At 46.6% G+C, this 286,359-nt stretch overlaps 9 protein-coding genes and 2 long non-coding RNA genes across 15 annotated transcripts; 5 read left to right on the top strand and 6 right to left on the bottom strand.

Annotated features, from left to right (window-relative positions):
• Positions 1–66,872: 66,872 nt before the first annotated feature.
• Positions 66,873–70,182, top strand: LOC309526129. Its single transcript, XR_014216683.1, has 2 exons — positions 66,873–68,523; positions 68,571–70,182. It is a non-coding gene; the product is annotated as an uncharacterized lncRNA (long non-coding RNA).
• Positions 69,921–74,232, bottom strand: ACTG1 (actin gamma 1). The gene is made up of 6 exons (XM_082212038.1): positions 74,077–74,232; positions 72,373–72,504; positions 72,040–72,279; positions 71,330–71,768; positions 71,023–71,204; positions 69,921–70,853 (listed from the first exon to the last, which is right to left on the bottom strand). The coding sequence occupies exons 2-6, from the start codon at positions 72,493–72,495 to the stop codon at positions 70,710–70,712; spliced, it is 1,128 nt and encodes a 375-aa protein (XP_082068164.1). The 5' UTR covers positions 72,496–72,504; positions 74,077–74,232; the 3' UTR covers positions 69,921–70,709.
• A 7,758-nt stretch (positions 74,233–81,990) lies between these two features.
• On the top strand, positions 81,991–86,711 carry LOC309526713. Its single transcript, XR_014216871.1, has 3 exons — positions 81,991–83,403; positions 83,434–84,471; positions 86,590–86,711. It is a non-coding gene; the product is annotated as an uncharacterized lncRNA (long non-coding RNA).
• A 21,207-nt stretch (positions 86,712–107,918) lies between these two features.
• FSCN2 (fascin actin-bundling protein 2, retinal) lies at positions 107,919–132,768 on the top strand. Its single transcript, XM_082212613.1, has 5 exons — positions 107,919–109,761; positions 123,596–123,752; positions 128,441–128,562; positions 130,076–130,243; positions 132,112–132,768. The coding sequence occupies exons 1-5, from the start codon at positions 108,942–108,944 to the stop codon at positions 132,315–132,317; spliced, it is 1,473 nt and encodes a 490-aa protein (XP_082068739.1). The 5' UTR covers positions 107,919–108,941; the 3' UTR covers positions 132,318–132,768.
• Positions 132,769–141,735: 8,967 nt separating this feature from the next.
• FAAP100 (FA core complex associated protein 100) lies at positions 141,736–163,802 on the bottom strand. The gene is made up of 9 exons (XM_082212431.1): positions 163,106–163,802; positions 159,637–159,755; positions 156,951–157,879; positions 152,282–152,435; positions 150,231–151,039; positions 147,465–147,601; positions 145,157–145,273; positions 143,781–143,867; positions 141,736–142,478 (listed from the first exon to the last, which is right to left on the bottom strand). Exons 1-9 carry the CDS (start codon positions 163,268–163,270, stop codon positions 142,353–142,355), a joined length of 2,643 nt encoding a protein of 880 aa, XP_082068557.1. The 5' UTR covers positions 163,271–163,802; the 3' UTR covers positions 141,736–142,352.
• A 2,650-nt stretch (positions 163,803–166,452) lies between these two features.
• LOC309526618 (uncharacterized protein) lies at positions 166,453–179,779 on the bottom strand. The gene is made up of 4 exons (XM_082212925.1): positions 179,584–179,779; positions 177,237–177,341; positions 175,938–176,067; positions 166,453–168,797 (listed from the first exon to the last, which is right to left on the bottom strand). The coding sequence occupies exons 2-4, from the start codon at positions 177,334–177,336 to the stop codon at positions 168,521–168,523; spliced, it is 507 nt and encodes a 168-aa protein (XP_082069051.1). The 5' UTR covers positions 177,337–177,341; positions 179,584–179,779; the 3' UTR covers positions 166,453–168,520.
• A 2,462-nt stretch (positions 179,780–182,241) lies between these two features.
• Positions 182,242–234,916, bottom strand: NPLOC4 (NPL4 homolog, ubiquitin recognition factor). The gene is made up of 17 exons (XM_082212534.1): positions 234,715–234,916; positions 228,407–228,487; positions 226,398–226,510; positions 221,345–221,527; positions 218,341–218,389; positions 217,458–217,552; positions 216,607–216,730; positions 215,172–215,351; positions 209,554–209,640; positions 208,169–208,240; positions 206,351–206,477; positions 204,330–204,490; positions 191,078–191,149; positions 189,425–189,520; positions 187,134–187,250; positions 185,092–185,194; positions 182,242–184,231 (listed from the first exon to the last, which is right to left on the bottom strand). Exons 1-17 carry the CDS (start codon positions 234,727–234,729, stop codon positions 184,074–184,076), a joined length of 1,833 nt encoding a protein of 610 aa, XP_082068660.1. The 5' UTR covers positions 234,730–234,916; the 3' UTR covers positions 182,242–184,073.
• A 1,753-nt stretch (positions 234,917–236,669) lies between these two features.
• On the top strand, positions 236,670–241,206 carry TSPAN10 (tetraspanin 10). The gene is made up of 3 exons (XM_082212756.1): positions 236,670–237,199; positions 238,081–238,682; positions 240,556–241,206. The coding sequence occupies exons 1-3, from the start codon at positions 237,098–237,100 to the stop codon at positions 240,923–240,925; spliced, it is 1,074 nt and encodes a 357-aa protein (XP_082068882.1). The 5' UTR covers positions 236,670–237,097; the 3' UTR covers positions 240,926–241,206.
• A 1,661-nt stretch (positions 241,207–242,867) lies between these two features.
• PDE6G (phosphodiesterase 6G) lies at positions 242,868–252,367 on the bottom strand. Of its 4 annotated transcripts, none has more exons than XM_082212941.1 (4): positions 250,718–252,367; positions 247,570–247,776; positions 243,942–243,982; positions 242,868–243,125 (listed from the first exon to the last, which is right to left on the bottom strand). In XM_082212941.1, exons 2-4 carry the CDS (start codon positions 247,713–247,715, stop codon positions 243,049–243,051), a joined length of 264 nt encoding a protein of 87 aa, XP_082069067.1. In that variant the 5' UTR covers positions 247,716–247,776; positions 250,718–252,367; the 3' UTR covers positions 242,868–243,048. The 4 variants fall into 4 exon arrangements, with proteins under 4 accessions (XP_082069067.1, XP_082069068.1, XP_082069065.1 ...); XM_082212942.1 differs by lacking the exon at positions 250,718–252,367 and adding an exon at positions 249,150–249,740; XM_082212939.1 differs by lacking the exon at positions 250,718–252,367 and adding an exon at positions 248,036–248,411.
• Positions 252,368–253,643: 1,276 nt separating this feature from the next.
• Positions 253,644–256,516, bottom strand: OXLD1 (oxidoreductase like domain containing 1). The gene is made up of 2 exons (XM_082213741.1): positions 256,371–256,516; positions 253,644–254,399 (listed from the first exon to the last, which is right to left on the bottom strand). The coding sequence occupies exons 1-2, from the start codon at positions 256,467–256,469 to the stop codon at positions 253,953–253,955; spliced, it is 546 nt and encodes a 181-aa protein (XP_082069867.1). The 5' UTR covers positions 256,470–256,516; the 3' UTR covers positions 253,644–253,952.
• Positions 256,517–256,645: 129 nt separating this feature from the next.
• On the top strand, positions 256,646–262,611 carry CCDC137 (coiled-coil domain containing 137). 2 transcript variants are annotated; one of them, XM_082212869.1, is made up of 6 exons: positions 256,646–256,774; positions 257,942–258,063; positions 258,999–259,194; positions 260,291–260,373; positions 261,670–261,749; positions 262,029–262,611. In XM_082212869.1, exons 1-6 carry the CDS (start codon positions 256,698–256,700, stop codon positions 262,239–262,241), a joined length of 771 nt encoding a protein of 256 aa, XP_082068995.1. In that variant the 5' UTR covers positions 256,646–256,697; the 3' UTR covers positions 262,242–262,611. The 2 variants fall into 2 exon arrangements, with proteins under 2 accessions (XP_082068995.1, XP_082068996.1); XM_082212870.1 differs by having other exon boundaries at positions 256,669–256,793; positions 257,958–258,063.
• The last annotated feature ends 23,748 nt before the right edge of the window (positions 262,612–286,359 follow it).

The following is a 286,359-nucleotide window of genomic DNA, read 5'->3' as shown; positions in this document are numbered from 1 at the left end:
GGGCTAGGGAGGAAACCCTACACAAATCCAGAATGGAGTCCCTAAGATGGCTGGAGTGGCTGGGGAAACCCAGCCAGATGGGCAAGGTATAAATAAATTATTATTATTATTATTATTATTATTATTATTATTATTATTATTATTATTAATTTACATCTCCTTCCTACAACTCCAGCAGCCATTCTGGTGCCAAACATTGGGCGTAGCCAGGATTTATGTTGGGGTGGGCAGGCTTCATGTTGGGCGGGGGGCAGAACCTCAGTTAGTTACCATAAGTATTTTTATTGATTTACTTGATTGGGGGGTGGGGCAGCTCCCCCCCCGTTACACCTATGTGCCAAACGTATTGCTCTGCTTTCCTTTGGACCGCATCAGTGAGGCCAAGAGGGGGGTCTTGCCATCTTCCAGGACATCTATACACACAACATAAAGAGTCTCCCACCAACAGAATCGTAAGAGGACCAGTGGAACTGCAGCAAAGTGTTGCAACGTGGGTTGGGGAGTGCTGCTGTTCAATAATCCAGCCAGTCATGCCCTCTTCCAGGATATTCCATTCCATTCCCTCCCCTCCTCATTTTTCAGGGTCCTCTCACACCAGACATTCAGTGTTTCACTGGGAATTCTCACTCCTCCTTGGTGATGACAACAACCCTTTCTCTTCCTCTTCTCCAGCTTACTTCTTCTTCTTGTTGTTGTTATTGCTGTTGTTGTTGTTTTGCACCAGTTTAGCAGCTGCAGCCTCTCCTCCTTGCTTACACCCCCCCTTTTGCTGCTGCTTTAGTGGTGCCAACACCCACATGGCCCTTCACTTCCTCATTCCCTGCCTTGCTCTAGCAAGGGAAGAGATGGAGATCTTCATCATGGCCACTGCAGCCAAGCACGCGGCCTGTGAAAATATGGGGTCCTGGATGGTGGCCCCTATTCTCTCTCTCTCTCTCTCTCTCTCTCTCTCTCTCTCTCTCTCACACACACACACACACACACACACACTCGAATGGCCTTGTGTGAGCCTTGGAAAATTATTGCTAGTCAGATGAGAAAATACTGTTCTAAGACAGACCAGCAGCTGAATAGTATAGCAGCTCCAAAATCTCACTGTTCCTGGCTGTGTATTGAACAGAGACTGGAGACAAGGGAAAGGTATAAACCCAGGCATCTGTCTCAGAGACACCAGTGTCTTTGGCTAGGGAGAGAGAGAGAGAGAGAGAGAGAGAGAGAGAGAGAGAGAGAGATGACTAAAAATCCTGATCATTGATTCCTTTAGCAAGGAGGCCCATTGACCCAACACAGTCCATGCTTTCCTCTCAACAAAGAGAGCTGTCCCTCTCATTGTCTCATTCTGAAGGGTTGTGGGTTTTTTTTAAAAAAAATTGAAAATAAATCCTTGATCCATTACTACAACAAGGAATCAGCCATTGTGAACAGCTTCCGGTGAAGTTTTTGCAGGATTGTTAAACAAATCAAGTGGTAGCTTCTAATTCCTTTGTTTTAATGAGAGAGGGAAATGGGGTTTTATTAATCATTTGGGGCTTTCAGAAATTGCCTTTAAGTGCCTCACTTTGTTAAGGGGGAAAAATCAATAAAGAAAAGAAAAGCGAAGTTTGTAAATGGACACAAGTGACAAAAACGACCAATTACGCCCCCACCCCCCCAAAAAAGAGGCACTTGCTGAGCTTCCATTAACTCAATTATAGTTTCAAAAGCCTCCCCAACCATCCACTCCCCTCCCCCAATTTGCATCATTTTTATATCTAACTCAAGAACCATTAACTTGCACAAAGTTATGTATTGGGCGGGGTGGGGGGTGCTAATGCTTCCTTTTGCATTCTGAATGGAATGGTGGACCGCTTATCCCTGGCTACTGTTCTGTCTTGGTTTGGAAAGGATGCTGACCATAATTAAAGCGACAGTGACCACTCTCACATAACCTGCATCTTGGCTTAGGGGAGCCTTTGCCAACCTGCCAGCCCCTGGATGTTCTGGACTACAACTCCCATCTGCCCCAACCAGCAGGTGCTGATGGGATTTGTAGTCCAAAACTTCCAGAGGCTGTCATGTTTAAGGCCACGCTCCCTGGAAGGAGGAGAGGCTGCTGGAAGTACTTTTGGGAAAGTATGCACCTGAATTTGGAAAGTGGGTATATTTCCTTATTGCACATCAGAGAGAATCATAGAATTGTTGAGCTGGAAGGGACCCAAGGGTCATCTAGACCAACCCCCCGCAATGTAGGAATTCTGCCCACAGCTATCCCTAGGTGGGCTCGAACCACCAACCTTCTGGTTAACAGCCAGACACACCGACCCATTGCACCACAAAGAGGGTGCATGGGGCTTTTGTGCTGCATCTGAACCCACGGAGAGAGAGATTTGGCTACCACAGTAGTCTCTTCATTCATCTGTTGACTATAGCTCCTTCCAGGAGAGTCACAGGGTGGAGCAGGCATGCCCAGTGCACACAAGGACACTTGAGACCTGGCCTGTCTGTTCCTCTCCCCGCCTCCCTAGTTTACATCCCTCACACTTTCTTTTGAATGCTTGAATACAGCTCAAGACTGCATACACCCTGTATGTTTAAAGCACACTTTGAATTCCCCCAAAGGATCCTGGGGACTATAGTTTACTCCTTTGGGATGTACAATTCTCAGCATCCTTAACAAACTACAGTTTCCAGATAGTCTGTCATCCAGACACTGCCCAGCATGGGTGGTGCTGTGGTCTAAACCACTGAGCCTCTTGGGATTGCCGATCAGAAGGTCGGCGGTTCGAATCCCCGTGATGGGGTGAGCTCCCATTGCTCTGTCCCAGCTCCTGCCAACCTAACAGTTCAAAAGCAAACCAGTGCAAGTAGATAAATAGGTACCACTGTGGCAGGTAGGTAAACGGCGTTTCCGTGTGCTCTGGTTTCCATCAGAAGTGGTTTAGTCACATTGGCCACATGACCTGGAAAGCCGGCTCCCTCAGCCTGAAGCAATAAGAGCGCCACAACCCCATAGTCACCCTTAACTGGACTTAACTGTCCAGGGGTCCTTCCTTTACCTTTTACCCAGGTCTAAAATCTACTAAGCATCAGCAATATTGCTACATCAGGTGCCTTCAGACCAGGAGTGTTATAAGGTGTGTGTGTGTGGGGGGGGGGGTTCCAGGAAATTCCAGACCCCCGTTCTTGTTCCATACCTCAGATCTCTTGCCCCCTTTTCCTACTTCTTTTAAGCAAACAAAAAATATTTGCTTTGTTTGCTGTGAGGTCCACAACCCTTTTGTCATAGATACCACAAAATACCCATTTCTCAGAAGAAAAATAGGTGGTGCAAAGGACCCCCCCTCCGCCCCCCCCAAAGAACCCCAGGTAAAAAAAAACTACACACATTCATGCAGAAAAAGCAGTTCACCCCCCCAAAAAAGCCATCCCAAACCAAATACAGTACCCCCCAATACTTTATTTGCTACCCTTAGCTATCCGCCATCTTGATTTGCCCAGAGGCATCAACACAAATCTGATACGTGCGCAATATATGTAGATTTGTGTTTATGGGGGTTTCTGTGCCCTGAGTCCATTAAGCACCACGCAGCACCCTTGCTTCAGACCCTAGAACCTGGGTGATTTTCTCCATCCAAAGAAGAAGGTTTGGGTGGCCTAGCCCTAGAGAGAAGTATTTCATTTTGCACAGAACTTGCATGGCATAATAAAACATGCAGAAACAGCTCCAAACTGGAGCAGTTATTCAAAACACCTTCAGCCTGGTGCTGCATGTACACGAGGACTTTGTAAGCGGAAGGCTTGTGGTCAACATTTCATTCTATCGGAGTCAGAAGCAGAATAATGGTCCTCTTTGCAGTCTGTTTCTTTACAGCACCTTCTATCCTCCGGGACTCAGTTCAGTTGGTTAGAAGGCAGGCTTCGGCAGAATCCACAATAAGGACTGTGGCTGTGTGACATGAAGGTACAAACAGAAGCAGGAGAAGATGGGCAGGGGAGCGAATCCTTGCCAGGCCACGACCCTGAATATCCAGGGCTCTAAATTATAGGTAGCATTGCTGCTTTATACTGAGCCAGGTAAAAGGTAAAGATAAAGGATCCCTGGACGGTTAAGTCCAGTCAAAGGTGACTATGGGGTTGTGGCGCTCAACTCATTTTTCAGGCCAAGGAAGCCGGCATTTGTCCACAGACAGCTTTCCAGGTCAGCGTGACTAAACCGCTTCTGGTGCAACGGAACACCGTGACGGAAACCAGAGCGCACGGATACGCTGTTTATCTTCCTGCCACAGTGGTACCTATTTATCTACTTGCATTGGCGTGCTTTCGAACTGCTAGGTTGGCAGAAGCTGAGTCAGAGCAACAGGAGCTCACTCCGCCGCAGGGATTCGAACCGCCGACCTTCTGATCGGCAAGCCCAAGAGGCTCGGTGGTTTAGACCACAGCGCCACCCGCGTCCCACTGAGACTCGTATTGTCTACACATAGGCAAACTCCGGCCCGCCAGATGTTTGGGACTACAATTACCATCATCCCTAGCTAACAGGACCAGTGGTCAAGGATGATGGGAATTGTAGTCCCAAACATCTGGAGGGCTAGAGTTTGCCTATGCCTGGTCTACACCGACTGGCCTGGGCTGACAGGCTACCTTCCCAGCCCTACCTGCCAGGGATTGAACCTGAGACCTTCTTGGCATTTAAAGCAGAGTTATGGACCAAGAGCTTTCCCCCTTCCAGTCCTTGGGTCTGCCTCAGGCTCCTTCCCTCCCCGGAGGTGAGAGACGCCACTTTGCCTCAGGTTTCCTACAGCATGGATGTTTTGTTTACGGTCCTTGTGAAGTGCTTAAAATTGTATGAAGTGCAGTGCAAGAAATAAAAACGAGGCAAGTGCCTGCCAGAAGAGCTTATGCAGTCTGGAAGAAATGGAAAAAATAATGGCAACTGACTGCTGTTCAGTATGTTTAGTGTACTTGCTTCCCCTGCCCTCAAAGGTGCATCCCTCATACACAGACACGCACAACATATGTCAGACAATAACAGAAATGCCTCACAAGCACACAGTACTAGCCTGCATCAGCGCTAATGGTGCCATAGGTAGTCTCCTTGTAATGGTTAACCTTTATCCGGTTTATCTTCTAGAAAAAGAGGTGGCAGAACTCACCACGAACGCCTCCCTTGTTCTCTTAGAATAGCAATGGCACCATGAGTTCCAGTAAATTCCAGCTGAAAAAATGCCCTGGATAAGCTTCTTTCGAGGGGTATCTGTGCTGGGGGAACTTCACCCACCCCTTCCCTTTTTAAAAAATTATTTATCATTTTCAATTTTACAAATCTGCACAAACCAAACAAAAACAAACCACACTTTAATCACTGACTTCCCTTCTCCTCCCCTTCCATGGTTCATTCCAATTTTCCTTTACTGCTGCCTATTCTGATTATTCCTTATTCTTGCTCTACCATTTTTTCCTCCATTCATTATTTTACTGCTAGATTTACTCTAATCCTACCATTGTTTGGAGTTGCTTACGACAATTTCCCACAAACTTTTTCCAGTCTTCCTTAACAACTCTTTCTCCCTGCTCTCTTATTCCTCCAGTTCAATTAACCATTTCTGCATCAATTCCACCTGCCATTTCTCCTTTGTTGGTACTGTGCCCTCCTTCCACTAATGAGCATATACCATTTGGGCTGCCGTTGTTGCGTAAATATTTTTCTGATCTCTTAAGTATATCTGATCCCCTTATTCCTAAAAGAAAGGTTTCTGGCCTTCTTTATAAAAGACATTTTCAACATTTTTATCATTTCATTATAAATCATCTCCCAGAAACCTTTTGACACCTTCACTCTTTTTTAATCAGCACTTTCCCTGTAAGAAGGACCCACCTCCACCATTATAGAATCATAGAATCATAGAGTTGGAATAGACCACAAGGGCCATCGAGTCCAATCCCCTGCCAAGCAGGAAACACCATCAGAGCACTCCTGACATATGGTTGTCAAGCCTCTGCTTAAAGACCTCCAAAGAAGGAGACTCCACCACACTCCTTGGCAGCAAATTCCACTGTCGAACAGCTCTTACTGTCAGGAAGTTCTCCCGAATGTTTAGGTGGAATCTTCTTTCTTGTAGTTTGAATCCATTGCTCCGTGTCCGCTTCTCTGGAGCAGCCGAAAACAACCTTTCTCCCTCCTCTATGTGACATCCTTTTATATATTTGAACATGGCTATCATATCACCCCTTAACCTCCTCTTCTCCAGGCTAAACATGCCCAGCTCCCTTAGCCGTTCCTCATAAGGCATCGTTTCCAGGCCTTTGACCATTTTGGTTGCCCTCCTCTGGACACGTTCCAGTTTGTCAGTGTCCTTCTTGAATTGTGGTGCCCAGAACTGGACACAGTACTCCAGGTGAGGTCTGACCAGAGCAGAATACAGTGGCACTATTACTTCCCTTGATCTAGATGCTATACTCCTATTGATGCAGCCCAGAATTGCATTGGCTTTTTTAGCTGCTGCGTCACACCTCTTTCCAGAAAGAGGGAAAGTCGCTCTGCTGGGGGAACTTACCCCTTCCTCCAGCTTTTTCTATCTGGAGCTCTCCTCAAGCCACAACTCTCACTGGCCTCTGTGAAACAATAGGTAAAGGGACCCCTGACCATTAGGTCCAGTCATTGTCGACTCTGGGGTTGCAGCGCTCATCTCGCTTTATTGGTCGAGGGAGCTGGTGTACAGCTTCCGGGTCATGTGGCCAGCATGACTAAGCCGCTTCTGGCGAACCAGAGCAGCGCACGGAAACGCTGTTTACCTTCCCGCCAGAGTGGTACCTATTTATCTACTTGCACTTTGATGTGCTTTTGAACTGCTAGGTTGGCAGGAGCAGGGACCGAGCAACGGGAGCTCACCCCGTCACAAGGATTCGAACCGCCGACCTTCTGTTCAGCAAGTCCTAGGCTCTGTGGTTTAACCCAATAGCTTAGCCTAAATGTGGCATCGAGCGATGTGGTCATGTGGCTGGCTCTGCAAACCCCCAAACAGAACTCCTGCTTGTCCGGCTCTTTCTCCCAAGCTGACAGGCACAGAGAGAACAAGCTCCTAGGGTGCGATTGGTATCTCAGGAGAAAGCCATCTGAGCCAGTCCCTCAAAATGCACCAAATTGGGCAGACTTGTGCATTACGTTAATGAAATTAGCACGACTTACCTACATTCCCCCCTCCACCGCTCAAATACTCGCAGCAGATGCCTCCCGCATACAGGACCACGAAGCATTCCCCATGGAGAGACCAGGTGCTTGCTGAAAAAGGCATTCCTCTGGGGATACCAAGTTGAGAGGTGGGGAAATGGAAACATTTTTGGGATGTGAGTTTGTGGCTGGAGGCGCCTAGCAGTATAGAGGACCACACACACACACACACGTGTGTGCGCGCACACCCACCCACCCCTTATTTCACAAGGAAGACAGCCAAGTTCAAGCTGCTGCTACTATTATTATTATATAAAGCCCTCAACATCTTGGGACCAGAGTAAGGTTACCAGACATCCCCGTTTCCTGGGGACAGTCCCCAGATTTACAAATCAGTCCCCATACAAAATCCATTGAAGTTGAGAAGTGTCCCTGGATTTATTGAAAAAAATCTGGTAACCTTAGACCAGAGCAGGCGCAGTTCACCCTTTTGTTGCACTGGGAAGAGGTCACAGAGCCCTTCTGCAACTATGACACAGGCAGAGTTTGAAAAAGCTGTAGAAGTCAAGGAGCTGAAGACCCAATCAACAGATCAAGAAATGCTGGGTGTCTATAGCCATTACAGTGGTACCTCAGGTTACAGACGCTTCAGGTTACGGACTCCGCTAACACAAAGTTTAAGAACTTTGCTTCAGTATAGGAACAGAAATTGCGCAGTAGCGGCTCGACAGCAGTGGGAGGCCCCATTAGCTAAAGTGGTACCTCAGGTTAAGAACAGTTTCAGGTTAAGAACGGACCTCCAGAATGAATTAAGTTCTTAACCCGAGGTCCCACTGTACAAGCAGGCCACAGTTAGAGATGTAAATACAGGCCATCGTGAGATGCTTGATTTCAAAGGCGGACGCCAAGTGGGACGTCTGGAATGCCTTGAAAGGAATGTCCAAAGAAGATACAGTGAAAGCATATATTAAAAAAGTGGAAGAGCTGAAGGAAAAATACGGAATGCAACAAACCCCTTCCTGCATGCCATTCAACGGATTCATGCCTTACTACTGTGTTACACAGTATGCAAGACTTGATGCCACTTCCTATGATTAATAGCTGTGTAAATTTACTTCTAATGGTATGTATAATAAACACACACACACACAGACACACACACACACACACACACACACATTGGGACCAGTTTAGCAGGATTGCTTGACCCATACAGTACATGCTCGCTTGACCATTTCTATCTGGGAGATGTGCATTTCTACAAGTGCCATACAATGTTATTTTCTGCCTCTGTGAGAAATCAGTCTTTCACTGTGACAGCTCTGAATCTCTGGAACTCCCAGACTGTTAAGATCAGGCAGGTGCCCTCGCTGCCCTGTTTTAGATACCTACTAAAAACTCGTTTCCATTTGGCAAGTCATTACCCAGACATGCAATTATTATGCATGCTTCTTTTTAAATTCTGTCGGTCTTATTTTTGATCATTCTATTATTGCGGCACTTGTTTTAAAATTTCATTTTGTGTGTGTGTGTGTGTGTGTGTCACACTACTTCATGTAACCTGCTTAAATATCTTTTTAAATATATATTAAGCGGTTTATAAATTTTGTCAGATAAATAAAAACAAACAAATCAATTAGGGATGAAGCAGATATTCAGAATGGGGAAAACGCACACTGGAATGACCACATCTGACTGGTTTTTTTTTGTTTAATTTGATATATGCTGCTTAATAATCAATAATTCTGTAATTTGAGATTGGTTAGTGGGTGTCACATGGCCCAGGGCATGTCACAATTTATCATTTATATAGCGCACTTAATGCACACCACGCTTTACCATATTTATCTCTTGCTCATCCTCACAACTCTTAGAGGCGGCAGGTCATTATCCTCCCCACTTTATAGATGGGAAATTGAGGCCGAGAGATAGTAAATTGCCCAAGGCCACCCACTGAGCTGCTGGCTGACCTGGGGATGTGAACCAAGGTCTGCCATTCTGTTTCCAGCACTCTGTCTGCTGAAGCACAGCTGGCTTTCTGATGTCATTGGTCTGGATGAATGAATTTTAGCACATCGTGTTGACAAATAAGCACTAAACTTCTCAGGCCAATCAATACTGAAGGCCAGGTAATCCTGTTAATGAGAATAAACCGTTCTGCAAATATTCATGTTTCACTCCACTTTTGCACTCCTACGCCCCAGTTGACTTAGGCCAGAGTTTTAGAAACTCATAAGGTATTTGTAGTTTTTGGCTGAACTCTTTAAAAATTGGACAGCTTCCTGCTAGTGGGACCAAAAGGTTTGTCTTCTATTCTGATTGCGTTTGCATGTCCCAGCTTCGCTCTGGTCTGAGCCAAAAGAATATATTCAGAGCATGATGGGACACAGAGCTTTCAAGAGATGTGGAATCGTGGGGGCAGTTGCAGCGATTCTACTTTGTCTCATGAATGCCCCCTTCTCTTGCTTTCTCAGGGACTCTTTCTGCAGTACTGGACAGGCTGTCAATCAACTAATTTACCTGGATAATAATAATAATAATAATAATAATAATAATAATAATAATAATGCAGTGAAATGACGATTTCCCTGCAATACAGCTATCCTCTCTTCCAGCAAGGTTACTCCCTCCCCTCCATTGCATGGCAAGAATTCTGTCACTACAAAAACCTTCACTACAGGAGCAAGAATCGAATCCGTCCTATACAGGACCTTAATATATTGTGACTGAAAGATGGAGAAGTGGGAAATATTAGTGGGAGGAGGGGGGATGCTTCCAACCCTGCCCTGAACTTTGGCGATCTCTCATGAGGTCAGATGATCAGAGCACATCACTCTGATTTTATCATCTGCATTTGTTACCTGCCTTTTTCTAGCCCAAATTTAAAGTGCTGGTGCCCAAATTTAAAGCCCTAAATGTTCAAACAGAATTAGCTCAAAAAGACTTCACCCCTCATGGATTTGCCTCCATTTTGAGAGGAATGTCAGAAGCTTTGTTTCCTGTCCCACTTTAGAACAGGCAAGCAGGGCCTTCCCAGTGGTGGCTCCAAAACTGTGCAATGCCCTTCTGAGGGAGAACTGCCAGTCACTCTCCTCTTTTGATTTTAGATGTCTATCAAGGACAATTTCCCCCAAAAAAGGTTTCTAATATTCAGTATTCTTTTAATTTATTTCTGACTGCTGCTTTTAAGTCATTTTATGGCTGCTATTATTGCTGCTTTTAAGTTTTACTGCTGATTTTTTAATGTACTGTTTAGTTTTTTTAAGTGTTTTGGTTATTTGTTTTTATTGTTTAATCTTCTGTAAGCCACTTTTGAGTGCTGTGCAGAACAGCAGGTTATAAACACACGGCAATATTAATGTATGTTTAGTTAAAAATAACTTCTGGGGAGTTCAAGGGGACTTACTCCCTAGTAAAAGCCTTTACATTTGCGTCCAGCCGGCATGACCCTACACCTATTTGTGCAGAAGCAAGTCTCTCTCAGCTCACTGGGGTTTATTACTCTCAAGTAAGTATGCAGGGTGCAATCCTATGTATGCCTATTTAAGGGTAAAATCCCGTTGTGCTCAGTATGGCTTACTCCTAGGTAAGTGTATGTAGGATTGTAGAACATTACCATGTCTACAAAGAAGGAAACTGCTGTTGAATTCAATAGGGCTTATTCTCAGGTAAGTGGGGTTCAGGTTGTAGCTTTAACAGGGGTGCCAACTTGAACAAAATATTGGGGCAGGTAAGCCATGCCCCACATAATCAATCACATGATGTGGTGCATGCACACCATTGAATGGCAATGTCCATCCACTTGGGGGGGCATCCCCCTCAAATATTTTATTGGGAGGAGGTGAAGGGACCTTGGCTCCTAGGAGTTACTCTCCTTCTGCGGATTGCAAACTTTGTTGTTGTTTAGTCATTTAGTCGTGTCCGACTCTTCGTGACCCCCTGGACCAGAGCACGCCAGGCACTCCTGTCTTCCACTGCCTCCCGCAGTTTGGTCAAACTCATGCTGGTAGCTTCGAGAACACTGCCCAGCCATCTCGTCCTCTGTCGTCCCCTTCTCCTTGTGCCCTCCATCTTTCCCAACATCAGGGTCTTTTCCAGGGAGTCCTCTCCAAAGTATTGGAGTCTCAGCTTCAGGATCTGTCCTTCCAGTGAGCACTCAGGGCTGATTTCCTTAAGAATGGATAGGTTTGATCTTCTTGCAGTCCATGGGACTCTCAAGAGTCTCCTCCAGCACCATAATTCAAAAGCATCAATTCTTTGGCGATCAGCCTTCTTTATGATCCAGCTCTCACTTCCATACATCACTACTGGAAAAACCATGGCTTTAACTATACGGACCTTTGTTGGCAAGGTGATGTCTCTGCTTTTTAAGATGCTGTCTAGGTTTGTCATTGCTTTTCTCCCAAGAAGCAGGCGTCTTTTAATTTTGTGACTGCTGTCACCATCTGCAGTGATCATGGAGCCCGAGAAAGTCAAATCTCTCACTGCCTCCATTTCTTCCCCTTCTATTTGCCAGGAGGGATATTCATTTAGGCTGCACACACACACACCCATTTAAAAGCACATTTAAAGCACATGACTCCCCCCTCCAAGAATCCTGGGAAATGTAGTCTAAGGGTGCTGGGAACTGTAGCTCTCTGGGAGGGGAGCTATTACACACTAAAAAAGGAGCCCTAACCGGTACCAGCCCGAAGGCAGGCTTCTCCCCTTCCTCCTCCTCAGCTCCCTTTCCGTCCTCCTCTTGCCTTCCTCTCCATCCCTCTCTCCTCCAATCCCTGCTTCTCTGTTCAAATGCAACCTCCACTGGCCAAGGTTAAGGAAGATGTCCCGGAGAGCCTCCACCTTCCCATCTCCGCGCCAGCCGGCAAACTTGTCCGCCGCGCTCCAAGGTCACCTGCGCTCTGCGCGTCCACCAATTGCACAGCAAAGAAGGATGAGGTTATGGAGAGGTTACCCTCCATGGTTCAAGGGGGCGGCGGCGGGAGATTAAATTAAAGAAAGGCCCTATAACTGTCTGCTGACAGGATCGCTGGTCTTCATCTGTTTTATTGTCTTATTTGCTGCTACAGCTGTGCCACGGCTGTGCGCAAAGAGGCCCGTCCGCCCCTTGGAAGGAGGCCTGTTAAATGCCTCGCCTCCCTCGGCGGTGCATTGTGGGGATGGGCGCACGACCCCCCGGCTCTGTCTCTCCCTCTGGCCAGGAGCGGGCATCGCCCCATGGATTTCCAGAGAGGGCGCGCGCGGATGTCTGGGGAAAGCAGGCGTGATCTCATTGTCCATCTATTCCCTTGACAGGTCAATTTTCTCTTGTGTTTTACAGGGGCTTTTGGGTGCACCGGAAATTTGATCTCCTCCTGACTGATTTATTCGCCTTACCTGCTCTTTGTTTAAAAGGGGCTTGCTTTGTTGCCACTTTGGCTGGGCACATCGAGAGAGGGGGGTCCCCTTTCAAGAGGCCTCCTGCTTTGGGCAGGTGGGGGGGGGCTAGATCTCTTTCAGAAAGGCCCCCAAGCCTGATCTCCAGTGCACATCTCTCTGCCATCTCCTGCTTTGTTTTATCAGCCCTGGGTGTATAGGCATAGCCGGGGTTGGAGTTGAGGGCAGCCGGCTCCTCCCCCCCCCACACCATCAAGTAAATAAATAAAAATACCTAACTAAAAGTAGAAATGGGCCATGCTTACTGAGTGTGAAGATATTGACAGATTTTTCCCCCCAGAGCACTTGGGGTCAAAAGAAAGTTATTTAAAACAACTGTTGTTGAAACATTTCATTCGGAATCTGCTAGACAGAGCCAGACGGAAGATGATGACAGGTGGGTGTCCTGCGCCCCCACCCCAATATAAATCCTGACTATGCCCATGCCAGGGTGGCTTTGGTGGAAAGGGGCACTTGGCTCTAGCAGTTGCTGAAAGAACACCATGTTGGCTGAGCACCCACGTTGCGCTAGCTAGGTGCTTAGATGGTGGACTGCTTCTGCGTGTACAGCTGCCAAGGCAAGGCTCAGTATCTGGCCCTCAAGATTCTTTGCAGCCACGCCCCCTCTTCACAGGCCACGCCCCTCCCTGGCGTGTTCCACTCTCTACTTGAATGTTTACGTCTGGCTGGAAAGAGCCTTGAACTCTGATTGTCCTCCGGTGGTTAAAATGGGGCTATCCCAGTATAAGTAATTAAATAGTCTGAGAGAGAGTGACTGGCAGATTTGAACTCAGATCTTCTTCCCAGAAGGGCATTTCCTGACAATCTGTTGATTGAGCATTCATCCTGATTTTTTATTTTTATTTTTACAGGGAGGTTGGATGATGTTGTGCCAAAGCAAGTGTTTTCCTGTGCATTTTCCTGTCACAAAAGTCTGGTTTTGGGGTGGGGAAGCAGGTTTCTCTGCATAAGATCTCCCAGTCAACTGTTACTGGGCAACCTGAATTTCTGGTGTGTGACTGAATCCCACTCGAAACCAGCAACAGTTTGGAAGCACCTTCAGTCATTGTAAACCAGCCTTCCGCAATCTAGCACCCTCCAGATGTTTTGGACTAAAACTCCCAGTCATAGCTGTCAACGTTCAGATTTGAAAATAAGGGATCAGCAGCCTCGAAAATAAGGGATCAGCAGCCTCACCTGTCCCGGGGACAGTCTACGGGATATCTAACAATCCGGGATAGCAGCGGAAAGCAGCGGGAAACAGCGCTGGAATAAGGGAATTTCCTGCAAAAAAAGGGAAGGTTGACAGCTACACTCCCATTCGCCTCAGCCGGCATGGCCAGTGCTCAGGAATGGCAGACATTGTAGTCCAGGGGTCTGCAACCCGTGGCTCCGGAGCCGCATGTGGCTCTTTTACATCTTTGCTGCGGCTCCGGGGCGGATACTAGCGAGGGGAGGAGGCGCATTGTGCACCCCGACACTCCTCACTGTGGCGGGCGCTGTACTGGCTGTGACGTCGCATGGGGGCGGTGCGTGCATTAGTCACGCACCATCCCGACGTCACCTTCCCGCCCGCTGTCAGATCGTGGCTCCGGAGATATATTTGTTTTAAATGTTGCAATGGTTTTGCGGCTCCCAGTTGTTTTTTCTTCGGAAACGGGTCCAAGTGGCTCTTTTTGTCTTAAAGGTTGCAGACCCCTGTTGTAGTCCAAAATACCTGGAAGGCATTGGGTTGAGAAGACTGTCCTGTACTACACTAATGCTGTGATTTAGGGATGGGGATCCCATAGCCCTCCATATCTTGTACTACATCAGCCCCAGTTAGCAGGGCTCATGGTCAGGGATGATGGAACAAACGGAGAGCCACAGATCCCCTATGTCTGTTCTGATGGTATGGGCACTATCTCTGGGTGAAGACCTGGCACCCTTTGCTACAAAACGTTCCATATGGAGCCCTACCATCCAAAAGAGATCTTTAAAATGCACTTGATAAGTGTGCGTGTTCAGCTTGCATGCAGAGCAGGGTATTTCTTCCGTGATCCCCCAAAGTGTGGAACAGTTTGTCCAGGGTGACATTGCAGACTGTTTATTTTTAGTCAGGCACTTCAGAAGTGAAAAAATGATGACCTTTTTTGTGATGTGTTCTGCAGCACTTATATCAATTAGCTGGCTTGCTTATGCTGGATTTTAAAGTATTGCAAAGGCAAGAGGGACCTGCAACAAAATAATGCATTGTTGTGGAGTACAGTCATTCAGGGTTCTAGCCTGCCAGCCGTGCCCTTTTCCAGAAGACTCCATTGTATTAGTCCCCCACCTGGTTTTCACCACACCCACCCACCCACCGACAGCCAGTCAGCATTCAATAGCCACTGAACATTATCAGTGTGCATTTAATTGTAGCTGTTATTGCGTTAGTTTTCCTGGTTGTAATGCTAGCACTTCTGTCTCTATTTCTTACATTCTGTTCACACTGCAGGGCACAGCGTATTAACAGAATTAAGTGACGCCCTGTCATTCATTCATGATCAGGTGCTGGGAACCTCCATTTTAAGGACTCCTTTGGAGTAACTGACCTTTGTCAACCTTTTGGTACTTTTGATATTTCAATCGTCCACAGAAAAGAGTTTTGGCTTTTTGTTGTGTTTTCAATCAAGTTTTCTCAGCGATGGTTATCAACACATCCTATGGCCCTACTAACAATCCAATCCAGCAGTCAGTCTTTATTTACAGATTTTATTTATTTGCAATGGATATACACTCGCCCAAGTAACAAAAGGTCACCGGGGCCATTTACAGCAAAAGTTAAAATCGCACAAATAAAACGTAAACACCAAATCTGAAACAGAATAAGCAGCGGCGGAATGAAACAAAAGTAAAGCCAGCAACAGGGAATATCAGTAGTGGAAAACAAAATCATCTAAAAAAAAATAAATACTCAGCTTTTTTAAAGACTGAAAGACCTGGGGAAATTAAAAAGTTCTCCACTTGGTGCCAAAGAGATACAATGCAGGGGCCAAGCTGCCCTCTCTGAGGAGAGCATTCCAAGAGTGAGTTACTACAGCAAAGGAGTCCCTTCTGCTAGCAGCCAAACCTCATTCCTCAGGAAGATGCAGAAAAATTGCTCCTGGCTCCCAGCCTCCTGTTTCTAGTGAATCTCACTCTTTACACCACCCTTTTGCACTCACAGCCAGAGTGATTACAGACTGCAGGGGAGAGGGGAAGTGGCGTTTTTCCCCACACACCACACCATCTTTTTTGGGGGTGGGGGTCAAATCTGTGCTAGGCTATGTACAGAGCATCATTTCCAGAAGCTTGAGGGTGGGGTAAGGAAGCTGTAGTTGCCTGCAATTTAAAAACGGAACGGAACCCGGATCATTTGCCCATTTGAGTAAAGAGACAATAGTTCCCGCAGATGGATTAACACAAAGAACCATGGCATTATATGGCGTTCAGGTTCTTCCGCCGCATGCGTTATTGAGGGCAAGAATTCAGAAACAGGATTCAGGATCCTGTTACTGTTCTCCATTTTGGCCTAAATAATTCTCACTTACCATCTGTCTCTTATTTACCGGGGACAGTCCCTATTTTATGGCATCCATCCTTGACAAAACAGGCTCCCTGTTTGCCTTATGGAGAGAGACTGAGGTGTCTTTTTAAAGCATGGGTAGGCGAACTAAGGCCCAGGGGCCGGATCCGGTCCAATCGCCTTCTAAATCCAGCCCGCGGGAACCAGCGTGTTTTTACATGAGTAGAATGTGTCCTTTTATTTAAAATGCATCTCTGAGTTACTTGTGGGGCATAGGAATTCGTTCATTTATTTTTTTCCAAAATATAGTCTGGCCCACCACAAGGTCTGAGGGACAGTGGACCGGCCCACAGCTGAAAAAGTTTGCTGACCCCTGTATAAAGCATTTATGGTCTACCAGAGCACAGAAGCAACTCATTGGGTAGGGTGGAACTGCTACGCAAGCTTCTCAGGAGGTGGGATACTGTCGCTTATTGAGGGTGGAGGAGTTGAGGTGTTGGGAAGGCTGAGGTGAGACAGTTCTCCTTAAAACAAGGGGCATGTGGAGAGAGGCAGTAGGCAAAAACATTCCTCTTTATACCCAGGCCTTTGGCCATCAGATAATCTATGGCCTGTTAAAGCTTGGGGGAGGGAGCTGTTGTTATTAGGATGATTTTATTATCATGCTGTCTGTTATTATGCTTTTTATTACATTTTTATTATTTGTGCTCTGTAATGTGTTTTTAATGTTGTACGCTACCCTGAGAACTTTTGATAAAGGGTGGTATATCAATTGAAAGGGTAGTATATAAATTGAGCCTCCTGAAGCTGAGGCTCCAATACTTTGGCCACCTCATGAGAAGAGAAGACTCCCTGGAAAAGACCCTGAGGTTGGGAAAGATGGAGGGCACAAGGAGAAGGGGACGACAGAGGACGAGATGGCTGGACAGTGTTCTCGAAGCTACCAGCATGAGTTTGACCAAACTGCGGGAAGCAGTGGAAGACAGGAGTGCCTGGCGTGCTCTGGTCCACGGGGTCACAAAGAGTCGGACACGACTAAACAACTAAACAACAACATAAATTGAATTAATAATAATAAAGTGCGTAAGTTAAGCAAATGCTTGCACAGGTACCCACGATGGACCTCAGGTTTTATGGGACTTTCATTGGGCAGGGAAGTCATAATGGGGGGGGGGGGAGAGAACAGCAGCACCACAGTGTGGACGGGAAACATTGAGATAAGTTCCTTACCAGCCCTGCAGGCAGCTGCGGTGTGTTGTAAAACTGAGCAGCTCCCCTGTCTTCTATGTCCTTTTCATCCTTTGCCCTCCCCTGGCTGAGCAGGAACGATGGAAACCATTTGCAGTGACCAGAGAGCACTGTTGGGAGTAGGGTAACAACTCAAGCAGGCCTCTGTTGCAACCCTGCCTGTCATGTAAGGACTGCTTTGAGACTACCCAAGTTCACTGTAGCCAGTCCAGGTACCTGTTTCATGAAGCCACAGAAGGAAGGAGGCGCATGTCTTCTCAGTGGTACCAAATCCTTCTAAAACTGGGTGCTTCCCGTCTCCTAAGCTGGAACATCCAGGAGGCAGCCTCTCTTCTGAAATAAATTCATACCACCCCCACTGATCATGACCTCTCTTTCCCTGCCATAACCTTCCCTTAGAGCTCCTGCTCACAAGCCATCCCTCTTTGCTGCACAGGTTGGACACTTCTTGTGCATTATCAGAAAACACACCGAGGAAACGGCGTTCACTGTGCTACTGGGTGGAGCTTGTTGGGGTGAAATGCTGATTTTTTCCATGTAACTGGGAGACTTGCCTTTTATATTCCTTATTAAAGATAATATTTAATAAAAAATATAAACAGAAAGCGCTGAAGTGTGGACAAAAGCGCACATGGAAAAAATCAGATCTCTGCAACCCGTGTGCATCTTCTAATGTGTGGCCTTCTCTCCTTTGACTGGGTTCCTTCTTCATGCTGCTGGCAATTCAAACGGCAACATCTCTGTGCAACATCGCTTGCATTTCTAACAGAACGCGAAAGCGTGCAACTCAGCTGGCTGAAGATCTTATATTAAAATCAAATGTGTTTTTCAGGTTGAACCTATGCAGTCACTAGTTCAGTGGAGCTTCCCCCCTTGGGTTAACTATGCATAGGTTTGCAGTCATGCCACGTAACGGATCGGGTCTCTTCACTCAAGCTCCATTACCCTAACTAACCATTGCACCACATTTACCGGCACACTATTCAATGATTGTCTGCAGATCCTTAAAAAAAAGTGTATTCTGCTATGTATAGCAGCTCTTTGGGGGGGGTATATCTGTCTATCTATCATCTATATCTATCTATCTATCTATCTATCATCTATCTATCTATCTATCATCTATCTAGCTATCATCTATCTATCTATCATCTATCTATCTATCATCTATCTATCTATCATCTATCTATCTATCTATCTATCTATCTATCTATCATCTATCTATCTATCTATCATCTATATCTATCTATCTATCTATCTATCTATCTATCTATCTATCTATCATCTATCTATCATCTATCTATCATGAATCAACACAGCAGCCTGCCTTTTTGGACACTTTCTGCGGGTGCAGATATGGAGTCTCCCTGGGAGTGTAGCCTGCTCTTCAGAATTTACCTGTGCTGTGCACTAGAGTTCTTCAGGTATCAGCCTTTCGCTTAGGTCTCTAGACCATGGGTCGGCAAACTAAGGTCCGCGGGCCAGATCAGGCCCAATTGCCTTCTGGATCTGGCCCACAGACGGTCTAGGAATCGCCAGCGCGTGTGTTCTTTCCCTCTCCCTCAAACGGCGGCGCCGGCACCTCCTCCCTCCCTCCTCCTGGCTTCTCCCAGCCCTGCCTAGAGGAGGAAGGGGGCAGGGCTTTGTTGGTGCCAGCAGCAGCAGCGCTCAAGCGGCCGCCATTTTAAGCTGCCCCTCTCTGGAGCCCTTTCATGCGCCGCTCATGGTCCCTCCGCTGCCAGCCCCTGCCACTTGCAAGATTCAGGTAAGCAGCCACTGGGGCTCATAGTGCTCTTGCATCATTTTTTTCTTCAAAATATAGTCCGGCCCCTCACAAGGTCTACAGTGGACCGGCCCCCTACTGAAAAAATCTGCTGACCCCTTCTCTAGACCTTAAATATATTAGCAAGGGGCAGATGTATCTTGACCCTTGTAACCAGGCATGTAAAAATGCAAATACACACACTCACCAAATGCTGGCATGCTGCTTCCCTTCTCTTCTTCCCTGTAAACACCTGTCCAAATAATAAATGTTGCTAAACACGTTTGATTTACTGCAGTTTTATAAGTACAGTCAGATCCTTTGTGAGATTAGATGTTTTAATAAACATTGTTAAGTTGCACTGTTGATTTAAAGGAAATTTTATAGTCAGCTTACAGTACACCTTACTTCAGATATTGCTCGGGCCGGGCCAAAGGATCTACACTGGCTCCCAGTATGTTTCCGAGCACAATTCAAAGTGTTGGTGCTGACCTTTAAAGCCCTGAAGGAGCGTATCCACCTCCGTTGTTCAGCCCGGACACTGAGATCCAGCTCTGAGGGCCTTCTGGCGGTTCCCTCACTGCGAGAAGTGAAACTACAGGGAACCAGGCAGAGGGCCTTCTCAGCAGTGGCACCCTCCCTATAAAGCACCCTCCAGTCAAGGAAATAAAGAAATACACAACTTTTAGAAGACATCTGAAGGCAGCCCTATGTTTTTATATGTGTTGGAAGCCGCCCAGAGTGGCTGGGGCAACCCGGCCAGATTGAGGGTGGGGTAATAAATAATAAGTTCACTGGAAGGACAGATTGTGAAGCTGAGGCTCCAATACTTTGGCCACCTCATGAGAAGAGAAGACTCCCTGGAAAAGACCCTGATGTTGGGAAAGATGGAGGGCACAAGGAGAAGGGGACGACAGAGGACCAGATGGTTGGATAGTGTTCTCGAAGCTACCAGCATGAGTTTGACTAAACTGCGGGAGACAGTGGAAGACAGGAGTGCTTGGCGTGCTCTGGTCCATGGGGTCACGAAGAGTCGGACATGACTAAACAACTAAACAACAACAATAAACAATAAAATTGTTGTTGTTGTTAACACAGAGTAAATGAACAGGACGTATGCTGGCAGAGAGGAGCAGCATTACAGATACTTGGTGTGAGAATAGTATTATAGATACATTTTGAACTCATTCTCAGTATACATTGTGTAGCTGAAACAGCACCATCCACAACACAAGAGAGGGCTGTTGGTTGTCTTGGGGAAACCCTACAACAGGCACCCCCAAACTTGGTCCTCCAGATGTTTTGGGACTACAACTCCCATCATCCCTAGCTAACAGGACCAGTGGTCAGGGATAGTGGGAATTGTAGTCCCAAAACATCTGGAGGGCTGAGTTTGGAGGTGCCTGCCCTACAGTTTGCAGAACAACATCGTTTTAGTGGGAAGAATCTTAAGAGGCAATCATTCCCCCGTCCTTTTAAAAACAAGGGCTGGTGATACATAGTGGCCGTGGGAAAGAGGACCATGGCTGACCATTGGGATAGAGTAGTGGAAAACCAGGGGGAAGAGGGAATGAAATATCATGGGAGACATACGGTAGCTGTTTGGAACTCCATGCTGCAAAATTTTGGTGCCGGTTTCACTTGTGCACACCCCTGCTTTCATTCACAAACAACTGAAGGATATGTCTTTGGCATCACCAGCAAAGTTGCACATGTGAAAGGCCCAACACCAGTCATTGGTATGTGTGCGTGTGTGCACACATTACAAAAGCGAATGCACCCACACCCCCCGGCTGCGCACCTTGGCTGGCAGATATTTCAAGCAACGGAACAGATGAAATCTCTTACGGAGCACAGATGTCGTTTTCTGGCACGGCGTCTTTCAGTGGTAAAACAGCTTAGGAAAGCACCGCATGCATTTGAAGAAATTCAGGATTGTGAAGTGGGAGGTAATCAGCAAGGTGCCCCAAGGATTTTCACCGGGGAGTGGATTATTTGTGAGCATTTTGTTTACTAATATAAAAAGGGTGGGGGGAGGCGGGAGATGAAATTTCGTGAAAAGGAGAGGGCTGTCCAGGTCAGATTGCAAAGAGTGCCAGCAGGTCTGTGGAAAAACAAAAGTGGGTAACCCAGTGGCAAATGGGACTTGGTGTTTTTGTGCATAGTAAGGTGAGATGGGATGCAGGTGGCTCTGTGGTCTAAACCACAGAGCCTAGGGCTTGCCAATCAGAAGGTCGGCGGTTCGAATCCCCACAATGGGGTGAGCTCCCGTTGCTCGGTCCCTGCTCCTGCCAACCTAGCAGTTCGAAAGCACGTCAAAGTGCAAGTAGATAAATAGGTACCGCTCCAGCGGGAAGGTAAACGGCATTTCTGTGCGCTGCTCTGGTTTGCCAGAAGTGGCTTAGTCATGCTGGCCACATGACCCAGAAGCTGTACGCCGGCTCCCTTGGCCAATAAAGCGAGATGAGCGCCCGCAACCCCAGTCGGCCACGACTGGACCTAATGGTCAGGGGTCTCTTTACCTTTACCTTTAAGGTGAGGTGGAGGTATAAACCTTTTTTAAAATCCATAGCGGCCAGTTCATGAAACAGAGATTTCGAAAATGTTTATAGATCATTCTCTTAACAGTGCAATCCTATCCATGTCTATTGAGAAGTCCCATTGTGTTTCATGACTTTCAGAGAAATGTGCGGAAGATTGCGGCCTCAAACCACCAAGCGACCACCACCACACTGGAACAACCAGCTATGTTTTGGGTTTGGCAGGAAGAGAGAGGCTTGGCTTCTTTCATTTCTTTCCAGGGAACAGATGGGACTGAATAGGAAGCAAAACTCCCTCTAGAGTAAGACAAAAAAAGAAAGGAAAGACTCTCCAGAGATCCGAAGGAATGAAACGCCAAAGAATGACAGAATAAAAGAAAGAACGGGCCTGGCATAAATTTATCCACACCTTGAATGCATTACGGCAGTCCTGATTGCCCCGTTTCCAATACAATACCAAAAAGGGAATACAGTGGTACCTCGGGTTACAGACGCTTCAGGTTACAGACTCCACTAACCCAGAAATAGTACCTCGGGTTAAGAACTTTGCTTCAGGATGAGAACAGAAATTGTGCTACGGTGGCGCGGCAGCAGCAGGAGGCCCCATTAGCTAAAGTGGTGCTTCAAGTTAAGAACAGTTTCAGTTCTTAACTGAAGGGAGTAGGTCAAGGTTTTGAAAATGGTATAGGTGCAATTTATTCTGAACAAAAGGCAAAATTAATTGTGAACAATGTAGTGACAGAAAAGTTTATGATTGAGAAAGGGACACGACAAGGTTGCCCAATTTCTCCATTGCTTTTTATATCGGTCCTCGAGGTTTTGTTAAATATGATTCGAAAGGACCAAGAAGTTAAAGGTATACAAGTGGGAGCTAAACAGTACAAACTGAAAGCATTTGCTGATGACTTAGTATTGACTCTACAGGAGCCAGAATCTAGTACTAAAAGGGTATTGGAACCGATTCAAGAATTCGGACAGGTAGCAGGTTTTAAGTTGAACAAGATGAAAACTAAGGTTTTAGAGAAAAACTTAACTGTTAATGAGAGAGAGAAATTTCAGGAGGAGACAGGACTAACATTGGTTTAGAAAGTAAAATACTTAGGGGTTAACATGACTGCCAAAAATGTGAATTTATTTAAGGATAATTATGAAAAATGTTGGACTGAAATAAAAAAGGACTTAGAAATATGGACAAATTTGAAGTTATCATTGTTAGGCCGAATAGCTGTGATAAAAATGAATGTGTTGCCAAGGATGTTGTTTTTGTTTCAAACATTGCAAATTTTGGATAAGATGGATTATTTCAAGAAGTGGCAGAAAGATATTTCTAGATTTGTTTGGCAGGGCAAGAAGCCTCGAATAAAATTTAAGATATTAACTGATGCTAAAGAAAGAGGTGGATTTGCCCTGCCAGACCTTAAACTTTATTATGAATCAGCTGCTTTTTGCTGGCTGAGAGAATGGCTGCTTCTTGAAAACACTGATGTGTTGGATTTAGAAGGTTTCAACAATGCATTTGGCTGGCATGCATATTTGTGGTATGATAAGGTAAAAGCACATAAAGCATTTAAAAACCATATTGTTAGAAAAGCATTTTTTAATGTTTGGATAAGATATAAGGATTTGTTAGAAAATAGAACTCCAAGATGGTTGTCACCAATGGAAGCGAAGGCACAGAGAAAACTCAATATGGAGGCCAAATGGCTGAAATATTGGGAAATTTTGGAACAAGATGGAAACAGAATAAAATTGCAGAGCTTTGAAAAATTGAAAAACAAAGTGTGAGATTGGCTCCATTATTACCAAATAATGGAGGCATACAATTTGGACAAAAAAGTTGGTTTCCAGGTGGAAAAATCAAAATTGGAAACAGAATTGTTGGATCCAAAAATTAAGAATTTGTCAAGAATGTATAACTTGCTGTTGAAATGGAACACTCAGGATGAAATGGTGAAATCAGCTATGATTAAATGGGTACAAGATGTTGGACATAACATAATGATGGCTGACTGGGAACAGTTATGGACCACAGGTATGAAATTCACGGCATATAATGCCCTAAGAGAAAATTTAATGAAAATGATTTATAGGTGGTACATGACACCAGTCAAGCTTGCAAAAATTTACCATTTGCCCGACAATAAATGTTGGAAATGTAATGAGACTGAAGGTACATTCTTTCACCTTTGGTGGACATGCCCAAGGATTAAGACATTCTGGGAGATGATTTATAACGAAATGAAAAAGATATTTAAATATACTTTTCTGAAGAAACCAGCGACCTTTCTCCTGGGCATGGTCGGCCAAATGGTGCCAAAAAAGGATAGAACTTTTTTTATGTATGCAACAACAGCAGCAAGAATACTCATGGCGAAGTACTGGAAGACACAAGATTTACCCACCCGGGAAGAATGGCAGATGAAGTTGATGGACTATATGGAAATGGCAGAAATGACTGGCAGAATCCGAGACCAGGGAGAAGAATCGGTGGAAGGAGACTGGAAAAAGTTTAAAGACTATTTACAGAAATACTGTAAAATTAATGAATGTTAGAAAAATATTGGAATGAAGTTATATGGCTTTAGTAGAAATGTTATAAGGAATTAAGTATAAATAGATTAATAGAGTATTAAAGGGAAAAATAAGGTTAGAATGTGTTAAGATAATTATAGGACAGAAAGCAGAGGAAGATGGAAAGGAATTGCTGAAATAATTAATAGAAGTGGAATACAAAAAGGGAGGTATGAGAAGGTCATGGAAATAAGTGAATGAAAGATAAGATATTGAAATTGTTTTGTGTTTTAAATGGTTTTTGTTTTGTTTTGTTAGTCTTAGGTGTTAGTGTTTTGTAGTGTTTTTGTATTGTATTGTATTGTTGTATTGTTTCTTTTGTTTTTATGTAGTGTTGTAGTTAAACTGTTGGAAAATTAATAAATATTATAAAAAAAGAACAGTTTCAGGTTAAGAACGGACCTCCGGAACGAATTAAGTTCTTAATTAAGGTACCATTGTACATGTGATAAAAGTAATGAAACAGGCCATCACCTCCAGAGCATCACCTATTATTCTGGGAGAGGCCCCATCCCAACCCCAGTTGGGCCTGCATACTCACTACACCCTTAAAGCACAGTCAAAACATATTCCCCACACCCTCAAAAAGTTCTGGATGCTCTAGTTTGTCATGGATTTCTTGGAATTGTAACTATTTGAAGGGTGAACCACCCCATCAAGGTGGTTACAAGTGATGCAGAAGCAAAGGAGAGACTGCTGCATGTTGCTTTCATCACAGGTAAAGGTAAAGGGACCCCTGACCATTAGGTCAAGTCGTGGACGACTCTGGGGTTGCGGTGCTCAACTCACTTTATTGGCCGAGGGAGCCGGCGTACAGCTTCTGGGTCATGTGGCCAGCACGGAAACGCCGTTTACCTATCCCGCCAGAGTGGTATCTATTTATCTACTTGCACTTTGACGTGCTTTCGAACTGCTAGGTTGGCAGGAGCAGGGACCGAGCAACGGGAGCTCACCCCGTCGCGGGGATTCGAACCGCCTCCTTCAGATTGGCAAGCCCTAGGCTCAGTGGTTTAGACCACAGCGCCACCCACGTCCCAGCTCTCATCATACGGTTCATATAAATTAATTTCACATCGGCATCTCTTCTTATTTAGCTTTCAGGTGTCTGAACCTTTGACGGTGTTTCGCTTCCAAGTTTTCCACGCTCCCAGGATTTGTCAGCAAGTTTCTTTTCTTAAAAAAAATAAAAAATAGAAGGAGGAAGAAAAAGCAGATGGAGGAGAAACAAACAAGAAATAACATTTTATATTTTATTGCTGATCTCCTTCATTGATTGCATCCTTGAGTAATATTTGGGGAAATGACCCAAAATCTGAAACCCCTCCTTCAGGATGATGTTCAGTCCCATGCATGTTTTACTCAGAAGTAAGCTGTGTTCAGCAGGGCTCACTCTCACAGCAAGGTAGTGTACATGACCGCAGCTTTATTCACCTGAGATATTGTAGCCTTGCCTTGCAAGAGGAATAAGCATGTTGGCTGCAGACATTGGAACAGTTAGGTAATTTTAGACTCTGGATTTACTGGTCTTGCAGAGGGGACTTTGTTAGATGGTACTGTCTACTGCTTCACTTACTTGAAAATGTGGTCAGCCACCCATCTATGTTCTGGGGTGCTCCTGCTCATTCTGCTGAGTGGGGAGCCAAGACCTCTGTCCCAAACAACTGCCCAAATACCGTTGGTTGCAGGAGGATTCGCTGCGTTCAGGTAAATTTACTTAGTTAACAAAATGAATATGATTGTAACAAGACCTCTCAGTGGTTTACAATTTTTTAAAATTATCAATGCGGCCTCATAAGCCTCTGCACTCCTTCACAGACCCTCCAAATGTCCCCATTTTCCAGGGACAGTCCCAGATTTACAGAAGCCATCCCAGTTTCTGATATGATCCCTGAATGTCCTGCTTTTCCTTAAGATGTCCCTATTTTGACCGGATAAATGTTGGCGGGAATGGAGTTATGTGACCTACAAGCCAAGCAGATAAGTAACTATACAACCTTTAGGAGACATCAGAAGGCAGCCCTGTCTAGAGAAGTTTTTAAAAAACGTTTAAAATGTTTCATGCAGAGCTTTCCAAACTGTGTGTCACGACACATTAGCGGGTTGGCTGTAGTGTGTAGGTGTGTCACGCAATGCTCCCCACACCCCTCCCACGGCTGGAAAGGGGTTAGTATAACCTCCGGTTTGCTAGTAAAACTGAATTACCGTGTCGTAAAATGATCCATGTCTAAAAAGTGTGTCACCATCCTTAAAAGTTTGGAAAGCTCTGGTTTAATGTTTTATTATGTACAGTGGAACCTCGGGTTAAGAACTTAATTCGTTCTGGAGGTCCATTCTTAACCTAAAACTGTTTTTAACCTGAAGCACCACTTTAGCTAATGGGGCCTCCTGCTGCCGCCGGAGCACGATTTCTGTTCTCATCCTGAAGCAAAGTTCTTAACCCGAGGTACTATTTCTGGGTTAGCGGAGTCTGTAACCTGAAGTGTCTGTAACCTGAAGCATCTGTAACCCGAGGTACCACTGTTGGAAGTTGCCCAGAGTGGCTGGGGCAACCCAGTCAGACGGGCAGGGTATAAATAATAAAATTATTCTTCTTATTATTATTATGGAATAGGACATCCCTATTTTCACCAGAGAAATGTTGCGAGGGTATGGCTTCATTCTCTCTTTAGCATGCCTGTCTCTTTTTAGTGTGCATAATGATGTTCATGGCAAGAGACAAGTCCCAATTTACGAATGCAGCACCCACTGCTACTTTAAGCATCATGACAATGATATTTGGGGCAATTCTGTCACCTCTGCCAAAAGTGGCATCATTGAAAGATGTTCAGAATGCCAAATCTGCCTCACTTAAAGGAACAGGCCGCTCCCCGGCGCTCCCTGTTGTATGGGATACGCCCCGCCCCTGCTTCTATCACCCAGCTGTTTTTATCAGCTTTATTATGTGGCTCTGACTGCATCTGTCTGACCTGCAGCTGGAGAGCTACAAAAGGACTTTGTCAGTTTCTTTCAAACACATTGCATAGGCATGTCCCTGTAGGCTTCGGGAGCCAGCTATTGTTCCAAAGGAGGCAGGGAGAGGCTGGTGCGGCCAGTTTTATATGATCGGTTCCAGGCGGAGCATTCTGCACTTACCGTGGGGAATGGAGGTGGGGGGGGGCGAGTGGGAAGAGAACATAATAAAGCAGTGAGGTCAAGGCGAATACTTGCTGAACGTCCAAGGTTTCTTAAGATCAGAGAGTGCTTACCGAGACGAGGAGGCTCGCTTGGTTTCGGAGAGGCGGCTGTTATCCTTCTCTAAGAAACAGCTGGTCCCACCATCTGCAAGATGCACACAGCGGCCAGGCATACAAAACGGTGCGCTCACTGCGTGCAACCAAACGCACCACATACGGGGCAAATGTATAAAAGAGTGCGCAGCACAGACATTTGTGAGCGGGCACCACCCCTATTTATTAGCACCAAGATTCCAGCCGTTGTGATCGGCTGGAGTGTTATGTTGAGAAAGGGCCTGTATATTGCAGGGACCCCACAGCCATTAATGAAGTTCCTCTTTGCAAAGTCTTTGGCATAATCGCTCAGTCCCATTCTGCATTATAACAATGTCTAGCTACGTGCAATTGAAATAAAATGCAGATTCTGTTTAGCTCTGCCTCCGTCTCCCTACTGGTCGAGCTTCAAGCAGCAGAAACATTAGGAAAGGGAGGGAAATAATAATAATAATTTATACCCCGCCCATCTGGCTGAGTTTCCCCAGACACTCTGAATTTTGAAGCCATATTGAATTTGGTTTGCGGAGTTCAGCTCTTGCTAAGGCAGAACCCTGATCTTCTCAAAATATACTTCAGAGTAAGGCCGGGGTGTGGGGGGGGCAAGAGAGGGTGGTTTCATGCAAGCAGGTTTATTTATTTATTTCTATTTATTACATTTCTATATCCCACCTAACATCTCACAATAATTCCCAGGAAGTATCCGCCCCTAAATAACTAGGTAAGGATCTTGGCACACAGAGCTGATTAACCATGGGATTGGCAGCCTGTCTCTCAGTGCATTGTTCCAGGAAGTTATAGCACTTAAAATAAAAATAAATAAATCCCAGATGCCACTCAAGTTAGTATACAACCAAATACCTTTAATTTAACTACTGTCTTCAAGATCAAACTAGAATAACACAGAATTTGGCCCATCTTGTCCAATCCTGATTTCTTTGCCTCTCAGCTAACCATCAGTGTGGGCTTGACAGACATTCGCTAACTCCCCAATACCCCACCAACCTTCCTGGATCCCCCCTCCACACAAATTATTTCTACTGTCTCTGGCTGACCCCCCTCATGGATGCTTCCTGCTAGGAAGGTTTTGCAGTGTGCACTAAGTCCCCCCCCCCCCCATTTGAATAAGTGTTGCATCCCAAACCATCCCTCTTGGTACCTGAACTCCATTTGTGGTCACGCTATTCAGATTTCAGATCTGGAAGCTAAATAGTGCTTTTATGGCTCTGCCTGGCACTTCTCCAAAGCTGAATGTAGAGACCTAGTATTTACGCCATTCATGGCAGAGGAAATATGACAGTTTGAGGAGAGGGGCTTAGGAGGCAGCTCACAAAACTGTCTTTAATAAACTTGGGCTTAATGCCATTATCCCCGGAGGGTCCAAAAATCACAGGGTTGGTTTAACAATCGCAAGAGTTCAAGCATACCTTGGGTTCTGTGTCTGCGCTCTCTGGTTTCCCAGTTCTTGAGGTCATGTTGCAATTATCCCAAAATGGACTGTGAAGTCAGGAGGGTTGGAAACTTCCTTTTTTTAAAAAAAACAAACTACCTTTATCCGGCTTTTCCTTCCCAAGCTTGCAAAGAAGTGGCAGGCTTGGGAGCAATTGCTCGTTGTCTTTCCATATTTCCAGCACATACAAAGCAAACTAGAATGAGAGCGAACCATGGGCTAACTTTAAGCAGTCAGGGTTACCAACAGCCTCCGTCCTCCATGCAGACCTCTGATCAGTTCACCTCTTTCCTGACAATGAGGGTGGCTGCAAAATAGGGGAGGCTGCAGCTGTGGTGGCCCAACAAAACACAACAGCTTGCCTGTTGAGTACAGATGCTGGAAGCAAAGAGTCAGTTCAAAACCTGGGCAGTTGTGACAAATCCCAAAGCGGTGACTTTGGCCAAGCGATTCTTCAGTTGCCTGCAGACTGTCACTGTTCAGCAAGAGGGATCGGAATGCTTACCAGACATTTCAGTCTGCACAGTCAAATTGGGCATACACACCCTCCACCGCCCTGAGATAACATCTAATCCCGATTTTATTGTATTCTTTGGGGCTGCAAAGATGCTGGCATTGGGGAAATGGCTCTGTGGTTCTGCCCCACCACACTGGCCACTGTGAGACTTTCTCCAAAAGGACTCACAAAAGGCCAATGCATATTACCAGAGATACTAAACTGATCCTTCACAGACGGCATCTGCACTGTTATACCTCTTTGACACTCATCATGGCTTCTCCCAGAGAACCCTGGGAAGTGTAGTCTGTTAAGGATGCTAAGAGTAGTGAAGAGACACCCTGTTTCCCCTCACAGACCTAGTCTTCCTGGGGAACTCTGTAAAGTAAAGGTAAAGGGACCCCTGACCATTAGGTCCAGTCGTGGCCGACTCTGGGGTTGCGGTGCTCATCTCGCTTTATTGGCCGAGGGAGCCGGCGTACAGCTTCCGGGTCATGTGGCCAGCATGACTATGCTGCTTCTGGTAAACCAGAGCAGCACACGGAAACGCCGTTTACCTTCCCGCCGGAGTGGTACCTATTTATCTACTTGCACTTTGAAGTGGTTTCGAACTGCTAGGTTGGCAGGAGCAGGGACCGAGCAACGGGAGCTCACCCTGTCATGGGGATTTGAACCACCGACCTTCTGACTCTCAGCAGCCATAGCAAACTGCAATTCACAGGACGCTGCTGCTAATGTGGTGCTAACAGCGCTTTAAATGTGAGGTGTGACTATAGAGTCTACAGTGAGGCAGGGATAGCTCTACCATTAGGTGAGTGAGACAGCATTCTGAGGTACGAAAGGACAGCAAATTGGTATTTAACTTTGTTATTATTCTTTTTTTTAAAAAAATGACAGGAAGTAGGAGAGTTCTGCCTCAGGTGCCAGTTTAATTTGACTGCCCTTGGGGACTCTGAACCTCGACTTGAGAAGCAGGAACGGGGCATTTGCCACCCCGCCTCAAGCAGCATCAATATGGTACCCAGGCTTGTTTTGATTATAGCAGGTGCTGGGAACGGATGGCTCTCCAGAATTCTGGGAACTGTAGTTTACCACTCACAGAGCTATCATTTCCTCAACAGTTCCCAAAACCCCCCTTTTTTTTTAAAGAGGGTGAGTCATGTGCTCTAAATATATGATATTGATGTGACCAGAAAAAAACAAACAGGCCTCTCCTTCTCCTTCTTCCAGCCATGGATATTTAAGCATCCCTTGCTGCACACTGATATAGATGGAAACTTTGATTCAGCTTGGCACATGTCTAGGCAATCCCCGTTCAAGACCATTGTCTGCAAGTCTGCTTGAGTTGGATTGCTTGCCAGCGGCCAGTTCCTCTCTCCTTGTCTTTCTTGCCACTGCCCCAACCAATGGGTATGGGAAGGATCTGGGAGGAAGGGGGAAGCAAGAGGTTGCCCAACTTGTGTCTCATTCCTTCCATTAGGTTGTGTGTGTGTGTGTGTGTGTTTGCCAAAGTGATAGAGGAGTAGGCAAAGCGACTTGTACCCCTTTGTCCTATCTGCTCCATTCATTCCTTCAAATTATTATTTTTATTTTATCACATCCTTCCTCCAAAGAGCTCAAGGCAACAGACACACTTCTCTTCCACCAACCTCTCCCCGCAGGCCCCGGCGATTTTACCTTCACACAGCATAACAAACTGTGTGAACAAGCCAACACAGCATAACACAGCATAACAAACTGTGTTGGCTGCGTTGAAAGGCACCATTTGGCCCAAGGCCATCCAGATTCAATCCATGCTGGTTGGACATCCATAGTTCAAAGTGGGTGGGGGAAGTGGGTCCTGGCCAATTGCTCAGGCCCCTTCCCGTTACCATCTTATAAAATCCCCACTTATAAAATCTCATTCTGGGAGCTAACCCAGGTTAGCCTCAAATTCAGTGTGCGCTCACGGTGAGCTCCAAAGGCAGAGGTTGATGGAAAGAAGACAGACAGATCCAGTGCAGTTAGGAGAGTTCAGATTGGGCATCTTGGAGGTTTGGCGCACTGGTTCAGGACCGCACAGCCCAGGCTATACTGATAAACAGGAGAGGAGTGCATTATTAATCACGATCATCATTATTTTCCAACCTCTAAGTGCAGAGATTCTCACTTTAGCTCGCAATACCAGATGCAAATACCACAGGTCTCCACAGGGAGCTTCTGTGTGTTTTTTCCTCCATCATTAACATTCAGACTTAAATCATCTCAAATAAACTGACACACACTAAGTGGTATTACTGTAGTGCTAAAATGAGCAAATCAGTTGACTTTGTGGATATCTGCTGACAAAATATGTTAAATTTTACTTTCATCACAAGAATAATCAATTTTTAATTTGTTTAAAATCACATTCGTGGGCCTACACTACAGGCAGCTGCAGAGTTCTCGATTTCTGCCTTTCACTCTGCAGAAACACATCCTAATCTGGCCACCTGGTAGAAGCATTGCCAGAAAGGAGGTTTCCTTGGTGTGAACAGTGCAAGGCCTGGTCACCTCAAAGTACACTGCAGCCCTGCAATAACATGAATAAATCAAGGGACGTAAGCACGGAGGGCACCAGGAATTCCGCTTAAGATGTTCAGGAAGCAACATCATCACCTCTGCCTTTGTAGCATCACCGAGCGTCCAGAATAAGAGCCCAAATCAGAACAGCAGGTGAGAACAAGGGTGAACAAGAGGCATAGATAAAGAGAACTTGCCCTCTGCACATTAAAGGACCATTTAAATGAAAGGTGGAGATTGTGAAGAAAAACCATTTAGCCATGCAGATTTCCACATGACCCACTTTCCCTGTGTTTGCCAGAATCACATGCCAGTAATTTTCAACCTGGGTAGAAGCTGCATTGATGTGTGACACCCACAAAAGTTAAGGTCAGGCGTAGGTCTTCAGGCTGCTTCCTACTCAGTCATTATATACCCTGACATAGCTCAGTTGGTAGAGCATAAGACTCTTAATCTCAGGGTTGTGGGTTCAAGCCCCAAATTGGGTGAGAGATTCCTCCATTGCTGGGGGTTGGAATAGATGATCCTTGTGGTCCCTTCCAACTCTATGATTGTTCCATCCAGAGCAGGGCACAGAATAATATTTAGCATGGATGGGGCCATTTAGAGCTCAGCACAAATCCACTTGTGGTAGGCCCTGTTTTATAGTCCCCACCTACTTTTGGGATGAAGAAAAAAGATGTTTGACTTAGGGTTAAAAGGTTTAGCAATGTAATGCTATAATGTTATTGTTAAAAAATAAATTAAAAAGAAGAAGATTTGGAACAAATATCTGCAAATATTCCAGGGTCACAACCTTACCTTTCCAAGGGAGATATTTCAAAGCCAAATTCACATACACGTTTTTAAAATGTGAAATTTTAACCTCAGCGTTTGACATTTAAGTGTTTGGGATGTCTTGCTATAGGCTTGATTGTTTTGATGTCAACAGGTTTCAGATACAAATTTTCACAAGCTGCATGCTATAATTGCCATTGCCAAAGGCTATAAGTTTAAAAGGCTGTAAGGTTTAAAAAAGCAAGCAAACAACCAACTCATTACATGTCTACTATCAAATATAACTGTGCATTAAATATTGCTGGCAACCATCACATATGGAACGCCCTTTTCACTCTTATCTTCTGGGGAACGCTGAGTCCTGGGGAAGCTCCCCAGCAATCCTAGGCCCCCTTGTGCCCTAGGCATTGTTGCCTCTGAAGCCAAGAGAGACCATGGACCAGAAACTCTAATAGCTTGCTTTTCATCACCTTCCACGCTCTGCCAGTGACTTCCTCCATGGCCACTGGGATGGGGTCTGCTGTGTTTCTCCTCCTCCTCCTCCATTGTCTTCCTCCTTCCCTCCTTCCTTCTACTCATTGCAGGAGAAGAGTTTGACCAACACCGCTGATCTTCTACCACACGCACCAAACATGTTAGAGTCTAGGCAGTGCTTTCCTTCTAGGGGGGAAAAGAGGTGCCTGTACTCAACCTGAAGTTGTAACAGAAAGTGCCACACTTTGAATTGGTGGTTTTCTTCTGGGTGGGGGGGGGGAAAGGTGCTGTACCCCCAGAAAAAAAGCACTGCTTCTATCGCATGCCCTCAGTTCTTAGCAAGGGGGAAACTCTGTCCCATGTGAAATGTGTCCTAGAGCACACCATAGGAACTTCTGCAAAATAGAGAGAGCAGTTGTTGCACCTGCACCTCCATCACTCACACTGTCTAGGGTGGAAGGCTGAGGTTGGTGGGCAGCAAATCACTGCACAAAGCTGGAGCTGGAGCAGATGGCTATAGGGCTGGCTTGATCCTCCCTGCCCCTCCCTGCCCCCAGAGCTCCATGTTTGGGGGCTTTCTGCAGGCAACTGCCAAGCAGCTAGTGGGCTCCTTGCTTGGAGGAGTGACTCAGGCATCAATCCACAGGTGGAGAACAGTTTGCAGGGTAGGACAGAGTGCCCCCCAGCTAAGCCCAGAACAAAGTGGGTTTGGCCTGCAGCCTTGGAATAATAATAATAATAATAATAATAATAATAATAATAATAATAATAATTTTGTATACTGCCCATATGACTGGGTTGCTCCAGCCACTCTGGGCGTAATAAAGCATTAAATCTTAAAAAGCTTCCCTATACAGTGGTACATCGGGTTACAGACACTTCAGGTTACAGATGCTTCATGTTACAGACTCCACTAACCCAGAAATGGGACGCGGGTGGCGATGTGGTCTAAACCACTGAGCCTCTTGGGCTTGCCGATCAGAAGGTCGGCGGTTCGAATCCCCGCGACGGGGTGAACTCCCATTGTTCGGTCCCAGCTCCTGCCAACCGAGCAGTTCGAAAGCATGTCAAAGTCTCATAAAATCATAGAGTTGGAAGGGAACCTAAGGATCATAGAATCATAGAATCATAGAGTTGGAAGAGACCACAAGGGCCATCGAGTCCAACCCCCTGCCAAGCAGGAAACACCATCAGAGCACTCCTGACATATGGTTGTCAAGCCTCTGCTTAAAGACCTCCAAAGTAGGAGACTCCACCACACTCCTTGGCAGCAAATTCCACTGTCGAACAGCTCTTACTGTCAGGAAGTTCTTCCTAATGTTTAGGTGGAATCTTCTTTCTTGTAGTTTGGATCCATTGCTCCGTGTCCGCTTCTCTGGAGCAGCAGAAAACAACCTTTCTCCCTCCTCTATGTGACATCCTTTTATATATTTGAACATGGCTATCATATCACCCCTTAACCTCCTCTTCTCCAGGCTAAACATGCCCAGCTCCCTTAGCCGTTCCTCATAAGGCATTGTTTCCAGGCCTTTGACCATTTTGGTTGCCCTCCTCTGCACACGTTCCAGTTTGTCAGTGTCCTTCTTGAATTGTGGTGCCCAGAACTGGACACAGTACTCCAGGTGTGGTCTGACCAGAGCAGAATACAGTGGCACTATTACCTCCCTTGATCTAGATGCTATACTCCTATTGATGCAGCCCAGAATTGCATTGGCTTTTTTAGCTGCCGCGTCACACTGTTGGCTCATGTCAAGTTTGTGGTCAACCAAGACTCCTAGATCCTTTTCACATGTACTGCTCTCAAGCCAGGTGTCACCCATCTTGTATTTGTGCCTCTCATTTTTTTTGCCCAAGTGCAATACTTTACATTTCTCCCTGTTAAAATTCATCTTGTTTCTTTTTGCCCAGTTCTCTAATCTGTCAAGGTCGTTTTGAAGTGTGATCCTGTCCTCTGGGGTGTTAGCCACCCCTCCCAGTTTGGTGTCATCTGCAAATTTGATCAGGATGCCCTTGAGTCCATCATCCAAGTCGTTGATAAAGATGTTGAATAAGACCGGGCCCAAGACAGAACCCTGTGGCACCCCACTAGTCACTCTTCTCCAGGATGAAGAGGAACCATTGATGAGCACCCTTTGGGTTCGGTCAGTCAGCCAGTTACAAATCCACTGAGTGGTAGCATAGTCAAGACCACATTTTACCAGCTTCTTTACAAGAATATCATGAGGCACCTTGTCAAATGCCTTGCTGAAATCAAGGTAGGCTACATCCACTGCGTTCCCTTCATCTACCAGGCTTGTAATTCTGTCAAAAAACGAGATCAGGTTAGTCTGACATGACTTATTTTTCAGAAATCCATGCTGACTATTGGTGATCACAGCATTCCTTTCTAGGTGCTCACAGACTGTTTGCTTAATGATCTGCTCCAGAATCTTCCCTGCTATTGATGTCAGACTGACTGGGCGGTAATTATTTGGGTCCTCTCTTTTCCCCTTTTTGAAAATAGGGACAACATTTGCCCTCCTCCAGTCTGCCGGGACTTCGCCTGTTCTCCAGGAATTCTCAAAGATGACTGCCAGTGGTTCTGAGATCACATCTGCCAGTTCTTTTAATACTCTTGGATGCAGTTCATCTGGCCCTGGAGACTTGAATACATCTAAACTAGCCAAATATTCTTGTACTATCTCCTTAGTTATTCTGGGCTGTGTTTCCTTTGCTGAAACATTTGCTCCAAATTCTTCAGGTCGGGCATTGTTTTCTTTATTGGAGAAGACTGAGGCAAAGAAGGCATTGAGGAGTTCAGCCCTTTCTGTGTCCCCTGTTTGCATTTCACCATCTTCTCCTCTGAGTGACCCCACTGTTTCTTTGTTCTTCCTTTTGCTACAAACATACCCATAAAAGCCTTTTTTGTTGCTTTTAACCTCTCTAGCAAGCCTGAGTTCATTCTGTGCTTTAGCTTTTCTGACTTTGTGTCTACACGTGCTGGCTATTTGTTTGAATTCCTCTTTGGTGGTTTCCCCCCTTTTCCATTTTTTGTACACATCCTATTTTAATCTTAATTCAGTTAAAAGTTCTTTAGATAGCCACCCTGGCTTCTTTAGGCACCTTCCATGTTTCCGTCTCATTGGTATTGCCTGACGTTGTGCTTTTAGTATCTCCCTCTTAACAAACTCCCAGCCATCATGAACTCCCTTTCCTTTTAGTATTGCTGTCCATGGGATCTCACCCAGAACTTCCCTAAGTTTTATGAAGTCGGCTTTCTTAAAGTCAAGAAATTGAGCCCTAGTATGCTTGGCTGCTTCTTTCCGCTGTATAGTAAACTTCAGAAGAGCATGATCACTCGCGCCTAATGATCCTTCCACATCTACCCCACTAACCAGGTCATCAACATTGGTTAGGACCAGATCTAAAATGGCTGTTCCTCTTGTTGCTTCTCCCACTTTCTGGACAATGAAGTTGTCTGCAAGGCCAGTGAGGAATCTGTTTGACCTTATGCTCTTGGCTGAGTTTGACGTCCAACAAATATCCGGGTAATTGAAGTCCCCCATTACTACTATCTCCCTTCCTTTTGCATGCTTGGCCATCTGTTCCAGGAAGGCATCATCTATGTCCTCCGTTTGGCTTGGGGATCTATAGTAAACTCCCACAATGAGGTCTCTGTTATTCTTCTCTCCCTTAATTTTGACCCAAATGCTCTCACTTTGGCTTCGAGGTTCTAAATCTTGGATCTCTTCACAGGTATACACATCCCTGACATATAACGCCACTCCTCCTCCTTTTTTGTCTGGTCTGTTTCTCTGAAATAGATTGTATCCCCCCATTATTACATTCCAATCGTGGGACTTATCCCACCAGGTTTCAGTGATGCCTATTATGTCATATTTAGTTTGCTGTACCAAGAGCTCAAGCTCATCTTGTTTATTTCCCATGCTTTGCGCATTAGTGTACAGACATTGAAGTCCATTAATCATTCCCCCGTGTCTCTTATTTAAGGATTTTTTCCTCCCACCACTAGGTCCGCGTGCTGTTTGCTCCATTTGGTCTATGACATTTGGATGATCATCTTCATTAATTGATAGACTCCTACCTTCAGGAGCACTGTCTCCCTCCCCCACATTAGTCAGTTTAAAGCCCTCCTGATGAGGTTTCTGAGATTTTTGGCAAAAACATTTCTCCCAACCGTTGTGAGGTGCAGCCCATCACTTGCCAGAAGTCCATCTTCAAGAAACTGCAGTCCGTGATCTAAGAATCCAAACCGTTCCTGTTTACACCATTTGCGAAGCCAGCTGTTCACTTCCACTATTTTCCCCTCTCTCCCTGGGCCACGTCGTTCAACTGGGAGGACAGACGAGATGACAATTTGTGCATTTAGTTGCTTCAATTTCCTGCCGAGAGCCTCATAGTCTCTTTTGATCTTCTGGAGGCTATTGCTTGCAGTGTCATTGGTTCCCACATGAACCAAGAGGAAGGGGTATTCGTCAGTGGGTTTTATGATTCCTTGCAGTCGTTCAGTTACATCTTGGATCTTAGCCCCAGGGAGACAGCACACTTCCCGAGACATCTTGTCAGGCCCACAGATCACTGCTTCTGTTCCCCTCAGTAGGGAATCCCCTATCACCACTACACGCCTCCTCTTGGGTTTGGTCGGGGTTCTTCCGTGAGCTGTCCGTTCCAAGGTCGCCTGCACATTCCCTGAGGACTGACTTTGCTGCTCGTCTTCATATACCTGATCGACTGTAATGAGGGAGAGATCCTCAAATGGAGTCTGCTCTTCGTCTTCCATGCTAGGGGAAAGGACCTCAAAGCGATTGTGTATTTCTAAACAATCAGAGTGAACCCTGGGCCTCCTACTTCTTTGAGTCACGTTTCTCCATATATCTGGCTCCTGAGTTGGTGAATTAGCCTCCTTCTCAGGGGAGTCCCCTGTCTCCTCCTTGGTGGGGATGGTGTGCTCTGTTGCTTCCAAGAAGAGCTCCAGCTCTCTAATTCTTTGGAGCGTAGCTACACGTTCCTCCAGTTGCTGGACTTTGTCTTTTAAAAGGGCAATCAACATGCAATTGCTGCAGGTAAAGCTGCCTGCAACCTTTGGCAAGATGGCAAACATTGCGCAGGAATCACAGGCGACTGCAGCTGTTCCCTCCCCTTCCATCTTGAGATTGTGTCGTTGGGGGTGGCTACAGAGGTCCTCCATCATAAAAAGCTTGAAGACAGGACAAATAACTTCCCCCACAAAAAAACCTAGGTCTCCCCCAACAAACGTTTGAGACTAGCTCCCCTAAATCTAAAAGATGGGTATAACTGCGCGCGCCGCTAGGCGCGCGCCGCTGCCCTACAAACTCTGATAAGCTCCTCCCACAGCTAATCCCCTGCCTCAACAGAAACCCTGCCCCCTCTGACCTTTACACAGGGAAAACAGCTAATCAGCCACAAGGAAACACACACACACAAGAAAACCCTTTTTGCTCCTTCTTCAACTGCTGCCCTACAAACTCTGATAAGCTCCTCCCACAGCTAATCCCCTGCCTCAACAGAAACCCTGCCCCCTCTGACCTTTACACAGGGAAAACAGCTAATCAGCCACAAGGAAACACACACACACAAGAAAACCCTTTTTGCTCCTTCTTCAACTGCTGCCCTACAAACTCTGATAAGCTCCTCCCACAGCTAATCCCCTGCCTCAACAGAAACCCTGCCCCCTCTGACCTTTACACAGGGAAAACAGCTAATCAGCCACAAGGAAACACACACACACAAGAAAACCCTTTTTGCTCCTTCTTCAACTGCTGCCCTACAAACTCTGATAAGCTCCTCCCACAGCTAATCCCCTGCCTCAACAGAAACCCTGCCCCCTCTGACCTTTACACAGGGAAAACAGCTAATCAGCCACAAGGAAACACACACACACAAGAAAACCCTTTTTGCTCCTTCTTCAACTGCTGCCCTACAAACTCTGATAAGCTCCTCCCACAGCTAATCCCCTGCCTCAACAGAAACCCTGCCCCCTCTGACCTTTACACAGGGAAAACAGCTAATCATCTAGTCCAACCCCCTGCAATGCAGCCATCCCTTATGGGGATCGAACCTGCGACCTTGGCATTATCAGCACCGCACTCCAACCAACTGAGCTATCCAGCCCTGCCAGTGTGGGAAACAGGACACTGGAGTAGGTAGGCCATTGGTCTGATGCAGCACAGCTCTCTTCCTGTTTGCTGTGATACAGCAGTAGGCAACAGCTATCAATATTGCTGCAGGCTAAATACTTTTCCTTGTCAGCTATCGAATATTGCATTGTCAAATATGGAAGTCAAATATCATTTGACGCCCAATATCAGATATTGTGAGAAAGTTGGAGCGCTCAGAAAATACCTAGAGAATATTCTTGTGTAACATGCAGTACAGAAATTGTTCCCAAAGCTGCCTCCAATATAAAAAATGTTACATTGGACTTGTGCCTCAAGGTGAACAATTCTGTCTTCCTCTCTGAACTGCCAGAGATACGCAATACATTCACACATGCCTGTGTGGTGTAGGGCTCAGAGTGCTGGTCTAGAACCTGGGAGACTAAGGACGGACCTCCAGAACGAATTAAGTTCTTAACCTGAGGTACCACTGTATGATTCAAATGTTTTGGGAACCCCAAGGGAGGCATGTTTTTTGTGATTTCATCATTCCTTGACTGTGGGCAATTCCTTTAATTGTTACATAACCTTTGTAGGCTGAACCGCCCTGGGAAAGCAGTTCCCATTTTTAAGTGGCACAGTTCTCTTAGCAAACTTTGTTTGTCCCACAGCACAGGAAATACAGACCCGACATAAGAGCATCCTTATTATTCCCTTGGACCAACACATGAGAGAAATTAGTTCCTGGATTCTTCTCCATAATGGAACCCACAGATTTAGGCTAGCCTTGAAAGCCAGTCCAAATCCTCCTTCTCCTCAAACAGGCCAGGGCTGAGGTCATGCTGAGTTTGTAGTTCAAATCCAGCATGCAGGCAGTTGCGGTACCTCCAACGCACGGCACCAGGCGAGCTATGATCTCCCCAGTGTCATCCCTAGCTCCAGGCGGAGGAAGGAGGCTGGAGCTCATCACGAATTCCGGACAACGGCGAGCAAATCTGCTGACCCCCATTTTCAGTCAGTGTTCGAAAACAAAGCAGAAAATATGGAACATGATGCTACATGTAGAACCAGCTGTTAGTTTGGCAAACTTTAAAACGAAAGAGTGGGAGACAAGGGCTGAGGCGAAGTGGGGGGGGAGCCATCTTGAAACGCATACGCTCCCACTTTGGGGTGGGGGTGCGCTACAAAAACATTCACTCATTCGGACTGCGGGAAACTCTTTTATTTGCTCCTGTGATGCCATTGTTAGGGTTGCCATACTTCAAGAAGTAAAACTCCTGACACCTGCAAAGTTGTCAAGCTTTTCTTCAGAAGACCCCAAAATCACTGAGCTTTATTTTTAGGAAACCACCAAAATTGAGCTTTTTTTAGTGGAGGGAACCTTCCCCCCAAATAGTTGCCATACATCCGGGTTTTCCCTGACATTAGGCGAAATCCCCCCGACACCATTTTTATCCCCAAAAACCAGGACGTCTCAGGAATTCTCCTGACGTATGATGTACACGTAAGACAAACTTGGTTTGTATGTGGAGCAGGAAGCTATTTTTTATCAATTCCTCCTTCCCTAGTAGCCTTCCTATGTCCCCCTGTATCTGCTCTGGAGGGTCCCCTATAAATTTAATAAATAAAATAAAATACAGGTGCCAGGCGAAAACGTTCCCCTTTGATCAGGTTTTTGGCTGATTATTAACCAACAGCCCTTTAAATGTGGCTGTTGGATGGGGAGGGATTTTTATGTTTTGGTTTAATTATTTGTTTGTCTTTTATCTTGTATTTTATTCAGTGAGCCGCCTTGAGATCTTTTGATGAAAGACGGTATATTAATTAATTAAATAAACAAGCTAATTTAGCGGGGATGGGGAGGCTGCAGAGGGGAGGAGGAAAGATGGCCAAATATAGCATCCCCCCCTTGCCTTGCCCCATGCTGTTGACAGAAGTCTTACACCAGCTGAGCAAAATCACTGGCTACAACCCATAGCCCTGACTGGCTCCAAAGGAGGATGGACGTCTTCCTGCTCTTCATGTGATTCCTGATTTGCTGAGATTGTATCAGGAAAAGCCTACTTAAAAACAAAAACAAAAAAACAGTGCCATAGTAGCAGCTGCATCCCTGAAAGAGCATCTCCACCTCCATCATTCAGCCCAGACACTGAGATCCAACTCTGACAGTTCCCTCACTGTGAGAAGTCAAGTTACAGGGAACCAGGCCCAGGGCCTTCTCGGTAGTGGCTCCCACCTCGTGGAACACCTTCCCATCAGATGTCAAAGAGATAAACAATCATACAGCGTTCTGTAGACATCTGAAGGCAGCCCTGTATCAGGAAGTTTTTAATATCTGATGTGTCATGTGTTTTCCCCCCCTGTTCTGTTGGAAGCCTCCCAGAGTGGCTGAGGCAACTCAGTCAGACAGGCGGGGTGCAAGTAATAAATCACTGTTATTAAATTATTATTGGGGAAAGAAATTACTGAGAAAGGGGGTTAGCAGTACAGTGGTACTCAAGAGCAAACCCGCCCCACTTTAAAAGTAAAAATCTAAGGGTATACCTGGCCCACTAAGCCCTTAAGAGAAAATACAGTGGTACCTCGGGTTAAGTACTTAATTCGTTCCGGAGGTCCATTCTTAACCTGAAACTGTTCTTAACCTGAAGCACCACTTTAGCTAATGGGGCCTCCTGCTGCTGCTGCGCTGCCGGAGCACGATTTCTGTTCTCATCCTGAAGCAAAGTTCTTAACCTGAGGTACTATTTCTGGGTTAGTGGAGTCTGTAACCTGAAGCAGATGTAACCCGGGGTACCACTGTACACGTAAAAGGTAAGGTTCACACACACACACATAGACACAACTCCCTTTTGCCCTGATTATTTTCATGGATGAAAATTCAGCATAGGCTTAGGTTTAAAAGCAAGACTTTGTTCAGTTGATTCCACGCTGTCTGGCCTTGGTGGGAAGATCAGATTACTCAAGGCCCCAGAAATAACTGGAGTAGGGAGAGAGATAATCAAGAAGCATAAGAGATTCCAAGAAAACTCACCCTCACTATCTGTTGCTTACTAGAGGTCAGGGTTAAGGTGACCTGAACAGAATATCATTTTATATATTCTTGTACGCATACCACCACCATCAAATCTGGAAACCAAACCCTTCTTTCGGAAGCAGATGGAAGATTTCAAGTATTTAGCGACTTCCTGGCTTGTGTGCTGAAGAAAACCATGGACAGCATCCTATTAAGGACCCAGAACTACAAAACCAGCTGCTTTGGACTTCCTATGTAATGATATGTCTTGAAAGAAGCTCCACAGCCTCATTGCGGGGCTTGTGTTTGTAGGGCTGTGCTTCGTGTGTGTGTGTGTGCAGGACACCACCTGTACTGCACCCCAGACAGAAATCCAACAGGTGTAGGTTTTCCTGGCAGGGAAGCGCAGCAACGGGCGAAGCTTTTTTTGCACCATGCATTTTTTTTGCCTGCCATGCAGCTGTTTTCAGGTTCAGAGCCCCCGCCAAGAAAGGTGGCCGTGGCTCCTTGCTCGATTTAAACCCACTCGCCAGTTAATTCGATAAAGGGCGCTCGGCGGATGGCGAGGGAGAACGACATCTGCAAATTATATTCGCAAGACAGTATAGGCTGGGCTGCTGCTGCCGCTGCGTCTGAGAGACCCAGAGAGCTGCCTCCCTTTTCTCCGCTCTGCTACAACTTGCTTACACATCGCGCGTATCCATGCGGGCAAATCGCCTACACCGCATCGCGCGCGCGGGGGGGGGGGGGAGGGGAGACTCTGCCCGCTCCCGCACCGCGGACCGTGCGCACGACGCTTGCTAATGGGGGATCTAATGCTTAGGCTGGTTATCTGCGCCTGGACAAGCCCTCCCGCCTCTGAGCAAGGCAGCCCCCGGGCAGCGGGCACGTTCTCACGAGAGCTCTCGGTGGAGCGGAGAGACGTGTCCGCTTCCCCCTCCCTCGCTGCCCGACCCGTCCAAGCAGGCAAGGGAGGAGCCCGCCCGCCCGCCTCCCCCGCGCCCGGGTCTGGCCGCCCCCTCGGGGGGGGGCATCCCGCGCTGCAAGGTCTCTGCGCCTTTAAATATCCCCAGCCACGGCTAAGCAGGCACCTTCTCCAAACATTTAGGCCCATTAACATTGTTAAGCAGTGAGTTAGGGAGTGTCAGAAATGTGCTATTTTCACACGCAGGCTGATTGATGAAGGGCGACGCGCGCAGGGCCCCGGGTTGGCAGCGAGACAGGCTTGAACAATGAGGGGGCCCCCAGCCAGCCAATAAATACCAGCCTCTAATCTCATTCCCCCCACGTGGGGACGGACAGGCAGCCCGGCCGACGCAGCCATTGGGCGGCTGGCAGCCAACCAGAGGGTGCCAAAAAGAAGTTTCGCGCTCCCGTTGGTTAGCCGAGTCCCCTTTTGTTCTCGCCACCTCGGCGGGGGTTTAACCCTTCCTTCTCCCTTCCTTCCCCCCACTCCCCTTGCCGAAAAGGGGGCCGGAAAGCTGAAGAGGCGGAGGAGGCGCCAGCTTGCATCGCAGCGCGGGAGAGGCTGCAAGGAGACGGGCAGGGAGAGGGGTGGCTCGCTTCCGTGGGGCGGTACGAGCCTCAGGATAAGGATCGTGGCGGGCATCGCGTTTCACTATCCACCCACCCCGCTCCCCACGCGCGTTTCCACCAGCGCTGTGCAGGGTGGCTCCAGTGTGGCTCCCAGCGCTCTGTGGCGCAAGCAAATCGGTTTTGCATGCAAAAGGTCCCGGGTAACCAGATTCGATCCCCCAACGTTTGCAGCCAGGGTTGGGCAAGCCCCGTTTTCTGAAACCTTGAAGAGTCGCTGCGGTTCAAGGTAGACTGTACTGAGCTAGAGGGGATCTACAGTATGATTGGGTATAAGGCAGCTTCCTAGGGTCCGGGTGCCCTTTTGGAAGTCTCTCCACACATGCACCCCGCCCCGATCTTCCTCTTCTGCTGCAAAGGGACGAGTTTCGTGGCACTACGAAACGGAAGGGAGCGTTAGCCAAGTAGGAACCCCACCCCAAGGCAAAAAGCAGAAGTAGGGCCACGTCCCGCGGCCCTCAATCAAGCCCTGGAGGTGAACAAGGAGCAGGAGGTCTGGGTGGTCGGAACAAGCCCTTGTAGGTCTGCAAGTGGAAACCGTCGAACCAGGCCGGACCACAGCTCAATATATATAACTCCCCGCGGCACAAAATCGTCTTACCCGGACTCGTGATGCTTCCACGCACGAGGCGACCAAAGAGCACATGCGCCAAGCTCGTTACCCACCCAATTCGCTAACACGCCGAAGCTTATTGCACGGTTATTCCGGAGTAAATCACCTCGATGACAGCAGGATCATTTGTGGATGCACCCGAAGATGCTAATGCTGTTCAAATTGCTGGGGCCCATGATTTGTGTGTGAGTGAAAGAGATTCTATCGCTGCAGCCAGATTTGGAAAATAGAAACTACCCCCCTCCCCCCCCCCAAAAAAAAATAAAACCCGAAGTGACGGAGGGGACAAAGTGCGGTTGTGCAATGCAACAACCCCGGAGTACCGTCCCCCAAGCCTTTTTAACAGGCCGGTTTCACTTATGCTTCCCGCCACTGGGTGGCAGTACACCTAGACGGCCATGCTCCTGCTAGTAGAAAGGTGGTCCGGGCAGGAGGGCTAACCCATTTGGGAGGTGAATGTATGACCCACTTCCTGGAGGAAGAAGGTGCAAGCGTGCATTGGATCCACGTGGGCCAGGTGAGCTGGTAGAGTACCAGATGGCTCAGTCCAGTGGACCAGGCGCTGAAGGAGGATGTTCCGCTTTCAGCACATCCATGCCACCCTCTCCAGGTGTCCGTCGTCTCAAACCACATAATTTCTTCTGTTGAGGCTCTTCATTCCCTCCTCCCCCGTCCTTTTCTCAGCATTTCTCCCATAGATAAAGTTGCTGTTTCCCTTGAACCTCCAAAATTTATCCAGTAGACTCTCTGTGATGAAGCTGGCACATAATTTATGGGGAATCAGGCGGGGGCTGGACAGGCCAAGGAAATGCCTTCAGACCCCCCAGCTTCCATAAGCCACACAAAGTCTTCCCTCCACCTCATGGGGGGAAAGCAACACAGTTATTCCCCCGCCCTACCCAATACACACCAGCACCTCGGACGTCAAGCAGACCATATACCATGCTTGTGGAATCTGGTTTGTGTGGTATTGTTTGCTAGGTCCCTGAGATCCACCAACTAGAAACAAGTACAGTGGTACCTCAGGTTACAGACGCTTGAGGTTACAGACTCCGCTAACCCAGAAATAGTACCCCAGGTTAAGAACTTTGCTTCAGGATAAGAACAGAAATCATGCTCCGGCGGCAGCGGGAGGCCCCATTAGCTAAAGTGGTGCTTCAGGTTAAGAACAGTTTCAGGTTAAGAACGGACCTCCGGAACGAATTAAGTACATAACCAGAGGTACCACTGTATTTTCTCTTAAGGGCTTAGTGGGCCAGGTATACCCTTAGATTTTTACTTTTAAAGTGGGGCGGGTTTGCTCTTGAGTACAAGATCAGCCCAGGATTTTGTTTCCATTACCAGAGCTGAGATCCGAGCCCTTTCACACAGCCCCACCCCTACCCTTGAGTTGTCTTCGTTTCAGGAGAGGTGTTTATTTGTTGACACTGCTGAGCAGCTGGAAGCCAGCAACCCTTTACTGATCTTCCACAAGTCACCCAGAGCTGTACCCCCTATCTACCTTTTGTCCATCCCTGGTTTAGAGAGACAGCGGCAGCCCTCCCATTCTCAAATTCGCACTAGCTGTTGAATAGTTAAGCCTTGCCTCCTATGTATCCCGTGATCATCGCTCCCCCCCCCCCCACAATATGCAGTATAGCAGGCTGGCAGGGATTCCTTCCAACGCCACGATCTAAGAAGCCACCGACTAAGCAAGTGAACAGTCAAATGCAGCCAATTTGGCTAGAGCTGTGCTGTGAGAGATGCCAATAGAGAAGGAGGGAAAGAAAAGAAAAGCTGGCACTGGCAGCTTTTGCTACCACCTGCGTAAGGACCGGACACCCGTTGGCAAATGTCCACTAGCGCTCCACCACAGACCACCCCCGCCTCTCTTCCTCCCCTTGATCTCCAGTTTTATATTCCACGAAGCCCATTGCAACTTACTGGTCTGATGACCTGTTCAGTCCAGTGAGTGACTGAAAGGGATGAGAAGGTTGCATAGAGCTGCTCTCTTTACTTTTGCTGGGCTGCAGCATTTGAACCCAGGATCTCTTCCACTCCCCCTCAGTCAACGCACTGTGCAATATTTACCACGGCCGCCTGTGCATGGGAGTACAGGTGCATCCTGCCCTGGGGATATTAGCCGGGCTGCTGAAGCCCAAACACTCAACCACATAAGAGAGGGGAACCTTCTGCAGCACTGTGTTGTGTGTTTTCACAGGTCGGTTGCCGCATCTTTATAAAGTAGACTGTTGCCTAGGAAAGATCATGGTACCATCATGTTGCAGCCCGGTACTAAGCATATTTGCACAGATGTTTTCCCCACCCCACCATTCAGCGGGGTTTGCTTTCTAGTAAGTGAGATTGCAGCTTGAGAGTCTCAGACATCGCAGCAGTCCTTGCCTTCTTGCAGTTACCAGGCAAACAAGGCTCTTCTGGAATCAGCTGTTCAAGGACACCTGAGAGAGAGAGAGAACCAATTGTTTCTGCTGGCTTGGGAACATTATGTGTGGCAGTTATTGAGACATTGCGTCAGAGAGCTACTTGGATGTATATACCAGATCACAACCTCTCATTCCTGATTAATGAATCAAATGCATCTACCGTCCTCCAGTTTCCATATCCATACTTAACCCGTTGGATTTAATGGGGTTTACTTCTGAGTAGAAGACATAGAGGATTGCCATTGTACGGTAACTGTTTCAAATCCCATTGCACCCATAAGCATGCACGGAGAGACTCTGTGCATGTGTGCACAATATACCTAGTCAGATTTGGTTTGGGTTTTTTTGAGGTGATGAAAATATTATACAGTAAGGGATCTTGAATTCTTTAACACTTGTACATCAAACAGATACCAATCTGGACCTGGCTTTTGGTAAAGGGTCCCAAAGGCTTTGCAACCAAATTATGCCCTGATATTCTTATGAAGGAACGCGGGTGGCGCTGTGGTCTAAACCACAGAGCCTAGGGCTTGCCGATCAAGGAGGTCGGTGGTTCGAAATCCCCGCGACGGGGTGAGCTCCCATTGCTCGGTCCCTGTTCCTGCCCACCTAGCAGTTCGAAAGCACGTCAAAGTGCAAGTAGATAAAGAGGGAAGCTAAACGGCGTTTCCGTGCGCTGCTCTGGTTCGCCAGAGGCGGCTTCGTCATGCTGGCCACATGACCCGGAAGCTGTACGCCGGCTCCCTCTTCCAATAAAGCGAGATGAGCACCGCAACCCCAGAGTCGGTCACGACTGGACCTAATGGTCAGGGGTCCCTTTACCTTTATTCTTATGAAGAATTGGGTATGTGAAAATGCAGGAGGTGAAAAATGAATGCCACTAGTCCTCATGGTTGCAGGCATGAACATTTCTGCTCAGAAATACAGGCTTCTGTAATTGTAGTTAATGAAGTAACACTTCCAAGACTTTCCCCTCCATTTCAAACAAATTGGTTATGGCTTCCTGCTGACCTTTTGCCACCACTGCCTCCTGGTGCCCATCCCTTTTTCCTAGTCTCACCCCGGGCCTTTTATGAAATCAGAGCAAACTCCCCAAATTTATAATCCAAAGCAAGAATATTTGCAATGTTCACCTCCTAAATCCAATCAAAATAATTGGGCTTTCTAGCCATTTTTTAAAGCAAAGACCCCTCTGGCTTTGAGCTCCTTAGAGCACAATTTGCCAGCCAGATCTCCATGGCAGCCAACTGCTAATTTATTACATCTATGTATATTGTGGTTGCCACCTCTTCAAGAGAAAAGGGAGAAAGACCAGTACTCATTTGTTAATCCAGTTAGTTTTTTAAAAAATGTATGCAAACTTATTGTCTAACGCTGGGGCCAAGCTTTTTGAAAAAACGGGGGTGGAAATGAGAATAAAAGAATAGTCAACACAAGCCAGAATAAGACTAGTCATGTGGCAGCCCCAATGTACATTTTAAACAGAGCATTACAGTAAGGTGGTGGCCTTAATAACAGAGCCTATAGAAAATATTGTGAAGCCACATCTCAATCTTCCATCCAGTGACAGCAAAAGTGAAGGCTCTGGGCTGTTCCCCGCTATATAGGGCTCAGAGCAAGCTGGAGCGCACAGCTTTCGGAAGACTCAAATCCAAAAGCCCATTTGCCCTCTGTTCCTCCTGTGGCAGACAGAGCACATGTCAGAATTTGTCTGGGAAAGGAGGCAACGGGACTGATGAATTCCCCTGCCAATTCATTCATGCAGGCTGGACACGCCGGTTTTGGCAGTTTTCAGCGCATTTCAAAACGGCGCATACAGAAAGGGGGGAAATTGACAAAGTTCTTTAACCTCTCTCCCCAACACACACACCATGCCTTGCACCTTTGCAGAAGGCCTCTGTTGGCTGCAAGGGCAGCGCAAAACATTTTGCTGTGTGAGCCTAAGGAAAAGAAAGCGCACACACACACATGTCATTTCCACATACAGAAGCCAGCTGGACTGACGGCTGAATTTTACTTCAGCACTGCTAACAGGATGGAGCACCTGGGGGCAGCAGACTCAGATATGGGATGCAGGGTTTGCCCGCATGGCCCACACAGCTCTGCCCTCCCAGCAGCTTGCTGCCACTCCACCGAATCTGCCGCCTGAAGCAGCTGCCTCACTCTGTCTAATGGTACGGCCGGCCCTGATCAGCTGCTTACTTTCTGAGCCTCCAGATCCACGGCAGGCTGCTGCCTGACCAGACTTCCCTTTCTTGGGTGCGCAGGAGAATAATGCTTCTATCTGCCCAGTCAGGGGACTCCCTCCTGAAGCTTACTATCAGTGCAAGGCTGCAGAAAGCAAGGAAACTTGGTCTCTGTTCAGCTCACGGTATGGCTGCTGTCATGAGCAGACACGAAACCTAATCTGGGTGTGGCACATGTGGTTCATTGCAACCGCAGCCCAGCTTGTACATGAATCGGAGGCTAATCTGAAGACAAAGAAATGTAGGGTTTCCACACATTTGGAATTTCCCGGACATAGCCGGAATACTGCAGCTGCAAGCGGAAATCAGCGAAATGCCCCCCAAAATCCAGATGTTGGCAGTGTCTTTTATGCCACTCAAAAATGTCCAGTTTCGACTTTTCTGTCTGGATCTTCACTTTTTGAAATACGGCAACCCTAGAAAAGTCCGAAAGGGAAAGGTGTGTTTATAGTCAGCCCAACCCTAGGCAGCTTTCCACTCCCAAGCATTAACTGCCAATCACTGGCCTGATTCTCCTTATAGGTAAAAGGTGAAAGGTAAAGCACCCCTGGACGTTAAGTCCAGTCAAAGGCAACTATGGGGTGTGGCACTCATCTTGCTTCAGGCCTTGGGAGCCCAAGTTTATCCACAGACAACTTTCTGGTCATGTGGCCAGCATGACTAAACCGCTTCTGGCGCAACGAGACGCTGTGATGGAAGCCAGAGCACACGGAAATGCCGTTTACCTTCCCGCCAGAGTGGTACCTATTTACCTACTTGCACTGGCGTGCTTTCAGACTGCTAGGTTGGCAGCAGCTGGGACAGAGCAACGGGAGCTCACCACCAACGAGTGGATTCGAACCGACAACCACGCTGTAGTTCCACAAGGCGTCCCTCCCGATTCTCCTCTTCAGGTTAGGTGAGAGCCTGTCTCAGCTGTGCACATCTCACTACTGCTGCGCACTCTTGCCCAGCGCAACTTGGAGAGGGGAGGGTCTCAGGAGGAGTGACCCAGATCGGTGACTTTGAGGCCCCTTTTGGGAATTCTTGCTTCCTCCCTCAGCGCAGTCGCCGCCTCAGCCCAGTCAGTAGCAGCTGCTGCCCCTCTTTCTGCTCCAGCTTTGTGCGTTAATCACTTCACTCCACAGCCAGTGTATGTTTACCCATTATTAATAAGGCCTGTCATCTCGCTTCTTTCACCCAGGCCACCTCTGTGCCAAGGAGATCTTGGACTTGGGCGTTTTGTTTTCTTCCGTTCTTTAAAGAGACAGCGGCTTCATCTGGCTCTTTCGCGGCATTTGCCCGTACATCTATGAAAATCTTGGCGTTTCTTGAGTTTGGAAGTTGGGGGTTTAGCTGTGGAAGCCATTTCCCTGCCTATGAAAATATGCTCTTCAGGCCTGAGCCACTCTCCTCTCCTCCTAAACGGCAGCTCTCCTCCTGTCCAACTTCTGGCCGCTTCCTTTCTCCAACTTCATGACTCTCACATCTTAGTGGTCCAGTTAGTCCAGTGGTTAGTTAACAGAAATAGACGTTGATAAGAATAAGAATAAGAACCTGCCTATCTGGCTGGGTTTCCCCAGCACACTCTGTTCCACTACTGCAGACTGGAATCCTCCATCCGCTTAGAGGCATTCCTCAAAAGTGTGAGAAAATACAAGGCTGGAAATCCCACAATCTGCCTCTGCCCCTCCCTGGCAGTAAAAATGCAAATATCATTTATTAAATCGCTAACTGCTTGCCGCCTTTTCATGACACCTAAAACCAGCTGCCTGAGGCAGTCTCCTCACTCTGCTTAGTGGTAGGACAGACTTTGAGGAAAGAAACACAACAAAACCCCTTCTTTTTACCTTCCATATTCTGGACCTGGGATAGCTCAGTCGGTAGAGCATGAGAAGACTCTGAAACTCCTCTGAAACCCCTCAGGGTTGTGGGTTCAAGTTCCACGTTGGGCAAAAGATTCCTGCCTTGCAGGGGGTTGGGCTATAGATGACCCTCCTGGTCCGCCTTACAACACTACAATTCCGTGATTGTGTGGCTGAAAAATGATGGCTGGAGCAGACCAGGGCGTCACTAAGCAGTATAAAAGCGATCTTTGTTGTGTACCCTGGAAGCAGCCGGCTGCATAGTGCTGGCCTGAGAAGTTCTGAGCCCTCCTCAATTCCATATTCAGAAGCTTACCAGACTGGCAGCTGAAACTGCCTTCAGCAATGGCAACAGGACAGCGTCCTTGTGGGAATTCCCTTCCACGAGAGCTAGCGGTGGCCAGAAATATTAGACAAATCCGAGGAAGAGAAGACTATCAATGGTTGCTAGCCATGAATGCAAGTTGCCAGGAATCGCAAGTGCGGAGGGTGTTGTCCTGCCCGGGTTGTGAGCTTCCCATGGGCGGCTGGGTGGCAACTTTAAGAACAGGTCATTGGGCAAGATGGGGCTTTGGTCTGACCCAGCTGGACTCTTCTTTATGTCATTATCCTTCATGGCACCTGAGGCCAGCTGGCCAGCTGAGGTGGGACAAGGGCAGGCCACCTGGCACACATGGCTCTGTCCTCCAGCTCATCGCCTCTGCTCCACGTCCCTTAGAATCTGTCACCTGAGGCAGCTGCCTTACTCTGCCTGATGGTAGAGCCGGCCTGTAGCTGTAGATCCTTCAGAGCAAGAAGGGAAACACATACCCTCGAACATTTCTCTGATGAAAATAGACATCTTATTCAGTAATAATTATTATAATATTTATACCCTGTCTATTTGACTGGGTTGCACCAGACACTCTGGGCAGCTTCCAACATTTATAAAAACATAATAAAACATTAAAAGGTTGTATAGTGACTTATCTCCTTGGCTCAGGGGTCGCGTAATTCCATACCCTCCAACATTTCTCCTGTGAAAATAGGGAGGTCCGAAGGAAAAGCGGGACATTCTGGGATCAACTCAGAAACTGGGACAACTTCTGGAAATCTGGGACTGTCCCTGGAAAATAGGGACACTTGGAGGGTCTGGAATCACCCCCCCCCCCACTCTGCCATTCCTCCAGCCCTACTCACATTGTACCAGTTGTACAGTTTTAAGCTATTGCTTCAACTTCACCTTCTGTAAGCCAGGTCCCCTAGTCCATAGATTCATGCTGGTCTATTGCGCTTGGAGTTCTGAACTTGGTCACAGGGGACCTTTGCTTTGATGCTGGTTCAACCACGGTCTCCCTGTGTGGCCTTCGTTGAGTTGGAATATCCCCCAGTCTCAGAGAATACCTACATTACATCACACCTCTTGGAGTTGTAGGCAGGGTGGGGAATAAGGTCCTTTTGCATGACAAGACAGTTCCACAGTTTATATTCACAATCCTATGGGTGGAGGTGAGGGGGACGCTTCACTGAATGCAGAAGATGCCCTTGGGAATGTGCAGCACATGTGACACTCCCAAAAGTCATTTGAAATGGTCTACACTGGCTCGGGGAGTCAAGGTCTTGCAGGAAGAGATAGCCACACATTGCTTGTTTTAAAAATGGGGCTGCAATGTTCATTTCTCAATAAAATCAGGCGTCGTCCTTGAGATGAGAGGCAGCGTGTCGGGGTGGTGGCACCTCTGAACTTACCTTTTTTTAAAAAGCTAGCACTTGCTGCAGTTGTCAGGACTAGTTGGTGGAGTGGTTAAGAGCGGTGGACTCGTAATCTGATGAACTAGGTTCGATTCTCCGCTCCTCCACATGCAGCTGCTGGGTGACCTTGGGCTAGTCACACTTCTCTGAAGTCTCTCAGCCTCACTCACCTCACAGAGTGTTTGTTGTGGGGGAGGAAGGAAAAGGAGAATGTTAGCCGCTTTGAGACTCCTTAGGGTAGTGATAAAGCGGGATATCAAATCCAAACTCTTCTCTTCTTCTAGGGGATAACACAGGTGTCTTCTTCCACAACCAAGTGGCACATTTAAAAATGGTTACAAAACAGCACATGCATTTGGGAGGGGGAGTTGCGCTGTCGCTCATCCCATCTCCCTGGAAAGCCCCTGATACTTGCCCAACTGCGTTCCATGGGGCAATCAAAACAGCAACAATGTGCTCCCTGTATCAGCGATGGGGGAGCACAGGCCCAAGGTTCCCTGGTGACCTTGCAGGACTCTATCAATCCCTCAGACCTCTCCTGAGGCCCCACTGCAAAGCCCTGACACTAGTCTTGGTCAGAGTTTTCCTTGACTGCTTTTACTTGGCCGGACTGTGTCCCTGAATTATGATAATACCTCTCGCTTGCCTGGATAGAGGACAGAGAAGGATATGTACACATGTAGAAAGCTGTCACATTTGCATGGCTGGAGCTGGGCATTAACAAATATATCATCCATTCTGGAAAGACCTTAAGAACGGCAAAGCACTTTGCACGAGAAGAAGTGATTGGCGGTCAAGGAAAGCCTGCGCAAGATTTTGCACACACACACACACACCTACGCTGTCTAATGCCTAGCGGATGCATCTGTCCTCAAGAAGTTTGTCTGTTCCTTTATCAAAACAAAGCAAAACAACTCAGCTACGTTCTGTGACATTGCAAAGAGGCATTTAGTGTGAACTTGTTGCTTTCGATTTTTTTGAAGATCCCTTCAGCCAGGGTCTCTGCTGGAATGATGCGCAAAGGCTGCCCAGTAGCACCTACAGAGTGTGGATATGGTCCAGAGGTCAGAAGAGGTTTCAGATGAGACTCACCCTTTGTGTGGGTTTGCTGCCCCTCGTCCCTGGATGAGTTAAAACCAGTAACAGAACCCAGGGATCAATGGCTAGCATGCAAAAAGCACACATGTCTCCCAAGGCTACTTCAGCAGTGCCATACTGCCCCCTCGTGCCCATCTTTAATATGACAATATTTAATATGTTTTGGATCAGAGCTGGATGCCACCAGTTGAATATAACCTGAGCTGCTTGGAAGTTTGTATCTTTTTGAAGCAGGAGTGGTGAAGTCACTAGGTAATCTCCTATGTGTGCCGTAGTCAGAGTAGAAGTAGAAGAAACACTGACATTAATTGTTTGAGGCTACTCAAGTAAATTTATTCCAGCGGGTCTACTCTGAGTACAACTAACACAGGAAAATCAATCACTCACTGCCCACAACTGGCAACAAACCAAAGGATCAGATGGATATTTTCCATCCTTTGAGAACTGCGGAGGAGAAAGATACAACGCAAATTCAGATTTTTGTTTCCAACAATAACAAATCCCTGTGCAATCACTGTTCAATGGGATTTGACCTAAATTTGCCCACTAAAACTCATCACCATGACTGTATTTCAACTCAAATATGGTCAGTGCTTTTGGGGGGGCAGGGGTACGCATATTCCTCAACATTTTGTGAATCTAATGGGAGAAGAAACTTAAAATTTTAAAGTTTTTAGTTTCTTCTCTAGCACGGCGAATCGTCAGTTCCGTTGCTACCCCCAATGGCGGCCTCATTTCCTGTCACAGTGTTTCCTGAATCTCAGACGGAATGAGAGAACCCCAAAACATTTTTTTAAGGGGGGGGGGGACACTGAATATGGTTATGAGAAGATTTCAGCTGATCCAAGCCAGTTGAATTAGGCTGGATCTTGCATTTGTGACAAACTGTGTTCAATATTTCATAGAACCCTTCCGTGATCTGTTTGGGAGTGGGTGGCAAGCGACACAAAGAATGAGCCAGAAAGATGCTCATTTTTCATCCCAGACCAACAGTTACCATAGATTTTAGATTTTCTTGAAGAACTGCTCCCTTGCACAGCCACCTCAGCACAGTGCAGTACTAAAATAGACTCTCCCAAAGTGGTCAGCAAGCCAAATTAAGGAGTTTGGGGCTATGATCTGGTGAAATTTGTTTAGCCCTCTCTCTGTCCCACCACGCCACAAATTGCTTTGGAAAGTGCTCTTAGTTTCAAAAGGTATTTGCCAGGTGGAATGGGGAGCCAGTGGCTGCCCATGAAGAAAGCCCTAAAATCCCCTTAGGTGTGCAGGGCAAGTTTTTTGTTTTAGTTTTTATTAAAGGTTTTATTGTGTAGCAAACAAGCAAGTAAACAAAGAAAAGTACATATATAGTCTCCACTTTTAATTCATGGAGTTTTTTGCACAGTTCATTTATATTTGGTATGAGACTGTTGTCATATGCATTATGTGGTTGGGGGGAAATGGGGAGGAGAGAGATTGGTGGAAGACATGGGTGTGTGCAGGGCAAATTGCCTGATAGTGAGTTGTATATAAAGGTCAGGAATCAAACTACCGTAAGTTGAACGTATTGTCTTAATTCTTCCTTTTCCTTCCTTCCTTCCTTCCTTCCTTCCTTCCTTCCTTCCTTCCTTCCTTCCTTCCTTCCTTCCTTCCTCTCTCTTTGTAGTACCGTGGTACCTCTGGTTATGAACTTAATTCATTCTAGACGTCCGTTCTTAACCTGAAACCGTTCTTAACCTGAGGTACCACTTTAGCTAATGGGGCCTCATGCTGCTGCTGCGCGATTTCTGTTCTCATCCTGAGGTAAAGTTCTTAACCCGAGGTACTACTTCCAGGTTAACAGAGTATGTAACCCAAAGTGTTTGTAATCCAAGGTACCACTGTATTTTCTTTATTATTTTATATTAGATTCATTTCATTTTTATTGCATTATACAGTAAGTTGCAAAGTTTGAATAAGATTTTTTTAATATAAAAAGAGGGGGGGAGAGAAAGTGTTGCTTTAATAGCCCCTTCTCCTTCCCCCTACTTTTGCACAGTTGTTCACATAAAAGAGATACCAACAGATATCATTTAAATGAATACACTTGGACGGCATACACAGCATAAATTTAAAGTAACCCCCTCCACAAAGAATAATGGGAAATGTAGCTCTAGGAGGGATAAACTACAGCTGCCAGGAGTCTGGAGGGGGGGAGCAATGTACGTTAAATGTATGCTGTGTACGCCCCCTCTGCTCCAGTTGAATAATCGTAGAATTGTAGAGTTGGAAAGGACCATGAGAGTCATCTCAACATGGAGCTCCAACCCGTGACTCAGAGATTATGATAGGGTTGCCATATTTCAAAAAGTAAAAACCCAGGACACCCCGAAAGTTGTGAGGTGTTTTTATATAAAGGGAAAACCCCAAGCTTACAAAAACACATTTTTTGTGTTTTACAAAAGCGCCGCCTTTCGGAAATCCACACACACACCCCGCCGCAAACGTCAGTTCCTCCTTTGAAATCCCGGACGTATGGCAGCTCTAGATTATGAGGACTCAGCTACATTAGTCAATAAATGTAGTTTTGTATGTGTTATAAAAGTGCAACACCAGATGGCGCCAGAGAGCAAAAGAAAAACTGATTTGATTTTTACATAATGGTGTTTTTTTCCTTCTGTTATAACAATTTAATTTCTGACTTATTTGTAGCGCTTTTTTCCTGTGTGTAGATTCATCCTGAGTCTCATGCTCTATCAACTGAACTATCAAAGCTGTGCTGTGCTGCGCTGTGCTGTGCAGGTCTCCAGCCTGGCTGGAACAGGAACTTCTGCACACAGTTATGGGCTCACCAAGCAGGGAAGGGAGGGAAAAGGACATAGTTCAAGGAGGGTACTAGCGTTAATTGAAAGGATTTCCAAAAGACCATAATAGGTCTAGGAGGCCTTGGTGGCTCCAAAAAACCAATCCTGATTCTCCTCTCCCCATGAAGTATATACCCCGCATCAGCTCACATTTACTGTATTAGTTCGTACCCCAACATTGACTACTGTGGCAATGTTCACCCCAACCTTTTAATGAATGTGCTTAGGAGCGGAGCAGCGATTCTAATACTGCAATGTTAAAGTGATCAATGAATTCTTGAGGGAGAGAGTGCAGAGAGCCTAGGGAGCTGACTTATAATGTACTGCTTTTATTTATTTATTTTCAAAAATGTTCTTGTACAGCACCCTGATGTTTTGTGAGAGGGCAATATATAAATGCATTTATAAATAAACAAATGAAAACATATTGAGTCAGACCATTGGTCCATCTACCTCAGTACAGTGGTACCTCGGGTCAAGTACTTAATTCGTTCTGGAGGTCCGTTCTTAACCTGAAACTGTTCTTAACCTGAAGCACCACTTTAGCTAATGGGGCCTCCTGCTGCCACTGTACCACCGGAGCACGATTTCTGTTCTCATCCTGAAGCAAAGTTCTTAACCCGAGGTACTATTTCTGGGTTAGCGGAGTCTGTAACCTGAAGCGTATGTAACCTGAAGCGTATATGTACCACTGTATATTTTTGTAATATATTTTTATTTTCAAAGCTTGCAATTATTCCATAAACAAAAATTAAAAAATATATAAATCTGAATAATAACTTACAATAAACCTAATATTGTCTGTATTGGCTACACTGACTGACAGTGGCTCTCTGAGATTTCAGATCAAGGCCTCTGACGACGCGATTCTCTGATAGCTCTGATAGCTCAGTCAGTTAGAGCATGAGGCTCTTAATCTCAGGGTGGTGGGTTTGAGCCCCATGTTTGAGCAAAAAGATTCCTGCATTGCAGGGGGTTGGACTAGATGACCCCCGTGGTTCCTCCCAACTCTACAATTCTATGATTCCAGGTCTGAGTGAGCGAAGTGCCAAGCTAGACATTGTTCTCATCCTTACGGTTCTCATCCAGCCTCTGCCAGCCAGAGAAGTTATTTATTGCTCTGCTATTTGCATTATAAAACATAATAAAAATAAAAATAAAAAATAGCCATATTACACTAGTAGGATTGCAATACATTGTTTAGGGAAGCTTTAAATGTTTGATGTATTACTGTATTTTAATATTTGGTTGGAAGCCACCCAGAGTGGCTGGGGAAGCCCAGCCAGATGGGCGGGGTATATATTATTATTATTATTATTATTATTATTATTATTATTATTATTATTATTATTATTATTATTTGTAAGGAGCACTATGTGAAATATTGCAAAGGAAAGTATGAAAAGAATTATTAGTGATTAAAAGTAATAGTGAAATTAATGAAATGCAGATTAAGTGATAAAGACTGAAAATTCTTCAGATGTGGTTGGTGGAAGTCCAAAACATTGTAAAAGATAAGTCATATGATTTGTGGAAATTGTGTGTGTGTGTGTGTGTGTGTGTGTGTGTGTGTGTGTAATGGCAGGCAAGTCTGGTAGCTTTTCCAGCTTCTCCTGGATTCTGCAGCTGCCAGGCAGATGTTTCTGCCCAGAAGTGGTTGAGTCTAAGGATGCACCATGCAACTTATCAATCATGCTTTGCTTGGAATGAACTGGCACCTGCCCCTCCCAGACTAGCCACCTCTCTCTCTCTCTCTCTCTCTCTCTCTCTCTCTCTCTCTCTCTGCCCCCACAACGCAATGCATCATACATCCATGACCAACTTGCCGTCCATTCCTCTGTTTCAATCCATCATTCATTCGTCTCTCTAGATTGCGGGCTTGAAAAGTTATATCTCAGCAAGCAACCTTAGGCAATGCGAGGAAGGAGTCTCGTTCTGGACCATCGGTTAAAGCTAAGACAAAAAGATGCTTTTGCTCTGCTGCTGCCAGGGAACAGGCAGGTGAAAGGAAGGGAGCAATGTTGCGCCATCTCATGTCCTCCCTTACGGCAGGGATGGGAAAGAGGTGGCCCTCCAGTTGTTGCTGCTGGACTACAACTCCCATAATCCCTCACCAGCTGAGCGGAGCTAACGGGAACAACATCTTGAGGGCACCAGGTTCCCCACCCCTGTCTTATGGAATGTGATGGCCCATTTTTAAATTCATTTTTCATTTTTTTAGACGTCTCACCTGCCCTTCATGATCACAAGGCTTCCCAAGGAAGGTGACAATAAAATACACCATTATAACATGACTAAAATATATAATAATCTGTGAGTGACATACACGTGGCTGCAGGCAGAGTTTGGCAAAACGAGGTTTGGATGACATCTTAACTGACCCCTCCGATCCTGTGACAATATGATATATTGAGGGGAAGGGACAGAAACCTAGAATATCGAAGCCCCTATGAGTAGCAGCTGATACAGCAATGTAAAATCCCAGACCCCCAAGGTTTGCCGTATTATATATTTTTTTAAAGTACTGAAAACCTTTCCCCGTGATTGCAACAGAGATGGCCTTCCCAGATTTTCTGGTGAGAGAGTTCCACAGCATAGTGCCACCACTGAGAAGGCCCTGCTCCTTTGCCTCTTTTGTTAAAACTTCTGTTAAAGCTGCTTTGAGATAAATTGGGATCTAAATATAATATTGGGTTGTTGTTGTTTTTTTAAACCATTTTTATTAGCTCTCCAAAAATATCCATCATATATGATTTTTCCCCAACTTAAATTTCTTCTTGACATCCCACCCCTCCTTTCCTGGTTTCTTTTCTTTTCTTTTTATTAGCTGTTTTACAATACATGTGTTTTTGTTTTCTAAACTTCACTATCGTTAGTTCCTTCAGCAATCCATACAAGAAGTTGCGGGCAGAAATCCTGCTCGCAACTTCATGTATGGATGATACTTTCATAGATAACCCATCAATGGTCATAAATGTAAACACGATGATCAAGATGGAGGAGGAGGAGGAGATTCCGTGCCCTTAGCGTGTGTGGAGTTTCATATATGGGATGATGTTCCTTGCTGTAAACCCTGGGCCCAGGTTGCTCAGGGTTTTAAAAGCCCAAAACAAGACTGGGCACCTTTTTAGCGTTGCGGCACGTCGTTTGACAAAGTCTGCGGTCAGCACAGCACCTTCTGTTCTGCGGCAGCTGTGGCAGTGTAAGAAAAGAAGATTTTTCAGGGGCGATCTCCCATTGGGTGGGTGCTCCCCTAAATAAAAAGGTCAACAGCCTTCAAATGCAGCCCCACAGAGAAGCCTTCCAGTAGTTACAAGTATGTACAACAAAAGAGGCTTGTGGAGTCCAATGCACACTGAAGAATGATAAAACTCACATCTAATAAACACTAATGAGGAGAGGCTTTGCTCAGCACCGTTAACGTTGATTAATTTTTAAAAATGCCTCTGTTACTTGCATCTTTGTTTGTTCCTGCCACATGTGGCAAAATCCTCTCTCCTGCACAAACTGTTAAAGCCCGCCCGTCCTCTGCATCTGTCACCTATTTGGGTGTTGTTGTTTTGAGCAAATATTTTCACTTCTGGGGGAAAGGCAGGCTGTGATCATGGTTACCAGCCTCTGCGGTGTCCTTCTGAAACAATGAAGCTCTCAAGGTCTTTTCGTTCTTCAGATGTTTTGCTCCTCTGGTTGCTGAGAGAACTTGGGAACTCAGGTTGCAAATCAGTGTTTCAAACAGAAGGAGCGACTCTGCAGACTCTGTAACCAAATGGGCCCACTGCAGAGTCTGATTCAGCGGCTGGGAGGATGTTGCAGGTGGGCCTTCTGAAAAGTCCACTCCTTTTAATATATGGTGCCCTCTGGAAGTTATTCGGCTCCAAATCCCATCACCTCCAGCATGGCCAACGGGCAAGGAAGGTGGGAGCTGGGGTCCAAGGTATGGAAGGCACCATTTTGGCTGCTGTTAAAGGGGTGGCATCGGAGAAGGTGATGTCTGACTCTTTAAAATGTTTGGATTTGTCAGGCCTTAGAAATCTGGGCACATGTTTTGAATAAGCATTCCCAAACTCTTTATTGTAATATATAGAAAGATAATTTGAGGATCTTTACAATTTTATAACATGCAGATAGAAAGAGGTGTTGAGAAACCAGAGAAAGGAGCTGAGGGAAGTCCGGGGGTGGGGTGGGGGGTTGGGTTTTTTGTTTAGGGGGGAGGAGGGAAGGGAAAAAACAATGTGGATGATGTATTTTTGTTAAAACGATTGTGTTGAAAGGGACGCGGGTGGCGCTGTGGGTTAAACCTCAGAGACTAGGACTTGCCGATCAGAAGGTTGGCGGTTCGAATCCCTGCAATGAGGTGAGCTCCCATTGCTCGGTCCCTGCTCCTGCCAACCTAGCAGTTCGAAAGCACGTCAAAGTGCAAGTAGATAAATAGGTACCGCTCCAGCGGGAAGGTAAACGGTGTTTCCATGCGCTGCTCTGGTTTGCCAGAAGCGGCTTAGGCATGCTGGCCACATGACCCGGAAGCTGTACGCCGGCTCCCTCAGCCAATAAAGCGAGATGAGCGCCACAACCCCAGAGTCATCCGCGACTGGACCTAATGGTCAGGGGTCCCTTTACCTTTATCTATTGTGTTAAAATTTCTAATATTTTTAAAAAAAATAAAATAAAAGAAATCTAGGCACATGCAATCAAATGTGCCATGTTCCTCTTAGAAGCCCAGGTTAATATAATGGAATTTTCCCAGAGCTGACTGTGCAAAGGATTGCAGTATTGAAGGCAGAAACAGAAGAAGAGATGTGGACCTCCAGCGAATACCCCTCCCCAAAGTATGATCTTCCACCCACCTTGGCAAACCAATCTGCTTTGAGGGAAGAGTTCTGCCTTGGAGGCAAACATTCACAAGAAAAAAACAGGCAAACAGCAATTCACAAGGCTTTAGTCACAGTCACACAACCACTCAATACATTTACAGCAGTGCCTTGAGGAGAGGAGAGCAGAGAGGGCACTTTTGGGTCGGAATTGGCTTCTACCAAGAAATGCGAGCCTCAAGCCAGATGAGGAACCAGCATTATTTCTGAGCAGAAAGACCTATGACCTCCTTCCAGATGTGCGTGTGTGTTAACTGCTTACTGAGGATAAAGGAGCCCTCTTTATTAGGATGCTGCACATTCTATGGCGGCGTGGCTAACCTGCGGCCCCTCCAGATGTTGTTTGACTCTAGCCCCCACACCAGCCCCAGTCAGCATAGCCAAGGACTAAGGATGAAGGGAGTAGCAGTTCTAGCAACAACTATAGGTGCACAGGTTAGCAAACCCCTGACCTATGGAGCAAAAACAAGCTCCAGGCTCCAGCCGGAGCTAAAAATTAAGGTTTGTTTCTGAAACTGGGCTGTGCTCTGGACCCCCCCCCCCAACATGGTTCTCATCAGAGCTCGCAATGGGCCTCCTTTGTTGCAACTGCACAAACACAAATGTGTGGCAGTCACCTTTGTGCGTTATAGCAGGGATGTCCAACCGGTCGACTTTGATCGATCTCTGGGAGGTTTTGGTCGATCGTAGTCAACAGCTTTGACTTTCCTCCCTAAAAAAACAACCTTTAACCTGAAACCCCACCCCGCAAAAGAGGTAGATCACTGCCAGTCTATTATTCTGTGAGTAGATCGCAGTCTCTTGGGAGTTGGATGTCCCTGCGCTATAGAAACCCCCCAAATGAATGTGTTTTCTCACGGGGAGAGTGATCCAGAGGACCACATGAGGTCACTGTTTCCAAGTGCTCACTTGTTCGGGATAATATTCTAGACTCCAGTAGCTGGTCCATTGGTTGGGGGGGGATGTGGGGGGAGAACAAGGGAGGTGTTCATGATGAGTTCCTGTACCTCTTTTTTTTTAAAAAATAGCACTGATTAGAATTAACCCATTTGGCACATGGAGGGTGCAAAGGATGGATAAGGCAATAAAAGCAGAAGGTTCTTTGAAGGCCCCAAAGCAATTTGGCATGCTAATCTTCTCCCATATGCACCTGTGAGTTTGTTGAGATCAGCATCTCAGGCCCTGCCTTGGGAGACAGCACCTGAGGTTAAGGACAGGGTCTTTTACGTGGAGGAGCCTCAGTTACAGAACACGCTTGCTTGGTGCCCACTCTCTCACCTTTAAGGAACCAAGTTAAGAACCGCTTTCCCCCCCTAGGCAATGCAGTGATTTCTGACAGGAAGGTGCCATGTCAGATCATAAGTATCTAGCTTAGTACTGTGTACACTAGCAGTGCAAAACCTGTGGCCCTCCAGATGTTTGTGGCCTGACTCAGTATAAGATAGCTTGCTTACGTTCCGTCTTTGGTGGAAAGTGGTAAAATAGAGAAGCATTGGAATGGACCAGTAGGAAAATCACAGATTATAGTTCAGGGTGGAGATACTGCCACAGTATATAAGATGGAGTGATTTTAAGAGGGCAGCAGGTATCTCTCCATACCCTTCAACATTTCTCCAATGAAAATAGGGACATCCTATTCAACAACAATTTTAATATTTATACCCCACTCATCTGACTGGGTTGCCCCAACCACTCTAGGCGGCTTCCAACATATATAAAAACATCATAAAACATTTTAAAGCTTCCCTATACAGGCCTGACTTCAGATGTCTTCTAACATCAGATATCTATAATTATTTATCTCCTTGACTCGGGGGTCGCATAACTCCATATTTTCCAATATTTCTCTGGTGAAAATAGGGGTGTCCTAAGGAAAAGCAGGACATTCCGGGATCAAATCAGAAACCGGGACAGCTTCTATAAATCTGGGACCGTCCTTGGAAAATAAGGACATTTGGAGGGTCAGTCTCTTCATATCTGAGGGCCTTAAGTCTTTATGGTTTCTGTGTGGTAGATTGCATGTATAACACTGTGTGCCAGCTGTCTTCGAAATGAGGCAGATTATACACATCACTAATGAGAAATTTATAGGCTAGCCAATGACCAGGACATAGAGGCCCTTAGGTCAAATCCAGTTCCCTATGGGGTATCAGTTTCACTGCAGAGGGGAGAAGTTCTAACAACAGGATTTGCACGTGGGTGGAAAAGCAGCCTTGGCTCGCCATCCCATGTCCCTTTCTCAAAGCAGCCCTCTAGCAAAACTAGTTGCTTACTAGGGCAACAGGCCAATTCACATATGCAAGTACATGACTTGCTTTCCGGATACTTGATTACTCAGCACTTGGTGACTCAAGTGTTGAAAATCAGGAACTAATTCCTTTGGAAAGCTTTGTTCTTGAGGTGCAGTGAGTTGTCAGGACATTTCTGTCTGTGGGGTTCGAGCAGCGATGATTCAAGTTCATACGTAGGCGTAATTTATAGTTTTGATGAAGAAATGCTCGTTATATCGTGCAAAAAATCGCTGCTAGTCCGGCTATGGAAGAGTAGAATGGGTCGGCACTCCCCCCCCCCCCCGCTCTGACAGACAGCAACAGAGCACAACTACAGGTTTCAGGAAGGTAGTTGTGGGTCGGTCGGTGGGTTAGGAAGAATGCAAGGCCTCGCCTGCAGCCACGGCTTCAAGCAGCATAGATGCAACATGAAGAAATCTGCAGTATCACCATAGCACAGCAATGCTGCATGAAAGACCAGGCTGAAAGATAATTGTGCCTGACTGCAGGAGTGCTGGAATTGGGGACAACTCCAACACTGCATTTCAATGGCCACGGGGAGAGTGGAATTTATTAGCTGGGCCGCTCTGATGCTTGCTACGTGACATCTGGCTGCCAAATCCCCTAGGATGAGGGTCTCTTTATCCCCAGACAAAGGAGTCCAAGGGTGTGGAATGCAGGGAGAGGGTGGAGAAACAGCCTTGAATCAAGAGAATAGCGGGAGGCCCAGTCCACAGTGTTGGCAGCACTGCTCTCTCTGTTAATCACATTACTCAGCAGCTTATGCACACAGTTTAGCATATTGGCTTCCCCCATCCTGACCTCTGTTCCCAACCCCTGCTGCTATGCCCTCCCCCCCCTCATTTGCACTGGCTAATCAGGTGCAAGGGATAGACAGGAACATGCCAAGAGGGTGATTTCAAGAGGCAGACTATCCATTCTGGAGTGTGAACTGGGATGGGATTCAAATGACAGGACTTCTGCTGCCAATTACAGCATGTTGCAATGGTTGACTTTTCACTGGGCCTTTCCCCCCTCTCTGAATAAAGATCAGTGTTGGTTGCACAAGCCCTCTGGGTGGGGCCGGTTCATTTTATGTTATCCGTATGAGCAAACGGTGACTAAATACAAATGTTGAATTTGGCAGCGCTAGCAGGTCATCGTTTCCTTTCCATTTCCCTATTGAAAGGGGCCCTGGGGCCTATGGTTTCAGCCTGACATGCAAAGCAAGACCAAGTTCATCACATAATACTGACTCTGTGCAATTGCCACAAACAATTTCAGCGGAGGAGCAGCAAAACATCTGGAAACAACATCTCATCTTGGTCCCAGTAGTTCTTCTGGAATATTCTCGTGAATAACTGGAGGGAGTCGGTTGCCAAAAGAAATAAGCACGGAATATGGATTTCTATAAAGGTTTTTTTTTAGTAAAGAAGCCTGTATTTACACTTTTCAACCAGAAGGGTAAACGGAGAGAAAACAGTGGAGCCTAATTGTGATGTGCAAACACATAAGGCGGGCAGAGGGCAACAAAAACAATTAAGAACCCAGAATTGGTTCTGAAAGTGGGAGAGCGCCTTCTTGGTACATTAGTCACAAGCAGTTTAAAAGTAATACAATTAAAATGAATTAAAAGGCATAGGGAAAAAGACAGTTGCCTGACTCTGATCAGTGTGAATGTCAGGTGAACTTCTCTAGGGAGTGCATTCTGGAAGCCAAACTCCAGCAGTGAGGCACACCACAAGGAGAGTCACAGACAGGTTGATCAGGTACCATTTTCAGATGGAAGTAGAATTCAGTAGTCAAAACCACCACCCACCAAACCAGAAGAATTGAAATTCAGAGGGTGAGTGCCTAATGACTGGACAGACTGATTCAAGTAAGGGACAATTAACTCATTGTAGACGAGACAGAATTTGCTTGATCTTCCCTGGCACATTCTCTTGTGTCGCCCTCACCCCACCCCAGTGCAATAAAATACATCACAAGGAAACAATGCATGGACGAGATTTGCATAAACATGCTTTGCACAGTCATGATTGCAACGTATTGGCCTTTGGGCAAACATCGAAATATGGATCCTGAAAATAAAAGCTTTTGTGGTGAAAAACAAATGTCTAATCCTCATAATTGGGGAGAAAAGCCTGGAAAGGATAGGCAGAGTTTACTGCCAGTTCAAAGACTCCAGTCCCTCTCAAGGAAAAAGCCTTTGTAATCTGCAACCTCTGTTACCCCTTTTATTCCTCTCTAGGACTCCTCTTTCTGCATCCTGCCTTTCTTGACCATCCTACTGATTGCACTTTGACCTTTACCAAACCATTCCAAACTATTCTACATCTGATTGTGTGCTCACACGGAACACTCGCGACCTTGTGAGTTACTCTGCCATACTTTTGGGGTAGGTTTTACTCTTAGGAAGCTGAATTCTCTACTGAATTTGTGTGTTACAGGGGCTAAACAGTGTGGTCTCACAATCTCCAGTCCTCAGAAAGAAGATTTCAATGAAGACTATGCCCAGATAAATTTGCAAAGGATTGTGTCCTAAATATTTGGAAGGACTGTTTACCTGGTTGCAAATCTCATTGTGTTCAGTAGAGCCTACTCTTACTAATGTGCTTTAGAACATGAATGAAAACAGCCCAAAGGCAAATGACACTGCAGCTGCAAAATTGGTATGTGGATTTTAGGACTTTCAGCTTCAGTCCTCATATGCAGTAAGCCGTACATTAATACTGACCTAGTTTGCAAGGATGTTGTAAGGATAATTGCAACAATGCAAAGAAAAAAAGGAAAGGCTGTAGCTGAGTGGCAAAGTGTTTACTCTGTGCAGAGGGCACATGTTCAACCCTGGCATTTCCAGTTACAGATAGGTAGCCGTGTTGGTCTGCCATAATCAAAATAAGATAATTCCTTCCAGTAGCACCTTAAAGACCAACTAAGTTAGTTCTTGGTATGAGCTTTCGTGTGCATGCACACGTCTTCAGATACACTGAAACAAGAGTACACTATTTCAGTGTACCTGGCATTTCCAGTTAGGGGTTGCAAAAGACCCATATGAAAACATGGAGAGCTACTGCTAGCTTGTGCAAATAATGCTGTTTTTGATGGACCAATGGCATCACATATTCCTAAAATTAATACAGAGATAAGGAGTGTTATTATATCAAGGGTGGGCAGAGGTCAGCTTGCAGAATTTACTTTGATTTTTACTAGGCTTGTGAACTAGTGTTTTCCATATTGCCTTAGTGAAGCAGGTGTACCTGGAAATAAAAGAGTGAAGGGTACCTCTGAGCTCTTAGTTTCATTACCAGCTCAAAGCCTTCTCTCACAAAGAAATGCTTCTGGGTCGCAAATCCTCTTTGTTTCATGGCAGGGACTCCCTGCCCCCCCCCCCCCCCGCGCATCAGTTGCTAGGAATCACAGGTGTACCATTTCATTCAGGTCCTGCTTGCAGGCTTCCCATCTGGTTGGCTGTGAGAACAATATACTGGAACTAGCTGGGCCTTTGGCCAGATCCATCAGATCACTGCCTGTTTGTCCCACAGGAATAGGCTTCACACTCAGCCCTGCCTTCATTTCCCCCATTCCATTGCTCGTGAAATGGAAACCTACAGAGAACTAGCAAAGTGCTCTGCATTGTGCAATTTCATCCATTGGCTAGAATGTGCCAGGTTGCTCAGTCGTTTTAAAAAAATGTATTTCTAACCATTTTAGTGAGGGTCAGGATTGGAAATTTTGTGGTAGAAATTCAGAAACTGGAGGGGCTTGAACAGTGCTTACACAATTGTATACATGGGCTAGTATTTCTGAACTTTTAAGTATTTACTGGCTCCCAAATCCTCTTCCACTCCATACTGGATCCTTAATACGATTTGTACCGAAGGGGCCTTGCTCCTCCAGCTTCTCCATTCCTACTCCTTTAGACCTTGCTGCCTGCAGGTACCTCATGCCTCCCTTTTGTTCCTTGCAGTCTATCCTTTAGCTTGAACTAAAACATTGCCAAGGGTACTGAACAAAAGGCCAGCGGTGGAAATGTCCTTAAAATAACACAAATATGTGCAAATAAGCAAGCAGAGAGCTTCCCCTAGGAGAAGGTTGGCATCTTACATATCCTGCTTCTTGTAACAAAGATGACTTCAAATGTACATGCAACCTTTCTGAAAAGGATTCTTGTGCACCTCCCTCATTTTCATTTCCTATCATGCTTTGCCAAAGACATAGCTATTTTTAGCACACTGGAGGCTGAAACTCCACTCCCACCAGGCAACCCCACAGTACACCCTTTCTTCCAAAGGCAAGGTATCTTAACTTGTATATAACAAACATTTATGCATAATGCTACATTCCCTTGTGAAGTCTCTTTTCTATTGCAGATTAACAGGAGAAAATATTCCATAGACTACCAGGAATTTGTCAATTCCTGCAATATACTAGCTCTTGAATATGAATTTAGCACTAAGAGCTCTGGATAGTCACACAAGCAGGCAGCTGTCAACTTTATTGAACCCATGTACAGTGTCTTGCTTATAGACATGTGGTAGGGATCCCAAAACTAGTTTTCCTGCTATATGGGAATAAACATCCCTTCTTGACAGGAGACATGTCAGTGCAATTTAGAGTCAAAATGAGCAACTCTTCCCTGCTAAACAGCAACCCCACCCAACAAACCAGGAACAGTGCAGATTGAATGTTACTCTTGATAAACTGTCCTAACACAAACCAGTGGGGCATCCCCAAGTTAAGCATTCTGTCCAAGAACAAAGCTTTCAAGTTTAAATCCCAGGGATCCTGCCTAGGCAAATCACATATTGGGAGCAGCAGTGGGTGAGATTGCCAGTCTCTTTTCCTGGATGCCCATCCCTTTCAAATTTTATTTTCAATTGCAAAACAAGTAAATCTGAATGTACACAAGTTTAATGCACACCAGTTGCAAGCTTACGTTTGCTCCCAGATCTCTGATTTAGTAATACAAATTCTTAGTATTTAAAGTCTTGCAGTATTATGAAGACTGCAACACATTGTATCAAGTTTTTCCCTTCCTACAATAATTTAACCTGAAACACAAATTTAGTGTGACCAACAAAATATAGTGGGTCACATTTTATGGTGTTGTGCAGATTCATCTGCAATTCAAAACATACCCCCCTGGGTAATTTCATAGCTGCCCCCTCAATTACGAATGCTCTCTTAGTGTATCTAGTGATTGCCTTATGTACCACCCAAATACGCATGTATAGATATATTTGTTCTTATGACTATTTTGTAAAAAGGACAGATTCCTAGTGAAATCTTTATAAGACACAAAGATAACACAAAATAAAATGGGACACTTCATTTGCCTCCCCTTGGTGGAAAATGTGATTGATGGTAGCGAGGGAAGATTTATTAAGTCATCATTGTGGTTATTTCACATAGCCTTTGGCAAAGCTGAAATTATGCTTTGAAAACCTTTAATGCTACCAACAGTATCCTACTCCAACAGGTTATCCTAGACGTCCCAGTCCTACTCAAAACACTTCTGAAGTGCTGCATAAACATCTTTTAACTGTCAGTTTAAATTAGAAAAATGTAAACCAAACTAACCCATAGCTACAAAACGAGATGAAGTGCATTCTTCAATAACCCCAAAAATGTAACTTTGATGTAATTTTTTCATTGCTTCCAAGTGATTCGACCTTGTAATCCTGTCCTAATATGACTATCTTTTGCACACTTAGGCAAGCTATCACAAAAGCATATTGTGGTCTGCCCAATTAAACCATTTCAGTAATACTGAATTAAGACAACTCTGAAAGATTTAAAATAATGCAATTTGTTTAGCATTTGCTACAGTGCATACATTTGTATTAATATCCCACATAGCTAAGGTCTGGTCATGTTTGCTAAAGCAATGTTTGGAAGCTATTTGGCAGAATATTAAGTTTAGCACTTATCACAGAGCTTGTGGTCAACCTGATCAGACTGAACAGAAACTACATTAAGCCAGAGCTAGGTCATAATTTTCACTGTCCTGTCCAGAAAGGCTTCCAAAAGCAAATGTGTGTTAAATAACTTTCCATTAGTCAACATTAAGCCCATTTCATTTACTGCAGCGCTTTATTTTCCTTTCACAATGATGTGTTGGGCATTACAATTCTCAACTTCAGGATGACTTACAAATTTTGGTTTTCTACTGTCAGATGACAACATTAAGGCAACGTACAAAAATCTTACATAAATTAAACCTGATGATTAAATTTACAGGTGTCAATGCAAACATTGGAGCAACTGAAGTTGAGCAACTTTGCCCTGGGTTGTCTTGTTGGGATACAGGTGGGCAAGGAAAAAAACAGGTTCATAAGGCTTGGATGCGATATGTTTCCAACCCCGCTAGTAACAGTGGCAAGACAAAAATGGCCATCCTTTTCACAAACTCTTGCCAGCCTCAACAATAGTGACCTGGAATTCTTAGCGCTTTGTGTAGTGGAAGTCTGATCTTTTGCTACCCTGTACAGATCTAGCCTCAAAACTCCATTTGTAACATTGCTGGTTACACTGAGACCACTGTCCCAGGTAGTTACAGACACAAGTTAAACCTTTGTATTGTTTGAATGCCTCCTGTACTAGGTCCTGGGCCAGATGTGTATAGGGTAGTTATACTGCTATGTACAAAGGGAACAGTTAACTTGAGTACAGGGTCATATCAGCAACAGGTAGACATCCTCACAGGATTATTGGAGACAGGCTTCCCAATGACAATGTTGTGAAGAGAAGGCTTATTCCAGTTTCATGAGGCTAGCATGAGGTGTATATATTTGCTCAGGCAAATTTATACTGGTGAAAAACTCATGCAGCAAATGCTGCGCATCTGTCAATAGTCCATTTAGAAGCATTTACGATGGACAATGGATGGGCCAGACTCGTCATACTCCTGCTTGCTGATCCACATCTGCTGGAAAGTAGACAGGGATGCAAGGATGGATCCACCAATCCAGACAGAGTATTTGCGCTCAGGGGGAGCAATGATCTGGAAGAAAACATGTTAAAGTTAGAAAAGATCTGACTATACATGCATTTAACTTTTTACTTTCTTGTTATCAGCCCTGTTTTAAAAAGAAAAGATTTATGGATCAGCTATCTTCCTAAGAGTCAACTGCTTTATTACACTACTAAGTTGTGATGCAAGCCACCCTTACCTTGATCTTCATTGTGCTGGGCGCCAATGCTGTGATCTCCTTCTGCATTCTGTCTGCAATTCCAGGATACATTGTGGTACCACCAGACAATACTGTGTTGGCGTACAGGTCCTTTCGGATATCAACATCACACTTCATGATAGAGTTGAAAGTGGTCTCATGAATGCCACATGACTCCATACCTTAAAAGAAAAGAAAAGAAATCCTTAAGTATGCTGAACATCCAACTAATACACAGACTTGCTTCCTAGGATTTAGAGCATGGTACATGTAATTTGACTTGTTACCAGTGCCACTAAATGCTTACCAAGGAAAGATGGTTGGAAGAGGGCCTCTGGACACCTGAACCTCTCATTTCCAATGGTGATCACTTGACCATCAGGCAATTCATAGCTCTTCTCCAGAGAGGAAGAGGAAGCAGCTGTGGCCATCTCCTGCTCGAAGTCCAAGGCAACATAGCATAACTTCTCCTTTATGTCACGCACAATTTCCCTTTCAGCTGTGGTGGTGAAGCTGTAGCCTCTCTCTGTCAGAATCTTCATGAGGTAGTCTGTGAGGTCACGACCAGCCAAATCAAGTCGCAGGATGGCATGAGGAAGGGCATAGCCCTCATAGATGGGCACAGTGTGTGTGACACCATCTCCAGAGTCCATTACAATACCAGTGGTACGACCAGAGGCATACAGGGACAGCACAGCCTGGATAGCCACATACATGGCAGGAGTGTTGAAGGTCTCAAACATGATCTAAATTAAGAGAAAAGAACATTGTCTTAATAAGGGACCACTTTCATAGTGACACACACACATGCTGACATGCAAGGTATTGGATGTAGGGGAGAAAACCAAAAGAAAGTCAGGTAGAAATACAACAGAAACCTGAGAGACTTCAAGGAAGGAAATGCCAGGAGAGTACAGAACCCTGAAAATAATGAGAGAAGAGAAATTGTAACTTAAAGAAAAGTGGTGGTGAAATGGGAAAAAGTGGCAAGGTGTAAAAGCTGCACCAATGCTGTACCTGTGTCATCTTCTCTCTGTTGGCCTTGGGATTCAAAGGAGCTTCTGTAAGCAAAACAGGGTGTTCCTCTGGGGCAACACGAAGCTCATTGTAGAAAGTGTGATGCCATATTTTCTCCATATCATCCCAGTTGGTAACAATGCCATGTTCAATAGGGTACTTCAGAGTCAAGATACCTCTCTTGCTTTGAGCCTCATCACCTACATAGCTATCTTTCTGGCCCATACCAACCATGACACCCTATTAAGAAAAATAAACAATCATCAGCAAATACAAAAATAAACCATCTCATGTTAAACACAAAACAAATAGATTTCCTGCTTTGATGTTTACCTGGTGGCGTGGGCGCCCAACAATTGAGGGGAACACAGCACGAGGAGCATCATCTCCAGCAAAGCCTGCTTTGCACATACCGGAACCATTGTCAATGACAAGCGCTGCAATTTCTTCTTCCATTTTGGAGATCTGCTTTTCACAAAAAGAAAGCATTTATTAAGCAACATTGAAAAATGCAGTGCTGCATTTTGGCATCATCAATGGACGCCCTTCAAACACTACAGATTTTGGCCACTAGAGGCTGCTCTGCCAACCTATCATCCAGACTAGAAACCCCACCCTCGTCTATATTTTAACCATGGTCCAGAGCTTTTTACTTCATTTTCCTTACTCTGTAGACCAGCATATATACATACATATACATATATATATACACATATAGATATACACACCCACACCCATAACAACCTAACATTAACATCACCATCTTACACATTTCTACTCAAAAGTAAAGCTTAAGGAGTTGCAACAGGACATATTCGCTAGTTAACTACATATATGTACAATGCCCTAGAATTCTTCCTCTCATGCCCCCCCCCAGACCTATGCTCACTTTCTGAATGCAGCACTACTATGGATAGTCTTCCCTGAAACCACTGCAAAGTTTGGCTTTAGCTCATTTCAAAACGAAATATACCAAGCCAGAAACAGAAGAAAAGGCGTTTGAGCAGGGTGCATGCACATTAACCCCATCACCTTCAGGGATGCACCACTGGCATCGGCCCATATTCTATAAAGAATAACTCATCTTAGTCAACTACACTACTCCCATGAAGACTCCGTTGAACATTTAACGGGAGCCGAGTCAAACCAGGCCACAAAATTCCTCATGCACTCAAGTTCCCTGCGCATCTACTCAGAAGCCAATTCCAGTGTTGCAGTCACGGGCAGGAAGCCATATCCCCGCAGCCCCCTCTTTATTCCGAGGCAAACCGAGCCACCCCAAAGACACGACGCACCGGGCTCCACCCTTCACGACGTCCTGCGCAGCCCTAACCCCGCCCTCTTCGAGAACCCACCCTCCTTTCACAGCCGGAGTGAGGGTGCCTTGTGCAGGAACCAGCCCCCACCCCAACCAACGCCCCACCCCCACCCCGCCATCAACCGCGGCGAAGTTAAAAAAAAAGGTCCCTTTTCAGACGCTCCCATCTTTCCCCTTTCAGCTTCAACCACCTTCCCCCACCTCCCCACGCCCAGAGTAAATTTTCTATGCGGAAAATGTGGGGGGGGGAGGGGGCACCGCGCGCAGCAAGAAACGAAGGTTCTCGTTTCCCGCTCCATTACGTCAAAGTTTCAGGCCGACCAATCACGCCCTCGGTGCCCTTCCCGAGCCAACAGCCCCTCCTCCCCCTTTCAAAAAGCCGTTACGGGCACGAGAAGGTCGCGCGCGCCAACCAAGACCGTTGCAAAGGAACCGACGCATGATAAACGGGGGGGGGGGGCGGGAGTTGGTCGAGCCTTAACGCACGACCGGACTAAAGAGGGATTGAAGGGGGGGGAAGGAACCGAGAGAAGCCCTTAACCGCCACCAATTCAAGGAATTCTAAGGCGCTTTTTACTCCTAAGGGAAATTAAATATAGGAACCTCTACACTTTGCTCTCACCTAAGCGCGAAGAGAGAATATAAAAGGAAAGTTTAGGGTGGGGGGTGGTTGGAAGAGAACCACCCCTCCGTCAGAATAAACGGCTGCTGAAACCTACCTGAAAGGAGGCGGGAGCTTTCAAGAGAACGGGAAGAAAAGAGCTGCTACTGCCAGATCCGCTGCCGCCGGCTGAGTGAGACCGTCCCAACGCCAGCCCCGCCCCTTTTATACCCAGGGGGTGCCGGCCCCCGCCTCGCCGGCCGAGAACATCGCCATATATGGAGATCTTTCAGAAACACGCGCTGCCATTGGCTGGCGCGGGCCGGGCCACGTGGGGCGGACGAGAGCAGCCTGGCGCCGCCTCCTCCTCCTCGCTCAACCCCGGAATCAGCATGAGCAACGAGGCCGGGGGCTGGTGGCGGAGGGGGGGGGAAGGGTCCGCAGCTTTTGCACCGGGGCCTCTCTCGTCCCGGTCCCATGTTATGTTCACCCCCCCCCCCCAGGACTAAGGAGAAGGCACCGCCGTGGGATGCTCCCGCCAGCCAAAGCACACATCCTAGCCAGATTGCAGTTGATGGACAGCAAGGGGAATCGAGGGTTGCCACCATTGTCACAAGTCGTGCAATGGGTGGGCCATGCGGGCGTCGAGGTCTGTTGCCCTACCTGCCCCATGGGCACTGGACTGCAGTCGAGGCCCTCAATCCATCTCGAGGCCTAGACTCTCGGGCTTCTGACTTGGCCACATAAGCCATGGTAGTATTGCAGTGGCAGCAGTCCCAGGGATTGGCACCCACGCTAGGGTTGTAATTCCTAGTCCAGGATGGCCGCAAGGTTACCTGAGCTGCGACTGCAGTGCCTTGGAACAAAGCGTGATAACTGTTCTGCTTCCATGGGGCCATTTACTCGGTGCATTGGCAAGGTGTTTGGCCACAGAGATGCACCGGTGTCTGTGCAACGCCGTGTTTCTCTATGGCTTTTGTTCAGCTGATGCCGTAAGCCCTGCCATGCTGCTGCCTCTGCCCGGAAGCGGCCACTGACGAGGCATCAATGGAAGCATCAACGGAATGACGGTGCATTGCAAGGGTATCCCCAGGGATTACCAGGTGCAAAAGATGCCCACTTCCATTCCACTGACAACAGGCCCGGGGCCGTTGCCCCATTCCAGACATGATGTCACCTCGTCCTGGGAGCATCCTGTCCTAGTTTCCACATTAAAACAGCTACTATTTATTCAAGGCTCCCTTTGGGGGCAACATCAACACATTATAACTACACCATATCTGTGCCACTACATCCACAGTAATGAGTGCCACACCTTAAGTAGCTGACCTGTTTATGTGAAGGCATTGGGATTATTATGTTGCTATAGTCACTAGTGCTTTCAATGCTGAATGACACGAACTTGGCACACTTGTGTACAGGAAACTAGCTGGAAAGCCTCACAAAATATTGTGACATTGTTTTCCAGAAGCAAGCAAATTCCAAAGAACTGCTTGTCAAAAGCAAGAAATGTTGGGAAAGGGGAAAAAGTGAAGTAGCGATTTTTGTGGGAAGTACAATTCTCAAACCATGTTTTGTGGAGCAGGTGGAATTAAGGAGAGTAGACTTTTTGTGTAGGTTAGAGGGAATGCTTTTGCCCGAAGACATTAAGGGCACAACGCTTTTTAGACTATATGCAAAGCAAGGGGGCCAATGTCATAGTAAATGTTGAGACACAGTAAATGTTGAGACACAACACATGTTCATCACTCAAACCTGAAGGATTTACATCCTCTAGGACCAGGCATGGCCAAACTTGGCCCTCCAGATGTTTTGGGACTACAACTCCCATCATCCCTAGCTAACAGGACCAGTGGTCAGGGATGATGGGAATTATAGTCCCGAAACATCTGGAGGGCCAAGTTTGGCCATGCTTGTTCTAGGACTGAATCTGCATCTCTTGAGTCCAGGGAATTGAAATAGTCCAGACTGTAGAGGTGATCACTAAGTCTGCAATCCTAACCATAGCTCAGACAGCAGCTCAGGGAAGGGCAATTGCACAGCTGTAGAACATCTGCTTCACACACAGGAGGTCCCAGGGTTGACAATATTGAGCTAGATGGACCAATGATCTGACTTGGGAGAGCATCCCACACTCTCGCTCACCTGGGGAGGAAACGCCACTGAATTCAATGGCGCTTACTTCAGCAAACTTTGGAAGTGTAATTTAACTATTGCAATATGGACTCTAAAACACCCCATACCTTTTCACCTTTTTTTGCGTCTGAACAGAAGTTGAGTCTAATGAATGGTGGCAGAACAGATCCAGGGTGAGCCCAGAAGACACAACAACAACAACAGTATTACAGTGGTACCTCTGGTTACGTACTTAATTTGTTCTGGAGGTCTGTTCTTAACCTGAAACTGTTCTTAACCTGAAGCACCACTAATGGGGCCTCCTGCTGCCGTTGCACGATTTCTGTTCTCAACCTGAAGCAAAGTTCTTAACCCGAGGCATTATGTAACCCGAGGTACCACTGTATTTGTACCACGCACATCTGACTGGGTTGCTCCAGCTACTCTGGGTGGCTTCCACCAGAATATAACAGAACACACAATACATTGGACATTAAAAGCTCCTTCTGAAACAAAAGAGAGGCTGTTGTGGTCCATAAGGCCCCAGTGCAGAAGCCTAGCTGATAATCTCCCAAATTTATGAAAAGTCTAGCTGTGCCCTTCCCTGTAAAGTCCCTTTTAAGTTCTACAGGCTATCAGCAAACCTCACTGTATATGAATGGCTTCCTTGCTGAGTTCCATCTAACAACAGAATCATAGACCCCAACGGTCATCTAGTCCAAGCCCCTGCAATGCAGGAATCTTTTTGCCCAATGTGGGGCTTGAACCCACAACCCTGGGATCAATAGTCTCATGCTCTACTGACTGAGTTATCCCAGTGCATTAGCACGGAAGCATACTCTGCCACCATGACTTCTGGCCTGTGCTGTTGGGGGTGGGCTCATCCTGTAGTTAAGAGAAAACATCACCATTATTCATTTTTCTACCCAGAGGGTTTGGTCACTGATTCAAATCAGCTGAAAGAGGCTTGTCGAGAAAAGTGAAACTGTTCTTACAAATCCAAGCCCGCACAGAACTGTAAATGTTGCTTGGAAAAGTAACTTAACACTCTGCTACTAAACACAGGTGAAACAGCTGGTCTCTGCCCAACCCTGTTCCTTGCACACACCTAGAAAAATAACCAGACCTCGCCTATAAGCAGGTGACTAAGCTCTTCCTTTCCCACAGAAGCATAACCTACTTTGTCTTCCTAAACTGGAAAGCTTTGTCTGCCAACTCAACTGACAGCTAAGCTACCAATAGCAGAAGGCTTATGATATGAGTAACAGGCACTGAATCAATGGAAATCAAACACCTCATCAAATCGTAAGAAAGGGTAAGAAATTGTTTGAACTCCATCGCTCCATCAGATTGCACAATTTTTATTCTATATTATTTATTGTTGGAAAATTATCACTTCCTGTTTTGCATTTGCAGTAATGGATGCTGATTAAATTAGAATCTCAGTTCCATACATTAGGACTCACTGAAAAAGTGTGTGCATTGGTTCCAAAGGATGCTTGCTTCCAAAGACATTGATATTTTCCAGTCTGATCATCTTATATTAAGTCTTCCACCAATACAGGAAGTTCCAATAGCCATATGAGTAACTCCTTCAACAGTCCCAGAGAAGGCAGAATAGTAGAAGCAGAGGCCTTCACACGCTGATTTATTTAAGCATCCCTATCCACTGCTTTTTGCTGACTTACTAATGCTTGAGTATATTTAAGCCTGGGGGATTCCCCTCTGAAACATTTGGAGAAGGGAAACATTTAGAGCCTTTAAAGGAAATTTTAAACATGTTTTTTAAACATGGCTGATCCAATCCCCACCATCCCTTTTAACTGGAGTTCCCTACATTTTTTTGCTGTAAATTTCCCATCCAAGTTACTTGCCAATAGGAAAATGTGTTCAGTGGTAAGGAATTTAGCAATACTCCAGATTTTAAAAGGAGGAACTCAGAAGATGCAACATGCTGGACATCATAGAAAACGGAGTGGCAAACTCAGTTACCATGTGGGTGCATTTATTGCTTTCTAACATATACCCCTGTTACTGGCTCATAAAGTGAAGCAACTATTGCAGGAATGCGGAAGCCTACAATCTTCCAGAGATTGCTGGCAATAAAGACATTCTGAAGTAAAATGGGTTCCAGTTCCCAGCTGGGTTCGAGACACCGCTGCTTTACCAAAGCTCTCATCATCCCCCAAAATCCACTTTCAAAGTCCCTTGCTTGTTTTCACTCTGGTCCATTTGCAACAGCTGATGCCACAGCTAGTGGTGACTTGAGGGACAAGTATATTAAGGCCAAGAGGCCTGCAATACGAGTACACATGACGACTGCTTCGTATGACACTTTTTAATTGTTTCTGACATTTGTCCTGGGCAGGGGAGGAGGGGAAAGAGTCCCCCAAAGTCAGGACCTCTGTCCTCCAAGCTCTTTCAGTTAGTCAGCAAGGCACCAGTAAGGGGACGAGAGAGGAACCAGGAGGCAGGAGCTGGGAAGGCTCGCTCGCTTCCTGCTGCAGGCCTGACTGAGGACAGCGCGGGGCTCTGTCTCCTTCCAGGCATTTGCATGCCTTTCAGATTCTTTTGTGCTGAAGGGGAGGGCGTGTTCCCTTCGGCGGAGCCAAGGCTGCGCACAAGAGGCAGCCTTCTGCCGCTGCAGAGCCTCCCGAAAGGAGCAAACGAGAGCAGCTGCATGCGTGCAAACAGCGACAGTCCTGAGCGCCTGTTCTCGTTCAACGCGGGCCTGGTGCAGAGATGCCCCACCCAAGGCAGACGGGGCGGGCATCGCTGATCGCCTGCGCAGCCCAATCCACCGCAGGCATCGCCCTCCAGGCTCGCTCCTTCCCAGCCCCCTTTGGAGAAGGCGGCGGCGGCGGCGGCAAGCGTGCAGCACCACCAGGGTCTGCAGACAATGGCTTTGCAAGCTCGGAAGCGTGGAGGGCCGCAACCCGGAACTGTATGCAACATAACCTCCGGCAGCAGCAGCAGCAGTTACCTGCAAGTGACTTGCCCGCCTGCTTCTCGCCGAGGCAACGCTGATGCTGCAGCCGGGCTGACACTTACCGGCGCGCGGAAGCCGCCAGGCCTTGCAAGGGCTGCAGGCACGCGGCGGGGGAGGGGGGGGCTAAAGGGAGCGGCGCGAGGCCAAGTCTGAGCGCGGAAAGCAGCGAAGGCTGGAAGCTCCGTCTGCCCATTGTCAGCACGCTCAAAAATTGGCATGTGCACCTGGGTCACGTCATTAAATGGCTGCAACAGCAGCAGGAAGAGGGCTGGTGTTCAGTGCATTTGAAGGCAAAACGGAGCAAGGCAACACCGCCTCCCAAAGGGCGACCATCAGGCACCCTGGCTGATGATCCGGGTTTGGCGCAGGATGCCTGGAGAGAGAGCGAGCTTGCAGGCAGGCGTGCACGGGAGAGGCGCCTTTCTTTCAAGGAAGTTGCCTGTAACAGGCCGTCCCTTCGCTACAAAACGCGCCATCGAAACTTGCCGGGTTCCCCTTTATTTCGAAACCTCTGACGTATGTTCTCCAGTGGTGTTTCCCCCCCGCCCCGCCCCCTTCTTTTCGGTTTGGACATTTTGCTCTTAGCATCTCCAGGAAACGTGGGGCGTAAAGAGCCGAATTCTTAAGCCATCCCTGAAAACACACACACACACACCGATCTGTGTTAAGAGCGGAAAGCCCTCTGCACATGCCCACGAGCACTCTTCTTTCTTTATTGCATATGAGTCGCCTAGCACCGAGCTCCGGAAGCAAGTTCCGGCTGAAAAAATCAAGCCACGCCGGGCACAGATCTCCCTTCAATTCAATGAATGAAATCCCAACCCGACCCTCTCCTCCCCCCTCGACGCACATCCGCCCCAGCCCCGCCCCCGTTGCACAAGGGGGGCACACAGAAGCAAGTCATCACCCTCTCCCTGCTGGTGAATTTCCTTCTCGGCAACAGCGCCTTGCCCCTCCTCCCGCGTGTCATTCGTTACAGACGCAGCGTGACGGGGAGGGAGCGGCGAACCGAAACCTCGTGGGTGTCTGCCGGAGCAAGGTGGTGCTGCTCGGTAGCCCAGGTGACACGGCCGACGGGGAGGGGAAAACAAAAGGCCTTTCTCCGCATGCCTATATTTGGAGATTTCTGGCCAGTGGCTCGAAGATCCGCCCTGGCCCGGCATGCTCGATAAGGCTCGCGCACCTAGGACCTTTTTTAGCAAGCGGGAGGGGTGATATCGTTCTTGCCGGTGGACTTTGAAGTCGCAGATCAGCGAGAGAGAATGCAGGGATGCCAATTTGAATTAAATATTGTGGGGGGGGGGGTAAGGTAAACCCAGCCCCGCACAATTGATCATAAGACACAGTGCGTGCACACTATTTGAATGGCAATGCCCATCAATATTTGGGGAGGGGGGGGCTGGGACCTCGGCCGCTAGAAGTTGGCTCCTATAGTCGGCTCAATATTTTCACCCTCTAGGCATTATTCACAATATGTACTATTGCAGTGGTCTAAACCACTGAGCCTCTTGGGCTTGCCGATCAGAAGGTTGGTGGTTCGAATCCCCGTGACGGAGTGAGCTCCCGTTGCTCGGTCCCTGCTCCTGCCAACCTAGCAGTTCAAAAGCACATCAAAGTGCAAGTAGATAAATAGGTACCGCTCTGGCGATAAGGTAAACGGCGTTTCCGTGCACTGCTCTGGTTCGCCAGAAGCGGCTTAGTCATGCTGGCCACATGACCCGGAAGCTGTACGCCGGCTCCCTCGGCCAATAAAGCGAGATGAGCCCCGCAACCTCAGAGTCCGCGAGTGGACCGTAACGGTCAGGGGTCCCTTTACCTTTACTATTGCAGAATCAGGTTCCAATCCTAGGAACCTGCATTGTATTGGGCAGCTTTCATAATATTCAGAGGGTCTTTCCAAATGTTCCTATTTATGGGAAGGAATTAGCAGGCAATCTGCGTGTAGGCCACATCTGTGTGTTCATTTGTGGAGTATGCACTTAACTTGAAAGTTCTTTGTAAAGTCAGAAGGAACCTTCAACCATCAGTGATTTGCCCCGCTCTTTCGGATTAGGCCAGAAACTGCATAGCCTAGGATTCTAAATCGGAATCATGCACACTTTACTTGGACCCTGAACTCACACCAAACTCACCAGGGCTTAGTTTAGAGTGGCTTGCACTGTGAAATGAAATAATAATTTTCGATGGGCAGGAGCACTAGCCAGGTATAGGAACCAGGTATATAGCACTGGCATGTTCTCCACCCCAGTTTACAAGGTCATGTGGCCCTTTCTGCTGTCCTTTCCTTAGATTGCATCTCCATGGGCTATGATACTCCAAACACACCTGTTTACTTTAACCCAGCCTGCTGAAACCAAGCAGAAGGAAGATAAGGCAGCGACGATTTTAAGCACATCAGATTTTTGGGAAATGGACCTCGAATTTCCAGACGTATGGCAACCCTACCCAGAAGTGAAAAACATCCCACAAAGCAACTGGGCAGGGCCGAAAAGGGTGTTTGCAAGCTTTTTCAAGGGGTGTTCCAATAATACGCAATTTCACACAAGCACACAATGACCTGGAAAATGACACACACACCCTCACCCCATGCAAACAGGGAGCTGCTTGTACATGGAGTAATATTTTGGGACTTTGCAGAATCAAATATATGATTAACAGATAGAAAGATCCCAGTTACAGATAGGTAGCCGTGTTGGTCTGCCATAGTCAAAATAAAAAAATTCCTTCCAGTAGCACCTTAAAGACCAACAAAGTTAGTTCTTGGTATGAGCTTTCGTGTGCATGCACACTTCTTTGGGGACCTTCGTGTGCATGCACACTGGTGTATCTGAAGAAGTGTGCATGCACACGAAAGCTCATACCAAGAACTAACTTAGTTGGTCTTTAAGGTGCTACTGGAAGGAATTTTTTTAGATAGAAAGATGTTGAGTCTACGTAGAAATGATGTGAGGACTTGGATGGCCCCATGAATTGGGTATCCTGGCCCTTCCATGCAGCAATGCACATACATGTGCGCGCACACATCCTTAGTGCAAAAATAACATTTGTGGTGCCAGATCATGGCCCCTTGACAATAGACAAGTGTCTTGCTGTGTGTTAGTACATAAACCTGATGCACACACTGTGTGGTCTCCCAATTTTAATCAGTGTCCTGAGATCCTCAGTACTGAACTGGAGAGAATGAGTCTACAGCCCACATTAAAATGAAAGAAAACAATGGGAAGAGCCTGTTGAATGCTTGGGTTAAGTCATGATCTTCCTGATACTCATCAATGTGCTTTAAATTTTAAAAGGGCTGCATAATCAGTCTGCCAACCAAGGGTTACAGCAGAGGAGCACACAACTCCTAATAAAAATAATTAAAATGGTAATGCAGAGAGAATGAGCTGGGATGTTCTCACAATCTAAATAACAGGCCCAAGTATAATAGATTGCAATGCGGAGGCAGGGAATGAATCAGGTATCACCAGAAGCTCAATATTGTGGCGTGATGGATGGTAATGTAGAGTTTCTGCACATGCACTATATACGGAGATGTCACCTGGACCCTGTGCATTATTTAGCAAACATAGTTCCTGTGCATTTTTTAAAAATTGTAAGGTTTTTGAACCATAGAGGTTATGGTAATATGAAGATCTGTGGGATTACATGCTCTGAAGGAGCTGGTGAAATACAACATTTGGACTGGTGCTGCACCTTTAACAGAGATTTGCTGCTTCCAGTGGGCTTAGGTCCTGCAATAAGCAAACAAAAGTTTGTCTGAAAGGAAGGACAGATTAAACAAACACTGTTGTGTGCCTGCCTGTGGTGCAGCCAGTGAACAACACAGTGTGATTAAATCCTGAGCAAACTCAGTCTCACACCCTCGGTCACCCAGTCAGCATCTTATCTTGCCAGTTTGCTGATTCTGCACTTCAGATCATCCCTTCAATACCTCCATATAGGGTCAATTTGGGACTGGTTTTTATGCCTCAGGGTAAAGATTGTTTGTGCTTGGCTCCTCCTGTCTTTCCAGGGTTAAGCATGGTATTGTTTAACATTCTATATGCTAAAGGAGGCAGGAAGAGGAGGCAGATGGAAGGATTTCCTTGGGTGTACCGTACTTCTCATAGGCTTATGTAGGATTCCACAATCAGCTTCCTGACAGATTCAGGCCAATTTCTTTCCTTTCCAAGCCAGCTCCACTGCAGGGCATGCTATTGCATGACCCCTAAAGTGTTTCCGTAGCTGGAATTTCTTGCATGCTACATGCAGTTCAGTTTGAATCATTTTCTCAGAAATAAGTCTCACTGAGTTCAGTGTAACTTGTTACCTGGTAAGTTTAAGTGTGTGTGTGTGTGTGTGTGTGTGTGTGTGTGTGTGTGTGTTTAGAACTGTGGCCTTAAATTGATCCAGATAAACCAGATTCCTGCTGCTTCTCTGCACAGAACAGTTAGCTAAGACTGCAGTCCTAACCAGGTCTACTTAGAAGTTAAGCCCTGTAGACTTTAATGAGGATTACTTCCAGTGGGTTAGGATTGGAGATGAGTGAATTGTCACAATTAATGGTTTAGGGTTAGGTAATTATCGTAACTAGAGCAGTGAACAGATAAATAATTTTTAATTGCTCATGAATAAGCCTTTAAATAGACTCATTAATAAATTGGCAGTTTCCCCCAAAAGTCCACACAGGAGCTTTTTTGAAGGAAGTGCAAGCTAACTTATAATGGAACAAACAAAACTATTCAACATTTAGATTTTGTTTTATTATATTGGTGTATTTCAGCATGTCTTTGTCATGGCCTTAGGCTACTACAAAAAAGCTGATGCAATAGGCAAAAGCTGCAACTCAATGTTATAAGAAAATGCAATTTAATTCCCACCCTCATAGCCCACTACAGTAGCATGCCTGAACCAAGATGGTCTCAAAAATTAATATGCCTTTAATTCTCAGTGCCACTGATTAAAATTTATCTGCACCAATAGTGCCTGACCCCTTCCAATTAATCAAAGAAAGCTTTGGCTGATCAGTTACGTGATTAAACTGATTTACAGCAAGCAGCCCTAATCCTAACACTTCCCATGTTCTTTTGGGGCCTTTCCCATTGGTATAAAGGTGATTCCCAATTGTAAAATCCCCCTTTTCGAGGCTGTAGAACGCCACAAGCAGGAGCAGGAAACTGAATTATAAATCAAGCACCAAGATGCAGAGATCTATTTCTTTCTCCATAATGCTTCATGACAGCTTGCCTGGGCAGACGCTTAGCCACTGTTCTTCTTTTAATTGCAGAGAAAGAGGCTGAAATTTAGGAATAACATGGACTCTCAACACCAGCCCCTGAATTGTGGTTCTCTATCCTGTATCTTGATGCTGCTGATAACTTGCATCCTAGCCTGGCTGCAGGAAACCCTCCCATTAGCCAAGCAGAGGTCAGTTGGTTGCATAACTATTCTTGCCCTTGCATATAAAATGCAGATATGCGTGCTTTAGCGCTTGCTCTGCCAGCTGTGCCAGTTCTCCTGAGGACACAGCAATTCTTCCCAACAATTCTTTCTGTGGTTATCTCCCAACACCCACTCCCTTTGGGCGCATGCTCCAGCTAACTAACAAACACATAACTGCCTCTGTGCTTCGTAGCACAAACTAGGAAGTCAGGAAGAGATGAACGGGAGAAGCCCCGTCGAGATGAAATCGGCCGACCTACGGAAGAAATAAGCCAGTTTGGGTCTGCGGGTGGGTGGGAGTATATTTGAATGCAGTCAAAGTGAATACAGCAAGCTTCCATGCATTCAAAAGTTTCTAAGGACCGAGAGCAAGAAGAATAAAACCTTCAACTAGTAATAATCAAGGAAGCAATCCGGAGACTGTGCTTCCTAATATGTCTTCCTGCCCCAATTAGATGCAGATGGTTTTGTGGGACATTGTCATCATATATATTACAGACTCAGGTGGGTGGGTGGGTGGGTATGGAACTTATTTTGCAAGCCTGGGCAGGACCTAGGCTTGAAAACAATATTTTAAGAGATTTGTCAATGTCTGCATGGAAGTAGACAATCTTGAGCCCCAGCTTCATTTCTGTGCTTTTTTGTTTTGTTTTTACATCCTGATCCATTGGGCTATAATTATTAGTTGACACTGAAGACATTAGTCAACGTATATTTATAGTTGAACATGCACAGATTCCAAGTGAACAGGATGCTTTGCAGAACAGGTTAGCCTCAGAAGCCTGGACAGACAGTCCTGACGTGGCCTGGCTATGCTATTTGCAGTTAACCAAAACAAGTGAGTTAAGGGGCAGGGCACTAACCTTCTGCAGATAGGAGTATTTCCATTTTAGGCAGTAGCGTTCAGTTGTAAGCATTGTGCTTGTGAGCAAAGGTTGCAAAATAGTTGCTCCTCTGCAAAATGGGCAAGGTAAATGCACCCTGATTAAAAAACTATTACAGACAGTGTTGTCAAATTGTGTGTGTGCATTTAGGGACTCCACTATCATAAACCTAGAAAATTTACTTTCATAATGATGTACAGGCATGATGGCAGAGATCATCTTCAGAGGCATGTTTAGGTCATACCCTTACATGCTCTGCAAGGGCAGCACCTGATTCTTCTCCATCGCTAGAATCACGTCTCCCCTCCGATTCGTGCGTTTCATGTGCATGGTTTAAAAGCACCAGAAAATGACTTCTCTCAGAAAGGAGCAGCTTGAACCATGGGGGATGGGAGAACGGATGATTGAGGATGAATATCTCCAGCTGTAAGAAAATCGAACACCTACCAATCCCCTGTTGCAAGCAGAGTCCCTCGGGTAGGACTAGAAGCAGTACTCTTCCTGCATTTTACTTCAGCAATCATCTCCCTGGACAGATTGCATTTCTCCTCCTAAAAGGAGGAAGCTTGCTGTCTGAAGGTCTTTTTTTTTGCCCTCTTTAGTTTCACCCCCCCATCTGTTTCCTGTGGCTTCTTGCTGCAAATACAGATCTTCCTTTTTTATTCTGTTTCCCCATTTGATTCATCTGAAAATGGGAGGGTTCTCTGAAATCCAGTTCTCTGGAATATATGAGTTAGTGAATGATGACAGTGGCTGACCTGTAAACATTTGGGGAGTGGGGTTGTGTGTGGTTCACCAGAAAGATAGCAAATTGTCATAAATATGGGGGGCTGCTTTATTTATCCATGTGTACTCTGATAGGTCGTGCCTCTCTCCAGCTTCTCAGGCAGAGAGGAACAGTGGTACCTTGGGTTACATACGCTTCAGGTTACAGACTCTGCTAACCCAGAAATATTACCTCGGGTTAAGAACTTTGCTTCAGGATGAGAACAGAAATCGGGCTCTGGCGGCGCGGCAGCAGCAGGAGGCCCCATTAGCTAAAGTGGTGCTTCAGGTTAAGAACAGTTTCAGGTTAAGAACAGACCTCCAGAACAAATTAAGTACTTAACCCAAGGTACCACTGTATTTCCACTTAACGTCTGTCACAGGGATGTCCAACTTTTTGAGCTTTTTGGGGGGAGTCAGAACTAAAGTAGTTGAGCTTTTTTGTGTTTTTCAGCAATCGAACATGCTTTCAGCCAGGATCGCTCCAGAACGCATCAAGATCAACCGGTTGAACCTCTATCAGGTCCTTTTAGCTCAAACATGGGGAAAACCTGTGGCCTTCCAGATGTTCTTAGACTTCAAAGGAAGGATGGGGGTTATAGTCCAACAACCTCTGGATGGCCACAAGCTCCTCATCCCTGTTTTAGCTAGAGAGGCCAATGATTAAACCTAAACCATGCAAAGCATGTGTTAAGAGCCCTACCCTGAGGCATGAATAATATCCGTGGAGCAAGAATGGTAGGTATACCTCTCTGCTCCCCCCCTGGCAATGGGAAACTCCTTTCTCTTAGGCAGCCATGCTTACCATTTCTTACTTATCCATCACGATGAGGCAAAGGCTCCTACCTAGACTGTACAGTTCCTTGCCTTTGGGCAAGGCAGGTGCAAGGAATCATCTGGCAAGAAATCAAAGTGGCAGCTTCAATTTTCTTTTCCCTGGTGAGGCAAACAGTAGGCTAAAAGAAGGACCGTGGGGATTTCTGCATGTCCCTCTCTGTCAACACAGAGCAATTTACCCGCGTTCATCATCATAAACACTTGCTGTAAATTGTTCAGCCGGAACTGTGATGCAGCAAAAAGGTGACTTGGCACAGTACCAAGAACGTGCAGTTATTTTGCTTCAGAGTAGTTCTGCTGAACTGGTCTGCAAAACTGTTTCAGAGTAATTCTGGTAGTCACATCTGTAAGCAGTGGAGGACTCGTGCGTTTTAAAGGGTGCAGGAGCTCATCCTGTCCCTCCCAGCTCCCAGAGAGAACCCAGTGCATTGCCTCTAAGGGAGAGTCCAAAAATACAAGTAGTGCATTGATCACCCCTCTCTCTTTCTCTCGCTCTCATTATATTTATTTTAAAACATTTTATTTTATTTTTAAAAAATTAATATTTATTAAAAAATCATTTATTAAAAACCATTATGGTTACCCCCACATTTTTCTCCCCCCAAAATGCCCCAGGCAGCAAACAACAAGGGATAAAACAAAAAAATCAATGACAATGGAGATGCAGACTGGGAAATATCTCAGCTTAAAAGGTTTGTTGCAAGAGGAAGGTCTGAGATGGAATGTTTTGTTTGCAATCTTGCAGACAAGTGTTGCCATTGAAACTGTTGGCATGAAGCAGGAACTCCATGGAAGTGGAGTCATCTACTGTTTTTACACCTAGTGCACCACCCAAAGTTAAGCTGTAGTTTTGCCCTTTTTAAGTGCTACCATATTTTGTGCCTTTCACCTCCCAAGAGGCTTATAGGTGGAACTCAATGACTGCTGGTTTTTTACAGCTTCAAAATGAGAGCAAACGTGGGGCTATGTGGGGCTACCTTTGAAGGTGACCCAGAAACTACAACTAACCCAGAATGCGGCAGCTAGACTGGTGACTGGGAGCAGCCATTGAGACCACAACACCAGTCTTGAAAGACCTACACTGGCTCCCAGTACGTTTCCGAGCACAATTCAAAGTGTTGGTGCTGACCTTTAAAGCCCTAAACGGCCTCGGTCCAGTATACCTGAAGGAGCATCTCCACCCCCATTGTTCTACCTGGACGCTGAGGTCCAGCACCGAGGGCCTTCTGGCGGTTCCCTCACTGCGAGAAGCCAAGTTACAGGGAACCAGGCAGAGGGCCTTCTCGGTAGTGGCACCCGCCCTGTGGAATGCCCTCCCACCAGATGTCAAAGAGAACAACAACTACCAGACTTTTAGAAGACAACTGAAGGCAGCCCTGTTTAGGGAAGCTTTTAATGTTCGATGCATTACTGTATTTTAATATTTTGTTGGAAGCGACCTAGAGTGGCTGGGGAAGCCCAGCCAGATGGGTGGGGTATAAATATTAAATTATTATTATTATTATTATTATTATTATTATTACTACTACTACTACTACTTCTACTACTCTGTCCTGGCAGCGTTTGGTGCAACTGGAGATCTTTTTGCACCAAGCACTGCCTAATTTCATTCTTTGGTACACCTCTTTCCTTCCATTTGAAGACTCTCAATCTGCAGACATGGGTTTGTATTTGCTTTTTAAACATCTTGTTCAGTGTCTATAACATTCCCTCCCACCTTCTCTTCTGTTTTTGGGTTTTCTTTATGTTTGACCTCCAACCAGGTAAAGAGTCTTGATGGACTCACAAGATTGCTTACTTCTTTAGGACCTTTGAAGAATTAGCAGAGGTATCAGCCTATTATTACTTTTTCATTTTTTCCCCTAATGGGAAACCAGGATTGTTACCTGCAGTCCCCACCTGCCTGGTCTTTGGCAACCTATTCCCAATTCAGTTAGGTGCAAGATGCAAACGAGCAGGGCTGGATTTAGGTGTGATGAGGCCCTAAGCTACTGAAGGGTACTAAAGGGTAATAGGGCCCTTTATATGTCCAGCTGTCCTTTGTCAACAACAAATTGTCACTGCTTTTTGTGTTGAATATACAGTGGCACCTCGGGTTAAGTACTTAATTCGTTCCGGATGTCCGTTCTTAACCTGAAACTGTTCTTAACCTGAGGTACCACTTTAGCTAATGGGGCCGCCCACTGCTGCCGCCGCGCGATTTCTGTTCTCATCCTGAAGCAAAGTTCTTAACCTGAAGCACTATTTCTGGGTTAGCAGAGTCTGTAACCTGAAGCGTATGTAACCTGAAGCGTATGTAACCTGAGGTACCACTGTATTGTAATTTATGGCCCTAACAGGTATCTAAAGTCATTTGCACATGTTGCCATGCAACCAGTCCATGCAGAATGTAGGCACCCTAAATATATAGAAATGAGCAAACCAGTGATATTTTAGGGAGCAGGCAAGCAGGGGGGGGCATTAATTACATCATAGGAGCTACACCATGGGTAGTCAAACTAAGGCCCAGGGGCTGGATCCGGCCCAATCGCATTCTAAATCCAGCCCGCGGATGGTCCGGGAATCAGCATGTTTTTACATGAGTAGAATGTGTCCTTTTATTTAAAATAAAAGGCAGAGGGCCTTTTCGGTGGTGGCGCCCGCCCTGTGGAATGCCCTCCCATCGGATGTCAAGGTGATGGACAACTACCTGACATTCAGAAGACATCTTAAGGCGGCCCTATTCAGGGAAGCTTTTAATGTATGATATTTTAGTGTTTTTTGGTTTCTGTGGAAGCCGCCCAGAGTGGCTGGGGAAACCCAGCCAGATGGGCGGGGTACAAATAAATTATTATTATTATTATTATTATTATTATTATTATTAAAATACACCTCTGGGTTATTTGTGGGGCATAGGAATTCATTCTCCCCTCCCCCCAAAAAAATATAGTCTGGCCCCCACAAGGTCTGAGGCACAACTGCTGAAAAAGTTTGCTGACCCCTGGCCTACACAACACAAAACACTGTTGCTGTATGTAGGTGTTATTTTATTTGTTTTTTATCTTATATTTTGGAAATGTACAGACAGGGTTTCCCCCCCTTTAAATTCTTTGGGGGGCCCCAAGAGAGTGGGGCCCTAAGCTATAGCTTGTTTAGCTTATACGTAAATCCGGCACTGCAAACGAGTTCAGGGCTTTCTCACCTTGAGAAGTTCTGTAGAAGAGGGAATTTCAGCTTACAAAGAGCTTTGCTGGACTGAACCAAAGGTCCATTTACTTCAGCATCCTGTTCTTACAGGGCCCAAGAAAGATGCTGCTGGGAAACCTGGAAACAGGAGCTGAGAGCAACAGCTCTGTGTCCGCTTGTGGGTCTTAGTCAGTGGTATACAGAGCCATTAAGGTTCTGTGAATTTGTCTTATCCTCTTTTAAAACCATCCAACTTGTCGGAGCAAGTTCCATAGTTTCAGTGTGTCACTTGCCAATCAGAAGGTTGGCGGTTCAAATCCGTGCGATGTGGTGAGCTCCCGTTGCTCGGTCCCTGCTCCTGCCAACCTAGCAGTTCAAAAGCACGTCAAAGTGCAAGTAGATAAATAGGTAGCACTCCGGCAGGAAGGTAAACGGCATTTCTGTGTGCTGCTCTGGTTCGCCAGAAGCAGCTTAGTCATGCTGGCCACATGACCCGGAAGCTGGACGCCGGCTCCCGGCCAGTAAAGTGAGATGAGCGCCGCAACCCCAGAGTCGGCCACGACTGGACCTAATGGTCAGGGGTCCCTTTTCCTTTACCTTTACACCACTGTTAGAAGAGCAGTAGCTGTGTCCTCCTGCTTCTGACCTCCACCCAAAGTCGGTGCCCTTCCTATCTTTTGGACTACAGCTCTTCCTCAGCCGCTGCCAACGTAGCTATGACTGGGGAAGGCTGGCGACTCTAAATGGGGAGCAAAGTTATTTTTATTTATTGCAATTCAAGCCCAACCTTCATCAAATTAATAATCCTGGGGCGAGTTCACAATAAAAACACAGCCAACAATAAAACCATGCAGCACATTAAATAAACATTTTAAAACCATAATGAAAACAACACAAACTTAATAGCAGAGCAGGTAAAAGATCGATTAGTTTGTAGCCGGCCTCGTAGGCCAAGATGAGGCCCAGAGACCTTTTGCAGAAAATCCAGAATCAAGACAGTTTGGGGTAGAGCAGGATGGGGAGCCAGCATTTTTCTTGCAACATGTGGGCAAGATGGTTATTGCTCTGGAAATAAAGACAGGGCAGTTGCACATTAGCTAACAGCAGACAGTGGAGAACTGCTAGATTTACCTTTCTGGAAGGTGCCTGCCATGTTGCTTTCATAGGCATACCTATGAATTTTCTGGTTGGTGACTCTGAGAATAAGATGCTGGACTTGACGGGCCATTGGCCTGATCCGGCAAGCTCTTTTTACATTTGTGTAGGGCAGTTTGAAAGCACGTCAAAGTGCAAGTAGATAAATAGGTACTGCTCTGGCGGGAAGGCAAATGGTGTTTCCGTGCGCTGCTCTGGTTCGCCAGAAGCGGCTTAGTCATGCTGGCCACATGACCTGGAAGCTGTACGCCAGCTCCCTCGGCCAATAAAGCGAGATGAGCGTCGCAGCCCCAGAGTCGGTCACGACTGGACCTAACGGTCAGGGGTCCCTTTACCTTTAGGGCAGTTGTACATCAAGGCTTGAATTGAAATTTGCCAAGTTCTGCAGAGGCAGGGGCTATGATTTCAGGTGCAATCACAGCTATGTTCTCCAAGAGCAGTAAATTGCTTCACTTTTGTGCTGTCTGCACTGTGAACTCAGGAGAGGGTACTGCTGTTTTAAGAGCACAGGTGCAAAAAAGCAAGCCCTAAAAAGTGTGTGTTTCCCCGGGGGCGGGGGGGGAGCGAGGAAATGACACCGCGAGCCTTGCAGTGACCGATAGTGTCCATACAGAAATGCATCATCTGAGTGGCAAGCTTACTGTGAAATTGCACTCGCCTTGCTTTACTCAAGTGTTTTCTCCGCTCCCAGATGGAATTCAGGAGGAACGGGTTCTGCGTGCTTGCAGCAGAAACCAGGTGTTCACACAACTCCGATTAGCTGGAAACAGTGACGTCACAAAAGCACCCACTCCTTCCGGGAGCACTTTCCCAACTATTTAAAAATGTAACATACTTTTTAAAAGAAAAGTTTTAACAAATATAATATAAATAATAAATAATGATAATAATAAAAATAGCAGCAGTGGCAAAAGACAGCCTGCCTGGAGCACGGGGAGAGGGGCAAGACAATTGATTCAGTGCTCAGTGTGCAGATTAACAATCTGCGCTTTTCATTCCAAGCATGGCAGCAAGCTGTCATTGGCCTTAGGGGAGGGAAATGTGCTGCAAGTCTTGGGTTATATCTCTATGCGCCCTTATATAGAGTCACATGGTTCTGAAAGAAGGGGTATCGATTATGCTCTACGAAATATTGTGAATGGATGCTTCAATAGTGTCTGGCAGCTTTACTGAGTATTCTAACCATTGCACGCTCTCTCTCCCCACCCCCACCCCTCACCAGATCTGTTTTTGGCTGCCATCATAAGAACAGTATGCTCAGGTCTACATCACCCCTGACAAATCCACCCAGCTTTCTGTGGACATTCCTTGGTGCAGATGGACATGAATATTGTATTAGCAGCCTTCATTCTGTACCTATTTAAAGATAAGAAAATGTCCTCGCTGCGACGCATTGTGCTACAAGGAAGTTCTGGGATGGAACACTTTCATGTCACAAATCATGGCTGTGTCCTGTGGGTGGTGATGACTGTGTCCTTGTTCTCTTCCTGGAGTCTAATTGTCCTTGTTGGTGTGTGTGTGTGTTTGTGTGCTTTAAATGCTTGTCCTTTGCACAGTTGCATTGTTCTGATACGACATCATTTTGCAAAGATTTTAAAAATGAAGCAAATTTAGGAGGGTGGCAGGCAAGCAAGACCTTCCCAGTCCTCCCGAGGGAGAGGCACTTTGAGGAATGTCAAATGTGACACGCACGCCAACGCTTGTGTTTTCAATGACACACAGAGGCCTGGCTTAGAGGCAGAAAAGTGACATTGCACATCACTTCATGGTAGGGCCAGCCACAACAGGGCCAGTTCGAGGTCACTGAAGTCAGGCTTGCCTTTTGACTCAAATTTTGCCTGAATCTCAACTCCCTTGCTCTTGATCCCATCAGACCCTCCACCAGAAGCTCCATGGGCAGCGAGACCATCACCACCTACCTCCCCTAACAAATAGCTACCCCTCTCCCCTCCTGGGTTTCTTTGATGCTTGGTTGCCATATATCAAGAAGCAAAAATCTGGACACAAAAGTTGTTGGGGCAAAATTGCCCAAATAATCTCAAAGTTGTTGAGCTTTCTTGGGAATTTGCCCCCAAAAGACAAAGGATGGTACTCAAACACACACTTCCTGGTTCTGTTGGCAAAAACCAAGAGATATTTTTGATTTTCCATAATTCCCCCGGACGCTAATTTTGCCGGTTGAATTGGGAAATTCTGGACATATGGTAACCTTACAATGTGCTTCTTCCATTGAGTAGATAGAGAAGAGAATGAGGTTTCGTTTCTCATGATCAGGTGCTATTAAGTTTGGGCCTCCCAAGGTCTCCTAGTCAAGGACCTACAATTGCTTTAATCCAGGCCTGCATGTAGGACATGTGGGAACATTCCTTCCTGTTTGGTGGCACCTTTCCCCCTTTCCTTTTTCAACTGAGGAGTTTTAATAGGCAAGCAGAGGCTTTCCCCATGATCTACTGTACACTAGGGATGCAGAGTCTGTAGCCCTCTAGATGTTATTGGACTAGAACACCCATTGTTATGTACTGAGTTGAACAGGATCCAAAAGGCAGCAGTCTGATTGGTCCTAGAACAATAGGATTCAGAATGCAGCAGTCTGATTGGTTCACAGGAGCCAGCCAATCCAGCTCCAGGTGGAAGTGAATCCCCAACCTGATTGGCCTACAGGTGAATCCTGGAATTAGCCAATCACGTGGGGCCCATTGTGTAAATAATGTATATAAAGCAGACATCCTGGGGGAACTTCCATTCCTCCTCGCCACTATGAGCTGAATAAAGAGCATGAAATCCACTCCTGACTCCGAGTATATTTCACCCATCATTCCTGACCATTGACCATGCTGGCAGGGGCTGATGGGAGTTGGACTCCAATATCTTTGATGCTATATTTCCACCACCCCTGGTCTATATTGTACACCTCTTTTGCAACAAATGTGTAGGTCAAAGGTTTACAATTGTTTTGAGTCCACGGCTCTCTTGACCAACTACATTCTTTCTGCGGCACCCCTGTGGGACTCAGGAGCCCAGTTGTGTCACCCCTTGCCTGCAGAGCTGGCAGTCTCTCACCCTTTTTCGAACACCCTCCCTTCTGGAGTGTTCCCTCAGCCTCCTCTCTTCTCCCCTCTCCTTGGGAGTCCTCTGGGCAGCTGCTGCTCCTGGTCTCTGAGCTGCCCCAAAGAGAGGTGCCTCCTCACACTGCCCCACAGGGGCCTGGGAAGCACCCCCTGGCCAGCCCCAGAGGCACCATTCACCTGGGGGGAGCTGGTAGCCAGTGTGGCTGCAACAACAGCTGTGCAAGCCTTTGGGAAGCAGAGACGCAAGAGGAGGGAGGGAAGGAAAGAGGGCAGAGGGCAGTGTTGCCCACGACACCCCTGGCCATCATTCAAGGCACCCCAGGGTGCCGCCACAAACTGGTTGAAAACCACTGGTGTAGGTGATGGAGGAATTCAAGTTGAAGATTGCATGGTGGAGGCATCAAAGGGAAATTGGTGGACGAATGTTTTATAGATTTATTTTATTTAGACTTGCCTGGAGTCTTGATGGGTGGGGCAAAGCTTCCCCACCACGACCGATAGACTTGGCTCCCACTGTCTCTCTTCCTGCTTCACCATATATATTTTTCTGGTGCCACCACCAAGTTGACCCAAACTCGAGTGGTGTTTGCAGTGTCGAGGGCTGCAATAGCTATTAGTGCAAGCCATTCAGGATTAAGGGGAAAGTACTTTGCACACACAGCCAAACAGTACTGGTGTTATCTCATCTCTCCTATTAATTACTCTAAAAGGAGAGTGGCCATAATAATCTGTGTCTGTGATTACCAGTAGTGATAAACTTACTTCATTGAGGCAGGTGGAGTTAACCCTTTCTGCATTCACTTCTTTAGGAGTTTTTACACTGCCACTGCCGCATGGCAGCTTTGGTTATCTAACAAGGCTCTGATTTATGGTTTGTTTTGTTTTTCTGTTAGAGCCAGAAGCAGAGCATCTACATCAGCTTCCACCAACCTGGTTGCCCTCCAACTGTTGTGGACCACAGCTCCCATTAGGTGGCTGGCTGGGGTTGATGGGAATTGTAGTCCGCAACAGCTGGATGGCATCTGGTTGGTGCAAGCTTGTTTGCATAGATGGCCCCCCAGGACCATAGAATGATCTCCTCCTAAACGTGTATAGTAGCTTATCCTCCTTGCTGACCCTTTGAAACATAACCAAGGCACAACCTTTTCACAGGAGAGCCAGTGTGGTGTAGTGGTTAGGAGCAGTAGACTCGTAATCTGGTGAACCGGGTTCGCTTCCCTGCTCCTCCACATGCAGTTACTGGGTGACCTTGGGCTAGTCACACTTCTCTCAAGTCTCTCAGCCCCACTCACCTCACAGAGTGTTTGTTGTGGGGGAGGAAGGGAAAGGAGAATGTTAGCTGCTTTGAGACTCCTTTGGGTAGTGATAAAGTGGGATATCAAATCCAAACTCTTCTTCTTCTTCTTCTTCTTCTTCTTCTTCTTCTTCTTCTTCTTCTTGGCCTTGGTTTGGTCAGCTAGTTTGGAACTAGCTGTAGAAAGGCAGCTGCAAAATGCTTCAAAATAAATAACAAAACTTGGTGATGCATGTGTTGCCTGCGTCCTCAGATTCCAACACGAGAACTAGTAAAATATATTTTTAAAAGGACAGCACTCTCTGTTAAGGTTGCAAACTGTTCAGCCCTAGACTGGAGCTGTGCCTTTTAGAACAGCTTGATCTGTAGGCGTTGGCGTCTTACAATTTTGTCTCCATGCTGCGAAAGTCTTCAGTTGCAAATGTTCTGCAGATCAAGACACTCCTCAGTGAACGAGAGTTCCCACACCCCCTCCGCTGTATCCTGGTCGATTTTCAAGTCTGCTCTTTGTATTCCAGGGATATTTTTTAAAAATAAAAACCAGTTCTTTGAAAAAGAAAATCATTTGTTCTGGAACTGATTTGTTCTGGGAGAAGTGAGAACAAAGTTATAAAAATAAATAATATGTTTAACACCCACATACCCCAAGGAAAATTATTTTTAAAAAACCACATACCCATGTCATAATAATAATAATAATAATAATAATAATAATAATAATAATAATTTTTATTTATACCCTGCCCTCCCCAGCCAAGACCGGGCTCAGGGCAGTTAACACCAGATATAAAACGATTAAAATACAACATTAAAATGCAGCCTCATTTCAGCAGAAACTCAAAAACTTTTGTGGGGATGAAAGCATCAAGTCTCCGCCAAGGCTAACTATCCAGACTGGTCCTACGTGGGCCAGAAAAAAACCAGGGAAGTCCCCAAGTCAGGAGGGAACTTCCACTCTATGCACAGATGCACATTAGAACAATGGACCCTGTTTTTGAAAGTTGGCTCTCTTGTGACTGGGGAAGCTAATGAGAGAAGATGGGGAGAAAGGGGGCATTTATTAACCCCCTGTTTGCTATTTCCCTACGTCAAATCAAACCTCCTTAAGCAGCCCACTCCCCCACAGCATTCCAAACATGTTCTCATAGCTGCAAGGGGTTTTTCCTTTTCTTTTTTAGACTTGTGGTACCTTGAGTTTAAACTAATTTTCTCTGGCAACCTCTGTCCCGGATAACAGAGTGGAAGGACTCACACGCTGATTTCACACCCACTGTTGGCCAGATTCCCTCCAGGCTTGCTGTCAGGCTGCTTCCTTCTGATGGTCTCTGTCCCTTTCCTGGAAGATGGAACACATTTTAACAGCGTGTTTTGTCCTCTCAAGCTATTAGCCACACACACACTCTGAGCTGTACATCTGCAAGTCCTAGGGGTCAACGCTGATTCTCTCCTTGTGAGCAAAGCTTCCAGGAACACTGTAAACAAGGCTGCTTCTGAGAATATTGATGCAGTTCCTCGGATGGTAAATCCCCTTCTTTATTATGTGAATTTCTGTTAAATTAATAGCCATGGCTGGAGTGAAGCAGCAGCATGGATTGCTCCTATCGCCAGCACAGTGCTGGCAGTACATTTGAATCCTGTTCTCCGCTCCTGCACCTCCAGAAATATCCAAACCCTGGTCAGATCTGACAGTGCCTCTCAATCCTAGCCCGTGTACAGTGGTACCGCAGGTTACATACGCTTCAGGTTACATACGCTCCAGGGTACAGACTCTGCTAACCCAGAAATAGTACCTCGGGTTAAGAACTTTGCTTCAGGATGAGAACAGAAATCGTGTTCCAGCTGCGCAGCGGCAGCGGGTGGCCCCATTAGCTAAAGTGGTGCTTCAGATTAAGAACAGTTTCAGGTTAAGAACGGACCTCTGGAACGAATTAAGTACTTAACCCGAGGTACCACTGTATTTGCAAAATGTCAGAACAACCCCCCGCCCCGCCCCATGCCTAGATGCTATGCCCTTCTTCCTGCAGACAACTGAAACAGCCCTTCGCAGTACAGTGGTATCTCGGGTTAAGTACTTAATTCATTCCGGAGGTCCGTTCTTAACCTGAAACTGTTCTTAACCTGAAGCACCACTTTAGCTAATGGGGCCTCCTGCTGCTGCTGCGCTGCCAGAGCACGATTTCTGTTCTCATCCCAAAGCAAAGTTCTTAACCCGAGGTACTATTTCTGGGTTAGCGGAGTCTGTAACCTGAAGTGCATGTAACCTGAAGCGTCTGCAACCTGAGGTACCACTGTACTACTATGGAGTGATTCAGAAGAAGCACAGAAAAAGATTGGGCTGCACATCAAACCTGGCTGTACTCTGCAGCATTCTTCCTGCACGTTTTTATTCAATCCTAAATAGCCAAGTCCCTTTGAAATCACTGGGGTATACTGTCAAATATGACCCCGCCAAAAAACAACACCACCACTCTCTGAGGGTATCCTTTCAGAAAGCAAAAACACGTTTCAGTTACATTGCATGACACAATATAATCATTTTCTGCATTATACGAAGGCTGTGATTATTCTGGCCTGCCCGGTGTATTTTTATTGAAGCTCTGTAGGGAAGTAGGTGTGGAAAAAGAGCTTCATGGGGGATCCTTGTCTTACAGCCTAGCAACACATTTCATCTTCAGCAACGAGCTTTGCCTCCCTGTACTAGCATAAAGGGAATTCTAAGTGGCAGGATCAGACAAATACTTTGTGTCTGGAATCCCCGGATTCATAGCCCTCCTTCGCACTGGATGGCAAGGGGCAAAGCACACATCTTCAGCCTCATCTGTATTATGGGAATAAATACCTACGTCGCAGAGTTATTGTGAAATGAAACAAGGGCACAGAACCCTTTGCACGTGAAAGTTGCAATGTACGTGATTAGATAAGGGTTGCCATGTTTCCTCTTTTTCCAGGACACGCCCCTCTTTTTCGGGGGTAAAATTTCTTTTTTAATTTGCCTAATGTCTTTCTGGATGAGACATAGACATAACTGGTGGTTGACCAGAACTTCCTTTCCTCTTCTCTTCCCCTGCCCCACCTCAGCAATATACAGTCATACCTTGGGTTACAGACGCTTCAGGTTGCGTTTTTCGGGTTACGGATGCACCGAAACCTGGAAGTACCAGAATCGCAACCCGTGCATGCGCAGACACGGCGCTGCGGGTAGCGAACACTGCGGGTTGCAAACGTGCCTCCCGCACGGATCACGTTCACAACCCAAGCATCCACTGTAATCACAGCTTCTATAGCCTACATATAGTAAGGTAAAGGTAAAGGGACCCCTGACCATTAGGTCCAGTCGTGGCCGACTCGGGGGTTGCGGCGCTCATCTCGCTTTATTGGCCGAGGGAGCCAGCGTACAGTTTCCGGGTGATGTGGCCAGCATGACTAAGCTGCTTCTGGCGAACCAGAGCAGCACACGGAAACGCCGTTTACCTTCCGCTGGAGCGGTATCTATTTATCTACTTGCACTTTGACGTGCTTTTGAACTGCTAGGTTGGCAGGAGCAGGGACCGAGCAATGGGAGCTCACCCCGTCGCAGGGATTCGAACCGCCGACCTTCTGATCAGCAAGTCCTAGGCTCTGTGGTTTAACCCACAGCGCCACCCACGTCCCTAGTAGGAGTATATAAAATGAGAGTTGCCATAGTGTCCTCCTTTTTGCTCTTCAAAATATGGCAACAATAATGATAATGATGATGATGATGATGATGATAATAATAATAATAATAATAATAATAATAATAATAATAATAATAATATCTACTGCTGTTCTTTGTCTCAGCTTGGGAATCCCTATGCAGATTTGACAGCAACCTCCTGCTTGCTTGGCGATCAGGTGGTGCAATTTCTTATCCAATCCACCAGGTGGGTCCATGGGCTGACACAGCTCAGAATCTGCCCCCACGGCAGGGTGGCAGCCTGACATGACCTTCTTACCACAAGGCTAAGAGGGGAGAAGAAATGCAGGTTTGCTTTCCGCCTCTGCAAAGGAAACTTCTATGACCCTGGACCGGAAGGGAGAAGGGGAAGAAAACGGGGGGAAAGGCAAAGACGTGTGGAGCAGAGCGGAAAAAAAGACAGTGCTGTGCAACCACTTTTTTGTTGTTGTTGCAAAGAGCGTTCTTGAGCTTTGCTGTGAACAAGCTGGGCAAGGAACAATGGATTTTCAGCTCAGTCCTGCACATGTTGACTGAGAAGTAAGCCCCATGGAAGTCAGTGGGACTTATTCCTGAATAGGCATGTGTAAGATTGCACTGTAAATGTATGGAGAAGCTAAACTGACATCTGAGCCCTCTCGTTCTCTCTCTCTCTCTCTGAAACTGCTCCATATGCTCCAGAAACAGGGTGAGAACCCACCAGCCTGCCAGTAACATCGCGAAGGACCGATATCTTTGCTGCAGCATAGGGAGCTGGCAAAAGATGTGAGGCCCTAACCTCACCCCTGCCAGAAACTCATTAGGCAAGCTATTGTTTTCTCCAGGCTCCCCATCAGCAACATGGGCAGGTCAGTCAAGAAAAGGCAAGGTATAAACCAGAGAGACAGAGATGGAAGTGTAGGATAGTAATCGGAGGCAGTAATGCTTCTGCATGCCAGTTACTGGAAACCGCAAGAGAGGAGATTGCTCTTGGGTTCAGAACCTGTGTGAGGGTTTCCCATTGGGGCATCTGGTTGGCCTCTGTGAGAACAGGGTTGGGCCACTGGTCTGAACCAGCAGGCTCCTCTTAGTGTTTACAGGATAGTACCAGCCTGCCTTGCAGTGCTATCGTAGATATAGAATCATAGATTTGTAGAGTTGGAAGAGACCCTAAGGACCATCTAGTCCAGGGGTCAGCAACCTTTTTCAGCCGTGGGCCGGTCCACCGTCCCTCAGACTTTGTGGGGGGCCGGACTATACAGACATACCTCATGTTACGGACACTTCAGGTTATGTGTTTTCAGGTTGTGGACCGCGGGAAACCCAGAAGTACTGGAACGGGTTACTTCCGGGTTTCGCTGCTCGCGCATGCGCAGAAGTGCCAAATTGTGCTTTGCGAATGCGCAGAAGCGCCAAATCGCACTGGCACCTGCGCAGACGTTGCGCTTCAGGATGCGAACGCTGCAGGTTGCGGACGTGCCTCCGTCACGGATTATGTCCGCACCCCGAGGTTCCACTGTATTTTGAAAAAAAATAATAAACGAATTCCTATGCCCCACAAATAATCCAGAGGTGCATTTTAAATAAAAGGACACATTCTACTCATGTAAAAACACGCTGATTCCTGGACCGTCCGCAGGCTGGATTGAGAAGGCGATTGGGCCGCATCCAGCCCCCGGGCCTTAGGTTGCCTACCCCTGATCTAGTCTAACCGCCTGCAAAGTGGGAATGAAAATGCAGCTGTCTCATATGGGGATTGAACCTGCAATCTTGGCGTTATCAGCACCATGCTCTAACCAGATCTGTTGGGCTACTAACAGATCATATATATATATATATATGTATAGGCAGCTCTTTGAACATTTTAAATATGTTATAGAAGTGCTAAGCATTCATATTATTTTAAAAGTTTTTTTTAAAAAGAATATCCCTGTCCATTAATGGATTTGCATGCAAGAATGTACTGTCATATTTTCTTCCAATGATACATACATGCAGAGGTATTTTAATTCAACCATGGACCTAGGGGATAGCAAAAGAAAAGAAAAGAAAAGAAAAGAAAAGAAAAGAAAAGAGCCAATTGAAATATTTCTCCTAATGCCCAGGGCGAATCTCATGCGTGCGTGCGTATGTGTGTATGTCTCAGAGCTGAACTGCCTCCATGTACCCATTACTAAATGAACAGGGCCTTTTATGGTGGGTTGTGCTGTGAAGTTACACATTTTAAAATTAAATGGGGGCTTTGAGGAGAAAGGAAAGAGATAGGTGACTGTGTTCTGGACCTTTCTTCTTCCGCTTTTATTCATTCTCGTGACTTGCGAACGCTTTAACATGCTGCAGTTTGGAGGGAGAGAGAGAGAGAGAGAGAGAGAGAGAGAGAGAGAGAGTGTCATGCCCAAGGGTAAAGCAACGGTTCAGTGGCACACAGACACAGGAGCTCAGTTCCTTTATTTCCCCAGCTCTTTAATCTCCAGGACCACACGGCCGCTGCAAAATGGGGATTCAAAAGTGACACCAAACCCAGTCCTTCCTTTCTGCGTCCCTGGAAAAACAATCCTCCAGCTGTGTATCTGTTACAGTGCTCACTTAGCTGCATTAAGTGTTACAAGAGGCTGTTACACAAAACCATCGCTGTGGTGCCCAGGTAACCTACACCTGCCTAGAGGGAGGAGATCAGCCAGTCTCAGGCGACTGTAAGTGGAGCCTGTGGAGAAAGAGAACGCTCTCAAGCATGAAAAAATTATTAGGCAACCAATCCTCTGGCCCTATTTTCAGCAACAATGCCTGCCACTTGGTGCCAATGAAACCTGAGCCACCCCATCAGGGAGAAATCAGAGCCTCGGCCTCTCCAAATGCCCACCTCAGGAGACGGGCCTCCACAGGAAGCAGCGGGCCGTAAGCCCCACCATGTCATCGTTTATTAGACTCTGGGGAGTGAAAAGCTTCACATTCAGGGCCTGCTCTTTGTTTTTTTTGGCATAGGCAAAATTGGCTCACAAATTGGTGCAAAACCAAAAGTACGCGCAAGCTCCATCACCAGGAGCAGCCTCAATGTCTTGGCTGCGTTTTCCACAGGACACAAACAAACAGAACACATTTTGCTAGTTTAGCATGTTGTAGGGGGACATCGCATGGCTCTTATTTGAAAACCTCCCATAGAAATAGAACTGCAGAAAATCAGAACACACCACACTCGATTTCCCCACTTTCTCTCACAGGAAGCTGCTTTGTATACCAGATCAGACCATTTGCCCATTTGGCACAATATTGTCGGCACTGACCGGCAACAGCTATCTAGGGTTTTAGACAGGAGTTTTCTGCAGCCCTGCCTGGAAATGCTGCAGTATGAATCTGGGAACTTTTGGGTTGTTGTTTTTAAAAAAATGATTATTTGATACTTATTCAAAGATGCACAAAAATACATACACATTACAAAGTACCTTTTTATAATATACTAAGATAAAACAGCTACAGTGGAACCTCGGTTTTTGAGCGTCTGGGAAGCTGAACATTTCGGTTTTCAAATGCCGAAAACCTGGAAGAAATTGTTTGTTTTTGAACGCGCCTCGGAAGTTTAACGAGGAGCATTTCTACGTTTTCTGGAATTTGCCAGCTGTCCATTGAGCCTTGGTTGTCAAACGTTTCAGAAGTCGAACAGTCTTCTGGAATGGATTGTGATTGACAACCAAGGTTCCACTGTAAAAAAGGTAAAGGGACCCCTGACCATTAGGTCCAGTTGTGACTGACTCTGGGGTTGCGGCACTCATCTTGCTTTATTGGCCGAGGGAGCCAGCGTACAGCTTCCGGGTCATGTGGCCAGCATGGCTAAGCCACTTCTGGTGAACCAGAGCAGCGCACGGAAACGCCATTTGCCTTCCCGCCAGAGCGGTACCTATTTATCTACTTGCACTTTGACGTGCTTTCAAACTGCTAGGTTGGTACTTAAGTCTAAAAGAAAACAAAGTAAGAACATGGGAACTTTTGCATGTGCTCTACCCCTGCGTTACAGTCCCTTACGTATTGCGTTTACATATACAATACAACTTTAAATTTACAATAAGAACTGAACTGAAATCACCCTTCATCTCCAGGTACGGTCAGGAACTGAATGGATGAAGAGGAGTGGTTGGAGATACCAGCCAGGGAACCCCCAAGGCAGTGCCGTAGCTACAGGGGGAGCGCTAGGCGGTTTTTTAAATACCCCAGATGAAGCCTCCAGAGGGGCGTCATTGAGGCTCCCAGCCTATTTGTTTGTGTATGCAAATGTGCATGGGGGTGTCTTTGACCCAGGTGAAACAAAGGCTAGTTTTGCCCCAGCCCAAGGGTAACCCCAGAGGAGGAAGGCTCAAAGCCAGGGGATTGGTGGTGGAGCACTAAGGAGAGGTCAGAGGGAGAAGAGTGGGGGGGAGGAGGTGCTGGATGCTGGAGGGGCAGCAGGGTTTAGTGAGCAGGAAGAGCATGTGACAGGGAGCAGTTCAGACTCCGAGGCTGAAGCAGAGGAGGGGTTCAAGGGACTGCTGTCTCCCTCTCCTGCTGTGACAAGCTCCACAGCCCCGTCTCCAGGAACAGAATAACGAGGAGAGTAGAACAGAGGCTAGAGGTGTGCAGACATTGTTTTAAACTGCTTGGGAAACATCCGGGAAAAGAGGAGCCTTAGAGAGGGCAGAAGGGAGGGACCTTCAGTTCCGGCAACTGCTCCATAGGGGCAAGACCTACTGGGAAGTGTTGCTGAGACCACTAAGCCGAGCTGTTTGTTTGTTTCCTTAAATGAACTCTAGTGAAGAGTTAACTTCACTAACTACTGAGATCTGCTTCCTTTATTGCTGACCTGCGTCTGACTCCAGCCCCGACAAATGCCAGGAATAAAAAGTATGATATAAACTAACCATGCGCCCAAATACAATAAAACAATATCATCCTAAACAAACAAATGGAGGAAATGAAAACAACCAGAGCAGAATACACAATAAAGGCATGTGCACACTGCATGATACATACCCTTCAAGTGCCCCTATTTTCCAGGGACAGTCCCAGAATTACAGAAGCTGTCTCGGTTTCTGATTTGATCCCAGAATGTCTCGGTTTTCCTTCTTCCTCCCTTTCACATCTTGGAGAACAATTTAAAGTGGTGTGTGTGTGCGTGTGCGCGTGTGTGTGTGTCTAGGTACTGGTGCAAAAATGGAGTCCTATTTATCCTGAAAATGCTTGCACCAAATGAAGGAAATTGTGAAGCTGGCATACAAAGCCCTTATAATTTTGAAGGTGCGCCTCCTTTGGGAAAGTGTTCCACAAATGTTGAGTCCCCACAGAAAAGATCTGTTCTCATGTGTCCCCCCCCCCCTCCACACCTCCCTCAGAGGTAGAAGGGTCGGAGGTGACTAATGCAGGGTCTGGGTTGGTTCACATGGAGAGAATTTTTGTGTTTGTGGGAGGGGGTTTATTGGCTTGTTTCTGTTGTGCGTTTTGTGTTCTAATTTTGTATTTTCTATGTTGCAAACTGCCCTTCAATCTTTGGATGCAGGGCAGTATGCAAATTTAATAAATAATAAAGAGAGGCAGTTGTCAATCTGGCCTGAAGCAGAGGGAAGTTCTAGGCTCAGAATGCCTTACTAAGTATGAAACTTTATAAATACAACAGTTCAGAGGAGGAAAGATGCTCTTTCTTGAATCAAAGGCTGTTCAGATTCCCTTGACCTTGTTGTACTCATTAGCTTAAAGGAAAGGGCTGTTATCACATAGGCTTGGGGTGTGTGTGTTGAAATCCTTCTCATTTTTCATTGTTTTTTTTGACCCACTATTAAAACAAAACAAAACAAAACAGAGAGACATAACAGAACATGTGGCAGCTTTTTACATATTTTGACTTCGCTGGATGGGAGAGAAAGATATCCTATTAAGAGACGGAAACAGGCTGTGCTAGCGGAAATATCTGTGGTTTCCTTCAAGCAGAAGTGAAGGAACTCTCCACTCATCGAAAACAAAGGGCTTCCCAGCTACAGCTGGGAGGTTGATTCTGTGGACACCAGGTTCACACGTGCAGGGCAAGCTTCCTGTTTGTTCCAGCACAAAAGGGAGAAATCAATACCCTCGCAGGCTACTGAAGACAATAACTGACTTCCTCTATCCAGCAGCCAGGAGGTGGAATGAAGACTCGGATTGTAAGACACTTCTAAGCTAGGATGGGTAGAGAGGAATAAGGCAAACTTGATGGAGGAGATGAGCAAATTAACAGGAAGGTACTGGGCCTTATGGGAATGAAGAAGGTCTCTCCACGCCATCTCTAGCACTGATGTGTCAGGTAGGGTTGAGACAAAATTTGGAGTCCCCTTTTAACAAATGTTTGACCAGTTTCCCATTCTGGTGAATTTTGGGGGGCAATTGACCAATGACAAAAATGTTTACCTCATGAGTTGCATTATATCTGCAGTCCCCAATAGTATGGTGAGTGCAGTCTGTTCTCCTAGGTTTCATGTGGGCAGGGCCGTCTTACCCATAGGGGCTAGGGGTGCGGGGCACCCAGGCCCTGGGCTCTCAGGGGCGCCGGGCTGAGTCCGGGGCCCGAGAGATGAGTCTGGGGAAGAGCCTGCCCATTGGTTGGAGCAGCATAGTGGGCTCTTCTGCTCTGCACCATGACTTTGGGAGCGACCGAGCCAGTGAGACACTGAGGCGGCTGGCCGGTTACACCCTCCTGCGTGCCTGGGACTGGGCAACTGGGAGGGGGGGCACCGGGCAGATCTTTGCCCCCTGGTGCCACATATGCTTAAGACAGCCCAGCATGTGGGTGTGTTTTTTTCTGACCTGCTTCCTCCCCCCTTCACAAAGCCTCTGTAGCGAATTTCCACCTTTCACCTTCTCTCTTCCCCGTGACTAAGGAAAGTTGTCTTGGGTTGTTGTGACATGGGGTTTGTGATTTCAGCTCTCTTGACATAATATGCTGGAGACAGTTCTCTAGTAACACTTCTTTATTAAAGCAAACAAGACTGAAGACTGAGGAGGGGAAAGCTATATTTATAGGGACAGGGGACTAGCTAGAAAGGATACATTTTGGAGGGAACAATATCAGGCAATCACAGTCCTGCCTTTTGGAGGAAACCAATAAGACAGAGGATCCAAATACAGCAGCTTAAATGAACCAATAGTAGCTGTACCCTTTGAAACCAAAAGGCAGTTACTTTACCCTAATGCAAGTACAGACAATAATAATACAGATATAAAATCCTTTGACTCAATACACAACAGTCTTGGGCCTTACCCTATGTCACATGTGTACCTGATCAAACATTTCTCCAGCACATAATTTTTAACTAGGGATAGGGAACCTGTATTGGACGTTAACCACTGACTATGCTGGCTGGTGCTGATGGCAGCTAGAAAAGCCCCCAGGATGCAGTTCTTAGACTTCTCATTCAAACAAGGAACCTGTTACAGAAGATAGGTAGCCGTGTTGGTCTGCCATAGTCAAAATAAAAAAAATCCTTCCAGTAGCACCTTAAAGACCAACTAAGTTAGTTCTTGGTATGAGCTTTCGTGTGCATGCACACTTCTTCAGATACACAGATACACCGTGTATCTGAAGAAGTGTGCATGCACACGAAAGCTCATACCAAGAACTAACTTAGTTGGTCTTTAAGGTGCTACTGGAAGGAATTTTTTTATTTAAACAAGGAACCTGTTAGGCTTCCCTTGGGCAAATCTCTCCTGCCTCCATGCAATGATGGAGGTGATGTCTGCAGCCTCCTTCATCTGCAGCGCCCCCGCACCATATCCACAACATTCTCAAGAAGGGTAGCCAAATGCAAAAGCAGGCAGGACTTCTGCACCTTTAATAGCTATGTAATGCAATCTGCCCCTGCTAAAATCCCCTCTTCTACACAACTATTAAAGTTGCAGGTGCCCTGGCCACTTTTGCATCCAGACACCATGCCCCTCAATGTCACTTACAAGTCCCAGAGGCAGATTTTCAAGAGACTGCAGAGCGACGATGGAGTCGGGAAAGCCATCAACAGAAGGAAAGTCAGCGGATCCAAACAAGTTGTTCCCTTGCACAGCGTGACTTGCATGTTTACTCAGACATATGTCCCACTGTGTTAAATGGGGCTCAGTGAACATAGGACAGCAGCCTTAGTTGGGGACACAGAGAGCAGTGGTGCATTTTGTGGGTCAGATTTATTCTGATCATTTGGGATCTCGCTGCTGCCTGTTTCATAAGAACCACTGGGCCTTCGCCATCTGCCGGCATGTTTTCCCCAACCCTATTTTTGCTAACTGTCAACTGTGGTATTGTCAACCCAACCCTCCCATATGTTAGCAACTTTCTCTCTGGCTAAATGGAAGGATCTTAAAAAGTATCTGTTCTGAAGTCATGGCAGCGGCGGGTGGTGGAGGAGAGCAGAGCAGGCCTTGCTGTTGTCTACAGAGGCAGCTAGGACAGCCAAGCTATTCTGGGTGGCTTTCACCTCTGTCATTCAACAACTTCTGCTTCAGCAGATTCCAACTTGCTGGGTCTAAATCCATCCCCATTCTTTCAAGTTGCATTTATCTGAGCAGCAGTGCAGCCCCGGAAGGCCCAGCCTCCCTTCTTCCCACCCTGGTTCGATTCTGAGCTAGGCCTCTCAGCTAGGCCGCCCCATCGGTTTCCTAGGGGGGCCAGGCCACTATTATCCTTTTGACAGAGCTGTGGATTTGGGGTTACGGAACAGATGGAGGCAAAGGGGCCAAAGGAGGATGAAAGGTTTACACTAATAGAAATGCCCAGCTAATTGTTAAGGAGATTAGAGGCTGGGCCAGGCAGGCACTCTCGGCTTGGAGGTGACCTGCCGCATGGAATCAGAGAGCCCACGGTAACGTTAACCAAAGCGGCGCTAAGAAAAATAAATCCTCCACCAGGGAGAGGCGGCAGATTGAGTTGCCGCTTGAGCGTTTTGGCCTTAGCGGTGGGATAGAAAGGCGTTTGGGGTGGATCAAGCCTTAGAAGAAGGGAGACAACGCAAACGAGAGACACAGATACAGTGCAGAGCACTACAAGCGCAGAGAGCAGGCCGGAGCGGAAGAATAGGTCTCATCAAAAGGCCATTGTGTAGCCTGTCAAAGCCTCCCTCCCTTCTTTGTGGCTTCTGTAGAAGCCCCACTATTGGTTACAGGAGGCCGGCAGCTCATTGAAATCGTTGTAATCCTAGCTGCGCTAATTAAGCAAGGCTGCGGGTGCTTAAGCATGTACATTTTTTCCTGAGCATTCTCTCCTCTCCATCCTCACCCCACCCCCTCTCCACGCTGGAGAAGATGAGGAGGAGGAAGAGGTCAGTGTGAGCCACGCAGGAGGCAGCAGCGCTGCCAGCAGGGGGGACGAGGCAGACAAACGAGATTGGCTTTACGGGCAGAAGATTAAATGTAGGAAGAGCTGGTGCACACACACACACACACAGAAAGAGACTGGGAACTGGGGCAGGTGCACGTCATTGGGTCTTTGACTGAGGTGTAAGGTTCGTTTGCACTAATCCAGATCGCTCGGCTGTGCCTATGTGAGCGTGCACGTTTCCGTACCCCCAACGAAGGACTGGGAAGACCTTAGGCGCCCACCCCAGTCCTTGGGACTATATCCGCTGTCCGGACAGAAGATGCCAACGAATGGGATCCACCAGCTTCTGAAGATCCAGTTTGGCTTGATTAACTCTGACAACAGGTACCTGACGGCAGAGAGCTTTGGCTACAAGGTCAACGCCTCAGCGCCCAGCCTGAAAAGGAAGCAGATATGGACCCTGGAGCAGGACGGAGACAGCTCCGTGGTCTTCCTGAAGAGCCACCTAGGTAGGTACTTATCTGCCGACAAGGACGGCAAGGTCTCATGTGAAGCCGAGAAGCCGGGAGGTGATGGGCGCTTTGTCATTGTCACCCAGTCGGACGGGCGCTGGGCGCTCCAGTCAGAACCCTACAAGCGTTTCTTTGGCGGTTCCGAAGACAGGTTGTCCTGCTTTGCCCAGACCATCACAGAGACGGAGCTCTGGGCTGTGCACTTGGCTATCCACCCCCAGGCGAACCTCTTGAGCGTGAGCAGGAGAAGGTATGCGCACCTCAGCGCTCAGGAGGACGAGATCTCCACCGACAGCAACATCCCTTGGGGTGTGGACTCGCTCATCACCCTCACCTTCCAGAACAAGAAGTACTGCCTGAGAACCTGCGACAACCGCTACCTGCGCAACGATGGCACTCTGGTCAAGGAGCCTGACCCCCGCGCAGGCTACACCCTGGAATTCAAGGCGGGCAAGCTGGCCTTCAAGGATTGCGATGGGAAATACCTGGCGCCCATGGGACCTACCGGCACTCTAAAATCTGGCAGGAGCTCCAAGCCGGGCAAAGATGAACTCTTTGATCTGGAAGAGAGCCACCCGCAAGTAGTTTTCGTGGCCTCCAATGGCAGATATGTCTCCATCCGGCAAGGTAAACCTTTCTGCTCTGTGGGGCTACGCATAGCCAGGGAATAGGTGGAGTCTCCTACTTTGGAGGTCTTTAAGCAGAGGCTTGACAACCATATGTCAGGAGTGCTCTGATGGTGTTTCCTGCTTGGCAGGGGGTTGGACTCGATGGCCCTTGTGGTCTCTTCCAACTCTATGATTCTATGATTCTATGAATATTCCTCTCCCCTTCTAGTTCCATAGCCATAATATGGGTCTTGTTTGTTCATCCGCTTTGTACAATGGTAATACGCTTGTTCTTAGCCACAGGTGACTCACTGAATGCATATGGTGGGGGGTGTTGATGATGGTAGTTGCCACCATCAGTTTCCTGATGCTTCTTTGCTTCAGGAGCTGCCTCCCTAATCCTCATGCTTGGATAGGGAAGGAAAGATGTGTCTCATGGCGTCTATTATGGTTCCTTGCTGGTCTCCATCAAGTCGATTACCTGTTTCTAGTACAGGGCAGGTGTGTTGTGCTCATTTGCACAAATAAGGATCTAGGAAGATGTTGTGGGGAAGAGATGAGTGCAGGGTCTGAAAGCCAAGGACAAGTGCAGTGGCACCGGTGGAGAAGAGGAAAGTCTGCTTTGCTCTCTATGTTTTGCTACAGCTTCTATGGCAGCGTGTCAGATTGGAAGTGCTTCTCGTCCACATGATAATCAGTATGTCAGCAGGCATCCCTTCTGCTTAAGAAACAAGAACAGTTGCAGGCTCTGTCTTATATTCAAAGGATGGGGCGCAGGGACAGATGCAGAACCCACTCTCCTGTGATTTTGCTAATACTGGCATGGTGGCTCCATAGATAAGTCAGTGGGTCTGGCGGCTGTTTAGCAAGAATGACACTCATGTGAATTTACAGGCTTCTGATTCTGCGCATGCACACCAGAGAGTGGCCCTGCTGGAATGGACTGAGATTTTTACAAGCTCTCTCCAGCAACAACTATTAATCTGAGTGGCGTCAGGACAGATGATGTGCTCGTTACATTTAACTTCCTTCAACACAATTAGGCAATGGCACTTGGATTCCATCATCTACTGCCGTCCTTGGTATTAAAAAATTATAATCAATTTTATAACCTTCTTCCTATCAGTCGGTGCAGCCAGCTCTTTCATTCTTCCTAGGTTGCTTTTAGTGCCGCCAACAGTGTCCATCAAACATCTGCCCAGTGTCCCTGAAGGGGCTGTTCATATTCACAGCTGTAGTTGCCCATTCCTACGATTCCCATGTCCTACCCCAACATTTCTAGGAAATGCTCTTCAGTGAACCATTCTAGGCGACCTCCCCCTGCCCAGAGATCAATGGCGCTCCGAAAGGCCTTATGGGTAAAGAATGAAAGGCAACTCCAACCTTACATCTTTCCCATATGGCTCCAGTACTGGCCCTTAAGACCCACATTTCAATCAGCCCCCAAACAAAAGAGCAGCAGCAATCCCCAGCAAAGCTATGTCCCAAATGTCTGAAGGTGCTACAGAGTGATGGTTTCACGTTGAGAAAATATTCTTTCCCCAAGGTTTGTTTGTCCCCCCCTGTTCTGAAATTCTTTCCAGAGGGAGAAGGCTATTCCCCCATAACTACTTTTTCCCATGCACCTAAGAGAAAACTAACTGTAGTCTCCTGTTTATTTTCATTTATTTATTGCATTTATATACCACCTTCATCTTCCAAGGATCTTGAGGTCCTTCCTCATTTCATCCTATGTGAGGTAGTTTAGGTTAAGAGATGGCGGCTGGCCCAAGGTGACCCTATGAGCTTCATGGCTGAGTGGGGATTTCAACCCTAGTCTTCCAGGTCCCAGTCCAACATTCTAACCATTACACATGCTGTTTTTCTGACCTGTGGCATCTTTGGGTGATTATAGTGGCCACGGACTATAGCTTTTAACACAGAGGGGCAACCTTTCCGGGGTGGAGGGCCTTGTTCAGTTGGGGCTGGAGGATGCCTATTGCAGGTGGCAGGTGAGGCCAATTCAAAAATTGGGTGAGACAGCCCTTCTCTCTCTCTCTCTCTCTCTCTCTCTCCCCTCTCCCTCTCTATTCATCCACCAACCTTTCATTTTCTCTCTTCCCCCTCTACCAGAGGTGTACACAAGTCTCTTCCCTTTATCCATCCATTCTCCATTCATTCTCTTCCTTCATTTTCTCTCTCCCTCTTCAAGTGCCACCACAGGATTTGGAAGGCCTCGTGCAAGCCTTGACACTACACCTAACGATAACCAAAGAATCGCCCTCCCAACCCATTTGCCTAACTGCAACACCAACAGTCTGTTGAAAAGAGAAAAGGCTCTGCCCTGTTTCTGCTATGGTTGCCGCATTTTATGCTAACCCAGCTCCCGTGCCTCAAACAGGGTTCTCACACAAACTTAAGCAAGTCAAGCTTTCCTCATCACTATCTTCACGACAGGGAAAGCTTCACTGTCTTCATGAGCCAGTAAGAAGAGGGATAAAAAGCTGGTGGACAAATGAATCAGGTGAAGCAAATCGATCTGGAGTAATCACACTCTGCTTCTGTACTCTGAAACTAGGGTTGTGTTCTTTTGAAGAAAAGCTGGCCTGATCCTGTGCCTTCAAAGCAGCCTGGCAGGAAGAAATTAAATAGCTGAAACTTTTTTGTGACATGAAGACAAACTGATGGGCAAGTCTCCATCGGCTTCATTTCCGAAGCGCCAATGTTGTTTAGAATTCCCAGCCCACATGTTCATTTATTTCTATTATAAATTTATTTTTATTTAAAGGGTTTTAGGCTGCCTTGCAGGGCAATGTCCTCTCCAGGTGGCATGCAAATATATACCAGATAAAAAGGCAATTCCAATAAAATAATGTACATAACAAAATTTTGACCAGCACAATAGCAAACAACTAGCATTCAGTTACTATAAATTAATTAATCTTTAAAACAATACATGGCCCAACATAGAAAGAGTTAAAACAACAATCTCCAATAACTAGCAGCCTAAAACCAACACTCTGAGAAAGCAGCTACCTTAATAAAATCTTAATTAAAAGCCAATCAGAACAGATGGTTCTTCAAAGGCTTTTTCAAGGTTGGCCCTGACAGGGCCAGTTACAAATCCCTTGGAAGCCACCACTGAAAAGGCCCTATATCTGGTGCACACCTGCTTATATACCATTCATTTAAAGCACACACCCCCAAGTATCCTGGGAACTGTAGTTTGTTAAGGGTGCTGGGAATTGTAGCTCAGCATAGAGTAAACTGTATTTCCCATTATTCTTTTTGTGTGTGCGCGTATTCTTTAAATGTATGGTGTGTACACAACCTAACTGATCTTTATTTGTGTTAAATATTTATATACTGCCTTATGGGGCTATCTCCAGGCAGTGTTGGCGGTCTGATCTTAAGGCCCAGACTGTTACATGGTCCTTCACATAACTGGGTCCTGGGCTATTTAAGACATAGGTCGCCAGCCTTTGGGGGCCCTATGGGCACATACATAGGCAAACGAGAGAAACTTGTTGTGGGCCTCACATACACACTGCAACTAAGCACACATTGCAGCCTAACCTATGGGCTACAATATATACTGCTTCTTTCAAGTCTAATTTCAGCAGAGAGAGGGGAAACACCATGGCAGGTGTTCGTGAATTCCATGTTCGCTTGTGGTCACCACGTTAGTGACCCCACCTGGTTTACGGCTCTAGAACTCGAAGCTAACATTTTGAATCTGGCCTGGAAATGCTCCAGCAAGCTGACACAGTATTGGTATATAATATGGTCTAAATGTCTACCCTCAAAAGACACCCTGAATACCAGCAGAGGTTTCTGGGTTGTCTTCCAGGGCAGCACCCCATAGAACACACTGCAGTAGTCTAGTCTGGATGTAACTAGTGCAGGTTTGATGGAGGCAAGGTCTGCTTTCTCTAAATAAGAGTGCAGTAGGTAAAAAGCAACCACAGTCATTTGTGCTTCCATAGACAGCACCAAGCCCAGGCTTTACACTTGGTCTTTACAGGGGACTGCACAACACCCACCCCATCCCAACCACTTGTATCCCCATGTCCGGATTGGCTTTCCTATCTACACAACAGTTTGTCTGGATTAACTATGCATTAAAAGAGTGGGGGAATTGCACCTTTGGCCATTGTTTAATATACCCCTTTTGTCCTGTTTTACAAAAGTGTGTCTAAACTGTATTAGGTGGGCAGCTAATCCACTGTATTCCTGCCCTTAGTTGCTTATCTGGCCTTCATTACTGTAATGCAGTATGGGCCTCTTCTCTCACAGTGATTAGCGTAATTATTTTCTTAGCTTCCCTGCGGAGTTACCAGATGTTTGCATGTTAATTCATTTAAATAAATGCAAATTTAAAATTCACATTGCCTGGCATTGATAATTAGCCTTTTTAAAAATAATAATAATAATCAAAAAAGACTGATTTAAGCATACTCATCCAGAAGCCACTCCTCTTGCCCCAGAGAAAAGTGATCGGATAGGGACCCTTCTTCTTTTCAATGCTGTTTTTAAGAGTCCAAGCTCTGGGAGACAATTCTAGCCCATCACTCTTCTGATGTTCTGGTGGCTATTAAATGCCCCAATTCAGAAGCAGGTTAAGGCTGTCAGCTTTTGAATTGGCTCCTGTAGGGCCCCCTTTAACAACAGTGATTGTCAGCTGTGACAATGGAGTGCAGTTTGATTTTATATCTATATAAAGTACCTTTGCATTTTCTTCCGGTTACCTTTTTTGAATTTGGAATGTGAGTGGGAAAATGTGGAGGGGATTAAGCACAGTGTAAATTTATTCATATCCACTCAGAGATATGCATTCTGTGGGACTTACTCACATGTAAGTGCTTATGGGATTTCAAATATTGACCTAAATATGGAAAAACAAGGAATAGGGTGTCCAGATGCAAAAGAGAACAGTGCTTCTGTACTCTTTATTAACAGCTTGCTAGAAGAAGGAATTTTGCCTGGTCATCCTAGGGCCATGAAACGTATGTCCTGAATTTTTTTTATTTTCACTCTGTCCTGATATGATCTCCAAAACTATGACAAATACCATCCTCATTTTAGATTTTTCTCTGTGTGGAATCATGAGGGTCATGAGGACAGGAACTTTAATTTAAAATCAAATAGAAACCCATATTCTGAAAAGGGAACTATACTAGAAATTTAAATCTTGCATTGTGTGGTAAGACTCTAGATGCCTTGTTCAAGGGTAGCTGTTTCTGGAAAAACAACATGTTGATCTCTCCCTTTTCTTTCTTTGGGCATTGTGGAGGCAAATATGCAGGAGGTTGCTTTGTTTCTGAGGTGAAGGAGGGGATTTGGTGTGTATTGCATGTTTTCCCTCAACTTTAAAATTCAGGTAAATACGTTTTGCCAGCAGAAAGGTTGCAATCGTGTGTGTTTAATGAATTAATGAATTAAATGATCCGAAGAAGACACCAGCGGTCATCAACTGTAGAAAAATTGCTTTATTTAAAGCTTAAGAAGGAAGATCTTCAGCTTCTACAGCAGCCAACGAGCGCTTTTGAAATGAACTGTACATGTATTTGCATGTTGTATGAAAATCAGATGATGCAGTCTGATTTCCTCAAGATGACCCACTTCATTGTATTCTTCCTCAGCTAGCTTAGGAATCGTGCGATGGGCAAACAAACCCAAGCGGTACATAAACCAACCAGATGGGAGCTGAGTGAGTAACAGGTGGCAACAGGAAATGCCACACTGCCAAAGGGCTTGTGTCCGTTACTATAGCAACCTGGCCTATGCCAATTTCTGGGGGAAAGAGGAGCTACCCAGTCTCCCATGAACAAAAATACATAACGTGATCTTCCGGTGAAGCTTGAAAGGCCATTCCGTCCGCAACCCAACGAAAGAAGTGGGAAGGGGGAAATCCAAGTCTTGTGAGGGAAGGGAACTTTTTTTACTTTGTGGCCCAAAGTGTCATACATCAAACTGCAAAAATAGGGGTTATCGCTCCGCAGAAATTAATAAGGTTCTTTCCCACCTGTTATCTTGAGGGAGGGGGAAATTTCACTGTAAGCTGTTAGTCAGGAAGTTGTCGTTTCCAACCTCTCCTCAGCCACGAATTTACCACTAGGCTCTTAGGCAAGCCCCTCTTTCTAAGCCTCAGCTACTCATCTGCAATATGGACATAACACCCCTGCGGACACGCCTCAGCTTTGAAGGGTGGTTGCGAAGTGTTGAGAAGGATCTGAGATAACGTGTGTGGAGAAGCTGAAACAAGTGAATGCCCCCGCCCCCAATCAATCAATCAATCCCACCATGATCATCAAAAGAAACTTTATTATTTCCCCTCCTCCCTAGGTCATTTAATAGGCTGTTTACAGTACAGTATAGCCATGCTTTCTTGAACCAATCGTCCTTTCCATTTTAGCCTAAAAATGTAGTTCATGGGTATGTGTGAAGACAGATGTAGCTGACCCTACATAGAAGTTGCTGTGGTGTGTATTCCTCTTAAAACTGAATGTGCACACACTTGTATACTTATAAAGCAATGGGCCTCACCAGACCATCTGCTTATGGCGAAACAAAAATAGAGCATACCTGTTATTCATTCATAGCATGGAACCCAGGTGGCTTTTGCTTTTCTTCAGCCCTAAAATGCAGCCTTTTGTCTCTGGGAAAGCAGTCGTCTTCCTATGGCCAACGTGCCCACTTCTAATCTTGCATGTTCTCTGCGGTGTGTCTTCATGCGTGTCCTAGGCCACATTCGCTGCCACACTATGTGTCAACGAGCCCTAGTTTAGACAGCTTTACAAAGAGGATTAGGCAAATGCATGGAAGGCAGTTCTAAAAATAGCAGAGAGTATTGTGGCACCTTAAAAAAACAAACGCATTTACTGTGGCATAAGCTTTCAGGAGCCACAGACCATTTCATCAGATGCATGAAGTATCACCCCCTGCATTGGTAAACATGGTGGAGGTGTTGGGGAATGTAGAGTTGTGAGGTCAGAGGGAGATGAGAGACAAAAGGAACAGAAAGTGACCTGAAAGCAAAATTGATATAGTAAGCTGCAGCAGTGTCTGTGTCGGTTCTGCCCCACCAAAGTGGCTGCCACTGATACTAGTTGCTGTGGACTGTCTGGGGAGTGAGAAACAAGCGGCAGAAGTTGTTTTCTTCATAGTCTACTTGCAGGCTTCCTAGAAGCATCTGACTGGCCACTGTGGGTAACGAAAGGTCGGACCAGGTAGTCTCTTGCATTGATCAAGCAGGTATCCTCTTGCAGATACCTTCTGAATAGGGACCGTGACGGTGCTGGTGATGAGTGAGGCCAATTCTTCTCTGCTGTTTTGTGACTTTTTTTTAATTCATTGGCAACTCCCCTAGTAGGCTGCTGCAGCATTCAACTCTTCTTCAGCATATTGGTGTTTCGTTTTTAGTCCATTGTCACCGTCAGTGACCTCTTATTTCAGAAACTCTAATATGTTCAATTAAAAACAAAACAAAACTCCTATACTTGCAAAACCAACATATGGGTCCTTGTCGTAGTGGCTAACCTCCATAGATTATATGGAGGGGGCTGGGTTTATTGTTGTGTTGTGTCCCCATTTCAGAAGCTTTGCCGCTCATATGAGTAGGCCAATTACAAGAGCAGCTACTTACGGGGATTAATCAACTGCACTTTGGTCTGCACGGGCTCTTCAACTTGATTGATTTGAAGCTACCCACAGGATGTGCTTGCGAATTCCTAAATGGTTCCCTCTGTATCTCCTTAATCCCAGCCTCCGACCCCCTTTGCCCCAGTCTCCCCCCGCCAGCTGTTCCAACCAGCCACTTCATCTCTTTGAATAGGATTATCCCACATTTAAGTTCAGTCATAACCTGTCTTATGCTGATGAAACCCAGCAATGTTTATCACTGCCCTCCGGAGGGAAGAGCTTGGATGTGGCTGACAGGCCCAGAAGCTAGTCTCTTCTGCTAGGGTTAATATTATATTGTCAAACTATTACAATCTCATCCCGCTTGGCCCTATAATACTAGCCACAGCCTTCCCTCTGCATTTTTGCCAGGTCTGGCCATACCCATTGGGATGGTGGGATGCCAGAGATATCAGTATGTTGGCAAGAGACTTGCTTTGTTGGCAATGAGCAACAGCCAACACAGAGGCTCACAGACCTCCTTTGCCTGTTCCAAGCCACTTAGGAGCTGGTGACATTGGCTGGCAAGTTATTAATAGGGGGCTTGTGTGTCAGCCAGATGGAAACAACAGCAATCAGATTAATGAGGATAATTAAAGTGATTGTTGGAGGATTTGCTAGCAACGCAGGAGTGTGAGAAGGGGGTGCCTATGGCTCAGTGAGGTGGGCATAATTTTAGCAGGGATCGTTAAAGGCAGCCCTGTTCAGGGAAGTTTTTAATATGTAACGCTGTACTGTTTTTAACACTGATTGGGAGCCGCCCAGAGTGGCTGGGGAAACTCAGCCAGATGGGCGGGGTATAAATAATAAATTATTATTATTATTATTATTATTATTATTATTATTATTATTGTTGTTGTTGTTATTATTATTATGTTAATGCCCCTTCAGCTTGGAGGGTTAGCCAACTTCCTTGTCAATTGTAACCTGTTTGACAAGAGTTTGTGTGGCGATTCTGATGAATACCTTCCCTCCATATGGTATATGGTTCCTTGCACTGAGGAATCTAATCAAAAGTAGTTTGCCTGGAGGGGTCCACCACACCAGCCTCCCCCAATCCGGAACCCTCCCAGATGTTGTTGGACTACAACTCCCATCATCCCTGACCATTGGCCGCGCTGGCTGGTGATTATGGAAGATGTACTCCCAAGCATTTGGAGAGCATCAGGAGGGAGAAGGCTATACAGTGGACTTGACCATGGCTGGTGCTTATGGGATGCGTCGAGAAAATGTAGCTTGCCCACTAAGGTTGGCTGCGGAGTCTGTTGGTAAATGAAACCCTGCAGCCGAGGGCAGCAGCAATGCGAAGCAGCAAAACTGACTCAGGCAGAGGATTCCAAGGAAGATGTTATGGCCAGCCCAATATGTTTTTCTGCCTGTGGCGAAGGATGAGACAGTGCTACCCCCTTCTGTGTACGAAAGCTGATTGTGTGTCAAAGCTGAATAGACGGGCATTTGAATCCTGCTTCAACTCTGACGCAGAGGCCTCTGCTGCACTTGAAAGCAGCAAGCCAGGCTAGGGGATACTCACTAGGGGATACTCACATGGCACACAGTTTTGCTCCCTCGGCATTTGACGTCTGAGGCGGCCACCTCAGAGTGCCTTATGGTGAGGCTGGCCCTGGGAAGTCCCATCTTCCTGTCTCTATGTGAGTGGCAGTCGTTTTAAAAAGTGATAAGATTGTGGATCCCACATTCACCACATGTGTACAAGTTACCCTTGACTCTCTGTGTGTCATATCGGTAGACACACACACACACACACACACACACACACACACACACACAATGAGTAATCATGACTTTTCCCTTCCTCAAGGCAACACTCCCAAGACAATCAGAAGAAAGTATAATTGTCAAACTGCAAGGTTTTCAAACTGTGATCCATGGACCACTGGTGGTCTGCGAGCTCCATTTAGGTGGTCCACAGAAAAGGGTTAGCAGACTCCCCAAGTGTCCTTATTTTCCAAGGACATCCCCTATTTAGAAAAGCCGTCCCAGTTTCTGATTTGATCCCCGAATGTCCCACTTTCCCTTAGGATGTCCCTATTTTCATTGGAGAAATGTTGGAGAGCGTGGAGTTATCCAACCCTCATGGCATCTGAAGGCAATCCTGTATAGGGAAGTTTTTTATGTTTAATGTTTTATTATGTTTTTATATATGTTGGTAGCTGCCCAGAGTGGCTGGGGCAACCCAGTCGGATGTGTGGCGTATAAATAGTAAAATTATCATTATGGAATGAGACACCCCTATTTTCATTGGAGAAATGTGGGAGGGTATGGGTTTATACATGGTCCTGCACATGATTTAGTTATTTTTACTAATGACAGAGTTTTTTCACCAGGGTCAGATTGTCAAGCAGATAAACAAGGCTTTTGCTGAGGGCCCATGATTTTCATAATAGGGACTAACACAGTCTATTTCTTTTTTTCTAAAAATGAACAAATTAAAAGAGTTATTCCTCAGTGGCCTAACTTGCAGCCTGATATTTTCATAATAAGGTGCTGGTTTTGATTATGATACTGGTGCTGAATGAAAACACGCTATTAAAATACGAGTTATGTGCTTTGATCTGTAGGGGGGGGGAAATATTTAGTAGCCCACCAAAATTCCTAGGAATTTTGAAGGAGAGAGAGAGGAGAGTGAACCACTGGCCAGGCGTGTGTTCTGCTGAGGAGCCGGTTATGGTGGATCATACAATCCACTTGAAAAGAGCTGTGTTGCAGAGGTAAGAGCTGATTAAATGCCAGGCAATGGAGTAGACTTACCCATGTGGATTCTCATTTAAACCAGGTTGGCCTTACCTGTATTGTATACTTTTACCATGCCAGGAGGATCCCTAACCCTGGTGAGTGCTATGGAAGCGCCATGCTAACATTGCAAGTGTGGTGGCTGAAGGGGCTGGTGGAAAGAAAACCAGGGTTGGAGGAACCATTAGGTTCATAACACTTTTGGCCCTCATATATTTATTTTTTTTAGGCTGCTATTTCCCCAGCTCTGCATGGAACTCACTGGGTGACCTTGGACCAGTATCTGTATCTTAGAGGCATAGTGTCTGGTGGGGTGAAGCCACGACAATAACTAGCCAGCAGTAGCGTCAGCTCTGCATACTGAGAAGGTGAGGTCAGGAACCAGGCAAGGCTTGGACTGTGTGGTTGCATCGGCAGACCCAATCCAGCACTGTCGCTGGTGCATATGCATAGCCCTGGCCTTAGTTCTCCCGCTGTTAACATTATCTTCCTTACAGTGTCATTGTTGTGAGGAAATCCATGTACGGTATGTATGCCATCTTTGGAGGAATGACATCATCTATCCTTTTGCTACAGACAAAGCCAGGGTGTGTGGAAATGTTTGCTTTATCGTTGAAGATTCCCCCACCCCTTTGATTTGAATAAATTCGTTAATGTTAGCTCATTGGTTTGTTAGCTTTATGGCAATTTATTTACTTCGGAGATTGTGGTATGTGCTACTTAGTTCTTTCCCTCTGATTTCCTTAGGCTCCTCATATGTTTAAAACAATAGGCACATGGGATACTAAAGAGATAAGTTCCTCTAACTTGCTTCTTGTTGGAATCATAAATTACGTCACAAATCTGGTAGGAGGACAAAACCAGCCCTGGGTGAATCAGCTGACAGCAAAGCATAGCACTCGCATTAGGCCATTTATTTTTTTGACAAAGATCACAGATCTGCTAAATCTCTGGTCCCAGGCTGAAATTGCCTCTTGGAAATAATCAGGGCAGGTTGAGGAATGGCATTAACACCTCAGCCAGCCTGACTGTGGCACTATAGCCAGATGAACAAGGACTTTTAAAAAAAGAAAGAACGAACAGGTCAAGAATAGGTTTGCAGAGTATGTGAATGTACATTGCGTGCATAGGAAAGCTGAAACTGATTCAGGAGTCTCTTGATGTTTCAGCTTTTACTTTGAAGCAGCTATGGAAGCTATGGTTTTGATCAGAGCTTTGGGGAATTTTCCCACTACAATACTGCTGTTCTGGGGGGAAAAATATAATTGGAGCTTCCCAACTGGAGCTTTAAAACAATTGCAGATCACATTTAAAATAAAAAAAATTCCTTCCAGTAGCACCTTAAAGACCAACTAAGTTAGTTCTTGGTATGAGCTTTCGTGTGCATGCACACTTCTTCAGATACACATGCATGCACACGAAAGCTCATACCAAGAACTAACTTAGTTGGTCTTTAAGGTGCTACTGGAAGGAATTTTTTTTATTTTGACTATGACAGACCAACACGGCTACCTATCTACTACCAGATCACATTTAGTTTCAGAGAGGGGGAGGGGGAAGAGTAATCCATGAGGTCGGGGTGGGGAGGGAGGTTGCAAGAGAGAGATTGAGAGATCTTAATCAATCGCCTGCAGTCACTCTTTGGTGATCTGACTGCCAGCAGTGAGCTTCATGGGGAATTGACTAAGCAAGTTCTGTGAATCACACACCTATGGTTAATAAATAAATAAAAATTAGGCAGTTCGTAGGAAGGCTGCATTTGAGGTGGTGTAGACAGGGTTCAGGCCCGAGCTGGCTAGAGCTGACCAGAGAATAGTGGAGTGTTTTCTTGGGTGGTTTCCTGCCCATGCTTGCCAACAGAATGTTAAGAACTAGATAATGACATGTCCAATTGGTTTCTAGCCAATCAGGAAACAAATCCAAGTGCCAACTATGACAATCAAACCAGTGAGAGGCACTTGAAAACTACACACCTGTCTTCTATTTGGCGTTGTCCAGTAGACAGAACCAGGGACCTGCAACAAAGTACGGCGGCATGGAGTGCTCCTGTTCAGTGTTCCAGCCAGCCATACCCTTTTCCAGGATATTCCGTTCCATCCTCTCCTAGTTTTCAGTTTCCCCACCCCTAAACAAATACCTGATTAGATTGTTTGAGGTTCTTTCCCTCCCCTCCTTAATTTGTATTTCTGCAAACTTCGGGATTCCTCAAGCCTATTACCGATTCCTTCCTCTTACGAATTTTGGCTGCATAAGCACCGTCACTTGGAGAATGAATTTTCTATTAGCATATAGGATGTTGGACCTGGATTAAAGTTTAGCTTTTGTCGTGGACTTAACCGGGTGGCTTAGAGAAAATAATTATATCTCTACTGCAGATCCCCATCACAATGGAATGAAAGTGAGTCACACACATCTCAGGGCTTTTGTGAGGGTGAATGAGATAAAGCCCTGCTATCTGTGTAGTGCCCTAAGCCTTATGGAATGCTAGCAAGGATGTGATGACCAAGAGCAGCCCCCCAAGGCACAGAGGATGGAGAGGCAGAGGCAAGTTAGTGGGGGCCACAAACTAAACATTCAAGCAGCAATTGTGTGAACTTCTCCCCCCACCTCTGCATAAGTAGTAGGTATAGGGGCAGGGGTCCCAACTTGAATAAAATATTGGGAGGTGGGCCAAGGTAAGTCCTGCCCCGCATAATCAATCACACACACCATTTGAATGGCAATGCCCATCAACTTTTTTGGGGGGGCTGGCTGGCCTCAAGTATTTTATTGGGGGGCAGCAGCAAAGCCTCCTCGGCCCCTAGGAGTCGGCTCCCATGTATAAGGCCCTCAATCTCAAATGTGACTCTGGTGGGAGGGATAGGGATTTAACCTATTGCCCATTACTGTGGTCTTGATCTGGATCAACCACCCACATCTATTTACGTGGGTTTTTGTTTTTAATTCATGTAATTGCTATTTTTGTGAACAGAGTCACATTTAGCGTGACCCTTAAGGCAAAAATAAAGGAAGAGTGTTGTTGTTTTTCTGTTGTTCATATTCTCAGAATTTACTGTTGGTTGTTACTCACATTTTATGGGGCTGTCCGTAATTAATGAACCATATATTTACTTTTTATTTCCCCCCCCCCCGATAATTAGTTACACCTTCTCCATCTCTCTTTTGTGCGGCTGAAGGAACGCCTTCAACTAGATAGTTCAGTTTGGTTAGAGTGTGGTGTTGATAACACCAAGATTGCAGGTTCGATCCCCACATGGGACAGCTGCATGTTGCAGGGGGTTGGACTGTATGATCCTCAGGGTCCCTTCCAACTTTACAATTCTATGATTCTAAGATGGACCTCTGCTTGACCCTTCTCACAGGTTTTCTTATCTGGTTTCATGCCTGACAGTGGAGCACGATGGATCTAAACAATATGAAAACATGTCCTTTCTTCCTGCTAGGTGTCAACGTCTCAGCCAATCAGGATGAAGAGACACACCACGAAACCTTCCAGATACAGATTGATAAAGAAACCAAGAAGTGCATCTTCCATTCCAACACGGGCAACTACTGGACCTTGGTGTCGCATGGGGGAATTCAGGCCACAGCCACAGAAGTGTGAGTTAGGTTATGTCCTCGTGTCACTAATGGGGTCCTAGAGCATTTGGGGCCTTGGAAGTCTGATGGCAGTTTTGGCTAGGCATAACAGAAGGAGAGCCAGGGCATGGAGAGAATGGATGCAAGACTTGGAACAGGGCTTCTGGGAAGGAGTGATGGGTGCATAAGCACATAGAAGACCTCTACCGAGTCAGATCAGTGGGCTATCTGTTCCTGCAGCCCATTTTTCACAGCAGCAAGCCAGTGACTCTGGTTTGCCCCCAAGCAGGACTTGAGGCAAATACAGTTGCCTAAACTAATGTCCATCAATGCTTCCTTTTGTGTGTCTGGAAAGGAAAAGCATGGTTTGGGCACAGCATTGCAGACATACAAGAATTTGCACATATGTTTGAGAATCAGGGACCTGGAAGTGAACAGCATAGCCATTCAGAGAAGGCAGGATAATTCAGGATAATGTTCAGTACGGCATCAACATTGTTACCAACTGGGAAGGCAGCAGAGCAGCATCTCCCAAGGGAAGCTAGCGAGTCTCAGGCAAAAGTGTGCATACATAACCGGGCTAAATTAGGATGTTTGCAAGCTTTTTCCAGACCTGGGACCCACTGTCAGCTCGAACACGGAGTTTGGGATTCACTGCTGAATTTTTTGAAACACACTTATAAGAAACAAATAATACTGCAAAACAGGACATATAGCTCACTACTGAATTTTTGATAGTGCATCTGTACAGCGGTTGTGACCCATCTTAGGTTGGCTGCGCAAGCCATTAGTCAGTGGGACCCAACTCACCAGTTGAAGAACTAGATGGTCACAGACAAGGCAGGCATCCTCAGCCCTGGTGCACTTGCCCAGGGTAATTTGCTGTGTGTCCTCTATTCCTATAGCAGCACCTTTAGCGACAGAAGTGGAATGTAAGAGAGAGAGGGAGAGAGGACTGCCATTGTCAGCAACTTCAAGCAATTAGGGGAACCTAGGAAGCTGCTTTGCACTGAGCTAGACTATTGGTCCATCTAGCTCAGAATTCTCCTTCATGGATCGCTGCCTTGCCATGGCGAAGAGGCTTGAAGAACTCAGAGAACCTATGAGCTATGCCGTGCAGGGCCACCCAAGATGGACAGGTCATAGTGGAGAGTTTTGACCAAACGTGATCCACCTGGAGCAGGAACCGGCAAGCCACTCCAGTATCCCTGCCAAGAAAACTCCGTGGACAAAGACAACAGGCATATAAAAGTTATGACGCTGGAAGATGAGCCCCTCAGGTCGGAAGGTGTCCAACATGCTACTGAGGAAGAGCGGAGGACAAGTACAAGTAGATTCAGAGCTGATGAAGCGACTGGGCCAAAGCCGAAAGGACGCTCAGTTGCGGATATGCCTGGAAGTGAAAGGAAAGTCCAATGCTGTAAAGAAAAATATTGCATAGGAACCTGGAATGTAAGAACCATGAACCTGGGTAAGTTGGATGTGGTCAAAAATGAGATGGCAAGAATAAATATTGACATCCTGGGCATCAGTGAACTAAAATGGACGGGAATGGGCGAATTCAGTTCGGATGACCATCATATCTATTACTGTGGGCAAGAATCCCGTAAAAGAAATGGAGTGGCTCTCATAGTCAACAAAAGAGTGGGAAAAGCTGTACTGGGATGCAATCTCAAAAATGATAGAATGATCTCGATACGAATCCAAGGCAGACCTTTTAACATCACAGTAATACAAGTTTATGCACCAACCACTGGTGCTGAAGAAACTGAAATTGACCAATTCTATGAAGACTTACAAGACCTTATAGAAATGACACCAAAGAGTGATGTTCTTCTCATTAGAGGGGATTGGAATGCTAAAGTAGGGAGTCAAGAGATAAAAGGAACAACTGGCAAGTTTGGCCTTGGAGTTCAAAACGAAGCAGGGCAAAGGCTAATAGAGTTCTGCCAAGAGAACAAGCTGGTCATCACAAACACTCTTTTCCAACAACACAAGAGACGACTCTACACATGGACATCACCAGATGGGCAGCATCGAAATCAGATTGATTATATTCTCTGCAGCCAAAGATGGGGAAGCTCTATACAGTCGGCAAAAACAAGACCTGGAGCTGACTGTGGCTCAGATCATCAGCTTCTTATAGCAAATTCAAGCTTAAACTGAAGAAAGTAGGAAAAACCACTGGGCCGGTAAGATACAATCTAAGTCAAATCCCTTATGAATACACAGGGGAAGTGAGGAACAGGTTTAAGGATTTAGATTTGGTGGACAGAGTGCCTGAAGAACTATGGATGGAGGCTCGTACCATTATACAGGAGGCAGCAACTAAAACCATCCCAATGAAAAGGAAATGCAAGAAAGCAAAGTGGCTGTCCAACGAGGCCTTACAAATAGCGGGGGAGAGAAGGCAAGCAAAATGCAAGGGAGATAGTGAAAGATACAGGAAATTGAATGCAGATTTCCAAAAAATAGCAAGGAGAGACAAGAAGGCCTTCTTAAACGAGCAATGCAAAGAAATAGAGGAAAACAATAGAATGGGGAAAAACAGAGATCTGTTCAAGAAAATTGGAGATATGAAAGGAATCTTCATACAAAGATTACCATAATAAAAGACAAAAGTGGAAAGGACCTAACAGAAGCAGAAGACATCAAGAAGAGGTGGCAAGAATACACAGAGGAACTATACCAGAAAGAAATGGATGTCTCGTATACCCCAGGTAGTGTGGTTTCTGACCTTGAGCCAGACATCCTGCAGAGTGAAGTCAAATGGGCCTTAGAAAGCACTGCTAATAACAAGGCTAGTGGAAGTGATGATATTCCAGCTGAACTATTTAAAATTTTAAACAATGATGCTGTTAAGGTGCTACACTCAATATGCCAGTAAATTTGGAAAACTCAGCAGTGGCCAGAGGATTGGAGAAGATCAGTCTACATCCCAATCCCAAAGAAGGGCAGTGTCAAAGAATGCTTCAACTACCGCACAATTGCACTCATTTCACACGCTAGCAAGGTTATGCTTAAAATTCTACAAGGCAGGCTTAAGCAGCATGTGGACCGAGAACTCCCAGAAGTGCAAGCTGGATTTCGAAGGGGCAGAGGAACCAGGGACCAAATTGCAAACATGCGCTGGATTATGGAGAAAGCTAGAGAGTTCCAGAAAAACATCTACTTATGCTTCATTGACTATGCAAAAGCCTTTGACTGTGTCGACCACAGCAAACTATGGCAAGTTCTTAAAGAAATGGGAGTGCCTGATCACCTCATCTGTCCCCTGAGAAATCTCTATGTGGGACAAGAAGCTACAGTTAGAACTGGATATGGAACAACTGATTGGTTCAAAATTGGGAAAGGAGTACGGCAAGGCTGTATATTGTCTCCCTGCTTATTTAACTTATATGCAGAATTCATCATGCAAAAGGCTGGGCTGGATGAATCCCAGGCCAGAATTAAGATCGCCGGAAGAAATATCAACAGCCTCAGATATGCAGATGACACAACCTTGATGGCAGAAAGTGAAGAGGAATTAAAGTACCTTTTAATGAGGGTGAAAGAGGAGAGCACAAAATATGGTCTGAAGCTCAACATCAAAAAAACGAAGATCATGGCCACTGGGCCCATCACCTCTTGGCAAATAGAAGGGGAAGAAATGGAGGCAGTGAGAGATTTTACTTTCTTGGGCTCCATGATCAGTGCAGATGGTGACAGCAGTCACGAAATTAAAAGACGCCTGCTCCTTGGGAGAAAGGTGATGGCAAACCTAGACAACATATTAAAAAGCAGAGACATCACCTTGCCAACAAAGGTCCGTATAGTTAAAGCCATGGTTTTCCCAGTAGTGATGTATGGAAGTGAGAGCAGGACCATAAAGAAGGCTGATCGCTGAAGAATTGATGCTTTTGAATTATGGTGCTGGAGGAGACTCTTGAGAGTCCCATGGACTGCAAGAAGATCAAACACATCCATTCTTAAGGAAATCAGCCCTGAGTGCTCACTGGAAGGACAGATCATGAAGCAGAGGCTCCAATACTTTGGCCACCTCATGAGAAGAGAAGACTCTCTGGAAAAGACCCTGATGTTGGGAAAGATTGAGGGCACAAGGAGAAGGGGACGACAGAGGACAAGATGGTTGGACGGTGTTCTCGAAGCCACAAACATGAGTCTGACCAAACTGCGGGAGGCAGTGGAAGACAGGAGTGCCTGGCATGCTCTGGTCCATGGGGTCACGAAGACTAAACGACTAAACAACAACAACAAAGCTCAGAATTATCTGCAGAGTCTAAACTTCGGGTGGGCAGACTTGTGGGATCTGTTTTGGTCTTTATTAGAACCCTGAGATTCACCAGGCAGTCACACACTGCGAATGATGGAGCAGGGTGCCTCTCAGCGTGTTCTTAGCTTAGGAATTACCAGAACCAGGCTTACAAGTTCTTCCAGTCAAGGAACCACTCCCCATTTCCCCCCAGGTATTCCTTCCCGCCCCCCCGCCCCCGCCAGCAACCTAATGGGGGAGAGTGGCAATTTGTTGCACCTGCTACACAATGTGGTGTCCTGTGCACAAAACCCTGTTGATTTCAGCAAGACCTACGCCCATGCAAGTGTGTGTAGGGCTGCACTCTCTGAATGTTAAATACACAATAGGGAAGAAAGAGCAAAATGATCATTCATTATCTGACCAGTGCTCCCCCCCCCTTGCTTTGTTCCCGCAGATCTGCTAGCACCATGTTTGATATGGAGTGGCGTGGACGCCGGGTAGCCCTCAAAGCTCGCAATGGCAAATATATCTGCACCAAGAAGAATGGACAACTGGCAGCTGTCAGTGATGCAGTGGGTGAGTCTTACAATGGGATGCCATTGCCGCAATTACGGGGGCCTAAACCTGATAAAGGGACGCGGGTGGCGCTGTGGTGTAAACCACTGAAACTTGGGCTTGCCGATTAGAAGGTTGGCTTTTCGAATCCCCACAACAGGGTGAGCTCCCGTTGTTCGGTCCCTGCTCCTGCCAACCTAGCAGTTCGAAAGCACCTCAAAGTGCAAGTAGATAAATAGGTACCACTCCGGCAGGAAGGTAAACGGCGTTTCCGTGCACTGCTCTGGTTCGCCCCATGACCCAGGGCTGGCCCCATGACCCGGAAAAACTGTCTGCAGACAAACATCAGCTCCCTCAGCCAGTAAAGCGAGATGAGCGCTGCAACCTCAGAGTCGTTTGCAACTGGACTTAACTGTCAGGGGTCCTTTACCTTTACCTTTAAACCTGATAAACCCAGGACCACAGTCTGTGTGTTGTCAATAAAGCTGCTCGTCTTCCGCTATTTGCTGCAGCTTCCTTATTGAGAATGGTGGCTGGAAGAGGTAGGCGAGCCAAAACCATGCCCGATGGGCATCAGGAGAGTACCTAAATCTGTGTTATATGGAAACTGGAACGTTGTGTGGCAAGATCACAACGAATGAGCCAACGGAATACATTACAAGTATAGCTGAGGCTTTGTTGCTGGGACAGTCAGAAGCTGAGAGCGGAGAAAAGGCTGCGTAGATATTGAGCAGTTCCAGAGGAGGCTATATTGAGAACAAATGAAACGAAGAGTTTGCAGGGCAGTTGGGAGGAAGTCACTTTTGCTAGAGCACAGGCCAACCAAGATTGAAACTGGAAGTTACTTGACTGGAAGTGGGGAGGGAGCAGCAGTAGGCCAACAAAGTATGGTCTTATCCTAAGGAGCTGTAAGGTCCTCAGACACACCTTGCAAGTCAGGAGAGCAGGTGGCTATAGCCAGGTGTCAGAAAAGACCACCTACTGAAGTCCTACTGAAAGTGACACAGCTGTTCAGTGCAGCTTAAAGCTGGATGGCTTCCAGGTGCATCTGAGATGAGCCCAATAGCAGGAAGGCCACTCCGGTCGGACTCTGGCTTTAGCTGCAGATGCCAATTCAGTATGCCAAAGCAGGAGGAGAGCACTAAAGTGATGCCAGAGCAGTTTCAAAATAACGAATAATCAATGACATAGTTTGTCCAGGATTCTTCCGCATTTGCAACTCTTAGGATCAATAATGGCAAGGAGCTCGCAGAAGTAGGATGAAGCCCAGTTGTAACCTCAGAAACTTAACTGGAAGGGGGAATTGAAAGCGGACTGATCCTGCTTACAGAACTCTTACTGAAAAGCAAAAACGTTAGCTAGAGATCTGCAAATTCAGGCTACTGAAAGCACGTATGTGGCTGGGAGAGCAATCCTGGACTCACTCGGGCTGAAGTCTGATGCAAATGTATTCACAAATGCACGTTTTGGATCCCTAGCTCATCACAGTCACATTAGCTTCCGAACTCACTGACCTACAGTTATCTGACTACAGGGGAGGATGAGGAATTTGTTCTCAAGCTGATCAACCGGCCCATCCTGGTCCTTCGCGGGGCTCATGGCTTCGTGTGCTACCACCGCAACTCCAACTTGCTAGACGCCAACCGTTCCGTCTATGATGTCTTCCAGATCATCTTCAACGACGGCGCTTACCAGATCAAAGGTAACTCACTAACTGGCTGCAAACTGGGAGCTGGGGAGGGAGCTCATCACATAGAGAAATAATTTTGGACCATATGTCGGAGGGATGCTATGAGAACATTTGTTTCCCAGCTGTGAACGCAGCCCCTCCAACTTCCACCTAAAATCCTGGAGAGCCTCTGCTAGCCAGTGTAGACAATAATGAGGTAGGTGGACCCAACAGCCTATCTCTGTATAAGGCAAGTTCCTATGTTCCAACTGACTGCAAAGTCAGATCCCCCCATGCGCTACCACAGTAAGCTATTTGTGCAAAGCAGTTCCTATCATTTGGAGAACTTTAACCTCACCATTAGAACCCATTGCCATCCTATAACAAATCCTGGGTGTAAGGCCAAAAAAGTATCATCAGGTGTGGGGGGGAACCCCAAGGTTTGCAGGAGTACCCAAATAAATATATATTTATGTGGGTGCAGGGGGTGAAAAACAGCCCAGTGAGGATTGGGCAGTGGCACTGTTTAAGCAATAGACTGCTAGGCAAAAGTCTGGGGATTTTGCAGCCCTCTCATCCCTCAGTGGTAGCTGGTCATTGATGACAAGCAGCCACACTCTAGAAAGTGTTATGGCTAGTATCTGAAGCTGCAGCTGTGGTGTTTCCTTAACAGTAAAATTCCCCTGAGTGCAAGAAGAGTGGCAGCAAGCCCAGCCACTCAGATGCCATCACTGGGGAGGGCACCAGAACAGCAAATGGGTGGGCCCTCAGAATTTACGTTTTTCCCTAAAGTGCCTAGAACAGTCTCAAAATTAATAAAAGCACTTATGGCCTTTTATCATGCTGTGATTCGGGATTGTAGACACATGGGGAGCCTCACAAGTAGTTGGCAATGTGGGACTGCCTCCATGTGGACCTGGGGGGTGGCCACGTTTGCAACTGGAAGAGCCCCACTGTTACAGATCCAAGGGCCAATGACCCTGCTTTTTCACTGTATTTGCTTGGACTTCCCCTGTAACCCAGCTTGGCTTGCTTTGCTCTGCACCAGGTAGCATGATATGGTTCTGCCAGTTCTTTGCTGTGGTCTCAGTCGTGTGTGTGTGTGTGTGTGTGTGTGTTTGTGTGGATGACTGGACCAGTTATGGCTCAGCAGCTCTTTTAAGGAACCTGTGGCCAAGGGATGATGGGCATTGGGAGCCCAGATACATCAGCAAGGCCACATGTTCCACATCCCTGTTCTATCCTTCCTTTCCTAGAACTTCAGATTTGTCCCCCAAACGGAGCACTACCTGCCACAAACGTCAATCCCATGCACCTTTAAGAGAGGGAGGGAGGTGGTGGTGCCTCTATGTGCTCAATTACATGCAAGCTTTTAACCTTTAAAGCCCTATACGGCCTAGGACCCTCATACCTACAAGACCACCTCTCCTGGTATGTCCCACGGAGGACCTTATGGTCTTCAAACAAAAACATCTTGGAGGTCCTGGGCCACAGAGAGGTTAGGCTGGCCTCAACCAGAGCCAGGGCTTTTTCGGCTGTGGCCCCGATCTGGTGGAACGCTCTGTCACAAGAGACTAGGGCCCTGCGGGACTTGACATCTTTCTGCAGGGACCTCAAGACAGAGCTGTTCCGCCTGGCCTTTGGCCAGGGCACAGCCTGACCCCCTCCTTTGGCAATCTTCACAGAACTCTAGCTCAATGGTTGCCATTAATCTGATTTGAACTGATTTTATAATGAAATGATTTTAGAATGTTGTATCATTTTACTGTTGTTAGCTGCTCTGAGCCCGGCTTCGGCTGGGAAGGGCGGGATATAAATAAATTATTATTATTATTATTATTATTATTATTATTATTATTATTATTATCTCCCACTGACACCTGCTCCTTCGATGCTCCTAGGCCTCGGTGGCAAGTTCTGGTATGTGGCCACCAACGGCACCGTCTGCAGCGACGGCGAGATGTCGGAGGATTTCTACTTTGAGTTCCGCGAGTGCAGCCGGGTGGCCATCAAAGGGAAGAACGGCAAATACCTCCGCGGCGACCAAGCCGGGACCCTGCGCGCCGATGCCGACACCCTGCACCGGGCCACCCTCTGGGAGTACTGACGCCGTGCCACTTGCTGAGTAGCACCGTAGATGCTCTAGCTTCCGCCACGGTAGCCGAGCCAGCTCAGAGTGGACACAGAGGTGGGGTATTTGGCGGGGAGGGGAAAGTTGAGTGTTCTCACCTGGACTCCAGAGGCACGGTAATATACCCCCATCTTCCTCCGTGGAAAAGGACCTTGCTGGGAAGGAGGGGGGGGGGACCTCTTGCCCTATTTCCCATAGTCTTAATCTGTCTAACCTTAGAAGCAGCACCCTAATGCACAGCTCCCGGGAGGGTGCGACACTGATGTACCCAGGATTAAAGCGATAGAGGCTCCGTTTCAGAACCAGCGCAACATTGCCTGTGGCTGTCTTCCCTTTCCCCTGCTCCACACCTGAAACAGAAGACGACAAGTTGCAGGTTTCAGGGGGCCTTGTGAAACGTGGGAAGCTCCAACTTTGCTTGCTCTGCTCGCTGTAGCTTAGCGTGAAGGATTCACTGCAAAAGGGGCAAAAGGAAAGGGTTAGTTGGAGATGCTCACAGGGCACAATCCCCACCTTTGCTGAAGTAATGGAAGTTGGAAGCCCTTTTCTCCCCACTCCCTCTAAATTAGGAGAGCAGTAGAAGATAGAAAGCTGCCTTCGTACTCAGCCAGAATCATTGGTACATCTAGTTCAATGCTGTCCACGCTGACTGGTAGAATGCTGCAGGGTTTCCGGCAGTGGAAACTCCCAGCGTTACATGCAGACGCCGAGGACTGAACCTGGGCCCTTCTACATCCCAAGCAGCTGTCCTCCAAGAAGCAGGAAACCTTCTCCCCTAATCCTTTCTCTGCTCTGTCCAATGGATGACCTGCAACTCCTCAGATCCCCCTCTCCCCAATTTTCTCTTCCCTTCTTAGCAAGAGCTCTAGTTCTAATACTCGCTTCACCTACAACTCTGGAACAAAAACAGTATCTTGAGGGGGGTTTTTTGAGGGGGGGGGAGCAGTGGCTGTGGGCCCCAGCAGCTGCATGCGCAGAGATGGAAGCTGAGTGCCGTTTAGAAGTCAAGGCAGTCGGGAGGGTCTTGGCAGGGCTGGAACATCTTCCATGGGGTGGTCTAGCCACAGACAATGGGCCGTTTTGGGTAACATTCCAAGAGGAGGGGGAAGACAGAGCTGGTCTCCAAAGGATGCAACGATCTAGAGGAAGAGGAACCGTAGTTAGACTAGCAGAGGTCTTCATATGACAGCTGAGAATCCCAGGCCCCGGAACACGAGACCCTTAATCTCAAGGTTGTGGGTTCAAACCCCACGTTGGGCAAAAGATTCCCGAATCACATTGTGTTGAACTAGATGACAATTGTGGTCCCTTCCAATTCTGTGATATGATAAAGTCTACGGTATGACCACCCCTCTAAGTCATTTGCGCAAGTCCTAAGCTACGCGTGGTCTCCAAAAACGCCTCCGTTGTCCTGCTGCTCTGTTCAAGGGACTCCCCCTCTTGCACATGCTGCACATCTTCCACAAATAACCTAAAGGGGAAGGAAGCTGCCTCTATATAGAGCTTCCTGTTCCGACAGCTGCATATGGCGGCTGGCTAGGAGCTCCTTTCCACAGACACAACTTCCCTCGTCACCACCTGATGCACAGCGAAATGTCAGGAAAGGAGGCCCTGCTTGAGGAGGACAATGGGGTCGAACAAGTAAAGGCCTGTGAAAATCTTGCTGGAAAGGGTTTTGTTAAAAAGTTTCACTCAAACCCCCCCACACACACTTCAGCCCATTTTCAAAATCTATATCCCTTGTGGATTTCCCTCCTCTTAGTATTAAGATGGTGCTAGCCCTGACCTGGGCATGGCCAGGATTTATTTTAGGGGGGCAGGCTTTATGTGTGTAGGGGACAGGACCGAGTTATGTGTGACACAATTGGTCAGTTAGTTTTATTTATTTATTTACTTGATTTGGGGGGCAGCTGGCCCCCCCGGCTACACCCATGGGGGGCAGGAAGTTTTCTTAGGAGGGATGGCATCCCCACCATACTATATTTAAAAATAAAATTCAGAGAGATATATAGACGTTTCCATGCTGGAGGAAGAGTAGAAGCCATAGCTTCCCAAGCCACAGGTGATTTACCAGGGGTGCCAACTTAAAATATTGAGGGGTAAGCCCAGGTAAGCCCCGCCCCACATAATCAATCACATGACACAGTGCACAAACACTATTTGAATGGGAATGCCCATCAACTTTGTGGGGGCCCAGCCCCCTCAAATATTTTATTGGGACCCTAAGAGTTGGCTCCTGTGTGACTTATGGACAGTCGTACCTTGGATCCCGAACGCCCTGGAACTCAGACGTTTTGGCTCCTAAGCACCGCAAAGCCAGAAGTGATTGTTCTGGTTTGCGAAGGTTCTTTTGGAATCCGAATGTCTGATGGGGCTTCCACGGCTTCTGATTGGCTGCAGGAGCTTCCTGCAGCCAATCAGAAGCTGCGATTTGGTTTTCGAACATCTTGGAACTCGAATGGACTTTCAGAACGGTTTCCGTTTGACTTCCAAGGTACGACTGTATTTGGCATCCTGCTCTAACCCTGCTCTCTTCAGAAGCATTGCTGCGTCTAGGTGGTGCCGGAGTGGTATTAGCTTTGTTGACCCATACAGATTTTTCCTTTTGTGTGTGTGCAAAAGCAAATGGCAGTATCCTGCGGAAAGGCCCTCACACCTGGTTCACAGCTGCACCGGTCACCCAAGTACGGCAGCTGAATGTCTAAAAGGCATAGCAGCATCTATTCCTAGCAGCAGCAGCAGCTAGTGAGCACCGTAGGCAGAGGGGTGGCTTTGCTGCTTTGTTTTCTAGCATCCATCCATGATGGGATGAGGAACCACAGGTACTTAACCTTTCGCCAATTAGAAGAAACAGCCCGTGCAGCCTGAATCTACCCCTCAGGAACGAAAAGCCTCAGGGAGCCAGGGGACTTCTGGCTCCCTCCCTGCTCCCAAACACTAAATCATGGGTAGGCAAACTAAGGCCCGTGGGCTGGATCAGGCCCAATTGCCTTCTGGATCCGGCCCATGGACTGTCCGGGAATTGCTGTGTGGATCGCCAGCAAGTGTGTTCTTTCCCTCTCCCTCCCACAGCACCACCGTCTCCTCCCTCCCTCCTCCTGGCTTCTCCCTGCCCTGCCTAGGGGAGGAAGGAGGTGGGCTTTGTTGGTGCCAGCAGCAGCAGCGCCGAGTGGCCACCATTTAAAGCAGCCCCTTTCTGGAGTCCTTTTGCTCGCCACTCATCGTCCCACCGCCACTGCCAGCCCTGGCCTCTCACAAGACACAGGTAAGCAGCCACTGGGGCTCGTGGGGCTCTTGCATCATTCCACCTCCCCAGATATAGTCTGGCCCCCCCACAAGGTCTGAGGGACAGTGGACCGGCCCCCTGCTGAAAATGTTTGCTGACCCCTGCACTAAATGATGGGGCCTGTCACTCCACAGCCATTCCATGTGACTCCCACTGCTGCCACTTCTTTCCCAGGTGTCCCCCCCACACGTTTGCAGGCCTTTGGGGGTGAGGAAAGGGCCACGCTCAGAAGCCTGATAAGCTAACTGAGGCATGCATCAACATTACAGAGTAATATGACTGGGCAGTCAGAATAAAATGCAGATAACCCGTGCCTCACTAAATGCACTGTTTTCACACAGTTGGGGGAGTGGGACTCTGCTACTGCTCTTCCCTGTTGTGTATTAGTGAACCTCCCCAGGAGGTGATTTCATCTAAACAGGGAAAAGGGCATTCTGTGGCCCTCCAGATGTGGCCACTGGCTAGGGCAGGCACCCCCAAACTCGGCCGTCCAGCTGTCTTGGGACTACAACTCCCATCATCCCTGACCACTGCTCTTGTTAGCTAGGGATGATGGGAGTTTTAGTCCCCAAACAGCTGGAGGGCCGAATTTGGGGATGCCTGGGCTAGGGCATGGGCGTAGCCAGGATTTATGTTGGGGGGGGGCAGGACACCCACCTGTCATCATCTTCTGTCTGGCTCTGCTTATGGCTCAGTTGGGTTGCCAGTTGTGTCGCTAGAACGCACATTTGACCTCCATTTCAAATATTCTGAATATTTCTGCTTTTAGTTAAGTATTTTTATTTATTTACTTGATTGGGAGGGGCAGCTGCCCCCCTGGCTATGCCCATGGGCTAGGACTCCCAACTGTCTTCAACCAGACAGTATGATAAATGGTTAGAGACAAGGAGAGTTGCAATATATGGAGCCCCCGCGGCCCCCACCGCCACCCCCCACCCCCCGATTTCCAGGATCCTACACAATACTCAGAAGGGGAAATCCTTGCACAGCAGACAGAAGGGCTCTCCTCATTGGCCCAGCTGGCCACAGCCCATATAAAGGCAACTCCGGGGCGATCTCTGTAGGAAAGGGAAATGGAACCAGCTCGGACAGCGCCATATAAGGAGAAAATAGTGACAATACCAACGAGGGCGTTTAGTCACCGTGAGCGGCGAATCAAACCACCCCTTGCGCTTCCTGTTCAGAAAAATCATAGCATGTGCAAATCTGAAACAGACCCGGCGAAGCCTGACGAGGCACAAGGCCTGTACTTATATGGAAGTGAATCCCCGTTGCACTCAGCGGCAATTACTGCCGACGCATGGGGAGGATCGGGCTGCACGCTTTAAAAAACGAACAATAATAATAATAATTGTATTTTATTAATTGGGTTGTCCCCGTCTCTTTTAAACGCACTTGCAGGCGCTGCTACTGCTGGATTTCGTGGCGGCATGAAACCAGAAAGTGGGGCGCAGCTGGTACAACGTGTAGGAGGGGGGCGCAGGGTGGAGGATCGCGGGCAAACTTGCAGCTGCGTCCACTGCCGGCTTCAGGTCTCTCTTTAGCACTGCCTGGGTGCGCGGCGCGTGGAAGGAGGAGCGACTTGGCTCCAGGTCCGCGGAGAGAGGATCGCCGGCACATTGCCCCCCCCCCCCCCCGCGTCTGCTAAAATGTTGAATGTGGATCCCGGAAGCAAACTGGAGTTACGGCAATTGACGGGTTAACTGGTTCAGCTTCAGCGGAGCTGCAAAAAGAAGCGGCGACTCCCCCTAGGGGCAGCTGGTGCGCGTTGCAGGCCACTCGGAAAAGCCTGTCGCTCAGCCGGTGAGGTCGAAAAGCCGCCCCCGCCCCCACCCCACCGCCAGCAATGCCCTTTATCCACAATGGCAGTTTCCACCGTGGCTGTTGCATCTCCAGTAATCCGGAGAGGGTCTCCGTGCCCTTTTCACTTGATGGCATTTCCATGAGTTGAAAGATGAGTTTTACTCCTTGGTCTCCTGCTGGGCAAGATACCAAGGGAGTCTAACATAAGTACTGTACTCCGATTTTTAAATTTTGTTGCGAGGGAGACATCAGATCCGGCTCGTAGAAGTCCTAAAGTGTGTGTGTGTGTGTGTGCACATATATATATATATATATATATATAATGTTGACAGAAAAAAATGGGCACCCCGGACACAATGCAGGTTTTGCAACCACAGTCATTTTAAGGCTCGCATGGAGCTAAGCTGGACCATGGCTCGCGTATTGTTACGCACCCCGTTCTCCCCTTTCACATGTTTTGAAAACCCAAACATATAATTTAATGCGGTGGCTGCGTGGACACCTTAGGCTTAGAAGCGGATGACTTCCTGCATAAGAATCGTGGGAACTGTAGTTTGTCCAGGGTGCTGGGAACCGCAGCTCTGTTTGGGGGAAACTATAGTTCCCAGGATCTTGCGCATAGAAGTATGCTGGGATAACTCAGTCGGTAGAGCACGGTCGTGGGTTTGAGCCCCATGTCGGGCAAAAAAATGGTTCCTGCACTGCAGAGGGTTGGACTAGACTGGGGTCTACAATTCTGTGATTCTATGCCTAAAACCCTCCAACTACGTTGGCAAACGGCAAGGAAGCATTATCCCATTCAGTAGTGACCCCAAAACGGGCACGCGGGTAGCCGCTTGCTTCGGTTCACCTAAGGGACAATCGGAAGAGCTATACAGACAAGTGAGCGAGAGATCCAATGCGTGACGCAGGATTGTGACGGCTTTCTGCAAAGTATGGCTGCCATCCTAAGCACTACAACTCTCATAAGTGAGAGCAAGCGCGGTTAGCATTCTGCTGTGAAGACTGGGAGAAGGAAGCTGTGTGCAGATAATAGCGCCCCCCGCTGCCCAAATGCAGTATGATAAAGCCATCCTTGCTCACTGTGGCCTTTGCCCATATATTTTTCCGAAGTGCCACAGCAATAAGTAACCCCAGCTTGTTGGAGACCATGGCAGGCCAGGGATGTCAAGAGGAGCGTTTGCACTGTGGGTAGCAACAGCTCTGCCATGCCGCAGGTTCCCCATACCTGTCCTGGGACTTGGAAAGGAGGCCTGTTAAAAAATAGCTGCAGGAGCTGTGGGAGGGGAGGAGCAATTCAACTTCTGACGCTCAACAGGTTCCTTCCAGCATTTTTTTTGCTGCTCGCTTTCGTGGTGCTGATGCGAGCGGAGCGCCTCTCCCGATACGGTAGCAAGGAAGAGAGAGCCGTGCGCAATGAACGTGCTGCCACCTGCAGCATGCGGCGGAGCACTGGAGCCGGGAACGGCTCGGCGTCAGTGGCTTCAGCTGGAAGCCCCACCGATCACCTTCCAGGTTATCAGATCCAGGGACGGCGAACATGAGACGTGCGGCATGTACGCTAGAATATATGATGGGCTGTGCTACGACTTCCCGTGCTCAGCTAAGCAGCCGAGAGCCTCCCTCCCGGTTCCAACTGGGTTCTTTATTTTGCAGGCTCAGCACCGGCGCTGCCTGCAGGGAAACCGCTCCGCCTGCGGGAGAAGAAGGGCAGCATCGCGGTGGCATGATTAACCCTGCCCTGCTGCAAGCACCCATGCAGGGCACCCAAACCGGCTGCACCCAGTGCCGCTGTTGGCACACAGCTCCCAGTGCAGCACTTTGAACCAGAAAGTTGGAAGGGACCCCGAGGATCACCTAGTCCTGGCCCAACCCTCTGCAATGCAGGGATATGCAGCCGTCCCTTACAATGGATCGAACCTGCAACCTTGGCGTCTTCAACGGAGCTGCTATCCAGCCTTTGCGCGCGGCTCTTGGGAAATCCGAGAGGCAGGCGAGGCAGAGGCACACGCGCTCCCGGAAGCCCCTCGGCTGTGTTTTGCCACGGGGCGGTGAAGCAGCAGCCGGGCAGGAATCGGTGGGGCAGCAGCAGAGCTGAAAGCAGACGAGAGCTTCCAAAGTCAATTAGTTTACAGGGAGAAATGCCATGGAAGCAGAGACCCAGGGTTTTCTCTGGGATGCTGGGGAGCCTCTTCACAGGGCAGAGGTTTGGGTACACAGAATAGCAGGTTCTTCTGGCTCCCGGGTTCTTTTGCTAGTATTAACCCAGCTAGTGCTGCGTCTGAACGCCCCAGTTAGCAACTCTTTCCAGTTTGGACACAGGCTGGCAGCGAACAGGACTCACAGGCTTATGGTCAGACGGCCGCCTGCTTCATTGAAGCTCCTGCTCTGCTTGCCTCCTTTGCAACTGGAGTGCGGGGAGACAGGACTTCTCCGCAGGACCACAGCCATAACCCCCCCCCCTCCTGCTTCCCCGAGCTGCGAGCACCTCTGCAAAAGGGCTCCTTGGCTGCGAGCCGGGCTCCCTCCTCCAATCGCAGGAGCAAGCGGGGCTGGGCGGCTTTGGCTGCAATCCAATTAGGTTAGCCCTGCAGGGCGACGGAGGAGACCCAAAGACCCAGATCTGTCAGTTCCTCCCTTCAAGACTCGCTGAGCAGGAGCGGGAGGCAGGCGGCAGGCGCGCTCGAGTGCGTAATCGCAACCGACACAGGCACCAGCCGCCGCCTGAGACTTAACCTTTCCAGAGGCGCGCGGGAGGAGGGATGCCGCGCGGCCCCCTCCCCGCAAAACGTGGGGCACGCAGGGGCCCCTCCCCACTTGACCTAGGCCGCCACACTGCAAACCCCTGGCCTGGCTGCATTGCTTCCCAAAAGGAAGGGATGGCTCTGTGTGACCCTTTCAACAGGCACCCTTGACCCCTGCGCTCCCTAGTCATTGTGGAAAGGGGATGCGGAGGCAGGAGCGCCCCTAGCTCGGCTCAGCTTTCAGAAGCAGGGAATAGCACAGAGAGAGGCTCGCTTTCGAAGGCCCGGTTTTGCCCGACGTGGGGCAGCATGGTGTAGCGGTTAGAGTGCCGGAGGAGCACTTGAGAGACCAGGGTTCAAATCCTCCACTCAAGCTTCCCAAGTTGCCTTGGGGCTGTCTGCTGCTTGGCCTACATCACAGGCTTATTGTGAGGACAGAATGGGGAGGGGAGAACCATGCACTCCACCCTTGAGGTCCATGGAGGAATGGTGGGATTAATAATAATAATAATAATAATAATAATAGCAGTGTAATAGGAGAGAGAGATGTAGCAGAGCTCTGCATAAAGAAAACAGCTTCGGCCACCTCTGGGATTCAAAATGCAGGCCTGGGCAAGGAAAAAGAAAACCCAGCGATCTTTTATTTTTGTGACAACAGCCCCCCCATCCGTTTTCAGGCTGCACCAGTAGCTTCAGAGGAGAGGGGGGGGGAGAGGAAGCAGCCCCATCTGCCTGAAGTGAAGCTCTCAGAGGCTCAAGGTGAAGAGACTCTACTGGGAGGTCAGAGGGTAGGCATGACATCAATTATTCCCGATCAGGCAATGGGAGAGTGCTCGCATCTTTCACCCCCAAGTGTTGGAGCATTTCCTAATGGCCTTTAGTGCCGGCCAGCGAGCGCGCCGAATGGCTTCTCAATTATTCATCGGGAAAAGAGGCAGCTTTTAAAGCGGAAGCTGCATTAGCTCCACGGGGGGCGAAAGTGGGTGGGTGGGGGGCCCCCAAGCTGCCAGCAGAGCAGGAGAAAGGAAGAGGGAGACGCGGACAGGCTGCACAGCAAAGGGAGGCTGTCGTGCAGCTTTGTGTTTTTTCTCTCGGACACATGGCTTTTTGCAAAGGAAGGCTTAAACACACGTGCACAACCCCCTCCCCCCCAAAAGACCCCCCAGAAAACCGCCCACGCACCCCACATACCCCACAAACAACCCTGCACGAGTCTCCACCATGGAAATAAGACAAGCAAGTTGTTTATATAGAAAGGACAAATACTGGAAAAAGGAGCAAAGCGCTCCATTAGAAAAAGGGGCACCATCCGAACAGCACCCCTGAGTTACTTATGCATGTGGCATCCTGTTTTTTTGAGTCTTGTTTTTCCACAGTGTTTCCGAAATACACAACACAGCTAGAGGCATAGCCCTTTTCCCCCACTGTCGGCTTGTTCGTTTTGCTTGGAAGGGAACAAAAACTCGGTTAAAATCTGCCCCCTTCCCCTCCCCCCACAACTCAACAGGCCTCCCCCTCCTACTTCACCCCCCAAACCCACCTCCCTCCCTCCCTCCCCGCCCCCCCCAAGGCCTGGCACAGCAAAGCCACTTGTCACCGAAAGCGAAAGAAGCTAAACTAGCAACGGTCCAGTGTGATTCCACAACACGGCACCCACACCCACCAACGGCACCTTGTCGGCCATCCAAGTTACACACACGCACGTACACACACGCGTGACACACACACACACCACAGACACGCATCCACAGAGGCCGTCTGCTTGGACGGCTCTGCCTGCGTGCGAGGCTGCCAAGACAAACCAATCAGATCTGCCAGGAATGGGCAGGGATTCAGAACCCGGGGGGGGGGGTGGCGGTGGTGGTGGGAAAAATCACATTGAAATGGGGCGGGTGAGTGGAGAAAGGGACAGGGGAAAAGGAGAATAAATGTAAAAAGGCCGGGTCTCCACAGAGCAGACCCAGCCAGACACCCCCTCTCCCCAGGGCATGTCCAGCTGGAATCCCCTTCCTCCTCCTCCTCCTCCTCCTCCTCCCTGCCATGCCTCTGTTCCAGCCCTCAGTCCGCCTGCAAGGTGTACAGCCAGCTGCTCCCTTCATTCCACCGGCACAGGGCAAAGAGAGTGTGCGCAGCCGTCCGAGGTGCACTAAAGACAGAGAGCCACGGCGCACGCCCCGCTCACAGAACCACCAGGCTGGGGTTGCGCAGCTGCTGGTAGATGTGCAAGAGCTTCTCCACCGTCGCCTCCGGATCATTCCCCAGGCACAAGCGGTCACGCAGGGACTGTGCCTCTTTTAGCAGCACCTTTCAAAAGAAAGAAAGAGAGAGGCGAGGAGTGCAGTTGCTGTGAGAGGCAGCAGCAAAGGAGTACAGTGGTACCTCGGGTTAAGTACTTAATTCGTTCCGGAGGTCCATTCTTAACCTGAAACTGTTCTTAACCTGAAGTACCACTTTAGCTAATGGGGCCTGCCACCGGCGCCCCACGATTTCTGTTCTCATCCTGAAGCAAAGTTCTTAACCTGAGGTACTATTTCTGGGTTAGTGGAGTCTGTAACCTGAAGTGTCTGTAACCCGAGGTACCACAGTAATAGAATCATAGAGTGGGAAGGATCATCAACTCAGGAAATTGCAGTTGTCCCATATGGGGCTCAAACCTGCAATCTGCAACCTTGGCATTCTTTCCCTAACCAACTGATTTGGAAGGCTGGCTTAAACAGGCGGGCTGATGTCCAACCGGTCTACCACATCCCGTGGCATGCTCCCTCATTCCTCTCCTAGAAGTAACAGTCCTCCGCTCTCCACGACTCCCCGTTTAGCCCACTATGAACCAGATGCCTCCCCAACTCCCACCCCCCGGTTATCCCCTTTTTTGCCACCACCCCAAATTACGCAAGCACGGAAGTCTTTGTGTAAAACTCATTCGGATTGTAGAATCTAATTTTCTTTGCTGCTGAATTTGGGTGTGTGTGAGCGAGAGAGAGACGAGAGAGGAGACAAGCCCTGAGTGAAAACCTTAGTGCCAAAGAGATTTAACATTTCCAGTTCCTGAAATCATATGGAATGCATTATAAATGTCTGCCTGAAGCCCTGGGATGAGGGGAGGGTTGAGGGACAGGGAGGGAGGGAGGGAGGAAGAGAGAAAGAAAGAGGGGGGGGGGGTTGCTAATCAAGTCAGGGAAAGCGTAAATAGAACGGAACGCAGTCACTGCCAGATTGGGTCAGCCCAACTGCCTGTCTCAGCCCAGCAATTACAGAACAAGCCATAAATCCATTTGCTGTCATTTAGTCTGTCAACCCGGATTCCTCCGTTTAGGTGTCTCTGTGTGGCCTGATGCGGGCGAGAGTCGAGAGAGAAGCCCTGGTTAACTGCTCTGGGCAGAGGCAATTCCAGAGCTCAACCCAAGCAGCAAAAGGCCTGGGATTGCATGTGATTCGGCTCAACCACCCACCTCCCTTGCCGTCGCCACCACCACTCTGCTCTCCAGCCTTCCTGCAACAATCCAGGCAGAACTATGTGGCGCAAGATCTGCTTCTGTGGCCCCTGGAACCTAAGGACACCTGGGAGGGTGGTGGTGGTGGTGGTTCAGGGAGAGAAATGCCTCTTACCTCGTGGTTGGCTTGGATCTGGTGGAGGTATTGCACACGGATATCTGGGGGAGAAGAGTCCTCGGCTGCTTGCTCCAGAATCAGAGTCTGCATTTTTTTTAAAAAAGGTGGGGGGCTCATTAAAGCAAGATTAACCAATGGAGAAATCCAGGCTCCTTGCCTTCGAATAAGAGAATCAGAGGACCCACACTTTTCAAAGATGACTGGAATGAGGCAGAACAGGGTTCCTGTTTCTTAAACCCTTTAGAGTGGGGAATAACAATAATAATATTATTTATATGTTACCCATCTGACAGTGTAGCCCCATCCACTCTGGGTGGCTCCCAACAGAATATTAAAAACACTGTCAAACAGCAAACACAAAAAAACTTCCCTACATAGGCCCGCCTTCAGATGTTTTCTAGAAGTCAGATACTTCTGCATTTTCTTCACATCTGACAGGAGGGCATGCCACAGGGTGGGCACCACCACCGAGAAGGCCCTCTGCCTGGTTCCCTGCAACCTCACTTCTCGCAGTGAGGGAGCCAACAGAAGACTCTTGGAGCTGGACCTCAGTATCTGGGCTGAACGATGGGGATGGAGACGCTCCTTCGGGTATACTGGGCTGAGGCTGTTAAGGGCTTTAAAGGTCAGCACCAACACTTTGAATTGTGCTCGGAAACGTACTAGGAGCCAATGAGGAGCCTATAAGATCAGTGTTATATAGTTCCAGCAGCTGCTCCCGGTCACCAGTTTAGCTGCTGCATTCTGGATTAGTTGTAGTTTCTGAGTCACCTTCAAAGATAGCCCCACAAAGAGTGCCTTGCAGTAGTCCAAGCAGGAGATAACCAGAGCATGTTATCAAGATGTAATTAAAAACATCAAACATTAATAAAGGTAAAGGTAAAGGTACCCCTGCCCGAATGGGCCAGTCTTGACAGACTCTGGGGTTTGTGCGCCCATCTCACATCTATTGGCCGGGGGCCAGCGCTGTCCGCAGACACTTCCGGGTCACGTGGCCAGCGTGACAACGCTGCTCTGGCGAGCCAGAGCCGCACACGGAGCGCCGTTTACCTTCCCGCTGGTAAGCGGTACCTATTTATCTACTTGCCCCCGGGGGTGCTTTCGAACTGCTAGGTGGGCAGGCGCTGGGACCGAGCAGCGGGAGCGCACCCCGCCGCGGGGATTCGAACCGCCGACCTTTCGATCGGCAAGCCCTAGGCGCTGAGGCTTTAGCCCACAGCGCCACCCGCGTCCCCCTCAAACATTAATAGTAAACATGTAATCTGTGGCCCTCCATCCCTGACCATTCTTAGCCCATGCTGGCCGAAGCCGATGGAGGCCAGAACCCCAAAACAGCATCTCTCTCCCTCCCACTTATCTGAAATCTCAGGTACCTGAATGCGCCTGACCACAGCATGGTGCAGCTGGGACATGTTTTCCATCGGTGAGCTCTGGATTATGATCTCCACGGCTTGGATGGGGCCTGCTGGGTTCAGGTCACTGACAGCCACCTGGAGGATAAAGAGGACACACCATTGCCGCAAATTCATCCAAACAGTGCAAATTAAAAAGCCCAGCGGCAAAGCGCCTCACTGGTCTGTTTTCAGAAAAAGCCCACCATCCATTTCCATTTTACAGGGGATGTAAGCAGGTGGCTGGCACAGCTTGCCATATTGGTGGCGAAGGCGGCATTTGGTCCCCTTGGGTCTAATATTTTGTTGCACGCTTCTGCAGATTCTGGGGGAAATTAATCATTTCCCGTCCTACCCTCTTCCACTATTATCTCTCCTCCAACCGTGGCAAGACAGTGCCCAGTAACTTCCCAGACTCCAAGGAGATGCCAGGGGAGGAGCTTTAATTAACAGATCCACAGATCGCCCACTTCTCCCCTCTCCTGAATTTACCCAGATGATGCTGAGACCCACCAAACATGGGCATGAATTGGCACCCCGGCAGTGGCCAGCTGAAACGCTGGGCCAGAAGCCCCTGCGCCCTGCCGAAATGAGAGGGCTTCTTGTCCGTGCCCCACTGAAATGCACCCCGATGAGCTTAATCCGCAAGGGCCAGCCAGAGCAGAATTAGCACGGCCACTAAGCACTGCTGGCGTTATTAATGCTCCCTTGCGCAAAGCCAGAGGGGCCGGGTGGTTGCCAGCGCTCCGCCACCCCCTTGGGGGGTTTACTGGCCACGGTGGCAGAGCCAGCTAGCAATTAACATCGGCAAGAGGATTAAAAGGGGGGGCAGCCAAAGCTCCTCTCTGATCACCCTCCCCCTTGAAATGCGACAGAGCTGATGAGCAAGAGAAACCCGTTTATTTAGTGCCCTGGACCAGGCTCCTGCAGTCAAGCGGTAGCAATGTTCATATCTCAGTAACCGAGGGCAAAGGAGACCAAACGCAGCTGAGCCCTTGGGTTGTGGAAACTCAGGCCTTTTCCATCTGGCCCCCCGGGACTCTGTCCAAACTGGCCCACCCCCTTTCAGACTACCCCTCCCTGGCCCCATTTCCATGCCCTTATTAACAAGCACTCCTGCCTGGTTAGAATGAGTCCTTGAACTATGATGTGTCTTGCCAGCCTGAATGGAAAAGAGAAAGGGAGAGAGAGTGTGTAATGTAGGGACTCACATTTTCTGCCCTGTCCATCTTTGCCTCTAGCCCCTGGCATGCAGGCCCTGGAAGGTCTGCCCAAAAGGGCTGCAAAAGGTACCCCATCCCTGGACTAGATAGAAGGCTGTTGCACACAGCATGGCTTTGTAGAATCTGCCTTTGGGTAAGCTAGGGGAGAGGTGGGGAGTCTGTGGCCTTCCACGTGGTGTTGAGCTGCAACTCCTATCATCTCTGACTGTGGGATATGGGGGCTGGCCCTGGTGGGACTTGGGACTTCAGCGACATTTGGAGAGCCACCGATTCTCGTATGCCAGAAACCCACCCGTCTTTCCAAGGTGAAACTTGCAAGACTTTACTTTGTGAGTGAAGCAACTGAGAAAAAAATGACAGGGGTCAGAAACCAGGGCATTTGCCCCAGCAGTTTCCACTGCTCTTGTTTAATAGGCTGCCTGCCTGCCTGCCTGCCTGACACATACAGACACAACTTGCTATAGGGAATTCTCCCTTACACCTAGTGCTATAGTACTCAGAAAAGGATGCTTTCAGCCCAACCTAGCCACTGTGATTCAGTTACTGCAGTGAGCATGCAGAAATCCCAGCCATGTGCTAGGCTGCTCCATTTATCTTCTGCATATACAGCAGCAATTTCTCAACTTGGAGACGAGAGAGGGAGGGGTGGGGTGGGCAGGACGTGCAGAGGTCTACAGATGTACCGAGGCCTGTGCAGAGCTATGGGTCTCCTCACCCCACAGGTCACGCAAGGCGTGCAGAAAAGCCTGGCAAAAAGCTGTAATTCAATTGCTTCAAGTTTCCTATCCAGGTATTCCCAAGGTCTCTTTTCCCTCTGCCATATTCAGGCTTCTTATAATCTAAGGTCAGGCTCCGGAATCTTATGAGGCCAGTAGAGACACTACTCCAGGTACCTGAAAGGGGGAATGCAAGGTGAGAGCTTTGACCCAAGGGCAGAGGCTGCTGCTGTACGGAACTTTTCAACATTCTAACCCAAACCACGCCAGGTTCTGGCTTGGCCAAGGTGCCCGCAGGAGGATAACCCTACGCCCGTCTCCCTTAGGCCCAGCCCACGACTCATGCCTTGCCTCTCGGATGTTCAACTGCACTTCGCCTCCATCTGGGGCCAGCCCCCGCACGGCTGCTGCATCCTGGCTCTGCAGGGCGTCCGCCTCGGCGTTCTCCGCCAGCAGCCATCGTAGCACAGCGCAGCAGAGCGAGACATCTGAGCAGCGACAACAGAGAAGAAGAGCAGACACCATCATTAAGCACGTGTGAATTGTGGGCGGCTCGCAGGCGCCATTGACTGCCCCTCTCCCCGATTTCCACCCTGCACCAACCACCTGAAGCGCCTGGGAAGCTGCTGGCCGGGATTATTTGCCGCAGCGGCACAAGGCGGGGCTCTTCCCGATGCAAGTTAACAGGGAGCGCGAAAGACCCTATAGCCCCACCGGTTCTTCTGATTGTCCCGCAGTGCAATATGGCAGGGGGCAGAATATTTGCAAGCCAAGCAAAGGGGTGATTTGATACTGGTTGCCAACTTGGTGGGGTGAAAGGAGCGGCCAGTTGCAGCAGACGGTCCAAGGCTAGGGCACACACCTGGTTTGTAGGCAAAAGACCCAATCCCAAATTTAATGCTTCGCAAAAGCACATGTGCCTGTCCCAGGCTGCTCTCCTGGCTGCAGGTGCAGCAGCTCAAAAGGCACTCCACCTTAGCTGGCGGGAGCTGGATCCACAGTTCCAGCAGATGGATCAAGGGAACCCCCAGATCCTAATCTCGCCACCACGGCCATCATTCTTGGCAAAGGCATTCGAATCTTACTATGACAACAACCCAACCCAATGAGGACAATTATGCAAATTTATACAAAGCGTAATTAACTGTAAATACAGGATTTGATGCTCCTTGGGGGAAATATTTTTGCTTGTTTTGGCAAACCTTGCACGCCAGCCTTGGCTGGAAGTAGGATCTGCAGACTGGGAAGTACAGATGAGGAGGGCCAACCTGGTTTTTTTTTGCTAGCATGTGCCAATGGCATTATCATTTCTTTACTTCACAGCCCCCTTTTCTTTCAAATGGGGAGTTGGGTCCAGGTGCAACTCCTCGCTTGGCAGCAGAGTTTTCCCCACCCTGCTGAAGAATTTGGGAATCATTTTCAAACTTTAAGGTGCTAGTATGGAGCACTATATCAGGGAAGAGAGGAAGACCCAAGTTTGCCTCTCTGGTTCGATGTAACTATGGTTCCATAAAGGATTCTGCAGGGATCATCCGCCAACAATTGAAAATCTTCACTGCAGAGTTGCCTGGCCTTGAAATTAGCTGCCTTCATACTTAATAATAATAATAATAATAATAAATAATTTTGTTATTTATACCCCACCCTCCCTGGTTCAGAAAACCGGGCTCAGGGCAACTAACAACAAATTTAAAACACTTAATTGCAATACAACAAAAAAAACAGCATAAAATACAGTATAAAAACGTGAATAACAATAAATTCAAAGTTCAAAAATCAATTTGGGGAAAAATCCATCCAATAAACATTAGATGGACACCAGGTCTAGCTGGCAAAATTAGTCCTATTTGGGCCAGCGAGGAGGCCAGGGGAGAATTAGCTGTGGGGTCCCAGAGTGGGTAATCTTCATAAAAAGGGGAGGGGGAGGGAAGAGACGGGAATAAAATTCAAACTGAAAGCCAGGCGGAATAGCTCTGTCTTACAAGCCCTGCGGAAGGAGGTTAAATCCTGCAGAGCCCTAGTCTCAGGGGACAGAGCATTCCACCAGGTTGGAGCCATCACTGAGAAGGCCCTGGCCCTGGTGGAGGATGGTGACTTCCTTAGGGCCTGGGACCTCTAAACTATGGTTATTCATTGACCTTAAGGTCCTCTGCGGGGCATACTTAGGTGGGAAAAGGTGCTTAGAAAAGTTGTTTGGGGTCCTGCAAGGCCAACAGCTCACAAACAAAATAATAATCTTTTTCCAGTATCAGCCCTAGGCTTAGCACAGAATACTCAACCTAGAAAAGTCTTTCTCAAGGGACATATGCCTCCGGGGATACCTTTGCAAGAACATCACCGCTGTGGCACTGATTTCTCTGGAATTCAAAGTAACGAAAAACATCCAAACTAAGGAATAAACATGGCTACATGCTACTCATTAACAGCCAGAGGATGGGTGTTTTCTGAGGTTGTTTTTAACCAGCCAGGGTCAAGCCGGCTCCTGCAACAACATCCTTGGAAACGAAGGTATGAGCACAAACCCAGCATTTTCTCTACAAGGTTTGTTGGGGATAGACGGCCACTGTGAATTTTAAGTAAAACTGTTTCTACACAGCTTGCCTTTGGCCTGGAGACAGAGCCGGAGCCGGAGCCCAAGTCGGGCAGCTTGCATTATTCTCCTCTGCGCCAGGAGGGGTGAGTTGGCAAACAGAACAGCCCAAAGGCAGATATAAATGCCTTTTCCAAAAGAGAGGCTAAAGCAGGGGCTGGCCAAGTGAGCTGCCAGGTCTGGGTGAGGACACCCTGAGGAAGCATATGGGAGTTGCTCTGAACTCTTTTTGGAGGACGAGAGGGGCTGTAAACGGGATGCGACGAAATAAAACGACAGCTGGCCGCACGTTGCTGCCCAGGGATGGGATAAAACCAGCCCATTGACAAGGAAGCTCCCCATCATGCAAACAGCCTCCTTTGCACACAAAACAAGCCACCTCTTCCAGCACGTGTGTGTGTGTGGGGGGGGGAATAAGCATTTAAGAACCGCCAACGCAGGTGGGCTCAGCAGGCACTAAAAACCCTCACCAGGGAGAGGCAGAGAGAAAGGAAAGAGGTCACCAGTAACCCCCAAGCATCACACACCTGCACAGAAGTCCTTCAGGGTGGTTCTCAGCAGCTCAGAGGACACCTTGATCGAGGCCACGGAGGGAGCCAAGTACGCCTCTCCCAGAGGGCCGAGAACTCTTGGGACCAGCTCTCCGCCACCCTCGACGCTCTCGAGTTCAGACTGCATCTGGGACAGCTTCAGGAAGGTGTCGAGGGGGTCCGCAGGGAGGGGGAGGGCAGCTGCAGGAGGGGAGGCTTCAGCGATGCTGCCGTTGGTGGCGCCCAAGCGGAGGCACTGCAGGAGGTCAATGGTGACTTCCTTCAGGGGCAGGCAGATGCCCTCTCTGTCCGGGGAGAGGCCTGTGGAGTCGTCGGAGAGCAGGTCGTCCAGCAGGTCGGTGGACTCCGAGACGGTGCCCAGGATCTCCCGCAGGCTGTAGTAGAGGGAGCAGGAGACCATGAAGGGCAGCTCCAGCTTGGAGCCCTCGGCGGGGCCCAGCGGGAGAGTCACCTCCGTCTTGTTCCCGGGGAGGAGCTGGTCTATGGGGAAGGTGTAGGTGGTGGCGGAATCGGACGAGTCCTCTTCGAAGTCGCAGGAGCTGGCGAAGAGCTGGACGCAGAAGGTCCAGCCGCGCTCCAGGGTGCACTCGCTGGCGTTCTCCAAAACGCAGGAGACCGCCAAGCTGTCCTGGACCAGGATGTGGCTCCAGTGGGTGGTGATGGTGCAAGTGATGGGCTTCTGGTTGCTCTGGCCAGACAGCAAAGCCGCGCTCACGTTCATCACCTGGTTCAGACACGTCAGAGCACGGTTCTTCTGGTCCACAACCTTCTTCAGCGATGACACTCTGCAGAGACCGGGGGGGGGGGGGAGAAACACAGTCATGCCGGCGCTGCTACTGGAGCCTGAAGGTCCTAAGGGATTACAGGGAAGGCCAAGAGCTGGTGTGGATAGACACACAAAAGGAAAGAGGAATTAATAGAGAGCCAAAGGCACTCGCCTGCCAGAAATGAACATGCACGGGAAATCCTGTGCAAGAACACAGGAGAAGACAAGAACTGCCACTCTCCTTTTGCCCAAATCTGCTGCTTGCCATGCCTTTTCTTCGGGTGGGGAGGGGAATGGGTGCGGTCCGAAAAAGGCTACCTGCTGTACAAGCACACCCAGGGTTCAAAATCATGCAGGCAGCCTGCAAACTCTCTGTTTTAGTCCCCAGTTGCAGACAATGGTGGAGCCCAGCCAAGAGAATTAAATGATGGGCTGCATGCCCAAACAGAGCTATAATTGCCAACCTGTTTGCAAGGCACCTATGGCCAGCTTTTGATCCTTGGATGTTGCCATCAGATTGCCAAAGCTGACCTCCCCATACCAATTTCTGAGGAAGGACAATCCCGTTGGCACTGCAAGATATTCATATGAAAACACCGAGTGTGTTGCGGCTCCGAGACTTTTACATGCACAAAGATGGAAGGATTCATTATTTCCAGCAATGGAAGAACGGCTGCTAAAACTAACGGACTTAGCTGAGATGGCGAAATTGACATGGTTGATCGGAAAAAAAGTCATTGTTAGCATCTGTTAAAGGTTGGAATCCTCTCATAAACTTTTTGCATGAAAAAGAAAATGAAATAACGGTGTTAGGATTTGAGGGTTGAAGAGAACGTTTGTTTGTAGAAAATGACTTCATTCGGTGTTATGTTGGGGTGGATGAAGTGAATATTGTTTATATATAGTGGACAGACGAAGAATCAGAAGTCCCTTACCTTCTGAAGTTTATTTCTCTCTCTCTCTTAACCTCTTTTCTAGTTCCTTTTCTTTATTTCTCTCCCTCTCTTTCTTTATTCCTTTCTCCCTTCCGCCCCCAAACTCCGCCTCTCTATGTTTTTATTGTATTTAGATCAAAGTCTTCGCTTGGACCAAAAAAAAGAAAAAAGATTATTTGATACTAAGTTTTGAATTTTTCTCTATATGCACTAAGAAAAAGGAAAGAAAAAAATGCACAAAACATCCGGTGTGTGCAATATGTTGTGTGCATGAGAGACAGAGAAGGGAGGGAGGCAGAGGGATGCAAATACCAGACAGCTCCTACCTTTCAGAGACATGGCCTATCCCAGACAGCAGCTCCTTGATCCTCTGCCCAGCTTTGTCAGGGTTCATCTTGAAAGGCTGCGTATCATCCGGGCTGCACAAGCCGCAGGTCATGAGGCGGCCTTTGGCAGATAACGCCAGAAGCTCGGACTCACCTGAGGAAAGAAAGGCACACAAGAGATGGAGACTGGGGCGGAGGGTGGGGTGCTAGAAAACGGCTTCAGGAGGATGTGGGCCTGACCTCAACCCCTCTTAAGGTTTTCAGCTGAACCTTGAGACCTACCAATCAGAGAGCCAGGTGCAAAAGTCATGCACTTCAGATCAAAGCAGGGATGTTGTCAAACTCCCAGCTCCCATCAGCCCCAGCCAGAATGGCCATTGGCAGGTCAGGTCCTAGCCGACCTAACCGGAAGGAGGAGGAGGAGTATCAGGAAGAATGGACAAAATTTAATGATTATTTAGTTAAATATGTCAAGTTAAATTAATTGGAAATAGCTTGCAGGTACTCGATTGGCTTGAGAGCCAGTGTGGTGTAGTGGTTAAGAGCAGTAGACTTGTAATCTGGGGAACCGGGTTCGCGTCTCCGCCCCTCCACATGCAGCTGCTGGGTGACCTTGGGCTAGTCACACTTCTTTGAAGTCTCTCAGCCCCACTCACCTCACAGAGTGTTTGTTGTGGGGGAGGAAGGGAAAGGAGAATGTTAGCCGCTTTGAGACTCCTTAAAGGGAGTGAAAGGCGGGATATCAAATCCAAACACCTCTTCTTCTTCTTCTGAGTTTATATAAGTGATGAATTATTATGTTTAATTTCAAATTGAAAAGATATAAGGATGTTAAATGATTAAGTTAAGTTTATAAGAATTATGATTTGGAAAACCGTTAAAAGGATATGCATCGAAATTCAACCAAGGGGAAGCGAGGAAGTCACTTAATAATGCTAATAAGTGTAATTTTAATAAGATTAAGATTTTTGTTTGTTTGTTTGTTTGTTTATAATTTTGTGAAAACCAATATTTTTTTTTTTGAAAAAAACAACAAAACAGAATGGCCATTGGCAAGGGATTATGGGAGCTGCAGTGCAAGGGCAACACCCACACAGAGGCGGAACTAGCTGTTCTGGAACCCGGAACATGCTGTGCACCCGTGGGTGGGGCCATGGGGCAGGGCGGGTGTCCCAGGAGGCTGCTTCCTGGGCAGAGGCAGGGGCGAGCCGCTCCACTTTGCCAGTAGCCTTCCTCTCTTCCCTCTTCCTTTTGCTAGCTCGGGGGAGGCTCCCCCCCCCCCCCCGAGGAAGCAGCCTGGGAGCGGGGGGCAATGGCACACCACCCACCTGTGATTCCCAAGCCTCCCCTGAGCTGTCAAAATGAAAGGAGGAATGCCACCGGCAAAGCAGCGCAGCTCCGCCCCTTCCCCCAACGGCTCGGGGTAGGCTTGGGAGTCGTGGGTGGGCGGCGTGCCAAATGTCACCCCCCTCAGTGATGACACCCGAGGCGGACCACCCCCACCGCCCCCCCTTTCCTCCGCCCCTGCACCCACAGGCTCTCCACCTCTGCAGTGAGAAATCCTGAGTCCACCATTTTGTTTTGAGCGTCAGAGATAAACTGAGGTCGCAATTCTTCCAGACAATCACCTACGCCCAGCTTTGCCTACTGATTTCTTTATTTCAGCAGTATATCTCTGGGGTGTGTGTTTCATTTTTGTTGTAACCGTTGGGACTCATGAATCCTTGCCAACCTGAGAACCAGCAATAATCCCCCATCGTCTTTCTTGCCCATGCTTGGTCTAGAATTCCAGTACAGTGGTACCTCAGGTTACAGACGCTTCAGGTTACAGACTCCGCTAGCCCAGAAATAGTATCTCAGGTTAAGAACTTTGCTTCAGGATGAGAACAGAAATTGCGTGGTGGCGGTGTGGCGGCAGCGGGAGGCCCCATTAGCTAAAGTGGTACCTCAGGTTAAGAACAGTTTCAGGTTAAGAACAGACCCCCGGAACGAATTAAGTTAACCGGAGGTACCACTGTACTGGCGCTTCAGGGGAAGAAAAGTAAGTCAGACAAGAATCCTTTCCGAAACCATATTAAAAAAAAAAAAAAGGGAGGAGGAGAGGTCTGAAAAACACTGGAGTGCTAATCATGAGGCTGCAATTTCCTATCTGCACACAGGAGCAGCTGCAAGGTGTGGTGAGGAAGACCATGAACCTTATGAGACTGTGCTGAATGTTCGGGAGCCGCCACGGCTGCATCAGTGGGAACAAAGCAAATTCGGAAGTTGCCACGCCCCTCACTAGGAAACCGATCACATGGGGGGTGGGGTGGTGGAAAGCGATGGCACCAGGGGGAGTGAGAAAGATGCAGAGCCGCCCTGGCGACAGAGCAGGAAAGGGAGCCAAAGGAAGGGGGAAAGGATCCTTGCTGCTGATGCATCAGCCACCTTGCTACAAAGGAAGCGCACATCTCCTTGCTGCCAGGCAAACTGTGCAGGCACAAGCGGCTTCCCGCTGCTTGGTCCCCACAGAGGATCGCTGTCATGAGTGATGCTGAAGCGAAGTGACAGGCAGCCGAAGGGGGGTGGGCTGTGAGGGCACGGAGAATCTGCTTCCGAGAAGAGTTCGGCAGCACTCGGGAGAAAACGTGCAAACTCACACATACATGCTCCCTGCAGAATCCTGTCTCAGCTGCGCACAGGGGCCAGCCGGCCTCTTTTCACTTGGTTCTGTGTGGCCGCGTTGTTCCTCAGTTTTGTTTCCATCTCCCGATTTGCAAGCTCTTGAGATGAGAGAACTGGCCTGCGGGCAGGGTGGTGTCCAGACAGGACATGGGACAAGGCAACAGGCAAAATCTGCCTCCCTGAGATCTTCAGGATTCAATTAAGAAACCAACAAACCTAAGGTCCTAGTTCTCATGAGCGCACGTGCCCTGTGTCAATGCTATTTTGTCTGCCCTCTCAGCCAACGCGATCTTCCTTTCCTGCTCAGTTCAGCAGCCCAGTACATGAAAGACATTTCCTGCGTTGTAGAAACCCAAATATTCACAATGAAGTAAACGCTGTAATTCTGAGTCTGGGCAACATCCCTGATGCTGCCCGTGATGGGAAGAGTGGGTGCAAAGAGCCCCACGCTTCTTAATCCCATCCTGGCAGGCTAAGCGGCTCCACTCCTGATCTGCTCTGAAGGCAGGAGACAAATGGCAGCCGCTGAGCCTTTATTGATCCTCGTCGAGGGCGAGAGGAAGGCTGCTTCCTGCACACTGGATATTAATGCCTCTTGCATGGTGAGCAAGCACAATGCAGCTGTTCCACACAAGAAAAAGGGGGGGAAAACAAGACTCTGAATGGCTACAGCGTTACAGAGCCATTTTGCCAGAGGAGGCAGAGCTCCTGAACTGCCATTCAATTCCTTCTGCTTCTCTTAGCGCCTGGGGTTGCTCTGTGCCGGACCTAAGCTCCCCTCTGTGCAGGATGCTGAAGAAAGAGAGAACCGTGACACCCTGGAGCCAGCGCAGGATAGGCACAGCTTCTGCCGGAGGCCTTCGTCTCTCTCTCTCTCTCTCTGTAGAGAAGAAAGCAGGCCTTGGGATGAGGCTGGAGACATGCAGGCAGGCAGGCAAACGTTTCCATTTTCTCCTCAGAACAAGGGAACTCCCCACTCCTTGACTGGCTAGGCCCAACTTGGGGGGCTTGGCATGAATGGCTCACAGGGAAATGGGGGCCTTAAGGAGGGATGGTAGCAAGGGAGAACTTTGGGGCAGACCCTGAAGATACGGCCCCACACTAGCTCTCAGGGGGACACAGGTTGCAAAGCCTGCAGCCCGGGGACCATGCTGGCTGTAGCTCACCCACAGCGTGCTAAGGCTCAGAGTGTGCTGGGGGCTGGAGGAGCTTGCTGACAGGAACTGTGGGTGGGGGCAAGAGTCTCCAGAGCCCTGAGCAGCAGCTAACGTTCTTGAGGAGAAGGGTGGGGAGCACTTGGGAAAAGGAAAGGGAAGGTGGGCACAGCAAGGCCCCAAGCTTCCGCCCAGAGTCACAAGACTGTCTTCCTTTCCCCGGTCCTTTTCCTATTTCTGTATTGGCAACTGAAAGGGCTGCAAGTGGCACCTCTCCCAGGGCCACATCTGGCCCAGGAGGCTTGTCTGCCAGCGTAAGGACAGATTTAAAATAGTCTGGTCTGTTTGTGGACCCAAATCCCCCCCCCCATTGTTCTCTGGCCTGTTTGTGGAGCCAAATCCTGTCCCCATTGGTTCTCTGGCCTGTTTGTGGAGCCAAATCCCGTCCCCATTGGTTCTCTGGCCTGTTTGTGGAATCAAATCCCGTCCCCATTGGTTCTCTGGCCTGTTTGTGGAACCAAATCCTGCCCCCATTGGTTCTCTGGCCTCTTCGTGGACCCAGATCCCGTCCCCATTGGTTCTCTGGCCTGTTTGTGGAACCAAATCCTGCCCACATGACAGAGAGCCAATGGTGTCGCAGAGCAGTGCAGGCCTGATGTAAGGAGTGGGAGGGACTACAGCCAGGCCCCAGCTAAGGTGCATCCTGGCCACCACTTCCTCACAACTCATCCGCCTTCATCTCGCCATTTACAAGCAGCCATTTTGAGGGCTGCATGCTCACAATGGCCCCATGCCCAAGTTATTCCTGATACTTTAAGCCCACAGAGTAATTCCCTGACACACTGCAGTACCTTCCGACTCCCGGGAAGACAAGGAGAGCGCCACCACACTGCAGATGCTCAAGCTGGCGGGAGACAGAGCGGACGGAAGGGTCCCTGCCGCGTCCTCCACCTTCTCGGCCTCCGGGATGTTGCTGTCCAAGTCGACGGCGTAGATGTCGGAATGGGTGCTGTAGTACATGCGGCTTCCCCCACTACAGGCCGCGCACAGGACGGGCCCCTGCAGGCAATACTCGCGGAGCTCCGGGACCTTGACTTCCTCTCCCTGAGCCGCCTTGATGGCCACCATTTTGCCATAGTGACCCAGCGCCACGACACAGTCGCAGCCCAAGTCTCCGTAGGCGGGCAGCTCCTCTGCCTCTGGGGACCTCCGCTCTGTCCTCAGGGCCCCGATGAAGACAACCGGCTCCTCCAAGTGGTGGAGGATCTTGACGGGCGAATCTTCGCAGCTTCGGTTGTCGGGAGAGCTCAGGGCCTTCAAGGGCACGGAGCAGAGCTGCCCGTCTGGGAAGCCGCAGAGGATCATGGGAGAATCCAACATGGCGGCATCGACGCCAAAGAGGAGGCTGAAGAGAGGCTCTTCCAGCACAAAGCCCCCCGAGTGACGCAGGCCTTCCTTGTGGTCGGTGGCGCTGGGGGATGAGGCGCAACACAGGACGGGGAGGAAGTGCGCCAGAGACAGGTCCCCATCGTTGTTGGTGCTGGTGGTGATATCCACATGGCTTATCGGTTGGTGTGGCAAGTTCCCCCGGTCCTCAGGGCCCGGGAGGTTGTGTAGGTTCATGCACCACTTCCCCTGGACTTGCGAGAGGGTGACCAGGACGTCGTTGAGCAGCGTGAAGGTGCAAAGCGTGGCGTCGGGGAAGGTGCAGGTGTCGGAGCCCATGGGGAGGACGCTGGAGAAGCAGTCGTTTTCCTCGCTGTCTGCCCGCTTCGCTAACCTTCAAAGCAAACAAGGGAAAGCTCTCAGCGGAGCCAAAGGGTATAGCTCAGAAACAAAGGTGGAGGTGGCAGTGATTCACAGAGCTGAATTCGGGAGCAGCCAGCTGGGTAAAGGAGAGGGAAGCTACTGCTCTGGAGGGAGAGCAAACCCCCTGCCACCACTTAACCCTTTTTCTGCCCTGAAGACTCACAAAACAGCTTGGGAAGATGGGGAGCTGTGGCAGAGAGGCACAAGAAGGCAAACAGGCACCTCAGATGCAAAGCAGGAGAACCACAAATAGGACAGTGGCTGCCCCAAAGGAGTGTGTGGCACCCAACTGAATCACTGCATGCGAGGAACAACTTCTGCAAGTGGAACAGGACTCCCTCTTCCTCTCCTTGCCGCTGCCCAAATTGGCTCCGGAGGGTTGGAGGACCGCCCCCCCCCCAGAGTCTTATTGGGGAGGTGGGCCTGGAGGGGAGATGCAAACAGGGGAAATTCTGCTCAGGAAAGATGTCCTGCACATGCAATGATTTCGTTGGCTACCACTCAAAGGGGTTCAGACTGGGGCTGCAGCATTGGGGAGGGAGGGGTTTAATATCCACCCCTCACCATTTTCCCATTTAGAAACTGTACCATATGGCAAAATGGAGAGGTGGCAATTTTAACTAGGCAAAAATGTACAGAGGGAGTGGAGAATGCTAAAGACTAGCTTCCCTAGTGATGCAAACACAAACATTATCACCCCTCTTTCTGGCTGCTATTACCATTAAAAAAAAATACTGACTGAGGTTGCTGCTGTGTGGGCCAATTCTCTGCCTGAAAACTGCAGATACAGAGTCAGAGCAATTGGTCCATCTAGCTCAGTAATAATAATAATAATGATTATTTTATTATCAAGCTGTGCTTGTTCTTCCATAGAGCTGGAAGGGACCCTGAGGATCATCCAATCCAACCCCCTGCAACGCAGGAATATTCAGCTGACCCATATGGGGACTGAACCTGCGACATTGGCATTATCAGAACTACACTCAAACCAACTGAGCTATTCTATTATTATGCTTTATGTTATGTTGTTATTATTATGCACCATAAAACATGTTCTTAACATTGTACAGTGCCCTGAGATCTTTCGATAAAGGGCAGAATAATAATAATAATAATAAGAATAAGAAGAAGAAGAAGAAGAAGAAGAAGAAGAAGAAGAAGAAGTACACTGGCTGGCAGTGGCTTTCCAGGTTTTCAGATAGGACACCTCTTCCAGCCCTACCTGAACCCGAGACCTTCTGCATGCAAATCAGATGCTCTACCGCTTTATCTTAAAAAGCAGAATGAAGAAACTACAAAATGACAGTCGGTAACCGTGAAAGGGCCAAAGGGAGAAGTGTAAAAACACACAATTCTGTATGTGAATACTCAACTAAGTATTGAAGCCCAACTGAGCCCACTGGGACTTACCCACAGGTAAGTGGGTACAGGACTGCAATATAAACATGACAAATGAGTGGGTCTGTTTGGATCATGTCACTGAAAAAGTTCTAAGCCTGGAATGGAAGAAGATAGTCTGGTCGCCAACATTGGTGGCAACATGATCATTAATTCCTAAGAAATCTCCGTTTCCAAGGATGTGAGAGCAGTAAGCATAGAGTAGGAGCCATTCCTTGATAGCCCAGGCCTTCCAGCCCAGCCCACTAATCCAGCCTTGTGGAAGAACCTGGAGTCCTCAGAAACAGGTATGAAACACCTGCCAGGTAACGCCCTCGCCCTGTCTCTCACCTGCTTTGGTAGTCCAAGGAAACACAGTAAATACCAACTCCAGCGCACAGGATATAGAGCTGCTGGTGGAGAGGCAGAAGCTCCACGTGCCAAACTTGGTCGGGGAACCTGTAGACAGCCTAGGAAGGAAACAGGCCAAGGAAAGGGAAAGGTCTTAGAAGGTCTTCAGTAATCCTACAAGGGAAGGAGGGCACTGGGAGCCACCTCTATAACCCCATCCCCTGGTTGAGACACATTTTGACCCCGCAGGAAGGCCAGGTCTATGGACACACACCCAGAGCAGGCTGTTGATCATCTAAAGCAGTGTTTCCCAAACTTGGGTCCCCAGCTGTTTTTGAACTACAATTCCCATCATCCCTAACCACTGGTCCTGCTGGCTAAGGATGATGCATGGAGACCCAAGTATGGGAAACACTGGTCTAAAGTGACCTAATATAAACCTTCTTCACTCCAAAGAAGCCAAAATGGCAGAACACCAGTCTTGCTTCTTCATGACTGCTAAAGCCTAACACATAAGATTGGCCACTAAGAGAAAAATAAAAGATTGGCAATCTCCTGCGTCTTTAGCAGCAGCCTGGCATGGTGAAAATTAGGAAGTGGAGCTTTGCCCGTCATGAAGACACAATGGAAGAAGCTTCACTTTAATTCATCCACGTTGCTCTGCGGTCAAAGGTGTGGGTGCAAAGCCAGTACAAAGTCAGCACCTGTCTGCTTTCAAAGGTGCCACACAGTTCATTTGAAAATAATCAATAGAACCACAGAATCGTAAGGGGCCATCAAGTCCAACCACCTTGGAATGCAGGAATCTTTTGCCCAACGTGGGATTCGAACCCACAACCCTGAGGTTAAGAGTCTCGTGCTCTCTACTGACTGAGCTATCCCAGAGCTTCCCCATTGTAATAACACAAGGGGTGGGGTTCACCTAACACACCTCATCAGTTGAAGCCTTGTGTACCCCGCTGCTCCCCACCCCGCTGCTCCCACATGCCCCAAAATCATCTTTCCATCTGGCAGGCTGCAATTCTTGAGCACGCCGAATGTTTGTAACAGTGCAATGTTGGGTTCCACCCCAAGGGTACCATGGGAATGTCTCCTCCAAATGCTGTAGCCACATGAAAAAGAAGCAAGTTTCCCAGGAGCATCTATTACCTCCTGTATCCTATCCTGAGTCTGGCCAGACACAACATCCTCTGGGTACCATTCCATATACCCAGTGGTGTGTCATCCGAAGCCGTTATGTCTGCACACACTTTGATTTAACATAGCCTTCCCTCACATAAATCAGCAGCATCTTATTTTTCCTCTCTCTGCCGAGGATGTACAACTCCTGCCATTTTCTCTGAGGAGCATCCATTGCAATAAGCGGAGTTTATATTATCTAGCAGTCTATATGTAATTCCTCATTTTAAGCTGCTAGCAGTTGCCATTGCTGCTGCGCTCTGCTGATGAACAAGTGACATATTTCATGCAAGATGGGCCTCCATTTCGGGAGCGAAGGAGCTGGCAGTAGCCCCACGTGTCTGTCTGCAGTAAAAGCTGCAACAGCAATTCGGAGGATTGCAAAGTGAGCACCTTCTTAAGGATGAGAAATCTGGCAAACGCTAGATGTTCCAGCATCACATGTGATCTGGGGAATCAGCAGCATTAAAAGGAAGAAGTGTTAACCCGTTTGTGACCTACTTCTCTGTGCAAGAGAATAGTGTGGGAGGCTGAGCCAGATATTACCATAATCACGGGCTCCTTAGAAACAATCAAGGGAATAAATTAAAGGGATACATTTAGCATAGTGCTAAGGCTTGTCATGGGCCCAACGGGCAGTAACAGGGGAAAATGATAGACTCCCTACGAAAAGACTTCAGTCGCTCAACGACAGGGACGATAGACAGTGCAAATGAACAGAACAAAGAACACCCCATATTTTACAGTTCTAAACTTTGGTTTAACAGAACTACCCCCAGAGGGTAGAAGCAGATTTCTATCTGACAGATGACACACACAAAAACAAGCCCAGACCACCACAGGCAGATGTCAAAAATTGGATGCCATATGTAAGTCAATTATGTAGTACAGACAACCGACCTGCTGCAAAAAAGGCTGCTAAGAGTGAGAGAGTGAATTGGAAAGTCAGCAGAAGACCTAATTGAGGGTTTAGATGCTTAAGCTCAGGTTGGCACATCAGGGAGCCTTGCCTGTCAATTGCACATGAGACAAACATCCAAAAGCCACAGGTGGTTATGCTGAGATGAGGCGTCCAACAGGTAATATACAAGATCCTCTGCAGAACCAATCCCCAAATCATTATGTAATCTTATCACAGAAATAAAGGGATGGGGAGGGGAGGAACTAGGATGCTCTGTCTCATGCTACAGTTGCCGAGGCAAGCAGGTGACAAAGCACACCAAATCTGGATGTGTAGCCACACAGAATCCATTTCACTCTGCTTCTTGCTCTAAACGCCTATGCACATCTGCTTGGAAGCTTGCAAAGCAAACCCAGATTTGGTCCCAGAAAAGGTACTGGCTACAATTCAGTGGCTGAACAGATGTACAGAGCCTGGCACTCTGTTCTCTTCCATGAGCACATGAATACATATGTGTAAACTCTCTTCACACCAGGCATAGTGAACATGTAACCCTTGAGAGGTTGTTGGGATTCTCAGTTCCCATCAGCGCCAACCAGCACAGCTATTAGGAATGATGCGAGCTGTGGTCCATCAATACCTGGAGGGCTACAGGTTCCACATCCCTGGTGCACACAGCAAAGTTCGTGCAAGTCCAGGGCTTTGGTTCTCAACCGTCTCTCAACCAGATCTCCTAGAAAAATGCCAATTGTTCTGTCACAATACAGCCATAGTCTTCTTCCTCTGAGCACAATGGGGGCAGCGGGGAGGGGGGAATAGAAATGTTCTATTAAAACATAACCGTGCATACAGCGATACCTTCCCCACCCTCTGGGGTATATGCTTAAAATGCAATACTTGGGTTTGCTGTGAAGTCACCAAAGGGTGGATCGGTGCAGACACACAAAACACACAGCTATATCTTCTGGCCATGCATAGAAGCAGCCAGCAGCTGTTGCCACCTTCTAAGGGGCGATGAACAAAAAAAGGACCACACTGACGGTAGATCAAGCTTTTACTTTGCTGGCGAACTGACCTCTCACATTCCCCAAATCTGGGTGCCTAAAACGGTGGGGTTTTTTCCTGCACTCCGATGGGGCAATTTTAGAGGAGGTTAGCAATTAGAAGCAAGGTGAGGAAGCAATTCCAGATAAATTCGTGCAGCCTGCAGATGTGTGACATTCTGTGCACCTGCCATTAGCGTTTCAAAGAGTTTGCATCAAAGGGGGGGGGGGGATGTTCAGCCTGCCTCACAGCATCTGACCCAGTTTCTCCGCGCGTGTCCCCCACCCCACCCCCTGTAGCAAAAGGGACCAATCTGGGTCAGCAGAATCAAAGGCCCCCGCTTACCTTCATCAACCTCCCTTCTTGGTCGTAAACGTAGACGAACTCGGTGCCGTTGGAGAGGTAAATCTGGTTCTCATGGCACAGTACGCGGGGCTTGCCAGCCGCCAGCCCCCCCACCGGGCAACAGAAGCCCGCCAGGTAATCCACCCGGTGCCCCACCTGTGCCATGACGACGACCCCCCCGGTGCCAGCCTGGAAAAGGGACGCGGAGGAGGACACGCATGCAGCAGCAGCAGGGTCGGGCGAGGAGGCGAGAGTCTTGCCTGGGGCGGCCCCTTTTCTCCTTAAAACACGTGGGGGGAGGAAGAGGAGGAGGAGAACCAACGATGGAGGCGCCCTCCCCTGCCACACAAAGGGACCAGCCTACCTGGGCGAGGCGAGCCCACCCCGACGTGAGCACCCTCCCCTCTTTCTTTCAAGGGAGGGGGGAGAGAAAGGGGGATGAATTAGAAACCCACACGGGGGAGGGAGGGAGGGGAGGGGGCAAACCCCACCAGCACCCCTCCCACGGAGACAACAAAAGCCACTCCCAATAAGGTAAAAGGGAGAGGGGGGAACCAATACGCCCCAATGGGGGATCTAAGCAACCAGTTCCCACGCAGGCGAGCGATTCAGCCCCGCTTTCCCTTTCCACCCCCCCAGCAAAAGGGGCGGGGTTGTTACTGTGGCCCCGCCTCCGCAGCCCACCCCCCCGGGGCGCCGCCGCTGCTCTAATGCCCCCAGCAGCTGGCGGGCGCGGGCGGCACCTCCCCTTCCAGGCTCTCCCCGTCTCTCGTCTCCTCGCCCTGCGACTGCCTGTAGCGGGAAGGGGTGGTTTACGGCATGCCGCAAAAAAATATTAAAAAGGGCGGAGTGGGGGGGGGAGTGAAGAGTAGGCTCTGCGTTGCTAGGGGGGCGGGGAGGGCGAAGCTGTGTGCATGGGGAGGTGGGGCCTCTCGAGAACCGTCGGGTTGTGGAAAGGGCACTCCGGGGGTCATCTAGCGCAACCCGCTCCAATGCAATGCTCCGTGCAATGCAATGCAATGCAATGCGTACTTCTTCGCGGGCTAGGAGGGGAAACAACGGGGCGGGGGGGGGGTAGCGGACGAGAGGCTGGTTCAGATGCCCTGCATAGGGCTGACGGCTCAAACTGCATTCGAGTTATAAATGCAAACGTGGCCGGGAGGGAAATCTGCTTGAAGAAAACTGCAAGCCCGGGAGAGGGATGGAGCGCCCATGTGCAGAGACAGTCTACCTCTGAATACCAGGCTTGCATGCAGGACTAGACTGCCCCTTGTTCTGGCCCTGCAGATCCCTCTTCTTTTTCTTCTTATAAGCTGCTTAGTTCATTTTCCGGTCGATCCCCAGCTTTCAGGGCTACAGAAAATAGGTATGTTCTAAGAGCTGGTGCCACCGATTCTTGGCGTAAAAAGCAAAAAGGGAGTTATAGCACTGTGGAACCAGCAGAGGGCATCACTGCCCGCCGTGGGACAGAGCTATATTTGGGAAATAAACCAGGATAAAGCGGAAGACTGAGCCATGGGGAGCAGGGAGAAATGTGGAACTGATAAATCAGGTGCGTTTGGGCCTAATCCAGAGGCTGGCTTCTCCCTTCAGCACAGAATCCAGTCATTCAAGTCCTTGTTACTTCTGACCATTATGCCTTCCATATGCCGTAATAAACCATACATGTTCATCTCACCACTGTAGTTGCTGCACTTAAAAACCATTCAGAGCTCTTGCATCAGTCACAAAAATCACACAGCCAAAATAAAAAAGTGCAAGGTCTCCCAGAATGGCTTGCGAAACTAGTAAGATTTTCAGCCTGAGGGCAGGGACTATTAAAAGGTTAGATGTACACAAGTGTGGAAGTTTTGTAGCTTTGGGGATTTTTCATGTAGAACTATTATATACATACATACATACAGAGAGAGACAGAGAGAGAGAGAGAGAGAGAGAGAGAGAGCGCGTCTGGTATTATAAAAGTTATCAGAGCTAAAGGTAGTAATCTGATTTTTTTAAAGCCCTTTTTAAAACATGTATGCATTTAGAGTAAAAGTACAGCATATGAGAAGCTACAGAATGATTCATTCCCAAATTTGGCATTCCACTTCGGACAGGCCATGAGCTGCATCTGTACAAGTAAAGGACTTCAACACTGTGACATAGTGACTATGATGGATGGCGCCTCCGTGCTTCTGTACTGCCTTAGATTTGTCCATTAGGTCAGGAACAAAGTGGCTTGGGAAGTGTTATATTGAAATAAGGGCAACATTTAGGGAAGCTTCCAATGAAAGCTTTGATAAATGTTCTTAGACTTGATCCATTTGGCAACGTACAAAGGTTAGACTGATTCTTCATCTTGCTACAAAACACGGGTGTACTTTGGCTTCCAGCTTCATAAGCAAAGCAACTGTTATTGGGACAGTGTGTTGCCTCCTTTGTCTTCATTTAAGGTTACAGTTTAAAAGATAGTGGGGAAAGCGTATAAAAATAAAATACGGATACAGGGATTTCAGTGCCAAATGCTCCAGCTGAACTTGAATAGCTGGGAGACTTGTTACAGCAGAGCTTTCCAAACGTTTCATGTTGGTGACACACTTTTTAGACCTGCATCATTTTGCGGCATGGTAATTCAGTTTTGCTAGCCAGCCGGAGGCTAAATTAACCCCTTCTCAGAGCGTGGGGAAGCGTTTGCACGACACACCTAGCTACACACTGCAGCCGACACACGGTTTGGAAAGCTCTGTGTTAACAGCTTTTCATCAGGAGAAATGTTGCACTTTCCACTTTGGCCACAGGGCACCTTGCTGAAAATTCACTCACTTGTACAACTGGAAGAAAATCGCCTGCCCTGCAATGTTGTTGAAAGTTTGGCAACAACAACAGAAAAGTGAGTAGAAAACTTTGCGGACATAATGCAATATAAAGTGAGACTAAGTGGAGCAAAGCTTGGAGGACACACTTTTCCCCATTTCTGTATGGAAACCCTTCCACGATGGCAGTTATCGAGCTGAATCTCCTGCAGTTTTATCCTGTATAATTTTTGACCTGTTTTAAGAGTTTACCTGGAGGTGCTTTTGGAGGCTTTAACATCCACAAACCAATGTCTGGCATGAATTGCATAGCTGACATGCTCCAAGCAAACTTTTACTGAAATCTCCAGTGGTGTGCAGTGAAATTTTTCATATTCATCCAATATACCATCTCAGGCCTATTTAATTGCTTATCTTCTGACATTGTGTATGCCATCAAATGCCAGCCGTGCGCTTCAGCTCTCTATATTGGACAAACAAGCCAAACCCTATGCCAAAGGATAAATGGACATAAATTTGACATCAGGAATCGCAAGACAGAGAAGCCAGTAGGAGAACACTTCAGTCTCCCAGGACATTCAATACAGGATCTCAAAGCAGCTGTCTTATTACAAAAGAATTTCAGAAACAGACTTGAAAGAGAAGTTTAAACCAAGGTTGCAGTCACCAAAACAGAATGTCTAGTTGCCCCCCCCCCATATATACACACACATACACAGAGTGGTACCTCGGGTTAAGAACTTAATTCATTCTGGAGGTCCGTTCTTAACCTGAAACTGTTCTTAACCTGAGGTACTACTTTAGCTAATGGGGCCTGCCGTGCGATTTCTGTTCTCATCCTGAGGTAAAGTTCTTAACCCCAGGTAATATTTCTGGGTTAGCGGAGTCTGTAACCCGAGGTACCACTGTATATATATATTTCTAACACTGGCTGGTACCACTTATTTTTTTGGTATGGAGGTGTTGTCAGGTGTGCTGAATCCCAGGCGTTGACACTTGAAATCCCCTGTGCCTCGCAGCAATTTAAACCTGCTGGGCTGGTTGGGGGTGGGAATGTCAACGATTCTCCACAGCCTTGCCTTCCCATCATCCAAATGCTAACATGTTGGCCCTGAGAAGGAGGCTGGGGGTGGGGGCAAGATGCAGGGAAATGAAGGGCAAGTGCCCATCAGCCATACTGAATGTTGAGAGAGAGGAGTGTCTGTTAGCCCCCCAGGGGAATGGGGAGTATTATATAAAACTCAGTTACTCATAATCTGGCTCCGGCTAATCTATGATGTTTGGCTATCTGGCACGGCATTTCCCATTTCCGAGAAGGGGCCTCGGCTTGTAGAGCCAAGTTGGGGGTGGGCAGCAAGGGAAGACAGATCCTGTTTACAATTCATTCTGCTGGTTTTCTCGTGACACTGGGTGGAGGTGGGTCGTTTTTGTTTTTATTTTATTTAAAGGAAAAGCAACATTCCAGGCTAAGAAGCAAATGGCAGCCAGGGGAGCTGACTACCTAATTCAAATGGCATGACTTCGCTTTCAAAGCATGACTAGGTTTCCGTCCAAGGTGCCATTTAGGCATAACGTGGCTGAGATTTTCAGTGCGCTATCACCAAGTATAGCATCTGCACACTCCTTTACATAACCTGCATAGGGTCTGCACGCACGTTTATGGCGTCTGTCACTTTAATAAACCTACATCTAGGAAAAGCAAAGCCGCTCCTGATTGAACACTCTTTCTGGTATGCGAGAAGAGATTGAGTTTGCACTTAAAAATGGACACACAGGGGAGAAAAAACTAATTTAGAGTCTGAATTCAGAGTTATCTGCTTGCTTCTGCAGTATGTGCAAGCACAGTTCCGTTGCTATTTATCAACTGCCTTCATTTGCTCCTACTAGCAAGAGGGCAGGCGGGGGGAACAGATGCGATTATTCCTCAGTTGCATTCAGTATTTCTTGAGGCTGTACATGTTACTGCTTATGGGAAACTCTAGAGCACAACATCTGGAAAGCAAGAGCCTATGCACTGGCATTCTCCATAAGATTCTGTACCCTGGAAGTCTAAGCATTACTACATCCTACGACGAAATGTAAGGCGTTGGCTGCAGCTGTCAGAAATGAACAGATTCCTACGCAACTGCCAGACACTTCCTTCAACTGTGCTCGACTACAACGATTACCTGTGACACCGGTGCTGTGGCCACTGCAATATTTATTCTCAAGGTTCTACGACACTGGAAATGTGCAAAGTGCAGGACATCACCTTTGCTGAGATCTGTACAATACTGATAATACTGAGAGGTGCCTCGTTCCCTGTCGGGTTGAGCTGTGTGAGAGGATTTTAAGGAACAGGCCGCCTTGAGAATCAAACCACCCTCTTTGGATGGAACCATGCAGCTAAACTCTACAGTCCCCAGAATCCATCCTCCTTATACCTTTTGCAGTGCAAGCACAGAGTGAAATTGTTGCCGCAGACTCACTAGCCAAGGAAAGGCTTCTATCTAGGTCTCTGTCTCTCACTGAATCCAGACTTTCAGAGGGGAAAGGATAGACAGACAGATACATTTGGTCTCTAAAGGAGTTGGTAAGATCCGGAACACTCCGGAACAGAGGAGGAGACCCCTCAGCAAAGTTTCTACTGTGTTCCACCTGTCAGTGGTTCTGTGGGTTTTCTCCCATTCCGAATCAGGACCCTCCGGCGCTTGGCTGGCAAGGGGAAACTTGCTTTCTCCACCTCTGGTTGGGCAACCCTGAGGGGAGTCTTAGCAACAGGCTGGCTCTGGCCTTTTTTGTTCATCTCATCCACAAAAGACTCCACTCCTTCAAAGCGCGTGGTCAGTTCTCCAAGCCGTTCCTTGAGGGCGTTGAATTCTAGGTACAGGTCGTTGAGGGCGTCGGAAAGTGGCTTGATCCTAGAAAGGAAAGAAGCAAGGGAAGGTGTAAAACAAACAAGAGAAATTCCTCTATAGTGGGCTACAAAGCCCAAAGCAAGGAGCACTTCCACAGCAACCAATAACATACCCACCAACATTTCTCCAGTGAAAACAGGGATGTCCTATTCCATCTTCATTATCTGCGATTGGACCCGGCTGGGATTTTGTCACCACCCCCCTCCCCAGGGTGGCACCCAGGGCAGACAGCACCCACTGCACCCACCTTGCTCTGCCTCTGCAAATGAGAAGTGCCGGAACTGAGTTCCAGCTGGAAAAAAAGCCCTGATAATAATATTAATTATTATTCTTCTGTTATTTATATCCTGCTTATCTGACTGGGTTGCCCCAGCCATTCTGGGCGGCTTCCAACATATATAAAAGCATAATAAAACATTATACATTTTAACTTCCCTATACAGTGGTACTTTGGATTACAGATGCTTCAGGTTACAGACATTTTAGTTAAAGACTTCACTAACCCAGAAATAGTACCTCGGGTTAAGAACTTTGCTTCAGGATGAGAACAGAAATCGTGTGGCGGCGTGGGAGGCCCCATTAGCTAAAGTGGTACCTCAGGTTAAGAACAGTTTCAGGTTAAGAACAGACCTCCAGAATGAATTAAGTTCTTAACCCGAGGTACCACTGTACAGGGAAAAACTTCCCTATACAGGGCTGCCTTCAGATGTCTTCTAAAGGTTGTATAGTTACTTGTCTCCTTGGCTTGGGGTGATTGCATAACTCCATACCCTCCCAAAAATTTTCCAATGAAAACAGGGACATCCTAAGGCAACCCAGAGCATTCTGGGATCAAATCAGATGGCTTCTGTAAATCCAGGATTGTCCCTGGATAATAGGGACACTGCAATAATACTTAAGGGAGAAACACTTTGGCAAAAGTTCAGAGCAAGATCTTCCCATAATGCCAAACTGCATGCAGAGTATCTAGGCAGGGCAACCACCCAAAAACCAGCTACAAAAAACCAAAGTTTACTTACAGGGGATTTCTTCACAGTATAGCATGGACTGACAGAGGCAGATGCCTCTCGTTGAGCCAATGGCTTTAGGTGAGGGAATGAGGGACCTGTGGCTGTCCAGATTCTGATGAACTTCCAACACCCATGAACCTCAGCCAACATGGCCGACGCTCAGGGATGATGGGAGTTGTAGTCCTACAACATCTGGAGGGTAACAGCTTAAGACAGAGCCTTCACAACAGTGTCCCCCCAAACTTGGGTCTCCAGCTGTTTTTGGACTACAACTCCCATCACGGGTCCTGCTAGATAGGGATGATGGGAGTTGTAGTCCAAAAACAGCTGGAGACCCAATGTCAGGGGATGATTAGCTGCTTGTGCTTAAAATAGTGCCCCTTCAGAGTTTGTGCGACCCCACAAACCTCTGTGTGTGACAGAGCTCCTCAGACATGTCTGCTCTAGTCACTTGTAGAGTCCGACAGTGGCTGTCTGCGGAAGCGCTTCCAGCAAAGAAGTTCCTTAACGGAAACGCGTCTCCTGGACTCACGACGTGACAGCTTCCGGCGAAGCATAGGTCTCCCTGCAGTTGCTTCTGACACCTCCCCGCTATTTTCGCTCGAAGTGTCTCTCACCCCTTTCTCTCCCCTTCTGCTTCCTGCCTGGGCTGCTGCGTGTCTCTCAGCATTACTGAGATCCTCCTCCAGAGACCCCGCGCTCCCCCTACTGGTCCCTGCTTTAGCTGTTGACTCTCTCCCAGTCTCTGGGAGCCCTACCACTTCCCTTTCCTCCGATGTCAGTTCCCTGACATCCACCTCCCCTCCAGGGCCCCCCTCTCCCCCGCCCCTACTCTCTCCTCTGGGCGGTGAGGAGCTGAAACCCCTAAAAGAATCCTCTTCATCTTCCGACGTCTCGAACATTTCCCTCCATCGGTCTTCGTTCCGACTCGCTGAATCCTCCTCCACCTCGGAATCAGCGAACCCCTCCAACTCTTCTTCTTCGTCGGTGGTGGCGAAGTATTCCCTCCGGAACCTCGCCACTGGCTGGGGTTTCCGAGGGAATCTCTGATGAAAAGTTTCAATCAAAACCTCGTCATCTACATCCTCTGCCCTGACCCAGGTGTTTTCCGACTCCGGCTCCCCTTCCCACATTACCAAATACTCTACTTGCTCTCCCCTCCACCTGGAATCGAGAATCTCCGCTACATGGTAGCTGTGTTCTTTTTCCTCCATAGCTGGTCCCCTATTGACCCTCCCCTCTCTGTCCCCTATATACGGTGACAGCAATGATCTGTGGAACACTGGGTGCAACTTCATGTGGTTAGGTAACCGGAGTCTGAAAGCCACTGGGTTGACCTGTTGCGTGACTTCAAATGGGCCCAGTCTTTTGGGTCTTAACTTCTTACAACCTCCTTTAAATGGTAACCCTTGGGTGGACAACCACACCTGGTCCCCCACCCTAATGCTTTCTCCTTCCCTTCTGGTTTTGTCTGCCTGCCTCTTATATTCCTCCTTCGCCCTGTTTAAATTAAGTTGGAGCTGGCGTTGGATCGCTTCCATTTCTTCAACGAACTGTTCTGCGGCTGGAACGCTCCAGTTCTCCCCCTCCCCCCCTGGGAAGGCTCGGGGATGACACCCGTGATTGGCCAAAAAAGGGCTCATTCCCGTGGACACGTTCTCCGCATTGTTATAGGCAAATTCTGCCAACGCCAGCTTCTCCACCCAATCATTCTCTCTGTCATTCACATAACACCTCAAATATTGCTGGAGGACACCATTAGCTCTTTCCGCCTGCCCGTTGGTTTCTGGATGACGGGCAGTTGAGAAATTCACCTCTACATGCAATAAGCTCATGAGCTTCCTCCAGAACCTGGAAGTAAATTGTTTCCCTCGGTCCGAAACCACCCTCAAGGGGGCACCATGCAATCTAAACACATTTTCCACAAACAATTTAGCGGTTTCTTCTGCTGTGACCGCATGTGAGCAGGCTATAAAGTGGGCCATCTTGGTTAACAGGTCTACCACAACCATAATGGCTGTCTTCCCTTTGGACCTGGGCAGATCAGTCATAAAATCTATTGCCACTGCCTCCCATGGTCTTTCCGGCGTGGGTAGTGGTTCTAATAAACCTGCCGGTGCCCGCCTCTCCCCCTTGGCTCGTTGACATCGGTCACACCCTCTCACATACTCCCGCACATCTTCCCTGACCTTGGGCCACCAGAATTCCCTGGTAACCAGCCACATGGTTTTGTGTTGCCCAAAATGCCCTGCTGTGGGGCTATCGTGCAGTTGCTTGAGTACCTTTTCCCTCAATTCTCCTTCAGGTACGTATAACGCTCCCTTGTAGTACAACGCCCCGTTTCTCTCCTCAAAACCCCCGGGTTTGTCTCCCTCCCTCCTGAGACCCCTGAGTTTGTCCTGGGCATATTCATCCTGCACCGTTCCCTCTATCAGTTCCCTTAGCCCCACCAGTGCCGCCCCACACACCCAGCGATCCTCGGGAATGACATGGGTCTCTTCGGGTGCACCCTCTCCCTCCAAATATTCAGGTTTGCGTGATAGAGCGTCCGCCCTAACGTTCTCCTGGCCTGGTACGTAACAAATCTCAAAGTTAAATTTGGAGAACTCCTGGGCCCATCTCAACTGCCGTTGGTTGAGCACTCGCGCAGTTCTCCAATACTCTAGATTCTTATGGTCCGTGCGTACTTGCACCTTCTGTTGTGCACCAATTAGTAGGTGCCTCCATCTCCGGAAGGCCTCATAAATCGCAAGAAGTTCCCGGTCATACACCGTGTAGTTTCTCTCAGATTTGTTCAGCTTTCGCGAAAAGAAGGCACACGGTCGCCACTCGGACCCCTCCTTCCCTGGCTGCAGAAGAAGCACCGCCCCTATGGCTCTGTCAGAAGCGTCTGTTTCGACCCTCAGCCTTTTTTGTAAATCCACATGTAGAAGTTGTTCGTCAGAGGCGAAGGCCTTTTTCAGTTCCTCAAACGCTCGCTCCGCCTCCCCCGTCCAAACAAACTTCTTTTTGCTGCTGAGACAGTCCGTGATGGGCGCCGTCAGGTGAGCGAAGTTTCGGATGAACTTACGATAAAAGTTTCCAAACCCTAGGAACCTCTGCACATCCTTCTTAGTCTTGGGGGTTTTCCATTCCAGCACCGCTTGAACCTTGCCGGGGTCCATGGCCAACCCCTTGTCTGACAAGCGGTACCCCAGGAATTCCACCTCCTTGGTATGAAACTGACACTTCTCCAGTTTCACCCACAGTCTGTTGGCTTGCAGCCTGCTCAACACTTCTCTGACGTCTCTCACATGTTGCTCCTCATTCTCCGAATACACCAACACGTCATCTAAGAAGGCCACGCAATTCTTGTAGAGCAAAGGCCCCAGTACATGGTTCATAAAGGCTTGAAAACACGCGGAGCCTGCTTGTAATCCAAAAGGCATAACGAGATATTCAAATGCCCCCAAAGGGGTGAACATGGTGGTCTTCCATTCATCCCCTTTCCTTATACGTATCAGGTTGTACGCCCCCCTTAGGTCCAGCTTTGTAAAAATCTTTCCTTTTCGCACCCTGGTCAAAATATCATCAATCCTGGGCATAGGAAAAGCCACCGGCTCTGTCACTGCATTTAGGGCCCGAAAGTCACATACCAGTCTCGGCTTGTCCGTGTTCTTTTTATCCACAAAAAACACTGGGCTACCCCCCGCTGCCTTGGACTCTCTGATGAAGCCTCTCTTCAGGTTCTTGTCAATGAACGCTCGCAACTCCTGCATCTCCCTGTCTGACATGGCATACAACCTGCCTACAGGAAGCTGTGCTCCAGGGAGTAAATTGATCTGGCAATCAAAGGGCCTATGCGGGGGTAGTTGGTCAGCTTCCTTCTCGCTGAACACGTCGCTGAGATCAGCATACTGTGATGGCACCTTCCCCTTCTCCATCACTTCCGTCCCCGCTAGGGTGGCTTGGGCCCCTGCTGACCCCTTTTCCCCCCTGCAGTGTTCTAAGCAATGTGCGGAACCGAAGGAAACCACTCTTTGATGCCAGCCCACCAGCGGATCATGTAGGGCTAGCCAGCTCATTCCCAAAATAATGGGAGCGCCTCCCAAGGTGGCCACATTAAACGCTATCAGTTCTGTGTGCCTTGCCACCCTCATTATCATTGGGATGGTCTGCAAGCTGACGCCTCCTCCCAACAGTTCTCTGCCATCGATCGTGGTCACCTGCAGGGGATTGCTTAAGGGGATAGTCTGTATCTGGTGTTCAGCCGCAAACTCCTTGCTCATGAAATTGCAGGAGCTGCCTGAGTCCAACAGCGCCTTTATTTTTAGGGGGTGTCCATTTTGCAACTCTAGCGACACTTCAATCACTAGAGCAGGTCGAGGAGCTTCTGGCACTGGCACTTGGGAAAGGGGCACTTTCACTGCTCTTTGGCCTGGCTGCAGTGCCCTGCTGGCAACCAGGCGTTGGCTTTTACCTGCTCCGTTTCTCCCTGCTCTTCCCCCTCAACAGTTCCCACCATCCCTTGCCATTCCTTCCTCTGGGGGCAGACTCTGGCAAAGTGGCCTGGCTGTTGGCAGAGATAGCATTTCCGGGGTCCCTTTCCCTCCTTCTTCGCCCCCTCACTGGGCTTTGAAACTGCGCGCGCGCGGGCTGTTCCGATTTCCATCGGCTCTGCCGGCGGGAAAGCTGGCTCAGGAATGTCTGGAATGCGTAACTCCTTCCAACGTTCCCCTCTCCCTTCCCGCCTCTCCAAGGCTCTTGCCTCCTGGCGCGCTCCAATGGTCAGCGCAGATTTGGTCAGCTGATCCATAGACACCGCCCTGGGGCTCCTGGCCAGCTCGTCTTTCACAGCTGAAGAAAGACCTTCTTCAAATAGCATCTGAATGGGTGCTGCCGATAAATCCCACCCCAATCTGTGAATCAGCATGGTAAATTCAGTCCAGTACTCACGGACAGATCTGCTTCCCTGCTTGCAAGCCATTAGCTGTCTGCGCACTCCCCCCTCCTCAATATCGCTGGAGAACATGATATCCATTGCACGAAAGAATTTCATAGTGTCCTTCAGGATATCGTTGTGCGTTGCCATCAGGGGTCGAACCCAATCTCGCGCCCCCTTCTCAAGATGCCCAATTACGAAAGCAACTCGGGATCCCTCATCAGGGAACTCATCAAACTGCACATTCAGGGCATATTGCATTTCAGTCCTAAAGGCATGGTAATCCTTGGGGTCCCCCCCAAACTTCTGCACTAATCCTCGTACCTTTCTGGGGAACTGAGTGGTTCTCCCCTTCTTGTCTGCATCTTGAGCCCTCCTCTCCTCGAGCCTCGCCGTCTGCAGCGCAAGTTGGACCTCCAATGCTCGGTATCTGTCTTCCAAGCTTGGACCAGCTCCCCCCCCTGCGGCTCCGGCTCCTGCTGGGTCGCTCATGATGCCTTCTCCTGCACAGGCAGCGTACAGAGACTGTCGGACTGCTGTCAGGGGATGATTAGCTGCTTGTGCTTAAAATAGTGCCCCTTCAGAGTTTGTGCGACCCCACAAACCTCTGTGTGTGACAGAGCTCCTCAGACATGTCTGCTCTAGTCACTTGTAGAGTCCGACAGTGGCTGTCTGCGGAAGCGCTTCCAGCAAAGAAGTTCCTTAACGGAAACGCGTCTCCTGGACTCACGACGTGACAGCTTCCGGCGAAGCATAGGTCTCCCTGCAGTTGCTTCTGACACCTCCCCGCTATTTTCGCTCGAAGTGTCTCTCACCCCTTTCTCTCCCCTTCTGCTTCCTGCCTGGGCTGCTGCGTGTCTCTCAGCATTACTGAGATCCTCCTCCAGAGACCCCGCGCTCCCCCTACTGGTCCCTGCTTTAGCTGTTGACTCTCTCCCAGTCTCTGGGAGCCCTACCACTTCCCTTTCCTCCGATGTCAGTTCCCTGACACCCAAGTTTGGGAGGCACTGCTTTTACAACTTGTAGCCCACAAAACTGAAAAGAGCCCCTTGGCCACGCACTTCCAAGATTGCTGCCAAACAGGCTGCTTTATTGAGTCCCAAGTAGGCGGCCATACATGACCTGCCAAACCCAAGATGGTGACTGTACAGCAGGTTTGCACAGATCACAGCAGAAGTCCATTTTCTTGCCACCTTTACTACCCAGGCTCACCTTCCATAGTCAGGCAACACAGACTGGTGGTCAAAGAGGAGAAGATTCTTCATTTGAGACACAATAGCAAACTTCCAGTTGTCCAGAACAACAGTGAGGTTGGCACATCCCCTCATGTTTACTTTTTCAGCTGGAAGAGAGAATTGGGAGTATGAGAGAATATCATAGTAGTAATACAGTCGTACCTTGGAAATCAAACAGAATCTGTTCCGGAAGTCCGTTCAACTTCCAAAACGTTTGGAAACCAAGATGCGGCTACTGATTGGCTGCAGGAAGTGTTCACAAGAACGTTTGCAAACCGGAACACTCATTTCAGGTTAGCGGTGTTTGGGAGCCAAAACGTCGGAGTACCAAGATGTTTGGGATCCAAGGTACGACTGTAATAATATAGAAGAACATACACCTTTCTCTGAACTATAGCAGTTCTGCAATTCCATTTCCTGGCTCGGAAAGGGAGGGCTCCCCCACCATTTCCATCAGACCAGAATTTGAATCATTTGTCAGACTAAATAATTGCAAACAAAAAGCTCACATATGAAATCCATCCTAAGACAGATGGAATTAGAATAAACTTGGTTTATCAGCTGCATTTTAAAACTATGTAACCCACCTTGTTCACATCTGTTGATGGATTAAGAAGTTTATATAAAGACCAAAAATACATTCTAATACAAAACATACACAACTGAGAACATGGAAGCCTCTTTAGAAACTGAGGTGTTATTATATTCGATGTCGAGACTACATATGCCAAGAGAGGGAGGGGAATATACAGAACTGCCATTCTTTAAACATTTAATTTCAGGGAATTTGTTTCCCTAGAAGTATATCCCTGGAAGTATATCCTCAAGTATATCATGGTGACAAGATATAGAGAGTGGGAATGGATTTATGGGTAAATCAAAAAATGCTCAAACAGGATTAAAGCTCTACAGGATAGGGGCAGAGGGGAAGTTTAATCTTCTGTCCACAGTTTCAAAAGCATTGCGAATGTATGCAGGGGAGATTTGGGTCTTGTGTTCAAAACCTTCACAAAAGTGGTTTTTTTATGCTGACAGTTCAGAAACCAAGCTTACTTCCTTATCTGTCCAGTGTGAGTTGGCTGGCTAGAGCCCATGTACCCTATTAGTTTTGTGTTAGCTTTGCAAAACCAAGAAGGCAAGACCTGTGCATGGATAGTAAAACCGGGAAATCTGCAGCCCCAAATGCACATTTGCAAATGGAAATGAAACAAAAGACAAAACAAGCTTTGCGTGGCATCAGCCCACTCTTTGGCACCCAGCAAATCTGGAACCTTACCTTCAGATCTGTAGTCCCATTCTGACGTTGCCTGCTGCCTCTTTGGTTTGGCGGCGCAACAGATTGCCACCAAAAGCAGTAGGGAGAAGATCTGTCTCATGGTGCCTTTGCAGAGGGACAGGAGAAGGGAAAATGCATCAGAGAAGCCTCCCTTCCCCAAGTACTAGTTCCGCAACAACAGTCCTCTTTCCTCACCCCTATCGCTTTGACGGCTCCCATATGGACATTTCCCAGCCGGGATGGTCACAAGCTGTTCATACCAAATGGAAAAGGGAAAAACAGGGGCCTCTCTGGCTCTGTAGCCATAGCAATGTCACATTCGCATGTGTCCACTTATAGGTCAGATCCCAGCAAGTCTGTGTGCATCAGGTACAAAGGGAATGTGGCCCAGTGGTTTGAACCAGTGATGCAAGAATCTGGACCCAGGTTTTCCTGAGTTGTTTCCATGCCACAAAACATGCCAATGTTGTGTACCCACAAGTATGGCATTAAACCTTCTGCTCTTATTTGGGGGAGGAGAGAAAGGCATACCCTCCAACATTTCTCCGATGAAAATAGGGACGTCCTACCTATTTCATAAGAATAATTTTATTATTATTGCCCCAGCCACTCTGGGTGGTTTCTACCATATATAAAAACATAACAGAACATTTAAAAACACTTAAAAACTTCCCTATGCAGGGCTGCCTTCAGATGTCTTCTGAAGGTTGTATAGTTACTTATCTCTTTGGCTTGGGGGTTGCATAACTCCATACCCTCCAACATTTCTCCAATGAAAATAGGGACGTCCTAAGGAAAAGTGGTGGAGGAGACTCTTGAGAGTCTCATGGACTGCAAGAAGATCAAACCTATCCATTCTTAAGGAAATCAGCCCTGAGTGCTCACTGGAAGGACAGATCCTGAAGCTGAGGCTCCAATACTTTGGCCACCTCATGAGAAGAGAAGACTCCCTGGAAAAGACCCTGATGATGGGAACGATTGAGGGCACAAGAAGGGGATGACAGAGGATGAGATGGTTGGACAGTGTTCTCAAAGCTACCAGCATGAGTTTGACCAAACTGCAGGAGGCAGTGGAAGACAGGAGTGCCTGGCGTGCTCTGGTCCAGGGGGTCACAAAGAGTCGGACACGACTAAACGACTAAACAACAACAAAGGAAAAGCGGGACATTCTGGGATCATATCAGAAACTGGGGTGGCTTCTGTAAATCTGGGACTGTCCCTGGAAAATAGGGACACTTGGAGGATCTGGAGCAGCCAGAAAAGCATTTGCTACATCCTTGTAGTGGAGACAGAGCTGAGAAGGGCTGGCAGCACGGGACAGGATACATACCAAACCTGCATCTACAGTAGCGACTGCAGACAAGGAGCAAGGCAGAATCTCTAATCTGTAGCCTTGGGACCAGTAACAGAAGGCTCTCTTCATTTTGACCGGCCCAACAATAATTATCTGCTTAGTCAGGCTGTTTATCTGGGTTGCTCAACATGCTTTTGCTTGGTTGCTGGAAAATGTTGGCTTATCCTTTGCTTGCATCTGCTTCCTACCCGTGATCTCAAGGGTAACCCCAAACATTTTAATCCAAAACATGAAGAAACAGCAGATACTTCGCAGGGCTGGATACACTAGAATCTTCTCGGATATTAACTCCATTCTTTCCTGTGATTTATGTGCTGACAAGCTGCTTGGATGAGAGGCTAAGAACAGCCGGTATGACAGCTCAGAACTTTTGTGTGCTGTCTTCATCTTGCTTGCCTCCTCTATTAATTCTCTTCCAAGACATCAGAGCCACTGCAATGGGCCCCAAGAACATACAGGAGACACTGCTGGGAACTGCGCCCAAATAGGAGGCAGAGATCTGGCACTAGCAAAGGGTACCCCAAGGGACATGGGTGGCGCTGTGGTCTAAACCACTGAGCCTAGGGCTGGCTGATCAGAAGGTTGGCGGTTCGAATCCCCGTGACGGGACGAGCCCCCGTTGCTCGGTCCCAGCTCCTGCCAACCTAGCAGTTTGAAAGCACGCCAGTGCAAGTAGATAAATAGGTGCCGCTCTGGCGGGAAGGTAAACGGCGTTTCCTTCCGCTGCTCTGGTTCGCCAGAAGCGGCTTAGTCATGCTTGCCACATGACCCGGAAGCTGTCTGCGGAGAAACACCGGCTCCCTTGGCCAGTAAAGAGATGAGAGCCGCAACCTGTCGTCTGCGACTGGACTTAATGGTCAGGGGTCCCTTTACCTTTTAAAGGGTACCCAGAAACCCGGCAACCCCTTTAGAGAACGTTCTCCCCAAGTAGCTTGAGAGCCAATAATGCTCAGAACTAGGTTTATAGACTGCAAAAAAGGAGAAACTCCTTACCTGTTGAACAGAGAATCAGAGATGGTAAATTGTGGCAGTTGCTCTTTCAAGTCCAAGGGTTTTCTTCTCTCTCTCTCTCTCTCTCTGGCCAAGGTCTGCCTCTCTTCGCCTTATAGCCAAGCTGCCCTGGAATTCTGCCAAGCCACACAGCAGTCTTTTAATTGCAAACAGATCCTTTGGGCCTATTGAGAGGCCCCCAGGCCATGGCTTGTTTCCTTCAAAAGGGTGGGGGGGGAGGGAGGAAGGAGGAAGCCTACAGGACAGTGGAACAACTCCCAGAAATTGCAAAAGTACAGTTCAGGACACAGACACGTGGCGGAAGAGGGTAAGAGAGCTCTCTCCTGCCCAATTGAATTGTCTTTGGTTTGTTACGGAGCTTCAGAGAAAGTTTGCAATCCAATCCCTCTGCACAAGTTGGATTTGGGAGTCCAAGGTCACTGTTGATGCTAAGGCAGAGGCAGGGAACATGTGGTCTTTGGATTCCCAACACCCATCAGCATGATCAAGGATGATGGGAGCTGGAGCCTTGTAACATTTGGGAGGACCACAGGCTCCCTGCTCTTCTGCTACAAGAAGACAACCCCTCCCAGAACTTGCTTTCTTTTGGATGGAGTGAAATATTCATCAGAAGAGGCTCTGGCCTTTCTCTTAATCTCTTTCACTTAGGGTATGATGGGTCTTCACAGGAGCTGTCCAGCTCCAAGAATCCATTAACTCTCAAGTCAATGCTTTGGTGGATATTCCAGAATTCAGCTGTCATCTTGGATGCTGGTCTTCTTTACGGGACAGAAATTGCCAGCTCATTTCTGTGTCATTTCCTTTTCTGCCAAGTGACAGCGTTTGAGGGCAGCAACATCGTTTATTGCTAGGGCTCTGCCCAGCATTAAGACCCTTTCCCATCTAAGAACCTAAAATCTGGACAGGGCCAGGTTACGATTTTCCTAGAAAGCTGGCACTGCAAACTGCCCAGGGCAAAAGCAGGAATCCAGTATTTTGCTGGAGGAGGATTTACTGCATGCATGCAAACAGGGAAGTTTTCTTCAAAGCCAGTTGACATGTGTACAAGGAAGGCAATTTTCGAAAGCTAATGAGCTTTGGGTGAAGGGTTCAAGTGTTGGGACACTTCATAGAAATCCAGAAAACCCATGTCTGCCTATAGAATTCTCTTTCAGCTTCATATTGAGCACCTTCCAAGTCCATATTATCTTTAAAAGGATTTCACAAGCTGGACCTAACCTTACACCCCTTTGCTAGTGCAATTTTTCAGAATTATGGCAAGTTGTGAACAAACTGGATGTGCAATTGTCCATGCTGGAGGCTGCAGGGGATCCCTACTAGTCTCTCTGTGTGTGTATTGGTCACTCTTATTTCCATTGCGTATGCTTTGAATAGTTAGAAATCCGGCTCTTTGGAATCCATTCCCTGAAAAATAAGCATTAAAGCAGCTCCCTGCTAGTACCGAATTAGCCCACTCCAACTTTCAGCCCAAACTCACTACCTCCCCTTGTAAACATTCGAAATTAAAAGTCTGACTCCTAAAAAACCATGGTCAAATGAGAGTTGAAAACCCAAGAATCCCGCAATCCCATTGTTCCTTGAAGCCAATTAACAAAACTGTACATTGGAAGAAGTGACTCACTCATTCACCTGCTTCTGCTGTAGCCAGGACAACTGACGTTGGGCAGGATGCATGTAAGGTTCAGGAAGCTTAACAAATTCTAAGTTGCAAGTCTGAGGAATATTGAGTGTTTTACAATAAAACAATCCCTTTTACAATTTAAAATGTTTTGCTGCCACTTTGTTGTATGGGCAGAAACAAAGCCAAAACAAGGGAGACTGGCTTGCAAAGCCCTTTTAGCAAGATCCTTCTAATCTTCCCCCTCCTAGACTACTCAAGTGAGCTCTTCATCTAGAGCAGCGGTTCTCAACCTGTGGGTCCCCAGATGTTGTTGGACTACAACTCCCATCATCCCTGAGCTGTGGCCTTGCTAGCTAGGGGTGATGGGAATTGTAGTTCAACAACATCTGGGGACCCACAGGTTGAGAGAGGCTGATCTAAAGCTACACTATAAACACCTAAGTGACAACTGTATGCTTTGCTTGGTAGAGCTCTGAGATACTAAAGCTTTGCCTAGTACAGTGGCACCTTGGTTGTCAAACGGCTTGGCTCCCGAACAAATCAGCTCCCAAATGCCGCAAACCCGGAAGTGAGTGTTCCGGTTTGCGAATGTTTTTCGGAAGCCGAGCGTCCAACACGGCTTCTGATCGAGTGCAGGAAGCTCCTGTAGCCAATTGGAAGCAGCACCTTGGTTTTCGAACCGTTTTGGGAGTCAAACAGACTCTCGGAACGGAATGGGTTAAGTTCGACAACCAAGGTACCACTGTACTGTTTTTCTCTAGACAAAGCTTCACCATCTTCAGCAGAAGGGCTGCTGAAATGCCACATTTTGCTCTCCTCCTGCAGTTGCCAAAGTCCTTAGCAAGCATTTACGGCAGGCAAGGACTACAAGGTTTGAAGTGGGGAGCTTGGATCAGGAAGATTCTCACTGGGGCACTGCCCTGAAGAATATTCAAAGCTTTGTCTGGGGAAAGCTCTGTTAATCCAAGAGCAAACACAAGAGGACAAGGCGGGCAAAAGAACAGACCAGGAGGCTTCCATTTCAGACGCTTTTAATATATTTTTTTATTTGCAGGGCTGTTATTCAGTCAACTCCAGTCCAAACCAAACACACACCTCTGCAACCCATAGAATGAAAAGGAATAGCAAGAGTAGCTACAGCCCGGTGAGCTCAAGGAATCTAGTCAAAACACAAACCCAGGAAAGAAGAGAGTCGCATGTCCTGTCAGCAGTAACAAGGGCCAGGTGAAGTGTTGGTTCAAACACCTGACGGACAAAGCCCTAGGTATTTCCAGCCATGGAAAGGTAGAGACTGCGTCGCTCATGGCAGTGTCTGGGAGGCAGGCCTACAGGCCCATAAAGAAAACTGGTAGCTGGGGTGGAGGCACATTTTGCTGGGGTGGGCATCTAACAAGATAAAAATTACGGGATGCCCTCTGTCCCCATAACCCAATGGATGGCATGAATGCCTTGCTTCTCTGCTATAAAACTGATGGGAGTTGCCTGGGGGATGAACAGGCTAGTTAGGTGCAGAAATACTGCTGTGCAAGAGGAACCAAATGTGCCCTAACACTGCTGGCAGAGATGCTGGGAATTTTTGGACAATGAAAGCACATCTCTGTATGGCAATGGAGGAGCTCACACATCAAAAGACATGAGGAGCTTGAGGGCACAGCTAAAAATGTGGTTATGGGAAGAGGAGGCAGGTAAGTGTTCTGGAGGCAGGAGAATTTCCAGCGCCTCGGCTGCAATTTGCCTGGATCGCGCTGCAGCAAGACAAAGCTCCTTTCAAGATGCCGACAAACGTTCCATTTAGCTTTCCCTGCTGGGATGCTATTTAAGTCGCTAACAGGCACGAGGAAAGGTACTTGCGAGGTTTGCCTGCTCACAGCTACAAAGACCAGGAATTGGCTTTCAATGCAAAGGGATGACAGCATATGGAAATCTGGAGCAAGCAAACTGCTTGCGAACTGCCTGCCCAACCCTGAAACAGCCAGGATGATGCCGCCAAATTGCGACCCGCTTCCAGTTCGGAAAGCCAGCTGGTCCCCACTGCCCGATTTGGGCAAGAACGGCCCTCTGTTACCTAGCTCTAGCTGAGAAGCACCAGGAGACAGCTGTTTTGATAGAGCTCTTTAAATCTGTGGCCATTGTGGCTGGGCTGGACGACTGTAGACACCCTACCAAGTTGAGAAGCGTGTTCTCTCCTCCTCTTCCTCTAGCCGAGATACTCGGTCTGGGACTTAGCCTGGGGGGCTACAAAGCAACTGTATGTTCTGCCAGTGCAGGCCACTCAATTTGGAAGCTCTAATTAGAGGCTGGACCGAAGTGACACAGGCACCCAGCGATTCTGGGGCTAAATGCAAAAAGCATGTCAAGGGAGCAACATTAGGCAAGCTAGCCTGGGGACCCAATTGACCCCTTCAACACAACTGCCTTGCCTCACTGTGACTGGCTTAAGGCTGGGGGAAGCTTGTGGCATGCAAGCTGATTGGGGGCGGGGCGGGCGCAGCATGACCACACTGCCATGTGCCCACAGGGTTGCATGACGGCAGCTCCAGGGAAACATGACCACTGGCTGGCTTTCTACAATACTGAGAGCAAAGAAAAGACAAGGCAGCAGCGCCGGGCAGAGGGGCTGTGCCGTATCCCTCCCCCTAAAACATCCAGTTCCACCGGCAAGCTGTCACCCGCTGAATGGCACCGAGTGCCCACGACGTGGGTCGCTCCCCGCCCCTCCCCCACCTGCCCCGACCCTCAGGGTGTGTCATCCCAGGAGGAAGAACAGTCCCCCGCCTGGCTAAGGGTTTGCCTCTGTATTTCCGCCAGTTGGTCTGTAAGGGCCGCCCCGAATGCTAAGCCGAGAGGAGGCCTAGCTTCGTGGGAGGCTGCACATCTCGCAGTGATCTGTGCCCGGCTGGTTCATGAAGGTGCAGTGTTGGCAGGCCCACATGGCGGAGGTTGTGGCGTGTGTCGAACCACCCATGGCACCGTATTCTTGGAGTCCTGGAAGCTGAACTCCAACTGTGCCTAGAAAAAGGGATTAAAAAACACACACAACAAGAATCAGGAGGGGGGTTAGGAAAGCTCTGACAAAGTGGGGGAATTTTCAGCTGAACATTACAGAAAAGGGTAGTTTTCTCTAGTTTGTGCAGAGCTATATGCCAACTGGATGCAGGTGGCGCTGTGGGTTAAACCACAGAGCCTAGGACTTGCTGATCAGAAGGTTGGCGGTTCGAATCCCCGCAACGGGGTGAGCTCCCATTGCTCAGTCCCTGCTCCTGCCAATCTAGCAGTTCAAAAGCACATCAAAGTGCAAGTAGATAAATAAGTACCGCTCCAGTGGGAAGGTAAACGGCGTTTCCGTGTGCTGCTCTGGTTCACCAGAAGCAGCTTAGTCATGCTGGCCACATGACCCGGAAGCTGTACGCCGGCTCCCTCGGCCAATAAAGCGAGATGAGCGCCACAACCCCAGAGTCAGTCACAACTGGACCTAACGGTCAGGGGTCCCTTTACCTTTACTATATGCCAACTATATTTTCTCCTCTGCAAGGTCTGTACAGCTTTGAATCCCCTCATAGTATTATTTGTGAGAGACTTTATTTGCTCTCCTGCACTAGATCAAATTCACAGAGTTGTTTATCCACAAGGATTACACGCTTGCCCGCAGACTGTTTCACAAATATTTCTTTTCTTTGGCCAGGGAGACTGCTATCCTTGCTCAAGCCCTTTCCCTCCTACTGAGATCTCCCCCCGCCCCCAAGTGACTGAGGGAACTCAGACACCAAATCACAACCCTGGGTGATCCGATAACAGATAAAACCAAAGCTCTCCAGCATCTCTGCAGAGGTGCCCAAATCCTAGTATCAAAGGGAAAAGACATGACATACTGCAAAGCTGTTCAATGGTGGCCCATTGCTCAGATTTCTTCCAAGTCTGTGCAAGCTCTTCATTCCGAGTCCTGACTGCCTCCAGCAACAAGCTGATGCTATCCTGGAAGAGAGATGATGGGTCAGGTCACAGCTAATCCCATTTACCTCAAGGATACGTAGGGCTGTTCAGGAAGAATCTCTTTTCTCCAGAGCTGCCCCCACCTCCCCAAATCCACCAACCATAGTGGTAACATGACTGCTTATTTAACAACAAGGCATCCTTTCAAATGACACATCTGTAGGGCCAGACACAGCTAAGTAGTCTTGCCAGCGAACGTCCCCACATAGACCACCAATATCACAGTGGGGCTCCCCGCCCTTTCCCCATACACCCAAACTGGCTCTGGGGGAGGGTTGGAAGAGTCCCAGAAGAAGCACATCGGGCTGGGGGAGAGATGGCTGATTGTCTCATCAGGCAAGCAGAAAAGCTTGTGTTGACTGGCAGTAAAGATACACTTCAGTTTCCAACAATCTAACAGCATCCCACTGCCATCTCAGGCGTGCTCTCTACCTCCCTTCCAGCTTAAAGGGCCAGCAACCCTATAAAACAGGGGTCAGCAAACTTTTTCAGCAGGTGGTCGGGTCCACTGTCCCTCAGACCTTGTGGGGGGGCCGGACTATATTTTGAAAAAAATAAATGAACAGAGTCCTATACCCCACAAATAACCCAGAGATGCATTTTAAATAAAAGGACACATTCTACTCATGTAAAAACACACTGATTCACAGACCATCCGCGGGCCAGACTTAGAAGGCAGCTGGGCTGGATCTGGCCCCCGGGCCTTAGTTTGCCTACTCATGCTATAAAACAAGAACACAACCCTACATGGTACGGTGCTGTATTTGGGGGAAAGGAAATGCCAGTGTGAACTCCTTCAACCAGCCAGGACAGCACCCAGAAGAACCAGACCGCAGTGGCGGTGGCAGCAGTGAGTTTGAATGGTGGGTTGCAGTACAGCTGCATTCTTTCATGCATTCGTTTTTCGGCAACCACAACTTGCTACATGCAAGTGGCAAACTTGCATGGCTGTATGAAGATGACTTAGCTGAAGGGGGACATATTGTGCTCCAAACAGCAGAGGGCGCTAGAGGCCACTTCAGAGGTGCAGACGTAAGACTTCTGAGTGCGCATACTGTACATGTCTCTCACTAATATACATCAGCCCAATTCAGAAACTGGCAAATAACCCCAAAAGACAAAATGCAGTGAAAATGTGAAGTACCTCCCCCTTTTTATGGGCTACATGCCTATCTTGTCACCACACTTGCCCCACCTTTTTGGCACTAAATGTAAGTATTCAGGTTTTTGTTTTTTAAAAAAATAGTAATAATAAGGGAGTAAATACAATGTTCAGTGTTTTTGTCTTGTTATCTAACACAAAGCATATCTGCTCTCCAGTTGCCTACTGGTAAACCCAGCTGTTCTGCAAATGCTGAATCATTGCAGTTCTCCATACATGGCACAGGGCTTGGTCATCCCCCCCCCTTTTGGTGTTTACTTTTTTTGGGGGGGGGATGAAGAGCATTCCAGATGTTATATTTGCCAGCTGCCCAGCCAATAAAAAGAGGGCAGAGGCATGGGAGGAGACGCAAACACAGGAAGTTGCTGGCCTTGGTAAAACTGGGCAACTGATCATGCAATGGTTTACTGCAGGAATTTCTGATTCAGAGAAATTAAATGAAGTGCTTCCAGTTGTCAGTGTAACATCCAAGTTGGCTCTTGTCTTGTCCAAGAACATACCAATACAGACAACACAAAGGCCAAGCTGAGATTGCCGCACTTAAATCCCACGAGCATCTTTGCCACCAACCTTGAAGAAGCCTTCAAGAGATAGGGCAGCCTGTGGTGTCTGAGAAAAGATGCTTTGCCAAACTACCTGAAGGCGAATGTAAAGAGAAGCATGTAGCTTTCTGCAAGCAAGCAAGCAAGCAAGCAAGGTACACTCTCTTTGCAATAACTCACACCGTTCACCAGAATTAACTTCCTTCTCATTACATACCCTTAAAGGCATCACTTCGTTGGTGACCAAGAAGAGGAGCAGATGGAAATCGGAGATGATGTCGAGGAACACTGAGGACGTGTTCTGGGACAAGTAAGTTGCCAGACTGTGGAAGTCCTGTAGAAATTGTAAAGAGGACAAACATTTCAGTGTTCTTAGGATTGGTTGGTATAGGCAGCACTACAGGGAATGACTGTTTTGCGTGGGGAGGAGTGTGCGTTCCTGACCTCCAAACGCAGCAACGGAGCGCATGCCAGCCCACTCTGCCCTGCCTCCTTTTCTGACCATTTTCAGGTTGTGGTGATGCTTGTGTGCATGGCTGCGCATGCACTGAATGCGCCTAAAACGGCCGGTGCCTGTGCTATCTACCCCTATCTAATACGATACATTGTTTTACATTTCCCGATTTTAATTGTTTTTAACTGTTGCATCTTATCACGTTAAGTCACTCAAGAGTTTTTTCCGTTAAAAAAGTTGCAAACAAATAACAATGATAGTAATAAAAACCTGTCAGATTAATCACTCTGGTCAATGAAGCTCTACCAGGACACATTCTCAAATCAAGAGAGCAATTATTTTTATTCAGATGTAGGAATAAGGGGATGTGAAATGACACCAGATCTCTCAACAAGAGGAGTGAATAAATGGCCGATACTGTCCTAGCAAGTCAAACAAGTGCACTGGGGAAAAGACACCAAGTTCTGTAATATCCCCAACCCAACCAGAATATACCTGCAATTCCTTTCTGTACTAAGCTACTTGTTCTCTCTCTGATATGAAAACAGTCAGAAAAACAACAATGAATGGACGGAGCACCAGAGAAAGTTTAGACCATTCTTGATCTTGCTCAATATTCTTCAAAAGCATCTGCCATTAGCTACTTGAAATAGCCACCAAGGGCAACTAGGGACAGACACACTACTTTTCACTTGCATTCACTGTTTCTAACCAGAGGCTTAAACTAAGGACGTTCCATGCACAAGGCTGTACTTACAGGACCGCCTCTCCTGGTATGCCCAGCGGAGGACCAGCGGAGGACCTAATATCTTGGAGGTCCCGGGCCTCAAGGAGGTTAAACTGGCCTCAACCAGGGCCAAGGCCTTTTCAGCTTTGGCCCCAGCCTGATGGAAAACTCTATCGCAGGAGACCAGGGCCCTGCGGGACTTGACATCTTTCCGCAGGGCCTGCAAGATGGAGTTGTTCTACCTGGCCTTCTGTCTGGGACCAGTTTGACACCCCCCCCCTCTATGGGACCATGTAAGTTACCTCTTTGGTCCTTTTATCGGCTCATGTGGGACCAACATGGATAGCTGGCCCTGATGAATACTTGAGGTTCCTGACCCCTATGGCTGTAAGAGTGGCTGGGGAAACTCAGCCAGATGGGCGGGGTATAAATAATAATAATAATAATAATAATAATAATAATAATAATAATAATAATAATAATAATTATTATTATTCATGGGCAGTCATTTAATTGTATTCTGATTCTAATTTTTAAGCTGTATATTAATTAATTGTTTGATTGTGTTTTAATGTATTTGATATGTGATGTTAGCCGCCTTGAGCCCGGTCTTGGCTGAAGAGGGCGAGGTATAAATAAAAATGTACTTACTTACTTATATGTGGACCTTGCTGGCTGACAGGAGTCGCCAGGATAACTAGAATGAAAAGCTGAGCTTTTTCTAGACCCAGCAGTTCCACAGACACAAGCTCAAATTGTGTCCGCAGCAGGAACAGAAAGGGCAAGGCAGATTAGGGTGTCGTCTCTCCCAAGCGCAGCTCTTTCTTCACAGTGTTCATGCTTTTCCTTCCGCCATATACTGCAGGGGACCTTTTGCCCAAGCAGTAGTAGGCAAGAGGATAGCTGAAGGGGCACTCACCTACAAATACTTGTGTGCATTGGGGAGACCTATTACTGGGATGCAAAATGCAACATTTCTGTTTCTAAGGGGGAAATGAGGAATTGTGCAAGAACGTTTCTCTTACAATCATCTACGCAAACCACGTTCTGACTTCTGATGAACATACTTCACAGTTAAGAGTACATTTTATGTGATTACGTGCAATTTCTCCCCACAGAACTGCTACTCCCACACACAAATTCAGCACAATAACCAACTGCAAATGGGAGCTTTTTAGACTACTTAGCATCTGCAGCCAACCATTGTTGTTGTTGTTTTTTTGCACAACATCCTATGATCTTTAAACATTAAAGTCAGTTAAATTGTTTAAAGCCGCCCTCCTTCCCACCCCGGCACCCACCCTAACCCAATATGATTTGCACATACCTGAGTTTCTCCCAGAACATCACGATTCTCAATAGGGAATGGATTTTGAGAAATAGAAAATGTGTAAACTGGATCTTTGGGGAACGTAGTAGTAATCTTAAATTTAAAAAAAGAAAAAAAGGTTGAGATGATGACTGCCTTATTTCTTGCGTTGGGTTCCATGCTTAGGCCTCAATCTAACGCCCACCTTATTTCCCAAGGAGACACTTCAGCATGCATGGCTAAACGAGCAGAGTGCAACAAGGATTTCATTTTCAAAAAGCACGGCTGATTCAGGAACATGCAAGCTGGAATTGGCTGTTCTAGAGTGGGTTCATCTTCTGATACAGAATAGGAAGGAATACTGGGCTGAAGTCTTCAGCAGTTCAAACTATCAATGCCCTTCCTGAAACTGCATTTTTTTAATAATAAAATCACATCGTCTTCTGGAGGGCTTGTAAACTTTGCTAATGTGAGGTGGCTGTGATTTTTGGATCCAGCAGGGAGGAGACCATGCTTGCTTACTCTCCCACTCGTTGCCCAAGGCGGACTAATATTACAAGCTGTTATATCTGAAAGTGAAGCGCTAGCATATCCCAACTGCAATTCTATGGAGCCTTACTGATAAAGGATTTTTCAATCAGGGATCGGCAAAATTTGCAACCGAAACCAAAGTTGCAGAAATAGCTCAAGTCATTAGAGAATAACAAAAAAGCAGAACCGTAAAGAGAGGCTTCAGAAATTTGGTTTTGTCTCTTTTTTCAGACGCCTCCTAAGTGCATGTTCTGTCAATCTCCTTTCATTTTAATTATACCCCAGGTAGTCCAAACACACACAGAGAGATGCCTTTGCTGCTGGGGTAATAAATATGTTTCTGGGCTGTCAATTGGAATACAAAGTTTGCAGGCTCAACACAATGGCCATCACTGTGGCATGAATCAGGCATTAAATGCCTGTATCCCAACGCTTGAGCAGCTATGTAAATACATGGACAAGGAGGAAGACCATGTTCAAGTTTCCAGCCTATATTACATGCTGCTGCAGTGAATCATACCGGTGCCTGTACTATCATATCGTCTGCTGATGAATCATCACTGTACTACTACATGCTCCCATCTGGTAGAATAGTTTCCTGCCATCATTTTAATGCTAAATCCAAGCTCCGTGGCCATTTATTGCTCCTTCATACCATGCACACATATCCTTACTGCACATCAGAAAACCACCCATTTTCCAGCCAGACAGTCAAAACCATGTCTGGCTCCTTCACTATAAGCAGCAGACTGCTTAATCACTCCAGTGAAAGGTACAACCGACACTAGCTAACAAGCTCCTGGTGATGTAATCACCAGCATCTCTGTGGGGGGTGTGTGTGACAGTTTCTACTCATCTAATGGATAAATGTCATTTTGCAAGAGGAGCGAGGTGCTCCAAGCAGCACCTAACAAGGAGGATAAAAGCTTTTCTGAAGTTTCACATCACCACTAGTCCAAAATAAAACCGCGTTGACTTACGAGCTGCTTGCTAACATTTAGCTTCCTAACAAAGGCAGGGCGGCTAAAGAAAGGAACAAAGTGAACAATTTCAACTTCAGTGTTGGGGTGAGGTTAGCCTGTTTTTATTTCCCTCTGCAAAAGAAAAAGAAAAGAAAAGAAAAGTGTAGCGGATACTTACATCTATGATTAGGTACTCCACAGGGAGTGGACGAGCTAGCTGAGTAATCTCGTTGCCAAACTTGTCTATATCCTGAAACAATAGAAGTCTACTAGTTAGATTGAATGATCAATGCAAAATTGCTAAGGAGAAATATAGATCAGGGGTTGGTGTGCTGCATGTGGGCTACTGGCTAATTCTCAGTGGATCACAGCAATCTGGTTAACTGGATTCTTGCAAAGAAAGCTGCATAACTGAATCTTGATCTGGTCCAGTAAGAAACAACTTATATTCTTAAACATGACTATATATTGAAGATCGATTACACCCTAACTATACGGAGATCCCAAATACACACACTTGCTTTAGAAATTTACACACATATCAAGGGGAACGTGGGAATTCAAGGCTGTGGCTGTGTTTCTTTGTTTTTCAGTGCAGACTATGAAAGACAGAAGCCACTCACCCCTGCAGCAAATGCATGTCTAACCAAGTAAGGTTAACAGTTTTGCAGTAATATAAAATAACTTAATTCTAGAACAATTAAAGTTGCGCCTTAAAGGTAAAGGTACCCCTGCCCATATGGGCCAGTCGTGTCCGACTCTAGGGTTGCGCGCCCATCTCGCTTAAGAGGCCGGGGGCCAGCGCTGTCCGCAGACACTTCCGGATCACCTGGCCAGCGTGACGAAGCTGCTCTGGCGAACCGGCACCAGAGCAGCACACGGAACGCTGTTTACCTTCCCGCTATAAAGCGGTACCTATTTATCTACTTGCACTTAAGAGTGCTTTCGAACTGCTAGGTGGGCAGGAGCTGGGACCGAAAGATGGGAGCTCACCCTGCCGCGGGGATTTGAACCGCCGACCATACGATCGGCAAGTCCTAGGCATTGAGGTTTTACCCACAGCGCCACCCACGTCCCTTAAAAGTTGCCTTACTACCAACAAAAAAAAGTAGGTGCGATGCCAAGCATGATTTAACAGGACCTCCCAATTCACCCCCTCATGGAGTCACACAGATGTCCCATCTAGCACAATTATTCCATCCTAGATTTGGACAATTGTACTGCCCAGGCAAACTAAGTGCTCCCCCCATCCCTCAGTCATCCTTTGTGCAATATAGCAGGGAGAAATCTCTATGTGAACTAGGCTTACTGAAATGGCTATTAGTGTTAACAAGGCAGCAATGTTTGGAGGCTCTTTAAAAAGCGTTTGGGAGGGCGCAAGAAAGAGAGCTTCTGGTTCTTATATACAAACTGACCTTTCAGGACTTGTTCCATATTGCACTGTAGAACAGATTGTACTGTTGGTCACATATTTTAAACAGAACATCCCACACCTGTATAGATTTTACGCCCAGGACCCGTGGTCAGGAATGATGGGAATTGTAGTCCAAAACCAGCTGGAGACCCAAATTCGGCCTGGACAGTGTTGCCTTTGCATTCCAAGACTTCGCCAATCCAACTGACATTTTGACAAGCTGCCCTGTTGAATCCAAAAACCTTATCCTTCAAATAAAGTCTCATTTTCCCATCCCTCTGCAGTTTCAAAAAAAGGAGAAGCCCCAAGCCATCCTCTCTGAAATCAAGGGCTAGAAAACGCACACAATCTGACAAAGCCTAAACCTGTTGCGCTCTGTCTGATGAATTGAACACAAGTTCAATTATGGGGTGGGGGGGAGATGACTAGCATATGTTCATTAATCACAAACTGACAATTAGACCTGATTTATGTCAAACACACCGAGCTCAAACACTGCTTCAGAAATAAATTCGTAAGAACAGACACTTTTCATTAAAGATTCTGCAAGTGGGGGTTGTATTTTCCACCTAAATCACCACTTAACAGGATATAAATCATTCACTCAGACCTATATAAATTATACATTTGTAATTTCCAATCAGAGACCTTACATAAAAGTTTACATTTGCTAAGCTTCCAAAAGCAAAATGTGACTATGAGGCAAATCCCAAGGACAAGTACTCGGACACAGCTGTCAATCTGCATGTTTGATTTATTGCCAGGAAGATTGAGGAAGGGTGTAGAAACAGAAACACACACACACACACACACACACACACACACACACACACACACTTCCATTGCAAGCAGTCAGAAAGGGAGACAAAGTCCTAAGATTGACATTTCTGATGAGCACTGCTAATCAATACTTCAAGATGCAGGCAAGTGCTTTGGTCATCACTACAATTCTGAAAGCTACAGGTTCAAATTTTCATCTTTTTCTTATTTAAGACTGTTGCCTTCTTACCCAGAGAACTAAGAAAAATCCAGATCACACTGAATTTCTATGTACGGTGAACTTAACCCGTTCCAGAAGTCCGTTCAACACCTGAAACTGTTCAAAAACCAAGGTGCGGCTTCTGATTGGCTGCAGGAGCTTCCTGCACTCAAACGGAAGCCGCGTTGGACGTTCGGCTTCCAGAAAACGTTCACAAACCAGAACACTCACTTCCGGGTTTGTGGCATTCTGGAGCTAAGTCATTCGGGTACCAAGGTACCACTATATTCAATTTTTGAACAGAACACTTCTGATATTCAACAAAAGAGGTGGCCAAGAGCACACTGTGCTATGCATGTATGAAAAGCCATTTCTCACTCTGCAGGTAACCGAGGGGTTCCATGAGCAAGAGGTGAGCACCATCTCAGCCCCATTGCCAAGCCAAGGTAACAAGGGAGCTAAGCAGCTGAGTTTGGCAGCATGGCAAGGAGTCAAGGGCAGACTACTACCCCTGCCAATACTTTTTCCTAACAAATCCTAACCTCCCAAGTAAGCTTACTTAATAAAGGCAGCAGATCGGGGCTGGGGGCTACCTAGTGTATTACACAAAATGTCACATTTATGCCTATCTGACTGCTGAACAGAAGTTGTGGGTGTGTGGTCATTCCTTCGGGGCCAAGGTAGCTGACCCAGAGAGAGGCAGAGAAGTTGCAAGATGAGGCCCTTTGGGGGTGAGATAGCTCTGTCCAGGATGACTGTTTCCCTGCTGTCACGGAGAATGAGGGTCTTAGGGAAGTTTCTCTGTACCTCATGCAAATTGCGATACAAATCCATTTCAGAGCAACAATTTTGGGGCAATCGGAAAACCCTCTCCTAGATTCACCAAGGTTTGCTCCTCAGTTTACTGATATGAAACTGTGGGGTGCTCTTTGGTGAATTTTCACCACGTTCCCAAATGGGGGGAGGTGGTAACACTTCTCAAAGTTAAAAATTCCAAAGAACAAGCAACAATGAACATGCCAAGTTTCATCAACCCAGTTTGTGTGTAAAGATGACTAGAAAGATTCATGGAAAAAAGCAGCTGTTTATATATAAGTGGAAACATGCAGCATATTATTAATTATCACCGACCTCTCTCACTGTAGGAAAATCCATGGCATTTCCAATCAGACACCTGCCCAAAACATGATAAGCCTGTAGGCATTCTTTTAAAGAAATGCTGATTATAGAGGAAAAACTCACAGATACTTTTCATTTCTCAAATAAGACAGACTGTTTGGTGTTGTAATATCTTTGGCAACAAGCCCAGGGGCTTGAACCTTTAGATATCTTGAGCTCTAGCAGGAGATATGGGAGGAGGATGGAATTTTTCTGATGGAATTTACTAGCTTAAAAGCCCATTTCTTTTTTATGGGCATGTCTTCACAGCATTTATTTGGGAAATCTTGCACTTTTCTACAGGAGCAGTCAGTACTCATTGTGCTCCACAGGATTTCATCCCATGCCTCTTCCCTTTTGGGGGCCAGGGTGTAAAGGGAGGAAAAGGCGCCTATGCCTTTTCTAGGGACACTTCCCATACTTCTAGCTCTACATTGCAGCATTCAGCCAGCAGAACATGATGAGCAGCTGTTCTACGCGCCAGCCCTTAATCTTGAAAAGGCTGCAAAGAGCAAGATCAAATCCAATGAAACCAACTTGTAGATCTGCCCGTGCAAGAAACAACCTGCTATACCACCCATATAATTAGCCCACCTGGAACGCATCTTCAAATCCAATTAAGTTCTAATATGCAGAGACATTTTTCCCCAGCACCTGTTGACTTTCATATTTCCCTCCAGGGATTTAAATGAAAAACACTTTTTACATTTTTTTTTTAAAAAAGTCCAGTTACTAAAATCTGAATGGCATCCCCTATCGATAAAACAGAACCTTCTATCTTCTCCACTGCAAGTGGTATTTGTAAATCCTGCCCCTCAAAAAAAAAAGGGGGGGTAGGGACTCATGACCTTCACCACACGCACACAAGCTACTGTATTAGCAATTTACTTTTTTTATAGGCCTTAACAAATTTCGGTTGGGAGACAGTGAGGGAAACAATACCTTCCTTGCAAATATTTATTTGAGGACTGATGGAATGAAATGTGCAGGGTGCTACAGACCTGGTTTCCAAAGAGAGCTATTTGCCACCAGAGATAGTACCCTCATATAGGGGTTCTAACATCTACCCTTGATTTGCTTTTGCAAGATAAGGAAGTGGGGGCATTCAGTTCTTACCCAAGCTTTCCAACCGCACCTGAATACTTTAGCAAGGAGAAACGTCCTATTTTAACCCCTCTCTTGAGGAAGAGCTATGGTACAAATTCAGCAGTTGGTCCGCAACATTTCTCTGTATTGCCGACGGGATATTTTTGCCTCTTGCAGAATCTTTAAGCAAGAAGCGAATAGGCAAAAGCAGCGGGATGGAATGCTTCAAGGTACAGGTACCGTTTGACACTATCATGGTGCCTCACATCTGCTACTTCCATTGAAGTAGAACAGTACAGTGGAAAGAACAAATACAGACAAAGCAAGAACTTGTGTGGGGTTTAAGTATTTTATTTCAAGATCCAGCATTGTACAAACGCGTGGATTGTTCTGAAGATACAGTCCTTATAACTGATCACTCATAACCAAAATGTGTAAGCAGAGCCGGTCAATCTTTTCAATATTATAAAGATTGCCAATACATGGCCACTAGCATATCTGGGAAAGGAGTAAATGACAGCAGCAAGCAGCTGCTACAAGAGAACTTCCTCTACCCAACAAGCCGAGGCAAGAAATCTCTGAACGTCAAGGATGCATCTATGACTAAGGCCCTTGGTAAGCTCTTAAATGTAGGAGTGTTACTGTCAAAGCTATTGGTGGGGGCAGGAAAGAGAAATGCTCCATGAAAGCACACTGTCAGGAGGTAACCCTTTATATGAAAAAATAATTAAGATTTAGAGATTAGAGGACAGCAACAGTGCTGGGGCTTTGATCTATGGCTGCAGGAAAGGGGGAAAAACCTGCCTTGCTGGGTCATATGAAGGTCCAGATTTCCAGCCGCAACAGCTAAATGGCTTTAGTAGCTCACAAGCAACATAATATGGTGGCAGCCACTTCACTGTCTCCAGCATCTGGTAAGCAGAGATGTCATTCAGCTAACGTGGCTCACAGCTGTGAAGAGACCCCATTTCGGACCTACAGTTGGACCTGAATTATACTAAATTGTAAGTCTGCGGGCAGGATGGGTCTCCTTTCAGTTTTTGTGCCATAAATTATTATTTTTTACTATAATCCATGAATTTGTCTAACAAATGTTTAAAAGCCCAGTGAGTTGCCATCACATCATTCTGCAACAATGCATTTCGTAAGCTAAAATTACGCACTGTGCAAACTAATGGGTTGGCATTGTGATACTTCCTGTTTTATTTACTTTCCTAATGAACTGCATGTGTCGCAGCTGCAGCACTCTATGGTGATGAAAGGCAAAAATGGGGTAATCAGGATTATAGATGACTTAACACTGGGACTTTGTTGGGCTCCCAAATACTCCCCATATGTAAGTGACTGAGGCTACAACCCTATACAGACTTATTTGTGGGGGAAGTCCTATTGAATTCAGCAGGGCTTACTTCTGAGTAGACATGCAAAGGATTACATTCCTAGAGTCTTAACCTTGCTATATGTACCTTATCCTGAATTAAAATGCACACACATAAACCTCAGCTACACCTTTGGTCTGGAAGCAGCATGCTTCTGCCACCCTGCTGCTTCAGCTGGGAGAAGTTTTCACAAACCCCAGCAAGAAGTGACAGGGCTGCTTGTTACCTGGCTGAGAATGGTTGCAACCAATTTGACAAGCCAAAAAGCTTCTGCCCGTGACTGAGGAAGCCCTGGAAATAGCAATGTGGTTTCAGTCTCTGACTCCCAGATAGCCTGGAGTTTTAGCAAGAATTGGGCTACCTAATAGCACATATGTAGGAGTGGGCAGGGGTCCTCAGCCATAGAAAGGAGACTCAAATTATGCTTAATATACAAGAAATTGTTTCCTTAAGTGAACAGTCACAGCAACTACTAAACGAAACCTTTTTTGGGAGCTTTATCAACATACACCATTCTGTACTTACATGCAACGTGTTGCAAAACATTTAAAAAATTCCAGCTGCGGAAGTACAACGCGTTGTCCAGCCTGTCTGGGGCCACCATCCTGTCTGCAGTGCCTTGACACAACTACATGAAAACTTTCTGGGCTGATGAAACTACCTATCCCCAGCACAATTAAATGTGCAAGTACAAATAGGCGATACAGGTCGGTAGACAGTAGCACTGCAGAGAAGGATGGAGAGGCATGTGGAATGACAAGCTGAAATGTGAGTCACCAGGGTCACTCTTCCACATGAGAGAGGAGCTGCACTGAGAATAAATGTGGGGAATAAATAGCCCCCATTCTAGTGCCGGCTGAACTGGCAATCCTGGTATTGGCTAGTTTTCTGCTTTCCTCTTAAAAATGAAATAAGAAAGTAGCGAAGTGTATAAATGGGTTATACTGGGGCCAGAGAAAGTAAGTAGGGGGCAGAAAACTAGTCTGTAGCAATGGGGTACACAACAGGCTATTTGGAGCTAGAAAGTAGATGTTTCATAAGCAAAAGGCAAGCTGGGAACTAGAAAAGTTGATGAGAACATTTCAGTGGATATGTCACTGGAAATCTGGCATAAAGAACCCTGTACAGCTCTATAAATATGGGGGAGTGGGAAGAGGCTGGACAAATATCATAAGCATTTGCTGGGCAAAGGAATCCTGAGTATTCTGAATGATTCCAACAACCAAGCAAGTATGTGCTCGGCGTCTCATGTCCCTGTCTCAAGGCAACATCAACAGAACATCAGGATTCTCAATTTATCCCCAGTCTGAATTAAAGGTCTCGTACATATCAAGTGCTCATAACTCAACAATACCCAGGAGTACTGTTTTTTTTGAAGAAAACAAGTACCAGGCAGCTCTTAATAGAGAGTGCTTGGCCTTCCAGTATTGCCACTGGAATGACTTGACAAGAGGAAACCTGATATATCATACTAAAATCTAGCAGCTGGCAATTCTTTAGACCAGCGTACCATAGAAAGCTGGAGCGACAGCCTAAATGCAAAACCGTATCGTTTTTTCAGTCTGTAAAAGAACAATGCAAGGGGCAAATGTCTATCGGTAACACAACTGTCCTCAAGTGCCTTTCATCTTCTACCAACCCCAAACATTTCCTGGACATTAGAACATCAATAACAACATAACTCACTGGGAAAGATGACATCTTTGCATTGGTCCTAAGATCATATGTATTTTTCAAAAGTCAACAAGGGAGCAGAGTCCTGCAAAAGCACTAAACCTTTGCTACTCTGCTTCAAAGGATCCATAAAATTCAGATTCCCCTTTGGATCCCCCCCCCCACTTTTCTTTTTTGGCACGCTGCATTTGATGGAATGTTGAGACATCCATGAAATAAGTCTAGAGCTGGAGTCCTGCGGTGCAGCAACCAACTTCAAGAGCACAAGACTCACAGGGGTGCCCAATAAGATGACAGCCAGATAATGGAAAGTCAGACTTAGCAGACTGGCTGGATGCTGCTTCAGGAAGAAGAGGAGGTGTTTGAAACACCCAGAAACATAAAAACGGAGAACTGCTCTCCATTAATGCAAATTGCAAATGGATGAAAATGCCAAATTTTAAAGAGTGTTCGGCTCTCACGGCTTCCAGTGATTTCATCTGACTATGCTATGATAACTAATGCCAATATATTTTAGGAAAGGAGATCTAAAATTTATAGACATCTAGTGTTACGCGAAATGTAAGTCAAACAACATCTGCTTGTCAGAAGTTCTCCCCCAGCCCTATAAAACCTCTAGGCTTGGTCTCTGTTGACATTCGATAAAGACCTATGAAAGGAACGCAGCGTATTATTCAGCCTTCTCTTATTCAGACTCGCAAGGGCAAAATACATCCCAAGCTTAAGTAAGTTGGAAAGAGGAAACTGGTTGAGATAGGAAAGAATTGTCTTCGAAGATAGCATACGCAAGACTCCTACATTCTTGAAAATAATGCAATTAGCCCTTTCTCCATTATAAATGGTTAACCTAGCAACTCTTATTTCTGGTGCTACAGGAAGTCGCAAATACTCTGCCTGCTCACATCCAGCTGAAAAGAAGAAATGTACTTTTATCAAGTAACTGATATACTACATGATGCCAAACTGCTTCTAAAGCATAAAAACCCATTACAGATTACTCAGGTGTTGGATGCATGATAATGATATAAAGGCTGCCTTAATTCTTAATTAGCTATCAGACTAAGTTCAAGGTGCTGGAATCGGTGGCAAAGCCCTATACAACTTGAGACTAAGATACCTAAAAGACAGTCTCAGCCATTATATACTAAAGCAATCACTATGCTCTGCAGAAGAGGGCCTCCTTCAGATGCCATCTTATCAGGAAGTCCATTCCACATGGTATCAGAATTGGGCATTTAGTGTGGCAGCACCTGCCCCTTGGAATGCTCTCCTGTTACATACTGAACAGGCACAATCTCTGTCATCTTTTTAACACTGGTTGAAGACTTATTGCTTTCAGCAAGGCGTCCTCAGTGGAATTTTTTTATTTCAGTCAGTCTCTGCACTGGATTTTAAATTGTTTTTATATCCGTAATTGTTTTATACATGTTTGCATTGTATTGTATTGTATTGTATTGTATTGTATTGTATTGTATTGTATTGTATTGTACTGAGATGCTTCATAGGAAGTGATTAATACATGAAATAAATAACACAGGGAATCAGACTTTCCATTCCAGACACACTCTCCATTGGTGGGTGAGGGGAGGAGGTGTTCTTCAACAGTGAGAACAGCTATTTAAACAGCTTTTTTTGTTCTGGTTCTCAAAACTCCTAATGTTCACACCAGCATAAGCCTCAAGCCCTTCACACCAGTCGAATTTCAGCATCCAGATGCAGTTAAAAGCATTGCTGCCAGTGCTGATTTAGTCTTTAAGGGGCCAAAATAAAGAGAGTGGTAAAGACATAAAAGTCTTGCACGGCCAGAGGCGTCAGGAAAATGCCTGGCTCCATAAAATTGGAGCGAACCTGGTGCTGTTGGTTTTCCTGTTTTGGTGCTTTTTGAGATATGAGTGAGTCATACTTGTTCTCATGGGAACAAGCAATGGCTGGAACATGCCGTCATGGGTGCAACAGCCTCCGGCCCTGTCCCACAAACACGCACTGATGCGCACCACCCAAGGATGGCTCAAGAGAGAAGAAGCCTCTTATTTGCCCTTTAAGCACCTCTAGGCTTACTGAGGCCCTGTAGCCAGTAACGCACCAGATGTGTGGCTTTGATCCCAACGTGGGCTTCTTTTGTGCAGCAAGCAACTGAGACAACTTCATGAAAAAACGTTTTCCAAAAGTATAGAAACAATATACCAGGACTGGATACTTTATGCAATGAGCAAAGCTTCACATAGGCACCGCTTCAAGTCTCTCTGATTTTACATACATCACCTCTTCTCTGCCTGCAGGAGTTTAAAGAGCATCTGTTCTCCTACCCAGCTAGACGACACAGGGGTTCAATAGCTTCTGCTGTATTTAAACTGCTGCTAACCTTGCGAGATAAATGTACTCCACATTACACAAACATTGGCTTCTTGGGGCGGATCCAACAAATTTCTAAAAGCTCTTTCATGTGAGTGCTTAAGCCATATATATATATTATATATATACACACACACACACTCCAAAAACCTCCAATGCAGATCTCTCCTAATTTTCTGGAAAGGTAGTTGTGCTGGTTTGTAGTAGCTGGCTGCCAAGAGACCAGCCTTTAAAAAGCTTTTACCCCAATAAATAATTTAGTCCAAGTAGCTCATTAACGTCTTCCTGTTCTGGGCATGTTATAAACCAACACTGCAGGACAACAGTCTCCCTTAGCTAAACCCCTAGCCTGGATCAAAATATATTCCTTCATCTCACAAGAATGGGGCGTTGAGTGTTAAGTGCTCCTAATACCACGGTAAGGACAGAATACGGAGAAAATAAGGCAACCTTTTTGTTCTGAACCACAGGCCCAAAGGAGGGTCTGTGCAAAAAATGGTTTGCTGCAGGGATACCAAAGGAGGATGTCAAGAACGCCAGAATAGTGCTATATTAAAGGGAAATGTAAGCTTTCAACACAGCCTGCAAACCCCACAAAGCCACTACAGACGTGGGTCAGACACCACAGCAGTGAGGTGCCATCATGACTTGTCTGCACCCAGAAAAATATTCATTCATTACTTATACAAATGATAGCATGCATCAGTTTGGCCAGAACCTCCCATCAATCCACCTGGCGCCATGAGGGCACAGGTGGCAACTATCCAAGGCTTACAGATAGCTTCCCTCTCTGGGCCAACAGCCCAGCACCCCAGATAAGCACTGCATCAAAGCGAGCCAACTAGCGTATATTAAAAGGAAGGGAATCTATAAACATATGTGAGCTCATCCTTGCAGCAACTCCCCATTAAATGGCATTTGCAAGCCTTCTGAGACAGTCTCACCTTCGGTTCAACACACCTGCCTTTTACGAAAAGAACGGTAAAATAACCTTGACAGAGTGAAAAGTTCAAAACGCACTAAATGGACTTCAAAAAAGAAAACATTTTATTCTCAGAACCTTTGGATTATTTTGCTCATATGTTTTCTGCGAATGGATGCGGATCTCTTGCTTTCTGAATATGTAAAAGGTGACCACAAATTGTTCCCGCTAAGTTGTCATAAAGTCATATAGCATAAACAATAACTCTCCCCTACTGTACAAGGCAGGAACTGAAAAGTATAGAAGTATAACCAGCCAAATAAAATAAGAAAAGCCGTTCTTGACGACTAAGGCTGTGCTTCGTATTCTAACAGGGCCAGAGCCTACCAGAGATATTCTGGCATCAAGACAATGTCTTAACGATCCTTTATGAAGCTGTCACTCACAAAATCTGTGATAAAGAATTGTCTAAAGAGCCAGGTCTTCCACATTTATCAAGGCCCAAATGGTCCTTAAACACAGAATTTACTAAACTTTCCAGTGATTTCATTACGTTGCATCTGGCTCAAGGATTATTGAAACACTTGCCTGAATTCCAGAGTATATTTCTGAGCAGGCTGAATTTTAAAGGCTCAGTGATCAATTCAAGTGACAGCTGTATAGCCAGGCAAGATTGTATTCAAAGAAAGTAGAAGCAATGTAATTTTGAGTCACAAGCCATAGCTGGAAATTTCTGTACTGCAGGATTGAAAAGTGTAAGTGAGAACCTTACACAAAATGGCTTCGCACTGTACAAGTAAACAGAAGTGGGACTGATAGCGGAGGCCTTAGTAAATTCCCATTCCGGAGTGCCACCGTCAACACTTTGTGCATTGGGTGTCGGCTGCACATACTAATTACTGCTTACAAAATGCTGCCATCTTAGGGAGACTTTTGCTGAGAGGATAAAAAAACCACAATACTAAAAAAAGAAGAGAGTAATCAGATTTGTCTGCTTCAGAATTTTCTGGTTTGGAAAGCACACATACACACAAAGTGAAGTACTGAAAATATCTCAAATTTTTTGTTTCTTGAATAGCAACATATAAGGCAGACATAAGGGGGGAAGAAAAATGCTGTCTGCTTGTAGTAACAGAACAGAGGAATTATTTATATCCTACCTGCTGCCCAATCTTCTGGATCTACCCATGCCTTTTTTTACATCGTTCTCCACTCAAAGCTCTCATCCTCCCTCTTTCCCCACCACGAAATTTACCTTCTCTGAATCCACGTTTTCTATTTTGCTACTTGTCACTATGCAGCAACTGATGCTGCTCACCGGGTGTCTTATAAGTATATCCTACGTAACAAAAACTATTCTCGCTGACTGTCAGAAACCTGCAGCTTTTATTGCTGCATCGTTTTGCTTCACTGAGCATCTCACCTAAGCATAATTGGGCAAAGGAAACAGCAAACATTAGTCAGGAATCCGAAGTCAACAAGAGGGGTGGCAGTCACAGCCAAACACAAGTGGCATCATTAATTCAGAGGGCCCGATAGGGGGCACAAAGTAGCTTACCTCTGGCTGAAGCTGAATAGGATCTGGAGTATGATAGGAGGATTTTCAAGAAAAGGGAAATTGAGCTTATTTATGCAAGAAACTATTGCAAATCTGTATTTCCATACATATTGCTGAACTGCTGTTTGCAAGCTTGTGTGTGTGTGTGCAAGAATGCATGCTCCAATTTATACTCAGTCACTACAACAGCTTACTGTTCTGAGGCCCCCCTAAAACAGGCATAGGCAATCTCGGCCCTCCAGATGTTTTGAGACTACAATTCCCATCATCCCTGACCACTGGTCCTGTTAGCTAGGGATCATGGGAGTTTTAGTCCCAAAACACCTGGAGGGCCGAGTTTGCCTATGCCTGCTCTATAACTTCAAAGTTCAGAGGTGTCGTTGTGGATCTGATAGAGACAACATCAAAAGCAACAAATGCGGAGCCATGGCAGAATCTTGACTTAGGTGGCTCCCCAATGCTGATGCACTGCTCTGAACAACATAGGCCAAATGTGCCAATGTAGACAGGAGATATGGCTCAGTGGCAACACCTTCCAATGCACAGGGCAGACAAGGCAGGTTGTCTCCAGAGCGAGGGAGGAAAGGAAGGAAGGGGGTGCCAGAAGAACTGCTGCCCATGCAGCAATCAACCCAGAGAAAGATGATAGAACAGCTAGTGCACCTTTTTCTTTGACAGCTAGCTTGGGCATGAAAAACCATTAGCCTAGGCTTCCAAAAGCCTTTCAGAGAAGGCTAAGCACCCTCCCAAGGGCAGAAGGAAATTCCAGACGTTAAGCACTGGGAAAGGGCTACCCTTCACGGCTTGCCACTATTGTTTAGTCACCTTACAGAAAAGAAGAGAGTGAACCGTACCACTTTCCCAGAAATGGGAAAAGACCACATTTGATGGAGGTTATCCACACTTGCCTTATAGAACACATCAGGCACATATTGTTCACTGCTGGATTCCTTTGCATAGCCGAGCTCTGGAGCATCGCGGCATGGCAACAAGCACTCGTCACGTACTAGAGCCATGCACTGGTTGGATACCTGGTAGCCCTCGAAGTGGACTTGGTTGTCAGGACCACCTGGGGAAAAAAGGTACTTTTAGCCACTTGAGAAGAAGGTATATATGTACAGTGGTGCCCCGCAAGACGAATGCCTCGCAAGACGGAAAACCCACTAGACGAAAGGGTTTTCCGTTTTTGAGCTGCTTCGCAAGACGATTTTCCCTATGGGCTTGCTTTGCAAGACAAAAACGTCTTGCGAGTGTTCCGATTTTTTTTTGCTCTGCCCCCCTTTTTCTAAGCCGCTAAGCCGCTAAGCGCTCCGTCTTGCTGTTCTAGCTTGGGGATGGCAGCGCACAAACCTCTGCAGGGCAGCGGGGCGCTGCACCGTCTCGCTGCTCTAGCTTGGGGACGGCTGCGCGCACAGCCTCCCCAGGGCAGCGGGGTGTCTTCACCCCGCTGTCCTGCAGAAGCTAGCAAGGCTGTTCCCAAGCCAGAACAGCGAGACAGAGGGCTCTGTCTCGCTGCTCTAGCTTGGGGATGGCTGCGCGCAAACCTCTGCAGGGCAGCGGGGCGCTGCGCTCCAAAGGCTTCAGGGATCTTTGAGGCTGGCGGGGGGGGAAAGCAGCGCTTCCCCCCACTGCCAGCCCCACAAGCTCTGGTGAATGTACCTTGAACGCACCTTGTTTTAGAGGGGGAGAACAAGAAAAAAAAAATTCCCCCTGTTCTCCCCCTCCTATGGTCCGGTGCGTCCAATGGAGCGAAAAATACGGTAAGACGTCACTGAGCCAATAAATGTAAGTGCCTCAAATCCAGATTTTCTGCCTTAAGTACAATCATACCTCGGGTTGCGACCGGGCTCCGTGCGGGAGGCATGTTCGCAACCTGCATCTACGCATGCATGTAACGCGATTCGGCGCTTCTGTGCATGACGTCATTTTGTGCTTCTGTGCATGCGTGAGCACCGAAACCCGGAAGTAACCCATTCCAGTACTTCCGGGTTCGGCGCGATCCACAACCCGAAAACTTGCAACCCGCAGCATTCGCAACCCGAGGTATGACTGTACAAAGGACTCTTATTCTGAGCCTGTATTGGCTTAAGAGTTTCAAATGGCAAACAGTACACAACTTTCCAAGAGAGGTATCCAGATAGAGGGGATTTGTTAAGAAGTCATATAAATGACTCCATACAGTTAAGAGGTCACATGTATTTGCACAGTTTTATACATTTACACCCGCAAATAGTTTTATGTTTTACTGGGTTTCCGCCATTTGCACAGAACACTACGGTGCCAGGCCACTGTGATTTTTATGCTGTGCTGTAGACTTTTCTTGTGCATGCAGCACTGAGCAGCCCTTTCTCATACAATTAGGAGATTTCGGCTTCATGTCACACGGTCCTCGTCTTAGCAAAAGGTACCACTGAAAAGCTTTATTAAATATTGCACATGGAGGGGCATCTGTCAAGGAGATTTTTAAACCAAAGGAAAGGAAAGATGCATGTTGTTTATCAGCAACTGCACCTCCCACCCCAGCATAAGACGTAATGGGAAGGCAGAATGACTGGCTTTAATTCATGCGCACAAAAAACATATGGTTTTAACATTATTAACATAATCATTTCCAAATAACCAAACTCCATTTTGGGGAGGGGAAGGAGGTTTCCTCTTCAACTAAAGTTGAAAACACTCAGGTTTAAAAACAGAGAATGGGGGCAAGGGCACACATGCAAGCCCCAGTGCTCCTGGGTTTGCGGGCTCTTTTTAGCCTGCAGAGGGTTCCTAAGCACATGCAGTTAGAAACCACCTCATGGCCAAAAACACTGTTCTCTTTTACTGGTCTCAATTTCTGAAAAGCTTGCTGCTTTAATGGAGTGGGGGTGGAGGGTTATGAAACCTTTCAGGTGTTTGCAGAAGAGGTTGCATTTTGTTTTGTTTTTACCTGTAGCCACCACAGTGAAAAACTTGGATCCAAAGTGACCATCCGGGGACAGGCGGCAAATGTTTGGGTGCTGATTCTGAAAATGCCCAGCTGTGATGCACTCTTCTGCACTTAAGAAATAAGCATCCTAAAGAAGGCGAGAAGGTGAGACTGTTAAAGAGACGGAGCCATTGCACGAGTGGCATTTAAGGTAACCCAGGAGTGCTTTCTAAAATGAAGCACAGATTAAAGGTAAAGGTAAAGGGACCCCTGACCATTAGGTCCAGTTGTGGCCAACTCTGGGGTTGCGGTGCTCATCTCGCTTTATTGGCCGAGGGAGCCGGCGTACAGCTTCCGGGTCATGTGGCCAGCATGACTAAGCCACTTCAGGCGAACCAGAGCAGCACACAGAAACGTTGTTTACCTTCCCGCCGGAGCGGTACCTATTTGTCTATTTGCACTTTGATGTGCTTTCGAACTGCTAGGTTGGCAGGAGCAGGGACTGAGCAACGGGAGCTCACCCTGTCGCGGGGATTCGAACCGCCGACCTTCTGATCGGCAAGTCCTAGGCTCTGTGGTTTAACCCACAGTGCCACCCACGTCACAAAGCACGGATTAGTAACTTCTAAATCTAGCACAGATGACCATCTTGGAAAATCATCACGACGCATAGGCACTACAACCTGCAAAGCTTTGGTTTCAGCAAACAATTCCTATCATACTAGGAAAACCAAGCTTTTTAAAGGAGATTTTTTAAAACGAGAAATAAATCAGGCAAGTTTATTTGGCTTCTGGTCGCTGAACTTTTAGGACACGGGTTTTATGAGCTCTCTTTAGAACTATGACAACTAAAAAAATTTACTGGTTTTCAGATTCGAGGAAGTTAAGATTGCCCAGAATCTAACGAAAGTCTACAAGCTGAGGTGAAAAACATCTTGAGCCTGACATATGGTCCAAGGTCTTCATGCTCACATCTGGTTGATGTAAAGAACGGAGGTGGCAAAATTAGGGCAGAAGGAGAACCCAGACAATAACTTCCCCATGAAAGGTTAATTTCCCCAATGTGTGATCAAACTATAAAATGAATAATGGAATGGGGTGTACTTCATCATGAGCAAGCAGGCTGTTTTAGACTTATGCCTGATTTTCACTATAGTGGAAGTAGGCAAAGCCTCCTATTAGCTTATGGTACTTGGTTATGGTCACAGAATAGTGGTTGGTTGAGATAATTCACTATAGAAAGTCCAAGTAAGGGCAGCAAATGAAGACCTAGAAAGAGGATTCAGAAGGATAGGAGGAAAACTAGACAGAAATTATCCAGCAGAGGGAAGCATTAACAATAATCAGGTATGTGGAACATTGCTATGTGCTGGGTTGAAACAAACTGCAGAATAAGAGCTTGCTTCCTGTGACCACAGCTGCGGGAGATTTGGAAAATCAAGGAAGGTATACAAAAGCACTCTTGTAAGCTTAGATAGATACAAGAACAAGTTACAATGGGATCTTATGATATTGGCGCTGCTGAAAAATTTTAAAAACAAGCAAGATGAAGTGAAGTCATATTTAAAGGAAAGAGAACTAGGATTTTGTTTGTGGTGCACCTTCGCCAGGTATCCAAGAATCCAGACAGATTTCAAACCATCCTGACATCCTATCCGTACAAAGCTCCATTCTAAATGATTCATGGGTCCTCTAAATTCCCAGCAAACTCATGCATTGTTCTAATTTTAATAAACAAGGCCCACCCTTAAAAGCAAGGCATCAAACTACGTCCGTCCCCCCCTCAGAGCCTGCAAATAAAAGAGTACAAGGACAAAAAAGAAAAAGCTCGCTTCTCACCTTGTTCCGGCTATACCGGACAGTCCCCTTCCGTGTATCCTCTGAGACCAGATCTGTGAATATCCAGCCAACCTTAAAACACAAATGCTCATTTTATTCTTCTACCTTTTTTTTTTAAGGTGACCTTCCCACATTGGTACAAAATGTTCTTGGCTAGAGGAAGCCCTTTGAGAAAGCCTGCTCAACAGCAGCCTGAAGGAAATTACTCCCTTAGCTACACAGACTTCATTTGAATACAATTCACACATTTGCAGTGACAACTGGTGAGACCGGCAGTTTTATGCCTCCTTATGGAAAGATCTGGAGACTGCAGGGATTCTCCTCCGCACCTCACTCATAAAAATACATTTACTTTTCTGTGTCCACACTGTAGAGTCAAAAGCAGTTCACAGAAGTGCTCTCAAGATATCAAGTTTCTATGCTGGTTAATCTAAAAGGGAACCCTCTCAAATTTCCTATTTCCTGAATCCCACTTGATCATGCTAAAGAAGTGCAAGCCTTTCTGAAATGTAGATCCATACACTATTCATATCCACTGCTCACTGTTCAAGCACTCAGTTGCTGTTCAGATGTTGCTATTATACTTGCAACAAATATCAAGAGCTAAACCTGATATGCTTTGTAGATGTTATTAGTGATGATCTGTATAGCAAAATAACCATAAAGCTAGGATAAAACAAAGGCTAGATTCAAACAAAAACAAACCGTTTTATATCTTAAACACAGATGCCTTATATAAACCCAAATTTAATGACTAATATGACCCACTCATTAGAAGTCTGAAAATATTCAACCCTTTTTGGGGGGTGAGGAAGCAATGTATTTTATCCTTTATTTTCGCAACACAAGCAGTATCTTCATAAAGGCAAGAAAACTAAGTATGGATCTGAAAGGCCTCTGCGCAAGGGTGGTGTCAGAATTTATTAAAAAGCTGACAGTTTGCAGATTAAGGAGGAGATTTCCAAGAGGTGAAATCTTCTCTACCCCAGTCCTATCAGAAAAGCACAGCTGGGGCACTGTTTATGGTGCTCCGCCAAGATTCCTGCTTCACTTGCCTTTATAATAAACAGCTGATAAGCAGGAGCCTGATCAGCAGACTGAGGAATTCAAAACTATGTGACCACATCTCTATGTCCTTTGTGCTACTGGCAACACAGATCTGCTTAACGACACCAACCCACACTTTCCACTCAGTTTCATGTTGGCTCAGGACTATGCAGCAGGAAAAAGCTGAACAGGTCACAAAGCCTCCAGTACAGCCTGCATGCTGAAGCAACACTAGCCCAATTAGCTCCCAACAAACCAGATCCCGTACATTTGCCAACCTTCCAGCTCCTTACAAAAGGCTTCCCCCCTATATGCTGGCCCACACATGTTTTTATTACCTTCCTCAGGCCCAGCTTGGTTGCAATCTCATCCACAATCTCCGCCTTTGGGTCTTCTAGGAGTTCCAGACTGTTTTGTGTACCAATCTGGAAATAAAGAGAAAAGCAACAGAGAAGCAGTTTGCAAACAGGGGTGGACATTTAGCATCCCAAGGAGACAAAATGTTTCGTTCTCGAGAAAGAAACGATGGGAAATGCCAGGAGAATGAATATTGACAAGCTGCTGTGTCTCGCTGCAGTTACATTGATACGTGTGACACCAGGCTATTGACTGCTGGTTCTATTGAATATTAATTTGAACAAACAATGAGCTATGCTTCTCTACAAAAACCAGTCATTTCCCAACACATAACTGTAAAGAAACCTACATTCTTTCACCGGTAAAAATCTAAGAGGAGGCCTGAAGGATCATCTAGTTCAATATCCTGTTCTCACTGGTCAAGCAGATGTCCATAGGAAGATCAGAAGCAGGACCCAAGCTCAGCAGCACTCTCCCCAGCTATGATCCCCAATGGGATTGCATCAAATCTTCTTACTCAAGGAGCAAATGAAGTATTTTTTTAAAAAAACAAAGCCTCTTACAATTTGTGTTTAAAGTCTGTGATCTAGAAATCCTTCTAGTGTCTCACACATTGGCAATTTTACCCTCACCATCACTGTTTGCTTAACGTTGGATTCCTTACCTATATAGGGCACCCAGCAATATTTTTTGATGGATGGACATTAATGCGTCACAAGGTATTAATTAATTTTAAGTTAAGCCACCTGACCCACAACCTTTTATTCTCTTGTCTCTAATTTACAGATTTCTTATCTTCCAGTCTCTCCTCCCTTTCCAACTTCGACACTCTTATCTAATTCTGCCTTGCTCCTTAGCTTCCTACTTATCTGACTGAAAACAGAAGGCTGGATTTTCAATAATTCTATAGAGTTATTAGAAGCCTTTTTTCTTTCTAAATACTTATGAACCACCCTGTGGCACGATATGTGTTTCCTAAGACTAAACTTTTAATTATGATTCTTCCCCTTAATCTTGATTCATTATTTGTATTATATAAATACTGATATGAAAATTTAACAGGCAGCTAACCATGATAACTTCCTTTCACAGGCTATAAAAATCTGCCATAAGCACCTCACATTCAAGCTAGTCTCCATCTCCAAAGTCAAATTCTGTGCCATATAGAAGCATAAAATACGGGAAAGCACTCAGGAATGTATCTCAGGAGTGCACAGACTTCTCTCTAGATTGTGGATTCTCTCTCAAACATGCTTTGAGAGTCAGAGTTTTTCTCTAAGTATTTTGCCTAATGTGGGGCTTGGCCCATGACCCTGAGATTAAGAGTCTCATGCTCTACTGACCAAGTACCACTTCAGACTGAATAGTGGGGGTGCTGTTTTGAATGCTTTCCCATGTGAAAGTTCATCAGCAAGTAAATAATTAACTTATCAGGGAGAAAGCCCGGCTGACTTTTTGCTGTGGCACTGTTCTACTTGCAAATATATTACACACACACACACACACACACACACACACACACACACACACATGTAGGGGAACAATGAAAAGTTGTCCTCCATCAATATTTTGAATTCACCTCCCATTCTTCCTCCTTAGAACTCTACTACCATATTCTGTTACACACTTGACAAGCTGGCTTTTTTCTTCCAGAAAGAATAAGCTTGTATTTAACTGACAGGCAACATCAGCTATTTTTACACCACCTACCCAAAGTTTTCTCATTGGGGAAACAGATGCATTAAATCAGGTGGTATCTCAACTAACAGGGCAACTGAACTGGATCAATGATGTCTCAGATCTACTGTAACTCTTGTTTGCCTTTGGCCAAGCCAGCAGAGATCTTGAAGGGTTGCCAGGATACCAAGGAACACAGCCTCTCTTGCAAATCACAGCAATAGTGTTTGCATCACTTCCAAACTCAATGCTTTTAATTCGCATGGTTTCAGCGATATAATAGCTGCCAATCATCACAAATCTAAAATGGGAACTGTAGACGCTATCTATTTATCTTGGGCTGAACAAACATTAGTGCAGCTCTGATAAATCACACAGGAGCCACAAAACCAGAGAGCAACCCCTCTAGCACAGCTGCTTGTTGGTTTCTACACATTGTACCATGATGCAATACCAAAACACACAAACTGGCAAGCGAACAAAGTGCTCAACACTTAGCTTCATGGTGTGCAGAGGATTCAAGGGCGCTGATGTAAGTTTATTTTGCAACTTAACAGAAACTCATGAATCTTGCCACTGAACAGCGCACCAATGAATTATTACTGCTTGCATGTCTCAAATCACCCAACAGACATATATTTTATGCATAAGCAAGGAGCTCCCTCTTCAGTAGGCGCTCCCCACCAACACTTCCAAGGTCACTATGTGTTGAGACAGCATTTTATAAAATGGCCAAAGGAGGATCATAGGACAACAGACTGTCCTCTTTCCTCAAACTACAACCTGATACACTAGTAAGTACTCTGAAAACTGCTTGTATCCTCACTTGCTGCTCTCCGGTCACTATGTTAAAGTGGCATGGTGGAAAATGCTATATATTTTGATGCTAATAATGGGCAGAGAAGTGGCCTTCTTGGTAGTTGCACCCACCCTGTGGAACATCCTCCCATCAGATGTCAAGGAGATAAGTAACTATACAACCTTCAGAAGACAACTGAAGGCAGCCCTGTATAGGGAAGTTTCTAAATGTTTGATGTTTTATTACATTTTTATGTATGTTGAAAGCAGCCCAGAGTGGCTGGGGCAACCAAGTCAGATGGGTGGAGTAATAATAATAATAATAGTTTTGAACAAGAATGATAATCATAGCAACCTAGCATAGCAAGGTGGTTTCAACTAGGGCCAGGGCCTTTTCAGTACTGGCCCCGACTTGGTGGAACGCTCTGTCACAAGAGACTAGGGACCTGCGGGACTTGACATCTTTCCACAGGGCCTGCAAGACAGAGCTGTTCCGCCTAGCCTTTGGTTTGGACTCAGTCTGACCCTTGTGTTTCCCTCCCCTTATGGTTTTGATTTATGGGCTCCTATCAAAATGAGGCTGCATTTTAAATTGTATTTTAACCTGTATTTTAATAAACTGGGTGTCCCCCCCATTATGTTTTATTGTAATTTTATTGGCGTTAGCCGCCCTGAGCCCGGGTCTGGCTGGGGAGGGTGGGATTTATTTATTTATTTAAATAGCTGACCAAAATTTTCCATCACTTGCAGCTTTCAAATCCAGAAATGCCCTTCTAAAGCGAACACGTCAGCTGGGTGAAGTTTGATGCAACATCAGTTGAAAGGAGTTAAGTCAATTTGAACTACAAAAGATTGTCCAGTGCACAGTTGCATAAACCTACTTGCCTCCTTCTCAACAGCAAGTGCCTTGTCTTCATTCGGTGAACACCTTTCTGTATTCACCCAAACTCAGGTTGTGAGAGTGAAGCCACATTTCGTTTCCTCCAAGAATGGGGAAGAAAGGAAAGATGGATTCTGTCCTGAAAGGTGGGCTTTTGCGTAAAGTGGCAGAGGTTTTTTGCTGCTACCTCCTGAAAAATCCATATAAGTAGGGAAATAAATGGCCCCTAATTTTTTTTGCAAGGGAGTCTGGTGTGCGTCTGTCATGGCGGTGGGATAGTTTCTTTCCCTTCACTTTGGCAGAAGCCATGGCATAACAAACAGTGCTTTCTGCAAAAGTCCAGCTTATAGGAGAAAAACGTCTCCCTCACCTCAGTGAAGAGGAAGATAAAAGTTAATTTTTATTAGTTCCTGTTGAGATTTTGCAGGAGGGAGCAGTAGAAAGGTGCTGCCTGCACTTTTTTGCAAAAGCCCAGCCATAGAGGAAAACACCCTCTCATGAGTTCTCTGTGCATGTCACAAGAATGGGTGTCATAAAGAAGGACTGAGCTTGGCTAGTAAACCAAACAAAAATTCATGAACCACTGATCAAACCAGATCTCTATCATCACCATGAATTAAATTTATATACAGCTCTTCATTCAAGGATCGTAGGGCAGTTGACCAAAAAACCCACACAAGATACATAACATAATAATAAAATGTATAATAACACACATCCATATTGAAAAGGCTGTAGATTGTTTAACAGCAAAAGGCCTAGTTAAAAAGGAATGTTTTCGCTTGGTGCCTGTAGACACTCTCTTACCTTAATTTAGAAAATTATATATTTATACAAATTTATTCTACTAGAAATTTCCATTCCGTTGGGAAGTTGTAGTTCCCCCTTAACATTCATCTGAATCACACTACTCAACTTCCTCTTGCAGCTATGAGACTCAGCGGCTAGTGCCACCTAGTGACTTTACACGACCGTACAGCTTCAAAAATTTCCAGTCCACCATAAGCTGATATAGTTCAATAGCGGCTGGTGCAGCAGGGCAAAGCATTGGCGCTCCCCTGCCACCTTTTTATCTGTGGGAATCCAGAAGGCACTGGGCCCAATCACTGCACCACAATATGCCCAACATCTTCACATGTGATGAAGGCTGAGGATATCGTGGTGGCCCTGCAAGGCTAAGGGGGGGTCAATTAGGATTGCTCCCCAAGGCTGCAAAATGAAGCCCACTTATCTGGGAGTTAAGTTCCTTTGAATTCAACAGGACTTCTGAGTAAACGTGATTAGGATTGCACTCTAAATCCTATCAAATTCAATGGGACAATATTCAGAGCCTCTTTCAATTACCCTTTTCTGCCATTTAGAGCTCTGTTGAGAAGGAGAAAAGAAGAGTTGTTGCTGCCCCCTCGCCCCAGTCAACCTGTCTAGTCCACAACAGTTGCAGCCATATTTGCAAATACCATATTTTTCACTCTTTAAGACGCACTTCCCCCTCCTAAAAAGTAAGGGGAAATGTGTGCGCGTCTTATGGAGCGAATGCAGGCTGCGCAGCTATTCTAGAAGCCAGAACAGCAAGAGGGATCGCTGCATTCTAGCTTCTGGCTTCTGGATGAAGGCTCCCCCTGCCCTGAAGAGACTTCGTGCGGCTATGTATGTGTGAGTGTGTGTGTACTCCACACCCACCCCACACCCACAAACAGTCAGCATATGCAGCAGAACATGTCTCTGGGATTCAGAATTTTTTTCTTCTTATTTTCCTCCTCTAAAAACTAGGTGCGTCTTATGGTCTGGTGCGTCTTATAGTGCGAAAAATATGGTGATCTGATTGTTGTTTGCTCTGGCAGTAGCTTCTCTCAAGGTGGCCAAAGCAAACAATAAACAGGTTCTTTGCAGATATGGCTGCAAATGCTGTGGGTAAGACAGGTTCTCCATGGAGTGTGAAGCAGTACCAATGCCTCGCCTCCGAGATACAGTGAGTCATAACCCCATGCACAATTGCATAGAAACAGACCCCACTGAGCTCATTGAGAACTTACTTGCATATATAAATGCACAGTATCAGGACTATAAAGTCACAAAGCTGACACATGTGCCATTTGTGGAGAGGCTTCGTCACCACAAAATAGCTGCATGCTTTAAAGTTGACAGTTTTACTCCAGTGTCAGCAAGTGCTAAGGTCTATTCTGTTTCCCAGGCACCTTTCCAAATGGAGCAAACCAAGATACTTTACAGCGGAGCATCTGTTACCTGTGGAGGTTCATAGATGGCAGCAACCTCAGCTCGGATACCTAGAGGGATGTCCTTATGCTCTGTATACTTCCCGTATAAGTACCCAAAATGCTGGCTTCCCGTTTTTCTCCAGAAGTCCAAGAAACGATCTGCAATTGTATGGTTCTCAAACATGATGTTATCCACATGCCTGTATTTCTGCCGTTTGAAAAGCATAATAATGTATCAAGCAAAGCCCTTTGATAAGGATCAATGATGTTCAACACAGTCAACCCAGGCTACATAAGATCTGAGCTTGCTATATTCTAATTCAATTCTGTCTCATAGACTGACACCTCTTGATTCTCAACAGACTTGCCTAGGCTGTATAGGCTACGGATCAGTGAGGGAAACAGTGGAGAGAAATCATTTGCCCCTACTATTCTACCACTTTTTCAAAACCCATCCCCCCTACCACAATAGTTCTCACACAGCAAATCAGCAATCTAGTTCAGCTGCTAATGCTCAACCATAGTTTAGTGCTATACATGAGCCTTAGGTCACCAACCTAAGGCCCACTGTCCAGAAGCAGCCTGCGGAGTTCGTTTGACCGGCCCACAAGCCGCCCTGAACCGAGCTGCCCGCTCGTGCGCTGCACTAAACTGGCACAGCGCAGTGGGGACTCACTTCCGCGGCATCGGAAAATTCGCGCGAACTAGCCCACAGAGGGATCTCTGCGGGACTGATCCAGCCCAGACAAGATAAACCCTGCCGACCCCTGCCTTAGACTCACATACTATATTTGTCTTCCTTCTCCGGTGGAGTCATGAGAAACAAGACGGAAGCTTTCATTTATATTTTCAATTCACCATGGTTGACTGTGATAGTCAACGCTAAAACCGTGGTTAGCATTAAGTACAGTTTACAGAAACAAACCAGGGTCATTAACCTTGGTTAAGTTGGCTTGTTCTCCCAAACCAACTAACCAGTATGCATGGCTTGGGACACAATGAAGCAGTTGGTTGAAAATGGAAGCAAAAGCTTCCAAACTCCCTTGCTGTGGCTGACCCAAAGGAGCAGGAAGCAAAACTCATAAGCCTGAGGTACCTAAAACCCAGTTGCGAATTATGACTGAACAGAGCCAGTATACATTACAGGAATTCAAAGAAAATAACACCTTGATCCCTTTTCACCAACCACTTACTGCATTCTTACAAGTCCACAGCTTTTTGTGATCGTATTAAGAAATCTGAGCAGGTGGTTCTCAAATCCACTAAAGGTTCCTCTCCTATCTCATGCCAAGAACATGAGTCCTCCAGTTACAAGGAATAAGAATGTGTCCCTGTCATCCTGTGCAAAAGCTAACCAACCGTGTTTACACCAAGGGAAAAACGCACCCAAATCTAAGCTGGACATTCATTTCCAAAAAGAAAAACAGCAGACATAACAAATGCCTCTGCTGTTCTGATCTTACCTGCCTGTTGAGGGTGATGGCACTTGGCTGGCACTTAGTGCAAATGCCTTCTGGCCACGGGGGATGTCCCTCACACCCAGATTTAATCTTGCAGCTAATGTTTTCAAGGGCAACAAACTTCCCCCTAAACAGGGAAAACAAAGGACATACTTACCACCCAAGTATTTATAAAAACAAAAGAAGCTCCTATGCTGAGTGGTGTGCAACAGACATCAGATCAGAACATTTCGTCAGGCTCAGTGCTCTAATAGTTGCACACACAACATGTCCCAGGCCCAAGTGTAAATCTGGGGGTGGGGTGTAACTAGCCGTGCATTGCAGAAGTCAACCTGTCTCCCCTCATTATAGCTGGCATTAGCAAAAATGTCAAGACATGCTGGAAACAGGGATACAGGACTCAGCGACACATGGACTGGAGTCTGTGTGTGAAAGATCAACATCAACTAGAGCATCTGCAGGTTGCTTTCGTTGTGATGGTAAGACAAGGTGCTTAGGAAGCAATGAATGTTTCACACCTCTTTTGCGCGTGTACAGAGTCCTTGCAGTGTTCTTGCAATGTATATGAGATCACAAATCATTGACTTAAATAAATGCAACCTCCCTTCACAAAACTATGCCAACGGCATCAATCTGTGGTCCTGGTTTAGGAAAAGATCTGCTGATCAAGGGAGGGAAATAACTACAAAGTTCTCAATCTTTCCTCCCCTCTGCAAAACTGTTTTGAAAATTACCTTTTTGCCACTGCTTGAAGTGAATTAGTTTCCCCAGCTATAAATAATCTTAAGGATTTTCACATTCTGTTTTATCATCTATAAAGAGTTTTCTCTGAAGAAAAGGTGCAAGTTTCTTACTTGTCTGCGCCTCCGGTCAGTTTCCTGATGTAGGCATGGAATGACATATGCTTCACAGGGGGTTCCAGATGGTTTAAATAATCCTCATCAAAAGGCTGCCAAAAAAAGAAATGTATAAAGGAAAACCAGGTCAGACACCTACTTGATAACACACTGATCACTGAACAAATGGATGTTTTTGTCCGAACTCCTTTGCTAGCATTCAATGTGGAAAGAATCAGAAAGCTTTGTGCTTCTTTTCCACAGCTGTTACAAGCCTGACAAGAATGGTGGAGGCCTTTCTCCAGACAGTAGAAGTGTTAGCCCCACTCAAAATGTCTTCAGAAACCCAACCTGTCTCATGGGTAGAATAGTCTTCTTCTATTTAACTGGCAGAGCTAAAGGCTAACTGATCAAGCATGCCTGGAGAACTCTAGCACAGGTGAATGTGTTCCTGTTTGTCTCTATCAGAAGATCTCTACACAACTGAGAAAGGAAATAATAATCAGAACTGTTTCAGTATATAAGAATACAGCACAAGTTGTTCTGAGGTGCACCTCTGCAAACGAACGGAAAATCCATAATGCCAAGAAAGCAAAGTGCACACAAATTTAGTGAGGGCAGGGGGAGAGAGAGCTTTGCTCGAGCATTTAGTGATACAGCCTGCTCAATCCACTACTGCAGAAAAACAGATGTCAAAAGCCTGATAAATGCAGGTACTGCCCAGACAAGATATATCCAAGGGACTTGTTTAGCCTCTTTGGCCATTATCAGCACAGACAGGACACATTAATGTTTCAGCAGCGTCCTCTCAATTGCTGCCATTAAAGCAACTATATTCGGGGGGGGGGGGACATTTTAACAAGTAAAATATTACCATAGCAGCTACAGTTTTACTCCTTACCTCTAATGGTACACAGTGCACACATTTGCCCAGCGGGCCATGTCGACATCTGTGTAAAGAGAAACAAAAGTCAACAACCATGTTCCCTAGCAGCCGAAAAGCACTCTGAAGTTTTCATACATTTTTTACGGAGTTAACAAATTTAAAAGAAGTAACTGGAAAAACCAGCAGCGAGTCTGCTTTAAAAATAATAATCATCATAATGGTCAGACATTAACATATCAGAGAAGCCTACACCTGCTAATTAAATTACTGTATCATCTAGCTTTAATTTTCACCACCAGGTAATTATTTAGAGCGCTGAATTAAGACACCATAGTTTTTTGCAATACACAGATTGGCTATTTTTTTAGGACAGGTGCAGTGTATACCAGCTGATAAAGGATAATGAGAAACACTAGGCAGTGCATCCTCATTCAATGAAATACGGCTCTAGCGCTCAGCACTCACATAGTCTTCTAAGAATCAGTTTCTTGGTTCCTTCCTTAATAAATGTAGCTATTGCTAGCAACAACATAATACATTCTCCAGGAATATGTGTAGGAAAAGTTAGGCATAGCCTCTTAACAAAAGAGCAGAGAATTTTGCCTTTGATGGTTTTATGAGCACAATTTTTATCACTGAACTGCTGTTAAAAATGTCTAGACAAAAGTTCACTATTCAAGGGCTTCCACTTTTTGATCTTCACCGAAGCAATGATTCACATGTACGCAAGGTCATATAAAGGGGCAAAACGGAGCTATTACATTTTAAATTGAACCATGCCATTTTTAAATTTTAAGTCCAACTCTTCTGCGAGTTACTACCAATAGGATGATCGTTACAGTGAACAAGCGGACAACAGGTAGTCACAATGTCCCTTCCCAGTCACAGGTCAAACCACGGGACGTCTTCAATATTCCTCTTGAGAGCTGAGCGTTTCAAGTTTCTTTAAAGCTTCCATAAAGGAAATACATGGCAACTCTAAGCTGGAGTCTCAACATAATTGACAAAGCCTGTGACATCTCTGCAGGTATGTGGCTATTTCAACTCAAAGAAAAAAAGGCAGCATAAAGACAAAGACATAAAACCAGGCAGAGACTCTAGAATCATGACGCCTGCTACTCTGTGCACTGGGTTCCATTTTCACAGCTTCTTTGAAACAACAACTAAATATACACACAGCCTTTCTGTAATGTGAGTTTTATTGTTTTTCGTATTTATAGAAACATCAACATTTGAACCAACTTCAAATGAGTGTGACGACGACTAGCAAGGCTAGTCATCTCATTGTTCTCCAAAACCCTAACACTTTTTGTGCAAGAGTACCGCATTTTTCGCCCTATAGGACACACTTTTTCCCCTCCAAAAATGAAGGGGAAATGTGTGTGCGTCCTATGGGGCGAATGCAGGCTTTCGCTGAAGCCTGGAGAGCGAGAGGGGTCGGTGCGCACCGACCCCTCTTGCTCTCCAGGCTTCAGGAGAGCCCCGTCGCCAGCCCCGCAAACTCGGGGGACAGCGGGAGAGGCGCAGCGTGCCTTTCGCACTGTCCCCCGACTTGGCTAGAAGGCTGGTGGGGGGAGAAGCCTGCTCCTCCCTGTCGCCAGCCCCGCAAACTCGGGGGACAGCAGGAGAGGCGCAGCATGCCTTTCCCACTGTCCCCCAACTTGGCTAGAAGGCTGGCGGGGGGAGAAGCCTCCTCCTCCCCGTCGCCAGCCCCGTAAACTCAGGGGACAGCGGGAGAAGGCTGGCGGACGGCTTTCCCCTCCTCCAGCCCCACAAGCTCCCAGAGCGATGCCAAAGCTGCACGCAGCTTCCACATGGCTCTTTGTCCCGTTCTGGGGGCGGGGGAAGCTCTGCTTTCCCCTCCTCCAGCCCTGCAAGCTCCCAGAGCGATGCCAAAGCTGCCAAAACCCAAGCTTCCCCAGCCCCGCGCCTGGGGGGGGGGGAAATATTTTTTTCCCCTTTATTCCCCCCCCCCAAAAAAATCTAGGTGCGTCCTATGGGCCGGTGCGTCCTATAGGGCGAAAAATACGGTAATTGGCTGCCGCAGCACCATACGCATTACCTTACAATATTACAGATGGTTTATTGGGGTGGGATGGGGGGTCATCCATTAACATGCTACATGATATAACTTTTGCAAATTCTGTATCGACTGGGTAACAGTATGTATTGAAACAGCTTGGGGCCACCATACCTGAAGGACCACCTCTCCCCAGATAAAACTGTCCTGGACTCTGCGTTCATCATCCGAGGCCCTTCTTCATGTGCCGCCTCCTCCAGGGTGGCAACACGAGAACTGGCCTTCTCTGTGGTGGCTCCCCGTTTGTGGAATGCTCTCCCCAAGGAGGTTCACCTGGCAACTTCATTATATATTTTGAGGTACCAGGCGCCTGCGTTTTTCGTCAACTAGGCCTTTGGCTGATTAATATTCTATAGCCTTTTAAATGCATTTGTGGGAAGGGGGGTTATTGTTTTGCTGTTGTGTTTTACTTATTTGCTTGTTTTTATCCGGTATTTTATTCTGTGAACTGCCCTGAGGTCTTATGATGAAGGGCGGTATATCAATCTAATAAATAAAATATCATTGAGTCAAGTCATATAACCGCTGTGGTATAGACGACTAATTTACAGCTTGGGCAGCACAGAGACAGAACTGGTAGCTTTTTCACAAGGGTTCTCAAACTGTGAGGCTGGCTTTCTTAAGGATGTCCTACCACTATGTTCACTATCTGGGCTAGATAGCAATGCAGCAATCCTCACCTTAAAAAATAATAATAAATCCCAAGTTCTGTCCCCTGACAAAGAACCTTGAAATAGACCCATACAGCCCCTTCCCTGGCCCCTTTTCATATGACCTGCTTGCCAGCAGTCCGAGAAGAGTGAGTGCTGCAAGGTGAATCGCATGGACTGACATTAATTAGGTTTGGAAAAGCTTATAACAGTAAATGTCCCCATGTAATATTACGCAACTTTGAGAACTGCTCTATAAAGTCCAGAGAGAAAGTGCAATGGTATTTACTGTTGCTGATCTTTGTTCCTGTAAATCTTTCCATCTTGTTTTATTAGGTACTGGTCAATTTCATCTTCTACCACCTGGGGAACACCTAGGGGGCGAACTCCTTGAGACATCGATGACGTATCCATGTTCTCAGAGGAAGAGCCAGCTGGACTTGAGGGAAAGAGAAACAGCATATCCCCATGCCTATAATTGGAGACAAAAATGTGACAAAACCATTACCAAATAAATAATAAAATAAAATAAAATAAAATAAAATAAAATAAAATAAAATAATAATAATAATAATAACAATAATTTATTTATACCCCACCCATCTGTCTGAGTTTCCCCAGCCACTCTGGGGAAAATGGAAATTATGAAATTTCAATTATGAAAATGAACACCACTTTCATACTTAGGTACCACCCCACCCCAGTGCCTCAGTGTCGATAATTCACAAGCAATTATGTGAAGCCTACACATTCGCCATATTGGCTCCAAGGGCTGCACCTGGTGGGAAATGACAGGTCGCGTATACAGAAGCCAGACACTCACATGGGCAAATGGGAGTCACGCAATGGATTTCAGTGATCCCATCACATATCTGCTTGCTCCCTACCTTTTTGGTGCCGGCAATCACAATGTACAGAAAGGAAAGGAACACAGGTAGAATGACTCCCACGGACCTTCTTCCCCATATTTGCAGACAGACAGGAATGCAGCTGGGATGAACTTGGTGCGGGGAGGCTGGGCAACTCATAGAAGGGTGTGGAATCCTTTTCACACACCGGCAAAGCAGGGTTTTCTTGGCGGAAAGTGGGCAGGGCCAAATCACACATACACTCCATTCTCTATCATGCATGTGCACACACACTATTCACTATCATTTCTTAGCTTGGCTTTCTCACTGAGCTCTGAGAAAGGGGCTCAAGCAGAAGGCTCAGTGCACAGCAACAAACCATGTGGTGCTTAAGGTAAAGTAAGGGGACCCTTGACCATTATTAGGTCCAGCCGCGGACAACTCTGGGGTTGCGGCGCTCATCTCGCTTCATTGGCTGAGGGAGCCGGCGTACAGCTTCCGGGTCTTGTGGCCAGCATGACTAAGCCGCTTCTGGCGAACCAGAGCAGCGCACGGAAACGCCGTTTACCTTCCCGCTGGAGTGGTACCTATTTATCTACTTGCACTTTGACGTGCTTTCAAACTGCTAGGTTGGCAGGAGCTGGGACCGAGCAACGGGCGCTCACCTGGTCACAGGGATTCGAACCGCCGACCTTCTGATCGGCAAGTCCTAGGCTCTGTGGTTTAACCCACAGCGCCACCCGCGTCCCATAAGTGGTCCTTACAGGAAGCTATTTTCTCCTGCATGGCCACTCACCATGGAACAGGACTGGTGGGGTAGAGCCTAGGGGTAAGAGGGTATGGCTTACGTGAGAACAGGAGCCCAGATTCAGAGGCCTGGGGGACCACCTGCCCGTTCTATAGTCTCGACATTAGCACTATACATTATGGGTTGGATCTAGAGTGTCCCTTCTGCAAAGGGAAGGGCTTTTTCTAATCCAGAAGGAATAAGGTCTTATGAAGGCTCCTACTGGAGGAAGAAGGGAGAAATTTTTTTACCCATTCCCTTCCCCTTGTAGTCCCCTGTAGAATGGTCCTTCTAACTCTTCAGAGCAACTTTTCGGGGGGCATAGGGGGCTGAAGGGGAGGGAATGCTCCCACCTTTCCTCAAGCAGGAGCTCCGAATCCAGCCTAAATCAGTACAGTGGTACCTCGGGTTAAGAACTTAATTTGTTCTGGAGGTCCGTTCTTAACCTGAAACTGTTCTTAACCTGAAGCACCACTTTAGCTAATGGGGCCTCCCGCTGCTGCCGCGTGATCGCCATGTGATTTCTGTTCTCATCCTGAAGCGAAGTTCTTAACCCGAGGTACTATTTCTGGGTTAGTGGAGTCTGTAACCTGAAGCGTCTGTAACCCAAGGTACCACTGCATCAGTTACAGAGCATTCGTGTGCATGCTAACTTGGAAGTTAAATCTAGTTGTGCTCAAGTACCTGTGCAGAGGACTGCAATCTTAAAAGAATCTCTGGCTCTCTGCATGATGTTTCTTTCTAATTCACGCCAATCAATGATGCTGCTTTTTAAAAGACGTGGTTTTCTGTGATGGCCGTTTCCCCAAGATGAGCCAACAGAGCGCAATCACTCAACTTCTGTCCTTTTTAAAGATGTTCCCATCTCTCCTCCCCAATCAGGGATGGAACAACTGAGAAGCCATGGAAAACATAAAAGCTTTTCCAGATTCTCCTTCTAAACAGCACATTCCCTTCTATCGTTATTGATAGGCTACCAAGAACAGCAGACAGGGGGAAGGCTATTTGCCAGGGTAGGGGCAGCACATCCCATTTTGCTGCTTGAGGCAAAGCAGGAAGTGTCATCTTGCCCTGCCCTCCTGCTGCCAACACCATACCTACTGCTGCTGCTGCTTCTCTGCCTGCCCTGCCACCTTTACTGCTGGCAGATAAACAGCACCAATTTCAGGCAAGATCTTGCTGAAATCTTGCACGCTCAACAAGATCTCGCACAATTTTGGCTGCTCCCAGTGTCTCTTCTGTTCCAGTCTCTCTTCTGCCACCTTGCGGGCTTCTGCCACCTGAGGCAGTCGCCTCAGTCTGCCTAATAGCTGAGCCGGCTCTGTGCCAGGGTTCTGGAAAGAACCTTGCTACACCAAGACTAACTTTTCTTCTCCTAAACAGTAACATCCAAGCTTAGCAGACTCAGACCACAGCTTTAAGAACTGGAGAAGGAGTGCTCTATTTAGATAAAATAATAAAAAATAAGAAGCTACGTGCACTTGGAAAAGGCTACTATCCAGAAAATATCAACTGTTTTTGAGCAAGTGAACTAATGTGCTTGGGTTAGTGGTGCAAGGTGTTGGTAGCAATATCTCCGTGGGAGTCTGGGTTTTATGCCAGAGATTCTCATAGACTATAACAATAAGGGGAAACTACTGTAAGGCAATACTGGTATTTAAGTCCTGTGATGTTAAGCAAAATAGAAACAATGCAAAAATGTGTTGGAGGTGTAGGAAGGAACCAGGAGACCATTTTCATATGTGATGGAAATGTAGCTTACTGCAAAAAAGTCAGAAAACAACCAGTGTATTGGGATATGAAATACCATTCTATTATTATTACAATTAAATTACACAAAATATCTAATAGAATGCATACAGAATTAGTTTCAAACATGACAGTTCCTGGAATAATGCTGCTTGTGCAGAAATGGAAGTCCCCTTTAGTAATTAATATCAATGAATGGATCAAGGTTGGAAATTCATTTTAATGTCAAAATTGACGTCTTTTCTGAGATCTTATGAGATGTGTCAAAGACAAAATTAATTTACTGCAAACTCTTTCTTTGAATGCAGTCAAAATTACTCCTGACTCTAAGGCAATAGTATAGTTTAGAATTCCTTTAATGACACTGAAATTACTTTATTATTAATATTTTTATTTTCTGGGTTTATTTTTAATTCTTTATTATATTAACTATAATGAAGACAGTTACAGTCAGGAAGTCCGAGATGCTACAATAGGATTGTTTTATTACTAAAAACAATGTTTTTTTGGTGTTCTGCTTTTATCTGTAAAATGGTTTACCTACTTGACAATATCGTTCCAGGATGATGGTAAAATATTACTGCTGTTGCTGCTTCTACTACATTTCTAAACAAAAGTGGGTAAGCACAGATTTCCAATGGGCTCATTATTCAACCCATGTAAACCTGAATGCACGAGGCGTCAGACTGGATGTAATGTTAAGTGAAAAAAACCATGAAGACTGCATGCCATACTCTGCAAACTACCAGAAACAGCTAGGAAACTTATTGCTAAGCCACAAATTAGCCTACAAGCAGGAGACTTATCCATTAGAGTTCATGCAATTAAAGAAAACATAGGTGCATCTGGCTGCTGTTCAGCTGCTTTTTCGTTCCAAAGCAAAAGGCAATTAAAAAAGAAAAGGAAAAGCTAACAGAGGAGCCAATTAGTCACCTGCCCTTAAATAGAACATCCATCCAAGGGAAATGAAACAGCTTCCTCCCTGCTGGCTTTTTACAAACAAGTGAGAACTTCATTGTTTTGCTGGGAATTAGTTCTGCTCTACCCCATTTAAATTTTATCAGAATAATAATTATTACTTTTTTAATTGTTGTCAATTGCTATCGTGACTGCCAACAACATGTGTGTACCTTTTAGATGTGGAAGAGGGCAGAACGGGGCAGGGCTTATGCCTGCTCCGCCAACACACACAGGGGCCAGGAACGGGACCCCCATGTCTGTATCCAAGCTGAAGGGTCCAATAGACCCAGCATTGCCATTAGAGGGCAAGCAACATACCTTCCAAATTTGGTTCTTACGATATTGAGCATATAGTATTCTAAAATCTACTTTATTTTAACCAGTACAGTGGTACCTCTGTTTTCGAACATAATCCGTTCTGGAAGACCGTTCGAGTTCTGAAATGTTCTAAAACTGAAAACACAATACAGAAAACTCAATATGGAAGCCGTGTGGCCTGTTCTACTTCCAAGGTGAGTTCGAAAACCGAAACATTTACTTCCGGGTTTACGGCATTTGAAAACCGAAATGTTCGTCGACGGAGACGTTCGAAAACCAAGGTACCACTGTATCATGAAATTAGGTATCCAAGGAAAAATTGTGCAGCAGAAGCAGCCCAGCTCTTCCATCTCCTTTCTAGACCAAGTGCATGTAAACAAAGAAAGAAATGGATTAAAACAATGTTTGGGGTCAAAAAAGAATTAATGCACTGTAACATATTAGAATAGGTTACTAAGTAGTACCTCATAATTCTTTCAAAATCTCAGTTCAAGAGATCTGCTTCATCTAAACCCATAGACATAAATAGGACAGACGACACCACATAGGGAATATTAGAGTGGTATTTTTGTTCAGTTGCCAAGACAGGCACTGTCAAGAAATCTGACTGGCCTTGCCCAAACAGAAACAGAGCCTACTATAGTCCAACAGTGGCTCCATGTCTTTTGCAAAGTACTTACTTGATTTTTAATAAGTTGAGGGACTTATTGGGAGATGATGTGATCTCACCAGTCCTGTTTCTATTGATGTACACAGAAAATCCATTATTTCTGAAGCCAAATTCTTTTGCAACCTAGAAAAAAGAGAGAACATCATGTCTATAGCAGAAATCTCATACAGTTACAGTATGTTTATCCCTACAACACAAGTCTCAGATGTTATCTCCACATGGAGTTTATTACACAAAAGTGGAAGCGGAAATATCTGAAATGCACACTCACAGAATCCACAATACATATTATGTAGACATTGTATGGGTGGAAATTTCAAATTAAGCTATACTTGTCAGCAATTAACGTTGAAGTCAATGCTGAAACAGGGTTAGGCCCATTTCAGGGAATAATTTTCACTCCGGAAAACAGGGAGCAGGCAAGCCCAACTGGTGCACTCCCATTTGTTTAAACCTGGTAAAATAAATTTCTAAATGAAAGTAGAATACAGATTAGAAGAGGAAAATGTCACCAAGATCTTTCAACTCTTCCTGTTCATGGGTAAAAGTACATGGGAATTGCTGTGGAAACATAATCTGTGGTTTAGTTGTATAGGTAATTAGGCAAAGTACCTTATTGCAACTCTGGCAAATGCACAAAATAAACCCCATTAGAGCTGATAAGACGGTTATAAATTAAACAGTTGTCCGAATCAGCCATTCGACTTTGAAAATGGAGCTCAATGTAAGAAAGGCCAGTCTTGCATTATGGAATTTGCTCTCTCAGTGGGGTTTCACCTAGCCACTTCCCATAAAAAGAACTTGTTCCACTGGCAGTGGGTAACAAAGTTTAGTACAATGGAGGTGGGGAAGAGCCCCTGCTGAAAAAGGGCTAAGAGCTTAACCCCACTGCAGTAAGCCTCAGGTGCTGAGAAAGCAGCAGGAAATTTCAGGGTTTTCCAAGGATCATTGTGGTACAAGGCAGTCTCAGAAAGAGCCTCTGCCATTCTTCCATGCTTCTGAGTCATCATGGAGCCACGGACCGTCCTCAAACTTCTCCAAGAACAGTGGAGACCCTCTCCAACGTCATCCTCTTGATAGAGCAAAATATAAATAAAAATGGGGCACTTGCAAGTGTTATTTGTGGGTCCTTGCCTACTGGAAGATCTTCCCTGAATTTTGACGTATGCCACTGTACAGGTTCTATAGGTGAAAATCTGAATTACAGTGCTTATGGTTTTGGTTTCAGTTGCATTGCAATTTTAGACCGTTTTTATGAAGTTTATATTAAGCATAAATTTTATTGCTGAGTAGTGTTTGGAAATGAAATATTGTTTATGTTATATACCACTTTGGTGATATTTCAGTTAAAAAGGCAGCCATACAATTAAGTACAATCCGAAACCATTTTTGCTCAAGTTCCACTGGATTCAATATAACTCAATTCCTGGCATAGATGCTTTGGACTAAAGACTCAGGCTGCATGAAGACATCTGATTTATTTTGCTTGACAACTAAATTATGGAAGAGGTTCCCAACTAACAGATGAATTTTGCACTACAGTCACTGTTTTGGCTTATGAGCATACAAATCAATCCCACTAGTCCCCAAAGAAGCAAGTATAAACACAGAGGCCACCACACTGCTTGTAAGTGCCTGGTGTATTGAACCACTACATCTGATCCTCTGCCATCAAAAGGTTTTTGTTGTTTTTTTAAAAATACTCATCTGATTGAAACAGCACTGGTGACATTTTACAATGTACTAAGGTTAGGCTTTGATAAAAGTTTCAAATGTGGGTTTCCAACCAAGAGGTGTTGGAGTTTAATTTTGGAAAGATTAGCTTCTTCTGTGATGTGTGTTGAACCACAAAACCATCACTACTCTCTTCTAATTATGGTAAATCATTGTCAAAGAAAGCTTCTGGGTAAATCCAACCAAAGCCTAAAGAGCAGGTGCACAAACTGGCTATGATGCGAAAACAGAGGTTTATTGTTGCTTCCTTAGAAGAACAGCAAAGACAATGCCAAGCTAGAATACCTTTTTCAGAAACGTTGCAGCAGTTTCCCGCTTTGTTGCTGTGATGCGTTTCACTCCATCGGGTGATTGGACACGAATTATCTATTAAGAATGGCAAAGGTTTTGAAGAAAATTAGAAATAAAATAAAACTGTGAAGTTCTGAGTTTTTGGGGGAAAGAGGCTGAACATAGAGAACTGGCTTTTAAATGTAGGAAATAAACCAGCACAAATGCAGCCTGAAAGTTCTTAAGAGGACAGTAATACAAAATTTAATGCAGGAACATATAACTGGCAGGAAGAGGAATAAGTGGAATAGTAAAATCTAAAGCATTTTCATATTATCTTTTTTAAAGACACACAATAATAGGTTTCTAAGTTATTTTCCTGATAGAGACTGAGTTTACAAATCAAAAACAGCAGGAATTATATACAAGCTCAGCAATAAACATTCATGAGTTTTCAGGCTGTTCTCTTAGCAGAAAAAAAATTACATCAAGTAGCAGCATTAACTGCCAGTGGCTCTCATTTTAGCACAAGGGGTGGGGAAACTGGCCTTCCAGATGCTGATGAACTACGACTTCCATCATTTCTGACCACTGCACATGGTGGCAGGGCCAATCGCAGCTAGAGTTCAAACACCACAGCAGTATAGTGCATTAAATCATGCAAGTCCTATGGGGCATACAACAATGGAGCAATCTCTTGAGATGGAAAAAGAAAGGCAGCTATCTACTCTGGGAAAACAACAGCTCAAGGTAATTGTCCCTAGGAAGGTAATCTTGGGCCTGAAGCACTGCTGCCTTGTTTTACACTTCTGAAGCTTTCATACGTAGAGGTCAAGAAAAATAATCTGATATCCCTTTGCAATTTTGCCCTGTGAAAAAATGAAGGGCAACCTCAGCTGGAGAGCTATCCTTAGGTCCCTAGATGGTAACCTAGGTGTCACAGGATTTTGTGGATCTACCTATTCCTGGGTGGAGCAAGAGGTCTGCCTCTTGGTGGGTGGAGCATGGATGTTTCCATGCTGCAGTCATGGAAATTTTTGCAGCTGTCTCCCCCATCATGTAGGAGGTGAGCATGTTGAGGCGCTGGATCCAAATTCCTTCTGTTCCCAACACACAGAGAACAGGGACAGGGCGAGTACATTGGCTCTGGTTCCAACATACCGTATTGGCCTGAATATAAGCCTCACTCCCCCCCCCCCCCAATTTCAACCATGAATAGGTGCAGCTGCTATTCACGACCTTACAGTATGCAGCCAGGACTATGAGGCAAATGGCTCCAGGAGCATGGCAAAGTCTCCCCCTTCCCCCAAGGCCAGGAAGGGAGAAAGCGAGGAAGGAAGGATGGGGAAAGGCTGCCGGCAACACAGCACGGCTCTCCCACCCTACCCAGTATGCAGCCAGTGAAGAAGGGAGCAGCTTATATTTGGGTGTTTCTTCTTTCTTCACCTCCAATTTTAAAGGTGTGGCTTATACAGTGGTACCTCTACTTACGAATGTGACCCGTTCCAGGGTGCCGCCTGCACCCTGAAAAGTCCATAAGTAAAGGGCTGCTACTGCAGATTGCTTCTGTGCATGCACAAAGCACGCAGAACACTTCTGCACGTGCGGCAAACCCAGAAGGAAACACTTCCAGGTTTGCTGTGTTCATAACCTGAAAGTTACAAAACCAGAGCGGTACGTAACTAGAGGTATGACTATATTCGGGTGCAGCTTATATTCGGGCCAATACGGTACTTATTTTCCCATCTACTGGGACCAATGGAAGGGATTTGTCTTTTAAAAGACTGCAGAAAGGGAAAGAGGAAAGGAAACAAACATTGCTTTTTATTCTGTTGGCATAAACTTGACAGGGCTTTGGATTTGGTGGTTCCTCTGTCTTGGGTGCTTCCTCATTCACCCTCTTTAGATTGTTCTGCCCATGTTTTAAATGTACACATACAGTTAGGGCATATATCTTGCATTGTTTGAATAGTGTTTTTTCTTTTATTGTACTGGCACATACTGTTTTGCACCACCTTGATACTTTCTATGAGTTTTAAGTATATAAACATAATATGGTTTTGTAACACTGTTTTAGCATTGAATTTTTCTGATGTTTGCTTTTATTACCTAACAAAATCCAACATGACAAAGCAGCATGTTGCCTGGGAGCAAGTCCCACTGAATTCAATATAACTTACTTGACAGTAAACATGCAGTGACTCTCTGTAGTATTCCACTCTGGAGTGAAAGCAGAATGACTAATACTAAGACCAAGTCACACTATTAATTCCAGGCCCAACCCTGAATTTCAACATCATGCAATAGGTCTTTTCTTTTCCATTTGAAAAATCACCGTCAAACTTGTGGGTGTTTCCAGATGGGAATTTACTGGGGGAATTGGTGCTCATACACACACCTTTTCACAGTATCCACATGTCACTGCTGCCATCAAAATGCCAGCCTATACTTTTTCTTTGTTGAATCCAGATTTTCCCTTACCATGGAAAATTCAGTAAGTAAAAATAGCCAGTTATAAAAACTGCAGTCATTGCTGGTGTGGAAGCTCACTGGTGCATTTTTGGATGGGTGGTTTGTCATGTGTCTAACAGTCCATGGTGACCAAACCCATATTTTCCATTTGCTCATTGGCACAACTTAACTGTTATGCTTCCACCAGCCTAAATGAAAGACCTCTGTTCCCTCTGACTGACACATGCTGAAGGCACACACAGTTTGCAGGATCAATTCGCTCACTATTTTCACACAGTAAATGTGGGAATTACTTCTGAGATCATGGTAAATACACTGGGATCTTTTTTTTAAAAAAAAGTAACTATTGCGTCAGCCTGCTCCATCCCACTGATGCACCTACCATATGTAAACATTGTTAATTGATGTTAGCTTGTATTTTCTTTTTTGTACATCTAAAATCAATACCTTATTTATTTTTAAGAGAATTACACAGAATTAGGTAAGACCTCTTTATCAGAATGTACAGTATTCCATGCTGCAGTACTTTTTTTTGGAGGGGAGTAATGTGCAGTTGTGCATCTTATGGATATGGGATTTTGTTTTGTTTTTTATTGACACACCCCACCTTGTCCTTCGAATCAATTAGCAGTTTAACATAGCTAAATGCCACTTATGTTCAAGGCCTCCCTATATTTTCAAATTAAAACCAAATGGGAATGTATAACCCTGCATCCCACCTTCCAAAAAAGTGAAAGCCTATATTTAATTTATTGGGACATATGACAACTAAGAGCTAATAATGTTTGCTCCGGTGCACTTCCGTGATTATTTTCCCCCCTCCCAAAGTGTGCACATGCAGTACAGAAAGTGCATGCCCAAATTAGAAACAAGTAGCAGAGGCAGGCAAATAATGATTTGAGTGGAAAGCCCCTGTCCGAAAGGCAGGATACATTCCCCAAAGCTCCATCCATTGGTGTAGATGGCACACAGAATAGCAACCAGCACTCACCTTGTGGGTGTTAACATGCCAATCACACATAGAGAGAAAAATGGATCTGAATAATACAGTATATAGCATTTGTCCATAATTACTCTGAAACTGTAGTATTCCTCTATCGTGGTAACAAACATGAAAGACTATTAGAAGACACTTTTAAAATGCTTGCTGTGTAGCTTTAGAAAAGTAACCTTAAAGGTTTTTGAAACTGAAAGGTTGCAGTGTCCAGATGATGATGATAGGCAGATAAGCTGCCTCAGCAGATGGCCCAAAGTACAGAGAATATCAACCAAGAAACCTGCCAATATTAAAAGCCACCTGTAAGTCAGAATCTTATAATAGTGACATGCATTAGAATCCTTTACAAGCAGGGAAACTACCCTGTTTCCTAGACAGGCAAGGACAGATAACTTTGAGAGAAGCCCCAGCAAGAGCATTTCCCCAAAACTATTGTCTGTCAAGTCTTTCATGTGATTTGCACTTCCTACTGAAAACTATGCTGACTCAGTTCTACTGCTAAAACTTGGTTTACACTGAAAACCAGGTGTCAGCAACCAAGTGGGGCATTTAATTGCCACAAAGAATACTACATAAACAACGTACCTCTTAAGCAGGTTAAACAGTGGCATTTACATTCCGTTTAGCTACAATCAAAGTGGATGATCTAACCCTACCAAAAACAGGTTTAACTAGAATGCCATTAAAACCACACCACAGTCTCGCTCTGAAGACTGAAGGCTCTGACTGCATGCCAAAAATGCCCAAATAAGGCCCTGCCTCGTTTACTTGTATGGACAATTAATGAATATTGATACATATGGTCAAGATTATCACAGATACTGGCAACAATTTGTTAACATTGGCATAAGCTACGTCTAGCTAACACACGCACATTACTATAACTTGTGCTGTCTGATCCTATGCAGTTACATACACCTGAATCTTCACAGGACCAGGCTGTTGAGAAAACTGAGTACTAGTGACCTAATAATTCAAAAGACAGCATTTCAAGCTGCCCATGGTTTCTCATGATTATGTGTTCATGCCTATGTGATATTAATCTCTATGCACTATAGGGAGGGATACACCCACACTATATGTAATTCAACCTTCAGACGTGTGTGCTCTTATGGAACAATCAGAGTCTTCAAACATCTATAGGAAGGAGGTGGAGCACACAAGTAGAGTACACGCTTTGTACACAGAATGTCCTGCATTTCGTCTGTAGTATCTCCAATTAAAAAACGGTCAAGTAGCAAGTAACATGAGAGGTTTTTGTCTAAGATGCTGCAAAGCTGCTGCCAGTTAAGAGTAGATTATACTTGCCTAGTATAGACTGTCCCGGTGCAAGAGAGCTTCCTATGTTGCATATGGCATTATGATAAATCTGTTCTTTCTCTAATGCCTCAAATACTACCCTAAATTTTCTTCCTTTGTCCCATTAAAAAGTGCCTTAACTCAACTTATATTTGAAGGGAATAATTTCTCACCTTGTCCACATGGACAGAGGAAAACAATGTGAAGGCTTCTTCACAAAAACAACTTAATGTAAGGCAACCGCTGGAGTATTCCCACATTCTAGCATGAACTAAGTTTCCCTTATTCAGTAAGGAACATAATCCTCCGACATTCTACAACTGGAGCTAAGCCAAGAATGCTTATGAATTTTCTACAAGTTAAATCCAGGGGTTGGGGTTTTTTTTTGCCTTGTACCCAACCTAACTGGGTATTGTCAGATGGATATAAATGCATCTAAAGCTTCAAGTGGAAAATAACTCAGCTATTTATGACCATACATTAAGAGTTACTGATCTCACGAGGCACAGAATTACAATTACAGCCTGTGAGCTAGCCTCCTACTTACCGTAATTCTGAAAAATATTAAGGGTCTCACTCACCCCTATGCCCACACTTGCACGCATGCACACACACAAGACATAATGCATTTTAGGCAGGCCGCCAAATAGCCCAACAGCACATCGATCTTGAAAAAATAGCAACTGAACCTGGACACTGAGAAATAAAATGATCACTAAACCGAAGGCAAAAAAAAACAAAAAACAGTTGCTGTCGCAGAAACTATGTTCACATTGGTTGCACATTGGCCACACATGCTCCCCACTTCCACGGGTTTTTGACAGCAGTTAAGGTCGACTAACTAGGCATATACATGCTGTTTTTTTTTTTAGTTTTATGCTAGCTGAAGTGTCATGGTTTCACCTAGAGGATTCTGGGAATTGTAGTTTGGTGCTCTGCTGGGAATTCTTAGTTCGCAGCCCCTCCCCCCAACCTCGGGAACTGCAGCTCCCACTGTTCTCCCTTTGGGGGGTGGAGAGAAGAAATTGAGATTAAAGCGGTTTAGCCCTGCGGTGCCCCGTCTTTTCCGCACTCCTCCTCCCTTTGGTGAAAGCAGAAGAGGGATCGCTTGATACTTCCAAGTTGTTGTTTTTTGGGGGTGGGGGAGGTCGGACGCTGGCGACCGCCAGTGCCAGTATCCCCAGGCCGGACCGCCCCCCCCCCTCTCTCAGAAAGAAGGGCCGAGGAATCCCACGGAGAAATCATTCTTCCGCCTCCTTCACAGGACCTCCATGGAGAGACTGGAGGGGAATCAGACCCAGTTGGCCAATGCCACCCCCCCCCACTGGGGTGGGGATCCAGGGGCGGGGGGGGGCGCTCCCAAGACTCGCCGCCTCCCCCACCATGACAAAGAGGGAGGGAGGGAGCGGCGGCGCCTCCTGTTCCCTCACAGGCCTCACGTCGGGGGAACCCGGGGCAACCCAGGGCTGTCTGTCTGGGGGGGGGAATAGGACGACGACAGGTGACCCCACGTGCCCCCTTTTCTTCTCACCCCCCCACCTCAAGCCCAACTTACAATAGTCTCCGCCATGTCCTCGCAACCGTTCCCGACCCCGCGTCCTGCCCCGGCACCGGTAGCGCCGCCTCCTGCCTGACTGCCAGCTTGTGCACTGCCAATAGTGCCGCGTCACCGTTCCCGGCCCGATAACGCAAGCGGAGGCAACAAGGTTCCGGGGAAGAAACGATCCGGCGTCGAATGCGGGCGCTGCTCTCCCCCCGCCCCTTCTTCTTCTTTTGCGCTTAGGCTCCGCCCACTCAGGACTCTGTCTCTTGTCTCTCACGAGAGAGATCGTAGGTTCCACGCGGATTCTACGCCGCGCACATGACACGCCCCGCCAGAAGGTGTTTGTTTGTTTGTTTGTTTGTTTGTTTGTTTGTTTGTTTGTGAAGAGACGTTTCTTGAAAAGGTAGCAAGCCGCCTGGGAAGTTTTGTTTCGTCGTTAAGTTTCAATGCAGTTGTGCTTCCCATGTCTTGTAATGCGCGGAGTTGCTGCAAAATGTCCTCTGGAAGCTGCTCTCTCCAGTCGCAGTTCATTCATGCTTTCCCTTCTCCTGCCTGAGCATGGCTTATGGCAGACCGGGAAACTGTTTTAACTAGCGATAGCAATCCCAGTGCTTCTTCTAGGATTTTTGTTACACACACACACACACACACACACACACACACATATATAATATAACACATATGTGTTCAGTTACAGATAGGTAGCCGTGTTGGTCTGCCATAGTCAAAATAAAAAATTCCTTCCAGTAGCACCTTAAAGACCAACTAAGTTAGTTCTTGGTATGAGCTTTCGTGTGCATGCACACTTCTTCAGATACACTGAAACAGAAGTTGCCAGATCCTTCTATATAGTGAGAAGATGGGGAGGGGTATTACTCAGAAGGGTGGTGGGAATGGGAGATGGGCAGATAGCTGAGATCAGCCTGTTGACGACTCTTAACGACTGTAATAGGTCTTACAGGAAAAGGCAAAGGGTGAGAAGGTGCCTTTTCCTGTAAGACCTATTACAGTCGTTAAGATCTGTAGTTCTGCAGAATGTAAAATTGTGATGCTTTGATGGATGGATGGCGACTAACAGATTGAGGTTGAATCCTGGCAAGACACAAGTACTGTTTTGGGGGGACAGGAGGCAGGCGGTTGTGGAGGACTCCCTGGTCCTGAATGGGGTAACTGTGCCCCTGAATGACCAAGTGCGCAGCCTCGGAGTCATTCTGGACTCACAGCTGTCCATGGAGGGACAGGTCAATTCTGTGTCCAGGGCAGCTGTTTATCAGCTCCACCTGGTACACAGGCTGAGACCTTACCTGCCCGTGGACTGTCTCGCCAGAGTGGTGCATGCTCTGGTTATCTCTCACTTGGACTACTGCAATGCGCTCTATGTGGGGCTATCTTTGAAGATGACCCGGAAACTACAACTAATCCAGAATGTGGCTGCTAGACTGGTGACTGGGAGCGGCTGCCGAGACCATATAACACTGGTCTTGAAAGACTTACACTGGCTCCCAGTACATTTCCGAGCACAATTCAAAGTATTGGTGCTGACCTTTAAAGCCCTAAACGGCCTCGGTCCAGTATACCTGAAGGAGCATCTCCACCCCCATTGTTCTGCCCGGACACTGAGGTCCAGCGCCGAGGGCCTTCTGGTAGTTCCCTCGCTGCGAGAAGCCAAGTTACAGGGAACCAGGCAGAGGGCCTTCTTGGTAGTGGCACCCACCCTGTGGAACGCCCTCCCACCAGATGTCAAAGAGAAAAATAACTTCCAAACTTTTAGAAGACATCTAAAGGCAGCCCTGTTTAGGGAAGCTTTCAATGTTTAATAGGTTATTGTATTTTAGTTGTTTTGTTGGGAGCCGTCCAGAATGGCTGGGGAAACCCAGCCAGATGGGCGGGGTATAAATAAATTATTATTATTATTATTATTATTATTATTATTATTATTAGCTCTTTTTGATGTTCAGCGTGCCTCCTGTTTGGCGGTACAGTTAAGAGTTTGGGCCAAATAAGGACATACCGGTAGCTAATTTCCAGAGTAAGGTGAATCTCATTTTGATCTTGCAATTTTATCTGTCGTGGAAGGCTGCAGTGCAGCAGCAACCCTTATCTTTGTAAGTCTGAATATTATATATGTGTATGTGTATGAAATGCATTCAGTTGTGTGGTATTAATTATCGCATGGCACATATAACTACTTAGTGGATAATTCATAAGCAACACAAAGGTGGCCTCTTTGAGCCAGGAAATGTGATTTCTCACATGATACAAGTATGACTGTAGTGGGGTCTGCCCTGAAACTCCCTCCCCCTACACAGTGCATAACATTTGCAGCTTTCTCGCTTGATTAGCCAGGAGAAGGGCAGAATGATATCCAATTAATTGCTTTTACGGCCTTAGAAATATGAAAGAGAAACTTGCTGCATTTTTAAATCCTTTTTTGCCAGGACTATCTTTGCAGGACAACAAGATGGAAGTTGATGAAACCAGTGCATTGCTACCAAAGGTAATTATTATGATTTGCATATTGTTTCTGAGTTTACCCTTGTCTTTGGAGATCTTTAGTCCTCTATATATGGCATCGTTTTCCTATTTGTGTGGAGGGGAAAACAAATGAGGTTTTCTAATAGCACGTGGGGAGAGCCAGAGAGAGAGAGAGAGAGAGAGAGAGAGAGAAAGAAAGAAAGAAAGAAAGAAAGAAAGAAAGAAAGAAAGAAAGAAAAACTGTTGACCTAATTTTGCAGAGACTGAATTTTTCTCTAGTCTGTCATGTTGCACGGTCATCAATATGAAAATATTAAGAATAATCCTAAATAAGTTTACTTTGAAGTAAGTCCCCTGAGTTCTGTCAGACTTAAAAACCGGAGGTCCGTTCTTAACCTGAAACTGTTCTTAACCTGAAGCACCACTTTAGCTAATGGGGCCTCCTGCTGCCGCTGCACCGCCGGAGCACGATTTCTGTTCTCATCCTGAAGCAAAGTTCCTAACCCGAGGTACTATTTCTGGGTAATGGAGTCTGTAACCTGAAGCCTATGTAACCTGAAGCGTATGTAACCTGAGATTGTACTTTAAATGTATGGTGTGAATCTTCCCTTAATCTATGCTTCTGCCTCTGGCTGACTTATAAAGTGGAGCCACAGGGGAACAAGTCTTCGCTGACTAGATGATAACCCAGCCATAATGTATTATTCCCCCCTGCCATATAAGTCGATCAAAAATCTCTTTTCTGCCCTGTCCTCTGCTCTCTACCCTACTGTTATGCCAAAGGCCTTCAGTTATACAACAGGATATTCTGAGAAGGGAATGCTTACTGTACCTCCCTTTTTGGTTTTGTTTCTCATCTCTGACGCTTGGTCTACGTTTTCTTCGGTTCTCTTCTTTGTTTAGGCGGACAAAGTGGACATATTTTGCCCCTCTAATGCACAGGGCTCACTGCTGAATCCCAGCAGAGGAAGAGAAGCATGGCATCTTAGGAAACGGACAAGAAAATGGCGCCTCTGCCCATCTTCCCATCACCCTCTGGATTCACTTAGCCGCTGTGTTAAATACTTGACCTTTGTTTGGAATCTGGCCGCCTCCATTACAGGATTGCTAATTTTGGCCATAGGGATCTGGGGTCTCTCCGACAAAGAGTCACTGGCAAGTGAGCGGATAACTTATTTGGGCAGCGACCCCATGCTCTTTTTTGTGTTAGCGGGTCTTGTAGCCAGCACCATCTCTCTCTTGGGCTGTCTAGGAGCCCTCTTTGAAAACATCTGCCTCTTGAAGATTTTCACGGGAGGAATCATGATGTTTGTGATCCTGGAAACTCTGGGTGGAATCGTTTTCTTTTCTCTAAGACGCCAAATCAAGACCTCCTTGCAAGAGTCCCTCACGGTGGCCGTGCTACGATACCAGGATGACCCAGATCTAAAATTCATCATGGATGAAATTCAGATGGGCCTGCAGTGCTGTGGGGTGGAATCCTACCTAGACTGGAAAACAAATTTGTGAGTATGAGCCTACTTGGAGAATTCCCCTTGCCCTGTTCTGTTAACACCTAGGAAAGGTGGGAGAACAGCAGCACATCACAGCACAATGTAGCCCAATCATCATCATCATCACCCATCAATCAAAATTGCTAATAATGCCATCTGTTTTCAACAATTCAAAGTGTTGGTGCTGACCTTTAAAGCCCTAAACGGCCTCGGTCCAGTATACCTGAAGGAGCGTCTCCACCCCCATCATTCTGCCCGGACGCTGAGGTCCAGCGCCGAGGGCCTTCTGGCGGTTCCCTCATTGCGAGAAGCAAAGCTACAGGGAACCAGGCAGAGGGCCTTCTCGGTAGTGGCACCCACCCTGTGGAGCGCCCTCCCATCAGATGTCAAAGAAATAAACAACTACCTAACATTTAGAAGACATCTGAAGGCAGCCCTGTTCAGGGAAGTTTTTAATGTGTGACATTTTAATGTATTTTTTAATCTTTGTTGGAAGCCGCCCAGAGTGGCTGGGGAAACCCAGGCAGATGGGCGGGTTACAAATAATAAATGATTATTATTATATTATTATTTTCATCCACACTTTATGTGATTGAAACAAAACTATATTGTGTTCTCCTCACATAATGCCTGCAAGAAGCCTGGGAAGCCCAGGAAGACAGTGTGTGATGTGATCAATGCCCATCTTGTTTCACCAGCATGGTATTCACATTTTACTTGGGTTTCACCTGGGCTACTAATCTGGGTTGATCCTCTTGCTTGCTTCCGTTTTAAGAGACCTAATTGAGTTCATTTCTAACCACAATCATGCTGAGAGAGGCCCCAGTCCATAAGCAGTTTAGCCACACTAAAATCAGTGGGACATGTTGCTTGTGAATAACTAAGCATGACTAATTTTCTCTGGATTGGTTCCAGAATATGCAAGGAAACATCACAGCCACAGAAAATCTTGTCTATGGTTTCTGTGCTGCTAATATTCATCTCCTTCATGTCTCCACACACACATTCTTCATTGAAAAAGGAATTGTACCTAGTATAAAATTATAAGTGCACGAGGTAAAATAAGATGTGGGGGAAAATAACAGTTGTTAAGATACAGCCATGTAAAAAGACAACAGAAAAAACCTTACAAACATTGTTAAGTTTAGGATAAGTACAATAATAAGCTTGTAATGTTTGTGGGGGTTGGTGGGTTTTTTGCCCTTTATAAAAGCATATTGTGCCATGTTATTGTCTATAAATGCAAGAAGTGCTAGACAGTTTCTAAGACTGTGTCAGTTTAGTCTCATCTTTTGTTCAAAGGCAACGTTCACGTACACATTTAACGTATTTACTCAGGACCTGCATGTGCAGACCCACTGATAATTAGCACAATTGGCTTTAACACTGGCAGGAAGTACTGTATGAGCTGCTCTGGCTTGTTCTTGTTAAGAGGCTTCCTTAGCTGCTGCATCTGGTCTCTCTCTGTGCTCCCCTCCTTTGGTGTGAGCTGGTAAGAAGTGCACAGCTTGAATCCGCACCTTCCACCTCTCCGGTCCTCCGTTCAAGAATTGCTGTGAGCTCAAACCCTAACAGGCAGTGTCAAACCTGCTGCCGCCGTCCATCCATTCAGCAACGCATGCCTAAAGTCAATTATGCATGGATCACACTGTGCACACAGTGCTGGGTGTGCAGTTTCCCTTTGCAAAGTACGCCTCTGCATGCATTGGTCCTGGTCAAGTTAGCGAATCCATGTGCAGGCCATCCTTACCAGCAGGCATGCCATCCTTTGCCTGGATATCTTCTGCATTCACGTGCAGAAAACGGAGTGCGTGTGCTGGAAGAGGCAGAGAGCCTCTGTGCCTTAGCAGCAGGTGAAATGATTCTTCCTGTTATTACATTCCAGATATTTTAACTGCAGTTCTCCAGGAGTGCAAGCCTGCGGCGTCCCAGCTTCCTGCTGCCTGGATCCGCTGGAAAACGGCACCATCCCAAATTCCCAGTGTGGCTTTGGCACCCTGGCCCTGGAGGAGTTTGTGGCTCAAAGCACCGTCTATCTCGGAGGCTGTGTTCCCCAGCTGAGCAGATGGCTTAACAATCACGCAGGAGTGATTGGCTTGTATTGTGTGCTTCTGATTGTGATTGAAGTAGGAAGCTTATTACTGACCACTAAGCTCCTAGCAGGCATTGCCCTTGCTAGGACTCGGGATTCCAATGACAGGGAGGAAACATATTTGCTCTCCTATCATCAGAGACAAAAGGGATTTTGCTCATGATCTGCTGCAAACTATGAATCCAGAATAACCTTCTGAGAGCAACGGGAACTTAGAGGGGAGGGGTGTTATGTACTAAGCTTGGATCCTAGAACAATAGGCAGGTAGGATCCTAGAATGCAACAGCTGATTGGCCTGCAGGAAAAGACCAATCAGGCTCCAGGAGGGAAGCAGAATCGGCCAACCAGACAGGACTCATTGTGTAAATAATGTATATAAAAGCCTGAGGTTTGGGGGGCAATTCAATCACTGTTTTACAAGCTGCAATAAAGAGCGTGAAATCACTACAGGACTCTGAGTATATTCCTCAGAGCAGGGTTTGCACCTCGTATGAGGAAAAGGGAGACCCTTTGTGCTTGGATTTCTCTTGCTTACGTCATACCCTTCCTCCTCATTCTCACTGTCCCTGATTCTCCTCCGGCTGCATCCTGTTCTATCAGTACTGTCTCTCTTCCTCCAACACACCCTCCAAATATGCATAGAGAACGAAGAAGAGTGTTGCAGCGGAGCAGCTCCCTTTCAGGATTTGGTCTCCATGTGTTGTGGAAAGTTCTTGTGGAATTCCGTCCATTAGTTTCCTGTAGCCCTTTCTCAAAGCCGGTTTCTGAAATGTGCCTGGAAAGCATTTTCGGCCCAACCACCGGCTTCCCCCAGCCTTCCCAAAACCAACATTCCCAAGGTGTGTTCCTCTGTGGTGGCAATATTTAGGGAACATACTCCTGTAGGAATCTTACCTGTCCCCTCTCTGTATGCCTTTCAACAGGCAGTGAAAACAGAGATTACAAGCCAGCAAACCTTTTATGGCTACCCTACAACCTCTCTAGAGAAACTACGTATTTTTCGCTCTATAAGACGCACCTAGTCTTTGGAAGAGGAAAACAAGAAAAAAAATATTCTGAATTTCCTCCTCGGGGAAAAGTCCCCAAGAGCCGCACACACGCGCCACGCGGTTCTTTAAAGGGAGTGCTGAGCAGAGCCTCCCGTCTGCATTCGCTCCGTAAGACGCACACACATTTCCCCTTACTTTTTAGGAGGGGGAAAGTGCGTCTTATAGAGCAAAAAATACGGTATATCCTATTCTATATGTGCAGAATCCATATTTTCAACCGTACTCCTTTCCACTGCAGTATTCCACTCATATCACACTGCATCTTAAAGGTTCCCTGTTGCAAATAAAGTCTCTCTCCCTGCCCTCGTGCTTCCTTGTTTGAGTCCAACAAGAAGTGCTGCAATAGCTTTCATTGCATGAGTTCATCTGCTCACAGGAGGCTGGTCACTCAGGCAAGGCCCACCAGTATTTTTTTTACTTGGTCTTTAATTAAGTGTCCACAGCACCTTCACAAGGGAGGAGGGAGAGAAAACCAGAACAAATTTGCCCTCCATCCGGTGAACTCCTTGACTGACCCACCAGGTCCAGTGATTGCTAGCCGCATTGCATCCACTGCTTTAAACCTCCCCACTACCACCACCTCTCCACTTCCAGGGAATAGATAAGAATGAAGAGAATGACACAGACCCTCCAGGTGTACCTATTTTCCAGGGACAACCCCTATTTTACAGAAACCCATTCTAGTTTCTGAGTTGATCCTGGAATGTCCTGCTTTTTCCTTAGGATGTTCCTATTTTCATCGAAGAAACATTGGAAGGTATGGAGTTATCCAACTCCCGAGCCACCTGAAGGCAATCTTGTATAGGGATTTTTAAAAAATGTTTCATGTTTTATTATGTTTTTATATATGTTGGAAGCTGCCCAGAGTGGCTGGTGGAGTAGTAAAATTATCATTATGGAATGGGACATCCCTATTTTCATTGGATAAATATTGGGAGGATATGAAGTCATAAAATGGAGAAACTACTATACATGTAAAGATGTCTATTTTTGCAAACTATAGCTGCAATGGGAGGTTCATCGCAGATAGAGACAATAGCATAAAGTCAAGCGTAATACTTGCTCACTTGGGTTTTATTTTGGTTTTATTAATTGCTGGAGGCTGAGAGCTGATTTCTGCAAAGTTGGTTGATTTAAAGAGGCTAGGAGCACAGATAAAAGGAAGGTCACAGAAGCTGCCTCCTCAACTGGAGGGAAGGCAAATATCCATGCAGCCCCACTTCTGGCCTCTGTGTGTTTATATGATGCCATATTGGGCCAGCTCGTGTAGCTCCAAGTGGCTGAAGGCTTCCCAGGGGCAGATCACAGTAATATCTGAAAGAAAGAGAGAAGCATCAGGGCAACCTATGTATATGCTTATTGCCAAAGGTCATTGTGCTTCTAGGCTGAAATCTGCCCCAAAGGCCTATGGTGACAACTGAAGAAGAAGAGTTTGGATTTGATATCCCGCTTTATCACTACCCTAAGGAGTCTCAAAGCAGCTCACAATCTCCTTTCCCTTCCTCCCCCACAACAAACACTCTGTGAGGTGAGTGAGGCTGAGAGACTTCAGAGAAGTGTGACTAGTCCAAGGTCACCCAGCAGCTGCATGTGGAGGAGCGGGGACACGAACCCGGTTCACCAGATTACAAGTGCGCCACTCTTAACCACTACACCACACTGGCTCTCACACTGGTCGAGGAAGCAATTGTGGGGATTCATAATCATAAATGTAGCTCATGTGAAGTAAGGACTTCAGTTTCTGTGCAGTGGTGTTTAGAGAGAAGGGACTCTATCAAAACACCGCATGGTATGTTGGCATGGCCTTACCCAAAAGTGGGGATGCCAAGACGAGCGATTAAAAACAGTCCTCAACCAATGAATGGCAGGAGGTAGCACTAGTAAACACGCAAAGAAAGCGCTGCAAGTGCTGTGGAGGTAGTGGGTTGCACTAAGGACTTCTGGGAAGGAGAAACAATCTCAGGACATGCAAACACAAGCTGGTTCCCAGGCCTGCCTCCATCCTTAGGCAAAACACATAGATTCCTTGGTAGGCGGAAAACGTCAATAAAGAGAAACCAGGCAGTTTTTGTACTAACAAAGGTGCAGATTAATGTTGTGTGGTGTGCTAAAAATAGGAATCTTTGGTACCTGTTCCCAAGCCCTCCATACCAGGGATGTCATCGCCAAATCTGCAAAGGAAAAGAGAATGAGCAGTCTACGATGCATTTGGCTTTTTCACCCAACCCGGATCATTCCTCCACATTATATAATCCATGGATGGCCAATGTGATGCCCTCCAGATGTTGGACTACAACTCCCATCAGCCCCAGCTAACCTGACCAACAACCAGGGGTGGTGAGAGTTGTGGCCCAATAAAATCTAGAGGGCAACATGTGGTCTATCCCTGATATAATTTCTTTATATGGCTCCACATGGAGCTGTTGGTGATTTTTCCATGCAAGAGCTTAAGTCTCAGGAGAGCCACTGATTCAATAATTCCATACATGGCAGAGCCCTCACTAGCTTTGGGCAAAGTTGCCACAGATTCCTTGCAGGACACAACCGAAACACAGTCTAAAAGGCACATGCATGCTATTGCCATGGTGCCTGACATATTAATCATATTCTAAATATCTTTTGCTCAGAACCTGCATTTGCACAAATCAAGAAAGAAAAGAAGAAGAAAACCAGATTCATGGTAAACATTACAACCATGTCTCGGACTGGCAAACCTTGCACTTTTGAAACCTAAACGAAAGCAATTCAGCATGCCATCGTTGAGTTCTATCTGCTGCAGTACCGACAAGACAAGACGGATGAATATTAAAGTACGGTACATTGCATTTCCAAGCGAACATAGCAAGTGAGGCCAGTGGTTTGTCTAGCTCAGTATTTTCTAGTTACAGGTAGGTAGCCATGTTAGTCTGCCGTAGTCGAAACAAAATAAAAAAAAATCCTTCCAGTCGCACCTTAGAGACCAACTAAGTTTGTTTTCGGTATGAGCTTTCATGTGCGTGCACACTTCTTCAGATATCTGAAGAATCACAAACTTAGTTGATCTCTAAGGTGCTACTGGAAGGATTTTTTTTTTTTTAATTTAGTATTTTCTATACACGTTAATCGTTGCATCGTTGTCAAATATCTGGACCAGCCATTTCCCCAGAATAACAATTTGCACCACATCACCAACTTAGTGCCCTGTTTGGCAGCGAGAAAGTGAGTTCCTTAATTGAGAAAGATGATAGTGGAAGAGGCATTGTGAAGATTTGTTCCTGAATAGGCAAATGACTAGATTCACTGATGGGAAAGGTTTCAACCTGCTGCTTGTAAAGGAATCGTTCCCAGCCAGAAAAATCTGCTGGCAGAGAGAAGAAGAATGTTACAAGTAGCAGGATTGGACCTGTCCCCTCCGTTACCAACAGATTGATTAATGAGTCAGCATTCTGGCTTGCTGTTCCACATAGCAGGCTGGCATGCTGACTCATAAGAAACCATTCTGTTCCTTGTGGGTGCAAACTGGATAGCTTCACTAGTTTAAATCCGAATATTGTCGGATCCAAAATGTGTATGGATGGCAATTGTTATCCCAGGGCAGGATTCAAGGTGTTACATGTGCAGAGCAGGTTCCAATCATGCAACAGAACTTCGCCTCCCTTGCCCATGTGTACCCCATAAATCTGCACTGGAAGGTTGAGGGAACGCCCAGACAGGTATGGGGGTACATGCAAGAAAGGAGGGGAGTAAGGAGAAGGAAGGTACCGCATTTTTCCGTGTATAAGATGCCCCTATGTATAAGACGACCACTATTTTTTGAGCCCAAAATTAAGAATATTTAATTGCAACGTTCTATGTATAAGACAACCCGCAATTTTAAACTTTAAAAATTTGGGGGGAAATACAGTCTTATACACGGAAAAATACAGTTATTTAGGTGTGAGCAGACCTTGTTCCCTATTTGCATATCCCACTTAGCATTGCATTGAATTCCACTCACAGAAAAGTTCTCCTTTATTTTGGGGGACCCTAAACCATGGTTTGTCCAAATCCCCCAAAATTGTTAGCATTGTGGCAAACACAGAAATTCCCATTTCGAGTCATCTGGGAGCAGGAGAGGAGAAACAGGAATGTTTTTGAAACCTGCTGTGAAGACTGGAACTAAATGTGTGACCTATAGACTGAATGTGTTCTCTAAAACTGGCCCACCCATGTAGCAGGGTGAGGCGGTTACCGCAGGTGGCACCTACCTAAAGGGTGGCAGGCGTGTTCTGCCACCCAGCTTTGCTGCTGGTCTCCCCAGCCTCTAGGGGCAGAGAAAGACCAGTGTCAAAGCTCTGCAAAATATCTCCCCTGTTGTCAGCAGCAGACCCTCCAGGTGTCCCCATTTTCCAGGGACATCCCTGATTTAGAGAAGCCGTCCCAGTTTCTTATTTGATCCTGGAATGTCCCGCTTTTCGTTAGGACGTCCCTATTTTCATTGGAGAAACGTTGGAGGGTGTGGAGTTATTACAACTCTCGAGCCATCTGAAGGCAATCCTGTTATGTACTGAAGTTCTCACCCTGGGCCAGCAGGGGGATACTGTAGATAGTTTTCACTCAGGTCAACGTCAGTTATTTTAGGCAGGAAACCCTGGGTTGTTGTTGCTACAATGTTGACAGCCGGCTGCCTATAAAAGCAGGCCGGCTGAGCTGTTTGCTGTTCAGTTCTGTTCCAGCTTACAAAATAAAGAGCTGCTTTGGAGAAATCGCTGTGTCGTCTGCCATGTCTACCCACTATTCAACAAATCCTGTATAGGGATTTTTTTTTTTCAAAAAATGTTTAATGTTTTATTATGTTTTTATATATGTTGGAAGCTGCCCAGAGTGGCTGGGGCAACCCAGTAAGATGTGTGTGATGTAAATAGTAAAATTATCATTATGGAATGGGACGTCCCTATTTTTACTGGAGGAATGTTGGAGGGTACGCAGCAGGGCATTTCACCTCAGGGGACAAAACGCCCCAGGCAGCCCCTGCTTCCTATACACAAAACAATGGTTTTAAAACTGCTCCTGGAACTGGTAGGGATGCTAGCTGTTGATAGCGGTGAGGAGGAAGAAGGAGGAGGAGGAGGAGGAAGAGTTTGGATTTGATATCCTGCTTTATCACTACCCTAAGGAGTCTCAAACAGGGACGTGGGTGGCACTGTGGGTTAAACCACAGAGCCTAGGACTTGCCGATCAGAAGGTTGGCAGTTCGAATCCCCGCGATGGGGTGAGCTCCCGTCGCTTGGTCCCTGCTCCTGCCAACCTAGCAGTTCAAAAGCACATCAGAGTGCAAGTAGATAAATAGGTACCGCTCCAGCGGGATGGTAAACGGCGCTTCCATGCGCTGCTCTGGTTTGCCAGAAGCAGCTTAGTCATGCTGGCCACATCACCTGGAAGCTGTATGCTGGCTCCCTCGGCCAATAAAGCGAGATGAGCGTCGCAACCCCAGAGCCGTTCATGACTGGACCTAATGGTCAGGGGTCCCTTTACCTTTACCTTTAAGGAGTCTCAAATCGGCTAACAATCTCCTTTCCCTTCCTCCCCCACAACAAACACTCTGTGAGGTGAGTGGGGCTGAGAGACTTCAGAGAAGTGTGACTGGCCCAAGGTCACTCAGCAGCTGCATGTGGAGGAGCGGAGACGCGAACCTGGTTCACCAGATTACGAGACTACTGCTACCACTACAAAACACTGGCTGTTTTTGGAGGAACATGAAATCAGTCCTCTTCACCCAAGTAACGTCTCAATCTCTCACCCTTGGACACCCTTCTTTGGTGGCTTGCTTTTAAACTGCCTGGTTTGCCTCTGCTTGAATTTGGGGGGTCCTTTTCTGGGGGTGGCAGGACCTCCAGTCACTCTGGTGGCCGATTTGATTTCCGGCTTGGGAGGTTCGAGGCTCATGGCTGCCGTGAAGAGAAAACGCCGTGGCACCAAAAATGGCTTCCGATTCCTGTGGTTTAATCTGTTGTGAAGAAAGGAAGGAGGGAAAAGGATTATACTCCCAGGTCTAGTTTTTCTGTGGACAGCTAATTACGTCAGCTGTTGAACTTCCATCACATCTTGAGTTCGTGTTCCAAAGAAGAGAAACAAATGAGGTGCAACATCTTTAACTCCAGAATATATATACTGAGTCAGACCATTAACTCATCTAATCCAGTGAAGTTAATACTAATTGGTAGCGGCTCTGCAGGGTTTCAGGAGGGGGGCATACCCAAACTCACCTGAAGATGCTTTTGCCTTCCAAGACACAACTCCTCACAGATATTTCCATACATAACAGTTCCAGGTTTATCACCATTCACTCTTTAAGTAGCACAGAGTGAAATACAGCGCTCCCTTGGGTTACATACACTTCAGGTTACATACGCTTCAGGTTACAGACTCCGCTAACCCAGAAATATTACCTCGGGTTAAGAACTTTGCTTCAGGACGAGAACAGAAATCGTGCTCCGGCGGCGCAGCAGCAGCGGGAGGCCCCATTAGCTAAAGTGGTGCTTCAGGTTAAGAACAGTTTCAGGTTAAGTACGGACCTCCGGAACGAATTAAGTACTTAACCCGAGGTACCACTGTATTTAGTTTGTAGTTCATGAGACTTGACTATCTCTACACTTGGACTGGAACTCATGTGTGGACTAAGCTTTGATGTTTAAACACTCATTATTCCATCTGAAACCATTGTGGTGTAGTGGTTAAGAGCGGTAGTCTTGTAATCTTGGGAACCGGGTTCGCGTCTCCGCTCCTCCACATGCAGCTGCTGGGTGACCTTGGGCCAGTCACACTTCTCTGAAGTCTCTCAGCCCCACTCACCTCACAGAGGGTTTGTTGTGGGGGAGGGAGGGAAAGGAAAATGTTAGCCGCTTTGAGACTCCTTAAGAAGAAGAAGAAGAGTTTGGATTTGATATCCCGCCTTTCACTCCCCTTCAGGAGTCTCAAAGCGGCTAACATTCTCCTTTCCCTTCCTCCCCCACAACAAACACTCTGTGAGGTGAGTGGGGCTGAGAGACTTCAGAGAAGGGTGACTGGCCCAAGGTCACCCAGCAGCTGCATGTGGAGGAGTGGAGACGCAAACCCGGTTACCCAGATTACGTGACTACCGCTCTTAACCACTGCACCACACTGGCTCTCACTGGCTCTGTGTGCTAGATTAAGGGCAAGTGTCATCCTATTCTGGAATTATAAAATCAAACTGCATTGTGGGGTGCAGGGATGCACATGTCCGCCCCACTCCTTCCACCTGTGACCTTGGGCTCCCAGATGCGGGGAGTGAAAGGCGGAATATCAAATCCAAACTCTTCTTTTTCTTCAAAAAGTAGCTGGCTAGGATCCAGGAAATACCTGATTTATCTCGGCCTTGTCTGGGTGTGGCCTTGTAGAAGCCCCTCACTGTTCAACTCACCCGATGTTTTCTATTTCACTTTCATCCCTAGGAATGAGGGCAAGAAGACACAGGAGAGTGCCATGTAAAATTTATTCTCGGCGAATGACGCGTGCCAAACGCACCTGGCATGGCAATGCACTTGACACACGGCAGTGCAGATAGAATGTGCCCATGCGCACCCAATGGACAGCTAAATTTGGTTTGTTGCTTTATGTGCCCTCAGCAGATCACACAGCCTAGCCAAAGAAAAGCTGCCGGCTGTTGTCGTTAGGACACTAGGATAAATGGGCCATTGGTCTGGTGCACTGTTGCGTTTATTTTGTTCGTAGATAAATCCCTAAACAAATGCTAATCTGATTAAACCTTTTCTCCCGCTCTCCAGTAAACAAGCTTGCTAATATTTGCACTTGTTTACAGGATTATTATTTCAGGGGGAGAGGATTTTATTTTTGTTCATTAGTTATTACCATCCCTCTCTGAAAACTGCTGCATATCCTGCATAACCCTGCTACTCCCAGTCTCAGTAATGTTAATTTTTCCAGATCATGATATTCATTCCACAGCTATTCTAGCAAATGAGGGAGGATTTAGTATCTTAATTGCTTTTCTGAGGATTCCCACACCTTGTATCTAAAAAGCCAAACCATTAAAAAAGTTATGATTCATATATGCAGCCAATCAAATAAATGCGTACATTCACCCCATTGTTTAATTATACAAAATTAGCCACAACTCTCACATCTACTTTTATGCTCCCGTATCCATTAACTTCATTGATATTTGCCAACACCAAGCTGTCTCGTCAAGCTACAAAAAGCTGTTCATTTTTATTTTTTTATTTTTGCTGCCTTGCTATTCCTTGGAAGTCTCACTTCCTCTCATGCCAGTATGCATAGCATTGCAGGATCAGTCAGTTTTATGATGCTTTTATATTTGTTGGAAGCTGCCCAGAGACACTGGGCAAGCCAGTTAGATAGGCAGGGTACAAAGAATAAAATTATTAATATTATGCATGCTAATAGCCACCCTATGGCAGAAAGGCAGTACAGTGGATGCTCGGGTTGCGAACATGATCCGTGCGGGATGCACGTTCGCAACCCACAGCATTTGCAACCCAGAGTGGCACACCTGCGCATGCGCAGGTTGCGATTCAGTGCTTCAGCGCATGCGCAAATGGCGGTTTGGTGCTTCTGCGCATGTGCGACTGCCGAAACCTGGAAGTAACCCGTTCCGGTACTTCTGGGTTTCGGCGGGTCTGTAACCTGAAAAAACGCAACCTGAAGCATCTGTAACCCGAGATATGACCGTATTTGCCGAAAGCTACCCAGTGACATCACATGGCTGAGGAAGCATTAGAATGAAATTCAACACACAGTCTGTTGCACCCGTGGGACTATAGCTGGGTCTATCCTCCCAGGAATACAACCACAACGGGACCCACATTAAAGCAGAAGCGGCAAGTTGGGTGGACTAAACAGGTCGGTAACTAGGAGCCAAAGAAAAACATAAGGGGGCTGCTACTCACCAGACGCCAGTGTTAACGTTTGCCTGAACCACTGCAGCAAGAATTAAGAGCTGCCAGTGAGTGTATCTCTAGCTTGCAAACACTCTGGAGAGGTTTCAAAGGGGTTTGCTAGATTTATTCTGCTCCTCCTAATAGGATTATATCTCTTGTTTCTAATCCGGTATCAACCTCAATGACAGGTACATTGTGGGCTGGATGTTCAGAACATGAGGAGTGGGGGAAATGTATGGAAATTTTTCCAGATCAATTGTGATAGGCTCAGCATCTGCCTGTTGCCTCTAGAACCAGTAGACAAATGCGCTTCCACGACACTACATGCCCAATGGTGTTCTGTGCAGTTTGAAGAAGAAGAGTTTGGATTTGATATCCCGCTTTATCACTACCCTAAGGAGTCTCTAAGCGGCTAACAATCTCCTTTCCCTTCCTCCCCCACAACAAACACTCTGTGAGGTGAGTGAGGCTGAGAGACTTCAGAGAAGTGTGACTAGCCCAAGGTCACCCAGCAGCTGCATGTGGAGGAGCAGAGGCGCGAACCCAGTTCACCAGATTACGAGACTACCACTCTTAACCACTACACCACACTGGCTCATATACTCCTATGCCAGCAGACATTGTCACCATAGGAAATCAAAATATCCTATTTGGGCCTGCAGGGGCTGCACATCCACTTCTGTTTTATATGGTTTGGGCAGGAATGGCAAGGCTTAGTGAGAGGAGGTTGGAGGCATCCAGCAGAACGACACAAATTACCGGTAGTCTAATACAAGTGTTATCTATGTTTAGACAGCAGTTGTGGAATACTTGTACAAACAAGATCTGCAATAACCAAGTGCTGAGTGACTGTGGGAGATGATGGCTGCAGGCAAGACTTCTCAATGCATTGAACTAAGGGGCAGAGAAGGGTGCAAGAGGATACACAGAGGTTCCCTTTAATGATCAGCTGTTCAGCAGAGCAATAGGAAACTGTAGGTTACAAGGAGCTAAGGCCATTTCCACCTAATGGTCTATATTGCTTGCAAAATGTTCCTCTACACCAGAGATCATTACAAAGCAAAATGTCCTGAAAGTAAGCTTGCCATCTGGCTAGAAAACAAAACAAAACCTGTCCTGACCTGCTTTTGCACCTTAAAATATATGCCCATCAGGTTGCTGTTGGGAGGTACTGCCACGGGAACTGGTTAAAAAAAAAAGAGTTGGTGATCTTAAAGTAAGAAGATAGCTGCAGCTATACTCCGTGCAAGAATCAGAAACAAAGGGCTGTCTGTGTAAACATAAGGTGGCGTGGTGAATTAAAGGCTTCTGATGTCCTTCTTTCTCACAGGCAAGAATTCCTACCAATGAATTTCAGTACAATTAGTTTCACGCCACTTGCACCAAATTAAGCATTTCTTTAAAAAAAGTTGGTACACAAAGTGATCCAGCTGTGTTCACTTAACAGAATGTAGCTTAATCCTATTTGCTAAAGTCTAGCTAGCTGTAATTCGTGGAACGTTCAGCAGTTCCATTAAAGTGACCTGCGATTAGGCTGTCTGAGAAATCCTTTAGAGCAAGGGGTAGGAAAGGATCGTAAGTGATATTATCCTGGCAAACCAAGGACAAGGGTGGCGGTTTGCTTTTCTAGAAGGGGCCAGAGGAAATATAAAGCTTTGCACAAGACGGTGGCGTAGCGTGGGGGGTGCAGGGGGGGCCGGCCGCACCATCTTGGGGGGGGCGCTCGCACTCGCAGCTCTCTGCCCCTAGGGCAGAGGGGGCGCAAATTACTTGCCTTGCCCCGGGTGCTGACAACCCACGCTACGCCACTGGCACAAGATCCTTCTCTGGGATTTTGAAATGCAGTTTGTGGCTTTTTACCGATGAGGCAAGGCTATTGTTAGCTGGTCTGAATTAAGTGGAATTAACACAGCCAAATGGAAATTTCTCTTTTTTAGGAATGCCATCTTTTTAATTGGCTCCTTTAACAGCAGGCACAATGTTCATCCATTCTGCAAAAAAGGTTCACTGGCAGATTTGTGCCAGTTAACAGTGATCCTAAAGGTACAGAGGCAGTTTTGCCAGTTTTTTTGTGGTCACTTGGCAATCAAAGGCAGTACTCTATATGCAGGTATCACATGACTAGGCAGCTCCCCAATAATAATATTACACAGAAATATATGCCTGTGATACACTGGGTTTCCAGTTGGTTGCCCCTTCTGGCCTAGAAGGGGCATGCACTTTTGTGGGTGCTAGTTCTCTTCCACAAAAGCTCTTCCTATCATTGAGGGGGCAAAGTAAGAGCTACAATTGGCAGCATTGCTGGAAGTGGAGACAAAACCTGCCAAGCCCTCTGCCCTGCCCAATATTGCTTTGCTGCATCCTTAGCAGCATTGCTGATTGTAGGCCCTTTATGGGGGAAAGTAGAGGACAATGGAAGCCATTCACTTTTATGGCTCATCCTCAATCTATGTAACAGGGCAGCTATAAGGATTACTGAAATAATGTAGGCTAAGCGCTGTGGTGTAAACCACTGAGCCTTGGGCTTGCCAGTCGGAAAGTCGATGGTTTGAATCCCCACGACGGGGTGAGCTCCCATTGTTTGATCCCAGCTCCTTCCAACCTAGCAGTTCGAAAGCACGTCAAAGTGCAAGTAGATAAATAGGTACCGCTCCAGTGGGAAGGTAAATGGTGTTTCCGTGCGCTGCTCTGGTTTCTCCAGAAGTGGCTTAGTCATGCTGGCCACATGACCCGGAAAAACTGTCTGCAGACAAACGTTGGCTCCCTCAGCCAGTAAAGTGAGATGAACGCTGCAACGCTAGAGTCATTCGTGTCTGGACTTAACTGTCAGGGGTCCTTTACCTTTACCTTTTTAAGCACTTTGAATCGTCATAGTAAATAACATTATCATCCTATTGAGTGGCACTCATAACAAGAGTCATCAGCCAACCTGAGATAGGCTTAACTCCAATCTTAAACCAGCATTGTTTTTCATTATTAAATAATAAATACAGTTAAACATAATAATCATCATTGGATACAGGATAAGGACATCTTTTTAAGAACAGGTAGTTTAAATTTAAAAGAATATTAGGACTGCATATCATCCCGCTAGGCTTAATAATACTGGGACTCCTGTATAAAATTAGACTTGCCCCTTCTACTTCAGAAAAGGGAGAATAAACAATCAGGATAGATTATGGCCCAAGACCAGGCATGAGGTATGTAGCTGTGACAGTGCTGTTGTTTTTCTTTTAAAAAGGTTTCAGTCTTTCTTCATTCGGAATCTGATCTCCATCTTTAAGATCGTTTTTATATTCTCATCCTGTATGTGTTTGTCCACAGCTGCTAATGCCTGTTCTCCACCGTCCTGGTAATACTTCAGAAGCTCTTCAGTGTATGCAATCCAGACACAGTTGTGGCATCCACTCATGCAACAGTTTGTGGGGGGGAGAAGTGTTGGAGGGATGGCAAAAGCAGAATCTTTGTCCTCTGAAGAAGCAGCCTCTTCCTTGGAGCTAGGCTCCTTGCCCATCAGGGAAGTAGTATTTTTGGAACCATTGCCCTGTGCATCTGTGTGCATGTACCGCCGTCCATCGACCATCAGCATTGCAGGGAACCGCCACATGTTAACTAAGTACTTGTGATGGGATCTGTGCAAAGGCACTGCAGTACCACAATTGTGCGGGTGCCTGAATAGATAGATGCATTCCTAGCAAGAACAAAAACATAAACAAATGGATTAAACCCTTTCTATATCCCCATCAATTATTTCCAGTACTTCCCATCCATCCCAGGGTGTGATCTGCCAGATTTCATGTATTTTATTCATAAAATTTGTAACACGTGCTATACCAGGGGTCAGCAAACTTTTTCAGCAGGGGGCCGGTCCACTGTCCCTCCGACGTTGTGGGGAGGCCGGACTATATTTTGGGGGAAAAGAAGAAGAACGAACAAATTCCTATGCCCCACAAATAACCCATAGATCCATTTTAAATAAAAGGACACATTCTACTCATGTAAAAACACGCTGATTCCTGGACCGTCTGCAGGCCGGATTTAAAAGGCGATTGGGCCGGATCCGGCCCCTGGGCCTTAGTTTGCCTACCTACCCATGTGCTATACCGTATATCTCAATTGCAGTATCAGTAATGACAAATTCAAACTCCGAAGGGTTTTAAAATCTGCAACATATTAAACTCATATGTCTTGCCTCTGGGGCAAGCAGCCATCCTCATTGAATCTGCCCAACCTCTTGTTAAAGCCACCTCAGTCAGCAGCTATCACGTTTTGAGGCAACAAGTCCTGTAAATAAAGTGTGTGTTGTGGGAAGTCTGAACAGAAATGGAGCGTCAACAAATGCATGTATACTAAACGCCACACAGGGAGATGCAAACCTGTGGTCCTCCAGGTGTTGTTACCGGACTTCCAACTCCCACCACCCCGATCCATGGACCCTGTGGGTTGGGGGATACTGAGGACTTGGAGAAACATCTAGGGCTATTGTAGCTGAGTAGAACGCTCTCCCATCAAGTGTCAAGGAGATAAAGAACTACACAACCTTCAGAAGACATCTGAAGGCAGCCCTGTATTGGGAAGTTCTTAATGTTTAGTATTTCAATATGCTTTTGTATATGTTGGAAGCTGCCCAGAGTGGCTGGGGCATCCCAGTCAGGTGGGCAGGGTGAGTGCCTTTTTATGGGGGTATGCAGTACCAGGACTATTTTTTTCTAGAAGAAAAACACTGGTTAAAAATGTGGTGCTTACTGTAACAACTTCATGGCAAGTAGTGTCCCCCCCCCCCTTTTAGAAGAAAAACACTAGGCAGGGTATAAATAAAATACAGTCAAACCTTGGTTGTCAAATGTAATCCGTTCTGGAATAATGTTCGGCTTCCAAAACGTTTGACAACTGAGGCACGGCTTCCGATGGTTGCGAGAGCTTCTTGCACTAAATTGGAAGCCACGCTTGGGTTCCAAAAAATGTTCGAAAACCGGAACATTTACTTCCGGGTTTTCGGCATCTGGGAATCAAAACATATGATAACAGAGTTGTTTAGGAACCAAGGTTTGACTGTAATGATAATGACGATGATAACGGAAGCTGCCTAGAGCGGCTATGGCAACCCAGTCAGATAGGCAGGATCAGTGCTTTCTTTTTTTTAATGGGGCTACACAGTGCCAGCAGCTTTTCTAGAAGAAAAACACTGGTTTAAAATGTGGCACTAAGTGTAGCAACTTAATGGTGAGTACCGGCCCCTTTTTTTCTAGAATAAAAACACTGGGCAGGGTACAAAAAAATAATGATGATGATGACCATTATGATACTAACAATAATAATAAGGGTAATAATAATTGTGATCAGAGCCTTTCATGGTGGAGCAGCACACAAATCCCTTTCTAGAAACAGTCGCCACAACATTATTGCTATTTGCTGTGGCGCCCTATAAACAAAACACAAGCCATCGCCTGAGGCCTGTAACTCTAAAAAGCGAAAGGGAAAAGCCTCTTCAAGCGGGCATTTTAGGCACAGCTGACTCCCGGCTGCTCTCTCCCTTTGCCTCCTCCCAGCAGCTTCTCCGTTCGCGGGCAAGAGCGACCCGCTGCCCAGTAAACGCGCTCAGGACCGGGCATGCAATTGTGCCCTTCAGCAGCTTCGCCCCGCCGCCGCCGGACCCCCTCACCTTCCCCGGCGAGCGCCCGGCCGCTGCTGCGGCTGCAGCCTGAGCCCCGGCCAGCCACCGGCTGCACCGGAGGGCGCCCACTAACAGCAGCATCCACATCAGCTCCGGATTGCCTGGGAAGAAGCCACGCCCCGTCCCTGCGCCGGGCGCCGAGACTGGCATCTCTCTCGGCCAATGGCCTCAGCGACCTCGAGGGAGGGGAACGACGAGATGTCAAACGGTGGGCGTGTGGAAAAAAGAGCACAGCCAATGGGAAGCGGGCAAAGGGAGGGCACCGGAAGTAGAGCTGGCGCACGTGGGTGAAGCGGAAAAGAAAGAAGAGGCGCGATGGGCAAAAGGAAGGTGCGGACGCAGGTGGCGCCTGCTGCCACCGCCTCGCGGGAAGGGGCTGCTCCAAGGGGCAGGTGAGTGTTTATCCCGCCGGTGATGTTTCGGTGTGCGCGTTGTCCCGGGGAGGGGGGTGCTGACAAACAACAGCCCGCGTGATGCGCATCACCCTCCTTATCGCAGACGCGGAGCTGAGGATTGAAAGGTTTTTCAGCGGCTTGCTTAAAAAGCGGGCCGATGTCGGGTTTCGGTTGTACGCTTCGCGGTAGTGGGGTAAGCGTGCCTTTCGGGTTTCTTTCTCTCTTTTTTTATGGCACTGGGAATGTCAGCTGCGTCTGGAACCCGGCTCAAGATCACCAAAACTCACGCAACAAAACTTGCTTTAATACTGTACTCGGGAATGGGTGCGGCTTAAACTTGAGGTCAAGCTTGAGGTTCATTGTTTTTTATTCAGATGATCAGCAGTAGTAGACTCAGTGCTCAGTGTTCGACATACAGTGGTGCCTCAGGTTACATACACTTCAAGTAACATACTCCGCTAACCCAGAAATAGTGCTTCAGGTTAAGAACTTTGCTTCAGGATGAGAACTGAAATCGTGCGGCGGCAGCAGGAGGCCCCATTAGCTAAAGTGGTACCTCAGGTTAAGAGCAGTTTCAGGTTAAGAAGGGACCTCTGGAATGTGCAGAGTGAATTAAGTTCTTAACCCGAGGTACCACTGTATATATAGACACCCTCCAGGTGTTGCTAAACTATAACTATTATCCTAATCTTGTGTTGCTTTCGGGTAAATGTAATCAATTGCCACTTCATACCAGGAGTGCTTACCCTGTTTCCCTTCAGGTCTTGGCTTCCCAATTTCTGTTGCTTGTCAGAGGTTATGGGAGTTTTAGCCCTGCAACATCTGGAGGGGCATATACTAGGTACCCCTGCTTAAAACATTGATGTCACGATGTAATAAATGATGCTGTTGCAGCTGTCCTGTATGTGGACATTGTTGTAGCTGCTCCATACAGATGGTGTAGCCTTGACATTCTAATATGGAGCAGCCTGTGAAATTGTGAGCACAAGCTTTTGCCTGCTAGTTGCCTGTGTGATGGACAGCTGCTCTAAACCTGTCATTCAAGCTGGTCTTCAAGTCATACTTAACAAAGGAATTTTGAAATTTTAATTGGTGGCAGCTGTTGTTGAAACAAACTGTACAAGCTTGCCAATAACACCCCCCCCTTTTTTAAAAAACCTGTAGAGAAATGAAGAAGAAGAAAACTCAGTGCCTGGATGAGCAAGAAATTCCTTTTCGGTTGCGGGAAATAATGAGGAGCCGTGATGAATTAAAGAACCCCAAGAGCAAGAAGAAAAAGAAAAAGGGTAAAAAAAGCAGTCTTCATGTTTTTCCAACATACACTATGGACCCAACTCTGATAGCTCAGTTGGTTAGAGCATGGTTCTGATAACACCAAGGTTGCAGGTTCGATCCCTATATGGGACAGCTGCATATTTGTGCATTGCAGGGGGTTGGACTAGATCAGGCATCCCCAACCTTTGGCCCCCCCAGATGTTTTAGACTACAATTCCCATCATCCCTGACCACTGGTCCTGTTAGCTAGGGATCATGGGAGTTGTAGGCCAAAACATCTGGAGGGCCGCAGGTTGGGGATGCCTGCACTAGATGATCCTCAGGGTCCCTTCCAACTCTACAATTCTAGGATTACAGTCTATTTACCATAAAAGCACATGTGTGCATACACACATATGTCTCTCTGCAACTTTCAGTTCATTAAGCTTTGGCGTGGGGAGTTGATCAGTCAGTAACAGCATAACTGTTGTGGATTTGTTTTCATGAAAACTGGGTGTAAATTTATTAAGGAAATAAATAACTCATTGCCAATCCATTTGTCTTTTGGCAACAACATCCGTTGCCTGCTTATGGCAGAGGGCCAGCAGCTATCTGCTCTAAGGAGCTCTGTAATAATAAACACAATCAATGCAAAAAACACATGCTATATTGGGAAGTTAATGGATTCCAATGTAATTTGATCCTATATTCAGTTGCGGAGCCAGGACTGTGACATTTTGGGGGTGGGGAAATCTAGGGTGGTTGGACATGGTGTGACACCCATTTATGCCCCACAGAAGTATGTTAGACTGCTCTAGCTTGGACCACTGTCAAATAGAATTGTGCTTGTCTAGTTTTGTTTTGTAGAGGGCCAGGGAAATAAAGGTTTTTTTGTCTTCATCTTGCTTTATTTCTCTGGGTGCTGTTGGGCACAGTAAGACTGTAATAGTTTGTGTTTTCATCTCAGAGAAGCAGCCAGGTCATATACTGGAGGGTGACATACCTGTGCCAAAATTCAAAAGGCGAAAAGGAGAGGGAGATTCTACTTACATCGGGCGCATTGAGCGGGAAACTCAGCATGTGATGTTCCTTACCAAACACCAGCTGCAGCGTGAACCTGAAAAAGAAGAGCCAGTCCCAGAAAAGTCCCAGAGGAAGAAAGAGTAAGCTTGATCCCTTAGGTAAAGGGACCCCTGACCATTAGGTCCAGTCGTAGACTCGGGTTGCAGCGCTCATCTCACTTTATGGGCCAAGGGAGCCGGCATACAGCTTCTGGGTCATGTGGCCAGCATGACTAAGCCACTTCTGGCGAACCAGAGCAGCACATGGAAACGCCGTTTACCTTCCCACCAGAGCGGTACCTATTTATCTACTTGCAATTTGACGTGTTTTCAAACTGCTAGGTTGGCAGGAGCAGGGACTGAGCAACAGGAGCTCACCCCGTCGCAGGGATTCTAACCACCAACCTTCTGATCGGCAAGCCCTAGGCTCTGTGGTTTAACCCACAGTGCCACCCACGTCCTTAGTTTGCAGCTAATGTTGGAAACTCAGATATATAAGCTAGGTGCCAAATGGCTCCTTAAACCAAGCTTACTGTCACCAAAATGAAATGTCTCATTGCCATTTTGGGGCAAGATGGCTCTAAAGTCTTATTTTTCAAGTGATAGGCTGACTGTGATTGATTCTCTGTTAAACACCTGGCTAGTTCAGATGACAACCTTGAGCTAGGGTGAGAACTTTGAGAACTTAAAGAAGAAAAGTCACTTGATCCAGGCACAGTCCACATAGATATTGGCCTGTTCCTACCTCTTTTTCTTAATGGTGACACAGACTATTCATAATGTAAGAATATTCTTCACAACTGTGAGTGAAGGCAAGCTGCAACAACAAACTGTTAACGTTCTTCACCGCTCCAGCTCAGGCAGCACAGAAAAAGCAATTTGGTTCCTAAAATTCATTCCAATTGTGCAGATAAAATATAACTGATAGAATTCTACGGGATGTGGTATTAGTGTGTGCAAACGGTTCAGGCATGCGCCTCCAGGTGGTGGAGATGTCAGGCACCATCCTGGTACCCAGACACCTTCACTTGGCCGCAGGTGGCCAATAGCCAGGTACACAATGCCTTTTATTGACACAGTATCTTTGTAGCCCTCTTTGCTCTGATTGGGGCTCTGAATTGTATTCCCTTCATCCTCCATTGAAATTCATGTGTACAGCTCCTGTTGCATCCTTTCTTCAACAAAACTTGCTTTCTAGTTTTCAGAAGAAGAAGCTGGATAAAATCCGTAGGAAGAAAGAGGAGAAAAAAGCAGCATTGCTGGAGAAAGACTTTCTCAAAGGTAGGGGAAGTATTTTTAAATGTATGGCTTTTCGGCTTTCTTCAGAGTTCCAGAACACCCCAAATCTCTGCTACAGAATTCCAAGGGTTTGAAAACCACCACATCTTTCTTGATGTTTCCTGCATGCATATTTTTTTCCAAGGGGTGCTTTGAGTGTGCATTTATTTTTGTGGTGGTAGTTCTATCTGGATATTGAGAATTTCATACTGAGGAGAAGGATTGTGGTGTTGACTTATGTTACAACAGGATACACAATTGCTTTGGATTATGGGATTTGTCTGCATCTTCATAAGGCTGTAGTCTAAGTTCAACTCAAAAAGTATAAAGTTTCTTTGTACTTTATAAAACAAAAACTTGCAGTTTGTGCGGGAACAGAAAGTTGATTTAGCATATCACTGTTTATAGTGATATGTTAAATCATTTGCGTATTATTTATTATCCCGCTCTTCTGGTGCAAAATCCCCACTCAGGGCAGCTTAAAAACACCTAACATCCCCCCCCCCACACACATGCACACATACACATGCATACATACATACATACACACACACACAGCCAAGAAGGATTGGAAAATGAATGCACCCTTAAGCTACATGCCATCTGCTGTAGCATCCAGCCATGGAGAGCTGGTGTTAGGAGTTTTTAGCACTGCAATCACTTTCATCAATTGAACCACCAGTCTCTCTGTCAGTTGCTGTTGTTACTCATTAGTCGTTTTCTTAAACAAATGTAATAACAACAAATAAATAAATAAATAACACATGGAGTAAAATCAACATAAAGCTGAAACAGAATAAAAACGGAAACTTTTTCGTATTTTTAAAAGGCAGGACTAAAACATCCCAAACACTGAAGAAACCAGATAATTAAAAGCCAAAGCCTGGTGGTCTTTGCTATCAAGCAAATCTATTGTCAAGAGGAAGCTTGGTTCCAGCTCCACTTCCAAAGTTTGGACACCTGCTTTTTAGGGCACACCTTTATGTCCAAAGCAACAAATTCCCAGCTGAAATATATAAAAGTGTAATTGCATTGTGCTGAATTTTGTAATAGGGACAGGTACATTTGAATGGGAGCTGAACCGTAGTCTCTGTTGCTGTGTACTGTGGTGACTAACGTACAGGATGGAAAGCCACTTGTTCTTTGCTGTGACATGACAAATGGGAGTGGCTGTGTTGGCCTCTAGACTGGACTTCAGGCTGCTAAATGGGATATTACGGGAGGAGAATATATCTATTTTAGTGCTATCTCCATCTCAATTCAGTCCCTTGGAGCTTACCTCTTTGCCATTCCTTTCAGACTCGGTGAAGTTTGGTGAGGTTGCTGAACAGCCCCCAACAATTACAGCGAAACCTAGAAAGAGTGTTGTCAAAGACAAGGTAAGTTATGTAGCTGCATGAAATTCTATCTCTGTCTTCTAACTTTGCCAGTGACCCCGCTACCTATACAGGAAGTAATTTTACACGATCGGTAGCAAAGCTTGGGAAGAACACCGACTTGGTGTTAGCAATACTATTATCAAACTAGCTGTGTCAGAGATTCGGGTATTTCAGGGTTTGTTTTCTGTAAGCTGGTTCAGTGTTCATGATCATACTCAATCTATAACCTATTTCCTCTGTGTGCTTCTTTAACTTGAACCAATCTCTCTTACATTCCAGGCCGGCAAGAAGGAGCTTCTGCTCACCTCTCTCTTGGGCTCCAGTGGGACACCCTCTACTCCAAAAGTGTTCCACACATCCCTTGCTCGCCAGAGGATCATGCAGGAGGAAAGAGAAAGGGTTGTCCAAGCTTACCGGGACATAAAGAAACGCAAGCAGCAGCAAATGGCTGAAAGTCAGCTTGCTATTGACAAACTAAAGAAGCCTGTCTGAGATGTCAGAATGCTTCCACTGTGCCAGAAAACAGGAAGAAACATTTTAATACAAGGACAGAGCAGCAGCCAAGATGGCGGTGTATTTAAACGATCCTCTTTTTGGATGACCACATCAAGCCATCTGGACCAGCATGATTGACTGGTGTTGTACACATTGGGCAATATGGCGGTCGTCTGCTACTTTCAGAAGCAGAGCGAAGTGTATACAGTGGAATTTTTCTAGACTCAACCTTGGAACTTCATGCCTAGTGATCTTAGCAACTTGGGGGTTCTGTAATCTTCTCTTAATTTTCCTGGGATTCAGAGTAGAAGGACTAGTATGGGAATGGTCTCGGAGGCAATTACACCGAATAAATATATTTATATTATCCACTGATGCAGCCATTTGGCAGAGGAATGCGGAATGAAAATAGCACCCTGAAAATAACAACAAAGCAAAATGGTCTCATTTGATTTTGAAGGTTATGAAAGGCCCAGTGCTCAGTTATTCCCCCTCTTTCAGTATCAGCGGCAAGTTCTGTTTTTTGCTGCTTACTGTCCAGCGCAACTCTGCATCCATATATTCCCCAACAAAGTTGGAGAAACACATTTCGCTCCCACTCTCAATGCACTGGCACAAAGATAAATAAGATGTGAAAGGAGAACGAGGATTGCCAAGCAGAGCTATTTAGGGTTTAAGATACATTTCTTCCCAGCTTGGTCTTCCTCTTGTGGCTGGAAGGTGGTCAGAAATTGTTCTTCTGTTTAATATTACACTGGTAATATGCACATTTTTCCTATCTACTTCTCTGGTGTTTATCTTCCCGCTGGAGCGGTACCTATTTATCTATTTGCACTTTGACGTGCTTTCGAACTGCTAGGTTGGCAGGAGCAGGGACCGAGCAACGGGAGCTCACCCCGTCACAGGGATTCGAACCGCTGACCACCTGATCGGCAAGTCCTAGGCTCTGTGGTTTAACCCACAGCGCCACCCGCGTCCCAGTACATGGGTATATGAGTCTAAAAAGCCTGGGACACAAATTTTCACAGCCATCTAACGGCTATGGTGGCTCATTTACCAGAAGCAATGTATTTAGCGTTAACTCTGGAAGTGTATACAGTAGTACCTGGGTTCCCGAACGGCTTGGCTCCCGAAAGCTGCAATTGTTCCGGTTTGTGGTGAACGTTTTTCGGAAGCCGAGTGTCCAATGCGGCTTCTGTGGCTTCTGATTGAGTGCAGGAAGCTTCTGCAGCCGATCGGAAGCCGCACTTTGGTTTTTGAATGGTTTCGGGAGTCGAACGGACTCCCGGAACAGATTAAGTTCTAGAACCAAGGTACCACTGTATTCAACGCAAGCTCAACAAGCTTTCTAAAAACACGCTCAAAACATTGGTATATCACTGCCAGTTTTTTATAGTGGGAGTAGATCTCTGTCTCTTGAAAGTTGGACATGCCTGTACTATCTGAAAGCCAAGGAGCATGTGAGTTGCCAGCTTTGAAATATCTTGGGATTATTTTTAGCTGTCCTACTCCACTACCAGATCTGTTGCCTCTTCTCTCCTTGCAGCTAGGAGGCATTGCTGTGTCTCTTCTCTGCTGTCCTGTTCTAGTCGCAAAGAGAGTTATTTTCCCTGCAGTGGGATGAGGCTTCAGAGCAGATAGTGCTCCCTTGTGATTCCCATCCAGTATTGGGATGGAAGTCTCCCAGGAATGGGTTTACCGTCACAGAGTGAATTTGAAGGTGCCTTACTGTGGCAGCCTATTCAGGGTGGAACAGAAAGCAAGTCTGCTTTGCAATATTTTAACTGCCCACTATCAAAAGTTTCCAAAACCCCCCAAAATATCAAACTTCTTTTTTTTAAAAAAATGGGATAAATCAAAGTAGGCAAGATCTAAAATGCCTGGGCAAATAGGAAGGTTGTTACTTGGCACTAGAGATCCGACAGTCAGTACCTGGTATACCTCTCTTTGAGGAAGGCATTTCAAAACCGGGACGCCATTACGGAAAAGGCTAAAATACTTAATTCCATCCTGGAATGTGGGGCTGGTGAAGCTAAGAGGGGGGAAAGACCTATGTCATTTCTCTCTTCTCTCCCCTGCTCCCCCCCAAAAAAAAATATTCTTCAAGGCTTCTAGCTTCTTCAGTCACTCACAAGAGTTAATTGAAAACAGGAGCAATTTACTTCCTCTGCTGTGGGTAAAACCTCAGTGCCTAGGACCTGCCGATCAGAAGGTCGGCGGTTCCCCGTGACAGGGTGCGCTCCCGCTGCTCGGTCCTAGCGCTTGCCAACCTAGCAGTTCGAAAGCACCCCCGGGTGCAAGTAGATAAATAGGAACCGCTTACTAGCGGGAAGATAAACGGTGTTCCGTGTGCTGCGCTGGCTCGCCAGATGCAGCTTGTCACGCTGGCCACGTGACCCGGAAGTGTCTGCGGACAGCGCTGGCTCCCGGCCTCTAGAGTGAGATGAGCGCACAACCCTAGAGTCTGTCAAGACTGGCCCGTGCGGGCAGGGGTACCTTTAACAAGATTTGCATTAAAACAGCAACAACCCAGGTTGATGTCCTAGTGGGATGTCCCCATAAGTGCAAACAAAGGAGGTTGGGAAAGAGTGGCAGCTGCGTCTTAAAATGTCTAGCATGGGTCTTGTCAGTAGATGGCAGGATCTGCCCATAAGCAACAGGGAATCCTCTCTTGTCTTTTTATACTAATATAGCGTGGTACAAGTAGCATCCTGTGGGCTGGGAAGAAGGAGCACCTCTTCTTGTCACAGCCAAACGGCAGGAAACATTATCCTTGATTCATCAGTAGTGAGGGATGTTCACACAGCTTCACCTGCAGCCTCCATGCAGAATTGGGCTGTAGTTGCTGGTTTGAACCTTTATGTTCACTGTCTGTGTTCTGGCTGAATCTAAGGGGTTACTACACTGTGGTGCTGGTTTAGGCTCTAAACTTTTAGCTACCTGTTGCTTGAATCATTTTTTTTTAAAGTATATCTTTATGGATTTGAAATAAATACATTTATGGGAAAACAGACAAACAAATAAACATACAATCAAATAATGAAGAAGTCAAGCAAACAACCACAATATAAGAAACAACAAAATTAGTATAACTAACATCATTTATACTCCCGATACTGAAATCAGTTATAAAACTTATAAAGAAGGAAATTTAAAATAACTTCCAATTAATCTCACTGTACTTTATCAATTACCTTATACCGCACAATTGCATATTTCTTTTATAGTCTCTTTTCATTTCCCTACTAACCTATATTTATACAATACAAGGATCAGTCTAGTTCTGCCAAATTGTTGCTTGAATCATTTTGTTTTACTAGCTTTTCACAGCTTATCCCTTGGCTTCTAAAACTCTGGATACAACCAGACTGCTGGGAATGTTACTGTTGCATGTCCTATACAGTCGTACTCAAACACATGAACACCTTGAGTTTGTTGTGCCTATCACTTTTGCTTGAAAGACAAGTCCTGCACTGACTTCCCTGGGAATCGCTAGAGAGAAAGTGTGCAAAAAGCATTCAGGATTGCAGTTCTGTTGGAAGATGTTGCACAATGTTTAGAGCTGAGTGCATTGAACTGCAAGGTGGTTGTTGTTTAGTCGTTTAGTCGTGTCCGACTCTTCGTGACCCCATGGACCAGAGCACGCCAGGCGCTCCCTGTCTTCCACTGCCTCCTGCAGTTTAGTCAAACTCATGCTGGTAGCTTCGAGAACACTGTCCAACCATCTTGTCCTCTGTCCTCCCCTTCTCCTTGTGCCCTCCATCTTTCCCAACATCAGGGTCTTTTCCAGAGAGTCTTCTCATGAGGTGGCCAAAGTATTGGAGCCTCAGCTTCAGGGTCTGTCCTTCCAGTGAGCACTCAGGGCTGATTTCCTTCAGAATGGAGAGGTTTGATCTTCTTGCAGTCCATGGGACTCTCAAGAGTCTCCTCCAGCACCATAATTCAAAAGCATTAATTCTTCGGCGATCAGCCTTCTTTATGGTCCAGCTCTCACTTCCATACATCACTACTGGGAAAACCATAGCTTTAACTATACGGACCTTTGTTGGCAAGGTGATGTCTCTGCTTTTTAAGATGCTGTCTAGGTTTGTCATTGCTTTTCTCCCAAGAAGCAGGTGTCTTTTAATTTCATGACTGCTGTCACCATCTGCAGTGATCATGGAGCCCAAGAAAGTAAAATCTCTCACTGCCTCTATTTCTGCAAGGTACGTGCTGCCTTAAAAGCACAAGAATGGGTGCTCAATTTGTCCCAAAGTATTGCAAGGTCCAGAACTGCTAAGACTGTGCTTTTGGGTGGGCCACGATAGTAAAATATATTGGCAAGCTTTTGATTCAAAGAGATGCTATGCAGTCTTGAGGTCTGCTGTGCAGCAACTTTTGAGGACAACCATGTTGTCTTTCCCCATCCTACACATACACAGGGCACCATCAAGGACGGAGTCCCAAGCATGGTGTTTGGGGGTCAGTCCTATTGCTGCAGTTATTTGCGTTCAGTTATCCCACAAAGGAGGAATGAAAAGGTAAACTGTCCCCAGAAGAAAGAAAAATGATCAGAAGCATGTTCTGAAGCTGCTGGGGATGGGACAGATGTCGCTGGTTCAAACTACTTGGCTGAGATTTAATTAAAACCAATTTGAGCCTGATTGCACAAACGATGACATTGTGGGTGTGCTGTCCTCAATTAAGAGGACTTGTAAACAGCTTCTCGGATGTACAGCCCGCCTTTTCCTCTATGGCCTTACCTAATTCCTGTTGCACAATGACAGGATGCCCCAGGGGAGAGCTCTCTAGATTTTAGCAGTATTGCATTCATGTGGGGGCACTAGCTCTATGTATTTGGAACATTTTTCTTAAAGTCAAAAGTAGCTGTGTTAGCCCATAAGAAGAAGAAGAAGAAGAAGAAGAAACCCCTCAGCTTGCTTGCTTTCTAATTTTATTTTTTTAAAAAAAATATCTTTATTGCATTTAAAAAAAAATACAGAGAAAGCATAAATTAAAGATTACATCCATATATTCCAAAAAGAAAAAGAAAAATGCTATATATATATATATATATATATATATATATATATATATGTGTGTGTGTGTGTGTGTGTGTGTATATATATATATATGTGTGTGTGTGTGTGTGTGTGTGTATATATATATATATATATATATATATGTTGGTTTTGGTGTCTTCGGGTGTCTTCCCGTGTAAGAGTCGGGGTGTCTGTGCGACGTTTCGACGAGGTCTCACTCGTCATCTTCAGGCTGGTGCTTTCGGCTTCTTGTTACTGGAACAGAGCAGAATCTGGTGTTTGAGTTCCTATAAATACTGTTGAGGGGTGTGGTGTATAGCCTCCAACGTTCTGGGCAGAGAGGAAGTTCCTAGATTAGTGTGCCTTTTCTTCTTTTGTTCCTTAATTACTTGAGGGATATCTTGAGTGATTTCATGAGTGATATTCTGAATACCACTGGGTGGGTCATTAAGTGTAGATTAGTTGCTAAAGCTTTCGTGTCTTGACCTCTTGAGCTTGTGAAGAGTTTTTCTGAGAAGATGGCTGTGCTGCATTTAGTTGTGCTCTGGCTTGGCTTCGTGTATAGGGGCGAGCTGTGGTTTTGTGCTTTGTGCCAAAACCACAAAGTGAGATCTTCAGGCCCCTGAGTTGTGGACAGAGGATGTTTGTCCTTCCAGTTTTGCAATATTTGGGTCTCGGGTTCCATGTTTGTTGCCCCATCTGTTGGTCTCCACACAACAGGACTATAACTGAAGATTGCATGACCATCCACAAATATCAAGGATTTTTCCAAAACAAAGTTAATATGAACAATAACTTCTGGCCAGGAAGAACATGCCACAAGGCATGCCCACATCATACTCATCAAAGGGGCTGTTGTTTTAAAGTTGTCCTCTTTTCCTGAATGTCATGCTTCAGTAGAGCCTAATAAACGCACGTGCAGATTTTCGGACATCTGGCTCCAAGACGCCGTTCATTGCCACTCACAAAAAGAGACACCACAACTTCCAGGGCAGCGTGCATTACTATATTTTGTAAAACTTTCAGCTGCACCTGCCTCTTTACAGCGGAAGGTACAGCAGGTGGTTACCCTGTGGTCTTCTCATTTGGGAACAACCTTTTGTGAGGTGGGGTGAGAGGAGAAAAGGATGCTGGTTTTCTTCAGCACCTTTGGCAGTGGTCAGACAGGTCTCCTCAGCAGTTCTCCTATCCCTCCTCCCCTTGGCTGTGCTGCCACTGTTCTTCCCTCCATTTTACCAGTGGGAGATGAACGGAGGACCACTGAGCCTCTTGGGCTTGCCAATCAGAAGGTCGTGGTTCAAATCCGTGCGATGGGGTGAGGTCTCGTTGCCCTATCCCAGCTCGTGCCAACCTAGCAGTTCAAAAGCACACCAGTGGAAGTAGAGAAATAGGTACAGCTGCGTTGGGAAGGTAAACAGTGTTTCCATGTGCTCTGGCTTTCATCATGGTGTTCCGTTGCTCCAGAAGCGGTTTAGTCATGTTGGCCACATGACCCAGAAAGCTGTCTGTGGACAAATGCCGGCTTCCTTGGCCTGAAGTGATAAGAGCGCCACAATCCCATAGTTGCCTTTGACTGGACCAAACTGCCCAGGGGTCCTTTACCTTTACCTTTTACCTATTGCACATACCCTTAGCTGATCTGAAATGTCTGATTTGCACGATCATTTCCCTCAGAGACAAAGGCAAGACAGTTCAAACACTCCAGTACACGCAGGGTGTATTTTAGATAATAAGCTGATAAGGGATGTGGGTGGCGCTGTGGGTAAAACCTCAGCGCCTAGGACTTGCCGATCGTCAGGTCGGCAGTTCGAATCCCCGCGGCGGGGTGAGCTCCCACTGCTCAGTCCCAGCGCCTGCCAACCTAGCAGTTCGAAAGCACCCCCGGGTGCAAGTAGATAAATAGGGACCGCTCTGGCGGGAAGGTAAACGGCATTTCCGTGTGGTGCGCTGGCTCGCCAGATGCAGCTTGTCACGCTGGCCACGTGACCCGGAAGTGTCTCCGGACAGCGCTGGCCCCCGGCCTCTTAAGCGAGATGGGCGCGCAACCCCAGAGTCAGACATGACTGGCCTGTACGGGCAGGGGTACCTTTACCTTTAAGTCCCATTGAGTTCTTTCTTTGGGACTTATTTCCATATGTGCTTAGAACTGAAGGCTGTATGCCTAAAGCAGAGGTCCTAAGCATGTGTACAAAAGCCCAGTGCTTTCCCCCCCTTAACAAATATATTTAGGGGTACTCTCATTTTGACTCAGGAAAATCACCATTTTACAGTTCAAATCAGGAAAAATAAATACAGTAAATGGAAAAATTCACAAAATGTTTAGGGGTATGCGTACCCCCAGAAAAAAAGCACTGCGCAAGCCTAAGTCCCATTGCCCTCAGTCAGGCTTCTGCATAAATGAAGTTATGGGCTACTGCTTTAAGATGGTGGTGCTTATTATTTACAGCGGTACCTCGGGCTAAGAACTTAATTCGTTCTGGAGGTCCGTTCTTAACCTGAAACTGTTCTTAACCTGAGGTACCACTTTAGCTAATGGGGCCTCCCGCTGCGGCGCGATTTCTGTTATCATCCTGAGGCAAAGTTCTTAACCCAAGGTACTATTTCTGAGTTAGCGGAGTCTGTAACCTGAAGCGTCCGTAACCTGAGGTACCACTCTATTATTCAAGCCAAGGAATTTCCTGGATCTGAACAGGGGAAGCTATTCCTTCTTCTTCCCTCTATTGCCTGACACATGACTAAGAGGTTAGGGCAGAAATAAGAGGTGCTTTTCAAGGTAGCTGCATCCTAACAATGTGTGTTGTTTGCATATCGGGTTTCTGAGTTAGACTCTGTTTGCACAGGCCATAGAAATGTTCTGTTTGCTGTTTTCCAGCCTGGATTACTGGACTGTGCTTTGATGTATTTGAAGTAAGCTTTTTCCAAAGAGTTGTTGTTGTCTTAAGCTTAATTTGTGCAAGAGCAACCCTTTATTATTTCAGCTGAGGTTGTGATAGGGAGCATTACGGCACAACCGGAACAGCGCAGTAAACATTGGTGTCATATGACATGTTATATATAATTTTAAAAAATATATCAGCTCATGTCTAATGAAATGGACAAGAGGCACAGAAGTGTAAATGATGTGTTTCCTTTTGTTATAAGAAAAAAACTGCTCCTTTCCCCTTGTGGGGTACCCAAGAGCTGTACAGAGTTCTTATGTAGGTTCTCTATCGGTAGGAGAAAATAATACAGTGGTACCTCGGGTTACATACGCTTCAGGTTACATACGCTTCAGGTTACAGACTCCGCTAACCCAGAAATATTGCTTCAGGATGAGAACAGAAATCGGGCTCCGGCGGGCGGCAGCAGCAGGAGGCCCCATTAGCTAAAGTGGTGCTTCAGGTTAAGAACAGTTTCAGGTAAGCCTGATCTTTATTAAACTGTTGCAACAGGGTCCCCCACTCCCCTCACACAGAGAGGGAGGTGAGCTACCCAGAACAATGGTGTGCAATCCCTTATACAGTATAGACTTTTGAAATTGCCACCCTGTAGCTCAAGGCCACCCCCTACTACATCATACATACATCACAGAAGGGGTGGTCTACAGCAGAATCCTGCCTGGCAGGAAACCTATTAATGGGTTTACCTGGAGAGCCTGGCCATTCTTTTGTGATGATAAATACATAATTCCTGAGTCCAGGTCACAGGCTCACCCTATTCATACACAAATGTGCCCTTAAGGCAGGATTTGTGAGCACAGAGACAATGGGGAGGCTTTTCCCATTTCCATCCAAACTGCAGAGGAATATCTGAGGTCTCTGAAAGAGTCAAAACGGCTTTAGGGCTGTTTTCCTGTACTGTTTCAGACATGTGGTTTATATATTTATGTAGGTGTTTGCCTGGTAAATTTATGAACATTTTATAATCATAGAATCATAGAATCATAGAGTTGGAAGAGACCACAAGGGCCATCGAGTCCAACCCCCTGCCAAGCAGGAAACACCATCAGAGCACTCCTGACATATGGTTGTCAAGCCTCTGCTTAAAGACCTCCAAAAAAGGAGACTCCACCACACTCCTTGGCAGCAAATTCCACTGTCAAACAGCTCTTACTGTCAGGAAGTTCTTCCTAATGTTTAGGTGGAATCTTCTTTCTTGTAGTTTGGATCCATTGCTCCGTGTCCGCTTTTCTGGAGCAGCAGAAAACAACCTTTCTCCCTCCTCTATGTGACATTCTTTTATATATTTGAACATGGCTATCATATCACCCCTTAACCTCCTCTTCTCCAGGCTAAACATGCCCAGCTCCCTTAGCCGTTCCTCATAAGGCATCGTTTCCAGGCCTTTGACCATTTTGGTTGCCCTCCTCTGGACACGTTCCAGTTTAGACCTTATAATTCTCATAACACTTTTACTAGTGTAAAACAGTCAACATTGCAAAAAAAAAAAAAAAAAGTGGTTCAGAAAAGGAGATGTACCCATTCACTCATATGCACATGCCAAAGAGAGACCAGTTGCCCCAGGGTAAACTAATATGCAAATTTGAGGTGTGTTTCTAATGCAAAAAGAACAGGAAGGATCGGGAGGTGAGCTGCAAATATGCAGCAAGCAATGGGAAGGAAAAATGTGAAGCAGAAAGCCAGCTTCAGGTTTCACTGAGCCCTTTAGTTCTCTGTTGTGGGAGGGAGACTCTGAACTCTCACTTCCTAAGCAGCCCAGCTAGAATGGAGTTGGCAACATATGATGGGAACAACCTGTCCGGCTGTGAGTGAGCACTCTCCAGAACTTAATCTGTACCAGGATTCAATTGGGAATCCAGTTGTCAGTAGCCTTTTTGCCACACAAGCAGGTGGGCTGTAGATAAAGAGTTTCTGAGCATGTGCAGAGTTGCATTACACATCTAGGATCTTAAGCAGCATGATACCTAGGGTGATGTGGGCTCTGGAGCATCTTGTTTTAGAAATGATTAGAAGAGTTGATCAGGAAGTCTAAAAAAACCAAACCCAAAACATCCATGCAGTTTTGAAACCAGTGGGCAAAATCAGTGCAGTTTTGAAAGGGTCAGTCGGCCATCTTGATTCAAAATAGTGTCCAGTTATATCCAAACATTGGCAAACGTCTGCTCCTTGATCTCAGGAACTGCCATGCAAAATTCAGTTACCATATTTTAAGAGGTGTCCAACATCCCCAAATGTATAGAAACTTTGGACTCAGGTACAACCCACCTATCATTTAGCATCTTTAAGGTTCATTTCTTCCCATAGCAGATTTAAGCATGTGTTTAAACCCCTCCCACTAAAATCAATGGGGCTTGAAATCCTGCCTGAACTAAGCACCTCAGACATGCCTAGCATTTCCTTTGGGTGAGAGCAGGCTATAAATAAACAAATCTTTGCTTATGGAACACATTTCCATGGGGATGTTGAGAAGGCCAAAGTCACATAGCTGGAAGTGGTGGTTTTCTTTTTTTCTTCTTCTTTTAAAAGGGGACTGTTTTGTAGCAACATCAATGCTGCTTGTTATTGGAACCTATTGCCCATTTCGTGGCTGTGCTACCCTCTCCTACTTTTCCATCCGTGTCCTTATTGTGCAATCTCTAGCTGGCTGCATAATGGCATGTTGATCTGCTGGAGTCTTTGTTTGTTTTCCCTTGCAGCTGCCCCCTTCCCCTCTCCTTCAGCGTGCTCAGCAAACAGGCCTCTCTGTGAGGATGTGGTGCTGTTTAATTAAGCCTGAAGATAGAGCATGTGCAGCTGGCTGGCTGGTTGCTGTGCCACCCCCGTGGTTCCACCTTGGCGACAGAAGATCTGGAAGCAGGCAGCTGCCTGGAGACCCTGACTCAGAAATACAAGCTTCAACAGAGCTGACCATTCTGGGAAAAGACTTATGTTCCTGCTTCTTGAAGCATGGGGCAAAGCATTGCACTTGAATCCACACCGGCCCTCACTCACATGTGCTGCCTTCTGATATCCTGGCAACAGTCATACCAGTGAATCATTTCCATCCTCCCAAAACCCTGCGCCATTTTCACAGGCTAACAAGTGTCATCACGTAGTGTGAGCATCTGTCAGGTAGGAGAGATCTGCTTCACCGCAAACGCAGCATAGAGGAAAGGAGTCCAAAGGACTGCATCCACCGTTAGTCACATTCAAGAGTGTGAAATCAGACTAAGTTCCATTAATTTCAGGGCGTCTACTCTGAGCACAGCTTGGTTGGCGCCATCCCAATAGCTGCATGTGCCCTCAAAAAAATTACAACCCTGAAAGAAGGTAGCCCCAGTTCTGGCTCAAGAATTTGTGTGGGGTGTACAAATTTGACACATTGAGATGAGCTGCGGTTTTACGCCCCCGAAAACACGCACTGTGCATTTGCACAAAGCCCCCCTCCCCTAACTCCCCAGCTTGTCTCAATCTCCCCCTGAAAGCAAGTACTTGACGGGCTCAGTGTCCCACTTTTTCAAGCCTAAATCCCCTTTTAAGAATCTTATTGTAATCTGGTTGAATAATCCTCCAAACCCAGACCAGGCTTTCCCACTGTTAATTCTCCATTAAACCATGTTTTTCTGCACCCCTAGAGAACTTGCAGAACAGACGGATTTAGCCTCTTTGGCGGCTTTTCATATTGATTCAGCTTCACAATGCGGGACTGACGGACGAGAACTGAAAACAGAGTAAATGGAAAGACTAAGGGTTGCTTGTACTTGTCTTGCGGTCCTGTTGTGGCATCGAGGGTGTAAACCTCTGTGCAGAATAGCTCTGAAGTGAAGTAGGTTAAGGATGAGCAGTAAAGAAGGAAGCGGAGACTAAGCCAGACGAGGCTTAAGTGATTAAATATGGCGAGGACAGCGAAATGTTCAAGCAAATAGCGATGGAGCCATTGTAGAAAACCACACATCTACGATGTACATTAATGGGTTACGATCTACTGGAACTTCCCACTTAATGCCATTGATAAAAGAACTCCCTGCCCCATCAGATTTATTAGGGAATATAACTGGGATGGCTGCTATGTAGATTTCACTTCTCCTTAATCCATGAACCTGACAGATTTATGCCTAGAGCAGTGGCTTGCTCTGTTCAAGACTGTGACACACTCTCTTGGTCAGGGATTGATTACATTGCTTTGGGCACACACACGGCTGGTACCCAGACCCTGGAGAATGGGCCAAGATGGAAAAAACTTCCTTTGGGCTGAAAAAGGGTCCCCAATGCAGCTCTGTAGATTACTTGAATTGGCAGGACATCTGGGTCTGCAGTCAATCCAAGCGTCCCCTGATGATAGTTCTCCATTGTTGTGTTAATGCTTTTGCGGTCTTCGTGCATACATCCAAACAAATTGTACAGTGCATCCCTCAGATAGGGGTAAAAAGGTAAAGCCACAGTGCTTCAGAGCATCCTTACCATTAGGTCCAGTCGTGACCAACTCTGGGGTTGCGGCGCTCATCTTGCTTTATTGGCCAAGGGAGCCGGTGTACAGCTTCTGGGTCATGTGGCCAGCATGACTAAGCCGCTTCTGGCGAACCAGAGCAGTGCACGGAAACGCCATTTACCTTCCCGCCAGAGCGGTACCTATTTATCTACTTGCACTTTGACGTGCTTTCGGACTGCTAGGTTGGCAGGAGCAGGGACTGAGCAATGGGAGCTCATCCCTGTGTCACCCTGATCTACTTCAAAGGGTGTGGGGTGGTTCAGACAACCTATTTCTCAAACTTTCATCCTGATTTGTTTGCAGGGAGATGAGATGGTGCTGGCTATTTAATGAGCATTCGTTCCAATTTGTTTGTGGGGCGGTTAGATGACACAGTATCAAAGCACGTATTAGCCCACACTTTTCAATGCCTCTCCCCATCACTTTCCTTATCACAAAAGGTCCTATCTTTTGGGTGGCGGGTTCGTTGTGCAAGACTATAATTTTATAACCTGAATTTGAGGATGCATTATTGACTCTGACCTGAAAAGGACAGCAGTCTGGAAGCACCCAAGGATGCTCTGAAGCACTGTGGCTTCCCAAGTTATTTGGAAGGTATGTGATAAATAATTGTGGATGCAAAGCTGTGGTTTGGTATGCTCTGTATGTAGAAGTAAAAGGAAAACACATCTTTCAAGAAGTATTGTCCATTTGTTGCTAAAAGAGCCCCTACACTTTTACTACTGTGTGGCAAGCTGAAATTTAGAGGTGAAACTTTGGCCTAAACCCCACACAGTTTAAGCATGCTGAAGCTCATTGAAACAAGCAAGCTCAGCAGAGATGCCTAACTGTGTTGGATTAAGCCAGGCATAGGCAAACTCGGCCCTCCAGATGTTTTGGGACTACAACTCCCATCATCCCTGACCACTGGTCCTGTTAGCTAGGGATGATGGGAGTTGTAGTCCCAAAACATCTGGAAGGCCGAGTTTGCCTATGCCTGGATTAAGCCCATTGCCTGGCTTGGAGATGCCATGATAAAAGCTTCATCTGTTGAATTTCTTTTTGGCATGCAGCCTTTTAAAGGTATATGAATCTTGCCAGGAAAGCGCACATCTAACAACTGAATTTTCTGAGACTGTCCCATAAAATGTGGGGCAAGTGCATATGCTCTCTTCATCCCACATCTGCACAATAACAGACATTTTGATGGCAGATATGGTGGTGACGCAAGCGACAGGCGTTGGTTTACCACCCATCAAGTGACATATTGCAGTGCAACACCAGCAACAAAAAGGACATATTTCATTATATACACAGAGCTTGACATCTGTTTTCTACTCATTCGCAAGAGGTAGATTAAATCGTACTCAGGATTTTTTGTTTACACAAATGGGGTGGTTTCTTGGAAGACTTGGCTTGGACAAGAATGATTCAGAATGGAACAGCTTGCAATGGAAGTGGTAATTAGCCCACACGAAGCTGCCAAGCTCAGCCAGCTCTGCCTTGCTCCCAGGTAGTGCTATTTTTCTAGAAAAAAGAGATGCCTGGACTCATCATGAACACTTCCTTCTTCTCTTCAAATGGCAATGGCATCCACCTGAGAGATACCAAAACTGAGTTTTGGTGAGTTCCGGCTGAAAAAAGCGCCCTGCCCAGGTACAAGAAGTTCCCAAACTCATCCCACAGGTGAAGCTCTCCATGTACTGAAAAGCACCAACGAATAAACAGACATTGTTAAGCCACAACAGAATTGTAGTGCTAGACTGAGCCAAGAAAGGAAATGTGGATGTTGGCTAATTTTGGCTTTAGAAGGGCATCATGCCAGCAGACAGCTGTGAAAAATCTACAAGGAGAGATGGAAAATCGTGCTGCTGAAGAAGGGAATCAGGATGACGCAAGATGTCCTCTCTTACAATTCATCTCTCTTTCCCACAGCTTCTCTTTTTGGGGGGTCACCAGCATGCCCAAGGTCATGGCTGGAGGATACTCCTCAAAAACAGTAGTAGTATCAAGCAGCCTGGAATTGAGGAGCACAGCCCTCTAGGGTAATAAATTACCTTATGGCAGAGATGGGGAACCTTTGGTCCTCCAGACAGTGGCGTAGCGTGGGTTGTCAGCACCCGGGGCAAGGCAAGTAATTTGTGCCCCCTAACCCGTGGATTTGCGCCCCCTAACCCGTGGATTTGCACCCCCTAACCCTAACCCCCAGATGTTGCGCCCGGTGCGGCCGGCCCCCCCTGCACCCCCCACGCTACGCCACTGCCTCCAGATATTGCTGGACTTCAGATCCCATTGTCCCTGACTACTGGCAATGCTGACCGGGGCTGATGGGAGTTGGAGTCAAAAGGGCCACTGGTTTCTCGTTCCGGTTCTGCAGAAAGGAGATGGCCAAGCAGGGCTTTGGATGGTTGTCTCAAAGGACCTGGCACAACTTACAATGCCAGTGGGTTCTTTAATGGATTTTGGTCAGTATGGAAAACTGTTATAGAATCACATTACAGTGGTACCTTGGGTTAAGAACTTAATTCATTCTGCAGGTCTGTTCTTAACCTGAAACTGTTCTTAACCTGAGGTACCACTTTAGCTAATGGGGCCTCCTGCTGCTGCCGCGCCGCCGTAGCACGATTTCTGTTCTCATCCTGAAGCAAAGTTCTTAACCCGAGGTAATATTTCTGAGTTAGTGGAGTCTGTAACCTGAAGCGTATGTAACCCGAGGTACCACTGTATAGCAATATGCTGGAGATCATTTTCTGAACATTTGGTCTCTGCCTGTTTAAGCAAAAAAAATGTGCTGTCTCTTGAATACCTTCAAAATATCACAGTTACTAAAGTACTGAGGTATTTGAGCAGCTTAATTGATGTCATGGACTGATTGGAGGCTGAGGAATGATGGGAGGAAGCAGGTAGGGAACCCCCAAGGGAAGAAGGCTCAGAGCCTGGGGATTGGTGCTGGAATGATGATGAGTGGCCAGAGGGAGAAGACTGGGAGGCAGAGGAGGTGATGGAAGCTTAAGAGGTAACAGGGCTTAGTGAGTGGGGAGAGTCTGTGGCAGAGAGAAGTCCAGAATGAGAGGCACAGGCTGAAGCAGGAGAGGAAGGAGGCCAAAAGGCAAAAATGGATCAGGCTTGTGAAGAGTCACGGGTGTGTCACTCTCACTCCTGCTGCGACAGGCTTTCCTCCCTGTCCCCGGTCTCCCAGAACCAGGAGAGGCATAAAGTGGGAGAAGCAAAGGCAGGCATCTATGCACAGTCTCTGATTGCTTGGAAAAACCCTGGAAAGGAGGAGACATAGCTGGCTGTGGGCAGGCAGCAACTTTTAGTCTCTGCAACTGCTTCCTGGAGGGCAAGACCTGGATTGTTGTGCTCATTAGACCACCTGGCACAGACCTTGCTTTGCTAATAAAGAGTTAACTCGAGCTTGCTTGGTGTGCTTTCCTCCTGGCTTGCTCCTGCCAACTGATTACATTGGAAGTGAAACACTGATGAGAAATAAATCTTTTGCTTAGACGACAGCGCGACATTTTAGGCTCCGAGGAACCACCACATTCCTGGTGAAATGGTACCCTTGGGTTTCTCAGTGCAGAAGGTCCCAGGTTGCACTCTCAGCATCTCTGGCTAAAATTCTAGCAATTTAGCAAGTGGGAAAGACCTCTACCTGAGGCCATGAAGAGTCAGCGCTGTCAGAACAGGGTCCGACGGGCCAGTAATCTGATCAGAAAATCACAGCTTCCTGTGCTCATTTGTGTGCTGTGACGAAGGGCTCTGGAAATGGCCATGTAGCAAATGCTCCCTTGCCATTCCAAGGGTCTAGTTGGACGTGGAGAACTCCTGGCACAGCGGGCAGCCCTTGATGGCATTTGTGGAACTCTCCTGGAATTTACAATCTGGTGCCAAAGTGTTTAGGTGCAAGCCAGGGTCAGGCTCTTAGAAAATAAACCTGAGCCGTGGAAAGAAATAATCTTAAGGAAACAGTGTGTGTCCTGGTCGCCTTTGGTGATGATTCAGCATATATTGCTGGCAGAAGCTGCAGCCCATGGCCAGATGCCTCTGTTGTTGTTGTTAGTCAAGGACAAATTTTCCCATAGCAGCAGCAGCTGCTGCCAGGCTGGTTGGAATCCTCTCTCAGCTAAGCTTTAGCACGGGGAAGTGTTCTAGCACAAAGTGGAGGAAGGGCCAAGGAGGCAGGGAGCAGGTATCCATCAAGGAATGGTATTTTAGCAGACCTCCCTCTCCATGCCCTCCAGCCTTTATAAAGAAAATGTATACCTATAGAACACCCCTGCCTTCACACTGCCTGCATTCCCCCCTCTCTCTCTTTCTCTCTCTTTCCTGCCCTCCACCTTGCCAAAGGACCTTCTCTGTTTGCTCTGTGTCCTGAATTCATTTCGCCTGCCAGGCACTGACTTAAAGAAGAGGAGGGTGTTCTTCTTTCAGCTGCAGGTAAATTGTGAGAGTGTAATTGCACCGGAAAATAAATTTCGTCAGCTGCAGCAGCAGAAACGGCACATGATGGGGACTGTAAGATGGGTTAGCGTTCATGCGTTTGTGCTGGCATCAAGACATATCTTCCTTCCTTCAGCCCCCCATCTAACTTCTAAAAAAGCAGAAGACGGACTGAAATCTAAAGGATGTCAGTCTTGGTCTATCATCTACCTATATCTATCTCTATCTATCTATCTATCTATCTATCTATCTATCTATCTATCATCTATCTATCTATCATCTATCTATCTATCTATCTATCTATCTATCTATCTATCTATCATCTATCTATCTATATCATCTGTCTATCTATATCTATATCTATTATCTATATCTATCTATTTATCTATCTATCTATCTTATCATCTATCTATCTATCATCTATCTATCTATCTATCTATCTATCTATCTATCTATTATAGAGGCCCCATTAGCTAAAGTGGTGCTTCAGGTTAAGAACTGTTTCAGGTTAAGAACGGACCTCCGGAACGAATTAAGTTCTTAACCCAAGGTACCACTGTATCTATCTAGCATCTATTTATCTACACACACATACAGTCATACCTCGGGTTACAGCCGCTTCAGGTTGTAGAAAGGGTTAATTCTGGGTTTCGGCGGTTGTGCATGTGCAGAAGCACTAAATTACGCTATGCACAGAAGCGCCTGAGCAGATGCGCAGGCGCAGGTTGTGAACACTGCGGGTTGTGAACGTGCATCCCGCATGGATCACGTTTGCAACCTGAGCGTCTACTGTATATATGCACATACTAGCTCAGGTTTCCCCCCGCCCAAGGCAGTTAAGCATAGGTGTGTACATTTGACTCAACTGTTGCAGGTGGGGAGATGACTGTACATATGCAGGTGACAACTTTAGGAATAGGAGTTGGGGGTGGGGGTAGCTTGCAGGGATGGGGAAGCCGAACAGGTAATGTGCACTGGATGAAGACATCTCCGCCTTTTCTCTGGTGTGTACAGCAACATGTCTCGGCCCTCTGCATGTCAACAGTGGGGTGGGGGACACCTTGCTGTGTTTTAAGCTGCTGACCTGTCCAGGGCCTTAGGCTGTTTCTAAGCCTGGAATGTAGCTCTGCCCTTCATACAACCCCTGACGTGTCACAAGGAATCCAAGATGGGCCAGAGCTGCCCTTTGGACCAGTCAGACTCCCAACTCCCTGACCCTTCGGCCTCTCCAGTATTTCACAACAGCTGCCGTGTTCCCTCCTGGAGCTCACTGCCAGCCGCTCAGCTATTTTGAGCGAAAGAGGCACCTAAAAGGGGAGGATCTTGCTGGAATTTCAACCCAACAGGAGCTGAGAGCCCACTTGCTTCTCTTTCCCACCGCCACCTCGACACACACAACTCACAACAAAACTAAGCGCAATCCATGGCAGCCAACCTGCAGCAGGACTTAGGAAAATGAGCGTGCGGGCCACTCTCTTGCAGCATAATAAGCCACTGAAGTCCCAGCCAGAGGCCGCGCCTGTTCCCTTGGAGATCTTTTAATCCTTGATACTGCGTCAGATGGTGAAATACCTTTTTCTGCTCACCTGCTGCGCAGTTTGTGCAATGCATTTCCGAGGCAACCTATTCTTAACTTTTAAATAAGAGCGTTTGGGGGAATTTGGCAGCAGCCCCCAGAGCAGCTAGGAACAAAGTTTAGCAAGGTATTGGTGAGGAATGCTTCCTGCTTGAGAAACACTCAGGGAAAACAGCCGATGGGCAGACGGCCGGATACAGATGGGCTGGCCAACTCACTTCCAAAAAGATAATGCACTGATAACCAAGGGAGCTCTATGGATGCAGGGGTAGGCAACCTAAGGCCCGTGGGCCGGATGCGGCCCAATCACCTTCTCAGTCTGGCCCACGGATGGTCCAGGAATCAGCATGTTGTTACATGAGTAGAATGTGTGCTTTTATTTAAAATGCATCTCTGGGTTAATTGTGGGACATAGGAATTTGTTCATTCCCCCCCCCCAAAAAAAAATAGTCCGGCCCCCACATGGTCTGAGGGACGGTGGACCGGCCCACAGCTGAAAAATGTTGCTGACCCCTGGATGAGAGAGTATGTGAGTCATCTCTGAAGAAAAGAATAAAAGTGTATGTCTTTATGTAGACCTAGATCTACAGGTAGGGTGATAGCCAATGATTGTCATACAGAGTAGAGAATTAGATAGCAGTTTTTCAAGGAACATTGGAAACTTCCCTGAGTCAGGCCATTGGTCCATGTAGCTCAATACTGCCTACTCAGACTGGCAGCTGCTCTCCAGGGTTTCAGACAGGGAAGTCTTTTCTCTACTTGGAGATGCCAAGGGACCTTTGGGACCTTTGGGCATGCAAAGAAGTTGCTCCACCATTGAACAACAACAACAACAACAACAACAACAACAATAATAATAATAATGCCCTGCCCATCTGACTGGGTTGCCCCAGCCGCTCTGGGCGGCTTCCAGCACACATACAAATATAGTAAAATGTCAAACATTAAAAACTTCCCGATACAGGGCTGCCTTCAGATGTATTCTAAAAGTTGTGTACTTCTTTATCTCCTTGACATCTGATGGGAGGGCGTTCCACAGGGATGTTATCACTACCGAGAAGGCCCTCTGCCTGGTTCCCTGTAACTTTACTTTCTGCAGTGAGGGAACCGCCAGAAGGTCCTCGGAGTTGGACTTCAGTGTCTGGGCTGTGGTGTAGTGGTTAAGAGCGATGGACTTGTAATCTGGTGAACCGGGTTCGCTTCCCCGCTCCTCCACATGCAGCTGCTGGGTGACCTTGGACTAGTCACACTTCTCTGAACTCTCTCAGCCTCACTCACCTCACAGAGTGTTTGTTGTGGCGGAGGAAGGGAAAGGAGAATGTTAGCTGCTTTGAGACTCCTTCGGGTAGTGATAAAGCGGGATATCAAATCCAAACTCTCTTCTTCTTCATGGCTTTTCATGTTCAGTTGCAAAAAGGGGATTGTTTAAAATTTGCATACAACAGCCTTCCCCACAACCAACAGACCTTTAGCCATACTGGCTGGGGGCTGATGAGAGTTGTAGCCCAACAACATTTGGAGGCACCAGTTTGGGGAAAGCTGAATTGGGGATGTGTTGGGGTGGGATAAGTGATTTTAATTCCTCTGGATTCTCCACCTCTGACTTTTGGGTTAATAGCCATTTCAAGGGCCAATTGCCATGAAAGATGGCAGAGCTGGGAATGATTAACAGAGCAGACTGCATTTCCCAGCTCTGGAACGAAGCTTACGGATGATTCTTGCAAATTGGCTCCCATTTGGATGATTATCGTGCTCATATATTGTGCGCAGGGTTGATTGCCTTTTATTTTCTGGCAGGGCTCCTCTCTCTCCGAGAAGCTAGCCCATGTTCAACACACAATGGGCAATTTCTATTGTTAATAATGCAAGGGCAATAAACTCTATATGACGCAGCCCCAGAAGCTAGTGCGTTGATGTTTCAGGCAGCAGCCGGTTAATTTCTTGCTACACTGGGCCTTAGACTTAAGGGAGCGTGCACTTTGCGGCGTTTAGAGGGAAATGTGTTTTGTTTCCCAGCTTCCATAGCCAGCCATGTGCTGATTGGGCCATAAAGACTCGCATGTGACCCACCATTTGGGAAACTCAGCTCTGCAACGCTACACTTACCCACACTTCTTTGAGCTTATAAGGGGGTGCTTCCGTCCACAGCAATGTGCCCCCAGAGACCAGTGGGTTTGCCAGCACTGAAGAGATCCCCACAGACCTTTTGTGCAAGAACCAGCCTGGCTTCCCCCCAGCTCCCAGTTCACTAGCTTCTGGTTACACTTTCCAGAAGAGCATTGTCAAGTAAGAAGCATGCTCAGCAAAAAAAAACCCAACAACGTTGCCCCTATGATTAGCGGCAAGCGAGCGAAGCAGTACTTTTAACAGAGCCATCTGGTATTTAAAATTCTAAAAGGAAGCTTTCATGTCTCGCCGGTTCTTAGGATGAATGTTGGGGGGGGGGGGTAGGGGATACAGATAGATAGATGTCACTGTGCTATGCTGTACATTCAGCAATGCCTGCATTGCAGTCTTTCGGTACCAAAGTGCAGGAAGTGGGTTAAAGCAGATCCTTCATTACGTTTCAAAGGCGTGATGCTGGTGGAGGTTCAAGTTACACAAAAGCCTGGAGGGACAAAGTAAGGAGGGTGTGTGTGTGTGTGTGTGTGTGTGTGTGTATAACAGCCAGTAATAAGCTATGTTTGCGTCTCCAATGCCATCTGGCCTTTGCAGAGCTCTTAGAAAGCACAAAACCAGCAGAGCAACCGTTGTATTAGTAAAGCTAGAGATACTTGCAAAAGGCACAGGCATTAAGATGGTGATAAATCTCAAATGTGGTAGGACTTCCTAGTGGTTGGAAGGCATGGGGGATGCCATGCCCCCCTCCTTAGAAGAAAGTCCCGCTTCCAAAGTTATGGGAAATTTCAATGGCACATCCTCCCCATCTGTCTATGTCCTGCAGAATTGTCTTATCAGTGCTTGGATCTCTTCATGGTCTTGAATCAATTCATACCCGTGCTCTGCTGATCGCACAATGAAGACATCCCTTTTGCCTCCCTAATGGCATCTTCAGATCTAGCCCTGTCTATTCTGAATTTCGGGGATCCACAAGAACTTCTGAACAGCTCCCAGCAGGATGTTGGCCTTTGAGGGGGAGGGCAATCTAAAGCACAGAGGACTGTTGCTTGAACCAGAAGGCAAGCGCGAAAGAAAACAAATGTTCTTCATATGATATGAATTGTATTATATATTTCTCTAATACTTTAGCATGGACGTGTTTGGTATTTCCAGTTCATGGCTGTGTACACACCTCCACTTAATCTGCATCCAGTCATCCAGTGGATTTGGGAAGCGGTGAGCACACCGCATTAGCCACAATCCATTATCTATCTTGTTATTTCCTAGGAAACATTGCGTTTTGATGTGTGTGCATTTCCAAATCGGGTTTGATCCAAATGGAGATAGAGAAGAACCTAGCAGTGTTTTATAATAATAATAATAATAATAATAATAATAATAATAATAATAATAATAATTTATTATTTATACCCCACCCATCTGGCTGGGCCTCCCCAGCCACTCTGGGCGGCTTCCATAAAAACCAAGAATACAATAAAATATCACACGTTAAAATCTTCCCTGAACAGGGCTGCCTTAAGATGTCTTCTGAATGCCAGGTAGTGGTTTATCGCTTTAACATCTGCTGGAAGGGCGTTCCACAGGGCGGCGCCACTACCGAGAAGGCCCTCTGCCTGGTTCCCTGTAGCTTTGCTTTTAAACTGGTAATGTTTATACAGCCGAAATTTACAGTCAAAATCCAATTAATTGCTAACTTGCAATGTATGAGCCACCCGTCCTGATCTATGGGTATGAATCAATGGGTGTGACTGGGGAACCAACGTCTTTTTGTGCTGCAATCCTATACACACTTTCCTGGGAGCCAATCTCATTGAACTCAATGGGCTTTGCTTCTGAATAGATGTATACAGCCACTGTAGTGTGGCAATTAGTGTGTTGAACTTGGGAGACCACAGCACAAATCCCCCCCTCAGCCACCAAGTTCCCTGGGTGGCCTTGGGCCTGCCACCATCTCTCAGTCTTAAGCTACCTCAAAGGGTTGTTGTGAGCACAAAATGGGGAGGTGGAGAGCCATGTACATCATCTTGCGCTCCTTGGAGTTGCTGCATAAATGCAACAACAATGAAATATGCACATATAGAATGGCACTGTTATTTAACTTCTCTAGCTTTGCACAGCAGGTTCGGTTTGTACCGCACGTCCTATACCCAAAATGCATCAAGATAAGTAAAGCCTGCGTCGTCGAGATCTGTGATGTCATTCTTCTCAAAGGATGTACATGGTTTTGAGAAGAGTGCCTTGAAAACTGTAGTACCTACAGTTTTCAGTTTCGGCTTCTGACCGACCCAAGGAGAACCTTTGTACCAAATGCTCTGCAAAGAAGGGAAAGTTGGCAGCACCAATAAAAGATACAAATTTAGAATCTTTTAAAGAAGACTGGAAAGTCTTTCTAGTCTATACAAAAAGTGATTTCCCCTGCGCAAAGATCACAGCATGGCTTGAAGTGTAAGAAAATAGCAGACTATATTAAGAAACATGTTAAAGAGGATGAAATTAGATAAGACAGAACCTTAAAACGCAATTGTACATAATTTGGGTTATAAACATCGACGTTGGGTGAGCGGGAAGCCACTTGTTTTGTCGAATCGGAATGTAATTGTTGAGTAACAAATGTAACTTTCCATTTGGAAAAAAGAATAAAATATTGTTATAATAAAAGTGAAGACATTTGTGACTGCTCAAAGTGGGCCAAAAGTTCACTGTTATGATCTTGACTCTGATCAGCCCTGCCTGTGAGTTGCCAGAGGCACTGGGCTGACTCTTCTGACAGAAATCAACAGCAGGAACTAGATTTATTTCCCCCGCTGGTTCAAAAAGGCAGCTCTCATGTTCTTGGTTTTACCCATAACCCCTCATTGGCAACGCAAGGCAGCAACCTACAGCCCACAAGCCTCCTTCAGAAGATGATGGAATTTGCTTCCACAAGAGGTAGCTTTAAAGGATGGCTTTAGAGGAACAGTAGACAACTTTGTGGAGAACGAGGTTATTCCTGGCTACGAGCCCTGATGGCTATATGCTCCATCTCCACTGTTAAGAGGCAGTACGTCTCTGAATACCAGCTGCCAGGAGCTGCAAGAGGGGAGAGCTCAGGTGTCCTCAGGTCTCCTTCTGGGATTCCCATGGGCCCTTGTGACAACAGAGTGCCAGACGAGATAGACCTTTGGTGTGATTCAGCAGGTTCTCCAGATGTTCTGCTATTTCCTCTGCATCCTGCACGTGTGCCCAACCTCTCCCTTGCCGGATCTTCCTCACCTCCACATTTTGCTCCCGTGCGCTGTCCCGCCTGAGTAATTCAAACCCCTCACACAGCTGTGCACAGAGAGCTTTGCCGGATTTCACAGCGCTTAATTAACATTATCGTTTCCCTTGCTTTTCTCTTCTGCCTGACTCATTCTCTGCTGCTCTCATTCTGTTTCCCGAAATAAACACTCTCCTTATTTAAATATGTCACAGGGTGACCTCCAGATGTTTAATGTATATTTCATCAGTCTTGGGCTGATGGGAGTTGTAGTCCCAAAAGCATCACACCCAGTTGGCGAAGACTGCCCGAAACTATCTCAGGGAGTTG

This window comes from Podarcis vaucheri, assembly GCF_965113315.1.
Source record: "Podarcis vaucheri genome assembly, chromosome: 2".
Classification (NCBI taxonomy): Eukaryota; Metazoa; Chordata; class Lepidosauria; order Squamata; family Lacertidae; genus Podarcis; species Podarcis vaucheri.
This window is presented reverse-complemented; position numbering and strand designations above follow the sequence as displayed.

Excerpts from the sequence above, each read along its gene's own strand:
- OXLD1 (XM_082213741.1), bottom strand. The coding sequence starts at position 256,469 with ATGTGGATGCTGCTGTTAGTGGGCGCCCTCCGGTGCAGCCGGTGGCTG. Across the intron at positions 254,400-256,370 it reads CCGGGCGCTCGCCGGGGAAG|GAATGCATCTATCTATTCAG; the intron begins GTGAGGGGGTCC and ends TGTTCTTGCTAG.
- NPLOC4 (XM_082212534.1), bottom strand. Across the intron at positions 189,521-191,077 it reads TGGAGTACCTAATCATAGAT|ATTACTACTACGTTCCCCAA; the intron begins GTAAGTATCCGC and ends TTTAAATTTAAG. Across the intron at positions 185,195-187,133 it reads ACGAAGTGATGCCTTTAAGG|GATAGCATCAGCTTGTTGCT; the intron begins GTATGTAATGAG and ends TCTCTCTTCCAG.
- ACTG1 (XM_082212038.1), bottom strand. The coding sequence starts at position 72,495 with ATGGAAGAAGAAATTGCAGCGCTTGTCATTGACAATGGTTCCGGTATG. Across the intron at positions 71,205-71,329 it reads CTTCCAACCATCTTTCCTTG|GTATGGAGTCATGTGGCATT; the intron begins GTAAGCATTTAG and ends TTTTCTTTTAAG. Across the intron at positions 70,854-71,022 it reads CCAGCACAATGAAGATCAAG|ATCATTGCTCCCCCTGAGCG; the intron begins GTAAGGGTGGCT and ends GTTTTCTTCCAG.
- FAAP100 (XM_082212431.1), bottom strand. The coding sequence starts at position 163,270 with ATGGCACAGGTGGGGCACCGGGTGGATTACCTGGCGGGCTTCTGTTGC. Across the intron at positions 157,880-159,636 it reads TCCTTGGACTACCAAAGCAG|GTTAGCGAAGCGGGCAGACA; the intron begins GTGAGAGACAGG and ends TTTGCTTTGAAG. Across the intron at positions 152,436-156,950 it reads GTCTTCCCGGGAGTCGGAAG|GTGAGTCCGAGCTTCTGGCG; the intron begins GTACTGCAGTGT and ends TTCTTTCCTCAG.
- LOC309526618 (XM_082212925.1), bottom strand. The coding sequence starts at position 177,336 with ATGAGACAGATCTTCTCCCTACTGCTTTTGGTGGCAATCTGTTGCGCC. Across the intron at positions 176,068-177,236 it reads ATGGGACTACAGATCTGAAG|CTGAAAAAGTAAACATGAGG; the intron begins GTAAGGTTCCAG and ends TCTCTCTTCCAG. Across the intron at positions 168,798-175,937 it reads GTGTTGCCTGACTATGGAAG|GATCAAGCCACTTTCCGACG; the intron begins GTGAGCCTGGGT and ends TTTCCTTTCTAG.
- FSCN2 (XM_082212613.1), top strand. The coding sequence starts at position 108,942 with ATGCCAACGAATGGGATCCACCAGCTTCTGAAGATCCAGTTTGGCTTG. Across the intron at positions 123,753-128,440 it reads CAGGCCACAGCCACAGAAGT|ATCTGCTAGCACCATGTTTG; the intron begins GTGAGTTAGGTT and ends TTGTTCCCGCAG. Across the intron at positions 130,244-132,111 it reads CGGCGCTTACCAGATCAAAG|GCCTCGGTGGCAAGTTCTGG; the intron begins GTAACTCACTAA and ends CGATGCTCCTAG.
- CCDC137 (XM_082212869.1), top strand. The coding sequence starts at position 256,698 with ATGGGCAAAAGGAAGGTGCGGACGCAGGTGGCGCCTGCTGCCACCGCC. Across the intron at positions 256,775-257,941 it reads GGGGCTGCTCCAAGGGGCAG|AGAAATGAAGAAGAAGAAAA; the intron begins GTGAGTGTTTAT and ends AAAAACCTGTAG. Across the intron at positions 259,195-260,290 it reads AAGTCCCAGAGGAAGAAAGA|TTTTCAGAAGAAGAAGCTGG; the intron begins GTAAGCTTGATC and ends CTTGCTTTCTAG.
- TSPAN10 (XM_082212756.1), top strand. The coding sequence starts at position 237,098 with ATGAAAGAGAAACTTGCTGCATTTTTAAATCCTTTTTTGCCAGGACTA. Across the intron at positions 237,200-238,080 it reads CCAGTGCATTGCTACCAAAG|GCGGACAAAGTGGACATATT; the intron begins GTAATTATTATG and ends TTCTTTGTTTAG. Across the intron at positions 238,683-240,555 it reads CTAGACTGGAAAACAAATTT|ATATTTTAACTGCAGTTCTC; the intron begins GTGAGTATGAGC and ends ATTACATTCCAG.
- PDE6G (XM_082212939.1), bottom strand. The coding sequence starts at position 248,112 with ATGGTGATAAACCTGGAACTGTTATGTATGGAAATATCTGTGAGGAGT. Across the intron at positions 243,983-247,569 it reads CCAAAGAAGGGTGTCCAAGG|ATTTGGCGATGACATCCCTG; the intron begins GTGAGAGATTGA and ends TTTCCTTTGCAG. Across the intron at positions 243,126-243,941 it reads TATGGAGGGCTTGGGAACAG|ATATTACTGTGATCTGCCCC; the intron begins GTACCAAAGATT and ends TCTTTCTTTCAG.